Below are 219,196 nucleotides of genomic sequence, written 5' to 3' on the forward strand. Positions count from 1 at the left end.
AGTCGGTAGCATTGCTGGCTTCATCTAACTGTTAAAGTAATGGCTTTTGGGCATTGTAACTGTATGCTATTAAAAAAGTTCCATAATGACTGTTGCGGGACTGCTAGAGATCTGTGCACTTATTTGGCATCTGATATGTGAGAGGGAACTAAAATTGTATATGAAGTTAATATGAGAAATCTAAATTGGTCTTTTTATGTATGAAATTCTATCTTTTCCTTACTGTCTCTACAATGTGGTTTAGCATTGAAACACTGTCTGGGGAAACAAAGAGGAAATCTTGAACTAAAATATCTGCACCTTTGGAGGTTATACACTTGATTTGACTAATTCAATTTGCTGATGCCTCATATTAACTTCAGATAAACTTTGGAACATGTTTTTACACAAAACAAGGACTGTTTCTGTCCCTCATCACTAACATTGATACTCTCAGTATGAACAGGAGGAATGATTACAGCAAGAAAAATATGTTTCAGTGTACATATAGGAAACCCCCGTGTCTTGTCCCTGACAAACAAAGTAAACTAAAGTACACCTCAAAACTTTCTCTTAATTTTGGCTCTCCAATAATGTCAGAAACTTTGTCCAGGTCCAGCTGTGGCTTCAACTCATTCTCCCTGAATGCATTTGATGTTTTTCCACTTACACTGTGGCTTGCAAGCACCTGCCTTCTGAAGACCACTATGCACAGCTCCCCTGTGGCCTTTTTTGGGAGCCCCCCTACTTGATATGTGCAAATTGGCCCCCAGTGATAGTGGTGTTTGGACCAATTTTCACCTCCAGATGACAAAAAATAGGTGTAAAACAAGTACAGGAATACTAGAATCCTTTTAGAAAATATACGGATTAATTTATAGAACTTACTCTTCAATGACTGTTTACAAAATCATTACCACATAATAACCTAGGGATGGAGTTATTGACAGTATATACATGATATACAATTTTCTACTAAAATTAACACATGCCAAATTTGCATGAGATACAACAAGTTGTATTATTACAGTGTCATGTATGACAATAACTAAAACACTTCAACAAAGATGTGCAAAATTGCAGCAGGATTTTGTATCAGATGTAATGCTATATCCTAATACAAAAACTGTTAAGCTATGTGCACTAACTGCATTTAGGTAAAGGCACAACATAGTGGATACTGGCTAGAAGGAAGCTTGGGATGTTGCTGCTGACTTTCATATAAATCTTTCCACAGGTGAAAACCATGTGCTGGGTTGCTAAAACAATACATAAACAGAGGACTGTATACAATGTAACATACATTTATAAAAATCAAAATACAGAAGAAAGGTGTTAAAAGACAACAATTATAAGGAGCACAAGGACACACAGAGTTCATACAAATACACACACAGACAAATAAAGCAACAGATTACAACAAGCAACCCTCATTAATGTAACCAACTACTGATGATGAAAATGGACCACCTTGGTGGATTTATGCCTTGATTTATACAGCTGTGGCTCAGGAGGTAGAGTGGATCGTCCACTAATGTGAATATCGGTGGTTCATTCCTCAGCTCCTCCAGTCTGCATGTCGAAGTGTCCTTGAGCAAGATACTGAACCCCAAAATTTGCTCCCGAAGGCTGTGCCATCAGTGTATGAGTGTGTATGTGAATGGGTGAATGTGGCATGTAGTGTAAAAAGCGCTTTGAGTGGTAAGAAGATTAGAAAGGCACAATATAAATGCAGTCCATTTACCATTTACAATATCCTTAGTCATTTTCTCTGTTTCACATCTAGCTAAGTAGTGCATCCTTACTGTACATGGAGGATGCCATTTTCACCAGTAGATGTACATGATTGTTCTCAACACTGGTTTTGAACATGTGGTCCTGCAACTCTGGGAACAACATATTGTCTGCACTGTAATTCAGGATTTGATTTGTGATGGCTTATGTTAAGCCATGTCTCTTGGGGAGCTTGCCAGGTTCTTCTTAAAACCCTTTGAAAGCAACACTCTGACTCTGTGCAAACAGCAATTATCCCAGGTGATGGTTTTTGCAAACCTCCATGAGTCTTCAGAAGAACAAAGGGATGCACAGTTGAATCAGAAGGCAGCACTTCAGCGTAAGGCATGCAGCTGTTCTTTTCTTTGATCTTTCCTACAACAAAGCCAGCAATGTAGTTGACAGCAGCTTCCTTGTACTCAGAGATAGCATCAACATTTGGGCCTAGGTGGTAGTCATGCTCTGGCTCTGCATGCTCACAGGCTTCAAGTCATACCTGCACAAGGTGTTTGCTGCAGCAGGTGTTGCCTCCAAGATGGTGGTGTTGTCACAGAGGATGCAATTTGCCTGTTCATATCTTCACTTGCAACTTCACCAGAAGACACTTGTATGCAGCTTTGAACTGTCTTGCAGTAGGGTAGTACTCAAGGTGATCTTGACTCAGCTTGTAAGTGAGGAGGTAACAGCATTGGGCATTAGGCTTACACACAGCTTCCTGGAAAACATTCTGTACACTTGTGCAACTGGCAATGGAGCCAACTACACGTTTTTCGTTTTCCGGCATGCAGCAGTATGCCTTTCTGATCTTTCATTTCCAGAAGATGCTTTTGTGCCTTCAGCAGGATTTCTGTAGCACAATCTTTGTTGGATGTCCTCATGGGTGCCTTGTATCATTTTCCTAGGGGATTTGAAGGCAGCATCAGTAGTTCTCAAGAACCCCACTGTCTCTTCACATCCTCTGAACTGTGGCAGATGAAGCTGTGTGTTACAATACTCTGGAGTATCTGCCACACTGCTGCTGAAAACCTGGGCTGCAAACTTCACCTTAATCATCTGTTCTTCCTACTATATATGGGCCATTTTCAACTTGTTTCCACGTTGCAGTCCCTGGGTCTCCTAAAGTTTGTTCAGCTCCTAGAGATGCTTCCAACTGATTTTTCCTGTTGGAGTTTGCAATGTACTTCCTTCAGCCAGTGCATTTCTGAGCAGTTTCAGCATGTGGTACACATCAAGTACTGCATGGACCATTTTTGAGGGATCTGCCAGATGTGGAAATGAGGGTTTCATGTCATGCACATCCACGCTTGCTTCATGGCAAAGTGGCATGTAATGTCAATGACATTACATGTGCTCCGATGTCATGGAGTCGAAGAAGGCACTCCTTGATGATATTTGCATGCTCTTCCACAGTCAATCCATCAGTGAATTCCAGGAGCAGTCAATGGCAACAACTATGATGACCAAGGCATCTTTGGTTGGCGGTAGGCTGTCATCGACGACACCACAGCCAATTTTCCACCAGCAAATTCCACATGCTTACATATAGCCACTTTATCCATCAAGAGGGCACACAAGGTTTCTTTTCCCTCCCATTTCTTGTCCTCCCCAAGAAACTTGATTGTAGAAAAGGCTGGTTTTGTGAATCCAGGATCTGCAGAGATTTTCTGTATCACAAGGATGTGGTGAAACAAGGTCAAAGCATTCGTGCACATAAACATAAGCTTTAGTGGAATAAAAATGCTGTCATGGCAAATGAACGCAATTCCTCAGACACTTGAACCTTTTTCCTTTGCTTAACTCTGGTGAGTATCTCTTTTGGCACTCCACTATGGAGCATTTTCTGCTTCAGTGCTCACTGATAACCTCAGTTAAACAGGAAATCTTCCTTTTCAATCGTCTGGTCTTCCGTTTTTGCAGTTTTCGTCTTTTGCGGCAGGTGACCAATTTTTTTCCCCACTTTATGAATTTATCATGTAATTTGCGCTTCAGCATATTGGAAAATTCTCCTAAATAACTGTGGTCAGCAGTGGCTGAAATGCTATTACTCACTGCAGTATGTTGTACCTGTGAATCCTCAACATAGTGTTCTAGTGTCACATCATTGTGATGAAAGACTGCATCCGACACCAAATTTGTGCCATCATGCACTTCCTCCATCACAGTGTACTCATTACCATCTGATACTTCACTGACACTGTCACCTTTCTGTATTGTAGTCACAGCCGTTGTGCAGTGCTGGTGGTCCATGTTGACCATATTGCTTATCTCTGTCTATATTTCATCTCTGACTCAGATTTTGTGACTTTTCCAGAGGTAGAAGGAATACTCACAGCCATGTAGTAGCACAGGTGATATAAGTAAACGGTGTCACTTACCTCTGTGTGCATACTTACCACCTGTGTCTTGGATGTTGTGTTGACACTGGGGAAGGCAAAAATAGTTGGGACAGCAGTTTAATCTAGTAATCTTCTCCACACTGAAAACACTCCTCGGTGAAACGTAGAGCACATATGCTGGAGTGGTGGGATGGCTTCCAGTTACTGCGGTTTATGTTGCTGACCCACTGACACATCCTTATCATGGAGTGGAAAAGTTTTTATAATATAATACTTGTGTAATCGATTGAGTGGTATGAACATCTCAATTGTATTTTTCAACTAAGGATTAGGATAACTACAGTGTACTCAAAACAACCACTAATTATGTTTTGTTAATTCATAGTTATTTTTAAGACTTAATCCTTTCTAAAAGAAAATGACAAATTTGAAAAGAAAGGTCAATGAAATAAAACTCTAAATAAAATTCACTTGTTAGTATTTCTTCAATTGTCTGTCACACATTAGCAAATGTTAAAGCTATTTCATTTTAGCTAGCATGTTATTCAGCTTTCTAGTGTTACTTAAAAATAAAAACTAATAAATTGCTACACTGTAAATAATTTATTTTCACATACCTGAACAGAGTAACCTAGGATCCACTCCCATCTCTTTGCTTCACGCAGTTGTAGGCAACACAGGAGGGTATTTTTAACTATCGTGAATTTCTTGCTGTAAAGACAAAGAGATTTACCGCCGTATGCTGGAAAGAAAAATTGAGTTCACCGTGCGTTGAACTTGAAGACCCCTCCCCCACCCCACATGCACACACACCATGACACACACTCTTCTGCATCTGGCAAGCGATGCGACATCCCAGCACCCAATATTTAGTGAATTTTGCCTTTGTGATTTTTGCTGAGGAAGGTAAGATTGTAGAAAATAATACGTAATAATATTCCTGTTTGCAGAGAACGGCAATAAAACAGCCCCTAGTTTACATATAATACGGCGTAACAAACCCTCATATTAGCTATTAACAGCATGAGCAAAAGTTGTGGTTTGGCTAATGTTGGCTTAGTCATTGACCATGATTTTTTTTCATATTTATTCAAATATCTACAAATTTATGCATACAAGCAAGGGCGAAGGTTTGGTTTTAACTTTGGTAGGGACATTTTTTCGGACGACCAAAATAATTGTGTATGTCCACTTGCTCTTGATCACTCTTTTCTCTTTCATAAGCACATGCGTGCACACATACACACACACACACAAAGAGCCTGACTCTGCTAAATGTCTACTGAATATATATTAGCTGACATGCCTGAAACCAGATTTGTACATTAACTTTTCTCTTTTTACATTTTATTTTATTGAAAGACTACTTAACTATAAATCTGAGACCAAAATTAATATTTAAAATGCACATATCAACTGTCACAATAAATGTTAAATAAAATGTCTCTACTGTCCATGCCCAAATCTATGCTCAAGATACAAGAATGCATGCATTGTTTGTTATTGAGTCCTTACGTGCACATTGTTTTAAAAAAAGGAGTGAAGATGTAACTGTTTTTACTTTATTTAGAGGTGGCAGAATCAGCAACAGAGTGATCCAACAGGGACTAGGATAAATAGAGGAAAACTGGGGTCCCAGCCATACTTGGACAAGGTGCACTATATTCCTTATAAGCATTCTTATTCATTCTATATGCGTAATCCTTTGATCAAGTTGATATAGTATGCTATAATAAGCAGTATTTCTGAGGCAGCTATCAGTATTCAGTTTGAAGGAGAATAATTATACGCATATCACATACTGTAGGTGCAAGACTACTAGAAAGCAATATTAATGAAAAAAGTAGCGCTGCACACTCAACTCCAAGCCACAAAAGTTTAATCTGCACAGCATTATAATGATTCTGACCTGACGAAGATCCGAGTAGGATTGAAATGTTGTCCAGATTAAATTTTTCCAGCTATCAGTATTCACATAAAGGGTTTTTTTTATAAAAGCCCTCAAAAATTAAGTTTGTTTAGTCTTTGAAACAATATGATGAAATTTATATGACAGTGTTGAACTACATGTACTACTTATGTTTAAAGAAGAGCACCACATTTTTTCTATTTCAATATATCAAATTCTATCTAGGTCCAGAAGTGTGGCTTATAGGGGACAGCTACATCCGACGTGGGGAAGAAAGAGTCAGACACACCACAAGGAGCAACCTCTGACTGGATGGCCATGTGTGGTGGTTTGGCTGGGGTGGTCTGACAGGGAAGAACTGTCTTCCCTTTTTTTTAATCATTCCTTTAGAGGAAGAAGAATCTACTCATCCACTGTGGCAGCAATAACATCAGCTAGTGTTTTTTTTTCTTGTTGTCTCCATAAGATGTTTGAACTTTACTGTGCTGAATGATGTATGTGCAGAGTTTAATGCTAGAAGGCTGTTTTTAATTTAATCTGCTGAAGGGGGAAAGTTTATCTTGTATTTGAGTTTAAATTTATGTCACTATGGGCATGACATGACAACACAACTAGGTTGGAGTGTACATGTACCGACAAGTAAAATCAGCAAAGATTGTCACCCATTGCACTTGTGTTGGAGATTATCAAAAATTATAGATGTATACAATTTTACCAGAAGGTATGTACTCATTGTGAGATTTATTTTTTCACATATTGCCCAGCCACATTAGAGACTCAGATAAATTCATTTGATGGATGCCACACAGCTAGAAGATGGATGAATGGATGAGCCTTTGATAACTGCACTCCACCACAATACAATGCGAGTAATAATATTGGAAAACTGTGACAAGGACAGATTAATTATATTATAACATTAAATAAAAGTTATAATATACATTGTTAGGCTTGTCAATTACATATAAAAACATGAGTGTACACTAGACCATGCAGTAGATATTTGGGCATGCAGTACTGTTAGACATGGATGTCGGGGATTAGTAAGGCACTATTACGTAGCATGAACATGCGGTGCTATGAGAAATCACCCGTAAGACCATAGCTCTCCCACTGGAGAGTCCCATGCCCCATCAGAAGAGGCCACAAGCCCAGTCAGAGGATGCCACATCACTATTAGGTCACTATTGCGCACATTTGAAGATGGCTGTCACCATGCTTTCCTGAGAGCTTGGGCTTGAGACAATCCACCTAAAATCAAAGCAATCCTCTGTAATATCTTTGTTACACTGTTATTCTGGGGTAACAACAAGATATTTCATCCTATTGTGTGGAAATCCTACACCAAAGACGTTGGATTTGTAACTATTGGATCAGTCTAAATACCAAGGCTGAATCCCAGCCTTTGATGTCTAAGGACTACTTCCTCTCATAGCATGAGTGAAATCATGCCACCAGAGGCTGTGAAAAGTGATGAGGACTTACTCACCATTGCACAGGTACGTGACCTCCTAGAACAACAGAAGTGCTTTTACAAGGACTTACTCCAACAACAGGAGAGTACCTATAAAGGCTTTGTCCAAATGCTCATGGACTCCTTCAACAAAAGACCAGATGGGGTCTTAAAGGAGCTATGTTACAAAATCCAGTCTACAATACACCCAGAAGGATGTGGATGAGTAAAAATCACTTTCCCACAACTTGTAAATTCAGTGTAAAGAGCTGGACAATGACATCAAAACATTCAGCTTAAGCCTTGACAACATGAATGGTAAAGTACACCTGTTCCTAAAATGACATACACATCATGGATCTGTGATATTTGTGCCTCAGTGTTCACTTACTGATGGAGAATTTCTTGTATACTTGTCTGACAGTTTTATCACTAAACATAGGTTTACAGTTGATGACAGTACATTATTTAATCCATTTGAATTTCACAGAGATGAAGATGTTTGTCATAATACAGATTTTGATCCTGATTAACTTCTTCAGCTACTAACATTTCTTACGCTTGTGAATACTACAATGAATTCCAATTCAACTAAATATTTGCAGTCTCTCTAAAAATTATAATCAGTTGGTACATTATTTTATCCTCCTTAAATCAAGAGTTTTCTGTAATCGCTCTTACTGAAACATGGCTTACAGAAGAATCTAAAGGACAAGGCCTTAATGAACTGCCATCATATAAATCTACTCACCTCATCAGACAGTCCAAGTCGGGAGGAGGAGTTTCAGTCTTTGTCCATCAAAATTTTGAATTTGTTAATCGGCATAACCTTTTTCTTATGAAGTGGAGGAAGTTTTTGTTGTTACAAAAACAACAAAGATGCGGTCATAAGTAGTATTTATCGACCACCAGACGCTGACATTACTTGTTTTAATAATAAGTCTCGTTAACACTTTGGAGCTTATAAATAAGGAAAACAAAACATACCATATTCTCTGGGACTTCAATATTAACCTTTTTAAAAGTGAAACTCCAAACTTCCAACAGAAGATTTTGTAAACCATTTTTATGCAAGTTATTTTTATCCCACTATCAGCAAACCTACCAGGGTAACAGACAAATCTGCTACACTAATTGATAATATATTATTTAATACTCTTAACTATGAAACAGACTCAGGAATTTTATTCACAGATATATCAGATCATTTCCCAATCTTTCAAACTGTCTTGTTAGATGGACATAAGGTAAAAAATAATAACTCATAACTTATAGAAATTTCAATCCAAGCAATAAATCAAAATTTAAAGAAATGATGGAGAAAGGTTCATTTGAAAGGGTATATAGGGAGAGCAATGCAAAGAATGCAAAGTTTATCAAGTGTTTATGAAACTATTTAATTCAATTTCACAAAATGTTTTGTGCCGGTTACTCATTCTGTTGATACTGGGAGAAAAAAATAATAATCCTTGGTTTTCTGCTGGATTGAAAAAGCCCTCCATAATCAAAAACAAACTACAGAAAATATTTCATCGAATTTCATTGCCAACTGCCTGAAATTAAACTACTTATAAATTGTACAAAAACAAATATATTCATCTTCTTAGAGTAGCCAAGAAAAGATTGTTCAGTGACCACTTTATAAAATCCAATAGCAATATCAAGACTACATGGAAAATTATTAATCAGCTACTTCAAAGAAAAAAGGCCTCCACAATTTCTTTCAACCTTTACATATTGAAGTTTTACTTTCACTGATCCTTTTGAGCATGTACGTTCAATGATTTCTTTACAAGTGTTGTTGTGTCTCTTGCCAAAAAGATAGTTGATACAAAAATCCACTAGATTATGTAAAGGGTTCTTTTTCTTCTTTGAGTAATTTTTATCTGCCTGACTTTAAGGAGATGAATGATATTATATTAAAATTTTAAAAAATCAGCTCCGGGTCATGATGGAGTTTGCACCTTCCTAATCAAAGAAGTCATGACTCCTATCATTGAGCCTTTAACGTTCATTTTTGTATTATCCATGGAAACTGGCATCATACCTTCTGACCTAAAAATGGCTAAAGTTATTCCAGTATTTAGGTGATCAAGGATCCTTTACAAACTACAGTCCCATTTCAATATTGCCATGTTTTCCAATGTCCAATTCCATGTTTTTAGACCTTTTGAAAGCATTTGACACTGTTAACCATGCTATTTTACTTTCAAAAATGTATGGATATGGCTTTCATGGTAATGTTTGTAAGTGGCTCAGTAACTATCTTCTCAATAGAAAACAATATGTTTTAATTAATGTTAATGAGTCAAAAAGAAATGTAATGCAATATGGTGTACCACAAGGATCCATATTAGGACCTTTATTATTTCTTATTTATATAAATGATCTTGCTGCAGTATATACCACCACATTCCCATTGTTCTTTGCAGATGACACCAACTTTTTTTGTCTCGAAGAGATTTAAGAACTCAAAATTTCATGTCATTTGCAGGAAAAAAGAAATATGTGAGCAAATTAAACTTCATATTGATAATGAAGAAATGTTTTTTAGGTATTCTGATTGATAGACCCTCTTGGAGGGAACAGGTTGGTTTTCTCTGCAATAAGGTCACTAAATCTCTTGGGATTCTGAGAAAAATAAACAATACATGTTTCTTAACATTATATTATAGTTTAATTTATCCACATTTAACATACTGTGATATTGTATGGGCAAATACTTTTCTGACTTTACTTTACTAAATATTGCTGTGGCAGAAACAGTTTATTAGATCAGCAACTTTTTCCAAAACTGTTGTATCAAGTGCACTTCTTTTTTTTTTAATTGGAGTTGCTCACTATTTTTGACATTAAGATCAAATCAAATCAAATATCAAATTGTGTGGAGTTATCTTGTGGAATGAAAATGTACATTTAATGGATTCCTTTGTGTCATTGTCTATGTACAAAAAGAGACTTAGAAATGCCCTGCTATCAAAAAAATTTGACTTGGAACAATAATGATCACTCAACTGTTGTTCATACTGTTAGTACATGCAATACTCCTGCTTCTCTGCATTTTTTAACCATAATTCTACACTTATTTTATAGTGCAAACACTAATATTTAAAATGTAATGGTGATTTTGTATTTTTGTATTTTACCTTTTGGGTGTGGTTTTCTTATAAACCATTACAGGTGTTTCATCACATCCTCACACATGTTTGATATTTCATTTGTGTGTTTTGTCTTCATGTGTGTAAAACAAATAAAACAAACCCGACCTCCAGACAAGTTCAGATGAATAGCTAAAATACTTGGAGGGACAGTTGTTATTGTTAAATATGATGACAAAACGTATGTGAGACAGATCATGGGAATATACAGTATGGTGAGGAGGAGCTGCAAGTGAACTGTATGCAACAACTTGGAAAGAAAAATACTTTTGTCTGGCCAAACAAATCAGACTGCATTTTCTATTATCACAATCAAATTGTCTGTGGAATATCAGAACCCACGCTATGCAGTTAGTTTGCCACGCTCATGTATAATGAAGTGTGAACACGCACAGAAACAAAAACTTCAGCTGACGCAGCAATAAAGACATCATTAACTTGTGATATTCAGTTGTTGTTTAACTCATTAACTAGAATGAATGTATGCCCTGTGTTAAATTGTTTTAAATGAATGTTTATGAAAGCAGTTTTTCACTGTTCAGCAACCTGTTAATATGACTGATTTACTTACCAGTAGTTATGAGTAATTAATACTTACCTGATATACGAGTGATCAGTACTTACCAGTAGTTAATATTCAGCAGACTTAACTGTAAACAATACTTTCCAGACAATACTATACAAGTGATTCTATTCTTTATTAGTGTGTTCCTCACTAGAAATATGGTTCACTAGTCCTGTGTCTGATACCAAAGTGCTGTACAATGCTTAGTGGCACAATGTGGTACACTTTTGTGTGATTTTTCTTAAACTGTTTTTGTTTGAATTTTAAATGCATGTAATAGACATTTTGGCATGGACAAATTGTGGTGTGGTGTGGTTCATTCTGTGGTGTGACATTCAAAATTGTGACAATAAAAAGGCTTTGTTGGTGATGAATCCTAAAAATCTTAATGGAACACATGGAAAATAGAATCAGCAAAAGTCAAAAGCAATTAGTTGGAACAGGCTTTGTCAGAATTAATCTAAAATATATTGGAATACTGAGGACAGATGTCTTACGATGCATGATTAATAAGAAAAATAATGCAAAATGTAATGAATTTGCACAAGGATGGATCTTGCCTTTAATTTAACAAGCTTACTCTAGTTGACATTGTGGGTGTGTGTGATGTGCTATTGTGTGTAGCTTTGTATTTTTTATGTGTCCCTTGTGTTTTTTGCTTTGTACTGTTTGTTATTGTTCAAATGGTAACATTTATGTTTAACTCTGTACATGGTCCCAATAAATAAATAAGATAATAATAATAAAGATAGTAATGATAAGGAACTATGATAAAGTGCGTTACTTCAGAAAAGTATTTTCATTTTATATACAATAACTTTCATGTCACACCATATGACAGTTTTAGACATTAATACAACAGATTGGTGAATAAATTCAGATTCCAATATAAAATCTAAAAGACCACATATTTTTGGAACTCTAAGAGTCAGTACAACACAGCTCAATAATTTTATTAAGTTTTAAAAACTGTTCTGTCAACCACCCAGGCACACTCTTTAAGTTGGCATATTAAGCATTTTCAGAAGAAAGTATAGGAATTCTTTTCTCTACAATATCTGACTTGTGTTGCCTTCTTGCCCTTTTGATTGGAAATAAACCTGATTGTTTACCAGGAATGGTGCTCTGAGGGATTTTACAGAAAGGTAAGGTCACCATTTCATCCCCATTTCAACATCACCTCAAGCAGGTAAACAAACCCCCTCTCTGCCTGGCATTCCTCTACACATATAAATTCAGCAGTTCTGGAGAGAATACCAAATAACCATCATGATTGAATGGTGTCACACATATCAAAAACAAAACAACAACGAAAAAAAAAACAGCGCCTCCATTCCGAGCCGTAGCATCTCTCTGTCAGCCGTCGTCGGTTGCACTCAGTTTTGCACGATCTCAAAGTGTTTTGACAGTTTTGGAGAATGTGCCAACGGATAGCGAGACGGAATGGAATGGTGTCATATACGCAGTATCAACAAGCTGACACTGAGGACTCATCAAAGTGTCACAGCTTCACAACCCCGGTGTGACAAACCGATGCAGGCTGACAGTGTGTCAGACTTTACAGCCAGCTTCCCAAGAATGGGCCACGAGGCGGAAGGTGACCCAGTGACCCTTTTTTTCCGGGACAGTTCCTGGACAATTGTGGTTTGACGGTAAAGTACAAGGCCCATAAAAAATACCACACTGCAGCATTCCAGCATGTCAAACTGATACGAGTGCAATGTAACATTTTATTAGCAATGACAAATGTAATTTTGCTAAGCCTGCACAGTATTTGCAATGTACTGTGCTTGATGCTAATTTAGAAAGAGAAAAAAAAAATCTGCAACAAAAAAGAACAAAAGTAACATTCTTTCTCTCATAAGGATGAATGCACAAGCACACAGCTGAATTTTAGCCCTGTTACCCATGAAAAGGCAATTTCAGGCACATATGAATTTGAGCCAGTTTAATGAATATGAACACTAAGAGCTTGTACTGTACAGTAGATGGTGCGGCAAGGGATTGAAGGTTTCTTTATGATATCAATACCATCATCTTAAGTGCTTTCAGCGTCTGATGTGAATACATTACCTGCAGCCATATCAACTGTAGTGGGATGGAATAAGAAAATGGTGGTGCTATTTTTGTGTGTGTGCTGCCAGTTATATGCAGGCACAATCCCTAATTGGTTACCCTAGCCCTTGTGCTGCAAAGGCAGATGTGAGCAAACACCTACCTCACAACTGGCTGCCACGACTGACAAGCAATTAGGGATTGAAAACTGATTTTTAGGTGCACCTTTCAGCGAAGTGAAATGCATATTAAGATCAAAAACTGGCATCACAGTGGGTACAATCTTGAAAAAACTGACAGTCCTGCAGAAATATTTTTCATCTTGATGAGAAACTAATCCAATTGATTGTGCATTGCGCTTAGTGGTTTGGTATGACATTACAGGTTTGGTTTCTTAGATAGGTCTACATCCCAATCCAGACATACTAGAGAGACAGGGGCATGCAATAACAACAGTGAGCTAATTATTGCCATGTGCTCAAGAAATGTATTCATTTGGGAGCATCTAGCCTGAACTACTCTGCAGCATTCTGATGCCGTGAAACTGTTGCTCGTTCAGAAGGTTTGGGAGTGCCCAGGTCTCTGTGGTTTCTGGAGAATGCTAAATCTTGCATTTGGAGATGAGGCCACAGTCCAACTGCACTCTGTGTGTGGCACAAGACTGCCCTCCAATGGCATAATGGTGAACTCAGAATACTGCGCCACTGAAATGTGTTATTTCAAAAGACCAATATTGTTTCCAGTAAAATGGATTTGCTATAGAGTGGTTCCATTTTCAGAGTCGACTTTATTCTATAAAGATGAAAGCAATCATATGAAAGCACATTACAGAGGGCTACATGGAAATGGACATTGACTCATGCCTCCCCACTGAGCTCTACCAGTCAAATGCTTTGTGGCATATATGGTTATGGTTATGGGTTAGGGTCTGCCAGTTACTGTGGAGGAGGTGGGACTTGTGTTCAAGGCCTGCCTAGAAGGCTTACCTTAGGGAAAATAATGTAGACTTCCCTGCGTATTAAAATACTGGTGTGTGTTTTTAGGGGACAAATCCCAAAAGACCAACTAAATGTAATGTCAGAGAGTTACTACTTTTGACCCTTTGCTTGTGTAACCTCCAGAGCACTAGTTCTCATCCATCTCGGCTTTTAACCTCTTCAAATAAGGCTATGTCTACTTGCAACTCCATGTTACAGTTGGCAAATGTCAATGTGTAGTGGCTAGTTCAACCAAAGAGTGATTTTTCTGTCTTACTTTTTATGGTGCTTTAGGGTGTAATTTAAAAAAGCCAGAAAAATAAACACAATTTTGTGTAGCAGGAATATTTTTCATATGCTTATTTTCAGTTTATCATCTCACACCCCTTCAGATTTATCTTACCCCCAGGTACAGACTGTGTAAATTCATTGTTGGGTTACATTGTAGTGTAGAAGTACCAACACAACAGTATAAAAATACTCAATTACAAGTAACATGCCTGTATTCATACTCCTACTTAAATAAAAGTACTGTATTATCAGCTAAATATATTTAGAGTATAAAAACTAAAAGAACTTCTTCAGAAAAATGGCCTGACATATGATTATATATGACATCATTGTTACTACAGATACATCAACACATATGTTGCATTTTACTGTTGTTACTGGTCGAGGTGGAGCTACTTTTAACTATTTTATATACTGTTAGGTACTGTAGTCCAGTGGCTCCCAACCTAGGGGTCAGGTCCCCTCCAAAGAGTCACAAGACAAGACAAGATAAGTCTGAGGGGTTGTGAGATATGATTAACTGGGTAGGAAAAAAGAAAAACAAAGTTCTGCTTCACAGATTTATATTAATCTTTTAGACTTTTCTCTTTTTTGACACCTTTACTTCTCTAGGCCTCAATCAATTACTTAAATGAAACAATCTGAGAAGTTTAAAGAGGAAATTATTTTTTGGTGGAACTGCTGAAACATGACAAGGAGCCCCAACTGCATTTTTTGTAAGGCAGGGCAAGTTTATTCATATACCACATTTCAGCAACAAGGCAATTCAAAGTGCTTTACATAAAACATTAAAAGCATCAAGACAAAGTGCAAAATAAACACATTATAAAAAGACATTTAAATATGATTAAAAACATTAAACAGCTAAGAAAATAGAAAACAAAAACAAGCTAAAATAGAATAAGAAAGATAAAACGGGAGTGTAAAAGTTAGTTCAGTGTAAGATATGAATCAAAAGCCTCAAAATTTGATTTAATAGAAGGCAGCAAACAGAAAAGTCTTCAGCCTTGATTTAAAAGAACTGAGAGTTGCAGCAGACCTGCAGTTTTCTGGGAGTTTGTTCCAGATATGTGGAGCATAAAAAGTGAACGCTGCTTCTCCATGTTTAGTTTTGACTCTGGGGACAGAAAGCAGATCTATCCCAGATGACCTGGGAGGTCTGGATGGTTCATAACATAGCAGCAGATCAGAAATGTATTTTGGCTCTAAATATTTAATATTTTTTTTTGCCTAAATTATTCAGTGCTTTATAAACCAACAGCAGTATTTTGAAAACATTTTTTTGATAGACAAGGGGTCACAAGTCAAAAAGGTTAGGAACCACTAGTTTAATCTTTAACAAAGCATTGAATTTAACAAGCTGATTGTATATTTTTATGTTAAACTTTAATCTGAACTGCAACTGTCAAATAAATGTATTAGAGTAAAAAGTATACATATTAAATGATGTGTGTAGAAGTATATAGCATTAAATGGAAATACTTAAGTATAATACTTTAGTAAACTACTACTACTACTACTACTATTTACAGGTAGTTACTTGTTACTCTTCTTGGTTTCATTTGCAACTCCTAATTATATTTTTTGGCCATTATTCAAACAAAAGGTGAACCAGTGGATGGATGAATTCCAAGTTGATGAGACTGCATCAAATCTTGCTTTATTTTACGTTTTTAGTTGGGTCACCTCGAGAGAAAATATCCATTGATTCAGACTAAGGCACTGACACCGTGCAATCAATTCTCTCATCTCTGGGGTGCAGTGAAATGGCTGTAACAGTGGCATGTGTACCAAGGGACCCTTTGTATCTGTCACATCCTATATGTCTGGCAATTCATCTTTCTCTTGATAGGATCATCTGGTCTTATAATTCATTATTTGCCTCCACTGCAGATGTATGTATGTCTGTCTGTCTGTCTGTCTGTATGTCTGTATGTGTGTATGTCTCTCGCATATCTCGAGAACCATTCATCCGATTGACTTCACACTTGACAGGTGTATGGCTGGGGACCCAAGGAAGTGCAGTGTTGAATTTGGTGCAATTTGGACACAATCAATATCAATAAACTTTGAATAAACAAGCGATCAGCTCAGGTGGGGCTTCTGGGCTCTGCGACTGCATGTCATGAGCACAGGTGTAGCTGTACAACCCTGCCATGAGAGAGACAGGGGAGGACATCTCTCTACGTCTGATTATGTTAAAAGTCTGGCTTTTTTGTCGGCCTCCCGACTCATTTTAAAAAAGAAAAGAAAAAAGAGAGAGAGAGAGGGCGAGCGACAAAGAGACAGCGCTGATGAGGAGAGACAGTGGTGGAAAGCTTTCTGTGAGAGAAAAAGCCCGTGAATTAGATAAATGACGGACCAATTAGTGGTCTGCAGGTTTTAACATCATCTTTTAGTATCAGCTCAGCTCGAGAAAAGTTTTTTCACATAGCATGCTCTAAAAAATGAAAACCCACTCAAATGATCCGAACTGAAGCCACAGAAAATAAATGATCTAAGAGCCCAATATGATCGATCCATTTTATTTTAGGATGCACATTTTTTCAAAAGCTCTCTCTTATGTATTTTATTTTAAATGCAACCCTCATTATTCTTGAAATGAGAAACCATTCACTATTACAGTACTTAGCATCTGTATATCATCTCTCAGTCTCCTTAGTCTCTTAGTTTCCTTCATGTTGTTGGTGTATATACTCATTCACACCTCACATCAAGAGTATTAATTTATATATGTGTTGAAGCAATCAGCCTGTTCTAAACAGGCATTTTTTAAACAAGCACTGCACAAGTAAACAGAATTCTGAGAAATCCTATGATGACATACTGTGGGATGAGCATCTAATTTCCACTTTTCACGTGAATTGTTCAGAAACAGACAAATGGGTACCCTAAGTACCATTTGAGTTCATTGTGTAGAAATTAAACATATTCCTCATTCTACTCACAAACCCCAAACTCGGCTGGAGAGGTTAAATTTCATGCTAAATTAATGACTCTGCACGTAGGACGGTAATTAATCATTTGGTGGGTCCTTTCTTCAGCTCTCACCACGCTCTGGCCCCACTCAGAGACCCCTGCTCAAAAACCATCTTGACATTTTTGTAATTACACCTTTTCTCCCCAGCACAAAGCAACTCAGCAGCTGTTGACAAACTGAGAGGTCACATTGCCACAGCACAAATATAATAAGGCTGTGCATTCAATCCCACTGGTCACAACAGTGACCAATAAAAACTTTTCTATTTTTTCAGGCTATGAACTTACTTTCTAAGAGTTTAATTGCATTTTTATGCATAATACGAAGAGATTGATTAGTGTCACCTATTTAGTGTAGATAAATGACCACAGCTGTTTATGTCTTGAGTGCACTGAAGTGAGAATATAGTCATCAAAGCTTCACAACAAAAGGTTAGGAGATTTTTATGATACAGTTTTGAGAGGGTGTAGTATTAATATATTATTTTGAAATAATATGTAACCCATGTGGCCCGTAGCATAAACAAAAAGTTTGTTGGACTCAAAGTACATACATACATTTTAGTTAACAATCCTATGATCCCTCACCATTCATTTAAATTGACTTTAAAGTAATACATATTTAAGATTTTCATGAAATTGTCAATTTTTAATACTATTTATGATCAGCAATTTTTTAGCAATAGTTATATGATGTAAACATTCTGTAATTACCTCTCCATATAGTAGTTTATATAGATAGTGGTGGAGTCCGCTGTTACTGCACAGGATTAAAATTGCCTGCACACAAACGGTGGATTCACAGAAGGGGTTGCTGAGTGTAATCCAGTGTCATTGTTTTATTTAATTGATATCAGCCTCACTGTTAATAATTCATTCTTCTAATGCTGTATCAGAGTTGTATTAAGTTACTGCTAATGCTAACGCAACATCCTGCTTCATATCAAATTTATCCAAATGGGGGTATATGGGGTGGCTGTTATTGTGAGGCATTCAAAGGAAACGCAATATATTTGTCACTGCATTTGGCGCTGACAGCAGTTGTTCATCAAAAATGCATCTATACAACAAGCCATGGTCATTTTTTGTCAGAAGATCGTTTTTAATTTTTGCAAGGGAGAAGTGAAACAAGAAGGAGTAGCCACAGTGAGAAGCTACATAAATAGTGACCTGCTGTTAGACTGACTTCTTACTTACAACATTGTTTGGCTGCACAGTCAATAGATACAGCAGCTGCACAAGGAGTTTCTGTAGTATTAAACTGCACCTGCACCAGTAACCACCAAATCAACCATGATAAAATATGAAGGATTACAACCTTCAGATTTTGGACATTCCTAATCAAGACAAGTCCTCAGAGGCATCTTGCACCATTACAGGACAATTGTGACCAGCTATGCCATGGTGCCACAATGTTGTGCTCCATGGGTTGTTCAAGAAGCTGCTTGACCAATAAAACAGGAGACAAGGCCTGCAGAAAAGCCAGTTTATCTTTGCGCTTCCTGTCAGCCTTTCTGCGCTGGCGTAGTTCCCATCACAAAAATCCCTAGCTTTTCCCTTAGCTCTCCCCTGAGTCAGGTCCAGCTTTGGAGTAGGCCCACCATCCTGTTTGATCTTCAGTTGCAGCTCAAAAGCAAGCTTAAAGTAGTAAGGTCATTATTTACCAGGAACCCAAGGTCCCCATCTCCATCCATTCAGCTTGCTAACTGGTTCTGCCAGCACTACTCAGTGCAGGCAATTTTTTTTTTCATAATGACAACAGTGATCTGATTGGTGAGAAGCTATGTTCAACCCTTGTTTTGTTTTTTTAATGATGAATTGACTATTCAGTGTTGAGTTCTGTCAGTCCTGGCCTCAATCTGATTGGCTAAAGCTTTTACTTTTTTCTCCAAGGGAAGCCAGGCAAAGCTGGCCTCCTTTAAGCGATGTATTTCACTGAACACTAGACTAGCCATTCTCAACCGCTGGGCGCCATCTGGTTTTGTTTTGGGTTTTTTTTGTAATTTACCAAAAAAACAGTTCAGTCAACACCACTCTCCAATAACACCGTGAGCAGAAGAATTATTGACATGAGTGATGACATTAAATGCCAACTTATGGAAGGAATAAAGGCAAGCCCATACTTTGCCATGCAGCTGGACGAGTCGACTGACATTAGCAATGCCGCTTTATTGTTAGTTTTTATAAGATACTGCAAGGACAGAAATCTTAACGAGAATCTAGTGTTTTGCAAAGAGCCTCCTACAAGAACAACAGCAGATAATGTAATGCGCTACCTTGATGATTACTTCACTGAAAACGGTCTTGATTGGAAATACTGTACAGGTGATTGCACAGATGCGCTGCATCAATGACAGGAAAACATTGTGGTGTTGTCAAACAGATCCAAGGGAGGGCGCCAGACATCAAGTGGGTGCACTCTTTCTTACATAGGTTCAAGTCTAGCAAAAAAGCACATGTCACCAGAAGTGCATTAAGTCATGAACGTGACTGTGAAAACTGTTAACTATATTAAGAAAAATGCACTCAAATCAAGGTGTTTTGCTGCTCTGTGTGAAAGACTTGATGTAGATCATTTGCAGCTCTTGTTCCACAGTGAAGTAAGGTGGCTTTCAAGAGGACATGCACTTAATCTCCTTTTTGAACTGCTAAAAAAAGTGCACAGATACTTGACCAGTTAAATCAGCTCAGTATATCAATGTAAGGCAGAAACAGCAAAGTGTTTTAGGTTTCAGACCAATTTGAGGGCTTCAAGAAAGAACAGGAGAGTGAAGGAGGGATGATATGACATGTTCTTAGTCCTAAGGGAAACTTTGGAAGCCTCTCCTCATGTCAACATATCCAATGCTATAACCCAACATCTGACTCAGTTGTCATGAAACTTCCCAGAGGACCAATGGAAACCTTTGGATTTTGGACTCTTTCTATGTGGATCCTGCTTCAGAAGACATGGCTCTGTCCACTGTGTTAGAAAATGAACTGATGGAACCGTCAGCAGACGGCAACCTGAAGCTTCAGCTCATACAAGTTGACCTTCTGGATACTGACCGCCAGTCAATATCCCTCTCTTTCAAAACAGGTGGTCACATTTCTGTTGCCTTTCACCACCACCTATTAATATGAGTCAGGGTTTTCCTTTGTGACTGTCACAAAATCAAAGGCAAGGAACAAACTGAAAGCAACTTTGAAAGCTACTTTGCATGTCAGCCTCTCACCCATCCCGCCATGACTTAATCTCGTTATTTCCCAGAGGCAAGCCCAAGTGTCTCACTGAGGGTAAACAGGATATTTATTTTGGTTATTACAGCTGACAGTGGCATAACACATATTTATAGCCCAGTTTATTTTTACTCCTTTTTTTTGGTCGTGTTATGGTTTTTTTCTCATTTATATGGGAAAGTAGTCCTTGGAATTTTTTTAACAAACAGAAGTGGGCCTTAGGTTACAAAAGGTTGAGAACGCCTGCACTAGACAGAGCAGAGGACATTGATTACACATTGTAATGCACGCAGCAGAGGGGAACTGTTTCGCTTGCTACACCAGCTAAAGAATAAAAATCTAATACGTGGAATGTTTTGATAACAAGGGAAATGGCAAAACTCAGTAAAAGACACAGATGTGGGAATAAAAAAAAAGTTATTTATGGGGAGGCCAGGCTTCCTTTGGCCTCCAAGAGAAACTGCCTCTGCAACAATGAAGGATGGAAGAATGTCCCTCCTCTACAAGTAGAGGTGAGTAAAAAATAAAAGATTTATTTCTTGATGCCCACAGTGACACATAGTCTACTCTGTCCCTGCTGCCAATGGCCCACCATGTTGTCTTTAAAACATATTTTCTTGTGAAGTGATCCATCAAATGTTTTAGTCATTGTTATTTTGCAAAAGGTTTATACATTGTTTTATCTATATTCTGGGGAGCATGATCACTTAAGTGTTGTCTTAATTACTTCACTTTGATGGAGGAGGGGCATTTTTTTATTTTTGGGGACAAAAAAATACCATGAAAGCGTTAGTTATGGGTAAATCGGAATGAAGTGCCCTATAGAGTTCCTCTGTATGTAACAATCTAGAATGGCATGCCCTCATGGGTGCCCTTTCAGTGGAAGAAAGTGTGATAGTGCCCTGTAAAGTACCCCCACAAGACATAATACAGTGCCCTTTGAGTTGCCATTGTAATGGGGTGAGCTGGAGGTTCTGTATGGGTGCCCTTCCAGTGAAAAAAAGTGCCATTTAGGGTTCCCCTGAGTGCAGAATTGGGTGGTCTTTCAATGAAAAAAAAAAAACGATGAAGTGCTCTATAGGGTTCTCTGTATGGGAGAAAAACATTGTGACGTGCCCTTCCAGTGAAGAACATGAGATACTTTGCCCCATAAGATGCCCTTGTGATGGAGTGATATGATATGATCACAAGCTGACTGGCTTCCTCAGTAATATTTGCCAGGCACCACCACTGATAATGATAGGAGCCAGAACTGCTAAAAAACAAAAACTATTTTCCTGACAGGTGTCCACTTGTTGTGAATAATGACAGTTCTCTGTCAGAAGCAAAGTCAAAAGGTGCATGAGCCTTGAAACTCTCTGAAGGAGGAGGTCAGCAAAGTGTCTGACTTTTCATTTGAGATTGATGTTCATTTTCCATCTCCTAACAACAGTTAATGTTTTGTTGGTTTTTTTTTACAGTGATCACATACTCTCTTCAACCATAAACAAATAGTTTTTGTACCTGATTCTAATCAAACCTTAACCACAGAGGTGGAAGAGGTGTAGAACATAATAGGAATCACTTTTCTAATGGTCATTTGCAACAGTTTTAGAAGGCACTGACAAACAAAGTCTTCTTGCTGATAGCCAGATCAGAAAATATTCATACTCTGCACATAAATCACTCTGCACAGTGAAGCCCAAACATCCAACTGAGGTACAAGAACAAGAAGAAAAACTAATTTTTGAATGAAGGGGGACTTTAAGGACACAATATTAGATGCCAATCGTTGCCATATTTGATACAGGATTTGGTTTAATGCACTGACCACAGATTGAGAGTGATTAGGTTTTCCTGTTGCAAATGTGAAATTTTACTGCCAAAATATGAGTAAAGAAAAGAATTCAAGGCTCCTGTTGCTTACAGGTACAGACATCAACAATGGGAGCCTTTTCAGTCATGAGTCTGGAATACTGATTTTGTTTTCCAGCTTCTCCAACTCCCACCTGGGTCACACAGCATTGCAAATCACACATTTTTCAAGGAAAGGCACAAAAAAAATCATAAATCAACTATCAATGCAGTTTACTGAATATCAATACTTGTGACCCCCATCAGCACTTTCCATATGCATAGACAATTACCTGCCTAATTGTGAAAATGAAAGAGTCCCACACAAAAGAAAATCACATGTATTCAAACAGGCCTGCTCATTCAGCATGGAAAATTATGCATGCTGTAATTAATTTGCCGTTAAGGTTGGATTGATGTCGCCTTCATGATGCAGACAACCAAGCCATAATTGCCTCTGGTGTTGCATTCACAGCTTTGCCTCATTACTGAAACAGATGCTAATTTAGCGGAGTGGCTGCAGGTTGACAGGTGTGTGAAGTGAGTGTGTCTCCGAATGGATTGTTCCGCTGTGTTGAGCTACGTGCAAAGTGCACTGCAGAGGGGAAGCAAGGAGTGGAAAATACATCATAATATGCAACGGCATGTTCACCAGGAGAAAATATATTTTCCTTTTTGGTGGCGCATCTTTTAATCGTAATGAATGGAACAGGCACTAATTGGTATGTGAGGAGAAAAACACTTAATGGCTTGGGAAAACAAACCGTTCTGCTGAATTATTAAGCTGTTTAACTAAATAATTTACTTTTGGACCTCTTAGTTTTTCCTGTTCTTCTTTCATTAGGCTAACTGTCAGGCTCCTTATAAATCTTCTAAAGGCATTTAATAACTCAAATGAAGAAAATTGATATTTGAAAAGATGTTTATTCTTTCCATTAATATATTTAGTGGCAACATCTTCAGCTATTTAAGAAAACTATACTCATACAAACAAACATGAAAAACTACAAAATATCATTTTGTTCCTCAGCAGTTCAGTTCTTTCATCACATTACCATCCCAGTCAGAGTCCACTATCTCTCTTCCAATAACCAAGGGCCTCTTGCAGATTCAAATATGACCTCACATCTTCTTCGCCCGTTTTTTGGGTCTCTGGTTGAAGACGGGCGATGTGCCCATCAGGGAGTCGGGTGAATGCGAGGCGTAGCTGCCGTCTGATGCCGCGCCTCCAGGAGACGGTGCCATGGCTCCTCCCGACTCGCTCATGGTGGACATGGGCCCCCCCTCTTCAAAAACGTCTCCACCCAGGACGCCGTGGTGATGGTGGTGGTGGTGGTGATGCCCGGAGCCCTGGCCCTCCTCGCCGTCTTGAGGCTCCATTTTCACCTGCGGCCACAGAGGGGAGTTGTTGGCCACACCCCCACCTTGTAAGAGGGGAGAAAAAAGTTTTAGCAAAAGTGATTTCACACCGAAGGATTGGTTATATCCACTGTGTTAAAAAAGTAATCTTAACTTAAAGCATGTGGCTGCCCTCAGTGTGAAAGGTGCTCAGGTGGTTCTCAAAATTCTAACCATGTTTCACATAAAACCTTCATTCTGCAGGAGAAAATTTGCTTTTAGGTGTTTATATTTGTATTTGTTTAGAAGAGGGAGAGATATAAGCCCTAGTAAAACTTTGACAACTACCCCTGTGCATTCTGATCATTAGAGTTAGTTGCACTGAGAATAGTGAAAATTGAATTAAACTGTTTGTTTGATTGGTCTATTGAATATCTGTCCGTCCTAGAGGAGGGATCTTTCCTCTGTTGCTCTTCCTGAGCTTTCTTCCATTTTTTCCCAATTAAATGTATTTAATTAAATAAGAGTCTAATTAGGTTAATTCTTAACAAAAACAGATTATACATTTGAACAGGAATGCTAGCCTCACCTGAGGTATGAGGAGAATGGTCGCCATCCAGGCCTGAGGCAAGCCTCTCGCCATGGGCTCCGAGGACTCCCATAGGCAAAGCCTGGTCCCCAGAGGCCAGGTCGGCCTCAGGTTCCTCGCTAACAGGGAAGGAGATGTCACTCATGGGCTCCTCCTTGATCCTGGGGGGCTTGGAGTCCTCCAAAGCCTTTTCTGGATTCACCAGCCGCTCGTATTCTTCTGACAGTTCCTTACTGACCTGGAGATGGAAAAGCTTTTTTATTCCATTTCACTGGTTTTAGGTTGGATAGATGGTGAAATAATATAAGATGGCATGGATGATCTAGTATTAAATATTATTCTTTCCTAGGATTAACACATGAAAATACATTATCATGTTACTGTGGATATATAACAATGAACATAAAGGCAGATTGTGGACATAAATCTGTTTAATCTCTTCCTGCTCTTCACAGCACTCATCACTTACATGAGTACATGTTTAGAAGTCATGTTGGCACCGAGGACGGTGAATCTCTCAGTTTGGTTCCTGTCTCACTTCTAAGCAGCTTGCACTCAAGTTGCCATATGGTGTATTGTTCTTACTCCTATTAAGTACTTCATGCTTCCTGAGATGATTCAGCATTGTTGTGGTGAAGCCACTGCATCAAACACTGACAACATTTTGAGGTTTTTCAGCATGTGATTATATTCTTTATGGATTCACCTGCTGATTATTTTAAGATGAATTATTTAGTCTATGAAATGTTTAAAAAAAATGGCCATCAAAGCCTAAGATGATGTCATCCAGTTTCCCCCAGGACACTGACCAGCAGACATGGCAGTGTTGAGGGTTTTTTTTTTTTTACGATTAACAGATCAGATTGTTGGTCTCTACTTTTCCAAACAACATAGTCACGTGCTGCCCTGATTGATAACTGATAAGCGAACATACGATGTAATCAATCAGTCGCCTGCTGAGCTGAATCAGACAGATCCTGATGGATCTCTTTTGTAATCAATGCAGAGACAAGATGAGGGTTGAAACTGTTGTCTCAATCATTACATACATGGTCTTTGTGTGGAGTAGTGTTGATGTAGGTTAACTCTTTATTTCAGGCAAGGTGGGCCACCTCCACTATAAAATGCTGTGAGAAACCTTGTCTTCAAAAGATATTCAGTTTACAATGATAAAAAATTGAGCAAATCTACTAGAGAAACTGGAACAAGATAATGTTTTGTTTAATTAATGACTAAATTAATTAATTAATGACTTAAGCAATTAATTGATTTTTAAAGTGTTATATGTGATTTATTTTCTGATGATAGACTATTTGATAAATCAATGAATTGTTTCAGATAGAGATGAGAGAGACAGCATGTAGAAACCATTCTAGCAGCTAGTCTATGTCACAGCTCCCACTCTGCTATTTGTGCACTACATAGCAAACTGCTTCAGGATGCAAATCAAATTGCAAAAAATGATATGAAGTGCCATAAATAGGAGAGGGCAAAACAGATAAAATCATTTATCGTGCTTTATATAACTTTATATCATAATATTTACAATGGTATCGTACATTTTCTGGAAATTTAATTGAGAAGCTGTTTTTGAATTATATAAACTGGCAGAGATTTTTCCCAGTCTGGTAAATTAAATATTTGACATATCAAGGTACTTCATCACATTAATTCAAAATCCTATAAAAAATTACCATAAAGCACTCCTGCTCATTGATTTGTAACATTGTCCATAATGACTTGCAACCACAGATATTAAAGGGATAGATAAGACACCACAGTATAAACAGTATGATAAAATCTCTTTCGGTTGACAGATTTATATGGTGTCGCATACATATTCCCATGCCCCCATATACCATCATATCCCCTAACCCTATATGACCAGTTATTACCTATTCCCAGCCTCACCTGCAGCATATAGCTGTGATAGTCCTTGATGCGCACTTGCCAGAAGCGCTGCAGGGCCAGAACGCTGCCGATGCCCACCTCATGGAACACTTGTTCCACCACATCTGGAAAGGGACTGGCCCCTAGCCGCGCCTCCCGGTCCACCGCCACGCGTAGCAGGCGGGTCAGGCGCAGGTAATGCTCGTGGACCAGGTCAGTCATGGTCTCCAGCACGCTCTCCTGAGCGCACTCGAAGCCAGCGTGGGCCAGGATGGTGGCTACTGACTGATAAAGGAGCTGCCTGCAGGAGGGCCAACTCAGCTCTGTGACGGGCTCGCCTTTACCCCTAAAGACGCAGGAAGCAGAGGAGAGAAAATTGAAAGGAGCTCAATGATGTCTAGTTACTTAATGACTGAGATTATGTTTGTGACATGTTAGATATGTAAAAAAAAAACAAAAAACATAAACTATAAAATCTAAACTGTGATTGGCTGATGAGCCTACAATTTAGATGCATGAGAAGATATGGATGGTATTTAATAACAAAAGAGGAGTGCACTCATGGCTCAGCCACACAGCCAGATTAACTTACTTATAGAAGTCGCTTTCAGGGTCACTGTGGCGGAGCTGGAAGGGTTGCCGGGGGGCTTTGCTGTCAATCGGTAGCAGGTCATCTGGCATGACAGGTGGGGTGGGAGGGCGTAGGGGCAGGTTGGTATCGGCATCCTCCAGCCTGCTGCCTCCCTCAGAGGCTGTGGAACTCTGACCCTGACCCTGGGCCTGGGCTGCTGCCAGCAGGCCACGGAGACGGCGGGCATGCTGACACAGCTGCACCGTGTGAATGGTGAGGCTGCAGGGCTCTGAGGGGATGTCCAGCATCGTGGTGGGCCGCGGACGCTGGGCTGAGGGCTGGTGCAGGGGAGGGTCCTGCATCTCCACCGAGCGAAACTCACGCTGGAGCAAGTCAAAGGAGCTGCGACTGGGAGGAGCCCCTGCAGGTCCAGGGATCTCGCCCCAGTAACGCATCATGTTGAGAGATCAAAGACACGAGCTAGATTCAAACTCGTATCGAGTCTGGAAACTGGAAAGGAGGAGAGAAGATAGCAGTGAACAAGTCAAGGATGTGTTGAGTGTATGCAAAAGTGGATTTCAGAGATCGTAACGACGCAAATCAAACTTTGCTGAGAATAACTTCAATTACATTTTAGAGAACCTGTACTCTACTACTGGGCTGCCCCAGAAATCTGTCAACCGCCTCCACCGTCTACAAAATACCGCAGCTAGGGTTCTTACAAGTGGACAATGGACAACATATAAATACCTATAACAGCACTATTATTGTCTCCTGACACTTGTCTTTATGATGCTAGAAGACGGTGAGAATAGCAGCCAATCCTACTGTAGATTACCATCTAGCTGGAAAGTTATTGTAAAAAAAAACTACGATGTGGTGCACTTGACGTATGCCGAATTAAAGAGTAAGTCGCGTTGGTTCGCTTAATCTCAGAAATCAAGGTTTAACCTTTATGTCTGTTTGCCGAACAGAAAGACAACACAGGATGTCAGGAGTCTGACTGGAGTTTGGTGCGGAGACAAACAAGAAACATATCAGCAAACACAACGGCTAAGCTACATGCTAGCCACTAAAGCACCTAGTATGCATGTTATATGTTATATCATATTAAAAGGTGAAAAATGCAACAGTAACTCACATTAATCAAAGATGGATGAAGCGTTACTAATGAGGTTTGTATCCCGGAACAGTTGCGCAGGAACTAAGCGTTCCTGTCCTTCTTGCAAAACATTCCGGTGAAGATATTTGGTTCCGCAACAAAACACTTTTTTTTTGGACATGGGTTAATTTGTGATTTCTTTAAACATGGCATGTAGTTCTATTTTAAATTTTTTCTTTCAATGATACATTTGTAGAGTATACTTATTCTTGGTTTTTTTTGAGAGTTTCATAGAGGCTTAAAAGAGCCCGGGCAAAGTTCACAGATGCACCACTTAAACATGGCCGCCTCGCCGCCGTCAGACGTGAGCGTGAAAAATAAAGATGAAGACATGAACTCTGCCATGGAAACGGACGAGTGCTTGGCTACTGAGAATGGGGGCGACGCTGAAAAGAAAGACTTGTCGCAAACTGAACCAGAAACAGAGGAGCCTTTTAAAAAACCGGCTTTTTTCGCCATTAAACGCGGCAACGTCACAGCTCCGTCCAAAGCTGCCGCGGTAGAAACACGAAGCATAAAAGAAAACAACAAAGCTCAGGATGGAGACACTGCTGCGGATGCACCTGTAGAGCCTGCAGGTGAGAGCAAAACCTCCAAAAAGGGGCAAGAAGAGAACAAAAAGGATAAAGACAAAGAGGTCGCTCCTGTCAAAAGTAAACCAGAAGCTAAACCGAGGGTGCTTCCTGCTAAAGGCCCCCCAGCTGGCAAATTCCCTCCGCTCCCATACACAGAGCCGTCCTGGGGGGGCAAGGCTCCAGATGACTCGTATTCCCTTGAAATCCTCAAGAACGGCACCATAGTAGACACGGTGCACCTTACACACACGAGCTACTTTGTGGTTGGGCGATTACCTGTGTGTGACGTCTCTCTGGAGCATCCCTCCATCTCCAGGTACCATGCCGTGATTCAGTACCGCGGGCAGCCGGGGGAGGGACAGTCTGCCGGGGAGGAGAGGGGGTTTTATATCCAGGACCTGGGCAGCACACACGGCACCGTGGTGAACAAGAACAGGATCCCCCCGAAGACCTACATCAGGCTCCGTGTTGGACATGTGTTAAAGTTCGGTGGGAGCACGAGGCTCTTTATCCTGCAGGTAAACCATGCTTCACACCTGCATAGTCACATATGAATACATGATCAAGAGAACACAGACTTAGCATATAAAAAGTAGGGATGTCTCAAAATAGACTTGACCACAGTTAAGGGCGGACTATCCATCTTTGACATATTTTAACACATTAATCGATCCATATAATATTATTCTCTAATTATATTTAGAGCTGTTTGCTTTTTTAACGTATTTTTACATTTTCTTTTACTACACACTACTAAAAAATGTAAGAAAATAAACACAAAAAGTAAAAGAAATCCTCAGATTAAAAGGTCACTAGCTATATTTTTATTGCTATGTTACCACTCTTCTGCAGCTTCTCACGGGGTTTAAACTCTGTCCAATGAGCCAATGATTCAAGCCCTCAAAAAGCCATTGTTACCTACTTTTCTAAAGCATAAAGCTTAGAGTGAAGTAAGACAGGTCCATGATTAAAAAAAGATTAAAAACTGTGCCTTATATCTGATTTTATTGGCTGTGTTTCTTGGTTACATCTGCATCAGAAGTGAGCTGCAAAATCATGTTAATTAGATTGAATAGCTGTCTGCCTACACTGTGAGATTCTCTTTGAAAAAGAGATTATTCACAATGCGGAGGGCCTGCATGACATTTACATCCAGCGACTTATTATCATTTAAACAAATTAGAGCTGCAGCTAACAATTGTTTTCATTATTGATTATTGTGCTGCTAATTTTCTCAATTAACTGAGTTATCATTCGGTCTATAAAATGTCAAGAAACAGTGAAAAATGTCAATCACAATTTCCTAAAGCCCAAGGTGACATCTTCAAATTGCTAGCTTTGTCCAACAGTCCAGAACCCAAAGATACTTACTATCATATAAAATAAGCAGTTAATTTTTAGAAATGTGTCATAAGTTAGTGCTAGAAAAGGTTGTTGAGATGTAGTGTGAAAAAGTGGTTTTCAGCTTGTGGCAAAAGAGGAGTAATGACTCTGCTGTTGGACTAGAGTGGAGACATCATTGCAGGACAGAGAAGAGACTTGAACAACATGAGCGATCACAGAATCCTCTGAGTGATTAGACAGCTAAACATCCAGAGGAAGAGGAAAGCAATGGTCAGGCCAGAGTGTAGGCTTGGAGCGAGGAAGGAGCAGTTCTCTTCACTGTCCTGACCTGTATGTGAGCAGCAAGACGGAGCAGGTGTAGTGAACTCTTACATTGTAGTGGCTTTAGGAAGGGATCTCTGCCTTTTCTCAGTTACAGCAACCAATCACACTTTCAGCGTACATATGGGCATGTGAGCATTGTTTGAAGACAAGCTTAAAAGCTTTCAGAAGAGTTAAAAAGAAGAGAAATATCTTTTAACTTCTCTCCTGCATCACATCATTTTTTTCCCAAGAAACTATTAAGCATTCTTTCCCTCAAAACATACCAATAAAATACCTAAGAATCCTCCTTAAGCATGTCTACAAATCATGTCTACATATCTGCTGGGATGCAGAACAACTCTTGGATCTTCTCTCTTCTTCCACAGGGTCCAGACTTTGATGAGGAAGAGGAGTCTGAGCTGACAGTGACAGAGCTGAGGGAGAGAGCCAGGAAACAGAAGGCAGAGCTGGAGAAGAGGATGATGGGAGACGGTTCTGACAACGAAGATGACGACGGGGAGGAGGAGGAGGAAAACGCGGAAGGCAAAAGCAAGAAGGGCCAGAGCAAAATGTCGAGTGAAGATTCAGGCTGTTCTTGGGGAATGGGTGAGCTTTTATTTGTCTGATCAGCAGACCTGCACCTCTGTGACACACATTTAGGATTAAACTACATCACGCTCAGCAACATATTACTGTGAGTGAGCTGGAGTCAACTTTCTCTTAAGTAAGTAACTAAAGAAGCACGTTAATCCTTTTATTCTCTTCTTTCCTTTCCCTCCATGCGCCTCCCTAAATCCACCCCCGCAGACGAGGAGGTGCTCCCAGAGGAAGACGAGAACGAGGAAAACCCTTTTTCAACCGAGTTCCATGAAGACCAGGAAGCTGCCTACCTGAAAGACCCCAAAAAGGCTTTGCAGGGCTTCTACGACAGGGAAGGTGAGAGGAGTTCTTGTTGAGAGGAGCCAAGATGTCTGAGATGATGTGCAGATAGAAAGAATATCTTAAATATCCTGACTTTTATCTCAGGGGAGGAGCTGGAGTTTGAGTATGAAGACAAAAGCCACGGCAGCTGGCTCTGCAGAATAAAGTAAGTGACATGAAACTTCTGATTCGTGATAATGAAGGTAAAGACAAGATATTTCCTGTGGCTCAGTCCGTGTCGGTCTCTCTGTCAGGCTGCCTGTGGACGATGCCATGGGGAGACAGCTGGTTGCCGAGGTGACCCACACAGGGAAGAAGAAAGACGCAGCTGTCCAGTGCTGCCTGGAGGCCTGTCGAATGCTGGAAGCCAGAGGGCTGCTGCGCCAGGAAGCAGGTGTGAAATACTTGAAAGGGCGAATTCTGAACCAGCATGTGGAGAGTTTACAGCTTGTTGGGAGGATTGTATTGAGAGTTCTTCCTGCATGTCATTCCCAGTGTCCCGCAAGCGCAAAAAGAAGAACTGGGAAGACGAGGATTACTATGACAGTGACGATGACACCTTCCTGGACCGGACTGGCACTGTTGAGAGGAAGAGGCAAGAGCGGATGAAAAAAGCGGGAAAGATTGAGGAGCGGCCTGAGACCTATGAATCATTGGTAAAAAAATCTGCTATAATCACAATAGAGAAGTTAAACATAAATCTTGAATACGTAAATCCTGACATCAAATGGTAACAAAGCTGCTGAAACTTGCCAGAATGCTGGTTTTCTGTCATACTTTCATACTTTAAACTGATATAACCATGAAACAGGTATTACATTTCATTCTGTGTTGCATTAAAATGTCTTAAAATCTTGGATGAACGCTTCAAAACTTTCTGTTGCCTCGTTCATGTATTCACTTTTCTCACAGGTGGCCAAACTGTCAGAGGTGGAGAAGGAGTTGGCAGAGACACAGAAAAAGCTCAGTGCTGATGTCAAAGGTGAGTCATCATCACCTGTGTGTTCACCGTCCTGTGGTCGGAGGTCACACCTTCTTAAAAAGCCCACTCTCTCACCTGTGTGCTCTGTGTGTGTCTCACTTTGCTCGTCGCCCCCCCTCTCAGACTCGTCCGGCTCTTCCACTGAGGACACCCTGGATGCTTTCATGGTCGCGGTGCGGAGCGAGGCGGCGATGGATGCCGTGGAGCGCAGGAAGCTTCACGTGCACATCGCTGACCTGCGCAAAGACGCCCAGCGGCTCCGCAAACTGGTGGAACTCACACGTCCCGCGCAGATGCCCTCCCTGCTCCCCAGGTGAGACTCATTCACAGAGTCACATGAGATTTTATGGAATATCCCCAAAAAATCTCACAACTGTTTTTGTCCTGAAATATCATTAAATTTTACATATACATTCAGCTAGAGTTAACTGAATGTGTGGTGTGGAAATACTGAATATTGACATACAGAAACAGCAACATATTCTATTGTCCGAGTGTCCTTTAAGTAACATTTAGGTGTGTTTGGGTGTGATAGTGGTAGCTCAGAGAAACCTAAGAGGACCTTACCACTGTTTGGAGCCATGAAGGGAGGAAGCAAATTCAAACTGAAGACTGGTACCATCGGGGTCAGTGTTGTTTATGTTTTGTAACTCAGTCTAATCACTGGACACTTTAATTCCTTTTGAAAAATGTCTTTTGCTCAGCCTCTGTTCTCTGCCGTTGGTGTTCTTCTCCTCTTGTGTAGAAGTTGCCTCCTAAGCGTCCAAACTTGCCCGCAGAGCTCTTCAACATGAGAGAGCTTCCACCCAGCGGAGAGGAGGAAGAGGAAGAGGAAGAAGAGGAGCAGGAGGAGGCTGAGAAAAATGAGGACGACGATGATGATGATAAAGAGTGTGCAGGTATCACTGAGCCTTACATTGACTCTGAAGAGTCCAACACCTCCGTATCCCGAGAGAGATCCCCCTCAGGACAGCACAGAGAGCAGCCGGCACCGACTCAACAGACGAAGGGTGAGATAACAAAATAACTATTTACTACCATAGAGGAATATACTCTTTTAATATTCTTTTAAAATCATGTCACAGTATGTTTATACTTCTAAGTTTTAATAATGAGTATCTCATAACGCCACTGGGTGGCAGTAGATCTGTGTAATACATACAAACAGCAGATTGTTTGCTGTCTATGTTTCCATATGCACACAGACAGATCTACGTTTTCAAAACCTTCTTTTATTGATGAAATATCTAGCAAAGTGCAGTGCTTTGATGTTGTTTCTCATGTTTCATTATCATTATTTAGCATTTTAAATAGAGAGTCATATCCTTATGAGTCACACCTACAATGTTAAAGTCATTAGAGAACTGTAGATCACTGCACATCTCCAAATAATCACGTCTTTTACTTTTGTGTGATTTCATGTCAGAACAAAGCCACAAACGGAGGAGAGACAACCAGTCTGTTGAAGCAGCAGAGCAGGTTCCTCCACAGAGCAGCAAACAGGCCCCGACCCCATCCGGCACAGGTGGGAATCAGTGTTTTATTAAATCTCTCTAACACTCCAGTGATGCTGGTGAAGCAGCTCTAACCTCACTACATCTTCTCTAGAGTCCAAAGCAGAAGGAGACACACAGCCCGGCCCCAGAAAGGCAGTAAAGAAGAAAGTCATGGGCCCCAGCAGGGTAGGCCCTCACACACGCACACACACACACACACACACACACACACACACACAGGAATAAACATTTAATTCTAGCATACAGGAAAGCGTGTGTAAATTAAATGTACTCATCGGTTTGTCTCCACAGCCACCTGTGCAGCTCTCAGGACAGTATCCAGAGGACGATCCTGATTATTGTGTCTGGGTGCCTCCTGCAGGTAAACAGACTGTCACACTTACTGACCAACTGATCCTCAGTCTGTCATCGAGTATGTTAAACGTGACATGTAAACTTAAACCTACTTGTTCTGAGAAGTGTGACATTTAGCCTGAATGAGCTTTGTTACTTTTGTGAATAAAGACAATATGTAGAATCCAGATATGAATAAACTGTGCAGAACAATACAGGACACAGTGCACTTTTCATACGTTGCATGTCAGTGAGCTACTGAGCGCAGGGATTGAAGAGGAAAAAAAAGAGATTCTTAAGGACATGGTGAGAGGAAGTAAACAGGCTTTCATGGTCCATTTGTGCAGCAGAAATTGCAGCGACATTTTCATTGCTCACTAAGGAATGCAGATCAGACTCGCCTAAAATGATAAGATAAGCTGGAATAAAATCAACTTTGAAATGGCTGCCAAATAGAGGATTGAGGGTCAGAACTAATTGCACCGTGATTTGATTGGTTTGATGATTGCATACAAGTCAACAGTTGGGGAGCTGTACATTACTGATGATCATTCTAGCTTGATATATTTAGTCTTTTGTAGAATTTTATTAGTTTTCTTTGAATATATGTTTTGAAAATGTGTGAATGTGAATTGATTTGATGCTAAATGTTGCTTTTCTTCACTCACAGGTCAGACCGGAGATGGCCGCACACACCTAAATGAAAAGTTCGGCTACTGAGAGGAAACATAAGAGCAGATAAAAAAAAATTTAAAAAAAAAACCCAGCAACACACAGCCTCCAGTGTCTTCAGCTCTGACCATCAACCCTTCGCCCATCCCACTTCCTGTGTGTGTGGTTCAACTCTTAACAGACCAGCAGAAGTGTCACAACACCACTCAGCGTTGTCGTTGTCGAGAGCGACAAGTTGAGACGACAACGCTGAACCTCTCATTTATCTCCCGCCCCTTCATCTTTTTGAGGATATTTGCATTCTCAGACTGCCGTTAACAAAAAAAAAAAAAAAAAAGCACACCATTCTGATTCACATTACGTTGGCAAGCTTTAGGGAATTGCCCCCTTCACCCCCTCCTCAGAGCAGACACTGGGCAGCAGGCCCGCTGGCTCTTTTCACCCGCTGCAAATAATAGAGATGGGCCGCACTTGAGTTTTGTCCTTTTTTCACTCTTATATATCATCCAAGCAGAAAATAGAAAGGGACAGAGCAGGAGAGCTAACTGATCTGAATTCAGCTTTCTGGTCTTTGGCTGCTCCTCTTTCAGTTAAATCCACCTGACATCCAATCTGTATCCCTCCCCTATTTGGCTTCAGTCGATCGCTGGCATAACCTTTTATTTATTTATTTTCTCCCAAGGAGAGTGTGTGTAGCAGGGAGGGAGAAAGAGGGAGAGCATTGAAGCAGCTTTTCTGACCATCTGGACACTTGGATGGCTTACTGGATGAAACACAAGCTGATAATGACTCAAGCTACAGTAAGTGGAGTGTGTGTGTCTGTGTCTCTACGCACACAGACACACACACACACACACTACCCAACCTTTTCGAAGTTCTCTTTTTAACAAGATTGTCTTTATGAGCGAGTCAGCTATTGGTGTGTGTGTGTTTGCCCGGAGCAGGATTCCCACTCTGTTCGCTGGGTTACTGTCATACTTTCCACTTCTTTTAAGATATGTAAAGTGTATTTTTGTTATATAAATGTATAATAAAATTGTCTGTACATAACCTGCAAGTTGCTCTAAGCTTTTTTTTTTTACACACTTCACATTCATTCACCCCATTATACCCTCATAGATTCGCTTTCCCCTAAATTTTCCACCCGCCCGTCCTCTCTGGTGTTCACTACCAGGCCTTCTTCACACCCAACCCAGTTTTGACGTCAGAGTTGCTTTTTCTCTTTCAAGCTCCCACACACACACACACACACACACACACACAAAGAGCGTTTCTCAGGGTATGATCTGGCACAAAGAGGCTTGCGGTCTTGGCTGCAGATCTTTGCCGTGATGTTCTGTGCTGTGACCTACTAATCACTGATGGAAAACAGTCTTCCCTGCCTCAAACACATGAGACAAGTCCTCTGTCCTTCCACCTGGCACGTCATTGTTTTACACATATTGAAAATGATGTTCCACTGATAAAATATAACCCTGTGATAAGGTGCGGTGGTTCCATACAGGCTTAATTTGGGTATAGTGTTTACAAGGCTACTTGGCATGCTCAAGATATTCTATTTTAAGGCGTTACATATTTTTTTATCTGTGTCATTTGTGCAATAAGATCAAACTAACCTTATAACATCTTGAACAAGCAACCTAGCGTTAACTAGTTTGGGCAACATGGGTGAATGAAGGAATTAAACAACCTCATGATGGTGGGTGCTATCTGCTGGACATCCACTGTCAACAAGTAGAATGTATTACATGTGTCTGCCATTTGCATTTTGTTTTGAATTCAGTGAGATGAACTAGTAGACATGATATTAAAGCTGCATTGATTTGTTTGGCCACGTTGAGGGCAGAGGACCAAGCTGAAAATACAAAATTGACATATCTTACAAAGTTAATATGGCTAACATGTTAGCATTTACACCACCAAGCAGTTAGAGTAGCATTAGCATTTATTTGAAGTCATGTTTCTCTCCACCTAATGAATGTTAGTCCAATATTCACTGTCTTTTTCTGTTTTTCAACTCCTAAGGGAAATATCTGCATTATGTTCACCAGCTACGTTAGCTAGTTTCAAACTTTGTCCATTTGGTGCTTGACATTTAGTGTACAGTGGGTTTATCATAGCCTTTTCACTAAAAACAGCTGCCTGCTGCAGCTGGAAACCAGGTTCATGAGTGGTGAGACTGAACCAAAATATTTAAGTTGGGTCCTTAAATCCAAAACAGTGAGCTGAGAGATGCTAATATGCTACGTTGAGCTGAGGGGAACTGTAAATTCAGGTGATAATTCTATGAGAGTTTGCCTCCACAAGGCAGCTACTTTCACATAACACACAGTCATTTGACCAATTGTTAACATAAAAAATACTGAGTAGTGCAGCTTTAAAGATTCTGTGTGGGATTTAAGCTGTTTCGCCAATAAATTCTGTGGAAATACCACACCTCTGTAAAATATATAGTTAATGCTGAGTTTCAAGAAGAGTAAAACATCTTAAAAAGTATGTTGTGACAAATTTAAAAAAGGTTTTGGGCCACCACAAGCTTCCATAACAGCTTTGATGCTTCTTGGCATGGATGTTACAAGTCTCCGGCGCTCTACCAGAGGAACGAACAGCAATCTTCCAAAAGATGTTCCGTCTTTGGTGTTTTGATGATAGTAGTGAGAGCACTGTCTATCACATCACTCCAAAATCTCCCAAAGGTGTTCAGTTGAGTTTAGGTCTAGTAAGTCATCCTCAACCATTCAATGAGTCCTGAATGGAAGCATCTGCATTTGTTATGTCTCACCACTCTTTCATTCATGTTTTTCCTTGAATTGATGCTCTCTCTGTATTTATGTCACAAGATGATATTGATTCAAATAAAAATCACCTCCTTAACAAGAGGCCACAGGGCATTTATTGATTCATTTTGTGCAACAAGGGACGAAAACATGTCACAATGTTACATTCACTTCGGCAAAATCTTAGTTACAGTGGTGACATTGTGTTTAATCAATTAATCAGCTCGTTTCAAGAGCTGAGAACTACCTCAAGTTTCATTCAACACAACAGGAATGTCATTTCAAGGCATTAAGAGATCTTTAGAAAACACTGGGATGTCTTAGATATACCAGTGGTCCTCTTCTACCTAGAAAGTAATGAGGTACAATATTGGAAAAAAAATGGCACACTACAAGTAGGCTATGCATAACACAGCACCAGATACACTTGCCAAATGTGCAGCAAACTATACTCATACTTCCTTATTTCAACATACCGCTCTTTCTGCAAAACAGTGGAATTCATGCAAGAAAAGAGGATACAAGTACTTAACTTTGACCTGGACTAAAATTCATTAAGAAACGTACATCATCAAAGGTCAAAGGTTGACTATTCAACTACAATCATACATTTTGTTATAGCTCGTCATGACCTGCATATTCAAATAACACATCCAACGAAGTAGGTTTTCAGACAGACGAATTTGACCACTGTCTATGTTCATCTCGACAATAACAAGATATCAGGTGACTCACCTCGCCATGTTTAGAATATGTAGTTACCAAGAACCTTACAAGATGTCCAGTAATCACATCAAAGGAAGAAACCTTGGAACCATTTGATTGTCTTACATGCATTATTTCCCTTGAAACTGATCCAGCCCAAAACTAAAGTCAGGTTGTAGCCTTGTCCCTTTGTACCACCTCTGGTCCATAGTCCATATTTGTTTCTTGATCATTCCCTCTCCAATCACAGGATCTTTTCAGAGACAGCAATATAATATGCAATACCTGAAATATCCTTAGAAATGTTTTGTTTAGGCCATTTTATTCTCCAAATGTTCCTGTTGATTTCACATGGAGAATAATGATCAAAGTGACAGCGTTACAGGGTGGGATTACCTGAGTGTGCAATAGTTCGACCATCAAACAAAAGTCTTTCTAGCGGTCTGTTTCATAACAGTCACTCCTTGGTCTCGCTGCAGAAGCCACAAAAAAAGCAGCCATCTGGGAATGAAGAGGGGGGGAAGAGGATTATCTGGCAGTGAATGAATTTCCTTATGAGCAGGGAGGATCCTCGGACGGGGTCAGGGGGCTGCAGGGGGGCACTGTGCTCAGGGACCGGAAGGCGAAGATGGAGGGATCGTACGTGTACCTGGGCGGAGGACGACTGCCAGTCAAATTCTGCGGACAGAAAGAGAGACAAGTGGTCATGGTGAGTGACAGGCCTGTCAGAAGTAGGTGTTTGGGTTAATCCAGCTTTTGAGCTTTATCGGATGGAAATGGCATGTGCCAAAGGGCCAGGATTACCTGCTGTCCTTGAGTTATAGTATTATTGGTAGTCGTCAGTTCACGTCAGTAGTGACACTGTTTTGTTTTTTTCTTGATGCAGCATAAATGTGTGGTCGTGTCATGAGACTGTGAGAAAAGGAACATAAAACCAGACTAGCAGTGGTGGGAAAATGACTGCACCTCGTTAGAACACTTGCACTGTGACTTTGTTTTTCATTCACGCTGCAGGTTCGGTGACATAAATGCTTTTCCACTCACAGAGACATCCCCCTCTGAGCTGAACCTCGTTTCTTGTGGCTCTACAAGCCCGCTGTCTAAAATTAGCCCTGGTCATTTTCCTCCCAACAGGAAACGACAGGAAATGACTTTGTTGGATTTGGCAGTGAGGCAGCACTTTCTCCAGAGCCTGCTGAGGGGGAGTGAAGTTAGTGAGAAGGTGGACTGAGAGAGATTAGGACCTCGAGATAGATAGACTCAGTGTAATTAGAAGCTTTTCCCATGGGTCTGAGAGAGAACTTAAGTGAGTGTGGGCTGTGTGTGTGCTCAGTGTCAACAATGTTTCTCTTTGCAAGCACCTCTAGGAAAACTGACATGGATGCATCTCTGCAACTGGCTTCCACTGCAGCAGTGAGATAGTGAGAGAGTGCCCCATTGCTACTGGAAAAGTACTCAGTGACATCAGTGCATATGAAATAAGCTCCATTAACGGTGCATGTGAGGCTACAGGTGTTGCTATGACTTCAGACAACATCTTTAGGGATTCAACACTGACAACTGAGTCACAGTAACATGGCAACAATTCCCAATATCACTTAGAGCGCTTTTATCTACCGATGTTAATATAAACAGGCAAAAAGTGAGAAGTGGAGAAACAAATCACAGCCCATGAACAAGTTACAGTAAACTTGATAGATGTGAACTGTGTTAAGATGTTCTCCATATGGTAACTGCAAGTCAGACCAGCTGCGGGGGAGTCATACATCAGGATGGCTCCCTATCCATGTTAGCAATCCCCTCAGAGTTGTCTCTTGGTCACATCTGCAGTTTGATGGACATTTAGGGCCCAGACGGGTCAAACAAAGTACAAGTCTCACAGGTACAAGTTCCTCAGTTTGTGGAAAACAGTACCATCACATGAAGCAGTTAGAAGGCCGAGTTAAAACACCAGTAATATCTCACTTATCTCACGCCTCTTCCCCAAAATTTAATTTTGTTATAAATTAGTCCTGTTGATCAGTAATTTAGCCCCCAATCTGCACATGTGAAATACTTTCAACCCGTGTTACCAAGCCTTCTGTTGTTGCAATAGTTTGACATTCTGGGGAATATACTTTTTTTGCTGAGAATTAGATGAGAAGATTGATACCACTCTGATGGTAAATATGAAGCTACCGCTAGCAACAGGTTAGCTTAGCTAAGCTCAAAGACTGGAAGCACAAGACTCTTGACGACGATTTCTGTATTACAGCTCTGTTACCTCGGCGACAGACTTCACCAGCTCTGTTCACAATGTCAACAAATATATCAGATCATGGAGACCCCAATACTGTGTAATTACTAAGCAACAAATATAAATTTCAGTAATCAGTTCCTACTGAAATGTGTCTGTAGTACCATTTTCTCAAATAAAGCAACAATGTCCAATCCACAGCTAGCGTGGTCTCATAGATAATATTGTAATATCTGGCATAGCCAATATAGTCTTCAGCCGGCAGTAAATGTGCTAGCTGATTAGCTTGCTAACGATAGTGCTAGCTCAGTTACCTCATCGGTCACATGACATAGTGGTTGTCAAGAGTCTCCCACTGGAAGTAGGTGGAAACAGCTACCATGGCTCTGCCCAAAGGTGACAAAATTCACTAAGCTCACTAATTAACATGTTATATCTCATTTATTTAACCTGTACAAAGACCAAAGTGGAAAAAAACATTTCCAACAGTCTTTATACTAAGACAAGCTAACTGGCCACTGGTGGTAGCTTTATATTTGATGGACAGACATGAGTTGTATCAACCTTCTAATTCTTCAATAACCATATTTTCCAAAATGTCAAAGTATTCCTTTAAAATCGGTGTGTCCTAATGCTAGGACCAAGAATGTCTTCACATCACATCCAAGTCATGAAGTTTCCCTCAATCAAAAATCAAAGCACATTTTCCTTCATTTGAGTTTTTCCTTTCCATCCTCTCCATATCTGCACCATTTCCCTCACCTCAATCAATCTTCGCCTTGCCCTCCCCCAAATCTTTCTGTACAGTGGCTGAAACCAGACGCCATCACTCTTGCCTGCTACAGCCTGGGAAGCTCTCATCACCCCACTCTCCTATTGCCCCCCCACCCCTCTTGAGGGGGAAGGCCTCAGCAGCAGCGACCAAAGCTGTGTTTTTCATACTGCTTCCACATGACCCCCCTTAAAACACACACACCCACACACACACACACACTACCACCACCATCGACCTCCTCAACCCCTTAACAACTCCCATGCTTGAATGCTTGAATCCAATCTCAAAGCTGGGGCCCCATCCAGATCCAGTGTCTCTCCTGGATCCAGGCCAGGAAACTGAGGGTCCACAGATAAAAGAGGGGGAGAAAGAGAGAGGTGGGAGAGAGAAAGCAGCAGAGAAAAGATGTAACAGAGGAGGAGAGATGGGATGGCTCACGGTACGGAGTGGTACAAAGGGTAGCAAGAGTCAACACAAGCCTCCAAATGGCTCATCAATCCCAAGACTCGCTGTGTACTCACTTCAAGGAAATCTATCAACTGGAACATACCCAATGCCTACAGACGTCACTGACGAGGACAACAACACTACCAACTACACCAGTGAGAACAGAGGATAATGAGCAATATCTCTGTGTATCAGTGGAGCTAAACAGATAGCAGCCGGCCAGGCTATAAATGGAAAATGACTTCATCCCTGGAAATACACCACGAGGGAACCGCAAAACACTCCACCTCCTCTTCCTCCTCCTCAACTCCATCTCTCATCGCCGCTCACTTGTTCTCCCTCAACCACTCTCAAAGATCACTTTATACAGATTGGTCCCCCTCGTACATACCTCTCGCTTCTATGTGGAGGATTGGAGCAACCTAAATGCTGTTACAGTTGGTGTATGTGTGTGTGTGTGTGTGTGCGTGTGTACATAAACAAGTGTGTGATGAGGTTCCATTGACACTATCCCACACAAGGTGATAATAACGTCACTTTTCTCACCACACTGTGCATCCTTCTGGAGTGCCACGCTCTGTGCCAAGATGCCCGGGCTTGTTCCAATCGACTCTGCTTCTCCAGCGTGCTTCCCTTACTCACTACAAACACTATCCACCGAACCTATGCACAGTGGCAGTGCTGAGTTGGTGGATGATTATTAGACATTGTGTTAGGAAAACCACTTTAGGGGAAGATCCTTCAGGATGCAATCTTGGGAAAATACCTTTGTGTTTACAAAGCTATTTAGGTGAGTAAATGTACACTTCGAAGACCGCTAATGGGACAAGTGTAAAGCTGAGCTATTAAAGGTTGTTGAGTGAGATCAAGAGATCAAACGAGACCAACCTGAAAAAGAGACAAGACCGCATTTTTCCTTCTTGTTCCTTTGTCTTAGGTATCAGTGCAGTAAACAGAGTTTAGCTCGCCGCTGTTTGCAAAAGGAATTTGATAGTGCTATCAGATTTGCAGACGTCTCAGGCATGGCTCTGTTGCTAGCATGGCATGGGAACAAACGCTGTTGCCAGATGCTGTCACAGTATGCAGTTGGATGGACATCAAGGTGCTGGCGACAAGACAGGCTGGGCTGTTCATGGGGGCCGAGCAACCTTATCATTGCTGTAATGGACACCCTGATCTGGACTGCCTATTATGGTTCAGCATAAAAGGAACACCAGTGTGTGAGTGTGTGTGTGTGAGTGTGTGTGTGTATTCAAATTAATACCACTTGTGTAAACAACTTATCTTTATGACAGCCATCACAGCAAAGTTTTAAACTGAGCACATTCATCATGGCAAAATTCTACAAGAGGGTTTTTGTTCATTTGCTATGGGAAAGTGTATGTTGAATAAAAATGAACTCACCCGAATCTTTATAGTCCGTGTTTTCCCTCCACAGTTCTTTTTCAGCAGCATTTTCTGTGGAGAAGAAGAATGTAGAATGACAGCTATGAAGAGTATATAGTTCCTTTCCCTCAACATGAGTAAAACCTCTGCAGCATGCTGGTGTACAGTTCAATAAACTTTTGGAACCCAGATGAGTAACTGTACATACCAGGCTTATGTGCATGTGAATGTTGATTCTAAGTATATTTTACTTAAACCTTTTCAAAATTTAAAGAACATCTGATGTGACAAGACCTGAACACTGGCAGTCAATTAACATTGATTCAAGATGATCAAGGAAGTGAGTCAAATCCAGCTGTCTCACTAAACTAAACAGTCAGTCAATGACACTTATGCAATATCCTGTCTCCCACTCCCCTCCATGTCCACGCAGCTCCACTATTCTCAAAAAAAAAAAAAAAAAAACAGCGGGGGTGGAGGGACCACACAATCATCGAATTGTCTCGAGTCGGGGATGTAGCTTCTAAGGGGGAAGGGAGCACAGGAAAGAATGGAAACACAAGACTCCTGCTGTTGTGATGTGGGAGAGAGCTGGTGTGCACTTGCCCTCATGCTCACCTCCTGCCAACCCTTATCTTTTTTTATCAATGGCACTACAGTCCATTTAGGTGCAAGCTGTTTGGAAAAAAAAAAAAAAGATAACAAAGATAAGGTGACAAAAATATGCACATTTTTAATACTGTATGGGATCAAGTGACTCAGTTTTATGTAATTATCAAAAATATCATGACTTTATAAGAACTAACTTTATCTTACTCAATATTTGACTTATATTGATCATTTTGTCCTGATCTTGTTTCAACCTACACAACTACAACAGAGTCATCCTGCCTACACCAGCCCCCTCAACATACATGAGTGACGTCCAACAGGTCGGGAATGACACAGACATGAAGAGCACAAGAAACAACATATAAAAAAGGGAAAAGTGTTGAAGGTTATCTTTGTAATTGTTTTAGGAAGTGCTTTGAGAGTGGATGCTTTTTTAATTATTATATATGTTTTGTTTTCAGTGACTTATGACATTTTAAATTGAAATGACTTGGTGTAAAATATGAAACATGTTTTCTGAATAAGTATGCCTTGGGTTGCCTTATCTAGGCAAACATTTAGTACAACCCTTAGTGAAATAAATCAGAGGATGATGTCTGCTGTGACAAATGGCCCTTTAGACGTTAGGAAAAGTCTCAAAAACAATGTTATGATTGTAAAATGGCTGGTAAGAAGGTATAATAGTAAAAGGGCTACTACATGTTGACTTTTTAACTCTGCTTGTAAGAAAATTATGAAATAAATGAATGTAAGGTTGCAGCTCATGCTGGTCACATTTGACCACAGTAGCCTTGTAAGCTTGTCTTAGATAGTCATGGATCAGTAGAGTCAAACAATGACAACTTTGATCACAGCTTTCACTCATCCCACATCATAGATGAATCTTCACCAGTTCATACATAACAAAAAAAAACTATTATATTATATAATTAGATCTGCAACAAGAGATATTTTAGAAGTCTGCTGTCTTAAATGAATTTATCAGGGAGCAGGACATGAAAAGTGTTTTGCAACCCATTCTAGATATTAGTTGTGCACTGCTCTTCCACCGACCACACATATCACACACAATTCCCCTGGTTTTGACACCTTTAAATTGCTTTTTTAAAAGAACTTGTCTTTCTGCTTTGGTTTAAACTCCCAAGCAGCATCCATAAAAGAAATTACATGGTGACAGTGTGGAAGTCAAGGCGGACTTAGACACTGGAAGTTGTCCAGCTAAAGGGTTAATGGGAGACTGGAGCCCTGTCTGCTAGCTACCTCTATAGGCCCCCTATTGTATTCCCTGCAGCACCTCCCATTCCACTTGACTGAGTGTGCACACACTCTCACACATACAGACACACACAGATACAGCAACAAACTCATAGACAGGAGGATGCACACATGCAGACACAAAAAGACAGGCAGGATGATAGACGCGTACCCCAGCGCGACACACACACACACTCTCTCTCTCTTCTTTTTTTTTCCTTTTCACCCCTCTCATTGCTGCCCGCTGTCTCTCATCATCTGTTCTTTCCCTCTAAAAACCCCATGGACATATGGACCCCTGAAACCTGCAGTTTCTCTCTCTGCAAACACACACATACACACGCTCAGGCGCACACACACCCTTTCCCATCCATGGTGTGGGCCAACAAGTCTATTGGATTTTAATGATTAGTGGACCAGCTTCTCCATGACTCATTAGTGGCTGTCGTTTTTCTGTTGTTTATTTAATCCTCTCCTTCTGCCTCCACCCCTCCATCGTTTCCCCTCGCTCGCCAGCCTTTGTGAGAAATGAGGGCGGACATCTGCCGTCCGTGCCTCCCTCTCCTTCATCCCTCTCCAGCCAGACCACCGTGGTGGCGAGCGTCCGGCTATGGAAAGGGAAGACTTTGTTTGCTTGTGCGAGCGTGCACATTTGTGTGGCCATGTGTGTGTGGAGGGAAGCTGGTTAGACTGCAGGGACATCTTTGTATTTATGGAGCAAATCCGCAGCCCAACATAACTGTTTGTGTTGTTCAGTGGGTGGCGTAATGCTCATCTGCTGTTTGGTACTTTCAACATTCTCTCTGAAATACACATATTACTACAGTGGCAGGTAGTGTATAATAACTGTATTGATATTGCCAAGATATATACTTCATCTAATATTGAAATGTTTTGTTAGGCAAAGTGGTTATCTATTTTTAAGTATTTTGGAGTATAAAATGAATTTAGCTAACAGGAAGACATTACCAAACCACCATAGTGGTTACCATATCCTGTAACAAAGATATGCAAAACCTCAGCTCATCATATTTCTGAAATGTACCGTTTAATTCAAAGAAATATTTGTTCCTCTCTTCTATTCTGTAGACAAAGCAGCTGAGAAAACTACACAAAGAACAAGAACAAAATAACAAAGATGATTAGGTGTGTGTGTCGTATTACTTTATTTTGGACCCTGGTAATTAAGAATGAAGGTAGTCTCCAAGCTAAACATCCAACTGATATCAACTGAGAGTTCAATAGTCTGACAGTGATGTGAGAGATAAGTAATGTAACAATTACGCAGATAATAGTTAAATAGAACATTACTACATTGTCATTTTACATGTACTTCTACTCAAGTTCTGTTCTGAGGTACGAATTTGAAGTACTTTACTTGAGTATATCTATATTACTTCTACATCACTGAGCCTACTGTACTCATTTGACAGCTATATTTCCTCATTACTTTAACATTTCAAATTATTGTTTAAAACATATGATGAGCTTACAAAATATGATGCATTGCTTTAGATTAAACTACCCAATAGGATATAAAGTAGTTAAAATTAACTCCACCTCCACCAACTACAATACAGTATTAAAATGCTACTTACACATTAATGCATCAATAATAACAATCTAATAATAAAATATATAATAGTACACCATTCACTGGGGCCATTTTCTGCATTAAGTACTTTTACTTTTGATACATAAAGTACATTTTGGCAAAATGTAATTTTACTTAAGTAACATTTTTAATAAAGTACTTTTACTTGTAATGAAGTGTTTTATAATGTATTGCTAGTTTTACTTATGTGTAGGATCTTCCTCCACCACTGTCATTTTTAAGTCAATAATTAAGCTGAGCTAGCGGCCGTCTACCCCATTCACACTCCTAGTTTAAAGTGTTACATGGAATGAATAACATGGTGATGATTTTAATGTGTAATGTGTAAGTTTTAATGTGTAGAGTAAGTGTCATGCCAATCTGCCTGTTACATTATGAGATATCGTTTGACATATTGGGCAGTGATAAAGTATTAAACTATAGTGTGGACTACTAACCTGTTGCATTTTCTCTAGGTCAAGACTGGGCCTCCCTGGTTCCCCGCCGTAGCTATGTCGATACTTTCTGTAAGGTGCTGACTGGTCAAAGTGGGTCAAAATGATTGGCCGTGCCACTGGCTTCACCACCTGGAGCTGAAAGCGCATGGGGGGCGGCTTGAGGCTACGTGGTGGGCTGGAGCTGAAGAGCACAGGGCTGGGGGAGGCGGCCAGGCAAGCACCTGGCTCAACCAGCGGCCTGGCAGAGGCAGCTGGTGACCCGCAGCCACAGAGGTCCCGCACCTCCTCATCGCTGGAGGTGCTACTGTGGTGATCGCTGTGGCGCTGGGGAAGTGACACCCACTTCCTGTTGTCCCCGCAGCTGATTCGCTCCAGCTCTTCCTCTGAAGAGTGGCGATCCAGATTGGCATCTAGCAAGAGGCGGAGGCGTCGTAATCGGGCTGGAGAGAGGGGACCCTGGTTGTGCTGCTGGCTGGTGGCCAAAGGGGTGAGGGCGCAATTTCTCCGTCTCTCTAGAGGAGTCAATACACAGGAAATGTCAAAGAAGAAGGTGGAGACACTGATACAAAAGAGTGGAAATACTCTTAATTTACAACACTGAATTTGTGATTGGTCAATTTAAGGGCATTCCTTGACAAGCATAATAATCAACATGTGATGGAGACTATCATCATCTATTTATAATGAAAATCATTTGGTGGGCAGAGGGCACATACCTCTGTCAATCTGTGCAAGCTCCTGGTTCTCTCCCTCTGAGTCATCACTCTCCCCTCCCTCACCACTGCCATGGTAAGAAATCTGGAAAAAGGATTGAGCTTATACTGTAGGTCAAATATGCCACATAGTAATACTTGGAATATTAACCCTTACATAGGTAAGAGTTGGAAAATAACCCTCCAAAAAGCCTCCCCTTTTTTCTTTTTTTTTAATTCAAAAATTTTATTTGCTCTGGGATCAATTATGACGGATGTATTCAGTTTCACTGAATCAGTTGAGGACAAGAATATCAATTACAAAGTGCCACTTAATACTTAGTCAGTCACAGTTCAGAAGCTCAAAAGCTGGCACACATATCCAATTAAACATTCATTACAGTTTATCAAAAGTACATCAACACAGATTCAGTTCAAGTCCAGATAAGTAAAAAGTAAAACATTAGCCATTGCAATTTCCCTAGCTGACCAAAAAACAAATTCCTAATCTGCAACATCATTTATAATGGGCCTCCATTAAAAAAAAAAAGAGTGAGATAATTTCTACAGCTGCATTACATAAAATATGAATGCTTTAAGTCACAAAAAGCAGGACTGGTAGAGTCAGGATGCTGTCCAAGTTCAGGCAACTCTCTGTTCCCACAGACTGTCTCTTTAAAATCAATTCCTCATCTACAGCAGTAGCAACAATACAGATACCCTGCAGACTGCAACGCTAAGAGTTAAGTAATGCGCCTCACACTCAGTAATTACCACTCCGAGGCCTCGCTGAGCAGCTGCCATCTGTGCTTGTGTGTGTGTGTGTGTGTGTGTGTGTGTGTGTATGCTTACACACATACATACACACCAACATACACAGTGTCCTCCCTTCTACTCTCTAATACACACACACACGTACATGCACACGCACACACACACACCTCCTCTTCTTTCTGAAGCTCTTCAGAAAGAGGGAAAGGGGAGAAAGGAGCCGTGGTCTCAAAGCCCAACAAGAGCAGACAGCATTCAATTCACTTTAAGTGTGAATTCCACTGTATAATTTACAAACTGTCCCACAACATGTTATTTTGGTGAAATCAAAATCATCTTGTCACATCACTTAGCTGTATCTCACACACTCTACTGTAAACACATAATGTGGTTTCTGAAAATGCCCACAAAATGACACACGTCCATAAGATCCTTTCTATGTAATGTAGTGTAAGAAAAATGCTAAATTAAAGTCTGATGGTAAAACATTAGAAATAGAGTCTGCATATATAGACTGATGACCCAGCACAGTACTGAATACTATATTTCAAGGTATCAAATAGCATATGATAGCATAGGATATAGTCTAATATTTCAGGGTAAGATCACCATTACTGACATTTAAGATATCTGGATAAGGCCTGAGTGCAGCTGTCTTGCCTTTCAATGGTACATGAGTTGCGGGACAGATTCTCAATGAACAGGCCCAGAGCCAGTGTACAAGACTTGGCTCTCGTATGATGGAGTCTTGAGTTAAACAGCGTCACTTCATGAACTCCGCAGGAAAATTACACCAAGGAATAACTGTGGGAAGGAAATGTATTTTGGCAAGTGGCTGGCTTGGGGTTTGAGCTAGACTCTACACTCTAGTGAATTATTGTTGGGCAGCATCCATGAAGCAGCTGAAATCCTATTAAAAGTTACTGCAGCCGGATACTAAGAATGGAGCGACACTGGTGGTTCATAAACCTCATGTCTTAATTGTACTCAGAAGAGGCATCAGTTTAGTGTGAGACATTTACATCTGTATTCATGCTCAGTGAGATCAGCAGGATGATTACTCATAGTTCTTAGATATTTTACCATTTAAAGCTGCAGAGGTAACAAGTTCTCTGCATCTTTTGATCTAGAAGTCTGATGCTTCTCCACAGAGCACTTACTGTCAAATATAAACTGACAGTAACAATTTGGTCTTTTCTTCCCCTTGGGGACCACCTCAGAAGATGCTGTTAATGGATCAGACAATAACAGAAATATAGAACGTGTGTGGTTCACTTAAAGGATATTGGCTGATGTCTGAAGTAGCACACATAAGTATTTTGTTATCACATTGACACGAACCACAACTTGAATAACTAGTACTCTATCTGGGGAATAACTACTTATGCAAAGAAGGTCTGTGTCAACAGACCATAAAAAGTTCAGACATGCAAATCACATCTGGGAGTGTAAAACAAAGACTGAGTGCACACACAAGTATTTGAATGCTGTTTCACTCCCAGTACAGTTTTTGAACCTCAGTCGAGCGTGGGTTTTCTAGTCTTTGCAAACGTGACCATCACCACCATCTTTTCTGAAATATGGTGTTAAATTGATGTTCTCGTGCGATTTTGCTCTAACATATACAAAATAGACTTTGTTATTGAAAATGTCCATAAAATCTAGAATCAGCAACTAAACTGATGTACAAGAATGAATTTGTAGTCTGCGTGTTATCATCACACTCAAGTTTAACAGCTGGATCTGACAATATTTGATGTACTTGATGAAAATATGCTTATAAAACTTCTTGGGACAAACACTTCTTCTTGCTAGGTTTTCTTGTCACTTCCAGTTCTTTATAAAGCTGTGTGTATAATGCTGTGGTTAAGCCTGGATTGCACCACTCCAACCTGGATAGGCTGCTTCATACTTTAATCCCTGCAGCTAAGCATCGATACCGCCTTTCCAGAAGTGTCAGTTTCGGATGAACAGCAGTACAACTCCAGCACTCCTTCCCTGATAAGGAGAAAAAAAAATGGCCAGAAAAAAATGAAGCTGTGGCTGGAGTGATACTACATACCAACTAAAATTAGTAGTGTGTTTTTGTTTTCTTTCTTCAGTTATAAAGATGGATTATTACAGTACAGGTAAAATGTATTAAAACAAAAACACCAGCTATCACTTGTCCAGGTGGACCTGTGCTGGTTGGATTATGAAATTCATAAGGTGGATTAGTAAAATTCACTGCTGTGTACTGGCACCACATGAAAAGTATTTCTGGAAAAGTACCCACATGCACTCTGATGAGAGTAAAAGTAACAGTGTTATATTTATACAGCAAGATAAGGAACTAAATGCAAAGTAGAAAGTACACCATGTATACATGAGGTGCACAAACACAACCCAATCCAATGTTCGGTCAGGACCACCCACAGTCACACCCTTCCCCACACGCTTATTAGTCATTAGCATCGCATTCACGCCGAAAACAAACCGTGGTGAAGGAAATGTGCTAAGCTAAAAACAAGTGTGAAAATTACATTTAAAAAGCTAACTGACCCTCTGCTACTGCTTCCACATTAGCGTGCTAGCCATAGCTCTGTAAAAGCCTTGAATAAACAATACGTTCTCCAAACATCATTCAAATATTATCTTCAAGTCAGTCATTTGTAGTGTTTTCCATCATCTCGTCCAACTACTAAATCTGGCTCCACTGCTACTTTGCATGACAAATATTCAAATTATGTTTGAGGTGAAGATTTCTTACGGCCATGAGAGAAGCACAGACCTGCAGTGCACCTGAGAAAACCTCTTTATCTGTTTCTAACATTGTGTATTGTCCACAAAGTATTTCACTGCTCCGTTTAGAGGTCTGAACCTTTGAGGGAAGGATGCCAGTCAGGTGAATTAATGTTTACATGATGATTTGATTTGTTAATCAATTCTACTATTATGCGATGCAATATGCAGTGCACATATTTGCAAATATCAAGTGTGATATGATTTGTTGTGCACTACCTATTATCTATAATTCCTAGAAAATTAGTTTAAAAAGTGACAGGGAGACAAAATGTCATGACCATGGCCATTTATAATTTGGCAGGTTTCAATACATTTAAAGATTTTCTCCAATATGAAACATTCTAGGCTGCACATTTGGCACTTTGTCTTTATCATAGCTGCACAACTTCAGAATTTATAGATTGTCTAACTGAGCTTGTGATTTGTATTGTCACACACATGTGTCTATTAAGGCAAAGTAATAAGGCAGAATACTTGATATCATTCAGAGAGCGGGGAGACACATGAGCAAAGTGAAAGTGAGCCTGCATGAATAAAGCATAAAAACTGCTTTTGTGCATACATGCCAGGACAAAGAGTTGTGTGTTTGTGTGTCAAGAACAGTTGAATGAAATCCTTGTCAGTCCCTTGCATCGCTGAGCAGCTTGCTAAGCTGGATCAATGGCAATGTCACAGTGTACACACCCCACCCAGTTCACACACATATCAGCTTTGCTCTGCCCTTCCACACTGACATGGACACTGTCACACTCCATTCCCCCTCTCATGAAAACACACAACACAGGGTCAGACGTGGCTGATTCTCTTTCCCCTCACACTCCAGTGAATCTTCCCCACAGAGTAGTGTAAGTAGTCTTGATTAGAGTACGCTCCTGGGAATGGTACTGTAACAGGGCCTAAGAAACCTTTAGTCCCTATCCTGCAATGATCATTCAGCCCGGTGACCACTGAGGTAGACTTTAAACGAGGGCTGTGCGATATAAACAATATATACACTCAAGTCATCGCCATATAAAATTTAAACATTAAGAAAATTAGAAACTTCGATATAAGTGTTGATAGGAAGCAATGCCTGACAATGCATAACAGTCTATAAAATCACAGGAACAAAGCTATTTGTAACCAATCATATGGCAGTATTTATAACAGTCCACGCCACAAACACGGTTGGTTGACTTGGCTGAACAAACCACATGCTACTGTTTTGATTATACAAGAGTCATCAAAGAGATGAGCGCTCCTTCGGAGGAAACTTCAAGTGTTGACAGAGAAAGCGACAGCTCAGCGGTCACAACAACCATAAACAAAGGAGATACTGTGGATAAACAAGTCCATTTTATTTATATAGCGCCAAATCACGACAGAAGTTATCTCAGAGCACTTTTCACATAAAGCAGGTCTAGACTGTGCTCTTTAATTTACAGAGACCCGACAATTCCTCCATGAGCAAGCACTTGGCGACAGCAGCAAGGAAAAACTCCCCTTTAATGGGAAGAAACCTCGAGCAGAACCAGGCTCTAGGTGGGCGGCCATCTGCCTCAAACAGTTGGGTTGAGAGAGAAAGAGGAGGGGGAGGAAGGAGGGAGGGAGGGGGAGGGAGAGAGAGAGAGATGCACAGCAACAACAACAACAACAATAATAATAATAATAATAATAATAATAATAATAATAATATGACTAATAAATGTTTTCCACAGAATTAGAATCTATGTGTGGCGGTAGCTGGTGGTATTATTAAATAATACTGCATATAAGGTGCTCCACTGCAAATATTTTAATTGCCAAGCACTTAATGTCAAATAAATACCTGAATGAATGCATTATGTTGGAATTGTATTGTCATTCTATGTAAAGCACATTGCGTTGTCCTTTTTTTTTCAATTCTCGTTTCAAATTCTTCTCAACATTAGTATAATGTTACATCCTCCATGGGATGACGGGAGGTCCGCTACCGCCCTGCATGCTTGCTAATAACTTATTTGAAAAGTTGGGTCTCCAAGATAGTGTTAAGAACATACACTAACTTATCATAGTTAACTTAAATGTATCGGTTTTGGAAAAATTTGTGCAGAGGTGTTCATGATACTAACCATGCATGATGTCAAGACTGATTTGGCCAGACATCTTCTCCATGGGGAAAAGCCAACAACTAGTGGTGCTTTTCATTAGGCTAATTTATGCTTCCTCGCAACCACAAGTGTATCCTCTGTGGAAGTTTTTTACCTCTTTGATCGAGTGTCTATTGAATGGTCTGCTGATCTGACGGGAGAGTGTATAGTCACGCTGTTGTGGAAACTGCTTTAATGTAGTAATATTAATATATGTGATTATAATACAGCAGATCAGGAAAGCACCTGTGGAACAGGAATGACGGCACCGACAGCAGTTTTTCATATTTATTCATGAAATAAAAATTACTGAATCATGAATCAATCACAAAAACACTCCTGTAACTTTATTGTTTTTCTTCATAAGCCAAATGCTTCTCCTTTCTTCTTTTCCGTTTCAAGTACGTCTCAGTTCCTTCAGGAAAATATGGCGCTGCACAGCTGCATATCTCCTATAAAATCATCCTGAGCGTGAAAAGCACGTCAGACTTTCACAAACTAAAGCTGCTATAGATCTATAATCAAATGAAAAAAAACTGGAGCCATTATCAGGTGTTTTCCTTCCAGCTATCACTATGTAGCCTAGAAATTAAGTAAAAGATACTTAATAATTTCTATATATTGATAGCTGACTTGATGAGCTGTTTGATGAATATCAATTCTTCCGTCCTCACATCTCTTCCTCGCATCTCTCGCATCCTTGCTGGGAGGAGCTGAGAAGCAAGTAAGAGACACGATTGAGGGAAGTGAGGAGACATGTTAGCTTAACGAAAAGCACACATACGCCGCACCTCTTCTTCTTCTTTGGTTTTACTGGCAGACTACAGACGAACGTTAAAGGTGCATGCTGCCACCTACTGTACCGGAGAAATGTTTAATATCATGCTATTCACAGATGGGTCTGTTGTCATGTGTTTGAGAGAGAGAGAGAGACATAGAGAGACAGAGAGAGAGAGGGCACGCAGCTCCTAAAATAGAAAATCAATATGTGGCGGGCAATGTTGATATTGTGGCAAGCTGCCACAATATCAACATACCTGAAACACTGTCACTCAATGGAGCACATAGAGTGCATGCATTTACGGTCACAACCACCAGTGAACCCGTCCCCTGGAACCAGCAAAGAGCTGCTGACAGAAAAGCCCCAACAACAAACTGTCCTGTCTGTGTTTTCTAGTGTTACACTATATCGCAAGAAAGCAAAAAGACACACAGACATAGGCTAACACATGCTGTTGCTTTTTTCTTGCAAAAGGCATGATTTAAGAAGCTAATGTAAGTAATGGATCTGAAAGCTGAAAGAAAAGCTTTTCTGACTTTGCATATTTGGAAACCAAGTTTGTGTGAGTTTAGTTTTTAGTCTACTGTAATGCTTGAAGGCTGTTACATAACAAAAAGTTTACACTGAGAAGATTTAAGTTGATTTTTGTATAATATTCTGTTTGCAGCCGATACAATTCTTGGTCATTTTCACATTCTGAATCCACTCAAAGTAAATCCTAACAGAATTTTAAGTTTAAGGGAACTTTGAAGTTCAAAAAATATTACCTTGATTCATATCATGAAATATATTGATACTGACTGAAAAAAAATTATTGTGATAAAACTTTTTGCCGAATTGCCCTGACCTACTTCAAACTCAAATATTATCTGTGCTACTTCTGAAAAGCATGACGACGTAGAAAAGTGCTCTGCTAGAACAAAACATTAAATTAAATCCAACTGGTGCCAGAATTCTGCTTTAATAATCATATTCAAAACAATAGACGTCACTATTAAGGCATACAGGAAACATGTACTGAAACCGGGCTCACATCTGACCATCAATGGCTGACTGATAGCAGTACCTTTGCTTGGTTTTCTGGCTACACCTTAAACATCAGTACTTGTCTGTACTTGAGTCCTTTAACCAAATAAGACTTTTGGTTAATTTTAAAAGGACATACCACCAATGACACATGAAGATGAGTTTACTTGTCATGGAAATGACTTCAGTCTGTGAGAACAGTTGTATAATGACCTCTCTGGATCTGGGGGGTGAAAATAACCCTGATGATGTCATCATCATGTGCTTTGTAATCAATGTGAGATTACAAAATTATAAAAAAGCCTGCTTTACAAACTGGGAATGTAGGCTACAGTTTGAAAGCCATTTATGATGCAAGAAAGGTCTAACAAAATCTGCCACTGAGTTGCATTATGGGAAATGTAGTAACAAGAGTCGCAAAAATGAATTAGTCGATCGAAAGAAAATTTATTGCCAACTACCTTTTTAATCGATCCATTGTTTTGAGTAGAGCTGCAACAATTAGTTGATTAATCTACATGAATCACCAGCTATTTTATCCACTATCATTTTGAGTCATCTATTATCTACTAAACTAAATATATTTGGGTCATGGACTAATCAATTATGGTCAGGATAAAAAGAAGACATTTGAGGATGTTACCTTTAGATTCGGGAAACAGTGATTGACATTTTTCACCATTCTTGGACATTTTATAGACCAAACAATTAATCGATGATGAAAATACTCAGTTGCAGCCCTAGTAGTATTCGGTGTTTCTGTCTGATCCACACTAGAGGCTAAGGATCCAGATATTTCGGCCTCTGCTGCATCAGTTCTCTCGCAACTTTTCGGAAGTGCAGTAAATCAATGGAGTACCCCTTTAAAGAACAGTTCCAGTCTATTGATTCCTATCAATAGTAACGACACTGTACTCACCAAAGTTGTTGGGGCAAAGAAAGACGAGCGTCCAGAAAGAATCCTACCACTGAGCAGAGCAACAAACACAAACAGAAGTAGACAATAGGGACGGCACACTTTCCCCTGTATCCTCAGCCAGGCCTTTGAACGAGAGCCCTTTGGCACAAAATGGCTGCCATGCGACTATACAGTTGGTTGACGCACAATAGTGTTGTGGATGGGGCAAGTTAGTGACCCATGCAGGATACAATTCACCCTTCTCCTCACCAAAAAAGAGGCATTATGTAAACTGAGCAGGCGGTAACAATTGGGGAGCACTTCCAAGGATTCAGTTGTGGAAAATTGCAGGGTAAAGACTGTAGATGTCGGGACAATTATATTTCACAACAATAAGGTTTTTACTGAAATGTTTTTTTTTATGGTCTTTGTATACGTCCAAATTAGCTTCCACTGCTGCTCCCCCTCGCAAACCACACACACACATCTACCATTTCCTCTTGAAAAAAAGCCATTCCCTCTGTAGATGAAGAACCTGGACTGGCTTCACAGGTATGAATATGTCACTCAAATAGATTATCCTGTCTTACACACGAGAGAACTCTGGCCAGTTGGTGAGGACATATTATTCTCTCTCTCACACACACACACACACGTATGATTTACTTTCTCGAATGACAAACAGCTGAACTGCTGCTGATGAGTCAATGAGTGTCCATCTGGGAGCGGGACAGTTTGTTGACATGCCACATGTTTACTGATGTGTTTGTGTAGCAATGTGGATCTCTGGTTTCTTCTTGTAAACATCAGGTCAGGACCTGTAAGCCATGAAGAGAAAATTCCCTCTAACATAGTAATGAAGGGTCTGAGGTGCTTAGAGGCGGAAAATACCTCCAAACAACACGTGCTTGAATATATCAGAACACACACAGACTATTTCCACAGAGTGGTTCAGCTGCTTTCATGACTGTACAATAAGTATGCTGTCTGTCTCCCAGTTTGTGTGTGCATGTTTTTGTTACCTCATTGGGACCTTTTCTAGTATAAACACCGACATTGTCAGGACCAGTAGTCCTCATGTTGACCAACGCCTGGTCCTAATGAGGCAAAATGTTATTCCTGGGGTCCTGGTCAAGGTTAGGGTTAAGGTGTGAATTGAGGTGAGGTTAAGGTTAGGCTGTCCACAATGAATAGACGTTAGTGCAATGTCCTACAACAATAGCTGTGCAAACGTGTGTGTGTGTGTTTAAGAAAGAGAAACAGAAAGAGAGAAAGTGTTAATGAACTCACAATAACCCCATTCTGGTTACAGGCTGATAACTCGCAGTGTTTAAGCTACTGCGTAGTCAACTGGCCTACAAATGAACAAGTCACAAGACAAAAGTAAAGCCACGCTGTTCACAAACAAGCTCATTTCTTCTCAGCCGTACTGAACTGAGTATTTCAGTACTGTACAAGTGTACTGACAACTTCTACCCATGGCTTTAAATTATGTTACAACAGTAGTATTACAATAGTAAGTAACTTAGACAAACTTACCTTCAGTTGAAAAGGATGTATCTCATTGAGTGAATGTCTTCTTAGCTTCTTCGTCAGAGTCTTTAGCATTTTTGCTTGAGTAGCTTATGGCTTATCCCCTACAATTACGTTTTTATTACTGTCTCTTATGTGACGGTTACAACTTCATTAGCTAACATGAACGACTTTAGCTCATTTAAAAGAAGGCACACGGGACTAACGTTATCACTTGACTGAAAACTGACAACCACAAAAAAGAAAGAAAAAAAAGAAAAAAAAACACCGTGAGCAGCTGCAGACTCTTAGCTCCAAGTTAGCTAGTGTCGAAAAAGAAGATGAATCGAAATTCGTTAAACTGCGTAGATGTGGCTTGTTTTCAAAGGCTGTGCGTAGCAAACTTGTTATTTTCGAGTTCATTTGAGTCTGCGTTGTTGTTGTGGAAAGTCTTTTTCTGTTCCTCAGGCGGCTCTGAAAGACGGCCCACTCGCCGGAGGCCCGACTTACTTCCACTGCTTAATTCAAAGATGTTAAGAAAATTTAAAAATAATATCAACTTGTTCGCATTCAGACACGCACACTCACACACATACACACAACCAAATGCACACCAGTTACACGAACTCACAGAGTGCTCCTCCAGCCTGAGCGTCTGGCTCTCTGATTGGCTGCACTGCCGAGTGACGTCACATTTTCTGTCAAGGAGGAGGGCTGTGAGTTAAAGCCACATTATCTGTCTGTTTACTTCCCTCTGTCATACCAGGATCATAGTTTATATGCACTTAACTAAGGTGCGAGAGGTTAGTCGGTGAACTGAAAATCGTCTATTTATTATTATGTCAGAGTTGTTGTGTTTTTAACATCCATACTTGTATTTAAGTTCATTTAAAGTTCCATTTAATGACTCACCAATCGAGATCTGTCACACACAGGTGTTATTAATAACACAAATGAAGGGTGTGTTTCATTGAATGTGGTATTGTGCATGCTGCCTCACTGGCATGTCCTACATGGACACTTAAATGGAATAAAGCCATCATTAATGTTACTGTCTGCTGTGAAAAAGTGTCTATATCCTGTAACTAATGTCCCTCTTCAAAATGCACATCAGGCTCCACTTGTGACAAAGTGAAAGTAAAGCCATGTCAGTCAGTCTGTTTGCTTTCTCTTAAGTGTAATGCCACCATCCCTTTTAATAAATAAACTTTAAAGGGAATGTTGAAATAGCAGGTCAAGAGGCAGGTGTAAGTGCAAAAAAAAATGGTGTTTATTAACAAAAATATTAATGAGCCCCTTCAGAAATGCTTCAAGACATATAAAAATACTTTGCTTTGAGTAATAATGTGTGTCTGATATGTTTTTTCCACAAAAAGTGCAATTACTATTACTATTAGTGTTTAGTAAAAATTCTAACTATTCCTTCCCTCTCATTGAGACATTCAGAATCTATGAATATGTAAATATTTTTCATTTTAAAAGTTGAACTGCTGGACACACAATGTCTCCTATTTCACTGAAAAGTTCATTCTCAGGGCACTGGAAACCAATCATGGTCCAGTATATTACATACACAGGGGTGATGTGGAAACTTGAAGCCTCCAAACTACATGTGATGTCACAAATCATGCTCACACTGTATGTAAATATGTTAAACTGTTAAAGGAGAGCACAGAGAAACTTTCCTCTATCAGATGAAAGGCAAAACGGCCTCCTAGCGTATGGAGCCAAGCCATCGTTAATGTTATCAGTTGTAGCTGTGCTTTTCCTGCTATGACAAGAATGACCTTCTCAGCTTCATCTCACCACAGGGTGAGCCAGACTAATACAAATATTTCAAAGCACACAGAACAACAGATAAACATTAATATAAGATTACTGTTACTGCTGATATATTTTACAGAATGTCATATACAGAGCTAGTTTACCTTTCCTCTCTAAACTTGACAGTGCCCACCAATCACTGCATAGATGACCTAATGACACAAAGCTGTTTTCACTATCACTAATTAGGTAAATGACAAGCTATTACCTAGTGGTGTAAAAATAGCAATGCCAAATGGAAAAATGTTCAATTTGAAGTAAAAGTACTGCATTGAAAATGTTAAGTAAGTAATAGTATGTATACATTATCAGCAAATGTACTTAAAATATCAAAAAATAAAAGTACTCAATGCAGGGAAATGGCCTGTATGCGTGCCATATTATTGAATTTTTTGATTATTATTACTGATGCATGACAGTAAGCAGTATTTTACAGTTGTAGTTGGTCGAGATTTCAATCATACAGAGGAACAGAGGAACAAAGGGATTACTTTTTTTACTAGAGTATGTAAACACTCTCAATCCATGAAATAGCTACAGGTGCTGCTGTCTCAAGGACAGAAAATCATCCAAATCTGAATTAAAATGATGTTTCCATTTGTGAGGCTTTCCGTCATCTTTTATCCTCCTCTCTACAGTTGTTATTCTTAGTGATATTCCACAATCCAACAACAACCAGATCTTTTCGTGAAACTCGTGGCAGAGAGAGAAAGACAGTGAGACACAGAGAGAGACAGAGAGTGATGGGAGGAAGAAGAGCAAATGTCAGGTATAATTGGTGTAAGTGAGGCATCCAGTTTCAGTGATGTCATTCTTTGGAACCACTGTCTACTCTGAGACGTGGATGCATGTGTGCATATGTTGCATGCATGTCCTGCACCATAGCTGCAGATAGTGTCTTGATTTAAATTTTTGGGAGAAATATATTTATTAAAAAACCATATTCTGTATTAATCAGAATCAGAATCAAATTTATTGGCCAAGTATGTTTACGCATACAAGGAATCTGACTCCAGTTTAGTGGCTCAACACAATTTCTTGCTCAACATATTCCAACATAATGGTTTTGCATAGCAGTGCCGGTTATTCAGTAGCATTGTTTACATTCCTTACTTCAATGACTGCACTGCACATTGTATTTCCTGTTGACGGATATGTTGATGATAGATTCATTTACATTCCTTCGCCCAGCTCTTCCACTGCATCTTACTGCTGCCGACTCTCCTGTATAGTAGTGAACACACAAACAGCTTGCTATGCCTTTAAATGCTCCTGGCTCACTTATTTGTGTGTGAGAGGCTTTCTCACTTAACACCTCCGGTCAATGACCTGGTAAACTTTCCAAGGAACCTGTGGCTTGGCTCCAGGTCAAGCTCAATGCAAATCCAATTTACCGCTCAATATAGCCAACAAGGTCTGCACGAGTTTTTCTTTTCCTTAATGAATATAAACTTTAAAATCACGACAAAACAAAAGCTACATTATAATTAGGATCATGCACTGTGCTTGTGAAATTGTTAAGAAGACTTATAGGCTGTTTGACTCATTTTCTGGGTTTGTGTCTTGACATTTCTGGCCACACGAGGGCAGCATCTGTATTCCTTTAGAAGCAAGGAATAACTGGATTACAGCAAAGAAAAAATCCTAGATTGCATGATTAGTCACAAATCCTTTGAGCACTGTGTGGGTGGTGTTGGTTTCTATTACTAATATGACCTCTGACCTTACTTGAATTAAAAACTGTTAAGCATTATGATTTATTCTTCTAAAAGTACTCAATAATTTGAAAAAGGGTAAATCATTTTTTTTTCCATGTAAGAAGATAATAAAATGAATGGATGAATGGATATCTTTTGAATCAAATTAAACAATGTTCGAAACAGCACACCCACCTCCAACACACCACTACAAATAGAAATGCAGTGGTATGTTGGAGGAGTTCCTTTATTGAGGGTGTAACTCATCGTGAATGTGCCTGTAAATTTAAGGGAGTGCACTCTTATCCAGTTATTATTCAGTACTATTTCCCTATGGAAAAATGTATGTTAAGTTTCCAATAACATACATGTTGAGTGTATGATGTGAGCGTATGAGCCACAGCAAACCCATCTACAGTGTAAGCCGTAGTCTTGTTTGCTCTCTGCTGGCAGCTGACTGATACTGCAGGGATCCTGAGGAGTGTAGGTTGAGAAGGGTCTACATGTTCACATTTGAAGTGTTTGCAGGGAGTAGGGTTGTGAGAGGTGTTTGTTCATGCCTCTGTGACAAAAAGCACATCCTTCACGTACTCTAATGTTGCATTGTACAGTGGTACAATCATTTCCTCAGCTTGTTTAATCAGAAAATGTTCCTTCCTCATTTGAAGATTAGTCATTTACCGTACATCTAAGCTACGGCGAGTAGGAGATGTTGCGGTAAATGGTTTATCGCAAAGTTCGTCATTGGTTCATTAGAGTCATTCATCATTGCAAGTTTACATTGTCTGAGGTTTGAATGGAAACCAAGATTCAGAGGAACAGATCCACACTCACAGGACATGAAAACAATTCTTGAAAGAGAAGAGAGGACAAGAGAGGCTAAGACAAGAGAAGGGAAGAGAAGTGCATAGAGGACCAGAGCAATGAAGAGGAGAGGAGAGAAGAGAAGAGAAGAGCTTGGGTGATGTAGGGAGAGACCACCTAAAGGTTGCTTGATGCTATGAACCCAGTCATCAGCTGCTTTGACCCGGCATTGTCCTGCTTACCAAATATGGCACAATCTTAAATCCGGGAAACAATGTTTGATTTCTCCGCCCTGATGATTGCACAATCGGAAGAATGTGGGGGCAAGTGATGTGAGCATGCACCGGTGATGTCAACATTTTCCCTCTCCCTCGTCAGTTGTTTAACATTGCTGAAATAGCTGATGACAAATCAACCGGCTGACCTCTGAGCGTCATCATGTCCATTTTTAGCAGTGTATACTGCAAACGTCGGCCCACTTGGCCTTGGAAGTCCTTGTCTTTTTCTTTCCTGCTGCCCGCGTCGCCCACACTCTCCCCTGGATGGCGGCATACGGCCATAGCCTCTCCTCTCGCCTCCATTCCCCTCCACTCTTCCCTCACCCACTGACCCACTGGCGGAAAGCGTGGGGGCCATCTGTGGTGGAGAGGCTACTTTTAGTCTCCCGGGCTGCTATTTTCTGTTCACTGATTGAAAAAAATACCCACTAAGCAGAGCTTACTTACGCAATACTTGTCTCACTCTCCCATTGCTTCACAGGTCTGGTTTACACAACAGTGCACTTGGCCCCGTGGCAATACACCCTTCTACGAAGAATGAATTTAGACATAGGATAATTTCTTCCCCCAAACTGCATGAAGGAATCAATGGTTTAAAATTGCAATTCAATTCATTCAAATGTTCACACAAATCCATTTAAGCAGCAGCAACACTGCCGGTTTTATTAGATACAGATACAGTCTATTCAAACTCAAAATGAATCATGACTGGGAACATTTTAAACTCAAACTGAAAACAGCTTTTGAAGAGGGATCAATTGTGTAGTCATGAATGATCTGGTAGTTATTTTGCGAACCTTTTATGGTTAGTTTGTGAGTTGTGTTTTTGTGCTGCTTTGTATGTACTTCCTTGTTGAGTTGCATATCATAATGTTTGCATGCTGTATGTATTGTTGAGTTTTTTGATTTGTGGTTAAATATATGTGTATCGTTGAGTCTTGTGCAGTTTCATATGTATTTAACTGTTGAATTTTATGTTTTTTAAAACAGCCCATCTAGGGACGGGCATTGCAAACTAGCATAGGCTACAAAATGCTGTCGTATGTGGCACAAGTTCTTGCTATATATTTGTCCCTATTCAAATAAAAAATAAAAACCTTTCTTCTTATAACCGATATTTTTTGTCATTATATCCAGAAAATGCACTTGTACTAATGTGAGGAAACATCTCATTTTAAGGAGTTGTTTCCCTTGTTTTAATGAGAAACATTATCTTGTTATAATGAGTACACTGTCTCATTATAATGAGAAAATCTTTTTGTTATAATGTGATACTTTCTTGTTACATTGAGAAACTGAGCAAATATTTTTTTGTCATGGTGGCAGCACCATAATATCATATGTAAACCAGTGACTTTTTTATTCTATCTAACAAACAATGTGTATTTGTAAATGTATTTCTTGTAGCATAACTACACATTTTTATCAAATAAATACAAAGTTCGACCCAAACCTATTTTTAGCCATGCTAGCTGTGTGGCTCTAAGGATGGCAATGGTGTCCTGGTGAACTAGCGGTCCTCCACACTGGTCCTTTTGTCCTGACTGATATATCTCAACATTGTTGATGGGTTGCCATTAACTTTTGTACAGATGTTACTTGTCCTCACAGGATGATTTTTCCTCTAATGGGTCATTTTTTAATTAATGAACAAATAACTGCAAAACTAACGATATTCCCTTCTGCCTGAGATGTTTTTATGTTTAGTATTAATTAGCAAATGTTAGCTTACGAACATGCTATACAAAGAACATTACACCTGCTAAAGAGCAGCATGTTAGCATTGTCATTGTGAGCATGTTAGCATGCTGACATTAGCATTTAGCTGAAGGCACTGCAACTGCCATGGCTGCAAACTCACTTTGTTTCCATTTTAGTTCAATTTTGTTGGAGTTAAGCTAACGGTTAATGGGGTATTCTCTCTATCTGTTTCCATGAACTGGTGTGATGGGGGCGCAACTGACATTTGCGACAGCCTCTCCTAGTTCTGACTATGCACTGTGTTTGTCCATGTGTATATCTACGTCTGTGTCATCGTGTGGAGTGCAAGGGAAATATGTCTATAATCATCAGTTTCTTTTGAACATTTGTAACAAAGACTTTTGCTCCAAGAAATACAGGCTAGGAGCTAAATCAACTGAGCATGCTTGGTCTGCTATGCCCAGTGGGCCCAAAGGAGACCACAGCCTTGTCTGGAGCTGCGCCGGAAAGGACTGAAAGCGGGGCAAGCACGGAGGAGTGCAAGCTAGGCTAACTGCTAACCCATACAAACTGGCAGTTCCAACAATCATTCTGGCTAATGTTCATTCTCTGGACAGGGAAATGGATTATATAATTCCCACATCAGTGCTGGTCACTCATTGACATGCAAGAGCTGTGTACATCGCACTGAGACATGTACTTTTCTCTCTAAATGCACGTTAATGCACTGTGCTCCTAACTGCTCGTTCTTTTTTTGTTTTTGTCTTCCGTTGGGATTTATGTGTTTTTCTTGTTTTTTTAAAGGGAATTTTTAGATATACAGTCTATCTACATCCTTTCTGTTGTTGCACTGCTGCGGGCTGGTAGGAACAGGATTTCGTATTTTTGTGTATGCAAATACAACATAAGAAAATGACAATAAACTAAATCTTGAATCTTGAACCTTGAATCTTGAGTAATGTTCTGGCTGTATTTACATTTATTTTGCACACATATGTCTGAACATCCTTTGACATAAGGCTTACATGTGACTTCAACTGTCCAACTATTTTTTGAGTATTGCCACTGATAAGATTTCAAATGCCCTAAATATTGAAGGGACAATTTGGAAAATCTTAGTGGACAGCAGCACAACATCATGTGTTCTGTATAAGCTGTGCCACACAGTTACTGTAAAGTAAACTGAGTTGGGAAATACATACAAATGCCCTCGAGATATTTGAGAAACAGAGAAGAGACATTTCAAGGAACAAGTGTGTTGTGTAACTTACCGTTAAAAAGTTAATACGTGCTTGACCTTTCCTTCAGTATATGTATGTCATCATACTGTCCTGTAAGCTGTTCAGGGGTTTCTGTACAGTGTATAGCATACCACTGACAAAAGACTATTAAAATTGTTGCATTTTAGAGGAATAATTCAACATTTTCAACAAGTATGTTTATTTGAGTTAGAGTTCAAGTCTGCCAAAGAATAATTTTGCTCTCTAAAACTTTCCCTTAAAATCCTAACTTGTAATTTTTACATTTCTGTTTGTGTATGGAATAAACAAACAAGATGAGACAGAGGTATTTTTGAACTTTGGACAGAAGCAAGCTATTTCCAGTCTTTAGGATAAACTAAGCTATCCCCTCTGGACGAGAGATGATGAGAGACCACCCTCATGTCATTGACCTTCTTGTCAAACTCTCAGCAAGAAAGCGAATATGCCTAAACATATTTCCCAAACCCAAACTATTCCTTTAACAAATATTTTTAGAACAATAAACAATGTGATACTTTAAACTTTACTTCCCTACATATGATAAGAACATGTGTTGTCATACTGTAGGTATATCACATGTTGAGAAACAACACCACGTGTGTTGACCGAACAGATGTTGATAAAAAAAGATGACTCTTGCTTTTTCTGAGTAAAATATCCCTTCATGCTGTAACACCAAGGGTTAGATGGATGACAAAAGTGCATGGTTTCATATGATGTAATGAAGGTTAAACACTGACTGACTGGAATTTTCTGATGACTCTGGAGAAAAAAAGAGAAATGATCTAAGTTGCAGGTTAAACAGCTGATACAGCCACCATTGCTAAAGATAGTTGTTTTGACCATAAGGCTGTCTTCTGCCCTGGTCTGTTTTGATCTATAACACATGATATCACTTAGAAACAACATCTCTTCCCAGTTTTTGCACAGCAAAACCACAGCAATCTGAAGAATTTTAATGTAAAATCCTTTCAGTCACTTCAAAGAAGTTAATGTTTACTTACAGTGACACCTTGCTAGACAAATCTCTCCAGGGGTGGGAATTTAAATATACAAGTGCAATATAAGATGTTAGCCACACCATGCTGGCCTTTAAAAGCACAATTTTCCTCTGAAGCATATTTCTGTTTGAGTATTATTACAGTCATGTTCATTCCTGTGGAACAAAGTGTGGTGAATCTCTGAATGGAAAATACAGCATCTCTCTCTGGGAACACAACCTTGATTTATGTTCTGTAGTCAGTTTCAGAAGTCAAATTAATGTGCAATTGCTGTCTGACTACGTCAACACAGTGGATCAGTGTGTGTGTGTGTGTGTGTGTGTGTGTGTGTGTAACCACCAACAGGTCATGATGACCTGAGAGAGTGCACTTGATTTCTTATTGCTGGTAGAAGCCTTGTTTTTGTCACAAAGGTTTGTCACTGGATACAAAATTATACCGTGGGATACAGTTTCTTTATTGGAACAAATTATTTTCTCTATGATAAATTCAGCAAAAGAACACATTAGAATGACCACAAATTGGAATATTTTTTGTAATGTAAAATTGTTTTCATCCTCTTTTGTATATTTTGGGGGGGGGAAAAATTAAATGTAAGTTCGTTCTTCTTGAAGCTGTTTTTGGTCTTCATCAACTCCTGTGAAACATGTCTCACTCTTTAGCTGCATAATGGAGTGAGGTTGGTTTTTTTTTTGTGGAAAACAGCTGGAAGTAAGGTTGATGGAAGTGGTGAGACTGAACTAAACTGTGCAAAAATCACCCTTCACATGAATAAATGCAGTGGGAAAGGATTTCAAACTATGTCAATTAGCACATGATACTGCAATTGTTCCAAAAGACCAAAATCAGGTTTTAAAAACAGTGGCTTGTAAAAATTGTTTACTAGCGTTTCAGGTTTAATAATGAATTTGGATAAATCTGTCTTTTCCAATTAAAATTGTAATCTATCAGATTGTTATGGGATCCCAATCAAAGAAAAGGTGACATACCTAAGAACTGTTATTTGTAAGAATGTGAAACAATGATGTAAGTTAAATTGTGACCCTATTATTGAAAAAACAAGAAAGAAAATGAATTTGTGGTTAATGAGAGATATTTCTATGATAGGGTTCTGTTATCAAAAACAGAAAGAATCTCTAGATCAGTCTATGTTTAATTGTCAATCAGTGTCCCAACAATTGTTACCAAGGACTTGGATAAGATGTTATATGATTATATTTTGAGCAAAAAAAACCCCCATTGTCTCAAAAAATAATTTATTTGAGGCAGTAGAGAACTTTCTGAATGCCACCCACTTAAAATTGGCAAGAAGGGCATAGACAAAACAAATAACCTAGAAAATCATTCATTTCAAATATCAAAACCTGTTCAAATATGTCAAAAAAGAGACATATTTGTGTAAATGTAGAATCACATCAACCACAGAAAGAAGCTGAGTGATTGTATGTAAGAATGTAAGGTTTTGGACAAATTATTTTACTGGATGGTATAGTTTTTTTTTTAATCCATTGTATTTCATGTAATAGATTCCTAATTCTTAATAATATCTTAATGGACTATTAATAATTTACTGACTCCTCCAGACCTCAGCTGCCAGGGCTTACACCAGAACTAAAACGCCTGAGCACTATAAAACTGTCTTCCATTATGTTTCAGAATTGATTTTAAGATTCTATTGATTACCCTTAAGACTCTTCGTGACCTTGATATACTGTGTTTCTGACCTCTCAGTCCCATACAAGCCTGTACGTATGAGACTGTCAGACAGAAGCCTGTTGTCTAAGGCTGGCTGAGTCAGTATCATCTTTTTAATCCTTTCTTTAAAAATACTTTTATCAAAGAGCTTATCCTGATTTTGCTTTTGTTTTTACTTGGTTGTACTTAATTGTCATTGTTTCTTTTACCTTATATTGCTGAAATTTAATTAACCTATTTCATTCTGGTCCCATTAATGGTTTTTGTTAACTGTAAGTTTTCAATTTGAGTCATTTTTAAACTTTTCAATTCAACCATTCAGATATTCAGCTGTAGAGAACAACAGAGGGCAGCAGAGTGTTTTGGTGCAATCAGTGACTTCATCATATGCGTCCCTACAGACAAGCTGTATCTCTACAGCACAGGAAAGAGAGCTGATTTAATGAGAGCAGTAGGAAATACGGCATGCTGTGGCAGACCTCGTCACTGGCTTGGTATGGAAGCACTGCACTTAGATGAAGGATGAAGCCTGACCGGCCGTGGCCAAGATGATCGGAGGCAGGGGGCCTCCGGGTGCTACTTCCTCCCTTCCCTCTCTTGGCAGTGGCATAATTGCTGAGGTTGCCTAGCGACCGGAAGCATGGAAACAGAAGGTGTCACTTGTTACCTCAGAGCTGGATTTAGCCAAATTGTAAAATAGTCACCGATGCTTCATGAGGCGGATCGAGTTTCTAAAGATAAGCAGCAGAAGGCAGGAGGAGAAGATGGGAACAGAAAATAGACAGATGTCACTATGAGGACCCTTGATTCATGACTTTATATTGTTTTACTGGAAAAATTTAAATTAGCACGCCTGAAAGCATGTAGAACAATATGATTTTGTGACAAAACTTAACTTAAAATAGTATATAGTCTACATTTATCTCTATGACTTTTCAAAACTAATTTTACACCCCTGTACAGTGTTTGAGAACATCCACTGGTGTTTATGACTGCTGTCACAAGACTCTTTCTGAAGTTCAAAAAAAGTATATGACAGAGTAGTTTTATTAGCGGTGTTTTACAATATATAGCTCTTCACCACACAATTTGTGTTTCGGTTCTAATTAACTAGCTTACTGAGGTCAAGAACAGGCAGCTGTAGAAGTGGGAGTGAGGTGCTGTAGTTCCAATATGTAGGAGGAGATCAGTTCTATCAGTGTTGATGCAATTTGTCATGGCCACCCATAGAAGACAAAAAAGGCCAGTTAATTAATTGCTTAATTCATGTAATTACTTTGCGCTAATCAATAGTTTTGCAGTATATGTGATGTGAAAAGTGTCAGTCATAGTGACAAAGCCTAAGAGAATAATCACACAACTCTGCACTTCCCCTCAGTTCTGTGGAGCGTTTTAGCATCTTTCATCTCACTGTTTTGGTTTTACAACGTCACTGCTCTCATAAGTGTGGTCTCCAGCAGCAGCAGGCAGCTGTTTTCAGTGAAAAAGCTTGTATAAACCGACTGATCACTAACTGCCCAGCACCAAACAGCAAACAAAGTTAGAACATAATGGAGCATAGCAGCTAACGCTAATGTTTCTCCTTGTCTGCTGGACATGACACTCTAGTTTTTATTCAAATGTCTCCCCTATGCCACATCCAACCCATCCTCCCTCTCTCCTCTCTTCTCAGTATACCTCCATCTCTGGCTCCATCTCTGGCGCGCGCACAGCGGATGGCGGCGGCCCACTCAGTCCTCTCAGGGAGCAGAAGGTTTGTCCACTCCCACTCAGGCTTTGCGTCATGGAACACAGAGAAACAGAGACAGAGGAGAGAGAACAGATGGGAGGAGGACACACTGGCTGCCTGTTTTATAACATTACTCCTAACAACGCTGTGGTCATCAGGACGACTATGTAAAGTAGCAGGCTATTGTAGACTCATCAAGCAAACCTAAATATAGGCCTGCGCTGAATATAGAGGAGCAGGAACTGACACTTTTGGTGTGAAAAGGACATTTTGTCCCACACTTTGGGAAAGGTTGAAAGGTTCATGCATGACTCAGAAACGATAGACACTGTGCTTTATAAGAGTTTTATCCTTTTTTGGAAAAACACTGATGACGCATCAGTGTGTGGTTTATTTCATACATTTCATACACATCATGATTTGAATGGAGGATCAGAAAGTTTATTTTTTTATTTCTATTTTTTAGTATTCTTTTATTGACTGGACCCAACTTTTCAGACCATAAGCTCAACATCACAGACCTGTTGCCTATGTGGAAATCCAATCTGAGGGTTTCACTATCACAAGACTGGTGTAACCATAGCGACCTGATGCACATCAGTACATGACATCATATCTGACACAATCATTCCCATTTACGCAAGTGGAAAAACAATTCAGACCATTCTGCTATTACTGTTTTTTCCTGTACCGGCACCTACCTATGACTTTTAATGAGTATTGCATAAGATCCTGGTGGCAAATGATGATTATAAAAACATATTTTATAAATAGGACAGAGAATACTGATAATACAGCACGTTCAAATGCAAATGCTGTTTACTGGATTTACACAAGAACAAAACAAAAATGAGATTTGTGGCACCATGTAAACAAGAGATTAGATCTTCTCATTGCAAACTGAACATGAACAGTTAAATCTGGGTCAACACTGAAAGCAAAAATCCACCCTGGGAGAGAATTCCCACGTTTTCCCCAATGATTTTGGACAGCTGAATTAAGATATACAGACATATACAAGTTGCTTCAAAAGCTCTGGAGAGAGAGAGAGCAGTGTGTGATGTGATCAAGCAGCATTTTCTGGAACAGCCTCACTGATAATGAATTAGAGACTGAATGTGAGGACACGCTGACGGTACCTAGGGTGGTTTTGTTGGTAAGTGAGAACGTCTTTTGGTGCAGCACTGCAATGATGTAAAGAGGTGGGTGTAAAAGCATAATGAAATGTTCTAAAAGTCTACAAAATCAGCCACCTACAATCTCCAGTGGTTTAGACACACAGCTTTGCTTGATTTCAGCATTACTTAGCGGGATGCTGAGTTAATTGATTAAGATCTTGAATGACCAATTACATTTAATGGCTTTTCCCCCTCAACACAAAGGCCAGCTGTTTCTCCCTGTTTCCAGTCTTTATGCTAAACTAATCCAACCAGCTGCTGGCTGTAGCCTTATACTGTATTTAACAGACAGATATGCAAGTGGTATCAATCTTCTGATCTACTTCTTGGCGAGAAAGCAAATACTGTGAATGTAATTCCCAAAATGTCAAACTATTCCTTTAAACCAACTAAAGTTGCAGTTTAGTCCAGAGCAAAATGTCATAAAATCTACTGTCCAGATTACAACTGTGATGATCCTTTGAAACTCCATAGTGCTACTGTTCCTCTTGACTGACTCTATCATCAGTGACAAGGTATCTAAAAAATTATTGGCTTCTGTAGATTATTATGGAACTTTTTGTGAATATCCGTTGTTCCCAATACCACAGTACATATCTAGGAAGCCCACCCCGCAGTAGATGTTTTCCCCAGCCAGATCAGCACTTATTTAACCTTTTCCCTTGTGATTTCATTTTCCAGTAGGGATTCAGGTTAATGTGACTTTATATGTCTGGAGGCTTCTGAGTCACTATAAATATGTTGAGCTGAACACTTAAATCAACAACAACAACAACACTCCAAACACCAAGGTGTGTCACAACCGCTGTCCGAGGTGCTGATCCTGGGACCACCAGGCATGAAGGAACTGTCCGCGGTACTAACCATCATAGATATGCTGACAGACAGGATTCCTGCTGCTGACAAATAATAGGATGTAATCTTCACTGATGATGGGAACTGGAAGTGAGATGGCTCTAGGGATGGAAATGTCAGGATGTCATGACATTATTGTTTTTTAGTTAAATATCTCTACAATTATTTGATGGATTGCCATGAAATTTGGCACACACATTCACATTCCCCTCAAGCTGAATTGTAATAACTTTGCTGAACTTTTTATGTGGTGCCACCACCATGTCAAAATTTAAATTTATCCAATAGTTTGGTTTATGACCAAATATCTGCCAAACTAATGCCATTCCCATCAGCCTCAGCTGTACTTTATGTTTAGTGCTACTTTGCAAATGTTGGCATGCTAACACATTAAGCTAAGATGGTCAACATGGTAAAGACTATTCCTTCTTAGCATCAGCATGTTAGCATTGTCATTGTGAGTATGTTATCATTCTGACATTAGCATTTAACTTAAAGCACCACTGTGCCTAATAACAGTCTCACAGAGCTGTTAACATGGCTATAGACATTCTTTTTTGTGTATTTGCGCCATTTCTAGGCAGCAGTGGGCCATTTCCTTTTACGATTGTTGTGTATGTGCTTCTATCAGTGGGGCTGTCACCAATATAGTGTCTTGAACTAGCCTCTTGATATGTGAAATTGATCAAAGACCAGATTTTATTTGGCATCTCTCTTACATCAACATTTCCCCTTGACCGACACTTGACAAAGTATTGTATCAACTTATTTTTTCATCTGGATACAATTTGTTGTGGATATTCATTGTCACCAGAGGATGAATTGTAATGTTTTTGTTGACCTCTGGCCTTTCCTCCAGCATGACTGTGAACATTTCCAAGATGACTCATAATCTAATAAGCAGATTCCCAAGAAGGAATTTAATGAGCATATTTTTGCTCTCCAAAGAATGAACCCCTGACCTTTTCTCCAGCACCGCTTCCAGAACAAATTTTACATGTTTAGACCCACTAATAACCAACATAATCAGTATGTTTGTTTTGTCAAGTGCTTTCATATTTTGGGATATAATGAAGATTGCAGCAATAAGGTCAGGTTTAGGCCTTTTTTAAAAAACATCTTCTTTAGATATTCTCCAAATGTTCCATTTTGTTAGTTTCAAGTAATATAATCATTAAAAATGTCGCCATGATGTCCCTCCCAACTCCAGATGCACCTACAGTATATACACTAATGATCAAAACTGAACACTACTGTACCCTCTTTTATGATAGATGATAATTCCTCTGACGTTAAACTGTAGGCACTGTAATCCTCCTTTGCTTTAAAGGTCATACCTTCCCTGCACCCTGTCACATACTCTGAAAAGGTACAAACTACAGACCATTTGCTATAGATAATAACAATTCAGATGTGGTGAGGTGAAGTGATAAAAACACTTTGTGAAATCACCTTTTGTTATTTATTCCTCTCCTTTATATAATAGTTAATAGGGCATTGTGCTGACGCAAGTAGGGAGTTGTGGTGTTTGGTGCCTCTGACTCTGTGTGTGCGTGTGAGTCATCATGTCACCTACTGCGATCAGGTTGGTAGGTCAAAAGAACAGCAAACCGTTGTTGTGACAGCTAATAATATGCGAGTTGTGGTTTGTTTGGTGGAGGTGGTCTGTATCTTTGTGTGTGTGTGTGTGTGTGTTTGCGCAGGTATGTTTGTGGTGGAACTGTGGACATGCTGCTCAAAAATTAGTAATAATTAGCCAGCTGAAGCAATCAGCAACAGTACACATGCACCTAATCAGCCTGTGCTTTGGTTGTTAATTAAATTAGACTACATTTCATTTAAAAACTACATCAATGAGTATGTTAACAGTAAATAGGTCAGAGTGACAATTGGTCTTTCTCACTTGTTAGAAAGGGTTTGAGGAAGTAAGCTTGTGAGTCAGTGAAGTGGCAGAAGAGTGAGGGAATATGGAAGTTTATTAATGACAAAACAAACCTTATTGCTGTGTGCGCTCAGTATTAAATCTACTCTCCTGTTTCCTCCAGCTGTTTTGGCAGATTTTGAGGTCTTGGCATGCGAAGTGTAAAAACAGGAGAATAAAAAAAGCACATGGACAGCACTGGGGAGCTGTCTAGCTTACATTGAAGGTGGAGTCTTCCAAAATGATGATAGTAAATTTAAAAAAAAGCCCACTGCTTGCTCAAATCTAAATAAAAACTTGTTCTGCACTTCCAAATCTACCCTTGTGAACTCTTCAGTCTTGCAAATTATTTACCACTAAAATTAGATTTGTGCCCACTCCATTGTTTTGTTCATAATAAATCTCAAAACTCACAAGACATTGAACCAACACCTGTTCACTCACCATATATGCCACTTTTGATTCGAACCTGAGCTCAAGTGTCTAAAATATAAATGAGTGCGCAAGTGATACAGGAGCTGGGAAATAATAAGCTGTGGATGAGAAGAACGAGCACGTGAAATAGAGTGAAGAGTATAAGTACAATGAAGTGGGAGAAGGAAAGAGTAGCTAACGTCCGGAGTGGCTGTAGAGAGTGCTGAGTGGGTGGGGTGGAGGAGGAGGAAGAGGAGAGCTGAAGCTAGAGCTAGTGGTCTCAGCCTCCTTCTCAGAATTATCCCTCAGTGACGCAAGCTCCTCCACACACATCCTGACAGCTGCTCCCTGCCTGGTTACAGCGCTCCTCGGCCCGTCCAATAACATTCATGTTCATTTCCGCTTTAATGCATGGCTTCCCCCCGCTGGGCTTACCAATACGGCTCCATTTAGGCTCATTAGTACATGTTCACTTGTTACTTTTTGTTTTCATCTAATCTTTGCTCTAGTGGGACCTGAATGTCACATAGACTACTGGATCCTCTTTTTTTAAATGGAGATAAGCTTTGAAGGAAAACAACAACATTCTTCTCAGGCATTGTTCATCCTGAGTGTTGACATATAGTCCAAAGTACACCGGATGCCAGAAAATACACCAGAGAGATTGTTGAAGGGCCCTCAGTGATTTCAGAAATATGCCACCCACTGTTGTTTTTATAATGATTCTCTTATCATATAGCAATGGCATGACTCCCTTTCCAGGAATCCCTCATTAAAACATCTAAAGAGTCATACGGCATACGCTGAAACTGGATTCAGAAGTCCAATTAAAGTGGCCATTAAAATGTTAATACTGTCGAAAGAATATACATGTATTTCAAAGAGATGGATATATAACAAAACATAATTAAAAGGCTACCTTGCTAAAATCAAGTAGTTCTGAGCTTATAACAAATGATATGGAAGACATGACACCAATATAATGTCAATATGTTAAAGCATTCCAAATGACATATTGGGCATTTTCTACCAGTACCTACTCCTTGCTAATCTTCAGTCTTTATTTAAAGCTGCACTAATCAATATTTTATGTAAACACTGTATCAAATGTGTAATGTGAAAGGTGTCACCTGTAGCGACTTTACAGTTCTGGTCCACTCTCACTTCTCTCCTGTTTACAGCAGTGGCAGGCAGTTATTTTAAGGGAAAAGGCTCTGATAAATCCACTGTAGCCTATGGTACTTGCCCAACACCAGATGGCAGATAGGCAAAGTTAGCGATTAGCTGGTGAATATAGTTGAGTATTTAACTGCTAAAAGAGCCAGATATAACTGTAAGGGGTTTGTGGAGACCCAAAAAGCAGAGTGAATATTGGACTTACATTCATCAAGTGACTAGAGACAAGACTCCAAATAAATACTAATGTTGCACCATGTGTGCTAGATGTGTTAACAAGGAACTGTTTGCTTATTTGGTCACCGAAACACCTTAAATGCTGCTTGAAATTTTAGGCTAATACAAGAAATATGGACTTTTTGATCTGTTATCATAATACCAACATCTAGAAAACCCCAAGTTAAAATTAAGGATAACACTTAAAGCACATGTGAATGCAAAATACAAACACTACAGTGTTAAATTGTATGAACTTGCAGCTAAGGGTTGCTAATAACCATTCCTGTACCCATTTCCGTCTTATTTCATATTACATCAGTCCATGGCACCAAATATATTTTACAGTTTTAGTAAGACTGTTGTCCAGGAATTCAGACAAACTGGTCTTTTTGTCGTTGGTTTAGTATCAAAGTATGCGTGACTGCCTACTTTGTGCCCTGAGAGGTAAAACGTCATGAGACCGAAACCAGTAATTAACAATGACATAGTTGCACATTCTCTGAGCATGCCCAGTTATGAAAATCTTTTCAAACGTAAACTTCCTTTACTCCAGTGTTTCCCTCTGACCACAAATGAGAATATAAGGTTACTTCTTTCTGGGGAGTTAAAGGGGACTTCCAGGGTGACATTATTAGTATCACATACATTCATATGCCAAGACCTTGGAGGAAGAAAAGGCTTTGAATAAGGTTTTGGGACATTCCAAAGTGTCCTCTGTCTTTTCCCTTACAACCCATTCATGAAATCTGAGTTGTTTCCCCGAGGCTAGAGACATGATGACCAGCAATAAAGAACATCCTGATCTTTTTCCATGAGTCCACTTTCATTATTTTATTTATTCATGGAACTGGATCAAAATGAATTAAGATGAAATTAATTTAACTGTAGGACAACTGAATGAAATTCTGACAAAAGTTACATGATGTGAGAGATGGTTTTAGAAAAAAATAATGCTTGTGTTCTTGGTTGGAAGGCCACTTTAGAAACCCTTTCTGTTACTTTCTGTTGTATATTAAAAGGAAAAGTACTACACAACCACATTCACCACAACTGAATTTGACAATCCCATCTCGGTTAAAAAATTCTTGGAAGATGCTCATTTGCTCTCATGGCAACCACTAATGTCTGGCAAAAGAACAGGAAACATGTACTGGAAGACCTCAATGCCCCCTTGCCCAACAGACGCTGATGAGGTTTGTGTAGACACAAGAGCAAAATCCAGACCATAAACCCCCTCAACATTCACAAGGACCTGAATGTTGAACTGACAGAATTTAAATGTCTTTTGTAAGGTCTGTAAAAGAGGGAATTTATCTGTTAAATCCTTCACTTAAGCTCACATCCACCTCCTCATCAAAGGCCTGAGATTTTCCCCTGTCACACCAATCACTTATTTCAGTGTCTCAATTGGCTTGCACTGATTCTTTTGGGATAATCAGATTAAAGGACTGCACACACCTGTTCCAACCCCCTTTAAGAAATGAGTAAATTCACCAAAAATCTACAGCGATGCTATGCTGAAATATACAGCCTTATGGTAGAAAATAATGCACTATTTTGGAGTGATAAAAATAGATAAGTGAATAACCAATCACTGAGCTTTCTGAGAGGACAATTGTGATGGATAAACAGTGATATGTTGCTGCATATGATACGCCCTGTCAACTTATTTAATATTCCTCTGCAAAAATGCCCTACAGGATGATTTAACTCCTCAATCAGACCACTGACGGTGCTTTTAAAGGAATGGTTTGACATTTTGAGAAATACATTTACATCCAGGAGATGGTTAGCTTAGCTTAGCACAAAGACTGGAAACAAAGGGAAAGAGTTAGCCTGATTAAATCCTAAGGTCAATTTTATTTAATTTTTACTAAGACAAAAACAGTGTAAAAACAACAAGATGTGGTTTTACGGGGGTTATGTGACTTCCTCGAGTCGCTGCTGGTTGCCTGGCAACCTCACAACATTGACAAGACCCCAGGAAGTCACTGTGACTGACTAAATATGAGGGTGGTATCAACTTTTTCATGTAATTCTCTGCAAGAACACGAATAAGCATATTTCCTAAAATGTCGATCTATCCCTCCAAGGACTGGTGAATTTATTTTTACTCTAAGAAATATATGACCCCTAAAGTCTGCTTTTTTATGTCTTGCGCAGATACACAAGACCTTCTCAGACATGCAGGAAGTAAAGATTTCATGTTCATCCCCAGTCTACCCTCCTACTTAAATGACACCAGTGGTTTCTTGAAATGTATTTATAGATAATGTACCAGAGCCACGCCTTATGCATGGTGTTGTTTGATGTCCAGCAGTGTTCACTTTTAAGACACAGAGGAAGCTCTAGATTTCACAGGATCATGCCTAATGAAATTAATCCTTACACAGAGCAACTTTGAAACTGAAACTCTGCATTCTTCTGAAGCATGGCAACAAAAAATGGCTACTAACTTTGCCAATATACTGTACGATTAAAGGTTTATCATCCAGAATGCTTGCAGAAGCCCAGTCATGGCCTGATTCATTTATTAACAATGTCTTGAAACTGTGGGAAAGAGACACAGCACTCCCAAAGTTTCATGACTATTTCACCTCAATTTCAAAACACTAGAGGTTATCAAGATTATCCTTACTAACAAAAGCAATTCCCTGCACATAGCTGGAACCCAACTACCCTCAAGATGAAAATATCTGAATTTATTGTATGTATAAGTGACATTTTTTTAGGAAGGGCGCAGCAGGCAGGAAACTGGAAACCAGACAAAGAACACCTAATAGACAAGCTGAAGCTATGATAACATGCTCATGCTATATTTTTTTAACCTCTTTCATCCACCACTGACATCCAGCTCAGCCTGTCCTCACCTAATACCGGACCTTTCTACTGCATTTGGAAATTCCTCACAAATCATTACAATATCTAGAAATCTTCCTGCTGGGTATTACTTTGCTCTTACTTTAGCTTTCTGTTTCAGTACAATTATTTCCCCATTAGCTTCTTGTTTTAGTCCCTATTCTACAGCCTGATCATGTGTGTGTGGTGTACTCTGTTCATATGTGTTAAATAGTATTTGGATCCATAGTTTTCTGATTTTTGTCTTCTTCTGATTGGCCAGTAAATCACTTATCACTTTGTTGTTGTTGTTTTTTTTTTGTTTGTTTGTTTTTTTTTTTTTTGTTTGTTTTTTTAAATATTCCAGCATTTTTTGTCTTGTACAAGACTTTTGTAAGACAATGATCAATTATCAGATGTCTTATTGATGTCTTACCAGAGCTTTTTCATGTCCAATCATGTTGTCTGTAATCTTCTGTAGAAACTTTTAATTTAGTCATGATTGTAGCAACAATGCTTTGTTTGCAACAATGCTGAAGGTCAAACAGATCACACTGAAATTGAATCCGCTGTAGATTTTTGGCCTACAGGGTCATTTTCAGTCACAGGGTGTATGACCTATAACTTAATTTCAACTTGGACATTTCTGCGTGTTGCTAAATATACCTGTGCACTGAAAATGTTAATGTTAAATTAGAGAAATGTGTCTCCAGCACAAACTCAGCTGAACTCAAGCTTTAAGGCAACCCAGTGTTACATAGTATATGGTTACTCATCAGATTCAGTGACCTGCAGTGTTGGAAGAAGTACTCAGATCCTTTACTTAAGCAAAAGTATCAATACCACAATGTAAAAACACTTCATTACAAGTAAAAATCCTGCATTTAAAATCCTACTTAAGTAACAGTATATTAGTATTACCAGTTAAATTTAGGGCACAGCCTGATTTCCTGCACAATTAGTACTTTTACTTTAGTATTTTAAGTAGGATTTTAAATGCAGGATTTTTTTTTCATTGTGTAACTTATACTTTTACTTAAGTAAAGGATCTAAATACTTTTTCCAACACTGCAGGTCACAGCATCTGATGGGTTACCATTTACGGTGTAACACCGGATGTGCTCACTTCTCAATGTGACTTACAGCAGCTAACGTAGCTAACACATTCATGCTGTAATACCGCCTTCAAGAAGTGACTTAAAGTCTACAAAATGTTTCTTACCACCGTTAACTGTAAGTAGTTCACTGTAAATATGCAAAAAGTGAGGTGCATGCATATGTAACGGTTTCTCAAACGTACATTTAACAAACAGTTAGCTTTGGTAGCTAGTTGCTAATTACGTTGTCTATTATTTTGCCTCTACTTAATCAGCTTTATCTCAGTACTTTGTTGCTTCTACGTACATTATGTTGTATCTCAGTATTTTTTTTCATTGTCGCCTTCATTGTCAAATGTCACGTTAGTTTCTACAGTTGCTGTTATGGATTCATCGTTTATCTCGAGCTAGCAGCTAACTGTTAGCCTTCCCCTTGAAAATACAGTTAGAACAGTATCCGCTTGCTAAACTTTAATCGTGTTATTCTGCGTGATTCATGGACATGTGCTCTGTTCTCTTTCATGTTCCAGTGGCCAAGGCAAAGTCCAAGTAAGTAAAAGTTGTTGATTTTATGAAAATGAAACTTGAAATAGTTCAATATTGGTGGTTCCCCATTGTAGCAGAGGGTTGCAGTCATAATAATCTGGACTTGTTCCTGCAGGACGGTGCTGGTGCAGATGATGAGCGCTGCTGGGACAGGTTACTTCTTCAACACCAAGAGGAACCGGCTCAGGGACAAACTGGTGCTGCGCAAACATGATCCATTTGGTAAGACTGACTAGCAGTGTTAGGGCCAACTGTGCACTGCAGATGGAAGATACGCGTAGAAGCCCTTTATTAATCTGTATTGTAAACAAAACAAGAAATGACAATTGACTCCAAATTGCCACCTGTACTTTCAGCAGAGTAGCAGTAGACTAAGAGATATTTGTCACTAGTAATTGTGAAATTAAATAGCAACAGAAAATCGCACCTTTCAGGCTTATTTGAAAGCATACGGTTTTGTTATGGAATATTTTGACATGTCACAAGTAGGAAAAGCATAGGTGTATTGATGGCTGTATTACATATACTGTTTCTAATGTGAACATTGCACATTCCTAATCAATATCTTGTGCACCTTTTTTAAAACTCTCTTCACTTAGAATATATTTTTATTCATTCTTTATTATAAAATGTTATTTATATATTTATACTACCAGTCTTTTGTAGTAGTTGTATTTTTCTTACTTTGTATAGATACTTACCTTCTATTTTTTTTAATTGTTATGCACTACAACTCCGAGATAAATTCCTTGTATGTGCAGGCCTACTCAGCAATAAATCAGATGCTGATTCTGGTTTAGTTTCGGGTCCTGGTATTGTGCATGCTGGCTCACTGTCACGCTGTGACACACTTGAATAGAATAGAGCCACCGTTGATGTTATTAGTAACATACTGTATGTGCTTTTATCTACTATGTCATGTTTGCAAATGTTTTCTGTGAAGAAGGCCTATTATGTCTAAACTGTTGTGCACTTTTATACTGGTGGTATAGTTGGGAAACTACCTAACAAGATAATCAAGCTTGGGCTGCAACGATTAGTTGAATGACAGAAAATGAACCTGCAACTATTTTGATAATCGAATAATCAAAATAATTTTTCAAGCAAACATTTGTTGGTTCCAAGTTCTCAAATATGAGAATTGGTGGCTTTTCTTGATCTTGCGTTACTGTAAATTTCAAATTTTGGGGTTTCAAACTGTTGGCTGGGTGAAATAAGACATTTGATGACATCACTTTGGGCTCCAGGATGTTGTGACGGGCATTTTCACTGTTTTCTAGACCAAATGATTACCTGAGAAAATAATCAAGATGATCTTGAATGAATCAAAGAGTGTCATGTCACGACTATGCATCATGAACCTGGTATGGGCCAGTTGTAAGAGGATGTATCATGTTTCTTATAACATTATGTCTCATCTGAAATAGTTATTGAGGTCTTATGTGCACATATGTTAATATAATGAGCCCAGTGGGAAATGTATAACCTGCCCCTTGATATTAGCATTGGGAGCATTCAGCTACAAGCTCAAGTCCCTATTGTCCATTCTCCTTAACAGTATGTATGTAATCTATGTATTATGTATATAAAAAAGTTCTTTTTTTTATTCCATTCAAACCCTGTGACTTGCATTAAAAATCTGCTTTCTGTCTTTGCAGTGAACAAGCACGTCCTATTCTTTGAGAAGAGGAAGATCAAATCGATTTAACAATGCACAGAAATATATGGACAACAAAAACCTGTGAGGTTTAAACAGACGATTTAATAGTTGTGGAATATACAAGGTGTTCTGCTGACTTGTTTTCAGAGGATTTCCTCCTGGATCTGTCAAAAGGCCTCTACTCTCTCCCGCTGCACTAGGTCATTGATGATGGAAACCTTGATTACCACCCAAAACAAGAAACCACCACTCATGTGTCAAAGAGATGCTATTTATTGGGACCAACACAGCTGTTTTTGTCTGTGTAGTCATGGAATGACATAATTATGGTGCTGCTTTATACAGTATCACTCATTATGCTTCAGTCAAGTGTTGTACATTTTTTATTAGAACTGGGTAACTGTACGTAAACCACTCACTTGTCTACTTGAGGAAATCAAATAAATTAAGTCAATAATGTGCCGTATAAGTGTTTAGATGCTTGTCTTGTCTGTGTTAGAAGCAGGCTTGTTGTCATATAGGCACTATACATATAACTGTTATATTGACAGTCAAATTTAAGTCATGGTCTGCTTTATAAAGAAACAAAACATTTGTTAGATTTACAATCCTCAGTAGTTTCTGAAGGCAGCACATTTAATAATAAAGTTGTGTTCCCAGTTCAATAAGACATTCAAGATCATGTCCAGTTATTAGTGTCAGTTTGCTGACTTGCTGCTCTCAGAACAGCTCGGCTGGTAGGTCCTTTTTGAAGGGATAAGACGTCTGTGTGCCGATGGCCTGCACACTCACTACTGCCACTTGATTGGCTCTTCGGGCAACCTCCTCCAGAGGCATTGTGGGATAATGAGCCATGTAAAATGCCAGTGCTCCAATAAAGCTGTCTCCGGCACCCTGGGAAGAAACAATATTGCAACAATGCTTTATTAAATTTTACCTGTGGTGCAAATAGCTCCACTGTGTAGCACAGAGCAGACCTGCTCCATGCTTCTCTATAGGCAGGATCATAAAATATAAAATGAAAGGTACTGAGATCCGGAGCTTCATGATATGGAGGCGACGCTACACACCTACAGTCAAACACACAAGCCCAGGTGTTTTTTTTTTAAATGTTTCATTGTGTGATTTGAAGAGCAGAGGAACGCTGTTGGTAGACATGAAAAGACAAAGTGAGGTTCATTTTTAAAATCAGTGAGCTGTCAGCAGTAGGGGGTGCTATGGCATTTGACAGCTGTTCCAGGTCTTGTTCTGCTGCCTGAAGTCTCAACTAGTTTGTAATGAGTTACTGAATTCTTGGCTGTGTGTGAAAGTGTCTCAGTCAGCTCTTTAAGGGAAACATCTGTTGTATGAGCAATTATATTCTCATAGATTTCATCAGTACCTCATCAGAATAATAAGTAATAATTTAATAATCACAATAAACATGTTAAATGAGGTGGGATATTGTATGATTGTTGTACAACACCCTTTAATATTCAGAAAAGCCAAATATTTTTTACAGAACTAAAAGGAAAGATCAAAAATGGTAAATTAGGTGCATCAACTGTTCAAATGGCTGCCAGACTTGAAAAAAATACCTGACATTGTACTGTGTAATTGCCGAATTAAAGTTAATGAACAAATGAATACCAAAAACCCGGGGTTTCCTAATAGCTTAGTAGCACATGACTGCTTTGTTCATCAACCATCAGTGGTTTCAACCAGAACTGCCAACAGCTCTGGTTTTGGCTATCTGTATGAACAGATAAATCATCCTTTTTCCCTCCTCATCTATTGATAGAGATGGAATGTGCTGTCTACGCCCTGGAGGGGGGTTGGCTAGGATGGGACTCCGAAGGGGGGGGGGGGAGGGATCGCTGATGGGAAAAGGCACAATGGTATGTGGCGACACGCTCATGTTTAACCACAAATGGCCCCCCAACGCTGGTTCTCACAAGCCCGCTCCATTAGTCATCACTTCGGCTCTCAAAAGAGTTCATTGCACTCTCCCTTCTGAGCACCTCTGTTGCCCCCCTCCTAACCCCCCTCACCCTGCCAACCTCAAAGTAACCCTTTTGTCTGGGTTTTGCCAGTTAAGAATCTGAGAGAGAAGGTTGTCAGTTGAGTGGGGATGATTCAGTGACATGGGGAAAAAAACATAAACCCTAACCCTGACCCAAGCTGGGCAGAGGGGGGCCATGCCCTGTGATTGACATGGTACTAGAAACAGAGAGGGCCAAACAGGGTCCACAGAAGACGGGGCATGTGGGGGACGGGGTGCAAAAAGCAGAAATTGTTTTGTGTCTCCTATTTATATCTTTTTGGCTAAAATATTATAATTGAAAGCATGTCTTGACCAGTCAGATAATTGATAACAGCAATGTATGAAGAAAAAAAAGTGCCTTTGATTTGACTTTTGAAAAGGGCATTATTGCACTCCACCCCCCACCTTAGGAGTGCACGCTACTGGTGTCACTCCTGGACTGGAGAGATGCTGGAAAAAGTGAGATCAGAGCTAAAACATTTCACAGGCCTGGTGGATTTCCATGTTTAAACCCATGGTGTGTTTATGTCTCCTGTCTGGTAGCTGGGCTGGGCTACAATACAGTGAGGGTTTGGAAATAAGGCTTTGGTGATGCAGTCCCAACGGTTTGGCTCTGGCCTGTTTCCCAGTTCACACGTTGTGGTTGAAATGATGATACCACTCTTGACTGGGGGTTGACGCTTAGGAATTGATGACCAAAGGAGCCCAAGTACAGTGAGGGGGCCAGATTTAGCAACAATGTTTGGTGATAGAAATAAGAACATTTTGGTCTTTATAGTCATGGCAATCAATGATTTTTTGCAACTTACCAATTCTTTTTCCCTTTATGTTTTGAATCACCTGTTGACACTTAAGTAATCTACCACCCAATCCAGCTTTGTCTAGTCAGACTATAACAGGGTGCAGCCAAAACAAGTTTCTGAAAGCTAATACTAGTATTAAGGGCTAAACTTGGCAATAGCAAATATGTCTGTGCTAAACTGGGACAATTATATAAATATTTCCAGGATTAAAAAACAGACAGTATTTACATTTAGAAAATATTTATAGCATTGAAATATTTATGTTGAAACTCATCTATGTGAATAGATCTGTGATCTAGTGATCTGAATTCCCCTCATTAAAATTTCTAGATTTTAATTTCCAGCTGTGTAATTTCAAAAACTTGAAGTTAAGTGTGTAATGTTCACAAATTTAGATAGAAAATGTCCAATATTCAAGAAAGTTAATTCAAATGTCAATTTTTGGACCCCAAAAAAATTCAAGTCAAGTCAAAAAATTAAGTTGCTCAAATGGGATTGGTGAATGTCACGCCTATATTCATGATGCAAATTTCACACTTGAACAGGCTACCAAGATGAGCCACAGAGTCTGAATGCATTAGATCAGCTCTCTGTCCAACCAAGTTACAATCTGTCAACTATATGTCTGAACCTTCAAAAAGAAGGTGAAATTACCGTCTGGAAATTTTAAAGAGGGGAATTCTGACCATATATATCCAGATGGATGGGTTTCAAAGTAAAATATTTCAAAGCTATAAATTCAGTGGTTTTAAAACTTAAATAGTAGTTAGTATTCATTCAGTTGCTTATAAGATTCAAATCCTTGTGGCCTTTCTTTGACATTCCCATCAGCCTCGGCTGTACTTTGCATTTAGTACTAATTAGCAATTGTTTGCATGCTAACAGGCTAAACTAAGATGGTACACCTGGTAAACATCAACGTGTTAGCATTGTCATTGTGATCATGTTAGCATGCTGATGTTAGCATTTTGCTTAGTACAGCCTCACAGAGCTGTTAGTGTGGCTATGGAGTCTTCATCGTGTTAGCTTATTTGTGTACATGACTTACTTCTAATATTTCTAATTACAAATGAGTAATCTGTACCCTTAAATTAAAAATTCTTATGCTCCGAGTTACCCCCAAATGCTCCATGTGCATTGTTTTAGTGTACAATAAATGGTAAATCAATAAATACATGTATTATGATAAAAAAAGAAAATGAGAACTTCTAAGGCTGGATGGCCCGATAATACAAGACTAATGGTACATACAAGAAAAAAAGTCACTTTTATATGACTTTGGATATCTTTTTCTACTAAGCCAATACACATCTAAATAAGTACTTCAATGTATGCGAGTACTGAGAAATGACTGTAAAGAAATCTTGAAATCTTGAAAATTAACAACACAAGACGTGACTACCCATCTAAACTTCAAGTCAACTTAAGTGACTGTACGAGCCACCATCCAACCTTTGTGTGTCTTATTAACAACGTCTCCTTCTCTGAGACTGGCATGTGACGCTACTGGATCAACTGAATGAAGCTCAACGAGACTGACAAGCGCTCCCCCCTTCAGCCCCGCTGCCGCTGCCCTCGACACAGTTTGGTGAAGGTTAGATCTGGAGGCCTGTCAATCAAGTGACACAAGCGCTTGCCGCGGATGAGTTGTGATGCTCGTGCTGGTTGGCTCCGTCCGCTACGTCTTGACCTTCGTGCTGTTCCTCTGCCTGTTCTCTGCTGGTACTCAGACTAAAGTTAGAAATTAGGATGGCAGATGTGTTGGTGAAAAGCTCACCAAATTAACAAAGTATGATTTCTGAAGTTCTCTGCAGCTGGATGTTTTTAGAGTGACGATGGAATAAAAGTGAGCTATGGCACTTATTTGCTGTGTGTGAATGAAAGTACTTTCAACCATCTTCCTTGAACCTTTATTTTTCTGGCTCAGTTAAATTTAATCAATCAAAATAATAGGTTTCTAATTTAGAACAGATTAAAATAAAATTACATTCGAATGAGTAAACTGGTCAATTTAACATAACAAGCAAACCTATATAGCTGTTGAAAGCTTTCCAATTTGCAGCTCTGAGTACTTTTGTATTTGGTAGGCTTTCACTGACAGGGATGTGACCTTTTTTAACGCTTCTGACAGCAGCATGAGTGGTGTGTTTGGAATAAATAGAGGAAAAACTGAATAGTTAACACAAGCGGCAATACCCGCCATGGCTGTACAGACAAACAAAGGAGCGCATACAGAAACTCAGTCCAAGTCCATCAACAGAAAATCCAAGGACAAAGACAACAGCAGCACCCACACGGTTTGATTGACAAGTGATCTTTGTAAAGTGCAGCTCAGAGACACCACAGCAATGAGTGCTAAACACCAAAGATATACAGAAAAACAGCACATATAGAAAAAGCAGATCTCAGATAGAGCTCCACACTGCATGTCTTTCATGTTGCAGAGTTTGCGGCGCCCACTGAACCTTTGGAGCCTCCAGAACCTGTGACTGTGTTTCTCACCCAGAAGCCTCCTGCAATCTCGACTCCCATATTGGTAGAACAGATGGAGCTATGTGCAGTTAACTCCTGAAGCCTACAGCCTTTGTCAATGAAAGGCACCCTAGGGAGAGCAAAGACCAACTCGGGGGCAGCGTTGACTCACAGTGGCTTCCACGTCCGGAAGCTTCCAGTATGACTTGCAAACAGCCGGGGACAACTCCTCTGAAGTAACGAGGAAGGAAGCTTCAGAGATTAAAAACACATTTAATTGGACCAATTAGACCTTTTACATCTTTGATGCATTTGCAGTGATTTGTCTTTGTCCTCTTTCACCCTTTTGTGTGTAATACTGATCGACATGACGATGCAAGAAACACTGGCAGAGGACCGGCCTAACATCTGGGTTGCTAAACAGCAGCTGCTGGAGCATGTGTGATCCATTAAAACATGGTGATGTGGCAGTTTTCTCATTGTGTCATACTGACAAAGTTTGCAGGGTTAAGGAATGCAGTGCTCAGGAGGTATTCCCTTACCTTTGGCTTCCTGGAAGGAATCATACCATTGGTCCTTACACGTCTCCAGTCATGAGAGAAGACTGGGAACAATTTGACTGTACAGACCCACCGTACAGCTGTAATGTCTGGTTTAGACAGTACTGTCTACCTTTCGCCGTACACAGTGGACCTCCCGGAACAGTGGAAACCAAGGCCACCCACGTCCTGCTGGGGCTAAAAGGCACTGGGTGTGTGTTTGTGTGTGTACTATAGCCTCATCTAACTGTCCACACAAAACAGCCAAGGCTCTGATCTCAGTGAGGGAAGCCTGCACTCAATTTAAGACAAAAGGGAGACATGGATAAAGGGGGAGCCACAGTAGATGAGTGGCTTTGCTTTGTTATTCATCCAGATTCATGACCCTGACTCAGCCCATAATTGCTCATGCCATGTAAAATGTGTTATTCAGGCAGTTGCAGGAGGAGCAGAGTGCTTCAGATGATGACAGAGTTACAGTCAGAGGAAGCTAAATGATTTAGCCACCATATTGACACATCATTAACAAAGCTAGATCGATCAAAGGATTCAAAACAACCAAATGCTTCCGAATAAGAACAGTAAAAGTTGTATTTGTGATTGTTCCAATCAGTAGCACGTCATGCTACCCATGGCGCCCAGCTGAGCAGTAGCCTAGCTAAAATAGCAAGAAACCGCAAGTGACTCATTGTGTTGATATCGAAGAATTGCAGCCTGTAATACTGCCTCAATTCACAGTCTGATACTAGTGAAAATAGAGCAAATCCTGGTGCTGACAAGCTTGGGGCCAGTCTTTGAAAGACATTCCTGTCACTACAGCTAGAGACTGAAAAAAAACACAATCAAAGTAATCGCAACATAAGAGGTAATCATAACTAAGAGGCCTGTGTTACCAGAACTGGCTCAAAGAGGTGAATAATGATCTTGATAACAACCTGTTGTTTTTTCCTCTCCAGTAAAAAAAGAAAAGGGCCTTACTGGAAGAGGGATTATGATGTCCAAAAGAGTTAAACACTCCAGAATTTATGGGCCCATCAAAGAACAGAAGGGGTGGGGTGAGAGTGTGTGTGTCTAAGTGGGGGGACATACAGCAGGCCCGACCACAGCAAGGCTGCGCAGCTTTCTGCTGACTGATGCAGGCCCAAGAGGTGAGTCATGGGAGAAGAGCGGAGGGGGGTGTTGGGTAAATTCTCCTCTCCTGGGGGCTACTGGGAAGCGGGGAGAGTGAAGACGGTGAACAAGGGTAGTTATGTGTGTCTGCTTCGAAATGTGGGGCCACGGAGGAGGTCACCCACCGTTCAAGAAAGCGAGCCCTTTGTTCCTGAGATGCCAGAGTGACCTGGGATTACAAGTAGATGCTGCTGTTTAGTTCAGCTGCAGCTCCTTTAGAGTGTGTCTGCAAACATACACACACTCAAGTCTAACTTTTTACTACCTTTATTCTTTGCTTCTTCCTCACTTTCACGAGGTCTGATATGGGTTTCATGTAAAGCTATGACCGCATGCTTGCAATTGTTTAACTCCAGTTTTTACTAGACTGCATGATGAACAGCTTTTGGAAATTATAGCACAATAAAAGTTCCTAGGGGAACTATTGAGTAAAAGAATCCATTACACAAACAATTAAAAGCCTTTAATTCAAACATGGTAAGCACAAAGAGGTGATTAACACCTCTGTGTGATGACGTACTTGGTTGGTAGAACACAGGGTGCACAAAACCCTCAGAGACAGGAAATGCAAACATCTAGCTGAGGCTCCTGTGACGAAAACAAGCCACAGAGGCCGGTGTGAAATGAGTCAAGCACTGCTGGCCTCTTTTAAAGATTAGAATCAGGGAGGGGAAACAGACCATGGTCACCACATCCCCAATGATCTTAAATCGTTCCACTCGAGCAAAAGACAGATCAGTAGCTCAGAACACCAACAGTTCATTGGCCTATGATGAATGGACAGATTAAGGTTGTGTGTGACAAAGCTTTGTTATGGAAAAGCAAAGTGGAATCTGAGGATGTTCTGTGAAAAATGATCTGTTCCTCTCTTATTGCTGTAAAGGACCATTTTTAAAAAATTCCTTTCAGTCTTTGCATGACAGTCAGAAGTAGGCACAATCGCATAATTTTCCACCTAAAACATTTTTTCCTTTCACTAATATAGTTAGTGCCATTACCTTCTTGTCAACCATCACCCATTACTGAAATGGAAAAAAGTGATTTCTGTAATAAAAAATTCTTATCACTTGAAGGATGAAATTAAACATGGTAAAGGATATTACTAACCCCCCAAAAAGTAACAATTTGCTTATTTACTCCTTTACATCATTGGAAGTTGAATATCTATCAAATTTTGACATTAAATGATGAAGATGAAGGTACCACCTGGGGCACTGAGAGACTATGATGGGCATTTTCACTATTTTCTGACATTTTATAAGTTAAATGACTAATCAAATAATTATGCAAAACACTAAGAAATGAATCCATAATTAAAACAAGATTAAGAGTCTAAAGCCATGCTAGTGGCTCTGTGAGGCTGTACTTAGGCGCAGCGGTGGTTTGAGCTAAAGTTAGCATGCTCATTGACATTGGGAATACAGTGGAAACTAATAGTGATCACGGTTACAGTGATCAACCGCTTGTATAGATCAAAAAGCTCGGGACAGAATCATTCATATACAAATGCTGTTTAAATAATTTGCCTATGGTAATCAAGTAGTCTGCTTACAGTGCACATTTTGGGTCTTTTAATATATGAAAACATATGGAAGTTTTTTTTAAAACTACTGTAATTCGATTTTTTTTTAACTTTATTCCTATGATACACATTTGATATGCAGCACCATTACTGCCTCGCGGTAACCCGTCTGCTTCCAGCTGCTAACCTCTCTCTCTCTTTCTATTGTCTTTTTTAAAATGAGTCAGGAAGTCGTCAGCAAAGCCTAACTTTACTTTTAACGTTATCAAACAAAGAGAAATGTCCTTCCCTCTTCCTAGTAATGTTTTTGTCTTCCTTCATGGCAGGGTTGTACAGCGTTACAGGTAGCATTTCTCCGAAAGTTGATTCTGGTTCAACTTTCTTGTTGCAATGCCCATCCCCGCAGCCTAAACGCAAAACCTGTCTGCTTCCAGCTGGTTACCTGAGGCTGGTGCTGCGTGCACGCTGAAATCGTGACGGGAGAAAGAAAGTCATTTTCTCTCAATGAAAAACAGAGTCTCCTTGAAGCTCATGACAAACTGCCAAAAAACGAGCCAACGAGATGCAGCACTTGAATGAATGAAGCGTTTCAAAACTATTTTGAAACAGTACTTTATATTCATGTACTGTATAAAAATGTCAATTAGATGGTATTTTGCATGAAAAATAAAGAAAGTTATAATAGTCATTAGCTTATAGTGATCAATTTGACTTGGACGGATGTGATCACTATAAACTGTTTCCACTCTATTAGTTTTGCAGGTATTTAATCTTACATCAAAGTTTTGGACAAACTGAAATTTTTTAACTTGATTTGGGTTAGATGAGAAGTTAAACAATCACCAAAAATTACAATTCATCCTGAGGGGAACGTGAGTTTCTGAACCATATTTCATGGCAAGAGACATCTCATCCAAAACCACAAATGTCAACCTCATCGTGGTGCTAGAGGAAAAGTCAGGGCCATGAATGTCTGTACAAAATTGATTAGCAATCCATCCAATAGTTGCTAAGATATATCAGTTTGGAAATTTTTAAAAAAAAAATGTTTTAAATCACATGATTAATTGAATAATTGAAGAAATAATTATCAAATTATATATTCTGTATATCCTTACCGTAGTGTCCACTGCTTTGACTTTCGTTGTTGGAACATGTTTAGCGGTAGACTCCTTTGCCTTGAGCACCACGCAGCCTTGGGGTCCCAACGTGATGATGACTGACCCACAGCCTCGCTTCAGCAGCTCCTGCCCGGCCCGAGATGCTTCCTCCACATTAGCTACTGAGGAACCAGTCAGCAGCTCAGCCTGGATGGAGACAGCAGGAGAGAAGCAGAGTTAATCATGTCAGACATCTTGTACAATCATATGCACAACACACTCTTTTTTTAAATTTTTTTTTTTTACAAAGCATAGGATGATCATGGGACACTATTTCTTTGACGTTTTTGTCTAAACCAGTGTCTTTTTTTTTCTTTTAACTGGGAGCCAAGTTAATCAGAGGTTAGGAATTAAAATTAAAGATACGGCAAAACCAGCAGCGGTGTGGGATACTGGGAGGATAAATAAAGACCTGCATTATGGAAATTCCCCAAGGCAAAAACCCTGCACCACAGACTGCGTGTGACATGCAAGATATCAAAGCAATGTCTTGAGTTTTTGCTTTCCTTTAAAAAAAAAAATCTAATCAAAAATAAAAGCTTGTTTCATGCCTCTAATGAACATGGTTAAATATATCACAGTCATTTACTATGTCTAAGGAACTCTAATCAGTAGTCCGTTACTAGTCTATTGCCTACTTGCTTTAGTTTACTGTTTCCTATTAACAGTTCTGGTGTGAGTCAGCTGTAATTACACATTGACCGTGGTCAGCCAGACTCATAAAACAAACACAGTCTGTTAAGGATTCGTCAGCAGTCTGTGGGCCAAAGACTTTCAAAGAGAATATCCTCTGACTACTCTGGTTCATCTGGATCCAAAATGACTAAACAGTGACAAAGCAGGACTCAACAGCTGATGTTTGAGGAACTTCAAGGAAACTAAGAACCACAGCAGTTCTTCCACAATAAGGGGCATTCTTGAAAAAGAAGATACACAATATTATTGTCTGGAGTTTAAAGGAAAATGTGCAGCAAGTTTATTTTAAAGCATGACAGGAGCTTTACAGAATATACAAGGATACCAATTACTGTATTTTGATGATATAATTATACACCATATATCAGACAGTTTTTAGATTAAATAGCATCAAGTATCTAAAATTATATTTTTACCATTCATGCCCATTTTTATTGATTGACTGGAATTACTTGATCGGACCTGCAAGCCACTAAACAAATAAAAAATCCAGTTTTTAATCAAATTTTTATTACAGTATTTTATGATTGATTTGGCTCAATTTTCACAACAACAAAGTGTCAATGTGCTAAACTGCTTATTGAAAGAGACAAATTGACTTGCTAAATTCTTACCTTTATACACAAAAGTGAAAAACACTAAATCACATGCTCAGTCCTCAGAATACAGACATCTGATATTAGCACACATTAGCACATGTTGATTGGTAAGTGTACAGATCATTGAATCTTTGCAAAATGTGACTGTAAATTTGTCCGTAGCATTGCAACAACTGATAATCACTTCACTGCTAAAAGAAAAAAACAAAGGAATTGATTATGTATTGAGTGTTTGTTAGAGTAGTGTGAATTGTGGTTTAATGTTAAGTGTGTTTTTTCAGCATTAAAGTATTACTTAAAGTATTTTAGATGATTACAGTAAGATTGCAAATAGTTGAAATATCTAAGGACACTAAGGTTTAGTGTCCTGAATAGAAGCAAAATGTGTGAAAAAGTTTACTTTGGAGAAAGTAAACTGATGCAGTCCAGTCACAATCTTCATTTTGTCTTTTATGAATGGACTCTATCATCTACAGTATATTTACAGTGATACAGCATGTTCAATAAATAATTCTTTCTCTGCATCATTTCAAAAACACATTTTTTTCCATCACTATGAGTAATATTTTGAGGAAACGAACGCTGCAGACTCTGTTTTGATGATAATTGAGTAACAGTTTGACAGCATTATTTGATAACGACAATTATATTTTGTAATGCAAAAATGATGAAAAGTCAGTGATATATAAACAGTGACATAAACAATGTGGTGACCCTCTGATAAACTGAAACTGAAACTGATAAAACAGCTTGACAATTTTGAGGCCAATTTTGTGTTCAGAGTTTTTAAAAATTTTTTAACTCTGTTGTGCTAATTGAGCCAAAGAAATTGTAAAATACTGTCATATATAATTTTTACTATCTGAATATTTATCTTGTATGGTTACTTTACTGTTTTTGTTTTTCTTTTCCTTCTCCCTTTTTTGTTTTTACACACAAATGCATATAGACAGACACAGCCCACTCACACACACTCTCGCACGTAGCACAAATGTGGTGGAACGTCTGATTTTACTCTCGTAATGTACAACATTCTGTCTTTTATTTATTTATTCTTTTTCCTTTGTTTTGTCTCCTATGTCTTATTTTGGACTTATTATATTATTGTAATTAAACTAATTAAAAAAAAGAGATTATACTAAAACTGTAAAAAATAAATTACCTGCTATGAAATAAATAATAAATGAATTACTGCTGCAACTTCTGTCCTATCTTGAACAAGAGAAAAAACATTTTGAATACCTTTGAAAGTATTACATTTTGTTCATAAAACTGTGCATGGAAAACATGTGAGTGTTTTAAAAAATCCTGTAATGTGACTAATTGAAATCCAAGTGATTTTACGTGTGATCATCAGGAACTTGAAGGGATGACACATTGTGATTTCTATTTTAGATTGGACTTCCTCTCTACAAATATCAGCAGTTTGGAAAACGTAGAAGCATAAAAAAATGTCATCGTTACTCTACGCTGCTATATCATGCTTCTGTGAAAATGTGTGAGACCCCTTTCAGATTGGTAAATGATAGAAACGTGGATCCATTCCGGCACGTGAGGTCCTCAGGTGGACATCAAAGATAATTCCCCTCACTATAAAGCAATTCAGTAGAGTATGTGGGCTGAGGATCAAAGAGTGCCTGCACTTTGTCATCCTTAAGCCCCTCTATCACCCCCCCCCCCTCCCCAAACCCCCCTTAACCTGAGCATGGTACAGTGAGACCACACACAAACATACAGACACAAACACACACCTGTACATAATGCATGCCAGCTAACCTCACAGGGGAGGGTCACGGCACGGTTGACACCAGTGTTGAATGAGGGTCTGAGGATCCGATCCTCCTTGTTTTTTGTGATCTGTCAAAGTGAACAATGACCTTGGACAGTTCAAAAATAAACCGCAGAGTGTATCAGTGCTTTTAGAGCCCGCAGCCACCCTGGTGCTGTCGGATGCCAAAAGAGAAAAAGAGCTGTTTTGTTAGTCATCAGCTTCACACTAGGGCAGGGAATCAATCTACCTCCCTCTGTGTACAAGAATATGAGAAAGTTGAATTATGTGTCTCTGTATGTGTGTGTATGCATCATACACACACACACAAGTGTACACACAAGTGGGTAAAGCATATGCAGTATTATATTGTTCACTTGGTGGGTGTATTTCCAAGAATGTGTATATTTAGACACATTTCCAGGGGGTGGAAATAATGTGCTGTCATTACAGTAATTTTGTGTATTTATATTTTTAACATGCAGTTTTCACTTTTGCTGTACCCAAAGTTTAGTATATGTTCAAGTTTAAAATGTATGTCATTATTTATTATTTCAGCAAATCTTACTCTCGCACCTGTAAATGAGTAACTTTATATTGGTGTATTTTGAGTTTTTTCTATTGAATTAGTTGGTCAAGTACAGTATAATTTGACCAAAGCCATTTACATTACTGTATTTTCTGACCTTTTCAGGTCCTCATTAGCATTACAGCATACACTGTTTGAGGAGGAAAGTGGGCCTGGTAATAAGTCCTGGTCATTTTTTGATTTTTGATTACATAAATGGAAACTCAAGAATCTGGTTCAATCCAGTTTCAGCGAGCAATGCAGCAAGAAACATTAGGTCACAGAGCATATAATCATAATTTATGATTAAATGTACCAATAAAAAATAATGCTCCTAATTTACAGGAACTAGATTTATACCTACTGGAAGTACTTTTTATGCAAAAGTGAAGAATTATATGAATTCAAAAACTGAACCATGTGTACTGCAATGGTAAAAATTTGCCTTTTAAAAAATATTCATATTCAGAAAAATTCAGTGATGAATTGCTGTGATGAGGCATTAAGAGTATGGTATGGAGTGTTATTTTGCTTTTGGCTGTTGAGGCTCATAGGTACAGTAGTTTTTTTTATGAAAGTATGTTTTAATATTATAATTAATTGTCATATTATAATGCTGTAATCGATTACACAGATGGTTCGTGTGTATAGTGGTGGAGGAAGTGTTCAGATCCTTTACTAAAGTAAAAATACAAATACTAACATATAAAAATACTTAATTACAAGTAAAAGTCCTGCATTTAAAATCCTACTTAAGTAAAAGTACAGAAGTATTATCAGCTAAAGTTTAAGTATTAAAAGTAAAAGTACGTGTTTTCAACAAAATCGGTCCATTACTGATATACAGTATATACATATTATAGTTACTAAGTATTATAATTAAATGACATTATATTATTAATATAATATTATTTATTATATATATTGGGCCCCTCCAAAGGGTCACCAAAGGGGTTGTGAGATGATTGATGGGAGAGGAAAAAGAAATAACAAAGTGATACACAATTTGTATTCTTTTATCTTTTTGTGAAATATTGTTGAAATGTTCTTGATTTTATCGAGTGTATCCTTTTTGGACCGGAAATGGCTGTTGATGACATGAAACCATATAAGAAGGGAAAATGTCTCTTCAGTGGAACCACAAACAACTCACAGATATCTGAAACATGACTAAGAGCTCAAACTAGATTGCTTTTTTGTAAGGGGTCACAGGCCAAAAGGATTGGGATCCACTGGTTTCATCTTTAATAATGTGTTGTATTTTAGAAATTTATTATGTGTGTTTTTTATTGTAAAATCTAAATCTGAAAAATAACTAGTGACTAAAGCTGTTGAATTAAGGTAGTGGAGTAAAAAAAAATTCCCTCTGAAATATAGTGGAGTGGAAGTGTCAAGTAGAAGAAAATGGATATACTCAAATGAAGTACAAGTACCTTAAGTACAATTTTAAGTACATAGTAAAATTTACTTGAGTAAAATTACTTACTAAGAGTTACATTCCACCATCGCCTGTGTGGAAACCATTAGTCAACCGCCTACTTCTCTTTTCTATAAACTGTAACATTGATGCTAAAATGTATCCATGATTGTAGCTTATTTAATAAATACTTGCAGTTTTAAAACAAAGTCTGCTCACAAGAGGTTCTGCCCAAAAAAATCAAGGCCCTTTGCTTTGATAAAATGCACAAATTCAAAAATTTTTATTTTTGGTGGCTATATGATTAGAAACAAGACTTAAACATATTGACCACAAATCAAGCAAATACTATATATATTATACTTCATCACAGATGATAATTTGTGCAGCTTGCTTGTTGACTGAACACTGTCAAAGACAATCACAACAAAAAAAACCCACTGTATTTAACATATTGCACTTTAAAGTCGCTACTCAGTTGCAGTAACAATAGGAACAAGCAACAATGTACTGAATTTGAAATTTGAGTTTTTAATTTTTTATCATAGACTGAAAAATGCCTCTTTAACAGTTTAACACTGAAAAAAATGCTGTACAAGCGGCCAGTAAATGTGTGGGATACTTTTGTGCTCTTTCCATTCCAGCACACTGCATAATATATTAACATGACTGTACCTCCATGACCTGACACTCTTTAAAAAAAAAAAAAAGAAGAAGAAAAAAAAGAAAAAGACATGTGCTTTCGTCAACTCTCCCTTTCATGTTCCCACACCTGGCTACAGCATCTCTCCACCCTGCATCACCACATCAAATAGAGGCTCCAGGGCAAACTCACATCCACTTTATCCCCAAGGGGGAGGCTGACTCAGCCAAAGAGCACATCTGCCCTGTTGTTTTTACTACGATTCCCATCTATCCCTGCCCCTGTCGCTCATCTGTCATCGGCTGACAGTAAAGCCGTGAGGTGCCATTACTGACTTACTTACTCCCCTCTTCATACCAGAGAGTTTACATGTATAGCTAAAGGCTACAGTGGTGCTATTGATGTGCTGGTGGGGGTCATGACCCAGGAGGTAAAGTTGAGTCACTGTGAAAAGTTGTGTGTATGTGTGGGTACTCATAACATCTCAAACCTCTGATCTTTATCTTTTACAGAAGAGGATAATTTTTTTTATTTTTTTTTACCTATGCATGACTTAGTGTCACACAAGTTTTCCACTGTTACTAATGATTGGACATATTTAAAGTGCATCGCGTGTTGATTTTAACAATCATGAGTTAACTGACTGTTCACTAAACTCCTCCTTCAAACAATTGTCAAATTATAGCTTAGCAACAGTAACCTAGCACGGCAGGCCTATCTCTCCACAGGCTGGAGTGGTGTGCATGAAGTTGTAGTCAGAGAGATATTTCACAGTGAGTTTATCTGCTATAATGTAAGCTGCAATCATTAGCATGTACGGATAACTAGCTTACATTGGTAACCAGCCTTTTTATTTTAAAGGTCAATGAGCATATCAATAACTAACTACATTAGTTTGTTAAATTACAGGTTTAATTAACAAAGCCCAGTTCACAACTAGCACATCCACTGTGATACAATTAGCAACTTTGTCCTGCTCTATATTAGAATTTGGTAAGTTTAAGCTCCAGCAACCTTAGCTAACCTTACTTGAGATAGCATTAACACATTGGTTAGTCCTCATTCTAAAAGCCTTTTCTCTTGTAACATTAAAAGTGAAACATACTGTTTGCAACTACGAAGAAGTAAGCTAAGCAGCCAAACAGGGTTATGATAGAACTAAATATTTTTTTCTTTTCACTTATATGGCTAACTAGCTCTACACTGAGATACAAAAAAAATGTTGTTTCTTTATTTCCATGTCCTGTACATGCATCATCAACCAGTGAGGATGCTCACTTTTTATGTGGGACATGAGCTTAAGTCTCAGTTTTTTTAACGCATTAGTAAGGATGTAGCCTTCAAGTGTATATTTTCATTTCTTGTTTTAAAAAGAGCCAGCTGGAAACATTAAAAAGTCAGCTGGAGAAAACCTTTTCAAAGAACTCATGGTGCTAACGTTAGCTTAATTAGCCAGTTAGCTACAGCCGATAAAAATCCACTAGTGAGTCATTTCAGCCGAAAAAAATCAATGGTTCCTTGCTAGAAATCATGTTTCTTGTCTACCTGTGTGTGAAATCAATAACCTTTTGTTTAAAAAATGACTAAGAATTTTAACTGGTAAATTTGCCACCGTTATCACCCTAACTTGCGTATGTGCCATGCGAGGATACAAAGCTTGACAGGTGCAGCAACCTTTTGCTTACCTATTAATGTGAGTGTATACTGCTGGAAGTAGCCATTAGAAGATGGGTACACTGTGGTCATAAAGGGATGGACATGGTTAACAGCAATACTCAGGTAGACTATGGCGTTTAAAGGATGCTCAACTGGTAAGGGGCCCGCAGTGTACCAAGAAAATATCCTCCACACCATTACACCACCACCACCATCCCAGTAGATCAGCAGTTTCTGAAATACTCAAACCAGCCCGTCTGGCACCAACAACCATGCCATGTTAAAAGTCACTTAAATCACCTTTGCACCCCATTCTGATGTTTGGTTTGAACTTCAGCAGATCATCTTGACCATGTCTACATGTCTAAATGGATTGAGTTGCTGCCACATGATCGGCTGATTAGGTATTTGCATTAACGTGCAACTGAACAGGTGACCCCATAAAGTGTGTGTGCGTATGTGTGTGTGTGTGTGTGATTCATCACCTCAGACTCATTACAGCAAAACACATCAGAGGCTCTGTAGAAATCTGGATCCAAGTCAGCAATGGCCGGCGCTGGGTTGAATATTGTCTTCACTGTAACAAGAAAGCAGGCAGTAATCCATTTTATTGACCATAGTGTCAAACATTATAATCTATAGGTCAGTCAGGATAACAGGCAGTCATTAACAAGGTTGAACAAATATAATTGTTCTAAATAATGCAGCCAGTTATAGTTGTCAGCTCGCTTTTTAAAGGATACAATTTTGACAATGTCCCCCAGTGACACATTTTACAATTGCGTGATGCTTTTTTTTTTTCTCCATTTGCTAAGCTTCACTGTCAAGGTCTGGCATTACCTTAATTAAGCTTTCAATGGGAACAAAGGCTAGTGGGCTACCGCTGGGGATTGCTCTCGCAGGCAAAGCTCAAGTGGATAAGCTTCTATAAAAAGACACCTTTTAAACGATTAAATTAGCATTCCCCGGAAAAGAACGCTGCAAAAAAGGCTGCTGCTCACATCCTGTCGCTGTAACCCCTGCATTTCCAGGACTGTATGTGTGGAAAAGACTCATCATGAGGTATATAACCCTATATACTGTATTTGTGTCAGTGTGTGGGTGAGATGAGTTGTGACCCTTTCTGTGTGTGTTAAGGAGCGCAAGAGAGGGAGAGAGCGAGAGAGAGCAAGAGTGTTTGTCAGAAGTAATCCTCTGTACGTGTTGCACATCACTGTCTAATGCATATTCATGAGCGGCAAGCATTAATGCGTCTAATACCATGATTTCTGTGTATGTGTGAGGATAAGCCCAGCTGGACGAAGCGATTAATTCTGATATCTCTGTGTACAAAATAAAGCCTCATGCAAGTGTGTGTGCATGTGTGAGGGAAATATATGTTTAGTGTTGGTGACATCAAAGTCTGTTGTGTAAAAGTGTGTGCCTACTTTCCGTGTGTGTGTGTGTGTGTTTGCGTGGGCACGAGAGCAGCTGCGTGGGTTTGCGCAGGGCTTTGGCCACCTGGCGCTTTGAGGTGGATGCTGGGTTGCTCGCAAGTGAAAGTGGAAATAATATCTCCCTTTTTCAACACACACACACGCACACACACTTGTACTGCACTGCATGTATAACCGCATGAGCCAAGGCCATGTCACAAAAAAAAGTGACACTGGGCTCTCTGTCTCTTCTTCCTGTCTCTGTCGACTGAATTGCACCTCAGTTTTCATCATTTGGTTTCCAAGACAAGTGCAAGATCTCGATGTCTCTCCGTTCTGCATAAAAGGAGGCATCTCCTATTTTTTTCCTTGCCTTTCCTCATCCTTCTGTATCTGCTCTTCATCTCCTCCTTTCACTATGAAATGCAGGTTTAATCTCTTTTTATTCTTGGATTTATTTTATCTTCACCACCTACAGAACTTTTTTTCAGCAACACTTCTAGCTGGCAACAAAGTGAATGTCAGATGTGTCATGATCCTCCTTTAAGTACTCACAGACACTTTATTAACTACTACGTGAATTTTGATTTAATATTGAATGTTTAATATTTAAATAATTATGTTGCCTGAACTTTGGATACTAGAGAAAATACTATTTTGTTCTGTAAACACAAGAAGAGAGCAGAGGCCGAGTTCTCAATCAATTTCTGATGCAGTGAGTCTGAAGAACATTAAAGAACTCTTGAAGATGAAAAAGATGCTTGAGGAAAATATTTTTTTAGTGTCTCTCAGGCAACACATGTAGATAAGGTATATTAAAAGCCTTTATTTATTCTGAGAGTAAATAAAGAGGGAAACCTACTGGATTTTCTAATGTTATGCTTTAGTATATCTGGATCTAAATGAAGAAATAGATTCATGATGTGCTATCATTTGTTATCTTGATAATATTAACATTTTTGATATTACTGGAATAGTGTGTTTTATTTGTATAAATTCTGGTTTATTATCAATTGTTTTTATTACCTTTGCCACGATGAATCACGATGACATCAGTTGGCATTCTTAAATATTAATATGCCAGACTAAATAGGCTTTTATATACTGTGCCTTTTGTTCTTTTGCTGCCTACAGGCCTCAGTACACTTCAGATAAAAAGCTCTAACAGTGTCTGAAACTCCCTTTTTTCCAGCAGCAAAATCAAACATTTTTTTTGTAACTCTCCAAAGCAGACTTTTTTTTTTTATTCTCTCTCTTCACACAACTACTTTCGTCACTTCTCATGTGTGCATCACCGTGAACGCCTCCGAGGAGAGACTGTCCGAAAAGCGTGCGCTGGTATATATCCATTTAAAACAATTTACTGTGTTGAGACAACAGAGACACGCTAAACAGGAGGCAGCCAGGAAAAGGTTATGATGGTAGGTCTCCCTGCCTTTAGTGCGTCAATTCTTTACAGCTATTAACATTTAAGCCTTTAGATGTGGTCTGACAATGCATCATACAACCTATTTTGTTTGAAGCACACTGAACTCTTAATCATAATATTAATATCACATTTAATATAAAAAGATGCAATACGATATGCTTTACAAAACATAAAAAACACAAAAAACAGATGCAAGAAATAGGAACATTAAAAACATAACAGAAAGGATTTAAAATAGGGAGATTTAAAATGAAATGAATAAAATCAACAGTAAATAAAATGCCAATTAATAGGCTACTTCAGGTGAGTGATATATAAAAGGTTTCTAGCTAAGAGAAAGAATATATGAAGAACACTTATTTGCTGCAACTTGTACTGTCAATAAACAATCTTGAATCTTGATTAAGAGAAAGGGGACTCAGTCTTTGCTCTTCTCCCTCGTTACGCTGTTATGCACTTAACTGTAAAATTGGAGCGTGTGTGTAAACCCTGTGCTGATTATGTAAGCATGATAATGTTGTTAAGTGGAGAAACATATGTGGAGTACTTAGTGGCATTAACAGACACCCATCAGTCACAACAATCTTTTTGAAGTGAGGCGCTAACCACATACGCTATGTAAATAAGATTAATGGTGAAAATATCACTGAATCATGTAAAAGGCTTACTCATGCTGTTGTCTTTTTCTCAGACTATTGTCAATAATTGTATTATTATTTGCAGTCATCTGCGACGCTGAGGAGGAAGTACGATTTTGTCCTCCACTATCTGCTCCTCTATCTGCCACCTGCGGTGTGACCACAGTGTTTACGTCAAGCATGTCACTTTGGCGCTGATGTCGTATGCATGTTCCCGGTGCTCATGAAGTATACATGCAATAAGCGACTAGAAGACTGCCGAGGATGGAAGCTTATCAATATGCGCACATGAGCAGCTTGCGTGAAATCCGTAATACACTGATGCATGAAGGAATCTGCCTCGCTGATGCAAGGAGCTGCTACTGTAGACGTCATATTTAACCAGTCTGTCAAGTCTCAGGTTGCTTTGTTTTGCTCTCCAGGTGTTAGTGAAACCACACAAATACACTCCGGCACATAAACAAATACACACACACACACACACACACACACACACACACACACACACAGCTGCTGGGACAGATGTGGTAATACTGGGCTGTGTGCATACTGAGTCACGTCTGGCAGGAGAGTGTGCGTGCGTGTGTGTGTCATGACTCTGGGCTTTTTTGCTCGGAGGTTCAAAGTCTGGTCGCACATGTGCTGGAAGAGCGGCCAAGAACGCTGGGGGAAATGTTTCAGAAAGTACAAAAATACAGCAGTTTGTCGCTGTGGTCGATTTAAGAGGAAAGGTGGATGGAAAACAAGGGCAGAGCGAAACAAGAGGAAGATGGAGATAGCTCACACACTTTTACATGCATGAACATGCACACACACACACACACACACACACACACACACACACACACACACACACAAAAGACATGAGTCATCAGTGCGTATGTGAAAGGGCTTTAAGAGGCTCTAATTGCATCTGGTGAGAAATATAAAAGCGGCTTCTTGCTCAGACAAGGAAGGGAGTGGGAGGGGAGGGGGGGTGGTGGGGATGTGGTGAAGACGGAAGAAGAAAGAAAGAGTGAAACTACACAACTCCTACCATTTCCTCAGTTCTTAGAATTAATTTAACTCGATGAACTTCTCCATATTAAATGGTAGATGGCAATAAATTACGCATATTCATGTTTTCTTCTCAAATAATTACATGCAAGGAGAATAAACTCTTCCTAATAGGTTATCTTGACAAGTGTTGAAAGCTGGCATCCACAGTATGTGTGGCTTGATGGTGACATTTGCGTAATTTGAGCGGCGCTTCACCCCCGCGTCATTAAATCCTCACCGCCAAACCCATTAACACCCATTCTCTCCAGAGAACTCCATTTACGCAATGCTGTGGTACGTCGAGGTGGCATCTTTGCCAAGCGTCTTCGTTCGCTTTGCCTCTCTCCCGCCACATGCCGAGCCTAATCCCGTGGTACGGTCGACGCGGTGAGGAGGGGGGCTTGGAGAAAGAGGGTGGCGCTCAGCGAGGCCATCTGGGTATCCCATCTGCAACACAGTTATGGCTGCAACTCTTTCGTTCTGGCAGCCTGCAGCGAGCGATTACCGGCGACAGGCCCTGATGACAGGGGCGAGAAGCTCCCCAGACGTCTCCGATGACGTTGAGGACTTCTAATAATAGGATGCTGTTAAAGATGACTAGCTCGGTAACCTGGTTATCAGGAAATGGTTTGAAGAAGGAGGGGACTGAGGGAGGGTAGCGGTTTAAAACAGGGTTTTGTTTATTGTTTCGGGTTTTAGGAATGCATGTACAAAAATGGTGGTTGACGCAGAATGTGAGGGGACAGAACAAACATCAAAATACATTTCCATTTTAAGTTTGTCCACTTCCCACATTTTACTTGATAAAGTGATTCCAGTTCTTGGGAAGCCTCTCTCTGTAGGATTGTAAATGTGGAATGCAAACAGACTAATGACTGTATCTTTCTATCATAAAAAAAGCATCATAACACTAAGGTCAGACTTTAAAAATCACTGATTGATAAATCAATTGATTAATAAAAGACAGACAAAATCGTGAGGCATGTTTAAAGTGAGATTATGTCGTTTCTGCTGAAGAGCTGCTACTGTGGCCGCAAGTAGCAATTACTGAATTCTCTTAAGTCAGTTGCTTTAAAGTTGTCTTTAAGGCTGGGGTATCTTTGAAACAAACTAGTTAGAACAAAGTGTCTTCTGAACACATCTGAGGGCAAAAGTGCTCTTCTGTTCTGAATCACCACACTGGCAGATCATGTCATCACATAGTGTTGCACTTGTTTGTACACACAAAAAGTGATGAAAGTAGTTGTATGAAAAGAAGGGAACAGCTCCTGCTTACTTTCTCACCTACACACACCTGGATAATCAATGTGTGGAGTGGGTGTGCTTGTTGAGTTGTCTGTTGCAGCCCCGCCTAATACTGACATTGGCAAGGTGTGGGGGAGTGGGTTTCACATGGTGTTGGACAATCCAACATGCTCTTTGGTTGAAATGTACTGATGCCTTTAGGCCACTGCCAGAGATCAAGTGGAATGAGACCACAAGCCAAGAGGAAACAAAACATGTCTCCTGCTGAGTGTGTTTACTACTTGTACTAGCTTTGTGATAAGATTTGTGTATCTCTCTATATAAAGCAAGGAATCTCTGTCTGTCTGTATGTATGTATGTTTGTATTTATGTATGCATGTTTGTCCTTCACATATCTCGAGAACCATTCATCTGATATACTTCATACCTGGCAGGTGGATTGCTGTAGAATGGAAATACGGACAGCGCCAGTCTGCCATTGCAACCCACATTGCGACATAGATGGGGTTACATCCGTAGTGATAAGAACTATCAGAGAATGAATGGAAAAAGTTCAAAGAGTTAAGCTCTATTCCTGTTCCTCACATGCGGGAACTTTGTATGTATGTGCAGGATGTCTCAGCCACGTTTTGAATGGGCACTGCGGTTCATCCCATCAACTTCAGCTCAGCTCAAAATTGTAGTCTCCCGATGTGTGAGGCGTTTAAGGAGCATTGGTAAATTGTAGCATCTACTGATAGCCTGCTTGTGAGGTGTTTAGGGAGTTTTCGTAAATTGTAGAGTCTACCAATAGTCTGCATGAGAGGCGTTTAGGGGACGGGCACTGTTCTCTCTAGGTATTGAGAAATCGGCCGTTCCGAATGGGCACGTTTTAAACAGGCACTGCACTAGTCTATCTAGTCTAGTCTAGTCTATATAAAGCAAGGACTCTCTATCTGTCTGTCTGTCTGTCTGTATGTATGTTTGTCCTTCGTATATCTCGAGAACTGTTCATCCGATCTAGGATGAGGAAATACGGAGTGGAAATACGGACAGCGCCACTCAGCCATTGCAACCCACAATGTGGTTGGAGGTGGGATTACATCCGAAGTGTTAATAACTTGAAAAAGTTTAAGAGACTTAAGCTCTCCTATTGAACTGTGTACTGTGAATGAAACTTGGCATGTACCTTCAAGACTTACTGCAGGATAGGGCTGGGCGATATGACCAAAATCTCATATCCCTATATAGGTCATTTCATATCCTGATAACGATACCTATCCCAATACAGCACATTTTAATTCAATGAATTAATAGTTGGTCCGTCCCCTCCGTCTTCCCCCACCGACATAAAATCGCCTCGGTGTGTGCTTTTACATAGCATGCAGGTGTTCTGGATTCAGAGGTGTGACGGAGATCAGATTGATCAGTGCTGTAAACTCTGCCATGAGGGAGGACAAAGATGTTACTAGGACGAGGGGAGGACATTTCTCCTCGTTCGATAACGTTAAAAGTTAAGTTAGACTTTTCTGTCGGCTTCCCAACTCACTTTAAAAAGACAAGAGGAAAAGAGAGAGAGAACAGCTATGGTCAAGTGAGCTAGAGGGTAAATGAAGAGAGGGAGCGCTGGTAGCGAGAAAGCCAGTGAATCAGATCAATAAAACATTATTTTCTGATTGTTTCACAGCGGTTACGTCCTGTGGCTGTAGCAAAGACTCTCACACACTGAGCTGAAATTAAAAGAGCGCACATAAATTTGGTAAATAACATAATAACAATAACACTCTACTGTGTTTTGCTGTCATTTATAGTCGCCGTCTCGCTGCTTCTCTGCTCTTTCTCGGTGCGGGCGGGGCTGAGCCCTCCGCACGTGTGCAGCGCAGCAGAGACAGACAGTGGTGGAGAGATGACAACGACTAAACTCGTTATGTTACTGTAAATAAAGCTTTGCGAGTAAAAAGCCAAGAAGTCAAGAAGAGTCATTTATTAATGTAATCAGTGTAAAAGATGGACAGACTCCAAATGACGAAAAATATTGCCGTTAAGAGTGTGAACGATATAGCATAATATGACATGATAGACATTTTTCTCTCGTCACACAATATATATGTCATATTGCACAGCCGTACTGCAGGATGTCTCAGACACGTTTTAAATAGGCACTGCAGTTCATCTAACTAAAAAGGAAGAAATATGTCTGTATGTCTGTCCTTCACAGATCTTGAGAACCGTTAATCCTATCGCCTTCACACTTGGTGGGTGTATTGCTGGGGACTCAAGGATGTGCAGTGTCAAATTTGGCGCAATTTGGATATGCAAAACATTTAATATTAATAAGCTTTGAATAAACAGGTGAACAGTGAGCTGCTCAGCTCTGTGTCTGAGTGCAGCAGAGGGCTGTTTGATATAAACACTGTCACATCACAGCAGGGCAGGGCTTCTGAGCTCCGATCTTCTGAGCTTGATCCGCTCTGACTGTCTGAGCGGGACAAATGCACGCGCCCTGCTCAGTGAAACTGCCCGAGAGAGAAGAACGAGTGCAAACAGGAGAAAAAAAGACAGGCAGCGGCAGTAAAACTAGCCAATAGGAGTGCAGACATGTTTTACTGGCAGCAGAATCAACCAATGGAAGGCCGTAAACTGCTTCTACGGTTCAACCTCAGTTTAGTCTCACTGGTGAAGTTTCTGTCTTGATTAAAACCATTTAATTTATTAATTCCTTATCATTTTAAATTAGTTTTGTAAAGTTTGTCAATTGATACAAACATATGCAGCAGAGAAGTACATTGACACCCACACACCTTTGTTGTCCTGAGCCATGCGTAGTGCCTGCAAAGATGTTGTCGGGCTGATCTCCAGCTGGCAAACCAGCACTTTTGCACAGCTGATGGCTGGAACAACTTCCTGTAGATCCTTGCTGCTTAGTAGCATGTTGGCACCGGCCACAATCACAATGGCATTCTCACCTGTGCATGGACACCAAATGAGATGTGTGAGAACACAACAGCCACTGAATGATAACTGCTAGATAGACTCCATGGGAACTCTCAGGTCCATAACTAGGGTTAAATTGGGGCTATATGACATAAAAACTGCAGTGATATACTGCACATTTTATTTTTACTAACTGTGCCTGCCAAGTCAGAAGGGCAATAAACCAACTGACATTTGGCTTTGAAGAAATTAGATATCAATGTAAAATTGGAGCTCATTGACACTCTTCAGTAACCTAATCCATCTGCCTTCAAGGCATTTATGAACTACAAAATCAATGACGACTTTAAATGAACTGTGGCATTCAGGTACTTGTTGTATTAAGCATAAACACAATTTGTCATTATATTGTAACCTACAAAATACTTAAGATAAACCCAATTTTCAACACATAAACCCTCATATTCCTATAGCTATATTTATAGTTGATTTATTGGTTTGGTTTTGTTCTTGAACCTTCCTTTTTACCAATTTAGGAAAGAGCTGAACACATATAATTGATTGATCTTTTCACACTAATGCACAATGGCACAAGCACAGTGTTTTATGGATTATTATTTGTGCATTTCTATCTCTTAACGTGCCACTATTAGATACACCTGTGTCTACTTACAAAACAATTGATTTTAACAATTGACTGCATTGTACATATGGGGATATACTTTAAAACATTTCCTGTCTATGTTAAGTGGTAGAAAAAGGATGCAGACACAATAGTGCATTCACACCTCACAGCGTTTTACATCACCTGACTGTATTTGCTATATGACAGAAATTGCTCTCTGCGTGGAAGGGCTTGGATTGTGGCAAATTGGAACCTGTGGATACTCAGCATTGTTTGGTGCACTTAAGCATTTGTGTATGTGAGTGCGTCTGTGTATATGCAGCGATTACAGTCACTTGAGTAGTGGTGAGTCTATGGCCTTACAGAACGCATGGGTGTGTGTGTGAGAAACGGTGAGAAAGAGTGCACTTAAAGCACACATGCACTCTTGGTTGTGCGTGCATGCTACCATTTCTACAACTCGAAGAGCTTTTAGGATCTCAGCAGGGTGGTATAGACTAGCGGCAAAAGCATTTACCTGCATCGTTGACAATGATGGAGGCAGCTCCTGTGGCTGCGTCAGAGGTCTGCCCTACAAAGTCTGAGAAAGAGAGGGAAGATGAAAGGTGCAAAATAGACTTTGAAAGCATTATTTGTCTTTCTGCAAAAAAATAAACTTTTTTCTGGTTTTTTTTCCTTTTTCAAGCTGTGGCCAAAAACTGAGAACAACTTTTAACAAACACATCTAAAAAAAGACAAAATGTCAGCAAACTAATCCCTACTAATTGCTTGCAAGTGCATTTGGCTCTATAACTGGTTTTGGCTATGAAAAGTAGACAGACCAGAAACATCTGGAGTCTAAATGTGCACTGCATAGCCTTTGAAAAGCAACTATATTTCACAACAAATCCATTTGGCTTAACAATCACTAGCTATAACACTAGGTTCTTTCAAAAGTAGAGAAACTTTCCGGTATATCCATAAGCCTTGAGTGACTACAAAGAATTTACCAAATGCAGACTAAAAAGCATGGCCCTGAATGTGATCTTTGTGCCTTGCAACATGGAAATAGCAATCAAATTGGCATGTAATGCAAAACAAACATCTATCTTACATGTGTGTACGCCATTGTCCTTGAAATTCTGGATATAATTGTCTCCAAAGAAGTCTTTACCAACCTAGGAAAGATGGAAGGCAAAACGATTACAACAAAGAAAGTGTCAAGCTGGGTCAGACTTGGTTAGCGGCAACTTTTGAAAAGTAGTATACTCAAACCTCAGTTGGGTTGGATTTTCGTGTGCCCTGCCAGCATACTGGCAAAGTGCCGCCGCCGAAAATGTGCAAAAACGAACACACAAAAGTCAACAAACGCACACACGTGCAAACACACGACCAGCTGCGCCAAGCCTTGAAGACACGATAACCCCGCCTTCACGCCTCTTCATGCCCACCTCGCTTTCGTTTTCTTTCCCTCCTTCCCCTCTTCGCCTGATCCGCACTGGGATGTCCACATCTGTAGCTACTTTGGGTTGTGGAGGGGTCCCCACCTTGCCCAGAGGCGCCTACTTCGAACCCACGCTTTTCAAAAAACGTGCCAAAACGCGGGCACTTCTAGCTGCCTGTGATAGTGGGTTGGGCTGGTATTGGCTGCTTGGCCCCATTCTCTTTGAAGAGCGGTCTTCCGTCTTGGATGTTTTTGACAAGCCCGGGTGTCTATTTTTGGGTTCTCCCCATGCCCGGAGAGCTCCTCCCGCACTGGGTTGTTATCGATTGGGCCTCTTTGTTCTGACAGAGGTGGGGCTTCGTTGCTTTAGTGCTCGGGTTGAAAGGCCACTCTGAGCTTACTGATTGGAGACTTGGGGTTGTATGGTATGGGAATAGGAATTGTTTGAAGGCTCGCAAGCGTGGGTGGGCGTATGCATGCGGTATGGTATTGATCAAGAGAAAATGAGGCACGGAGAGTTGATGTGGTGAAATGACTTAAGTGTGAACAATGGTTTTTGGGAGTTGTTAACTAGTTGGTGGACTATGGTAGCTGATGGCTGATTATTTGTACTGAGTAAGACATGGATGAGCCAAAGGTTGGCAACTCTTTTTTTCTCTGTGGACGTACACACATTCATGCTAGGAACCAAACAAACACACACTGAAACACAAACTAATACAGCGGTGCAGTGTATGGCTGTAAACTTGATTCTGGTGTCATACCTTGCAGACCATAGCAGTCTTAGCCCCCAGTCTTGCAGCCTGAATGCATTGGTTGGCCCCTTTTCCTCCAAAGCCGATGAAGAACTTATGGCCGTGGATGGTTTCCCCTGCTTTGGGTAGCCTTGGTGCCTTGCTGAGGGTAAAACACAGATAGTGAGCACAATCTCGAGGAGTACAGATTGACTTAAGGAATTTATTTGATAAGATTTAGGGGCCAAAAAAATGTAAGGTTCCCCTCTTACACAGATGCTTAAACATGCTTGGAGTTTGAATATGAATTATTTTTTTCATCTCAACTCTATAGACTTTTTAAACTGCAGATAAAAGTTTGATTTTTTTTTTTGGCATTGTGAGTGTTCTGCATTCAAACCAAGGTACAAGGGGAAATGTCAAAATGTGAAGGTAACCCTTCAGGGCTAAATCATTCCCTGGCTACGCTATTTATTTATGCTTGTAAAATGTGCAAAAACACACAAATGAGAGGTTTTTGTACAGTCTGCAGAAGATTATGTCTCTTGGTTTTTTGAAGGTCTTTCACAGAAAGGTCAACAAAATGCAAACATTGCCAGAATGAATGGAGCATAGGAAACTTCTTTTTTTCCTTGAGTGTTTTTTCACCTCTCCCATATTCCATACTCACTCACAACAGCCACAGTAAAAACAGACAGACCATGAACTCAAAAAGTGCTTCATCACTCTAAAAAGTACGATTTTGCCTAGACATTCAGTCAGATATGCCTGTGCAACGTCTCCAAATTTGCAAATGATGCAACAGGCAAAACGCATAGATGTCTCAACTTGACACTGGCTGCACCAGTAATCCTGACTCATCAGTGTTGGGTAAAGTCACTCCCCTCCCCTCAAGGTTGACATGCCACAGGTGGGTGCCCTCAGGGAGAGCTGTCTGTTCCCTGATTCGTCCAATCACAGAGTGGATGGTGAGTAACATGCGGCAGAGACAACAGACAGTTCATACTGTACGTCAGGACTCTGTGGTTTGGCCCCTGGCCAGTGCTGCCCAGAGCCAAAGGATTTGTGGATGGCAAAATGTTGTCATAAACTTGTTTTTCACCCTGTTGTTGCTCTTTTTTACACTTTTGTGTGTGTGTGTGAGTGTGTTTGTGGCAGGTGTGCTATTACAGTAAGTTCCCTCAATCCCAGGATTTCCAGTAACTGAGACGCTGATGGCAAACACTGGAGGTTGTTATAAATGCTGCTGTTTTTGCACCGGCGTGTGAAAACACTAAAATTCCCAAAGCTATAACAGGATGTAGGGTCAGTGAGGCTGAAATATGGTGAGAAGGAAACGGAACAAAGGCTGAACACATGTAAACACACACGCACACATACACTCACACCTCCTCCACACACACATTACCTACACTACTTCTTGGTGCTTCTGTCTCAGTAAATTTTTAGCACCTGTGTCATCACTGTGTGACTCTTGGTGAGAAAAATATCACTCATACATTCTAATCTACACATTCATTTAAACACTGAGAGACTATGTTTCAAGAAACTTTTGCCAAGAGAAAGTCTTATATATATGTATTTTATATGTAAAGATATGTATAAACTTTGTGACAATGGAACTCCAGGAAGTTACTGCACCCGGCCAAGAAATAGTCTGGCATATTACCATCTATAAAACCACAACATGTTGTTTATGCAATTAAGTTAAACGAGATATAACGTGTTATTAGTGAGCTTTGGAAATGCTCAGTGGTGGAAAGTGACTAAGTACATTTACTCAAGTACTGTGCTTATGTACAGTTTTGAGGTACTTGTACCTAACTTGAGTATTTCCATTTGATGATACTTTATACTTTCTATTCCACTACATTTATTTGACAGCTTTAATTACTTTTCAGATGAAGATTTGACACAATGGATAATAAAACAAGCTTTTAAAATACAACACATTGTTAAAGATGAAACCAGTGGTTTCCAACTTTTTTGGCTTTTAACGTCTTACAAAAAGCAGTGTGTAGTCGGGGTCACATTTCACATGTCTATGAGTTGTTAACAGCTCCACCAAATAGTGATTTTTCCCTCTAAACCTCTCACATGGTTTCATTTCAATAAATGTTCAAATGATCCAATATTTCACCAAAAATTAAACATTAGAGAAAAAGTCCAATTGAAAACATATTTGTGTATCAGAACTTTGTTTTTTCTTCTTTCCTCTCCGATTAATCATCTCATGACCCCTCAGATTTATCTAGTGACCCTTTAGAGGGGCCAGACCCCTAGGCTGGGAACCACTGGATGAAACGAACTGTATATTAAGTAGTTGAAACTAGCTCCACCTCCAGCAGCTACAACAGTAACATGCTGCTCTAACACTGATGCTTCAGTTTTAATAAACCACTACTTTTACTGCAATACTTTAACTACATCAAGCTGGTAATACGTAAGCAGGATTTTTCATGCAGGATTTTTACTTGTAATGGAGTGTTTTTACATTGTTGCATTGGTACTTTTACTTAAGTAAAGGATCTGAATACTTCCACCACTGGAAATGCTGGTAGGCAGATTTTGTTTGGACCCTTGGACACAGTCGGGCTAGCATTTTCCCCATGTCAATCTTTGTGCTTAGCTAAGCTAACTGGCTACTGGCGGTGGATTCTACTTTAGCGTACAGACACATTACCCATCTGCTTCAAATACAAATGCAAATTTTGTATTTGGAAATTCTGTTTCATAAGGTTTGTTTTTTTCACATGGTTTGTTTTCTTCACATAGGCTAAGAAGGTAATAAATAAATGACATTTTTGATGGAAGGGGATATGATATCACCAATTTGATTTTCTGCCTGTATGAATGAAATTTCATTGTGCATAAGAGCTGCAATGACAATTGCTTGAGAGGTTTGATCTTTTAAAGGCAGTGTATCTGATTTAACAAGTTTTTTTTAGATTTAGGGGACACTTTCACAAACTTTTGGGGGATTTTAAGTTAATTTTAGTAGAGGGTCAAGCTTAAATATGAAAATGGTTGTTTGCTTTCCTGCCGAGAGTTAGATGAGAAAATTGCTACCATTCTTTCATTTGCCTCTTTAGTATAAAACTAGATCCAGGAGACAATTAACCTTTATATAAAGTGAACTTTAGTTCTTCTGCCTGCCCTCTTGTTTAGTGTATGACAAGACTAAACTAACAAAGGGAGTTTCTTTGTCAGGTATTGTGGGTGAAAGGTTCGTCATGTGAACAGGAGAATTTCTGTGACCTTCCTACACAGGTCAATAAACAATGCTCTGCCTTCCTGTTTTATGAAAATGCCCAGGAAACTGATTTGTTGCATAATATTTGATCTAAACATTTAAGTGCAACATAAAGTTTTAACATACAATAAAAGTTAAACAAACACATTTCGAAATTCTTAAATAAACCCACCCACGCCTCCTCATGCCCAGAGAGACACATGTCTATTGTTGTCTGTGGTGAGTGCACCAAACAAACAGGACAGTTATGTGCTAAAGTGCAACCTCAGTGCTTTTTCTCCCACGGAACCAAAGCAGGTGTTCAGTGACGTGCAAGTGTTTGCTTTGAGGCTGGCTCTCATTTCCCTGTCCTCTGACTCTATTAAAGTAATTCCTCAGCTGTTGGTGAGGAACACTGGGAAGTAGACTTGGGCAAAAACAAACTGAAATGATGTTTTCAAGGTTTGAATTAGAGCTTGTTTTTCCAGTTCCACACACAGTATCCAAAGTGAACTTCACAATCAAATGAAAAACAGAGAGAGTTCAAGCTTTTGCCTATATGAATCAACACATACATATAAGTATGGATACCACATGGTTAAACTAAACACAGAGGCCATTTAAGTGTGATAATCCTTCAACTCATATCCCAGACAAGTAGCTCTTCAGGCAGAGGTTTTTGTTCTCATCTTCTGTAATTTTCCTTGTCTGTGAAGGTCCCTCTGGTTGAAGCTTCAGTAAATCAGGGCAAGGTAAAGGGACTTCACAGAGAACAGGTTCAGCAACAAAGCATACCTTACATGGACACGGTAAGCTGCTTTGCTAACAAGAGGTTCAGTGTCGGAGTAGGACGTGGGTGTTTATTTTTGTGTGGTCAGACCATTTGTTGGAGCCACGTGCATGTTGCTATTATTCACTCAGTGGTCAGAAGCAGCCTACATCTGGGGATATAATAAGCCACTTATCAACCTATTCAGTCTCTGAATTGGTCGCACTTATGGAAACATCACATATTTGTTTCTTTTTTTTTGTTTTACATTTGCATAAAAGGCGGCCAGACAGAAATTTTAACAGAAGAAATATTGAAAATATTAGATATCATACTTCAAAAATCAAAAGCCAATATTTTATCTTTTTTTTTTTACTTGAAAAGAAAACAACACTCAAAAGCAACACTGTCTCATAGTACCTTACTGAACAATAAAAATAATAGTCTTTTTCCTGACTTTTTCTTAAATCTTGCTCAAAAATTACTTATTTTAAATTAAAAAGTGACTTGTTTTATATCTTCAGACCTCAAAATATCTAAATAAAACAATAGGAGAACAGAAAATCATTAGAAATTCTCACAACACATTGACATAAGGATCACAAGTACACAATCCTTCATCTGAATTGTGGAGCAAAAAGACTGAGAACCACTGCACTAAAACATGGTCTAAAAGGTTATATAAGAGCTAGAAATCCAACAATTTGCACTCACCTGCAGATGTATTACAATAACCAATCATTTAAGAATGAAACACTTCAGCTACGGTGGCACGCACTGAGTAATATTTTGAGGAATAGTTACACAAAGAAATATGACTTCATGGACTGACTACCTGACAGCTATGTGCTCAAATTTGAGAACCATTCTATGAAAAACATTGGATAAAATTAGGAGTACTGTGCTTTTATAGAAACAATCCTGTGGTACACATTGGATCTGCTCCAGAATTTGGGGAACTCAGGTTTCAGCTGCAGGTGAAAAGAGTCTCCATTCAGTAAAGTGTGGCAGTAGGGGGCACTGTATGGCTTTGACAATGGGTTAAAATCCTTGCTGGCTCTGCTCCTCCTCTCTGTGCACTGCAGATAGACGGCAATTACACACAACCTTTTACTACCAAACAACATGCTGTAAAAATGGAGCATAGTATGCTCTACAGCCAGACTGATATTTTATAACAACATGTTACAGAGATTTGTATTACAGTTGTGTGTTTGAATGGCAAGGCAGAAGCAGAGAGAGCGAGTACGAGTGTATGTGTGCGCGCGTGTGTGTGTGTGTGTGTGTGCCTTCATGTCTGTCAGTCAATTGTACCACCACACAAACACTGGCTGTTCAAGACAACTGGATTTCTAACTTCAAAGCCATGCATATCACTTTGAAGGGGTGCGAATGTATTCCAACTACCCTCCCCTCTCCCCATTCTGACCTCCATCCAAAAAGCCCCAACCCCACACACACACACACACACATACACACTTTCCAGAAACAGACCATTTCCCGTTAGCTTATTAGGGTCTTAATTGACAACTCCTGCCCTTCAAAGCGCAGAGTCATGGGTTGAATTGCTAATGAGCAACAAAATAAATACTTTCAAAAAAAAAAAAAAAAAAAAAACAGTAGGAGAAGGCATATGTTTTTGATAAGTGGGGACTTGTGGAACAGAGCGACAACTAAAATGTGACAACTTGAGTTGGAGTGCGTGCTCGCAAGAGTGCCATGAAACTTTTTTTTTCCCCAGAAGCACAGATTGTGGTTGTTTGTTCAGATCAGCCATTTGCTGGCACCCAGGTGACAGTTATTTTTTTCCCGGGTTTTACATAAACGAATACAATACAAACTTTATAATAAAACGGTCGCACAAGCTCGAATGACGCACTTCTTCACGCTGACAGCTGGACGTTTAGTTGGCTGGAGCCCATGTAGACTTCTGACATTGTATTAACGTCATGTGTCTGTTTGATTGCATCACTCCTCACATAGGTTTTGGTAAATGAGGGTGACAAATTGTTTTCAACTAATTCATTGTAACTGGAGTTGATGACTAACCATTTATGGGAAAGGATCTTATTTGGCTAAAGAACCACGTATGAGGATGATGCAACGCTGACATTTTAGTAAGCAGTAATTATTATCTGCACACTTTGAATCCTTAAAACCTGAGTCGGATTTCACAAGTGATGATCAGACCTGCATCGTTTGTCAATGACGGGATCAATTCTTTGGTTTCTGTATAACAATAAAAACTTACTGGTGTAATAAATCAATTTTAATACCTTAGAACAACAGCTGATTAAACTATTTTAAGGGTTTTAAAATCAAATGTAAAGATGGATAGTAGCAAAAGGACCATCGATGTTCCCTATAACATTTTGGGCTTTCAGGACAAGCACTGAGCCAGCAGCATTATCTAAGTTTAGACCACTTCCTCTATTCTAGTGTAGACAGGACTGTACAGTCCATTTCAAGCCGTGATGGAAAACACCCTTCACCCCATATGCCATATTTTCCACAAGCATGCATGTCAAAATAAAATCCCTGAAGGAAAATGGTGGTTGTTGTGGTGATTAATAACAATAAAGGGAAACATGTTTTCGGCAAAGACCACTGTGGTGAAACTGTATTAGTTAAAAACAGTGGTTCCTAAATCTTTTGGCTTGTAACCTTGCAAAGTGAAGTAATGTCTAGTTGTGACCTTTAATCGCAGGATATGGTCGCAGTGTGGATATGATTAATGTTCAGTTTAACCTTTTTAGCCATGCTAGCTAGGATGTCAGTGTCGGTTGGCCTGTCAGTCCAGCGCTTTGGTCCAGACTGAAATATCTCAACAACTATTAGATGGATTGCCATGAAATTTTGTACAGACATTCAAGTTCCCCCTTGGGATGAGGTGTAATAACTTTGCTGATCCTTTGACTTTTCCTCTAGCTTCAACATGATAAGTCCAAAATTTTATTTGTCTAGTACTTTGGTTTATGACCAAATATCTGTAAAACTAATCACATTCAGCTGGACACATTCCCATGAGCCTCAGCTGCACTTTGAGTTTAGTGCTAATTAGCAAATGTTAGCATGATATAACACGCTAAACTAACATTAACAACTAACATCGTGTGCATGTTAGCATGCCGACGTTAGCATTTAACTCAAAGCTCCACTGTACCTAATTACAGACTCACAGAGCTGCTAGCATGGCTGTTTTGTTCCCTTTTGGACTGTTTTATTTGAAAGAATTTTAGAACCCAAAGGAGCTGAAAGTATTTCACTAGAAAAAATAAAAATAAGGAAAAAAGTAAAAGAGGCAAAAAAATAGGGTTAATATTTTGTCTGCATGTTAGCTCAGAGGTTTTACTGGGGTAGGCCAACTAGAGTTGTGACCTCCCTCGTGTTGATGTATATGTTGCCCATTACTTTATTTCTATTATTTTTTGTCCTGTATTGCTAGGATTGTATTTATTCCTTGGCCTGAACTCAGTTTTTTTTTATCTGAATTTGTTGGCTTTCCTTTGCTTATTGTGAAATTTGCTTTCATTGGCCTCTGTATTCAATGCATCCCTGTACGGCCCTATTAGTTATCCTAATTAATTTCAAAATAAACATAATTATGTGTGCAGGAATACTATTTTATTTCTCATACCTTATCTTGTCTTCATTTTTATCTACCCTAACCTAAACCCACAGGTTGGGGACCACTAAAAGTCAGATAAATAGACCTGTAAATTAAGGCTGCAACAAACAATTATTTTTATTACTGATCAATCTGTCAATAATAGTTGTTTGGTCTATAAAAGGTCAGAAAATGGTGAAAAATGTCGATCAACGCTACACAAAGCTCAAGATGCAACATAAAATGTCTTGTTTTGTCCCGACCAACATTCACAACCCAAAGATATTCAGAAAAAAGAAAACCAGAGAAGAAACCAGAAAATATTCACATTTAAGAAGCTGCAACCTGAGAATTTCAGCATTTTTTCTGATAAAAATAACAAAAAACATGAATTTATTATGAAAATAGTTGCTGATTAATTTTCTGTCAATCGACCAATCGATTAATTGACTAATTGTTGCAGCTCCACTGAAAATATTTTCAAAATACCGGTCCCAGTGCTGTAAAACAAGGTTTTTTTAACTTTTACAGAGATGATGAAATACACAGATGACTGCACATATTGTTTATACACTACTCACTTGAGAGGTTTAATGTTTGTGTGTCCAATGTTTTGTTTCATTTATTTTAATTTATCTAAAAGCTCTGGTTGACATGACAATTAAATTATCTTGTGCTTGAACTTGAAATATTTCATCAAAAATATATCAAACATATCAGTCGGAAACTTCTTGCAAAATCATTTATATATTAAGAAATACCACGAAGGGTCTTGACTCAAAGGTTGAGAAACTCTGCAGCACATTTTTGAAATACGTGTCCTAATATGGCAATGAAAACTTGCCCAATGTGCTGCTTCCTGTTGGGCACACCTGAGGAAGCAGAGGAGTTTCCTGAACCCATTTTAGTTAGAGATTTTGTACAAAGCTTTCTCATAAAATGGGAAGATTGATTTATGGTAATTTAAGGAAGCACATCTGGCACACCTTGTTTCATTAGCTTGCAGTCAATTAGCGGACAAGGTCTGAGTTACTCACCTCACCAAGTCAGTCATACAGGAACCAACCACGATCACATCAAAAGCCTCTTCAGTCATGATCTGATTAAGACACATTTGTGTTATTTGCTGGTCGTTCTCCTTTCTGGACATGAAATATCTTAAAGTACAAGATTACCATTCTTCATTTTGAATAACAGGTTGATGATTTAGGAAATTCTTGAATTTCCCAACATTCATCCAGGCCTTTCCAGTAAAACCAATTCATAATCGAGGACAAGGACTAATATAGCAGAATCCTTGAGGGCACTTCAGGCAAAATATGTAAACTAGTTTCTCAACAGCCTCCAAACAAAAATCACTTGATATTATTTATCTCCCACATTAGCATGAGCTTGACTGAAACAAGGAAGAAGGTAAAAATAGAGCATTCATCACTGGCTGAGTTGGACAGGTTCCAATCTTATTGGGGGTGTGGGGATATTTCAATGCTACACCACGTGAATGCACCGCAGCCCGGCAAAGTCTTTAATTAATTCAATCCTCGGCTTGTATCAGAGCTAATGCTAGTGTGTTAATCTCTTCAAATCTCTTCCTAGGCAGTGGAAGACTTGGAAAGCCTGGCCGCTGGCTGTAGGATGGCTCAATTCTCTCTCCCACATCTCGCAGCATATTGTCTTCCCTCTGCAGGCATGAAAAGCTAGCCTAGAACTCTCCACGCTTCCACTGCAGGTGAATATTATGAGATCTGCATTGTCAGACCACTTGAAACAGCAGGGAACCCTCTTAAAATTCTCCCTGTGCATGTTGAATTTGAGGCTGAATTATCATAGCTGACCAACCTGAATAAGCGTTGTACAGTAGATATGTAAAAGGTAACCATTACTCATAAGGTTCCACTCAGCCTCAAGCTGAACAGTATATCTGCCAAATGAATGAATTAAGAGATGATTTACATGTTGACACACACATTGTGGGACTTAATTGAGCAAAGTGTGCTCTAAAATGACTGCAGTCATACATTCAAGCAGTTTAGTCTAAATGCAAATCAGGGTTAAACAATTTAGACTGAGCCGTAAGCAAAATGAAAAAGAAATGGTTGTTGAACCCGTTTTTAAAAACTAGTAAGATTACATATTTTGCCTTCGTCTGATTGGGCAGTTAAGACTTAACTGGATAATGATTGTTATTACAATCATATGACCATTTAAGTTAAAAAAAAAAATTATATAATGACTATAATCACCAAAACACTTCTTTTACTCTCATTACACCCCCAGTCCCCAAAACACACACACACTTAGTTTGTTAAAGGCTCTTTTTTTCATCATTGTCATACTGTCCCAATGATTTAATACTGAGAAGGACACTAAACTATAGCTGAATGTTGAACTAATAAGACAACTCCTCATATCATTGAATGCAATACATCCCTAATGGTTGGATGATAACCAACTAAACATATTTTACTGTGGCTGTTTCTATTGTGTACTTTGAGAGCAGTTCTGAATCACTCCCATGTAGGTGGAATTTCCCAGCTGCGTATCAGCAAAACCGGCTTGATGTAGAAACACCACTGGTCTTGCTGCACGTACTCATACAGTGTTTATGCCTCTCTTCTCATCTTTATTTATATATTAATGTCATTTTAAAGTATACTCATATGAGTAAATTTGAACCTGATGTGTGATGCATTAAAAAGTCTGTGGAAGCTTTGATTAAGTTGTAATGTGGCCCAGAGAGTGATTGCTGCTTATAAATAATCAGAATGGAAATGTGGTTATATCATTAAACTTAATTGAACAAACTATATTAATCAAAGCAAGGGAAATATAACAATACAATAGGATTTAAAAGTAAAAGTCAAGCATTAAAGTGCACATATGTTATATAAATGTTTATGTACTCATATAAGTATACAGTATATTTGTATATTAAAAGATGATTATACAAGTACTTGATTAAAAGATAGGTTCACAATTTTTGAGGTGTGTCTTAAAGCAACAGTCAGGTGTCCATGTGAACGGTGAAAGAGGTTTTCCTCGCTGTAAGCATTCTTCCTGTATATACTGGCTCTTAAAAGATCCCCTTCAAATGTGCTTTCAATGTAGCCTATGTGATGTGGGCCAAAATCCACAGTGTGTCCACACAGTCATTTTGTGCAAAAATGCAGTATGACTTAGTCATATAAAGTGGATATCTGCCACATCTACAGTCTTTTTTAGCATCAAATTACCTCTCTGTGTTTTCTCGGACAGTGTTTCCCTGTTAAGCTGCGGTGGAAGTACAGTAATAAAAAGAGGGACTTTGGCACTAAACAGACTGTAACGTTGAAAGATATCTACTTGATTTGACTCATTTGGATGCTGAAGCTTCATATTAGCTTCAGATAAACTTTTAAATACATATTTGCACAGGAGAACTATGGATTTTGGCCCCCATCACTTATATAGTAAGTACATTACAAAGGCATCTTCTTATGGTCAGTATGAACAGGAGGAATGATTACAGCAAAAAATGTTCATTAGGGAACCTGACTGTTATATTAAGACAGACTTGAAAAACTGTGAACATGTCCTTTAAGTTAGTACTTCCTTGATATATACTTAAGTGGATGCTTACTAAAGCTACAAACTACTTACTTAAAGTATTGTAAATAAAAATATATAGAGCAAGTATTAAATTCTCCACGTAACGTTATACCTGTACTCCAATATCATGTAAACACCTATATTACTACTGCATATAGTGATGTTATATAGTATTCACCATGTAGTATTGGCTTACTGTGCAATAAACTTTGCATAAATCTTTATTGTGCAAATCAGTAACGCCTCCAGAGCTGTCAGATAAACGCCAACATGACACAAAACAAATATTAAGCTACAACTTTCTAGAAACTACGTGCGCAACGTTGGTCAATTTTTTAAATTACAACTGTGGACAGATTAGCTAGGAGTATTGTGCAATATATCACAAAAACACAAAAGGAATATGACTCAGCTTAATTAAACGCTTACGTTAAATAAAGTATTTTGAGACAAACTGTTGTAAGGAAGAGAAATGCGACACATTATTTACCTTGCATTTAAAATTTTGCTCTAGTAGAGTGAGCAACTGCAGACAGACCAGAGGGTCAAAGTGCGCAATATCAGCTGCTATGTTACAGCTACTGCCGGACCCATTGTTGTGATTGAATAAGTGCCTACGCATTTACTGTTGCGTAAAATTGCTCATGCATACGTATATAAAATAAAAACATGCTTTTATCAGTAATGTTATTGTAAGAAATTTGGCTCTGCGGATGGCAATACTAATTGTATCGACAGGCATTATCACGGACGGCTAAGTGGCTAAGGACCCAAACAACATGTAGCGGAAATGTTTGGGAGCATGAAGTAAACATTACAGTCAACGCTTAAACTATCTGACTTTCCAGCTCATTCAGGTACTCTTAACACACACCGTAGGATACATTTCAATTTATAATACTGGACACATTGTTTTTTAACTAAACCGCACGTTCAAATTATAGCAATTTGACACAGTATGACGTAAACTAACGATAGCTAACTAGCATCCAGTCTACATGTCAGTTTATAAACATGGAGAGGAGGCAAGTGTCATAGAAAATGTTTTATTCCCGTCTCAATGTTGTGCTCCTGACCAGTTTCATCATATACTTCTCACCTAAACACATTTTCATGTCGGCGAACATTTACCGTGTGTCCCCCAAAAAAGTCAAAATCTTAGAACAGATAACTGATAATCGAGTCTAACGCGTAGACCAACATTTCCATTACACCAGGAAACAAACATGACCGTGTCATCTCCAGTACATGATGCAGTTCACATACATTGACTTTTACTGCGTTATCCCTTCACCGTTTGGCTGTGTCCTGTCCACAGACTCCTCGGAGCGGACACAATGAGCAGTATGTCCCCTGAGGTCGCACTGCACCGGATATCACCGGAGCTGCGGCCCCTGCTGTGCAGCGTGGTGCGGGACGGCCGTGTGGGACTGGACTCCACCAACTGTCTCCGTGTCACAGACCTCAAAACTGGGTGAGGTTTAGTTTTTGCACCACTGGTTCCCCGAGTGAAACACAAGAGTCATATCGCAGATCATTTGAATGTAGCACTGCAGGGATGGCGCATTCAAATGATATGGGAATTGGGGCAATCACTGCAAACAAAATTTACATATCTACATATTCCTTTTGAGTCGTTAGTATCAATCATGTAAGACTGACCAAGTGTCTAATATTTAAACTTTTTTTTTGGTAAATATTCAGTGCAAAAGACTTTAATACAGGGATTATCAGAAAATACACATTAAACCCACAGCAGATATGCAAACATAGTGCTTTAAAGTACTTATTACTGTTTATATATTATATTTATAAATATTTAAAGTCTCCCTCCACTCAAAAACATATTTTTTCTTGCTCCTTCAGTTGGATGTTTGAGCTTCACCGTGCAGAACAATGAGCAGAGTTTGACACTAGAACGTTGTTTTCTACGGAAGTGCAATGAGAGAAAAAAAAAAGTGCCCTGTTTTTCTGAAATAACAAGATACCTCAAAATCCTGACTGCGGTATTTATCAACATAATGCATTGTAGCTTTTTTCTCATGTTTGACCTGTTGTAAGATTTATTTTGCCAATAGGTTATCAGATAAATCCTAATGACTGCTGGTTCAGTTGTCCTCTATAACAGTATTAAAGTCGAGTCATCCCACTCTACCTGTTTGTGATAACTGCAAACTAAAATAACCTGTCAGCTCTGTAGGCAGTCTGGTGTGTTTGTTTCATCTATTTTTGGGCTTTGATGAAACATTTTTGCCTCGTCCTGAAGTGCCTGATCTTTAAACTTTTGAATGTAATATTAAGGTACAAAGCTTCATCTTTAGCAGTACATGTAATATCATTTTAAGCTCAGTGGTTGGATTTTTCTCACCAGTCATAGCTTTTACATTTTTATACAGAAAGGTTTGACTTACTACATATATTCTAATGCACTTGCTCATCTTTCATACTCGTGAATCAGCTGGAAGAGTTTCATACCCTCCAACTATCAGTTACCTAGAAATGTCTATGTGGAAAAATGAACAGCACTTTTTCTTACTGAACCCTGGACACTTTAACGTGTCCCACTTTGCAGCTCTATTAAAGGAACTGTATCTGTGCTTAACTAAGCAATATATTTTTCAAAAATATCTACAAGATCATCATATTTGTCATCATGTGTCCTATTACAGCTTATCTGGAATTGACTTTAGTCACAGCTGGAAGACATGACCGATGTAAGGCCTTTCAGCGGTTATCAGTCTTTCAGATGACTGGTTGGCATGTTTGGTTTAGACTAATCTGGCAACAGCTGTTTTTTAGTAAACTAGTAAGAAAACGGAAGCTGTAGGAGCTCATCATCAGGGAATTAGTGGTGAAAGAGGGACTTTTTTGATTGTTGCTAAGCAAACTAAATAATAATCCTAATGTTGAAGTAGTGATGCTACAACTCAACACATCTCCACTAGAAACCTCTTAAAGTCAAATAGTGGTCATTTACATATCTTTAATTAAGATAAAGATTTTATTTAAAGACTTTATTATTGTCTTAGCAGGGATGTGTGCAAACTTGTAGGGCAGAAAACGAAAGAAATGACCTTAATGGTAAAAGTACTTTCTCATCAAAAAGAGATGCATCAGGTGTCTTAAATGAGCGTTTTAACCAAAGTCGATATTAGAGATATAACGATCAACAGAATATTAATCAGCAACTTGTTTAATAATTAAATAATCATTTTAGTCATTCTTTCAGATAAAATGCCAAAACATGCTTGTTTCAGCTGCTCGAATGTGACGATTTGACGCTTTTCTTCGTCATACGTTATAGTAAACTTCATATCTTTTGGTTTTGGACTGTTGGATGGACAAAAGAAGAAATTAGAAGACGTCACCTTGGACTGTGGCAAACTATAAAGAGCATTTTTCACTATTTTCTGACATTTATAGACATAACGATAAATCAATTAATCACGTCTAGTCTACATGTAATAGTTATATTTAGTTATAGGAAATGTGTCATAAATGAATCACACATAAATTTAGTGAGAGTTTTGTCATGTTTCTTGTCACACTATAAGCTGAGTGTCCTACTTAAAAATGCAGACCTAGATTTCTCAGATTTACTGAATTCTGATCTTCACAAAAAAGTATGTCAAGTAAATTATAAACAAACAAAATTAATCATTTTCCCTGTTTAACGTAAAACTGTACAATAAATCCAAAATACCTATACCTAGTAGATCTATTGTTTTTTATGACTGATGTGCTGTAAAAATAACACAAAAAAAGAAAAACCACACTAATATATCCCGCACTTGGTGCATGCAGGTTACATTTCATTAGCTGGCTGGCTGTATGCAACAGGTGGTCCTATTGTTAGTGTTAGTACAACAGTGACCAAGATTGAATCATGTAAATATCAGCTGAAATCTGGCGGTCTGATGTCAAACTTTACACCCACTTTCCCTGTTTGTCCTCATAAAATCATTTAAAATTGCAACTGCTTCATGTTTCTCATCACACCAGGCTGTACACTGGTGATGTGTAGAGTGGAATTTGACATAAATAGACAGTAGTATGTGTTGGCGCTCTGAAGAACACAATCTTTAGTCACAGTCAGTAATGTAGTGTGTTTTGATGAATCAGAAACCTTGCAAATGTTTACTGTTACTTGCTCTCAGACTATTAGACCGAGTGTTCCCGCTGACTCTTTTGTTGTTTTCATTAACCTCGTTCAGATGCACATCTCTGACTCCTGGTCCCTGCTGCGATCGCTTCAAACTTCACATCCCCTACGCTGGAGAAACCCTCAAATGTAAGTAAGCACTTGAGCACATTTAATGCAATTGAATTCCTGTGTTTTTTTCATCCATTTGTTTGTTTCTTTGTACTCTAAAATGTAAGAACTGACAGCATTTCAGTATGCGGTTCACTCACTGAGCTCAGGTTAATTGATTCGTCGTCTAGAGCAATGGGACTACACTTTAAAAAGAGTATGTCAGTGCTGAGTTAATTTAATTCCAGATAAAACATTTCAAGCCAACCTTGATCAGTGTTTTGGGGGCAGAAAGGTTCACTTCTGTCTCACAGGGGGCCACTTTGATGATGATGAGATGAGAGGTGGTTTCACTTTTACACCAGCTGAAATCACCAACACCACGTGAAATCATAAAAACACTAAATATTGAATTGGACTGCAACAACAGCCTAATCCTCCAGCCATACTCATGCTACAAAATGATCCACTATCTGGGAAAATGGATCCTTCAAAATGTCTAAGAAGCAAACCTCAAACCTCTTTTTCATGGCCTCTTCTCTTCTTCTTCTTTTTTTTTTTGAGGTAATGAGAACTCTGAGGACAGCTGGAAAAAAAAAGAAAGAGGGCAGTCATAGAAAAAACCATGTAAACACTCTGTATCACTTCAACAAAATGCATCATTAACCAAACACCACCGTAGGAATGTATTTTAACTGCAGTTACTAAACAAGCATAAGACCAAGAGCACCCACAGGAATTCCTGAAGTACAAAAACATGATGAATATTTTTCTGATGATGAAGATGCTTAATCAGTGAAGTGATACCAGTAAACCTGCTGTTGTTTTTGCCACTTAACTTTACTGGAATGGTCTTTCACTTCTGAGAGGAAGCCCACATCAGAGACTTTCCCTCATGAGCATGCCTCCTAACGTGCCCAATGGGCAATATCACTAGATGTTGTTGAGTAATTCTTATCGTGATTTAGAATGATTTCAATTCGGTGTTACTGGAAGTATTGTGAGTCATGAGAGCCATATTAGGCTCGTATACACACACACATATCATTTATCATCGCTCCATTATGTGTGGGCATCAGTTTGTCACCAATCAAGTTAACGGAAGTAAACAGTAACAGTAGTCTGTTAATGTGCAGGTCTAAATGAAATCAAGTAAACCTTTTACTTAAGTAAAAGTACCAATGCAACAATGTAAAAATACTATTATTACAAGTAAAAGTCTGTTTTGCATTATCAGCTTGATGTAGTTAAAGTATTGCAGTAAACTGACTGATACATGACATCATTAGATTACTAATACTGAAGCATGTTACTGTTGTAGCTGCTGGAGGTGGAGCTAGTTTCAACTACTTTATATACAGTTAGTTTAGTCCAGTGGTTCCCAGCCTAGGGTTCAGGCCCCTCTAAAGGGTCAGCAGATAAATCTGAGGGGTCATGAGATAATTAGTGGGAGAGGAAAGAAGAAAAAAACAAAGTTCTGATACACAAATATGTTTTCAGCTTTTGGATTTTTTTTCTTTGATTTTTGCTGAAATATTGGATCATTTGAACATTTATTGAAATGAAACCATGTGAGAAGTTTAGAGGGAAAAATCACTATTTGGTGGAGCTGTTAACAACTCATAGACATCTAACAATGTGTTGTATTTTAAAAGCTTGTTCTATTATCCATTGTGTCAAATCTTCATCTGAAAAGTAACTAAAGCTGTCAAATAAATGGAGTAGAAAGTACAATATTTCCCTCTGAAATGTAGTGGAGTGGAAGTATAAAGTAGCAAAAAACGGAAATGCTCAAGTACAAGTACCTCAAATTTGCATTTAAGCATAATACGTGAGTAAATGTATTTAGTTATTTTCCAGCACTGATTAGGACATGCCTAAAGCATCAAGAGTACGTGTCTGAAGTTCCTTTGTGTCATGTTTAGTGAAAATGCAGGCCTGCTGCGGGGAAAAAACCCACGGCTAGTTAGGGGAAGTGGGCTTTGCTTATTGAGCAAAATTTGCTAAAAATCTGGCCTGACAGAAATGGTTATGACCTGTGTCAGGATGTTGTGGCGCGACTCGAGGAATGTGTAGATGTAAGATTGAAGTATATGCAACACGGTTGTGGAGTCACTTAGAAACACGCAAAAGTGTTTGTCACCATCTGGGCGATAGCAGGATGAGACTTCAGACCTGTCTGGAAAGTTTTAGCTGCTGGTTCCAACACTTGAGCTCTTGAGTATTTTTGGACATAGTTTCCTTCTAGTAAATATAAAGTGACGTCACGTAATTACACTAGATAATTAGATTTACCTGGAATAATACATAATGTACTTCTTTGTGAGATAGGTGTTTTGACATTGTGATGTGGCCATGCAGCCTACCCCGTCTTTACTCTGTCATAGTTTAGGAAGAAGTCTTTAATTCATGGAGACATGAAGGCTGCAACCTGAGAAAAAACAAAACAAAAACAGACCGCTGGCATTCTGGCATGGCACGTGACATCTCTGCAGCTGTTGTACTAGTTGCTGTGCTTTCCTGTGCTCTGGCCTGAGGAAGAGCGTTTGTTTAATCAAGGATGCAGGGCCGCAGGTTGGTGTCTGCCAGTCTATGGACCTGCCTACTGATAGCGTGCAAAAGTGTGGCACAATCTGCACAGAGCTAAGTACCACTAATGCAAGCCCCCCCCCCCTCTTCCATTTCACCACCGTGGCTGGTGCTGCTAAACAACAATTTGTGGCCTTTGTTGTTGTACATATTACGCCCTTATGACCTCAATAAGATGTCTGGCTGAAATAGAAGTAAGATTTTATGAAGGCACGTTATCCAGACCCATGTGTGTCATTACTCTTTTGATTGAGACTTTGCGGAGTCACGTTATGCAGACCCGTGTGTGTGTGTGTGTTACCAGACTACAGCCGAAGTGTGGAGGCTGTCTCAGGATGTATGAACAAAGCGATATATAAAAGCGTATGCTATAACCTGTAAAGGTTGCCGTTCCGAGACCTCCTTTTTCCGTCTGGAATCATGCCAGTACATCTTTGACTGACTTCCAGTAGCGTTTACCGCACATCCTCTCTCTCGTCTCCTCGTTTGACTCTTCTCCACTGGAAAAATACTTCCATATGTGTACGTTTGTCTCTTTTTGCTGTCGCTGGAAAGACCAAAAAAAGCAGAACAGAACAGTCTTGCAGCACACAAATAGAATTGTGTAACATAATATCAGAACATTGTGAACCAGGCTAAGCAGCGTGTTATGTGATCATGTCATGATGTCTTGTCCTTGCTTCAACCAAGGCCGTTTACAATCTGTAGTTTTATTTTGTATCTCATCCGAATGCATTAGTAATTAACTCTGCATTTTTTGAAATGATCGTGTTCAGCACTTATTTGTTTCCCTCCTTTTAAATATCATAAATAAAAACTCCCCAAACTAAACTTGATTTTAACGTTCCTTCTTGGGTAATATATTAAAAGATATCTGTGCACTTATCTTCACAAGACAGACCTGTTTGGCAGGATGTGAGCAGCTTCACCGGTAAATGTCAAGTTTGCTCATCAGTTTAGGTGCTTAAAAAAAAAAACCACAGAGCTCAAATCCATACCGTGCAGAAAAAACCAAACTGCCTCAACAAGCCATTCCATATCAGATTCAGCCGTCAGGACATAGGGGTTAAGATAATTTCACTTTGTTCTTGCTGCAGTCACCCATGATTCAGCAATGTTCAACACACATCTTGAAACTAGACAGAGTTAAGCAGGTTCCCACACTAATATTAGGTGAGTAATAATAATAATAACTTTATTTGTATAGCATCTTTCATACAAAAAAATGCAGCTCAAAGAGAGAATTAATAGGTGAAAACTCAGGAAGTACTTCACCATGTGTACACAATCTGTAAATCAGTGCCCAGGTCTCTGAAGCCATAAGCATAACACAACCTCCCTTTTCCCAACAGACACACAGACTCACCACTGGCCTTGATTAACTGAAATAAACCTCTTCAAACTTACCCCAAAACATCTTCCCAAAATGAAATAATCACATGTAGGAAATGACAAAATGAAATAATCACACTCCACTGGACATATGTTTTCACTTCACAATGGCTTATTAAGATTGAGTTTTTTGCAGACATAAGTATAGGCTTATGTGAGGTGAACGGTCATCCCTTGATACTTCTTAGGTCATTTTATAGAAGAAGTAATTCAACTTTTGTGTCAGATTCATGTAGTCTGAATCAGTGCGGTAGGTCATCAATCAGATAATAATCAGTTTTCCTCTTTTCTTCCAGGGGATATCATATTTAATGCACGGTATCCAGAATTGCCTCCAGATTTTATTTTTGGAGAAGATGCCGAGTTTCTCCCTGAACCTTCTGAATTACCGGTGAGTATCCACGCTCATGTGAGAATCATTATTTCTGTTTTTTTTTTTTTTTTTTCCAGAAGAAAATAAAATGGTGACAGAGATAATGAGATTATTTTACCATAAATAAATAATTTATTTCCTTTCTCTGCACACATGATTTGTTTTTTGTTCTTTTCCACTTAAAGCCAGATCTTTTTCTTTTCATTTGCTGTGTTGCGTGGTTCTCCTATGTGCTCTTAAATGTCAGACAGATGCCTCAAACTGCTGATCACAACTTCACTGCTCCCAGTAGCCAGAGGGAGTTGAAGCACTGCCACAAAACACCCTTTTGTAAAAGCTAACTAACACTCTGCAGCCACTGTGGGTGTGCGGTGGTAGATAGCTGGAAATGTTGCAATAATTGGCAGTTGCAGTTCATTATGCCATAAGCTCTATTTTGACTTACTGTTTATCTGCAAATCTGGTTATCTCTGTAAAGCTATGAATCATTTCCAAGCTAGCCTAAACAGGATAAATGGGCTGTACCAGTTTGTGTAGAACATGTATGTTAAAGTGCCCTGTGAGAAACAGGTTCGTAGTAATGCCAGGCTTCTCGGAAATTCACCTGGAGGAGAAATTCATGTCATTAGTTTGACGTTACTTTGTGTAAATATAACTTGTGAACGTCTTTTCTCTCTAAGCTTGTATCTAAAGAACTTGTCTCCAAAGTTGCTGCGCCTTTAACCAGAAAACAGCGAGATAAAGTATGTAGACTTTGTAAATAACTTGTGTCCGATATGAAAGCTGGTTTTCAGGGACGGATTGCATCAGCAATGTGTACTTTGCAAAAAGGGTGTAGTTTTAATGTTTACTTATGTATTAATGCAAGCAGCTACACACACAACATGACCATAATTTCCAGATAAATTTTGTTTGTAATGCGTGCATTTCATTGTCAGTTTTTTCTACATTATTTTCAAAGGTCTGGTCCTGGGATTCCTGAAACATCTTGAGATTTTTAGAGATGGAACGGGATAATCAGGGCGTACTATCAGGAAATGTTGTGAATATTCTTTTGTATAATTTCATTTGACAGTGAGTTTTACCAGATTTTCCACCACAGGCCTGGGCTGTGTAAAACATTTTTAGGCTGAAGAGAAACTTCAGCACACCAGGAAGGAATAACAGACTTTGTATAAAGTCATAAAAAACATTGGCCTTGGCAGAAAACATGTCACTTATTTGTTTTGCCCTGCCTTGTTAGTCCAGTTCCTCTCAAGACTTTACACTCCATTTTAAGGCAAGCACAACTTACCACCACCAACAACAACGATGAAAAAAAAAACAAAACACATTTCCGTCTCTCAGACGAGGAAATCTGTCTTATGAGCAGGAATGCTAATGATAAAACCGGTTGTATGTGTGTTTCAAAGACAGAAAGAGACTTATACTGCTCTGCCAAACAGCATAGGTTATGTGTTTGATTCTATATGTTTTGGTTGTTTGTGTTTGACCAGCATATTGCAAAAGCTAATGGTCACATTTTTCATGTGCCTTTTTAATTTACACATAAAAAGTACAGAGTGGGAGTGCCCCGGTAGCCACATGGTTATTGCACATGCCACATAACTGCAACGTTTCTGATTCTGAACGTTTGATTCCAACCTTGCTCCATGTCATACCCCTGTCTGCTTCCTCGCTGCTCACTATCTAATGAAGGCAAAAATGCCAAAAAAATAATCTTAGAAAAAAAAGTGGATATGCCAGAAATTTGAAAATATGTCAAAATATTGCTTTAGGTGTGGCTGAGGTGGAAAAGTCATTATATCAATAAAAGGACAGTGTAAAAAAGTGAAATGGAAACATACTTATCAAATAAATCACAACCACTGTACATCATGCAAGTTTAATGTCACGCAAGCTTCCACTCCACTGAAGAAAGGAAAAATAGTGTCAGATTAAAACATCAGATATGCGTGGAGTGACGAGAAGTCTGTTCCTCTCCTCAAATTATGAAATAAACAAATGTCATATTTCATCACATTTCCCACATGGTTTTCCATCATTTGAGGTTTGACTAGCACTCCTCTAATGATGTTTCGTTGCGCCCTCTTCCTCTGCAGTGGTTTAATGGCACTGGCAATGGCTTGATGAACCAACTCCTAACATTCACATACACTACACTACACTACACAACACTACACAACAGTAGTGGATGGCAATGCTCATTAATTAACATTTTGTTTTGCCGATTTTCTGAAAATTCTGTTATTATTTGCGCCACATTTGGATGGAAACTTTTGTTTTGGATGTAAATTATTGGCATGAAATTTGCCCAACAGGCAGAAACCTTTTTTATTTTTATGAACCTATGACCTTTCAGCCCATATTGCCATTACAAGAACGACAATATTGGATCATTCTGCAAAAGCCACGACTTTATTCAATGCCAACGCTGTTTTATGTCCAGTACCCTGACCCTGACCCTAACCCTAACCCTAACCCTGGCCCTAACCCTAACCCTAACCCTAACCCTAACCCTAACCCTAACCCTGACCCTGACACTGACCCTAACCCTAACCCTTTTTCTGGCTGCTATCTTTTATCCACTTAGCTCTAAACTCACACAATTTGCTATTTGCATTTAGGCTAAAGAAACTGAAGAAAACTGACAGATATTGGTGACTGTGTGGCCTGTAACACTGTCAACAAACCACCTTTGGCTAACCATATGTAACAAACCTGTTACTCTATGAAATTAAGCGTCTGTGGGCTGTCATTGACTCAGTACAGTGTTGATTGGAGAGATTATGAAGTCTTACTGTAGATCAACACTCTATGAGCACTTCCTTGTTGTTGTTGCTATTAGGCTACTACTGTGCAGCTATCCAATGCTATTTTTGAAGCAGCCTAGCATGGAGCAGCTAAATTCCCCTGCTTGTGTCAGAGTCTGGGAGAGGAGAGGGGAGTATTGCTCACCGTCTCATAAATCCAGCTGTGCACATAAGGGGAAGTACCTCTGCTGAGCCAGTGCTTGGCAGCCTACCGCTTGTTTATTTTCTCACTTATATTCTCGCTGTGTTTTTCTGTTCATGCTTTCATAATCTTCCTGCGTCTGTGTTTCTGGCCAAGATCCTCCTCTCCTACTCACTCCCTTTTTCCTGTACATTTTCAGTAAGCACTTCCCCCTCTAACTCTTTAAAACCCTGGATTCCCAGTAATTCCTTAAATTTCCCCCCATTACCTCTGGGAAAGTTTTACCATCAGCACTAGCAGTGTGAATTTAGAAAGAATCCTCTTAAAACAAATTAACCCAGGAACTGCAGAATATTTCCTGGTAGCTTGTTCAACACGTAACTACAGTAAAATGTGACCTATTTGTTTTTTTAACAAAATGATGAGATTCTGTTGGCTAAAGACAAGTAAAAACATAATTATGTGCTACTGATGAATAAAGCCAAGAAGTGGAATTAACTTTTGCCCCTCACAAGCAATATACTTCTGGCCTTTGTAATCCAAAGGGGGGTAAACATTAGGCTAATTTTAGGTCCTCCTGTCAGTGCCTGGTTGAATTCTTGATGTCTCAGCAACACATTGCTCTTGTTTACAGCCAGCCAAGGGTATCATTAGCTTCCCTGTTTAGCCTTGTGTTTTTCCCTGCTGTCACCAGGCCTTGAGTAGGTTTATTATCCGTGTTGCTGTTTAGACAGAGAAACTTAATGCTGTTGAAAAAAATAAGACAAGACAAAAACAGGCTCATGATACATCCACCAACAGCCCTGCATGGTACAGTGTCCATACTGGAAATCTTATTCTTAAAAAACGATTTCCCTCCACAAAATAAGACTTCCACTGAAATATCTGCATGTCTCCCGTAGAAGGTGTTGTAATTCAGACTTGAAATGTGACAGCTGCAATAATGAAGAAATCCTCAAACCTCAGTGATTATTAAGAAAAGTCCTTTCAACATTTAAACCACAATGCAAGAGGGATGAAAGAGACTTAAATACTCCAGCTGGATGACGAGAGGCCACATGTCCCACAAATAAACCTTTTATGGCAGAACAGTTGCATGAGCCATGGAATATGAGCAAAATCTGCCACACATTTATTGAGGTTCAGTGTTGCATTGTTGCTAGGGTGCAAGGGTTCACTGGCAAGTGCAAATGTAGGCTAAATGGCATCCAGACCGTGGCTAATTGGCCACCGGGGCAGTTCCCTTCCTCAGAGTGCTTTGAAACGTACTGTAAGGCTTGTTTTTTAACCGGTCACTCATGTTAACCCCTCGCACTAGCTTCATAAGTCTAATTGTGCAGGGTTTGCGGAAAGTCATCTGCCACTCTAATGGGTTTATTTTGGGCAGAGAGGAAGGCATTGTCCCTTTCAACCTGGAAATAAGTCCTATATTGACAGATGATTGCCCATTTAACTTTAATCATCACTTAACCACTCTGACACATTTATGGCTATCTAACCTAAAAGTTTAATTGATAACATTTGGCAGTTAAAACGCGGCTTATCAAAGATTACTTAACTGTGGTGGACATAATGAGACTGTAGTTGAAGTTTTAAATAGTGGGGAACATGTGTTGTTGGTTTTTACCATGGGAGCTGAAGTAATGTAAGCCCCAAATAAATGTGCTTGGTGACTAAAGGTGCTTGTTGGGCTAGCCTAGCCTTGGTGTGGGGTCGTGTGTGTAAGAATCTATGTGTTTGTGTACAGCATATACACTCAGTTGTCGTATATATTGCTGTCATATATAGCTGCACATACCTAAAACCAATGAAGTTTAAGAGTTGGTTTATGGTCACTCAGAACCGGTTCATATGACGTGTTGTCCAACCACATCAGAAATCAAATTCTCTCTAAGTCGACGGTCATAGAGAGGAGAAGGGGACATGAGAGATGAAATATTGTTTAAATGCAGGGGTAACTACGCGCATCTTCAGACTGTATCTCCTGAAAGTCATTCATTGTGTTGCACTTGGTTGTTCACATAAAAAGTGACACAAATAGTTGTGTCAAGAATGAAAAAGCAGAGCTAGAGAGAGAAGTTCAAACCCTGGCTCCTTTCTCACCTCCGAAGGGGTCAAATCCAGTAACACTTGAAGTATAAAGATCTTTATACTTCAGACTTCTTTTCCTCTCCATGCACTTTTGAAATGTGAAAGGTGTTTCAAATCTCTACTCTCCTTTCTCACCTCGGCACAGATGACCAATCAATGCATTAAATGGGTGTGAATGTCAGCTTTTCGATTTCAGAAGGTTATGGGAACGGTGCAGCACACACAAAGGTGAAAGTGTTTACAACTGTTCTGAAGGCGGGCGTGAGTCACAATGGATCGTAAAAGTGATGTAACACTGCATATTTTTGGACAGTCTTTCCTTCATTTTTTTTTATCAAGTCCTGCAGAAGCTCTTTTTCCAAACAGACTATTATCATTGACAATACACTCTATTCCAGCCAGCACCACACGTTAAGAGTATTGTAGTCTGTGTTGAACTTTGCTCGGGTGGAGGGGAGTTAACCCAGCAGAGCGGACTTTGGGAAGACACGTGTTCACCATGCTTATTGACAGCAATACAAGAGAGTAGGTCGACCCAGGAGTTGCCCGGAAAAGTGACCAGAGAAGAGGAAATGACAGAGGCAGGAAGGGAGGGAGTACTACTTAAATCCCTTATGTAGAAGATGTACTGTTTCATCACACGGTTCTTTTTTTCTTCCCTAATTCAGTAAATGATGACTACAGAACAGAGTTTAATTTTTAATCGTTTCGTACAAATATTTGTTGAAAATATCCATAAATTATGAATCAATTGAATATGTTTGACATAAAATGAACTAAATTCAACACACATACCTCTCAGCATGTCTGACTATGATTGTTAATGATGGCTTTTTTTTTTTTGTTTTGACGGTATCGTCATTGTGTAATCGTGATGCGCAATTCAGTAATCGTAAATTTTCTGACCTCCTTTCCCCTCCATGATGTGTTGTACACACGTACCGCACACACCCACATGAGTGCAATGAGTTATAGGTATTGCAGTTGTCCAAATTAAACAGTGCAAGCCATGAAAGGATTATACAGGTGGTTTTGTATGTTTTGGCCCAGTAACTACAAATCATGTGTACCATAGATCACTGACACTGATTTGGATAAACAGAACAAGAGTTCCAGGTCGCCCACGCTGAATTCGGGGACAGAAATAATGCAAGACCCAGGAATCTCAGATAAGTGGAAACCTCTAGAGGAGCAGGATGCTTCACTGCAGGAAAAAAATATTTTGACATGTTTCATCACTTATGTCTGCAGACCCAACAACATTGTTAGGATCTTGTGTCATTTTAGCTACAGTATCTCCCAGTAATCTTCTACCATGAGAAATGAGTAAGTGTGCATGTGCTGAACAGCAAATAAGAACAGTTAGCTCCAATTGCACCTCTTTTTTATTCACCTAATACTACTACTTGTCTGCCCTCAGTGCCCTTCTTGTGTGTAATGTATCATTTGTCTGGTCTAGACTTGTCCAGCGATGCATGCAGCACTAAACATTTCGGGAGTTCCCCAGTGTTTTGCATCTTTCTCAGTCTATGTGTGTGTTTGGCCGAGACCTGGAGTTAGCCTCGATGGCCTCCCTAGATACAGCATCAACATGTTTCCACTTATCTGTCCTGCAGTCCGTTGCTGTGTGTTTCAGTGGTAGGCTCTGTCTAGTTACTCTGGAAATTCCAGCAGAAACTGCTTCCACAGCATAGTGTGGATTTGTTGTTTGTCTCTTTTCTTCCACCTGGGGAGCACAATTGGCTGTATTTGGGTGCATGACCAGAATGTGAGAAAAATTAACTAAAAATTATTTCTAATAATGAAAGCCTATTCTGGTCAGTTCAACAGATTATTATGCCTATCTTTCTATCTGTCTGACTAATAATAATGTTACTTATAGTCCACATGCACTTCAGTTCCCAGAATCACTCGGGGCTCAGTTAAGGCGGCATGATAAAACGATCTCGATACAGGATCACAATAAAAGTTGTGTCAATTACGATAATAAACAACAATGACATTTTTAACTTGATATGGATAGATCTAACAGCCTATCACACAGCAGAAATAAACATGACAACAGCCAGTCAGTCTACAGTTTCTGGCTTGCACATCAAAGTACACGCTCATTTCCTACTGCAAAGCATTGTTTGAGCTACCAGTGAAGAAAGTGGATGTCCTTCGGAATAGAGGAAAGAAATGAGTGGAACCGAGGGGTACAAAAGCGATATGATGATACCGCCGCACCCTCAGATTAGCCTCTATGTCGGAGTCTGTCCTTGGGTAAACAGTGACACCAGACCATAGGCTGTATAAAAATATGGACGTAGTTACCATGACGTCACCCGTTGGTTTCTGAAGAGTGGTTTTGAAGCTCAAAGTGAGCCGCTCCGACCGTTGCCATCTTGGCAGTGCGTGACGCTGCCTAACTCCCAGCCAATCAAAAATGGGCAAAGAGGCGGGCCGAATGGCTGAAACAAGCCACCTAGGGGCTGGCGGACCTGTCACTCAAAGCAGCCATGTCCTTCATTATGCATAACTTTATAGCTTGATAAAATTGAAACGAGTGAGTTATAAAAAAATTCACCCCCCGTACAGTTGTCATGAAAGGGGAAATTTTTCTGCTGTAAAGTTGGGTATTTTAACATGGGGGTCTATGGGGATTGACTCGCTTTTGGAGCCAGCCTCAAGTGGCCATTCAAGGAACTGCAGTTTTTGGCACTTCCGCATTGTCTTCATTTTAAAGCCCCAGAGGTTGCCGCTTGCCCCAGACTGGCAAAGATGGACAAACTCTGCTGCATCTGCCGACAAGGCTACGCTAGTGCTAACAATAGCAGGGCAACAGCTGGACTGCCCATCACATCTAAAGTAACCCTAGCCAAAAAAAGCTGCGAAGCTAAGTAAACAGAGTAGCAATGAAAGGCTAGTTACCCACTAACACTAATGTTGTTTCATAAAGAAAACTAGTTATATCACTTTCCCATTTGGGAAAGTGGTATAACTAATAAAGATGTAGCATAATGGCAGGTTTACAATTTTCACTTTTTACTCAGATCTCTGCCTCTAAATTGAGATGGCCAAAGAAATTTGATGTGATAATAATCACAGCTTTTTGTTTTATTTACATTATTTTAATAAATTACAAGACAAGCTAACTTGTATTGTTTTGTTAGACAGATAAAGCATGTTTGCAAAGTTAAATGTTTACATTACATTTTTTTATGTTAATAAACTATTCTAAATATTAACTAACGCACCTTTTGGTTTCTTCAGGGTTCAGTCATTATCAGGATACTCTTCAAACTGGCAGCAATATCAAATGATATATTGTGATAAATATTGATATTGATTAATATGGAAAAAATTATTCTGATAATATTTTTTGCCATATCGCCCAGCCCTAGGCTCAGTCTATGCATACATATTCACTATACAGTATATGCAATGATTTCTCATGGTTCATAAAGCTTGTTATATTCCTGCAGGGCAGCAGGAATACAGACATAGTGTCTGAGAGACCCACACTTAAGTTCGTTTATGTTAGTCTCAGTTGGTAAAAGAGGTTATTTTGTATGTGATCAATTCACCAGTTTACTACTGGTATTTCCCCCCACCCCCCTATAATTTAGTCTGCGGTCTTTTTAAGTGCATGACAGAAAATGTCAAATATATCAACAGGGTGTTATAGAATCTGGTATGTATAAGTTATGAGGCTTAAAGGTGATTCATTTTATAATTGTCAGCTAATCCCATGGAAAACCAAAACCAGCAATTAATTTTATCCCACTAACAAGTATTGTCTTGTGTAGCGAAAAGCCTGATATATCACTGGGTGACATGTCTCTTCAATACAATGAACATGGGCGCTGTAGTTTACTACTTTACAATCCCAAGTATGTATCAATTCACAGCTGAAAATAGTTCCCTTCAAATGCACTCTTCGCTCCTGTTTGAGTAACATTTGCTACAAAGTACAATGTCCAGCTGTTTTTGGAAATTATTTTGTCATTTTTAAAAGTGAAACTAAATATTTGCTATTTTGTTTTTAAAAATGTACATGTTGGGTGGGAATCAGTGGTCTTGGGGCTGAGTGCCACAGTCAGTTGGAAAGTATTGAGAGACAGACTAAAGCCTCTTTTACACATAATTTCCAGTAAATTACTGTGATAACCTTTCAGGCACTGCTAGTGATTTTCACTATTCACATATGCAGCTACATTCAGGAACATTTCCGTCTTTTCACACATGCCATGGCAATGCCGGAATAGATGGGGGGGAGGGACAGTCCAGCAGATGCCTGTAATGCAAAACTTACAGATGCCAACTGCCATAAAACTCAACAGAAGAGGAGGGCGAAACTCACAAAACTCAGATCAAACTTTCAAACTAGGCAGTCCTGATCAAATATGAATCAAGATTATGTCATTGCATTGCCTATTTCTCGCCTCAAATGTTTTCAGAAACATATTTTAGTTTACTGTTTAGCTGTAAAATGAGAAAGTTTGTGACATGGCCACCATGTTGAAAACAGACAAGCCAAAACCAAGCACCTCCCAACTTGCAGTACGTCACCCACAAGTCTTGTGATTGGTGGTTGCTTGCTCCACAAGAAAGCGTCTTTCGTCAGACGGACATAACCCTTTAAGTGCTTGTCCCTGCAATGTTACTGCTTTCACTCACAACACAGCTGTGCTGGCACTTTTCCTGAATTGTTACTAGGTCCTGAGGTGGAAAATTGGCGGTACAGATTTCCCTGAATATCCATCTCTGCTCGAATTCACACATGACCCCATGCAGGAAAGGTTCCCGAACATTTCAGGGATAGACTGCATGTGTGAAAGGGGCTTAACATTGTTGGTTCAGATTTTATCACTGGATTTGTTGATAATAAAAACATATTAAATAATGGCATCCTTATCCTTTAATGCTTTCATGTCAGTCAGGCTCATTGGCCAGTAATCTGTCCTGCTCTCTTAGATTAAATGTTTTTTTCCCACTTTTTAAACAAAATTAAGACTCCTCAGAGAAGACATGTTCTCGTACAATGACACATTGTTTGTAATTTAGACATCAGGACAACTCCCACTAAAAAATGGTGTGTAAAACCAATCTAAGCATTCTCCCATCTAGGAAAAGGAAACATTCCCAACTTCACGTTACCCCCTGGTAATCCTGAATGCCAAGCATTGGTGAGCGCTTCCTATCTGCTGCTCCAGTTTGTCCCCTGTTACTGTTCTAACAATGGATCTCAGATGGCCCATAAAGCAAGATTATGTCAACCTGGGCATAGTGTACCAACTGTTGCTCCTGCTTCCTTCCTGCTTTAGGGAATAATGCGTTCCAGCTTTTATTAGAGTTTATTATTGGCAGGGCTCACTGACAGGTCTGGGAATGCTTTTAGTGGGCAGGCTATTGTTTGCAACCAGAGATGGCTGGTAGAAAGGAGTTTGGCAGTTCCTAAACACCAGCTGATGGATGGGAGAAAACAAGGGACACAAGTGCCAAGACTAAGATGGGACAATAGTATCAGCCCTCACTGTGCACTGGTACAAGGCTAAAGCAGTTAGTGAACCATGTTAAAAGTAGTCAGAAAAGTGCTATTTCTGTCAACAAGTTGCACTGTGTTGGACACAAACCGCACGGATCACAGTGAAAAAACACTGGGCTGAGAATGCCAAGTGTCTTAAACACATGACAAGAGCAATTTAGCATGATCTTAGACTTGGCACTCTCCGGGGGCGAAACAGGGTGTGAGCCCACACTTGAATTAGAGACTAACAGAGATTAATTTAATACTTGGGAGTTTTTTAATGCCTCACACTTTCAAGTCTACAGCGATTTATTGGATCAGGTTGCCAGCATCTATAAAAATCACATTTAAGACGTAAAAACAAATATCTTCTCTTGGCCTATATAATTATCTTGCATTTTCAGATGCCAGTCCCTCTCTCATTGGCCTAAGATAAATATTGGATCAAAGATGGTACAGACGGATGGCACAGGAAGACATAATTCTGTCAACTTGGGTCTATTCAGTGTGAAGATGCCCAATTTAGGTGTACATTTTGTTCTTAAAGGAAAACACTGTTTCGGAGTTCTTCATTTATCCTCAACATATTTACAATCTAATGGACCCAAATGGTAGTTTAAAAGAACCATTGTGTCTTGACATATGCTGAAAGATCTTTATAAGTTTGATTCAGTAATTCGCCAATTTAAACAGTGTATTCTCTTTATTCAAAGAATACTACGTGGTAGGTTGTTTTTAGCCATGGTCTCCAGAGGATTAACCCTGCTGACTTTGGTGATCCCCCTGACTTTTCCTCTAGTACCACCATGAAGTTGACAGGTTGTCACAATGAAATATTTTGACAACTATTGACTGGATTTGCAGTGAAATTTGCCACAGATTTTCAAGGCCCTTAGAGGATAACTTTATTGACTTTGGTGATCCTCTAGCTCTTCCTCTAGTGCCACCAGCAGGCTGACATTTTTTGGTTCAGAGTAATATTTCTCGACAGCTTGTGGATGTATTGCCATGAAATGACATCGGTTTTTCCCACAGGATAAATCCTTCAGACTTGGTGATCTGCTCACTTTTTCTTTAGTTCCAGGTTGGCATTTTTTGTTTTGAGTGAAGCTATGTTAAACATGGTGAACATGGTAATCCAGCTAAAAATCTGAATGTTAGCGTTGTAATAGTGAACATGTTTACATTCTGACGTTTGCAACTTCACAGAGCCAGTAACATGGCTGGGGACTCTTAATCTTGTTCCATAACTGATGATAGGTTTCTAAATAGACACCTTTGAAACTTAATAGACCCAGCTTGTAATACAACTGCTCTTATGAACTTTACATTTTAGTCGTACCTCATCCTTCACAGGTCCTTACTGCTACTTCCCACACTGGCACTGAGAATTGGAATAGAGCTAACTGACTAAATGTCTTCATTTTTCTACAAGAACAAACTATTTTCTTAATATTCTTCTTGATCAAAGCTGCACTTTGCCAGATGCCTATTTTGAAAAGGTTTAAATAAAACCAAAATTAATCAAAAGGCAGACAAAACTAGTATTTTCTTTTAAAAGGCATGGTGTTCTACAATATTTCTGTCTACTTAATATGCTATTTTGACTTTGTTTTTAGCATTGGCTGGAAACCACTGCTGAATACCCAAAATGCTAAATCCTAATGCTAATCCAATATATTTTTAATATACAGTTTTTAACATTGATATTGAATCAAATCCTAATATCTTAAGGTAATATGATTATAAATCGCTTTATAATATATGTGCTTATTTCAAAAAATGGAAGGTATCAGTGGTTTATTTAATAGAGATGACAGGTTTTATCATAAGCCAAGTTTAGGCTTAATCATTTGACACAGGTTTAACCAGTGTGTTGTGACAAAATAATTGGATTATAAGGTCCAGATTGAACCAGGGAGTATTGTTGAGGGCTACGATAGCTACCCCCTGTGGATAAAGCCCTAAGAAAGATGTTCCCTCCATACAGCATGAACTAGAGGGCATGTAGATGCATTTTTTCAGTTCATCAGTTAAATCTCAGCTTTCAAATAGCCTAGATTGTGACTATTGCATCTTTTGTTTTTTTTATGTATCAAATCTGTACATTTTCCGCAGGGCTTATCCTATTCATGAAAAAAAACATAGATTTGTTTTGGCACACACAGCCTTCAGCAGAGCGTATAAAATCAATTCAGTGAAGAGTCTGTACAGACTCACATGTCTATACACAAACACACACACACACACACACACACATACACATACTGTAGCAACACATGGACATTGCTTTTTGGCTCAGTGCGTTTCACTCTCTCTCTCCCTCTATGTTTGACCAATGCTTTGCTGCAGCATTCAAGCACTACTTTGTTAATTCAATGTCAGAACATTTGGTACAATACAAGTGGACCCAGTACAATGTGCTGTTATTGGCCATAACTGTGCGCTAGCAGCGTGGCTCTAGGATAGTCTGTCAGTCAGTCGGTCAACCCTTTTGGTCAGACTGAAATATGTCAGCAACCACTGGATGTATTGCCATGAAATTTTGTTCATTCATGGTCCATATGTGGTGAATCCCTCTGAGTTTGGTGAGCCCCTGACTATTATTCCATTTTGTACAAACTTTCATGGTTCCCAAGGGATGAATATTGATTTTGGTGATCCCAACTTTTCTTGCGCCACTGTGAGGTTGATATTTGTAGTTTTGAGCGAGATGTCTTGACAACTATTGGATGGTTTGACACTAAATTTGGTGACATTCATACTCCCTCAGGATTAATCAGGCCAAAATTTGGTTTATGACCAAATACCTACTAAACTAATGACATTCCCATTAGCTTCAGCTGTTCTTTGTGTTAGCATGCTAACACAAAGAACTGCTAAACATCAGCATGATAGCATTGTCATCATAAGCATGTTAGCATGCTGGTATTAAATTAGCTCAAAGCACTGCTGTGCCTGAGTACAGTTTCACAAAGCTGCTAGCATGGCTGTAGACTTTTAGTCTTGTTAAAATATACATAAAAGCCTTTATTTATACGAGGAGGAGTCAACTTAGCTCTTCTCCAGCAGCACCCTGCTTAACCTGGGAGCGGCCTAGTACAAGCTCAGCTCCTCAGTCACTGGGCAGGGAAAAGCTCCAACGTAGCAGCTGAGGTTACCTTAGCTGTAATTATTGAGGGAGTGTTTCTCCTGCACTCTTGTCTCAACATACAGGAATCTTTTATGTTCCTGTGCTTTTTCTGAACAATAGTTTTCACAGGAAGAACATATCTTTCAGTGTCACATATGTGAATCACAACTGTAACATTTACTCATTATTAAAGTTGAACAGCAGCTCTCCTCACTTCACCTTTTTTTAGAAATGTCATTATTTCCTACCAATGAAACCGAGACTGCAGAGTATCAAGCCTGTTTTCATTGGCCTTGGCCTACTTGCCTGAGCTCTCCAGTGTTTTTCTTTTTTTCTTCCTCTTCTCCCACCTCTGATCCCTCCTCCCTACTTCTCCTCCTCCTCAGTGGCGTTTCACTGATATTCTGTGTCACAATCCTGACACAGCACTTCCTCACTCTCTCCTCAGTTTCAGCTCGCTCCTGCCCCGGGGCACTGACTGCTTCTTTTGGACAATGCCCATCCTTGTTTGCATCGCCCCCTCATTTCGGGAATCCCGGCATTGCTGGTAACCACTGGTGGATCAGGACGATGAGGTCACTGTCTCTGTTTAGCCTGCCCTTGCCATTGCAAGGGATGTGAGTCGCTCCTGAACAATGGAAGCTTTCTGCATTGGGCTAATATGGGCAGCCAGACATACAGACAGACAGACAGGCAGACAGACAGGCACCCAGACCGGCAGACAGGGAGACAAGCTAATGCAAGTCAAAGACATCCTGCTTCTGACACCTTAATATAATTGGCATTAATAAATACAGTATTTCCAGCACACCTGGAACAATTCCTCCTACTCAGTAGACACCAGAAATGACTCTCTATATTCTGATTTGCTCATCATTTAGGTTGTCCTGCATTTAATTGGCTTTTTTGCTACAGCAAGGCAGGGAGAAACAATGATGAACAGAAGTTTCACACTAACTTTGGCATTGCAGTTATGTCAGGTTTGCACAGCATGTTGTTTGTCTTCTCATAGTCTGAGTCTTCCAGTTCTTTCACTCTCACAATGAGTTCAGGAAAGGAATCGCTTTCAGTTTTCATCACCCATGGGCCTTAAAGAATCCTGCGTCATTCCCCAAAACTAAGCCACTTATTACCCTATTTATCTCAAATATCGTCATCATCTTCATAATCCTCATATTGAGTATGTCAAGGGGGAAAAAAGTTTCCCCAGTTGCACATTCAGTCTTTCCAAGATGACTTGTATCAGATCACGTCAATGTGAAAAGGTAGTGATTGTGTGAAAACCAGAATCGACAAGTGCCATTCCCTCAAGGGAGCATAAATCTGTTAAAAAATAAGACGCACAGTCGTTTCAAAATCCAAACAGTAAACTCATTAAGGCAGTTATGTTTGTGTTTGGCTTTGGTCTTTAGTTGTGTGCTGTACTTCTCCATTAAAAAGGTCTCACGGCATCCATTCTCAAGAGTTCAGTCATCCATTTGTCTTTATTAGACCTGACATGTTTCTAGTTATTTACTTAAGCACGGTGTTGTTGGCATTAATTATAAGCAATTTTTCCTTGTGCATCAATGGACAGGTTTCCTTTAAGAGAGGAAAAACTCATGTTTGGTAGAGTTAGTCCAGTAGAGGGTCAAGTTTCGTAAGCTCTGTTTACTGATATGTGACAGGTGGTTGCATATCACTGTAGTTTTGTCTTGTATTGGATTGCATATTGGTTGCTGGCTTCAGCCATTGGCTCGAGTGCTTGACCCATTCAGACTTGGAAGGTATAATGAGCTTCAATACTTTGAGTCAGCATGGCAGTAATTATTATGTAAGCAAAGACAGAAATGGGCGTCAGCTTTGCCAAATTTTGGCACCATAATAAACTCCTACAAATAAATCCTCTGGGTGTGATATATTTCTCCATGCTACAGATAGCATACTCAATAAAAATCTCTAGTTATCATTCAGTACAGCTGCAGAGGTCAGAGAAGTTGCAGATAGAAGAGGTCGGGCCCAGTAGTTTTCCATATCAATCTAAATGAGTCTGTGGCAACAGGACATCCTGTAGCACAACCCTTTTCCCTCTGATCTGGTAATGGGAAGTACCGTTTGTCAGGATTAGGATTTCTCCCAGGCTCAATCTTTTTTCCTTTACCGTGTTCTTCTTATTATTTATATTTTCTGCTAATAATAGTACTACTGACTATCCATTATAATACTGCTGTCATTAATGTCCAACATTTCCTATGTAGACTCAAGTGCCATTCTGTATCTTAATGGGTTCAATAGATAAGCTCTTTAGAGGTTATCCTCTAACCACTTTTATGCTGGTAAATTCAGTGTGTGTTTGAGTTATGTGTCTTTCTATTCTGGAAATAAATCAGACCATGGTAAAGACAATTAGTAATTTTCTCCAACATTAAAAACCTTTTCAACTCCAATGATTCTTATCAGAATTTGCAAATGGGACAATTTTTTTTTAAAAATCTTTAGTTCAGTTTGTGCTTGTAGAGCAGCATCCTCTTTGTGCTCTATGCCACATAGAAATGTCTTCTTATGCCTGAAATCCAGTCAGATTTCTTGCCAAATCTGCCCCAACAGAAAATGTAATAGATGCCAAGTAAGGCTGTTAATCTTCTTTGTTAATTTTCTCACTGTAAGTATAATAATGGTGCATCTATTTTACATGCTGACATGTTGAACCTTAAAAAAAGAAGATGAATGTTGTGTCTCATTGTCTGTCTTCTCTGTTGTCTACTTCAGCACTTGGTCCAGTGGGATGCTGGAAACCCAGAATGTTTGCTCCAGCTGGTGAAGGAGCTTATCCAGCAGTACCACCACTACCAGTGCCAGCGTCTCCGCGAAAGCTCCAGGCTGCTCTTTGAGTATGACAGTCTGCTGGAGGATCCTGACTACGGCCGCAACATGGAGATCTATGCTGGACACAAGAACAGCTGGGTAAGGACCTGTATAATCACTGCGAGTGTGTGGTTACCTACATTTCACAAAACCAAGTGTCAAGTGACCCTATTATAAAATACATAAAGGGAAACTTCTTTACTTGTTTATAGAATCAAATTCTGACATGTAATTATACACAACTGATTTATTTACAATTGAATTGAATATTCAGACCTCAAATGTCATTTTCATAGGAAATGACATTAACATGTCATTTCCTTAAGACTGACTCTACAAAAGAGCTAGTGTCAGACAAGTTAGAATCATATGATTAGAAACATTTATTTTGACCAATTTCAGTTATAATATGCTGCCCCATGCTACATGATATTTAGATCACTGTGGCATCATGTTTGTGTACCAGTATGCCAGTGTAAAGACACATTCTTGAGGATACATTAACTCATGAACAATACATGATAAAACTTGATATTGACACTGAATGTTGTACATTTAGAGGAGTAGTAAACTTTTTTAGCAGCACCCCTTTATAAGAATTTTATATCATGGACTCCCTCCTTACAGCTGAACACCTGAAAAACCTCTAAGCAGCAAAGCGTGTTCTATTAGAGTGTTACTGCATATTAAACATGTTTAATACAGTGATTTTAATATTTGTAGTTCTTCTGTTTTAATATTATTGAAAATACAACATATAATATAATGTAAATATCATCTCAATTTAATGTGGTGTAATTATCTTGCACAATAAATGTAGAATGACATGAAAAATTTTACGGCACCCTCGGCCCATCCTCAAGGCACCCCAACTTATTAACTTAAAATCAGTAAGTTATGTAAAACTTACTGATTTTTGAGCATCCTACTGCATATTTAGCTTATTATTAAAGAATGGCAATCTTCCTAAAGAGGACCATGTTCTCATATTTATGAAATTACACGACACCATAATTACAATCCGTCATTCTTTTGTAGCCAGTTTTGTAACTGGTTTTGCAACCTGAGGGAATATGACCAATAGGCTTCCCACGCTGAAACTATGTCTACCTGAACACTACTATAGTGTATTAGAGATTACCTTAGCTTTAGCTTTTCAGCTTTAGCTTTTTAGTTTTAGCTTTTTAACTCAAGCTTTCGTGAGGGACATTTTCTGTTTATTGAGATTTATAGTTAAATGTTCATGAAAATGTTATCAGTAGTGGCTGATAAAATTGCTGATAACTGATGTAGTAAAGTTATTTGTAGGGCTTCAACTAATGATTATTTTTGATAACTGATGTAGTAAAGTTATTTGTAGGGCTTCAACTAATGATTATTTTCATTATCAAATAATCTGTAGATCATTTTCTTGATTTATTGGTACGTTGTTTGGTCTATAAAATGTCTGTTTCCATGAAAAATTGTTAAAAATGTCAAAATCCAAAGGTCATGTCCTTGAATTTCTTCTTTTGTCCTTACTAACCCCAAAACCCAAAGATATTCAGTTTACTTTCATAAAAGACTTAAAACCAGAAAATATTCACGTTTGAGAAGCTTGAATTTAGATATTTTTTTCTTTGAAAAATGACTCAAAACGATTAATCGCTTATCAGAATTGTTGGCGATTAATTTTCTGTCAAGGAGTTCTAATTGTATGGTTTCCAGGCAACCGGTGGTGAAGATGACCTGTGAATTTAGTTAAAGAAAACGACTACTTCAGCAAATGTTGTGGTGTTCTATTTGCTGATTATCAAGCCTCAATACAGCAAAGCATCAAATGGTTGGTTATATAGTCAGGCTTGTTTATGTAGTCTTCAATCAGGTTTTTCTTGATCTACATTAAGACACTTTTCTAACTTAAGACTATATTTTATTTTGGCAACACAGGTGCATTCAGCAGTCTAAAGGATTAAAAGGGTTTGAATGTGGTTATAATTCCCAAACTAAAGTATCAAATTGTTTTTATTAAATGTATTTTGATATCTGTAAAGGAACACTGGGTATCACCTTTTTTCAAACAATGAAAAATATATGTTTTCATTTTTTTTTTCTTTTTTGTTTTACAACACAATTGATCATTTTTATTGCACTGACCTCTACATTGTGAACTTTCAAGTTCTTTATCTCCGTTTCTTCTATTTCAGACGGGAGAGTTTTCAGCCCGTTTCCTCCTCAAACTCCCTGTAGACTTCAGCAACATCCCCGTCTATCTCCTCAAGGTAATTTAACCACCAACCCCATTTGACTCATGATCGATCTACACACCTTCACATTCTGCACACACATACTGCAGCCTCAGTTAGTCTCAAGGTAGATTCTGTCATGATATGAACTTCCTCAAGATATGATGTGATATTATGTCTTCATTTGTTTGCATGCATGTGTGTTCATGTATTTTGTAAGTGTGCAACTGATAGCAGTGGGGTTTATTTAAATCAACTGCAAGCCTGCATGTGTGTGTGTGTGTGTGTGTGTGTGTGTGTGTGTGTGTGTGTGTGTGTGTGTGTGCATGCATGCAGACTCCGGTCTTGGGGGCTGTGAGTTGACTAATCAGCAAGCCGTCACTCTCGATCTGCTCTGAGCTGCGTGGTGTCTGGAGGCAGCTTAGCCCAAGCGCTCTGTCTCTCTCTCTCTCTCTCTCTCTCTCTCTCTCTCCCTCGTATCAGTGATTGCCTTTACCCCTCTCTCACTCTCTCCCTTATCTCTAGTTCTCTTTTCACTCTCTGTCGCCCCCCCCCCTCCATCTTCGACTGCCTGCACGCTGGAGGCCCTGGCTCTCTGGCCTTTTCCAGCCTGGCCTCTTGTTTGTGAGGGGAAATGATGGTAAACATAAGGGAAACAGCAACCGTCATCAGCCTCACATCAGCCTTTGTCCCCATGTCTCTCAGACCTGGAGCACAAAGGCTTTGGGGTGGACTCATCTGCAGGCTTTGGGGTGGACTCATCTAAAGTCAAAGTCATATTTCTTTTTCTTTACCTGCATATTTTTGGGGAAAGTTTCTAGACTCAGCCCTGAGGGGGAGCTCTATTGGTGATAATGTTTTTCAAACAAGCATGCTGTCACTTGCTGGAGACCTGCTAGGTTTCTATGCGAAGGCTTTCAAAAGCAAGGCAGACACTTTAACCAGTGGGTGGTGGTGGCTGTATAGCCGCTGACACATTGTTGTCAAAGAAGAACTCACTGTAATATTTAGTGATTTTCTATTACAGAATGAATCTTGGATATGGATGTACATTCCTGTCACCCTAATCATACAGTATTATGTTCTACAATACACACACACAGGCGGCTCACTCACACACACATACAGTATTATGCTGTATTTGGCAGCAAGGGTATACATAGTATCACAACGGGAGCTCTTGAAGACTAAGGAAGAGTATCGACTTGCAGAGAGGAAAGTAATGAACATCAGCCTACACCTTGTCCACCTACGCATTACAGAGGAACAGGATTATGCAGCACATAGGCTGGACTCTAGGAACACAAGTGTACTGTACGCCAAACCGATGACCTGAATCCTCAGTTTGACAGTTGTCATGCAATTAGCTCTGTCAGTGTGAATGCTGTCTCGACTCAGTTGTTTTCGTGCATCGCGCATTTCATCACTGCAAGTAATTCCATAGATATATTATGGTAGAGCAGTTGAACTGAAATTAATTCACTCCTTCAGTACTTCCTGCCCAGGCAGACGGATGTACCCTATATACTCACTGCGAAGGAAAACTGGAACCCGAAGTTTGTTAAATTGAAGCTCATTGGTGAACACGGTCGCTCCATTTTAATGGATTGCAAGTGGCATTTTGTGGAAGAATGCTGTGCACGTGCCTTGCCTTACCAGTTTTCCTCGGCTTGTGGGTCAATTTTGCAACCAAGCAAGAATGAATCTATCCCAGATGATTAACTTGGAGGTCTTTGGGTCTTTGTTGGAGTTGAAGCAGTGTCCTCAAATGCCACTGAATCCAACACAACAGTATAAGAAAGACACTGTTTCAGTTTAGTTTTGTATGTTTTAGTGTATTTCCTATGATTTTTTTTTTTTGCGTATGCTGGGCAGAAGAGCACAAAACAAATATCTCTTTTAAGCCTTAAGAGTTTCTGTGTATTAATAGCAGATAATCCTTTGCAAGGAAAGCGAACGCTGCAACAATCAAAAAAGGTGATGCTTTTGCAGACAGATTTTAAGCCATCAGACAGGTACTGTAGGTAGAGGTCAGACAGTTGACCCTGATTTGAATCAACCTCCCCATCAAATCCATGGATGTCCTTGCTGGAGGGAGGAGGGGGATTTGGCACTGAAGCGGAAATCTGTTCAGACATAGGCTACTCTGCACAGCTAGCGAATGCCGAGATGTTGCTGGTGGGCGCAGAGCTGTGGAGGACGACTGTTACCTGGAGTGAAGCATCCGCGTGGTCTGAGCTCACCACAGTGGACATGTTTACCTTCCTGCATGTGCTGCCCAGCCTCAGGCAGGGGGGAGGAATGCTAGTTGATTTATTTATTTCTTTATTTTAAAGGGGGCAGCCTGTCATAGTCAAAAGGAAAGAGTGGGAAGGACATCGAGAGCGGAGATGAAGGAGGGATAGTGAAATGCACACAGATGGATGTTGGCAGCTTTCCTCCTGTTTTAAAAGGGCATGTGGTCCTCTTGGGCACTGTTGTAGTGTCTCGTTTTTTGATCGTACCTTGACCTCTGTGTTGTCACCTGTTTGAAGTTGCTTTTACTTGTACCCTCTCAATCAGCATTGGCCTTTGACCTCCCAATGCATAGAATAGTTGTGCATATCGGTTAGGTTAATGTAATGTGGTTGCAGTAAAATGTGTAGGAAACAAAATATTCTGTCCTAAATGTAAATGACTTCCTATCCACCTCTAATTCTACTACATACTGAATACATTTAATACCTTGCTTCATGCTACTCCAGGATTCAAATGACATTTTCCCTTTAATTACAAATATGACCTTTGCTTTGAATAACGTCCTTTTGCGTCTTAGAAGGCTGTTTGTCTTTCCCGTCCTCGCTCTGTAGAGTACGTATATGTGCAGCGGCGGCTTGCCTCTAAACGTCCACACTGATCAGCGTGGAGTGATGCCACATTCGTGACTGAGCCCTCTGCTCTCGCTTCACTTGAGCTTTGTTTCCCCCACAAGCACTCACCCATGTCACCAGCTCCAAAGCGATTGCAGACCGTCTCTGTGTGTGTGTGTGTGTGTGTGTGCGCGTGTGCGTGCGTGTGTGCACATAGCTGGTGTGTGGTTGGGGTCCTCAACTAGCTGTCATTGATCCAATAGGATGTTTCAGGTGACCCAAGTCTTGTGCACAAAATGATGTCTCTAATGTTCTGTAGTATCGTGTGCAAAAGATGGGAGTACGTGAAATAGTTAGATTTTTGTATGCTGTGGTATCCCAGCAGTCACTTGAATCAAGATCTTAGACTTCACACACTTTCATCATATTATTAAAAGATTAAAAGATTTCACAAATCACAAAGTCACTATCTCTGTTGAGCTAAAGACTCCCTTAAGCTGAAAATTCCCAAGTAGTAGATTCAAAACCTGAAAAATGAACAGGAATATTATGCTCATACAGCTCATAAATAACTACAATTAACAAAAAATAATATAATAAAAATATAAATCCTCATAAACTCCACATATGAAATGTTTACAGCCACGGATCTTCTGGTCAGTTATATTCATCAATTAAAATCCCTAATTTTTCAACCGTACATATTGGCACCTTGACCCTCACCATTAAAAAAAATTAACTGTAAACCACACTTGTTGCTGCGGTTTGTTGCTCAAATCAGCGGATGGATGAATCTAAATGCTGGTGTTTGAGACTGTCAGCACTCTGCGTGCTTAATTGGGTGGTGATGCTTCAGGTGATAAACTTCATGTAAAGACCCACTGAACACAGCTTGAGGTGGTGTAGCGTCCTCCCCCGTTCATTTTCTATGGGAAGCGAGTGACTTGTTTCACAAGGCCTTGTGCAATTCCAGGTGATGCAGGACTGACCCCCACCGCAAAAACTTTCATTTGCATAAAGTTAACAAATGAGGGCAAAATTCGTCTGGAACCGCCACAGTGATTTGTTAAAAAAACAATAAAAAGTGACAGTAGTGGTTGGATGGGGAGTTCAGGTAGTTGGTAAATGTCTGCAGAGGAGAAGACCATTGCTATAGTTATCTAGCTAGCAAACATTTTCACTCCACAACGACGAGCGACAGAGCAGCAGAGATGGGAAAGCTTTTTATTCACCTCCAGCGGGTTTTCACTGTTTTTATCCATCTGTATCGAGATGTTTCCAATGCGTTTTTAAGTCATCTGACAGAACAGATACACTTTCATTTTAATCAATACAGCTGTCTACACAGGTGACATAATAGCTCACATTTCACTCAAGCTATATGTGCGTAACTGCAGTCTGAGCGGCATGTCTAAACAGAGGGCATGTCAGGTGTGATTTTCAGTCGTTTCAATATATACAGCTGTCTATTCAGGCTCATTACTTATTATTTACACTTCAAGTATATTTCCTTCCATTCTGATTGTGTTTCGGGCTCTGAGCACTGCCAAAACACGGGTGACCTACAGTCAGCGCTGTGCCTGAACGCATCCTGTGAGAGACACACAAACAGACCAGTCGCTGCAGCTGCTCTGTTAACATGCTGCTCATGCTACACCTACACACACCAAATTTTACTGAAAGCGTAAAAACACGCTTTGTGTCACGGTTACGCGTTTATAGCACAAGTGAAAGGCGAGCCGTTACGAGGCCTGTGTAGAGAGCTGTGTTGATGAAAATAGAAGCGTATCCGTTCAGTCAGACACGGGTGAGATGTACAACTGAAAAAAAAAAAACGTGGCTGAAACGCTTTCTGTGTAGACACGGCGTCAGTTTGTAGTATTTCCCGTCTTTGTTGGCACACGTTTTCAACACAGTATATGTGAAGGAGTGCTCATCTCTCCAGTGTATCCATCTTTGGATTGGTAAGAAGAAGTTTGGTTTCTGTGCTGTGATTTCTAATTTTCTTATCAAGGAAATGTTTCTTTTGATCAGTGTTTAAATCATTTATGTCCCAGCTTTACTATTATCCATTCCAATGTATTTTATCCAGAGGTTACTCAAGTCCAGATTTGTATTTCTACATGTTGAACCTTTTTTGTCCAAAGCCTCTTCAGTGCCCAGCAACTGGTATCCCACTCCCTCAGGTCCCTCCAAACCTGACCTGAGGGAGTGTTGCATTTAGCCCAGGGCATCCCTCTATCCTCGTTTTTTTTTTTTTCTGTGCAATCTGTGCATGCTTCAACAAGAGCACTTACATCTAATTATTTTTACCCTAATTATTTTTGGTCCTGCCCCCCCTCCCACCTCCCACCTCCCTACTCTCCCCCCCACACACACACTTTAACCTCTAAGGCTCCACAGGCAGTAACTGAAAGGGGAGGGTCAGCCGTGGGCTCTCGCTCTGTCTTTTTATTTGTTGTGCCAGCGTCACTGACTCGATTATTTCTGTACCTTCTTTTCATTTCCTATTTTGTTTTTTTATCCAAATATCAACACTTGAATCAGCCTTGAGCAAATGTTGCATCCCTAAACAATACGAGTTTTTTGGTAAATGAGTAAATTGATATAAAAACCACACAAATCACATAAATTGTGGAAGAGACGTCCACATACTGTAACTGTCTTGGTTGTCTGTGCAAGTTAAAATCTTGATTACATTTGTATATCATTTAAAGCAAAGTGGAGGCCGTGTTGGTCTTCGCTATTCTCATTTTAATAATAGTCCCTGCTTTTATCTTAATACTATCGAAAGTGCTCCAAATAAGCTTCAGGAAACACTTCACAGAGGGGGAGAAAACATGAAAAGTTCCCCCTAACGATCCTCTCAGAACATGCTCCTGACTCTCCTCGGGGCTGTGTTTAACGATGGCACTGTCTTCCACCTCAGTAGCAGGAGGGTGAGAGCGTAGCTCTGACCCCCCCAGGGGCACAGTGGAGAAGCTGAGGACAGATTGAGGGTATTTCTGGGGTTAGTGGGGGAGTGCGGGGCAAGAACGTCGCAATCTCACTGTCTCTGGGCATAAGAGCCGTATCAAGTCCTCACCATCGTCATGGGGCTGACATGAGTGTTTTCTTGTGTGTGATAATTTAACAGTGGTTGCACCTGAGACTTTTGTTAAGAGTGCTTCATTTTAAAGTTCTTAAACAGTAGACTGAACATGAGGGAAAGGTTTTGATGGCAGTATTGGTATATTACACCCAAAGTAAATGGCTTCATTTGATGCCATTGGTGTAATAAGCCAATATTTATTTTCCAAGTATCATATAAACAACATTATGTGATGCAACCTTAAAAATGTGGTTGTTTTATGAAACTGCAGTTTTTCTCAATAGATGTATCTCAGCTAAACAGATACCTTTTTAATGTACTATTTAGGTTCCACAACCATGGTGCTCAAGGCTATTCACAAATACAGTTTAAAATGTCATTTGAATGATTAACCTCCACTCAAAGCTTCCGCCTCTTTACACAAAGTGATTTTTTTTCTACTGAACTATTCCATTTTGACATCGCCACTAAAAAAAGAAAAACATCTATTTAACCTCTAGCCTGTTCAAGAGTTTTCTCACTGTTCTAGTGTTAAATAGGTTATGAAGGGATCAAAGAGGAAGCGTCACTGATAGCATGAGGTCAGCTTTTGATTAATTCAGGGGGCTGATTAAGTAGGTGTTGTTTGTTCAAATCAATTGATTTTACCAGCCCACTCTTCACCTCTATGTATTTCTGTACTGGCTGTCTCCAAGTGAGGTTTTAAAATAGATCAACAACTTTAACAGCAGTCAGTGATGGCTTGGTAATGAACTCATTTACAGTAAAAAAAATGGAAATGTTATTTGAGCAGTAATCTGAGGCATGTTTGCACACTGATGTTGATGAATGCTCGTCATTCAGTTCTAATTGAGTTTAGAGCTAAATTCATCTATTGATATATTTTTGTCGTTAAACTGAGCGTGGAGAATAATGTATCACTTCTTTAAGATTAATGAATCTCATAACTTTAGGGTAGAATTTGAATTCATGCATTGAAATGAGTTGATTCATAGTATTTATTATGTTGCAGTTATTGTTTTGAAGCAGAATATGCTTATTGCCTTCAATCACATGCAGTAGTGTTTTGCTAGAAAACCCAAGAAAAGAAAAATCTAAAAATGTATAGAACTAAGGTGACAGACATTAAGGTACCAGGAACTTGACCGAGCCCCCGGTAATGGTGCTTTGGATTTGTGGTGACTGTGGTGTGATGAAGAGTTGGGCTTGCAGGTCACATGACATTTGTGTCCAAATAGAACCATTATCATTAAACATCTGTAAAATGTAAAAAATATTGAGTATCGCACATAAAAAAATACTCTTAGTATAACAATTTGAGCCATTAGGTCAAATAAAGTTGTATCAGTGTAATATTTCTGTGCTGTTCATGAAGGACTCTTGCACATGTAGTATGACTTAGGGCTGCAACTAATGATTATTTTCATTATCAATCTATCAAATGGAGAAAATGCACATCAGTTTTCCAAAGCCCAAGCCCACATCATTGGTTTTGTTTAACCAAGAGTCCAAAACTTAGATATCTTAAGTTTACAATTATATAAAAGTTGGAACAGGAGAATTTTTTCTTATTAAATGACTTAAATAATGATTCAGTTATAAAAATTGTTGTAATATATTTTCTAATCAATGAACTAGTCAATCAATCAATTGTTTCAGCTCAACTATGACCCCAAAAAATGTAGAACCCTGACGAATTTCTTTTGGCCATCAATGAGCAACTTTCATTGAAATGAATGGGACGCCATCTTGGAAAATAGTATTCTGTTCTCTTAATACTCACATGGATGGAATGTAATCTTTTAGATAGTTGTACATTTTAAGTATTAACTCATTTGGTTTAAAGGTAAATTGGGATTTGTCAGGTAATTCCAATGTTTTTCTTGTTTCGTAGGTCATGTACACTACACAAGTCTATTCTTTCATAACACATGTTGTTGGCAATCAAATCTTTCACTGGAAAAGACAACAAAATCCCCTGATTTGTAACATGTCTTCATAACCGCATGACAATATTGTACAAGTTCCACTGCAATAGTATGAATCTTCTATAACTCATTTAAAACTATCAGGATTACCAGACCTTTAACAGAACATCTGCAGATTGCAGCCATATCACATTAAACCATGACAAACAGTAACATTTTTACACTTTAAAAAGAAAAATTGTAAAAATTCTTCAAGGTTTGCAGTTGTAGTTCCATGATTTTCAGTCTTATCAATCTCAGCACCTGACTACTCTTTAGGAAAAAAAACACTTTAACTCAACACCTCCTCCTCACAAAGCCCAGATTAAGGCAGCTGGAGAATGACACAAAGCCACTTATTCGACAGCCTACACCGCTGAATCACCATTGGCGACGAGCACCTTTTGGGTACCTCAGGCCAACATACATGCTTGTTTGTGTGTTTGTCCAAATTTTCCTTTCGTCTTGTTGTTGTTGTCCATTTTTTTGTTTTTTTGTGTGAAGACTTGGCTACCTAAGAGATTAGCCACAAACCTCATCAGCCTGCAGCAGCTGCGGTTACCTTGCCTTTCCGGTTGCCACATAATTGTTGCTCCTTTCCCAACCGCTCATGAGGCTTTCGTTGTTGCGGTTTTCTGTCCAGCTTACGTCCCCCTCTGCGTGGCAGTTGAGCTTTTGGAGAAGTCGTGGCTGAAGATAGCCCGCTGCATCACATGATGAGTCTTTCACAATTCTCTGCACAGACCTAGAAAACAACATTGTGGCCACTACACACACACACACAAAGGCACAGTCACATACCTATACTCATACACTGACACCATATGAACAAGTGAATGTGACAAAGGAGGCTGTGGCTGTAACATCATCAAGCGTGACCACAACTCCCATCATTAAAAATCCATTAAGGCTGTGATTAAAATGGCCTTCAGTCAGTCATTACAGCTGGTTGTGCTGCTCACTGTGTCATTCGCTGTGTCATGACCAAAACAGAAGATTCAATGGCGTTTTTGTCTCCCGCACACTTTGACTGTCTTACTCCTCTGTTGGTTTGACCTGTTGGTTGTGGTTTGTACCACATGGCTTCAGATTGAGTCAAAAGAGTTGTTGTCACTTGACTAAGAGTGAATTGACCAAAATTAGCTGCTTCTGCATGATCCAGCTTAAAAGACAATCACGTTAGCAGTTCTGGTGATCATATGACAGATGGAAAAACAAAAAAATTACCTAATGGCCACCTTCCATCCATTACCCTTTTGTCTTTCTATTCCTGGCTTGTCTGTTACTCTGAGAGAAAGCTCGGGCCTGTGCGTGACTGTTGAGTATTTGGTGCCAAAGCAAGTGGTTGTAATTTGTGGCCTTGCCGTGCCCTTGCACGGTAAACACTGACTAAGAGCTCAGGAATCTTAAGAGCTATAAAATAATTGCAGGTTACTCCCATAATGCCCAGAGTGTGCTGCTCCTTGCTTCAGCTCTGGCTTTTCAGTCTCATCTCTTTTTTTTTTTGTTAAGCCTCTACTGTAGCTACACAAAAAAGTAGTGCTTTTTCTGCTCTATCTACTCTACTGTCAAATATTTTGTCTGCTCATTGCCGTAGTTACCTAAGAACACAAAGAACATTATTTTGTCCGTTAAGCATCATGAAGGTTTAGCAAATGTTTACTGATCTTTCCAGGATGAAGTAGTCCTGTTTTTTTTTTAAATTTCAAGCAAAGATTCAACTCTGATCATCATATTGTTAATTACAGTAATTAAGGATTGATAGAAATGGGTACAACATCTTTCATTTCCTATATAAACGGCCACTGTATCGCCCGTTTTCAATGAATGTGATAAAAGGCGACAGAGTTGCTCGAGAAGATTTGAAATTTACATTTATTACTACCAGTTCTTCAAACGCAAAGCCAATCTTCAGCTGTGTTTTGAATAAATTCAGGGTAAACCAAAGCATATCAAGATGCATTCATTTTGTTTTCACTGTGCTTTTGAAAGTCCTGTTGCTGAGTGATGGCATATCTGTATAGCACTGAGACATGGCATTTAGTAGGAAAGCAAGTTGCCCAAAAGACATCGTCAAGTAATTGCCAGTTTGGGCTTCACTAATGCAGTGTACGACTGAAATCTGAAAAGGCCAGCCAATGCTTCCACGCAGATAAACAATTATGTGGCTTTTAAATGGTGGATGTATTATAGCTTGGTATGCTCTTGAAGATGAATTTAAATGTCAGGCGTAACGGCTCTAAAACAGAAATAAGAAGTGAGTGTTCAAATATGATTTTTTTTTACACTTAATATCTTTATATCTTCATGTTAAAAGTATAATAAAAGCATGATCACTTGTTTTATCAGTCGATGTATATTTCCAGTAGCATGTGGCAATAAAATGATCATACGATACCAATTATGAGTAACATTTGCTCTTTAATGACTTTGAGTCCAAACTGATGGCAGGAAATGCACACTCCTCTTCTGAGTTTGCTGACACAGCAAACTGAAACTCTGCAGTTGCAAAAGAGAAGGATACAGTGGGTCGGTGGGATGTGGGTTATTATCTAACGTAAGTGTTTCGTCAGACGTTGTGTGGATTTCAGGGTGAAGAGATTGAGCCTCTGTATAGACACTATCAAATGCTCTTTACTACTATTTGGCTGTAATATTTTTTTATATTAGTATTTAAATTGATATTTCAATTATAATACATCATCCATCCATTGGGAATACATTTTTATTATTTATAATACTTTTTTGATACTTTTTATTGTTGGCAGAAGCTATAAACTATAAAAGCCCTTTTGTCATCAAGATGAGCTTTCAAAATGATATAGGACCATTCTACTAGGACGAAGTGTGTCCTTGTAAACAGCTGGCAGGAACGAGTTAACGTTGAGTTTGTATCAACAGTCTACAGTGTGTTAAAAAGGAGGATATTGAGTTTGCTGTACCTGTGGCTCACTGATTGAAGTCTGTAATTGTTAGTAATTGAGCTTCGTTGTTGGAGGTCCAGAACTTTGTATCTGATTCGTCTTGTTCACAAGCTCGGTGTATTTGAGAACCCTGCTGTGATTGCTGCCAGGTGGTTTAACATCTGGTCTTCCACATCTTCCGGCCGTCTGAGAAAATGTCACACAACGAGAAAGTTTAAAGGGCGTCTGGATGAAGCTGCTCTTCTTAATAGTAAAATGCTTTCATCTCGCTCGTGTTTCAGGCTGTCACGAAGAGAGCACAGCACAGCCGTACGACGGCCACGCTGAAATCAAAGGACACCTGTGCGCTAGCGTGTAAACACATAATGTTGGAGGATAGCTGACACAGATGCACGCAGTATAATATTTGTAATCATTAGTGCATCAACCCAGTCTCACATCAAAATGTGTAATAGCTACGTTGGTCTACAGGGGTAAGAGGTATTAGTTTCACAGTAATGGCTCTTAAAATTGTGAGATGCCTACTTTGTTTTTTGTTTTTCTTTTCTATTGGCCTGCATCCACATCATGTGACTGTCAAGTTTCAGCAAAAATGGCTGCCATTCCTTTTATTCTCAGTGGAAAATGCGACATTTTAAGATATTTTTGGCATTAAAATACATTTTGATGACATTTCTAGTGACAAATGTGCATTTTATTGTCATAATCTTTGTTCAGTGAATGTATGTGATATTTAGTTTGTTAGTTATTACAAAGATTTTTTCAGGCTTTTTATCATTTCTATGGTGGTTGCTATGGACGCTGCTATTGCTGAAACCGCGTAGTTACATGTTGTTTGACTCATTGTCTTTGTGCTTGTTATTTGTGTCATTTTATGTAACTGTTTGATGATCACGTGACGTGGACGCAGGCCAATAGAAAATAATAGACCAAAAAAAAAACGTAGGCATCTCACAATTTTAGAGCTGTTATTGTGAAACTAATACGTTTTTCGCTGTGGACCAGTGTAGCTATTACACATTTTGATGAGAGACTGGGTTGAGTGCATGTGACTGATTTCTGAGGCCTCTCTGAAAAAGCACCTGCTGGTATGAAAACATTACATTCCTGCTTCCACTACAAAAGCAGCGGTCAAAAGATCAGCAGTCCGATCCCCAGCTCCTCCGGTCCGCATGTCCGCAAGATACTGAACCCTAGACTTGCTCCCAAAAGCTGTGCCATAGCTATGTGAGTGTGTGTGTGTGTGAATGATTAGAAACTCCTCCTGATGTGCAGGCACCTTGCATGGCAGCCTCTTCCATCAGCGTATGAATGTGTGTATGTGAATAGGTTAATGTGGCATGTTGTGCAAAGCGCTTTGAGTGATCGGAAGACTAGAAATATATAAATGCAGTCCATTTACCATTTAATGAGTCAATTTCTTTCTAGTTTGGAACAATCGTATCATCAATCTAACTTTTCCTACTTATTCTGAGCTCTACTTTCTCGAAGATTTGCAGAGTTCTTGGCTTTTATGTCCCTGTGAACTATGTTACCAAGGCCCCTACTTAATTGCATCACCCAAAAGCAGATCCCTATCTTAACTGACATTTATGATGTACAAGAGGGATGTATGACCTTCAGTACTGCACACAGAACTGCCATTATTAGATGAAATTAAATGCCCTCAAGTGGTTTCTCCTTCTTATCCCATGTTCTTCCCACCTTCTGCTACATTTTCCCTCCTGGTGGGGAGTGTTTAACTGTTACCTGTGCAAGCTCATGTTTCATATGCTGTATGTTAACCAATCATGATGAAAAAGATATGAGTCACTTTGTTTTGTTCTTTATTCTATGAGGACTTGATATTATATTCAAGAGCAACAAACACTTTATTTTATAAAACCACATATGAAATATTGGCCTTGCAGAACAACTGTGCCTAGTTGACATGATTTCACAAAGTGCTGTACCATTCCATAAAGATTTCAATAACTTGCAAGCTTTTGCACTGAAGCGTTTTAACCGATCAAACAAGTGACCTAAATTAAAGTGTGAGTGTTCAGTGTTTGGAATAACATTGGAACCTCGCCTAAGAAAACATTAAAGGAGAGTGTAGTTCTTTGGAAGTCCCAGTTCCGCTTATCTGGAAATTTCCTAGTTATATTGAAAAATGTTCTTGGCAAATGTGATACAAAGTGTGTAAATAAGGAATTGTTTCAGCCATGATCTTACCGAACTGTCATAGCATGGAGGTAAACCACATTGTAGTCATTAATCATACTGATCTAGTGGTATGTTGTGTGCAAAAGTCATGAAAAGTATGAAGTCATTATAAATAAACTGCAAAGTATGACTTCAACAAATTGCCTGGAATAGATATGACAGCATGTAGACCAGTGGATATACTGTACTGTAACTTTGGTCTTGAGCCTAAAAATAGAAAGCCCATGGAAACCAGAAAGTACTTCATCCATGTTCTTGTAAATATCAATTTGTGATTAATGGAGCCCACACCCTGAAACACCTAGCGAGCCAAATGTAAATATTTGAACTGGATCTTTGGGTTATGACATAACTGTTACTGTTCAACTCCAGTAGCTGCTGGCTTAACTTGAACTGTGTGTGGTTTCTGAAAAGACATCTCTGGCTGTATCAAAAGTTAAACCAAGCAAAGAAGTTTGTTTTTAATTCAGTTTTATTTTATTTCATGTGCTTGTGAAGAATTGTATATAACATATGTGTTGCCATTGATGTATTTATCAGGAGTTGGCATGGAGGTATTTTACATCTGCAGTTCTTAACAGGTCACAATTAAAACATACATATAATGACTTACAACACTAAACAAACAGGATGGAACACATAATGATATAAAACAGCAGAATATAACTTACCATACCAACAGGAAGTGTGAGGACTGTGTGGGCATGTGCAGATGGTGCTTGTTGTGTTGTGTTGCACATGTCGGGGCAGGGCAGGAGTGGAAGTAATGCGGCAGGGTTGCAAGCATAACATGTTGGAGCTAGATCAGCTATCAGGCTAACAATAGAATTTCATAAGTAAACAAGACTAAAGCCCCAAACATGATTCTTGCAAGTATGCATGACAATGCATGAACCACTCGGCGCAAACATATGACCCTTGTGAACATATGAAATGTGCACTCTTTCTGTGGAGAACATCAATCCCTAGTCATCAAGGAGGCGACATATGCTAGTTTAAGATAATCAGAGCATCTCCATGACCACTGGGGATGGGTATCATTAGGATTTTATCAATACTAGTACTCTTATTGATACTCCTTATCGGTTCAGTTCATGATCGATACTCTTATCAGTTCTTTTTCATTATTATTTAAATATGACTAAATATTGTTTTTAGAGCAGTAAAAGTAATGTTTACAACAGCAAAGTTACTATATAAACTCAATAATATCTCACTGGAAACGAATCTGAAATGTCAATCAAATAAATAATATTCCTGACATCAAAATAGTGAGTGAAGTTTAGAAAGGGAGGAGGGGAACGGCCGTCTCAGCCAGCAGCTTTGAAGAATTTGCCAAATTTTTAAGATATTTGGCAAAGTAAGATAAACTGTTAGGCTACATACAGACGGCTTTCATTTCAGTTTGTTCATAACAATTCGCTATTAGCTTAAGTAGCGCACTGTGGTTGTTTAAACATACCGGTGGTGGACGGGAGACTGCTAAGCAGTAATAAAAAAAATAAAGCAAAACAAAATGTCGCATTTCTACATGTTTATGCTTGTTGAACAAGTGTTTCGATAAATTATTTACTGGCTTTTTACTCGCCAAGGTTTTATCGTAATTACAGTAACGAGCTTAGTTGTTGTCAATGCCTCGCTGCTTGGCTATCCACTGTGTTTGTGTGTGTGGAGGAGTTAAGCCCTGCCTGTCAAACACTGACACAAAGAGCAGCGGACAGAGAGGAGACCAGAAATGACACCAAAAGCGTAAAAAAGTGCAGATAAAGAGCCGACCTTAAAATACCCCGGGTTCTTAAAATTTTAGAACCGGTTCCAATTCAGAACCAGATTTCAGGTGGCATCCCTAATGACCACAGTAGTAAACGAACATGGCGTCTGTTGAGGAATGTGTACTGCTGTACTTTTTACTGCACGTAAGAAAAAAAAATAGAATACACAGAAGATGCATTGTGCAATCTGGTCAGCACGATTGTTTTGAGTGGAAGTGAACCCAAAACGAAAGGGGTCAGCTTTCTTTTGTTGTTTCATGCTATAGCGACCTTAGCTGCAACACTCAGACTGCAGCTTGTGTTGCGTTAAGAATTTCCAGGTGGCACACTACAGAATGCAATGACGCGTGAAATTGAGCTTGTGTAGCTTGAAGCTTGTATTTGGATGGAGCATGTTTGGGGACCAAGAGTCTACAGCCATGCTAGTGGCTCTGTGACACTACACTTAAGAACAGTGGTGCTTTGAGCTAAATGCTAATGTCAGCACACTAACATGCATACAATAACAGTGCTAACAATGTTTTAGGATGTATCATTTTTATGTTCCCCATCTTAGTTTAGCGCGTTAGCCACAAACACAAAGCACAGCTGAGGCTGATGTCATTAGTTTTGCAGATATTTAGTCATAAACGAAAGTACTGGACAAATTGTAATTTTGACTTGAGCTAGAGGAAAAGTGAGGGGATTTCCAATGTGGTTTACAATTCATCTCGAGGGGAACATGACTGTAGGCCAAATTTCATGGTAATCCTTCCAATAGCTGACTGGGCATTTCACTCAAAACCGCAAGTCATCCTCATGGTGGCGCTAGAGGAAAAGTCAGGGGATAAGCCAAGTCATTAGGATACATGTTCTGAGAACTGTAATTGTACAAAAGTGTGTGTCCATCCATCCAGTAGATGCTGAAATATCACATAAAATTTGACCTGCTGGTGGCGCAAAAGGAAAAGTCAGAGGATCATCAAGAGTCATGAGGTTTCATTCTCTAGCCACCATTGATATCTGCACCAAATTTCATGCCAATCCATCCAGTAGTTGTTGAGACCAATTCAACAGAAAAACCATTCATGGCTTTAACACTATATTCTTGTTACCCTCCGTCATTTTCCTTGCACTCACCACCTGCCTCACAGCATTCCTCCTACTCTGCTGCTTAATGTGTTTCACCATGCAGTTATGAAAACAAATATATGTGCAGCACTTCCTGAACAACAGGTAAATCCCACACTCTCAAAATGAAATCAAAAGTGCAAAAGTGCAGTTCTTAAATTTGTCATCTGTCGTACTTCGTCGTAATTCAAATGACTGAGATGTGTAGCAAATATTTGCAGAGACTGGGTCCAAGTTTGACTGAGCTCTCTACCTTTTTCACTCTTGTTAGTACATAGTGTTTAGTGACCTCACATAATCCCTGGCATAGCTCCACCCAAGTTCAGCCTCAGCAGGCGTCTAATTAACCTAAGTAGCTAAAAACACCTGCACACTTGTGCAAGGCCTCCAAACGGACTTTATATTCAGATATAACCTGTCATAATGATTTCATTTGTGTCCTTGAAGCTTTGCATAAGCAATAAAGTAATAAAGCCACAAGTGTAAATGTGACAAGGTCATATGGTTTAGTTATTTGTTTAGATATAGGTGGCAGTTGCTTTGTGTGTTGGTGTCTTCGCCTCCGTCAGTGCACTTCCATCCACTGACCCATGACTCGCGGCAACAACTCTGGTGCTGCGTTGACAGACGGGTTGCCAGAAAGGTCGTGCCCCGAGGTGAAGGAGTCAGGCATTCTCCATCATTCCTTGTTGTGACACATGACTAGTGGCACCAGAGCCTCGCAGCATGATGAGGTGATAAGCAAAAACAGAAAATGTGAGCTCCTTGACCTTTTTATTTCTTTCACTTTCTCTTTGCTTTATGACAGCTTGGATCTTCACGCCTGTGTTTTCCTGTGCTCCTCCTTTCCGTGTTCTTCTCTCCCTCATTTTATTTTGTAAGGCACTGCAATGCTAAGCTGGTAACCTTCATCAGAGGTGGGAACTCATCAGAGACACCTTGGTGCTCTAGCATCCCATTGATGATGACACACTTTTGGCCTATTAAGTCTTGCTGTATTATATCATAACTAGGTGTGCGAGCATATGCAGTGACTAATGCCACAGAATGCCTCTGACGCCGGTGAATTGATAATTGTTTGCAAATGATAAACAACATATTCCTCACTGAGTCACCTCTTGCGTCACGATGCCATGGCATGCATGCAGTCCAAACATATTTACACAGCATGTCTCATCTTGATGATGATGATGACACTTGGGGCCATTTGTTTTTATTTGATTGTCTTTTGTAATGAGTTTTTTGATTGCCTCTTAATGTTTTAGTATGTTAACTCAGTGTGTCAGTTTTCTATGGAGCTTACACATTACTTAAACAATTCTATTTTTGCCAGTTGAAAAAAAAAGCCCATCCCCCCCCCTTTATTGATGTTCTTTACATCCCTGTGAGTAAATATAAATAGATGAAGCAGTCATCTTCTATATCAGGAAATGATGAAATGTCATGTGCCTTTCAGAAGACATTGGAAGCTTCCGTCACCTCTCTTTGAAGTGAGGAAGTAAATGGCAAAAGATTATTTAGAGAGAGGAAGGAGAGCACCTCAGCCTCCTCTGAGGAGTGGAAATAACAGCCTTAGGATGGGTGGTAAGAGAGCACGGAGCTCGAATCTCTCTCCCTAATGCTCCAGTGACCCCAATATGACTCCCTGATACCAAAGGTCATGCCCGCCTCTTGTCTCCCTCGGCGAAACTGCGATCCGCAATCCCCCTCCCGATCCCCCCCCCCCCCCCCCCCCCCTCCACCCCAACCCCCCCCATCACCACCCACACTGCGTCTCCAAACGAATATTCCCACCCACCTGCTTGTACCCCCAGCTGAGCATCACAGGATTGCAGCATTACAGTCTCAGGAGAACCCCCCCCCCCCCCACTCCTCCTCCTCCTCCTCCTCCTCCTCCTCCTCCTCTTCCTCCGTCCCCCCACACTTCTCCACGCCTCCATGGAATTACTTCCATCTGGCCTACTTTCCGCCCTCGCTCTATATCAAGTTGTACACTATCTATATGTTGTTTTTCTGTAACACCTCCAAATGTTCTTCCTCCTAATCCTTTGTCTTTTTTTTTTTTCTTCTCACTTCAACCTTGATGTTATTCAGCTTTCATTTAACGCTCAGTTCCTTGTCCTTCTGTACTCCTGATTCTGCCTTCTGTAGGCATTTTATTAACACATTGGTGGCTTCAGGGTGAAATTGTGTCCCTGTATGTTGCCTGTCTGCGCTCATTTGTGTGTCTCGGCCTTAGCTTACTCTCGGCTTACCAATGACTTCAAAAAGCCCTACGATGAAGAAAAATCTGACTATCTCTGCTGAAGTGTCCCTTCTCCTTTCCTTTTCATTCCTCCATAGCGTTATACAAAAACACAAATGTAATTAATGGTTTCTAAGCAGTAGACTTTAAAAACGAGTTTAGCAGACTTGACAACAAACATCCAATTTTCTATTCGTAAATAATTTTAAATGTCTTTTAAAATATGATATATTACATTATTTGAACCGGCTTACACCTGTTGGAAAAACCTCTAAGATACTCTGATGTTACATTCAAGGTGTCTTTAGATACATCACATCTTTTAGAGGTAACCACAAGAAGGATATGTGGGATATTTTTGTCTCTTACAGCTCCCATGTGGTAGCACTTATTACAGTCATGTATTAACACAAGCAGTAAAGATTGCAGTTAATCTGCTATTGTCAGCAGTCTTCAGTTATAAATATCAAAGTACTGCTGTATCATTCATTCAGATTCGATCGTCTAGACCTTCCAAGACGTTAAAAATATGTGCTGCGGTTCATATAAGGTTGATTAAAAGAAAAACAGACGTGACTTTGGAGGAGTGTATTCAAACATCAAAATATTTTCAAGCTAAAGGAACAAAAGCGTTTTCTTGCTCCTCTCATGGAGCAGCAGGCATGTTGAACTGCATGTCAAATATAGTAAATGTACAATTACATTTGATAACCTTTATGAAGGCTGAAGTGATTATTTTTGTCCATCTGCTGTATATCTGTATGTGTTTGGGTGGTGTCTTCTGTGCTCATGAAAAACGTATTTTTTGTCACGAGCTAAATGATTTGTAATGTCAGTGAGTGTCTATATTTCACGGTTGTTTAGGCCCGACATCCCATTGGTCTCAGATAAGGGTAAAGGGCTGGTTCAAAACGCCAGAATAGTCTCATTAACAGTGCAGTGGGAGAAAAACACCCTGGAACACTGTTAGTGAAGCAATATTAATGCAATTACAATTATCACCCCAGAAAATGCCACAATAACTAAACCAATGTGTTGAGCCCTTTGCTGAAAGTCTTGTTTTCAACTATAAGTTTGCAGTGAATGCCAGTAGCTTTTTCTTTTTATATCAAGTGTCCAAAGTGAGATAAGAAAAAAAAGATAAGATAAGATCTAAAGATGTTGCACACAATGCTATCATGGCAAGCTGTAGAAGTCCAATGTCACTTGACTTATAGGCCAATCTGTATTGTGTCATCAGTGCGAACACACAACATGTGTCCATTCATTTGTCGAGAAACACAGGCACACAGTTATCCACATGCAAACACACATACTTGACTCACCCTTGTGGCTTGAAGCTCTAGCATCACACACTTAGGACTCACACAGACAGTACAGAGAAGGCCGTGACATGCTATCTGTGACACACTATCGGTGACACTTGGCCACAGTCACACATATGACTCGTGTTTTAGTGAAACATGATCAGCTCGCTTAAGTGTCTCGTCGGTACATCCATTGGTCATCTGCCAGTTATTGTTGCTAAGAACTTAAAGATTTTGGCTTGTGGCCCAGATCAAGAGAAAGAGGAGTATTTGAGGAGAAAAGTAGATCACTTCATTGATAAAACGCCATGTGTTAGATCACTCTAACTTAAAGTTCTGACTGTATTACAATGTATACAGTACACACATTTTTGGATCTTTTCCAATTTGATTCTATATGCATTTTCTGTCTCACATTGAATGACTCGTATTGACTGTACTGTTGGCCCAGCTGGTTGTATTAACCTATATTTCACCCATGGTTATGACTCAGTGATATGTGTCTCATTCAATCTCATTTCCAAGCAGTGGATGCTACAGTAAGCGTGTGGGTTTTTGGGGTGGAGACACTAGTGGTTAATTCTTTTGCAACGCACTGCACTTGTGACTTATTTCCAGTTGTTACAGCTTGTTTTGTTCGCCTGATATTGGATTAGAGTTACTGACTGAAAAGCTATGATGAGGAACACCACCAAAGCTATGGTGTATTACAGTGTATTGCATTCCATCCAAAGGATTGTTTTACTTCTAATACCACTGCTTATACAAATGAAATCATTGTAGATTAAGATGATCTTCTGCATTATTTTCGCCATGCAAGAATTGTAAAGGCTCACTTAAAATGTGAAGCTTGACTGCACTTACTTTCTTTAAATGTTCTCAGCTTACTGCAGATTGTAATACACACCTGCACTGAAGAGGGAGCAACTGCAACAAACTTAAAATGAAAATCAGCTGTTTTGCGCATATAAACACTGTATTTAAATGAAAGTAATTGTGACACTTTGCTTAACACCCTTCAGCCCAATTAGCAGAACTTAGTTTTAATCTATAATGTGTTTCACACTACAGACAACATGACTGCTGTCACTAACCGAGTAACTTTCTGGCAACTGATTCTTGATAAATTTACCTTTTTGATGCCACACCCATCACACTAGAAAACAGAAAACTCTCGTATGCTCAACAGAGAGAGGCACACACACGTGCATACACACACGTTCTTATTCTTCAGTTTGCAAACACACCCCGCACGCAAAGCTTTTGTGACTGTGGCAACAGGGCAGTGTTTAGGTGTGTTTGGATCCCGTTCTACCAACATGATTCCAGGTGGAGCATGTGTGCTCTGTAATCTCTCCCCTATTGTCCTCATGACAAAATCGAGCCCTGGCACGGGGTACAGCTATGTGGTGACACAACGTTGCCTGGTTAATCATCCACCAAACTTGTCTCACCTCAGTGTGAAGTTAAAGCATGAGCTAAGAGTTTGTTGGAGAGGAGAGTTTGAGAAACAGTGGGACAGAACACAGTAAAGGGCAGATATTTCAGAAGAGGACATTAGGTCCTTTTGGATATGCGTGCCACTTTGGCCGCAGTGACTTGTGTTTACGCTTGCATGTTCTGTATTTTGAGGTGGGGCGAGCGGGATCATCATGGCCCCTGGAGTACTCCACAGCTCTACTCATCCCCTCCCCACAAGCAGCAGCAGCAGCAGCACGACATCATTAGGGATAATATCCTCAACTCTCTTTCTCAATCAGAACATTTCATGTCATGCAATAAGACATTTTGGCAGCTGCCACCTTGACCCCGTGCTTCTCGCCCTTAGGGTGTGATGGCGTAAGTCTCAGTCAAACCTATGAAAAGGCTGACACAAACACATAAGCCAGTATGTCAGATATTCATTCATTAGATTCTGTTGACAACTTCAAAGTATTATTCAATGTGTTATACTGGTCAATGCTGTTTGTCCAACGATCTTGACACTGAACATAGAGGGCAGATTTTTGAGCTGCTCTGAGATGTTTAACAGTTCTTATAGGACATTGACTTTTTTTTTTGGTGAATGACAGTCATTTCCAGCAGAGTGAATGAAATACAACAGCTGAATACAAAGTCTTTTTAGTGTAAATTGAGTGCATTCAATTGCCCACACTTCTTCTAGATCTGCTTCTTTCCTTTTTAATTTGCAACCGTTATTTAACTCTCGACTCTTTAAATACACCTTAACAGACACAAATAGCTGCACATACAGAGCTTGCTTGATTTGCTGGATCACAGTATAAAAGCAGGAATCAAGCAAGTCCCACAAACGTATCTTAACAAAACATTATAATGAGTTCTTAGCTGTAGCATAATAGTGATCTGACTCAATATCAGGTAAAATCTGATTTCCCTAGAAGGATTTCAGTTGCATTTTTGGAGAATTTGGATTACTTTTAGCTCTTTAGATGTGAAGCTCCCAATGCAACTGGGTCATGAATAACAAACTCAAGTGTCACATTTATTTCTTACTACCTACCGATGATCAGGAAATGCTGATATAGAAATACAGCTTGTGGGTGTAAAACACCAAACTTTTGGAAATGGATTTTTATTTCCTTTTTTAATATCTATGAAAGGAGCACAAAATTATGTTTTTCCAGGCACCAAACTGGAGCAGAAAATAGTTACCAAAAGCCTTACATTTTGCAGGTTTGTAACATTTAAAACCTCAAATACAGACAAACGGAAGCTATGAAGAAAAATAAAACTGCAGTTGTAACACATTCCCTGCAGGTGGCACTAGTGACAAAATTGCCAGAGCTATTACTCTTTATCTGTAGATGGCGCTTATTGGCATTTCTCCATTATAGGGAAGTCCTGATTAAGTTTTTTTGGCCCTGATCCAAGTCCTTTAACATTTGTTGATTCAATTTGTATGTGACATATTGAAATAACAGCTATAGATACTAAATAAGCTAAACAAGCTCCTCGATCCATATACAGAAGTTACTGGTTCAACAATATTAAATTTATATATAATTTTGCCATCTTCAGTATCTGACCTCAGAGTCACTCACCGAACTCTCGCTCGCACTCGAATAAATTTTCACATTCACACACTAATTTTCACTCACTTATGCAGCAGAATGCTCTGTCTGTACAGCTTGGCTGTGGTAAAAGAGAACAGTGCTACAATACTAGCAGGCTGAGGCGGACAAAACACAATTAATTATAGGGAAAAAAGGATCAGATTTTGATTGACTTTATTTTAGCTGATAACGGATCCTTTCAAACATGCCTGATCAGCTGCAGCTCAGGACATCTGGGGCAGCTGTGGCTCAGGAGGTAGAGCGGGTTGTCCACCAATCAGAAGATCGGTGGTTCGATTCCTGGCTCCTCCAGTCCATATACCGTTGTGTCCTTGGGCAAGATACTTAACCCCAAATTGCTCCTGATGACTGTGCTATCGTGTATGAATGTGTGTGAATGGTTAGTTTCCTCTGATGGGCAGGTTGGGACCTTGCATGGTAGCCCCTGTACCCATTCAGTGTATGAATGTGTGTGAATGGGTGAATGTGATTTGTAGTGTAAAAGCGCTTTGAGTGGTTGGAAGACTAGAAAGTCCTTTTACCATTTACATCTCAGTCTACTGCTGCAGGCCTAAACTGCTGCTCGTATGTGGCACTAGTCAAATTGGAACTGCAGGTCCAGACCTGCAGATATAAAACTTCTGATGCTGTGATTCTGTAATCAAATGATACTGGCTGAGCACTGTTATTGGGTGTTTTGTTTGTTCTTTCAGGGCGGCATGGTGTCTCTTACCAGTTGTTCCTGTTTCAACCAAGGTGACTGGCTCAGTGTTGGTGAAAGCTAATTTTTCTTTACATGGTAAATGCACACAGAAAGATATCCCCCTGTGCTTGTACAGATAGCTGATGTCCATTCCTGTGAGACAAGACTGTACCTTTTCTAAATAGGCCCTGATCACCAAGTGAAGCACCAGATTTCCTCATAATCCCCAACCTGGTTTACAGCCGCTGACCAATTCCTGTAGATTCCAGGATTTTCTTGTGGCATCCAAAATGCTTTGCAAGGGTGAGGCACTGTGTCCAACGTATGTACAGGGGCACTCACAGCTCGCCTAGAAGCTGGACACGTCCTTGCACAACAACCCTGCTGTCAGTCAATCCGCCCCATTACGTTGGACATGACATTTAAAGTTGGGCGAAGAAGGCGGACAAAGTGCCCTTACCTCCTCCATACTAGCCCCGCAGTAGAGCCCCTGTGTAGCGTTTGCGGATGAGTGTGTTTGTGTGTGTTGTGACTTTGGCCAGACTTGGTCTGGCATAAGGACAGCTGTCACATCTCCAACCTGTCACATGCGACACAGAGGAGATGCCAGAGGCCGGGGCATCAGGAGACACAAGGACGGACACAAGAAAAAGGATCTGCGCGTTCGTGTGTATGCATGTGTTTTCGTGCACCCATATGTCTGAAAGAGTAAGGAGGATGGAAGACGTAGGGTGTCGGCCACGCGAAAGGGTTTGACTCGGAGGCACCCTCTAACCTTGATGTCCACACACACACTCGTGCATACTCTTCACCCGCTTTCTTAAATCCAGTCCTTGAGCAGTTGAGTCACATTCTCTGAGGGCATGTAGTAAATACTGCCTTAACGTCGAACCACCACCCCTGCAGGACGCCCTCCTTGTCTTGCAGTCCTCTGACCCAAGCCATTTCAGTGCTCATTACTTACCAACGAAGAAGTCTCTTCATTAAGGTTCTGCCTGTGGCTTGTGGAGCAAAGGCTTTTTTTAATGTTCGTTCTCTGCTAACTCTTTACATAAGCAAGCAGCAGTTGCCCTCAAGTGTATTTGGTTAAAAGGGCTGAAGATGTGTGTATGTGTGTGTAGAGAAACATTAATAGCCATTTTGAGGCTTTTATTTCATTACAGAGGGAAAAGCTGCTCTGTTTCAATTTAAGTAATGGTTTCAAGGCAGGCAGGTTAAAAGGTCAGCTTTTGTTCTCATTAGGATATATTTTCACAAGCTTCCTGAATAGATTTGCAAAGTTTGGGGAGAAATAAGAGAGATCATGGGAAGGTTTTCAAATGCCTCTAAATAACCACCACATTGCAAGGACAGCCCTTCAGTGTACTGTGTATTCCATAACCAAAACCAGCTGTCAAGTAAATCCTTTGCATTGCCCTTCCACACTTTAATTTACTTTAAACGTTCCACTTAAGAAGCATAAAAAGTTTCTTCTCCAGAAAATGGCATCATGAAATTTGAGCGGCGCAACAGCTCCAAGAGATAAACATCTTTGTTTCACTCTCAGAAGTCATGAAGAAGCTACAATATTTCAAATAGTATTTTAAAAGCAAGTCATATATCTCCATGCATCAAGGATCTTGGGTTTAAGTGCTTGAAGCTTCAGGTCAGGGGGCTTTAGGTTTGCTAATGTGATTCCTTACACTGGCTTTTTGACAAGACTTTTAAAATCTTTCCGTTTATGATGTCAGATGTCCGACAGCTGTATTTCCTCGTCTTATGTCGAGCAACTGGAGAGTGATAAGGGTCACAAAAGTCTTAAAATCTATTTTGCAATTGCTCACACGAACAATGTACAAATTACACCCGAATTCTGTACTCAAAAAAGTTGAAAAAAGTCTTCGCACACCTGAATATGTGACGCAACTTGAACTTGAAAGAGTTTTACTCACTTTTTATTCAACCCAAATTGTGTACGAATCCCTTGCGTGTGTGCAACAAGCATCACAAGAGCGTCACAACAGTGTGATGCTGATGAAAACAGCGTTGCTTTTGCGTTTTCTCTTTTCCTGTCTGTCTTCATAGCAGATACAGTATGTGTCTCATTACATAAATTTGATGCCAATTTTCAGGTGCTTATTCAGACAAGTCTCATGTCTGAGTCACTTTACAGGAAAGTCACAAGGGCAGTCTGAATAGGTCGGACCTATAACATTTTTAACTTTTAACATGGCACGAGTCTGAATCGATTGCTGTCAGATTAACATGAAGGCTACAGTGGCTTAAAATATGCAGAAAGATTAAATGCATGTCTTGTTCTGCCTGTTTATGAGCACTGTAATAAAATGAAGTCAGTGTCATCTACTCTGAATAAAGACAATAAAGCCAGTTTAACAAACCAGGAAACACTGTACATGAGCCAGTTTTAAGATATTTAGGAGATTCTTCTCATGTCAAAAAAAACATTTTTACTCTCATTGTATGGAGCAAAAGAGGTTAAAAAAAAAACAAACAAACTTTAAAACAACTACAAGACCAGCTATCGTCCTCTTTATATTATCAGTTTTCATTCATGGCAAATGCGTGGAAGTATAAATGAATATCCAGCAACACTTTATAAAGCATGTGAGCAAATACAGCGGGAATTCATGTGAGTCCCAACTTAAGGTCCTGTCATTTAATAGAGTTCTGTCTGACATTATAAAATAAACACCAGAGTTCTTGTCTATTAAATTATGAAATTGATGAGAAAATGTATTCCAAGAGATTATTGGCAGTCGAACTTGAAAACTTCATGCAAAGTTTGATGTTTAGTTCTTCTTAACTTAACAAGACAAAAAGACTATTTTTATCCGTGTAGTTCAGTTAATTTAGAATGGCAATAGCTAAAAGTTAAAGGGTCCGCCTTTAGTTTTTTTCTGTTTGTTTCACTGATGCAATATGACTTGTGACAGCTCTTCGCTGTCTGCTGGGACGAGATGAGTCTGAATCATTCCACAAAAAGCCTCTCCCTTCAACAGCGCCCTTGGTCTGACCGAATCGTTGCTGGATGGTCCGCCGCAGCCTGTGCTGAGCTTCTCCATGTTCCTCTACTGGCCCTCTCACCTTCCTGTTGGTTCTCATCCATCTGTTTACTCTGTCCCAGTCCGAAGGAAGCATCCATTAAATCACCTTTGAAGATAAAAACAAGACTTGACAGCTACAAACTGGAGCAAAACAATCTTTTCCCAAACCCCACATCTCCATGCCTGTTCCTATCTGTCCCATATCGTCAGCGGCAGAAGCCGTGAGCGCTGCTGTGAGACAGAGAGCAGTTCTTGTTTACTGATGCAGACTATATTGATGTGAGCTGATTCCATCAGGCGACACTTTTGGATGCCACACACCCTGCTGTCTTTCACTGCTTCCCTTCTACTCCTTATGTCTTTACCCCCTAATGTATCAGCCATGACAAGACAGACTGTGAACAGAGCTGCAGCCATTGTTACGACTGTTGATATCTGCCTGGGCTGCTATGTAAATGTTGTTTTAATAATGGCTTTTATATTAACATTCCATAAAACACTAGTAATACTTCTCGTACAAAGCCATTAATAGCCCTTTCATGTGCTCCTGACATATGCCATACACCTGGGGCTGCAACTAGCTAGTTTTTTATTGATTTCGCTGTTTTTAATTAATTTGTAAGTTTTTCTTAATGGTTGAAACCATTAGATTACATTTAAAGTAATTAATTCCACTCCACTTGGAGAGTAAATGTTCAGTGAAGGAATTCGTGCCTCCGCCCACTCAGCTGTTTTTCTCAAACCAATGGTCAGTTTGGTTTTGTGATCAGCAAACCAAAAGCATGTCCAATTAGTTCATAGGCCTGATCACGTTGGGAGCTGCCTCGCTGCAAACTGGTTGCACTGTGCCTCTGTCCATCATGTATGGTGGTTAGATTTCCTCTCACCACGGCGGGCAGCGATTATAACAAATGGATGAGTTCAAACCATCTGTAAGACATTTGATTAACGCTGCAGAGCCTCTGTCGGGAGAGAGAGAGCCCAGAATGGTACTTGATGTGGAATCGCACTAATGACAGTGCCTCAGAAGTAGCCATGCTCTAGGAAACACATCACAGAATGAGAAATTAGAACCTTGGAGAGACAGACGAGGGTTGTAGCGCGCAGCTCCGGGTGGCCTCTGAATCCATCTCACACATGATTTGATTGGTGCTCCCAGTCATCAGCTCAGGCTCATGTTGCAGCTGTTGAAGCTAATGTGGCATGAAACAAAACAGATGTTTCTTCTGGTGTCTTTCCACCCCCTTCGATATTTTGGGACTCGCACACTTGTTGTGCACACATAGAAATGTGTGATCATTGTGGTTGGTTTTCTATAGAGCTAAAACTATTGATAATTTACTACCTGAAAGCTTGGATCTACGTCTAGAACCAATGGCATCAGTATGCTACGTGCAGAGCGTGAAACCTCCTCCCCTCACAATTTCCTCACGCAATTAACAAAGGGCCCCGGGGATATTGCGGCTCTTGGTCATCACCTTAACCCTCTGGCCACTGCAGGGCCCCTGACAAATTTTGGTTTTACTTTCAGTAACTGACAATCCAACAGGCAGGCCAGGTCACAGTGATTGCCCTCTTAAACTTCTTACTCAATCTCTCATTTTTTTATTTTTCAAACTATTTCCATCACTTTTTCTGTGTACAACACCATTACTGCCCTTGATAAGAAACTGTCCAAAAGCGTGTGCCCTTTATACCCCTATGAACAATTATCATGTGACGCCTCTCTTTATGACTGCAGGCTTTTTTGCCCTGCCTTCATGTGTGGCCATTGAAAACAGATTTACCTTTAGACACATACAACACTTTGTACAAACTACTTTGTTTCAAGCAGACCCCAACTCGTAGCCCTAACAATCCATTCCGTTGGCTATGTGAATCTCAATTGTGTTTAGCTTATGGATAATGTTTTTACTGAATAATATTCTCAACTTGTGGTTGTCTCTTTCAGGACACAGCGCTGGACCCTGGAGAGGATGTGGCCCTTCTCTCAGTGAGCTTTGAGGATGCTGAGGCTACCCAAGTCTTCCCTAAACTCTACCTTTCCCCAAGCATCGAACAGTAAGTACATCAATCTGTCATACAGTCTATTGTGCAATTATCAGTTTAAGTCAGTGACCTCAACATTTTATAATGAACATAAATCAACTGGATTTATATTCATTACAACTGAGATTATCCATTGACATGTGAATGTGAGGCTTGTTGTTTGACCATTTGCATGGAAAGAAACTTGTTTCATAGTGGTGCTACAAAAAGTCGTAGTAGATGTCACAATCTACAGTCTTGCCACTCTACTAATTTAGTAAAAACCATTTATTAGTCACCCAGGATTGTATGCATCACACGCTAATTCTGTTTAAGGATGTCACACAGTGTCCTTGCAGGGTAGAATAAAATAAAGTTTGAAAGTATGTTGCAGTAACTCACTATAAGAACAAAATACCTTGAAAACCAGAGGGAGGGGGAAGGTCAGCACAAACGTGATGTGGGCCCACTCACTACTGCTTCTGATTTGGAGGACGCAAGATGTAGTTGACGGATTAGCGTGAATATGTTGTGAATCGAGGGACATATTATGTCATTGTGAATAATCCCACATCCCAGTGTCTGGACTGATCAGTCGGTTCCTCAAAAACAATAAGAGAAGAACAAAAAAAATGAGATGGATGACACACAGTGTCTGAGCTAGGGATGACTGGATGTCTGGGGTGTTAACACACACACATACTGTGTGTGTGTGTGTGTGCGTGTATGTGCATGCAAGTTTGTGTGAAATGTTTTCTGTGAGTCTGTGGGCACTGTGTGAGTGGGTACTTCAGTAGCGTGCGTGTTCTCTCTGTTCAAATCCACTTTTTGTCTTGCTAGATTTAGTGTGTATGTGTGTTTGGATGCACGCATGCTTGTGGGTTTTTATATCACAAATGTATATGTGTGTTTGTGTGCACGCACCAGTATTTAAATAGGCTTTACTCACAACACAAAGTATGTGTTCTTGTAGGTGTGGATGTAAATGTGAGTGTGTGAGTGTGTGTGTCTAAGTATGTGAGCGCCAGGTATGGGCCCACTCTGACCTCAGGGCCCTACGGTCTGGGCTTCCGTGCTCGGAATAATCTCAGGCTGATGTTTATTTACAAGCACACGCCCCGTCGCACCAGGTTAACAGACCTCTGCCCCCCCCACCCCACCCCCTCCACACCCCCTCCCAACACCACCACCACCACCACTCTGCTTCTCTCTCTCTCTCTCTCATCCCTCTGTCTCACCATGTTCCTTTTTCATCCTCATCTTCCATGCTCCTCAGATGTCGTTATTCTTAGAATAATCAAAAGCTTCCTTCACTCTTCTCTCTCCTGCCATTTTCATCCCATTTTGCACATTATCTGTGTCTCTTTTGCAGCGTATATCCACTTATCTCTTACTCTATAACTCAATGGCTGAAGCACAAACATGGACACACACACACACACAAACACACAGATGCTCCACCTCTCCGATATGTGGAGATGAATTTATCTCCATGCGAGGACGGCAACAAAAGACACTAATTACAGCACGCAAAACAAAGGTCACCTACCTACTGCTTGTCCTACATAATGCTCATTTTCCCCCGTGCTGTGCATGTGTAAAAGCATATTTAAGCAATAATATGACAGTGCTTTATCGCCTACAACTACAAGAGACAATGCAACTAACCTTGATACAGTACAACCTCCAGGATAATTCATGTATGTTTTTAGTGCAGTGTCAAACACCACATGCAAAGACAAGACACAACCTTTAGGTAATTTAATATTCATATTTTTGCCTCCTATGGCAGTATAAAAAGTCCCCTTTGATATGCATACATGCTTACACTGTGCGGGCATACATATCCTGTGTATCCTCCATCTTAATAATTGACAATTTTACCATGATAGACACCTTTCTGCACAGAAAGTCCACTTGCTTCAAGAGGCGTTCATCAAGAGCTCTGTTCTGGTGTTGAAATAGCAGAATCCTTCAGGCTGATATGTAGATGTGTGCGTATTCATCGCATATGTCTGCCCGTTTCATGACGGAGCTACGTGTGTGTGTGTGTATGTGAGAAAGACTGACCTTACCGAGGCTGCAGACCAGACCGAAGCTGTTGCAGCGGTGTTAGAGGCTCTCCTCCTCTGCCAGTTGCGTGAGGAGAACAGACAGAAGGAGGCTAAAGGCAGTAGAGTGGAGAGCAGGAAGTGGGGGAGAGCTGTGGCACAAGGGGGGGGGGGTTGGAAAGTGGTAGTTGACGGCGGAGAGCGGCGGGGGGTTCGATAAACGAGGAGAGGCTATAAAAACCAAAACCCTTCCTCATCTAAAAACCCTCTAAGAGCAATCTGAAAACGCCAGAGTGCCACATCCAGCCAGTCTCTCATTTACTACCTTCTCCCGCTGCTTAATGTTGCCTTTGTCTTTGGATATTTGCACATATGCATATGAAGGCCGTGTATGAATATGCTCCGCTACATGCTTTTGTGCACCTTTTTGTCAGCTGTGTGGGAGTGTGTTAATTCATGACCCGGGGCGAAAATGTATGTCTTCCTCACCGTTGTTTGAAGACAAACGATCATATGTGTGTGTGCGTGTGTGAGTTTGTGCATGAACGCATTCGTGTCGGACTCATTGTCGACGCTCCTTAATTTAGCATGCGAATGTGTGTGAGCCAGCCTTTTTGCCATACATGTGTTTATGCAGATCTGTTACCCTGTTAGTTTCCCCCCCCCCCCCCCCCCCATGTCCTTACTGACCCTCGTTAGTCTTTGGTCTTGTGTAGCTGCCCATTATCTCTACATCGGCTCCAGTGAAGAGGAAAACTCATTTGTTTGCAGTGTGCCGGCACATTTCTCTGTTTTTCTAGGGAGCCGTTTGATAGACAGCGACATTCAGGAGGTTCTGCATTAAAGCCAAACTACTGCGAATGTTCACAGGATCATGTAATGGGGGGGAGAGAAATAAAATTCACATCAAAACAGCTTTTGGAAATTGTTTAAATCAGTTCTTCTTTTTTCTTGAAATGGTGAATGTAGCAGCTGCAGACATCAACTCAGCTTTGGCACCAGAGTTTAACACATATCAACCACATCTAATCAGTGATCAAATGTTTTTTTGGGGTTTCTTTCTGTCTGTAACTTCTATCTGTATGTCTCCTGTAATCTGTCCATCATTCTATTGACTGTCCATTCATCCTCCACATCCATCCTTCCTTCCCTCGCCTCCTTATGCCCTTCCCTACTCTCCTGTCTATCTCACTTTTTTTTAATTCACTTTTTCCAGTTTTTAACTCTTGTCTCCTCGGTTTTATCTCTCCACCCCCCCTCCCTCCCTCCCTCCCTCTCTCCCTCCTCTCTCTCTTCCCTCCTGTTTTTCACATGTCTGCCGCCTGTCTCTTCTCTCTCCGTCTCTCTCTCTCTCCGTTTTCTATCACTCCCTCTCCTCTGCTGATCCCTCTGGCTGATCCTCAAAGGGAACCGAGAGAGTGAGTGGGACTTAAAAGAGAAAGAAGCGCTGTGCTCTACCCAGCAAGGTCGTCCCTTGCTCGACTGAAACGCAGCGAGGAAGAGGAAAAAAAAAAAAAAAGCAAAAAACACATACACACAACACACGGGAGAGAAGAGCTTTTCCCTCTCTCTCCTTTTCTCTTTCCTTCACCTCTCTACTCTTGTCTCCCATCACTCCTGAGTTGTTTGATATCTCACTTTTACTCTCCTTCAGCAGGGGCTCGGATCTAAGAGCTCTGAACGAAAACTCGTAAGCCCCCTGAGCTACAGTGTTATACCTCTATTTCTATTCCCTCTTCCTCTCTCTTTCTTGCTCTCTCTGTTGCTTTTTCTTCTTCTGTCTTCAAACAGACCATCGCTGTAATGCTTTCTGCCTTACAGAGCGGCAAGGGGGGGAAAAAAAAAAAGATGTCGAAATACCCCGACAGACACCCACATTTTTACCAATAATGTACAACGTATGTAGACTGATGCATCGGCTCCTCTCTGTGATGGGACTGTAACGCTGTATGTGCTTCTTTTTCTGTAGAAATTATTGATTATGAGGAGTCAAAACTCTGTAATTCTGTAGGCTTAGAGATTCACCTGCTTAAGATTCAGTGTTCATGTGTTATATAATGTTTTACAGGGCGCCTAGAAGAAGATATATTGTGAAAAGCATGATGATCATCTGAGGTACGCTGTGTAGATCATATGGTTTTTTTTCCTCCCCGCTCATTTAAACAAGCTGTGTATTAAATAGATGGAGACATTTAGAGAAAACTGGAAGCATCTTTGGGTGGAATTTGTTGTCAAGTCAAATCATTTCTTCAGACCAGAATATAAGGTTCGGTTTGCTTAAGATTCTAATAACGCATAGCAAGAAGATATCAGTCTAATTAAATATATGAACAGCTATCAGATCGGATTGATGTTTTCAGACGACACAGATCAAACGTATCCGTCCCCGTGGAATTTTTTTTTTTTTTTTATATCAATCTCCCATAAGGCATCAAACAGTTTCTGCAGAACTAATACAGATCAAATATGCTTCTGTGGCTTCAGGCAACACGGTTTTCATCATTTTACCGACCTGTTTGTTACAGTACATGGAAGCAGTGTTCTCCAGATGGCATGGGAATTGGTCACCGCCTTTTGAGAGGAACTCCACATTCTTTTGTTGGATTTTTATGTTGATGTGGGAGATTTTTTACACATATACACACACACATCAAAACTTGTATGTGTCTCCTTGGAGTTCAGGTGACTTCACCCTGCAAGTCACTGTCCACGCGCACATTCCTGGTAGATATCTTTGTAATGTGAACGCAGTATTTCTACTGTCAACCATGCGATTGTTGTGACCAGAACATAAAATAGTCACAGAGTTAAATATATCATAAACCAATATGCAATGTTTATTTGTCTGATAAGCTTTCAAATTCACACATCTGTCACTCAAACTGGACTTCCTGCATTGTATTTCATGTCTCACTAAAGCAACAACGCAGCCCTCTGCATTGTTTTGCGTCGTAAGAGTCGTCGCCTTTCATGCTAATTAACAGTGACTGATGCAATAGTCCATTGACCAGTGTCAAACTACTTACTACAGAATTCTGACCTGAGTCACAACCACCTGTGCCGTGGTGAGGTTCAGGGAATTCCTCACCTGTATGTGACGACAATAGCTACAGTATTTAAAAGAAATACCTACTTATGGCTTGTAAAACACATAAATACATATATTTTAGAATCAACACTTGCCCAAAAGTAGAAATTGGTGTCAGGAGGAAGTGTCCCCTCAAGTAGTCACAGTGATAAAATTCTTATTAGTATGGCTTACCTGTATAACATTGCAGCTTGTAACAATTTCAGAGCATTTCAGTGTTAAACTTGTGTCTACAATCATAAAGACCTTCACATCTGCAGAGTCTTTTATTCCAACCTGATTGCTTTTGTGTGTCTTTCCACAACTGTTTTATAACCAGTCTCATCGCTCTTTTCATTTTCACTTTCACTTCTCGTTTACCTGATTGTACCGTGCCCATGAGATGAGTTGGATACATCTCTCCTTCCCCCAGAAAACCTGCTGCATTGCATAAAAGAATCGAGTGGGCACCGTCTCTGCCCCCAAACCAGATTTAGGAGCCCAGAAAAATCAACACAGAGAGACAGTTTTAGGCTGCAGTGCACTAATGTTTGTGTATCTGCATTTGCCTTAAGGTGCCTTATGTGTATGTGTGTGCGCGCGTGTGTGCGTGCATGCTTGCCTGGCTGCTGATGTGTGCGAGTATGTGTGTGCATTTGCCTGTGTGGGTGTACAGTTTGTGTGTGTCCCTTCTCCAGGGTCTGTAGAGGTGTTTTATAGCCTTTGAAAATCTTTGCATTTCGACCAGATATTTTTCAAGGTTTTGTGAACATCTTGTCACACTCAGAAATTGTCAGTCTGATAAAATAAATTCACCACTAACCCGGCGAAACCCACTCGACAGTCTAAGATGTCAGTGCAGACACTTCTCTCACTCTCAGCAGCTCAAAGCACTCTGCCACTTCTTCCTCCTCCTTGTCTCCTTGAAGACTTCTGCATTATATGTTTTTCTATAAGTTGATGAAGTGAGTTTTATGATGCTTTGTTTTTGGTAGCAGGCTTTCCTCAATATGTATGCCATTTTAAATACTTGTGTTTAGTATACAGTATGTATTTTTGCTAAATATCCTCAAGGGAGTCAAGACATTGCTGCATCTGACCATTTCTGTTAATCAAAACACTGTTGTAAAGACAAAAGCTTGAAGCTAGCTTGAAGTTTACAAGTTTTGGCAGTTTATTGCCTGCTAATAATAAACGTGTTTATATGTGTAATGAATAGTGTTAATGTAGTATTGCCTAAAAGCAAATATTACAAAGCAGCGTACAGGAGGGAATCACATTGTAAAATACTGAATGCATAAAAAGGAGAGAAAATCAGAAGAATATCAGAAGAATAAATAAATGCATAAAGGGAAATAAGGAAAAAATCAGTTGCTTTGAAAAGTGAGAAAGGATAAAAAAAGATTACATACAGTAAAAGCATATCCATTACTCTGCACCAAAGATATCATACATACTTGTGAACACACATTTCCGCTCTCAATTGTATTATATTAGATTTGTTTGTGTGTGTGTGTGTGTGTGTGTATGTTTGAGAGAGAGAGAGAAATCTTGAAAGCATGGTATCAAGTTTTACTATTCAAATATAAAAAACTACTAAAAAAATACTCAAACCCTCTCAGGTATTATTAAGTAGTTTTCAGACAGAGAGCAGCTGCCTCTGCTGTCTCCATTGTTTATAATGTAAACACCATGGTTGGCGGCGACTAGAAGAAGTAGGACAGCTGTCACGCACAGCTCTTAACTGCTGCCGTTGGAGTTCATGACGGTTCAAGTTTTTCAACTTGTCACCAGGATTCGCCGTGTGACCATGGTAACCACAGCTGTAGGGACACATTGGGAAATGATACTGAGTTTCTTGAATAATACACCTCTTCACCAGCAGAAAACAGACAGATCAATGGAGAAAAAAACATTATCGGTGGAATATCAGCTTCAAACTGTGCAGCAGCAACCGCTCACTGTCAGATAGCACCTTTACACAGATCTGATCGACAGTGGCCTTGCAACACAAGCTAGCAACCCCACAACTATCATCAGGTTCTGATTCAAATGTTGCTAAATGTGATACCTTTTTCCAACAGAGCCCCACCCACTTCAAACCAGTGAAAAGATAACAGAGAAAATGCAAACAAATACAGAAATCCATCATGTGAAATATTTTTTGTGTTTATGTTTGGACCTCCATCACTCATAGTAAGGAGCTAAGTGAGAAAGTATATTTTTTGGCCTTTAAGAAAAAAGCATTGTGGTTCTGCTTTGTGGTGAACACTGTGGTGTGTGCCAGGATTAATTATCCCATGATCACCATGGGGCCCAAGTTCACCTTTGGCCCTTCATCATTTTTGACATCTAGCTTTGAGGACAAGGAAGTATCAACGGACTGCATGTTCCACTTTTTAGATTTCCTCAGCTACTGTACAGTATATTTTCATCTTTTACATTTCAGCAGTCAAATGTGAAGCAAATAATTAACCTTTAGAAGCACAAATTGTACATCACCAGTTGTTCAGTGGAAGCAGCAGCCTGTCCTGTGCCTGCACGGTACCCTTCATTGCATTAAACAACTCACCTGCAGCACTCCAGTGTGGGTGTTCAACAGAAATCACATAAGTAGACAGTCTGTTTTAATGGTTAGTAATCCAGTGATATATGTGATATGCAGAGCTGATTTTGCCACGAGCCCCGACCCTGCAGCAAAACAGCTACCTCCAGTTGAAGGGGTGACAATGGACAAAAGAAGAATGTTGCCCCGTTGCCTAACCTTATCATATACTAGTGAGAGTGTGTAATAGTTGTTGCCGCAGGCTCTTATTAATCTGGTTTTATCCACATGGATGATGAATGGAGAATCTGAGTAAAATTCAGCACTGTTATGCCAGGATGGTCACCTCATCAACAGAAAGGTTACTGAGTCTTATTGCCATAGGCCAAGGCTGCCTTGTCCAGTCACAGATGAAGAATAGGACATTATTTAGTCCAAACCCTCAACAAGCAGAGTCATATGTGGGCCTTTGAGGGCCCTCCAGGCTTTTAGGAAATGAAGAAGGCAATCAAAATGGAAATGTTGCTCCTTTGAAACTACATTTGAATCTCCAAACAGCCCTGCTTGGCCTTATCTTTCACTTTGGTAATGAATCATGTCTGCCCTCTTTCCAATTGAGCCTTTATCTGCTCTCACGCTGTCACTACACTGTCATACACACCCTTTCTCTCTCTCTCTCTCTCGCTCTCTCCCCCTCTTTCTCTCTCACACACTCTCTGTCTCTCTCTCCCCCTCTTTCTCTCTCACACGAACACACACTCTCTCTTTCTCCCCCTCTCTCTCTCACACATACACACACACAAAACCGTGCATAAACAAACAAACTGAGCTTCGTCACCATCCACCTGAGTCACAGAAGATAATCTCTCCGGTTGATGAAGTCACAGGCAGCACTGTCACTGTACAGCATGAGTGTGTGTGTGTGTGTGTCTGTGTTTGTTTACATGTGTGCATGTACACTGTCTACTGTAAATATGTCATACAGTAGGTTGCATTGCTCAGAGGGGTTGCGTTAGGCAGCATGTCTGCAATGATGACTCCAGTATGTGTGGGTAGTGTTGAGAGTGGTGTCACAAGTGGAGACAGGATGGGGGACTCTTCAGGGTTCCACTCAGAAAGTAAAACACAGGAAGCTCAATTTAAAGCTCATACTGGAAGCCTGATAATACTGGTATATTAATAGATGGATGTTTTCCATCATCAAATCTCTTATAGTCCAAGTTATCGTCGTTGCAATGTTATTTAGGATTTGTTAAACATGAGACTATAATATACAGAAAGCCGTAACAGAAAGCCTCTGTAACAACCTAGGGCATGTGGGGTTTACCAGGTAGAGTGTCACTAACAAAAAGGTGCAATTGGTTGTATTATGGGAAATGAAGGATTCAGTGTTTTTTGTGCTTGACCCATATTACGAGGTAAACGTCAGCATTTCTGCTCAAATATGGGGTGCAGGGTTGAAACTCGATGCCTGGTTTAAACTTTATTCTCAGCTTGACCTCAAGATAAGGTGTTGCTTGTCAAACGTTTGACTCTCAGACTTGGCACATAAGTGCAATTTATGCAGCCTCCCACAGTAAAACATGACTCACATACAAGAAATGGATTCTCCAGTCAGCATTTTTCTCCTCAGTTTGTTGGGTCAACAACAACTTGAGCAGAAAACTTTACTTCCGATCATGTTTTAAAATCCAACTGGGTAGGTCCATTCGTAGTGGATCACAAGTGAGTCAACTTCAAATAGATAAAATGACTTTCAAATGTGGGAGATTTCAGGAAATTATGAATATTTTGAAGTAACTAATTAGTTTTGTTGCTCATAGCAGAGAGAGAGGAGAAGCTAACTCGATCCATAAGAGGCTAAACAATCATGAAAGCAAATATATCCAGCTTTGTTCTACTTAAACTGAACATAAAAACTAGTACTGGCTTGAAAACAACTTTTCCTCCCTTCGTGTTAAGCACTGCAGCTGTTTAATTGTCCTGTTCTTTTTTTTTTATCTGACTTACTTACATGTTCTGCTGTAAAAAGGTTTTAGTAGCCTGAATAAACCTGGAATAGTGCCTGTGATCACAATGCTTTTAATGTTTTTTAAATGTTGGTTGTAAGCCCTAATTGAGCTCTTGCTGCAATGCCTCTTATTTCATCGGGTTTTATGCCCCAAATGTAGCCTACCTAAGTTGTTTTAGCTTTTATGTAGTGAATTACAAAGTTTAGCTCAGAGGTTAGCACTGTCTCCTGTGTGTGAACATTGGCTAGTTGCACCAGCTGTTTGTAGTTCAAATTTAGCTTAGTAACAAAAGTTATACGTGGAGATTTAACCATCATGAAATTAAAACTGGTTGCAGCACATAAACTAGATACGTAGAGATGAGTTATTACCAAATATTTACATCTACCAACTGCCAGGTGGAACTGTTGGGTAAGCTGAATGAACCAAGTGACAAAGCTAACATTAGCTTGCTAAAATCTGACCTGTTAAGACTGAAGAGTAAAAGAGGTAATACGGAATACAGTTGACATATCCAACCTGACACTTTACATCATATTTCTCAGAAAAAACACAATACAACTCAAATTACCAAACGTTATGACAATAACTAAATGACTGATAAGGTTGGTTAGCTTAGCATAATTGCATTAAATGTAAATAATATTTAATTCTCGCTGTAAACTGCATGGATACTACTAATTCTAAAACACACATATTTATCCAGGTATGCATATATAAATATATCAAAGTCATACCCATGTTCACAAATTGGAAGTTGAGATTATTTTACCGTTGGGCTCCTAAAACTTGTTACTTTTGGAAGTTATATTACAGCTCGTGATGCTAAAGTGACTTCCTTTTTACATATGTGGTTGCTTCTCAGTGGAAAGCACTACAGATGTTTCCTAGCGACAGAGGTACACATCATTAAAGTCTAGATGAGACATTTTCTAGATCTTCTTTTCTGTCTTTTCTACATATTGATTAAGCAAATCACTTGTAACTAAGAACTTCAGACAGACTTTACACACAAACTTGATGGATTTACATTTAGCTGGTGCAACCTGATGCTGATGTATAAGGGAAAGTTTGGACCCTGAGGCTGGACGAGGTGGTAACCACTGCTTTAGAACGTCTCCAACAGTCAAGTTTTGGATGTTGTAAGACCTCAAGTAATTGTCTAATGCCAGCATAAATGGCCGATGTCTAATCAGTCTCCATTCAAATGAGTGTTTCAAAGGCAAACCATTGAAATCCAAAATGCATCACAGTTGTTCACATGCCTGCCATTGACACAAATGAGTGACGAACACACCACCATCTATTTTGCGCCTCTGTCCGCATTTCCATCTGAATGATACGGAGCTATTCTTAGATCTGTGGGTGGATAGATGGGCATCATTTAGATTTTCATTTTCAAAGCCTTCCCTCCTCATTGAAAAGGATTTTGACAAAGAAAATGGTTTCATGACAGTTTGCATGCCTTCTCTGTGAATAAGACCTTATTAATATTCAGTTGAACATCAGTTCTAAAAAGACTAAACTTAGACCGGTAGTTTGGAGTAAAAGCTTTATGTATTTCAGTCTTTGTTGAAGACCCGTTGCTGTGATTCTTATCTTCAACAAAATTTGGTAAATTCAGGCTTTCGGTAAGAAGTTCCTGTATGTCACAGAGCAGCTGATGAGCAGCCTCACAACACACTTCTAGGGCCAAGTGAAAAAACCATCAAGGTTATGAGTCCAGTCAATGTTGACCATTTGTTGACCTCTGTTAAGACATCATCTTCCCATAAATTCTGTGGTGTTGGGTCATGACAGTAAGGTGGAACGCATGATTCTATGCTCCACCTTCCTCCCCTTTACTCCCACAACTCCTTTTTGGAATTTTCAACATTGTGCAATTCTCAGGACTTCTTGGTTAGCCACTGCCTTTCAGCCTGCAAAAATGTGGAAAATATTTTCACACACTGTGGGAAGAACAGCTATGGCTTCCTGGCCGGTTGATGATGTGATGGAATTGGTGGGATCATGAATATAGTCTATGACTCACTGCTGTTATGTTTCACCTTTAGATACATCATTATCATTTTTACATCATAGACATCCTGCTCAAGTAAAGAACATGCCCCAAGGACTGCATCTCAACATATGTGATCTTTGACATTTGACATCATGATGCATGATGAATGCTATTTACATGCATCATGCCATGCATGCTTAACCTGGTAAATGGCAGTCCAATCCACTTCGCCATTGCTTTTAAAATGATATCGCAGCATTTCTAAATGCCCTGTGACTGCGCTGCTTTAATGAAGAACGAGATGAAAATAGAAAGCAGCGGAAGCGACCCTCCTCTATGTGTCTTAAAATGAGCAATAAAAGCCAATAAGCGTCTCTTTAAGACCTTTAACCCGTCCTCAGGGTATTCCCTCTTATTTCGCCCCAGATCAGAAAAAAATGAGGGAGTGACTACTTCGGTCGGTTAGTCATTGGGGAGCTGCAATAGCAGATTCCCCGATTAAACAAGCATGCACTAATCACTAATGGAACTGTGCTGCAGGATTGAATCAAGAGGACGTCAAATGAATAAATGAACCAGTGAAGGAGAATGAGGAGGATTCCACGGGCATGACTCACTCCTTTATTTTTTAATTCCACAACTTCATTCAGTAGATGGTAGCGAACTAATGTGCTCAGTGTCGGATTTGTTTCTGCTCAGTTCCTTATATTCATTTCCATAAAGTCAGGTGGTCACACAAAGACTCAAATTGTCCTAAAGATTGTTGCTGTGGCAGAGAAAACATGACAGTAACTTTATGTTCTCAGACTAAAGGCACATCTGTGTAATCTACATGTGTCTATTTACTGACTAACTGTTGTCTTTTTTTCTTTTTTTTATAACAGTGCTCTGGGAGGCTCCTCTGCACTTCATATCCCAGCATTCCCCAGTGGAGGATGCCTAATTGACTATGTCCCTCAAGTGTGCCAGTTACTCACCAACAAGGTAAAAGTGTTTGCTATAACTCACTTTAGGTTTACATACAGTAGTGTAGTTAAATGCGCTTATATTCTCTCACTGGGGTCTTTATTATATTATGGAGATTATAACCCTTAATGTACAGCTATTTTTATTAATAGCAAGATTCTTTACTCGTCATGTGTGTGAGTGTGAGGTATGAGGATCATTTAGTGCATACAGTATTTGTAAGCCATAGTGCAGCAAAGTATGTGTCCACTTTTGTCAGTACCGAAGCTGTTGTTGTGTGTCTGTGTGTGTGTGTGTGTTAATGTGTGTATGTGCGTCCATGCACGTGTGTCTGTCATCTGCATCGACGTGGGCGTACTGGCCAACCTCCATAGGCTGTCTGAGCGCTCCTTGGCCTCTGCAGGTTGACAGGTAGATATGCAGTGTAGACACGATGTAATGCCATTTTCCCTCAGGGGCGATGCCCATCCCCCCACCCGCAGACCCACCCACACACACACACGCACACCCGCATACACACTAGAGCCCGCATAACTCCCCCCCCCCTCCCCATGTCTCCCTATTCACCTGGACTCTAACCAGCGTACTCAGTGTGTCTGGAACACTTTTGTCCCTGACTGACCTCCATGCCTCTGGTTGTTTAAGTCAAGCAGTGTTAGAGCTGCTCCCTCCACCTCACTGAAAGAGTCATTGGAGGCCGCAGCCTATGCTTGAAAAGCAAAGTCAATAGCAGATAAAAGCAGAGTGCAAGAGGAGAAGAGGAGTCTTGCTCCTAATGTCACCATCCCTCTTTAAGAAAGAAGGAACTAATTACTAAGTGCACTGTCTTTAACCCACATCACTCCCATCGATTTCACCCAGGACCATTGCTTTCTTGAAGTATGCAAAGTGTAACCATGCTGGCCAGTTGCTAATGTTTAATTTGAAAGAATTTTAAAATGTACAAAAAATTATCTTGAGGGGATTATGATTCTGCTTTTGTGAGAGAGGAGTGTTGCAACTCAATACTGCAACAAACATCTTGCTCCCCTGAGAGCCTTGTAAGGAGCACTGCCAACACAACAGACATAAAGGGGCATGTAAAACAGCATCAGTTCATTAGCCCTGCAGTATATATCATGGTATGTTGCTGCTGTTGTCACTTTTAATTCAAAATTCAAACTATTCTTTGAACATGAGCAAATTACATAGTCAAACTGTAATAATCTGTCCAAACTACACATTTTGAGTATGTAAGTGCAGTGCGTAAAATGTTGTCACGTTGATCTGTATGCACTGATGCCCTCTCTGCAAAGTAGACAATTGTTGCCTGCGTTAAAGGTGAACTCCACAGATTTTAAACAGAAGTCTGTTTCCAGGTCTTGGGGAGTACTACTGCATACTGTATGTGAGAAAAGTTGTATAAAATTGTATGTGGCTCCAGAGGGAGCTGTGTGTAGTGTGATAAAGCACCAGTTTGGCTGAAGACTACAAGTCTGAAAATGAAAAGAATCTGGGGGTGTGAAGTTAGAAATGAGTGAGGTCACCAGACCTCTCTGGCCCTCTCCTTATCTCTTCTGGAGGCTAGCAGCTCCAGGCTACATTAGTCGCTACTAGCATAACACACCCAAATCTGTATAGTTGAGTGAATTGGGTCAAGTTGCATTGTGGGTAATGTAGGCACCAAGAAAGAAGAATGTATTGAATAAAAAAGATGTTATCTCTGGTTCTACCGCATCCTTTTTTTAACCTTTCCACTGTGAGTCTGACAACATTATAGTAGTGCGATGCTAAATCGGTTGAGTGCTCTTTTAACGGAAAATTTGAGAAACTAGCTATCCGTGAATGGATAATCATGACAACAAACCATCTGAAAGTGAGAAATTAAAATTGTAGGTGTAAAAATGGTAAATAAAGGTAAGCTGTTTGCTGCCTTTTAAAGAATGCAGCAACCTAACAGAAACATTATCATGACAACAAATCTGAAGTCACCAAATCACCTGAATTGCCATTTGTTTTACCTTCTGTCACTGAACAAATCTGTAGATGTGGGTGGTGATTCACAGGTCTGTGACCAGGTTAGTCATTTAGCTTGTCACAATAGTGAGGCAGAGCAAATGAAGTGTACGTCAATGCTGTTTCTGTATGTCATTATGTATTAGTTATTTGTTCAACCTGGATTTTTTTAACCCTAATGATGAATGTGCTATTAAAGTAGCTTCCAGAGAGAAGAGTGTACAAATGTTAAGTAAGCTAGCTAGATAGCAAGTTAGCTAATCAGCTGAAGCAGTTTAGATTGCGCTGCAGCAGTACCTACATAACTTATAGACTGTGATATTAGAAGGTGTTCAGTGACCCATAACCATTACTACCATCACCATCAAAACTGCCTTTTACACCCCTGATGTTGAGAGCATTGGCATCCTCATGTTTATGGCTAATTGCTGAGATTGTGTGTGAACTGAGCCAACATCATCCTAAGACAGTAATTTTTGTACCTCTTTCTCAGACTTCAAACATTACTTGCCATTTGTTGTGGCCCTCAGACTGTTGAGCATAAAGGCACTGAAAGAAAAATGGACACTCTAGCAGGAGTGACTAGCGTTTAACAATGTGTTTTGGAGTTATTCAATAGCAAACACAGTTCAGGCTCATTGCTGTAGAGAAAGAGTAAGCAGAGATAGCAAATGAAAGGAAGACAGAGCAAAGACACAAAGGCTTCTGTATATATCTAACATTGTTTGTGAGATTGAGGCCAAAGAATGGTACAGAAAAATCAGACATCTTTCAATCATCCGAGACAAAAAGATCCTTGTAATCTTTACGAGGACAGGCTGTGCAGTCATTTTGTTCTTTTAACACCATCATTAATTTCCTCCCACTTATTCCAGATGCTGTGATTGTATCGACACAGCCAATACTGTCACATACCTCATCTGTGACTGTGACTATGATTGTGCTGTCTAATGGCATGGCTTAAAAAAATGACTAATGAAAATCAGCTTCAAAAGCTGATGGGTCCTGAGGGTTTTTCAGTCCTCACCTCTGCGTGTCAACTCACATGAAGAGAAGTAATTAGTTGCTTTTAATGTCAGTTATTGATCCTCGCTGGTTTCCTGTATATGACGTGATAATAACAGTCTGTTAAGAAATTGGTCTATGAGAGAAATGCTGAGAGTAATTAATAATCAAAGCAGTATGTGTCAAGTCTCTGCTTCAACTACTCGTACTTTTTTTTTTTTCCTCTTTATTGTGTGTGATCTAGGTCATTGCTTTCCTCTTACGACAGCACCAGTGTTTTTTACAAAGAACCCATTTACACCTGCTATTAAATTGCAGTCTGTATCTAGATATGTTCTCAAGGTAACGATCCATCCAGTCACAACATTTAGATTTATAGCTTTTATATATGTGTTCTCGTTGCTGGCATCCTCGTTGCATTTTTCACACATACTATGCAAAGTAGACAGTAGGAGGAAAAGCACTGTCAACAAAAACAATCGTGATCGTCTGGTCGCATTTCTGTATAACCACAGTCTGTTTATATTTGAGGAAGAAAATGTTTTTCTCTCACAGGCAACAGAGTAGATAAGAGTAGATTTCTTTCTGCCACTGTGATTGCTTGGTAAATGAGCCACAATTACTGTGGCGGCATCTCACTCGTTAACACACGATAACATTGAAATGTAAAAAGGATTTTACTTTTTCACCACTTTTGCCAAAAAATATGTCCAAAAGAGCCTTTGGAATCTGCTATTGTGAAATCAAAGGTTGCATCGCTGGCTTTTTGTCATTCAGACACCTGTTGCACAAGAGGAATACAGTATCATTGCTGGTAAACAGTGGTGAGTTGGAAAGTTTAATGATTCATCACTGATGGATTATTTATAACCTATTTTCCATTGAAGACTTAATTAATGTCCATCGTTAGCCCCAAGGATGCTTGCCCCTTCTCTTCCAGTTAAATTTTCTCATCAATTTCATCCTTTATTAGGTAGTGAATTTGGATGCCTAGTTTATTATGTCCAACAGTGCACAAGCATTTAATGATATTAAGATACGCTGTAAAGCAACTTAATAAGACCCATTGGATCCTCGGTTAATTCCTATATGCTCACTTGCCGTATCTTTTTATTGGATATTCATTTTTGAAGCTGGCATGAATGAAAGTTAAAGTAAATATAAAGAAAGAGACAGCTGGTCTTATTATTTCTGTGTTTGTACAAGGCTTTTTTATCCTTTTGGACTGTGAGGGGAGTAATGATTTATTGACTTATCTGACATGAGAAGAATCCCCCTAACAACGTAAAATTGGTGCATTCACGGTGTTTAGGGTTAGTTTACAAAATTGATTTTCTTTGAGCATAGGAGATACTTACATTAGAAATGTATTACAGTGATCTTAATCATGCAAACAATAATTTCTCTCTGTGCATCTTGCGCTGCTGTGGTGTTTATCTTAATCTGATTATTTCAATTCAGATTGTGTCACAGAAGTTTATCTTATACAGCACCAGTCAAAGGTCTGGACACACCTCTCCATTCACTTGAATGAGAAAGTGTGTCCAAACTTTTGACTGGTGCTGTATGTAAAAGTGATTCTGCGCTTATTCAGACATGAAACCGACACATTAAATAGCTATCAGATTACCGTAGAGATGTACGTCTTAAAAAGACTTAAAACAATTACGCTTTTCAACTAAATTTAGTCGACAAACATTACCAAAACAACACAACTCCAACAATAAATTAAAAGAAACTTCCACAAGCTTCTAAAGCTCCCTTTAATTGATTTCACTTTAATTCATCTCCATTAAATCCTGACATTTGCATTCTGAGCTGCATGCTAACAACAGACTGACCGGCCGCTGATCTCTTGCTAGCTTGGATGGGAACTCTCTGCATATGTTCTGTAGCTGAAATTCCACTTTTACCATTCAGATTTTTTGTAAATGACCTACAGTATTTCATTAAATTACAATGCAAAAGGTCATGGATGTCAGGTTTGTTCATTTATAATCATAAGAAATTCTGGCTTGGTTTAAAGAGTAACTACACCCTGTCTAATAATCCTGCTCGCACTGGTACCATGCTACATCAAAGCTGGGTGTGGTCACAACTACAGCAGACCAGAATTATATCTTTCAATCCTATGGAGGCCAGTGCAGCTAAAGTATGTTTTAATTCCTTCCAAAATCTAGTGTGGATTTAATTACCACACTGAACTTTCACAACTTTTCCCAATGCCTGCATCATAATCAGGTCTAAACTAGTGTTTTCAGACTGTATAACAAGGCGTTTACATACTATAAGCCATGATCAAAAACATCCCTGCTTTCACTGTCAGTGAAAATGCATGCTTTCATAGGAGCCAACAACAGTAGACAACAGATTGTTTCTGCCACTGTGATTGTTATACAGTCGCTCTTTCTCTGTAAATAAATAAAAGAGCGATGACGGGTGAGAGCGGATTGTGCAAGAGTTGAGGCTGAGAAAAGAAAATGAGATTTTTCTCACAAATATGAAGATACTAAACAAATCACAATTTCATGTGACTTTTCCACTGTGGCTGAGATCCAATTAGAAGTATACTGTGTGCACTTGTGCCTTTCATCAACATGTAGTGACATGGCATAATGAAGACTGCATTTTAATTATTCATAAATGGCATCAAGCAGACAGCGATGTCAGAGAATATATTCAGGGTTCCTACTTTCTCTCTGATTATTCTTTTTTTCCAGTGCAAATTTTTACTTTTAGTATTGGGATTTTGACACATACTATGTGTATATCTTTTCATATCATGACCAAAAGGCATTGATTTTTCAAATGAATTTGTAGTCAGATATCAGATCAGTCATTTTCTTATGATATGAAAACTGGGGGTGGTGTGAATGTGTATGTGACAGAGAGCGAGAAGAGATTTCTTAATCACACAGCAGGAAGCACTTCCGGCGTTATTGCATCACACTCCCCACAGACACATGCACAAACACAATAAATGGATGCGAGGGCGAGGGAGTGATGGGTGCGGGCAAGTTTGAATACCTGCAGAGCAAGATCACCTGTCTTGCATCACTCAGAGCTCCAGGCAGCCAATAGAATGACTCGGCTGACTTGGCAGAGTGACGGTGGGGGTGGGAAATCCTTTCTCAGTATGGGTGTGAAAGTTCAGTGAGCCACAGTTCCCTTGAAACAGACGCACACGCGGACACACATGCAGTGTAACTAAACAAACAGCTTATAGTGTATGTGGCCTTGCAGCTTTTGAGAAAGCTAAATTGCTGCCTCCACTGTCCCATGTAAACATAATTGAACAGGAGGCTGAGTCACAATGCGTGTCTGTGTTTAAGAGCTCTTGCAGAGATGAGACCCGTCACACACGACTGTGTGTATCAGAGATTACTACTTTCCTCTACAAAACGCCGTCTTTCATACATGGTCGATGAGTAATCACAGCCATGCAGTAGCGGTGGGTAAGGAAATACTGTCTCCGGCTTTACTCATGATATATCCTGTCCTCAACTGAACCTCACACTTTTACTACATGTGTTTTGTAGATGATACACAGACACAACTCTTGGAAGTAGGTTAATTGAACATTCAGGAGAAACCCATAAACATTTTATTATGCATTGTCCATACAGTAGCAAAAGTATTGCAATACTTCTCTTGCACTGCAGAGCAGAGCGACTTGTTTAACAGCAGATATTTAAATCTAGAACTGCTCTCCTTTCCAAACTTTGCAAGTTTATGACTGCTGGACAGTATTTTAGATTTTTTTCTTCTAGTTTAGAGATATATTTGCCTCAACTTTAATAAATAAAGTGGATTGTCTTGTAATATTTCACAGGGTTTCCCCCAGCATGTTGGCACAAGTCTAACTTAAATTAGTTCATCATAAATGAACCTATAGTTGGTGTTAATCAGTCCACAAACTTACTTAAACCTGCTGTTCGACCAGCAGCAGCGTTGGCACGTTTCTACTTTCTACGTGCTGAGTTTCCTCTTCACACTTTGCCACCTGATTGTGTCTGATAGCTGTTTCCTCTGCTCTTCAAAGATAATCTTTTATTGGCCGACATTGCAACATGCTGCGACATGAGTGAATTTTAAGCCATGGCACACCTTCATAGTGATTTTTACCTTTTATTTCTTCCATTTTGATATGTTGCTATTGTAAAGTTGCCTTTTTATGTGGTAAAACGGTATTTAAAATGTACAGTGCTTTACAGAAAATTGGAAATAAATCTTCACCCCATTTGGCCTTTACATAAGGAGTGCCTGGATGCCACGGCAACCACTTTTGGAACCACCATATGTGCTGAATGTCTGAAACAGTCTCCTCACTCATTAAATATGTGACTTTTGCTGTAAGACATAGCACCTCAAAAGTCACTTTCATAGTTCTGAAAACTGTCTTCATTTGGCATGACGTTAGCAGAGACGGTTTTTGTTTCGTTCATGTAGGCCTGCCTGCAGAAAACCTTCCCTCCACTAATTCTGATTCTGAATTCAATGCAAGGCAAATTCATGGATAACTAATACATCCCCTCAGGTGTGGTGAAATGCATTTCACCCTGATGCAAACTGCTCATGTCCCCAGTGTGAATATCTAATTTTAGGAATTCTGCTACAGATTTTTCTTCATTTTATTCAATAATCTTGAGCGTGGCCCCATGCAACGATACATCAGTATCCTGCTGAGGATTGGTCTCGCTACAGTAGGTGAATGGAGCCGGTCACCTTCATGCCTGGCTGGCTGACTGCAGGCCTTCTCACCTGCCCAGGACGCTCAACAGTCGAATGAGCCCAGAGCTTCTCCTCTTTGAGCTTAAAGATAATCGCTAATCACACCCGTCAACACGCAACAAAGACACTCTGGTCATGTGCTCACAAGAGTAGAAGCTGTGCTTCATTTTAATATATCAACACAAGTCTTAAGTTCCAACTAATTCAGTTATCAGTGGTTTTGATATGTAGGAAAAACAGGTGGATCACCCTGGGTTTAATTCCACTGACTGACTGGGTCCTTTCTGTGTGTTGTTTGATCAATGATTAGCAGCAATTTCTTGAAGGTTTCACACTCTTTGTTGTCTGTTCAAGGTTGTAAGACAGTCTACCTTAAAACAAGCTCAACAATGTGCTCCTTCCTGACATGATGCACACGGTTTCATGTTGCTCATGAGATGACTGAAACGGTTAAACCACATTTTAGGTGAGAAAAACTGAACACATAGGCTCTGTATCAAAACCAAAATGGAGAAATTGTATTAAAATTAACACAGTACCTGCAGCAGACTCTTTTCTAGTAACATTTGACAGATTCTATGGTAGAGCTTTTAACACCAGCTTATTTGGCTGTCAAGTGGTAAGCTAAAGACTTTGTACTCGTGTGACATTTAAATTCGCCTGTACAAAGATTGAATGTAATACGACTTTTGTACTCTGAGCCGTCTGGTTTTAAACCGAAAGCAACCATTACAACGTTCACCTCTGTTAATCTTTCTCCCGGCCACGGCATTGTTTACATTCTGGGTAGGTTCGCTCTGAAAGCACCGCCAGCTTTTTCTCTCAGGCTGCACACAGAGTGGGAGTAAGCACTGCCTAAGAGGCCTAATCCAGGGCAAGAAAGACCCTTAAACCATGCGGACGGGACAGGTGCTGAGGGGGATGAAAAGGAAGTGAAGTTGATGTGATGGAAAATAATAAACACAATATTCTTATTCATTAAAGGGGATGTGTGTAAATGTTATTTGCTGCAAGGAGCCTCCTGGCGGGCCAGCGGTCTAAGACCCATAACCATGGTTTAACAGTCTTTATCACCTCTCACCCCCTCTCTCACCATGTTTTCTGTCACTCTCTACTGTCACCAAGCAAAATGCCATTAAGATAAACTTGAAAATAAAATATAAGGGGACCAAGAATGCACTGCTGTTCAGAACCAGTATCTTACTCACCCACTGAGGTAGAGCATTGGCAACTTAGTGACTGTGCATGTGTAATGTCCCATCCCAACATCCCTTTTGCAATCAAATTTCATTAAAAAAAGCAACAAATCCAGTAATTCTCTTGGCAAGCGTCAGCTAGTTTCTCTTGAAGGGAGTAACCCATATGGACATCACATCATTAAACCAATTTCTGTCCTTTAGTAATGCACCAAAATGCCATTTTTTCCCTCCCAAAACCTATTCAGTTACTTAAAATATATCTGTTTGTAATGATCAAAAAATCCCCTAATTTCTTTTTCACTTTGAAATCTGAGTGGAAGTGATTCAGATCATTCTTCTATCATATAGTAAAGTAACATGAGGCCATACTGTAACTACATATACACTATCATTCTGTCATTCTTTCTTGTTCATACACCAGTATTACATAAGAGGGACACTTTTAATGAACAACGCACACAATTTCTAGACCTTTATTCTATAACATAACTGGAAAATGAAGTGTTTTGTGCTGTTACGATTTTATAATGAAAAGAAAGTCATACAAGAAAAAGTATGAGCTCAGTGTATATCTACTTTACTGCAGGTTACACTGTTCATGTACAGTTTCAGAAAAGGAAACTGGGAACACATATTGGTCTCTCTATTACATCTTTATGTTAATCTAAAAGGCACAAATATCAAAAAAAATAGACCTTTATTAGTTGTTTTTTCCCCAATGCCTTCTCCTCATTAGTCACTCTTCAGATTTTTGTCATAGTTTCATGACAAATGATTTTGACAGATAAAGTATTAGCACTCTCATAGAGCCACTGCCAGTGTTCAAACACTGTTTTGCTTTTTCCCTTTTTCACTGTCTGTTAATCCCTCTGCTTTGCTCTGTGTAGGTGCAGTATGTCATCCAAGGCTATCACAAGAGGAGGGAGTACATCGCTGCATTCCTCAGCCACTTTGGAACGTGAGTTACTGGAGAGGACCACATCCTGTCTTCACCAATGTGTCTGCCCTCTTTACAAGAAAGTACTGCAGAATAAGACTTAGCGAGGCCTTGCAGACACATGAATATAATATCAATGTGTGTATTGCAGGGGAGTGGTGGAGTACGACGCCGAGGGATTCACAAAACTCACACTTCTACTCATGTGGAAAGACTTTTGCTTCCTAGTGCACGGTAGGAAAGTCAAATACTCTCCATAGCGGGGTCAGATTTTGATCTGCCTGCATCACATCCGATGCGGTTACCTTACGATCCTCATTCCTCTCTACATGTCTCTCGTTGTGTCCCTCTGCTCCTCGTAGTGGATCTCCCGCTGTACTTCCCCAGGGACCAACCCACCCTCACCTTCCAGTCTGTTTATCACTTCACCAACAGCGGTCAGCTCTATTCTCAGGTGCAGAAATCGTATCCTTACAGCCCACGCTGGGACGGCAATGAGATGGCCAAGAGGGCAAAGTAAGTAGAACCTGACATGCATTTTTTGGAAATTATACCATATGTTCTGTCTAGACTTAAAACCCATTTAGAACATTTAGTACATAAACTTGTCAGATATATGAGAATAAATATGTATTATATGCATTATACATGATAGAATAGGCCTGTGTTATGTGGAACGTGCAGCACACTGGTTGTTTGTTGATCTTCACAGATTTTATTCCACCCTCAATACACATAAACTGGCATGACCTCATTAGAGTAAATCTGTAGGCGTGGTCTGTCTTGATCAGTGTTTGCACTTTGAATGGCAAAGGTTAATTACTGCAGTAAATATTTGAAAGATCTAAACGACTATAGAAACAAAAAGCATAATGTGTTTCATTCATAAGTTATCTGATTGTCTACTTGTTTTTTTACTCATTTACTTATCTGTATCAGTCTTCCTCACCAAAATATCTGTAAATCTGCTTAAAAATCTTATCTGTAAGCTCTTAGATTTGAAAGTTTTGACTCAGCAAAGGTGGTTTGAAACAAAATTCTGGTAATTTTAAAAATAGGTTTTATTCTCATAATTGTGGCGCCTCTGACTATGAGTCATTTGCACTCAAGAGATTCAGAGAGTGCTACCTCGGCAAAACAATGTATATCAATGCAAGCAGCGCTAACATCCTAATGCTTTCCAAATAAACTTCAATTATACATAAATCATTTCAAATGCTTGTTTAATGAGTCTGTACAACCAGCCAGCTAACCAAACTAGCAAACTAACCATTCATCTGCAGTAATAAACACATAATTCTATTTCAACAGAGGTAAAGAGATTCCGTATTTATTAAAAACAAATCAAATGTAATGTCTTTAGTGAACTTTAGAAGTGCTAGTAGCTGGATTTTGCTACCTTTGGACACAGCCACGCTAGCTGTTTCCCCCTGTTTCCAGTCTTCGTGCTAAGCTAAGCTAACAAGCTGCTGCCTCCATTTGCATATTAAACAGACAGATGTGAGAGTGGTATCGATTTTCTCATTTAATTTTGGCAAGAAAGAAAAAGATAAATATAAATCTATGTGCTTGAAGTCTAACTTGACACAATCACACATACACACACAAACCTCATCGCACCTTGTGGACTCCTGTTTTTTGGGGGGTGGTTTTACCCTCTTTGATTTTTGTGCTTGTAGTGAAGTTATGTCTCTGGTTTTCCCTCAAGAGCGCTTACACATGGACATCTGTAGTTGTAACAACTAAACAGAAACTGCCTTTCATCTGTACTTTGTTACATGCTGGGGCTGGGACTGACCCAGTGAAATTGTCAGATGCTTTGAAGCAGTTCAGTCCCAATTATTGTCACATTTTGATGTTTTATTTGCTGTACTCTCTCATTTCCCCTTCTCTCTCTCTCCCTCTCTCTCTCTCTCTGTCACTTAGGGCGTACTTCAAGAGCTTCATCCCTCAGTTCCAAGAGGGAGCCTTCGCCAATGGGAAACTCTAGTACCCTCTAGCTTAAATACATGCCTGGAGAGTTGCCTGTGGGAGTATGTATGCGAGCGTATGTGTGTGTGTGTGTGTTTGCTCATGCTATTGTGTACCTGTTTATGAGTATGCAGACTTACATATGTGAAATGTACTGCACGGTACCAGTACAGTGAGAATGACCGTGTGCTTGCTGCACACAGACTCTGCGAATTCCACACTGTTTGACCTTGAGATGGTTGGCTCTTATTCAGTACCTTCACTTTTCATTATAGTTGTAGTGAGAAGACACTCTGCTGCAGAAGTTTAGAATAAATTGTCCAGGCACCGCAGCATGCTACAGCTAAAACCTTACAAAAGCTAAAACTCCCACAAAATCTCTGAAATGAGCTCAGAATTTGTGTTGTAGACATAAATAACTAATGTCACAATAAAGTTCCTCTACTTCTAAAGGATTATGTGAAAATAGCAGACACACAAACATTATAGAAATAGAAAATCTATTAAAATCTGACGGGAACTAGATGTGCGTACAATCTGTCTCTCTTACCTGACGATAACTAGTATTGTATTATTGTTCTGTGCCAATGACACCTGGATTCAAGCAGTCAAACCACAAAGGGTTGGGCTCACAACACTCCAATCAGAGATGGCGTGCTGTGAACAGTTATTTGTTGATATGCAAACAATATGTAAACCATTAACTACATGTAAATCTCAAAGAGCTGCGAGCACCTGTGTTGACTGTTTATCTTTGTCACACATATGATTGTCAAGTTTGGTTCCACTGTTCATGTTAAAATGATCTCCAGCTTGTCTTTTAGTGATCACAATACTATGTGTGTTCATTCTGACCATTAAAAGCCATGCGAAGTCTTTAACTGACATGTCGACAGTACTGTAAGTTACTGAGGAATGTGTTCTTTTGTCAACATTTCTATCCAGTAAAGAAGTGTGTTTCCCCTGACACTGTGTCGTGTTTTTCTCCTTTGTCTGCACTGTTGTTAGGCAGTTAAGTTAGGAAATAATCATAGGAAAAATGTAAGTGGTTTTATACCCTGGAAACATCCTTGTCAGTGGACACTTGTGGTTTGAGGTGAGATCACAAAAAGTGTGATTTCTGTTTGTCATGGGAAAAATAGTGTTGGTTATTTCAGGAGTGTTTTATTCCCTGTCATCCTTTGAAAAGTTTTAAGAATGTTTTGTTTGCATTTGATAAACAAGCAGTAGGAACAGCGAATGGTTGCCGCTGCATCTGCTTCCCGGCGCCACTGATGCCAATTTCAAACAGGCAGTTACAGGACACATCACATCTGCAGCTCCCGACTACCTCCAATCCTACTTACCACCTGTACCATACTGCAGCTGTTATTCATCATCTTTAATCTCATCATGCAGCAAAATAGAGGGAGTCATTTAAAATTGAGAAAATGGTTAGGAATATAATATGACTCATAGCCTTTAGTAAGTCATAAACATTGTTAGTTGACCCAGACTGGATAATAAAACTTTGAAGCTAATGTTCCAAGTTTCTCTTTACTGATATGTTTGTTCACTGCTGGTGAGGAGGTATCTAATTCAGGTAACTCAAATACCAGTAAAAATTAACTCCTGTATCATTTCCTTCTGTGCGGTAATCACTGCGGTCACTAAGAGAACCGCAAGGACAACTTAAAAATGTTGAATCATCATAAACTCCAATGGCTGTGGCAAATATCATGCATTTTCACAAGAGTGGCAGCCACACACTTGGATTGCAGCTTGCTGCTGTTGCTTTGAGCTACATGCTAAAATCAATATGCAAACAAGCTCACAATGACATTCTAACCATGCTGATGCATGCGGCTGTTGTTTACAATGTTCACTAACTTAGTTTAGCATGTGAGCATGCCAACATTTGATAATTATTTAGCACTAAACACAAAGAACATGAATGTCTGCACCAAATTTCATGGTCATCCAACACTTATCAAGATATTTTACTCAAAGACAAAAGATACAGAAATGTCGGGTGATAAAAAAAGACATCTAGTGATTAAAAGAATATTCTCTAGAAGACCAGAGGATCATTCAAGTCATCTGAGAACCCTCAACTTCCTTTATCTAGTTTTGTGGCAATCCATCCAGTAGATGTTAAGATAATTCAGTTTAAACAAAGTGCTGGACCTTCTCACTTACACTGCATCCCAAGAGTCATGTGACCAGTTTGGCAAACACAGAACAAGAAAATATTTTTCAAATAGAGCCAAAAATACTGCTGAGTGAATAATACATTTTAGGGGAAATTATTTTTCAATAATACACTATTTGTGTGCCTTCTCACTCCCATAATAAATCTTGAAATGACTTCTCTCCAAATGTGTACTTTCATGTGTACACCTTAATGCCTTTATAAACCACAAAGATGCTGAGAATTAGTAAAGGAGTGTTCTTACAAGCCCCAACTGCACTTGTGTAATAAGGAGCCACAGCACAGAGGATGAGTGTGTGTATGTGTGTGTGTGTGTGTGTGTGTGTGTGTGTGTGTGTGTGTGTGTGTGTGTGTGTGTGTGTGTACGTGCATGCACATATTCCCATGCATGAATGTGCACATGCATGTGCTTGAGTGAGGCAGAGTGTGCGCTTCCTTGTTTTCATCATTAAATATGAGGGTCATGGTTAGGGGTCCTTCCTGGCCTTAGGCACAGCCCTTTGCTATATTTATTGTTGGTAATGCAGCAACTGTCAAGTCTAATTGAGAACTATAGGGTGAATGTATCTGGGGCATTTAATAGCATCAAGGCTCTTAATAAAATAATTAAAAAGCAAGATTCTTTTTGTCTTTTTTAATGCCCCGCTCCATGTTTCTTGCTCTAACCTTTCCCGACCTGCTTTCAAAACATCTCTGTTGTCAGCCAAAGGACGAGCTGCTCTCATTTTGGAGAGCTGGGGGGTGTTCCAGTTCAAAGGAGGGGTAGCTGGATGATGGGTAACATCTTTAACAAGCATGGGCAAAGAATAGTTTAACTTGACAGTCAACTGTAGACATCATGAGTTTGCACCCAAAAGGTACCAATTGATTTTCAATAGTGACAAATCTCAGCGTGGATTTAGCCCTGTGGGTGAAACTCAACTTGCCAGAACTGAATCAAGGATTTACATTAGCTGAAATAACAAGAGCGATTGAATCTTTAGCTTGAAAATCATTCCCTTGAATACAGACTATGACATTGCATTGAGAAAAGTACCCCAACTTTGACTGTGAATCTGAAAAAACACTTTCACTCCTGAAGTTAAACTCAGTCCTTGATGCTTACCCAAGTTGGCATAAGCCCTTTAAGTAACTTGTAAACAATTCCTTCCGAAGTGGCTATAACTGTGTCGCTCTTGCAATGCTTAAGTCACATTTAGTTTTCCTCCTCCCTCAAAAGTGTCTGTGCCCAAACATGGCTCACCTTTACACGCTTTTAAGCAACTTAACATGGATTTATCCTGTGTAATGATCCTGTGAAGGTGCTGCTCAAGGTACCTTTTGAAGATGTGTTTCTCAGCCCCCTGAATCACAGTGCAGAGGTCTGCCAACCCTCCAAGCTAATACTCCAAATCCACTAATCCAGCCGTCTTTAAGAGATCTCAACGGCAGTCGGATGGAATAATTAAAGGCTGGAATAATTAGCTTGGAATCTCTGGACGGGGGATGATTAAATTGATGAGAGTGGGGTTTTTTTGTGGTCCGTCAGAGTTCACGCTTTGCTGGACCGGGACTCGATTTGAGGAACGATTGAATATGATTCAGATCATTTTTCCCTTGGAGGTTGAATGTGCGATTTTGTGGTTGCTCTGCTTTGTTTTAAACATTTTCTTTACTCTGTTGCATGGCTTGAGGTGAGAATTTCATCTGCTTCCTAGCCTTTCTGGTGGCGGGACAGCTAACCTAACCGAAGCTAACGCTCCAGAGTAATGAGCATCCGATGGAGGGCATGGCCTTGCGGTTGCTAACAGAGGACCGTCTGCTGCAGAAGCAGGTGTCCTTAGCTCAAGGGAACCGGCAAACATGAATATTAGCATTAGATTAACATTAACTGCTCTGGTGACAACCCTATAAGCAGCTAGCTCGGAGGCAGTAAGGACCTGCCAGCCTGGAGAACTGACAAGTGTGTGAAACAGGATCACTTAAAGCTCAGCAACGAGCACCTTCCTGGGCAATAACCCGGAGTTAGCTCTTAGCATCACTCACCCCACTTCACCTTAGAAGTCGGGCTACTTGCCGGAAACTTTTGAGGAGTGTAAAAGTAAGTTGTCAAAGGCGGACAGAGTCACGGGAGTACGGCACAGATGCAGGGAGTGTATAAGGAAAGATGATAACAGAGAAGGAGGGAAAGTGTGGGAGAATGATTGAAAATCCTGAGTCATCACCTTGTGCCCTGAGATGGTAAACAGCTGGGGCAGTAGCAAGGAGGTAATCAGAAGGAAACAAGGAGCATCCAAAAGGCCTGAATATGTCAGAGAGCGGTAAAGGCAGACAGCCGCCTTATCCGAGATTGTTTACTTGTCTCTCTTGTCACCGCGTCCAAATCGCCCAATCTGTCAGCCTCGCCTGATTCTTTTTTTATTATTTTGTGTACTGCAGCCTTTTGACTTATATTTCCCCGGAAAAGACTAAAGATAAACAGTTAGCCAAGTGAAGAGGAAGGAGGGGGGGGGGGGGGGGGGGGGGGGTGAAATCACAAACTCTAGTGACTGTGGGGTACTTTGTGTTTTGTCTACAAGTACAAATTCAGACTGACATATGGGGAGTTTTCTTTTTCTTCCCCCTCGTCCTTAGCGTGTTTGGAGGGAAGGGGGTTGAAGAGGAGTGTGTGTGTGTGTGTGTGTGTGTGTGTGTGAGAGAGAGAGAGAGAGAGAGAGAGAGGAGGGGTGGATTTCAGAGGCTATGCAGCATTTGCGATGCAGCGTAGGGTTGTTGATGCGAGCCATGTTGAGGATGATGGAGCTGAGAGGCTTAACTAATTTTGGAAAGAGAGAGCAGGAGGAGGAGAGCGGAGGGGGGATTTGGGGCCTTTTGTTACAGCCTGTTTGATCTGGGAATTTGAAAAAAAAAAAATGGCCCAGAGATGTCGTGAAAATGAGAGAATTACTGCTTGGGTCCCTCACTCTTCTTTTTTATCAAACTGAAGTAGCACAGGAATTCTAATGCACTCTAAAGTCAAAGCAGCAGATATTTTTCTCCCCCCCTCTTGCTTACAGATAATAACTGGATCTAGCTAAACCCTGATTGTTAATTGCTAATTACTCCTCGTACATGAGAAGCCAGGAGAGCGTAGCTAAGCTGATCAAATGAATCTTCGCTCTGGAGCTTGTAGGTTTTCCCGTTTTGTCTCGTCTTGGTGTTGTAGAGGCGTACTGGATGGGCTTGTTTTCGATGGCTTTTGACAAGATAAAGACAGATTTTTGTCAAAGAGGGGAACGAGCGAAGAGGGGGGGGGGGCTCCCTCCACATTTTCCCTTGGGTGTGATCATAGACACTTGATTTAAACCTTTCATGGGTTAACCAAAGCACATCCCGCAGGTGTTTTTTCTCTGGAATACAGCTTCTCAGTTCCCCTGCATTAAGTAAGCAGTTTGGCCTTGATTCAATATGCTTGATTGTCGTAGAAGATGAGACTCAATTTGCTCAAAAATAGTCAAACTGGCACCCTGTGTTTTCTTTGGCAGGAAGAGGATTCAAGGCTTTAATGGAGGTTTTAAAGGTAATGTTTGGCAACAATCGCTCATTTATAAAGCGTTATCTCAGAATCACTTTATGATCAGATAGTGAAATTCAGGAAAAAGCAGAATTAAGATCAGTCATGCTGGGTGGATTATTTCAGTGTGTGTACTGACTTTAATTTACTCCTCCTGTTGTGTGTGTTCTTTTACTCCTCGGCGGCCTTCATCTTGCCTCTCACCCCCAGATTCCTCCCTCTCCCTCATTTCCCTCCATCCCTGCCTCCCACCACCAGCTACCTGAGGAGCTGTCATTCTGGATTGCCGCGCTGTCGGTTCATCCTGTCAGGCTGAGGGACGCGTTCTGATCAGCCGTGGACACTGATAGACCTGTCAGGTGAGATGACAGCTGCAAGTGAAGACGCACACAGACAGGTACATGTAATGTGACAAGACTCCTTCATCCCTCCACCACCACCGCCACCCTCTCATGCTTACCTTCACTTCGCCCCCCCCCCCCCCCCCCCTTCCGAAAAATAAATATCCATGCGTTGGAAGTTGGAAGAGTGCACAAGGGATGAGCATGTTTCCTGACGAGTTGGAGGAAACTTTTCATTTGAGGCTGAGCGGATGTGATGCAGCCACGTGATGATGCTTGACTAGAGGATCAGTTTAGTATCATGTCAACTTGCAGTGTGAATGTTGTTTCTGCACACGGTCTGAAAGTTTTCTATCCATCTTATAAGCCAGGCCATTCATACACTACACATATTTTGATAAAGAAACATTAATTATCCTGCTGAACGTAATATACTTCTACAGTATTGAATATAGTGTCTGATTTGAATGGTTTTTCACATGATACGAGATCATCTGTTTTCAGATTAGTGTGAATGTCAAAAAGCAGCTACAATATGAGTATGAGCTACAGCACCGGGGAGGGAAGCATGTGAGCTACATCCAACTTGTGTTTGTTTGAATATTCTATTACAATCTGAGTTTCATATTGTTGCTAAATCTACAGTATTACCTGAGGTCGAGGCTGGATTACCAACCAGGCTAAGGGCAGGGTTATGCTTTTGAGTGTGTGTGTGTGTGTGTGTGTGTGTGTGTGTGTGTGTGTGAATGATGAGAAACTCTTCCTGATGAACAGGTTGGCACCTTGCATGGCAGCCTCTGCCATCAGTGTGTGAATGTGTGTGTGTGAATGGGTGAATGTTGGCATGTATTGTAAAGTGCTTTGAGTGGTTGGAAGACTAGAAAGGTGCTATATAAATGCAGCCCATTTACCATTTGTGTTGTCCAACAACCTCAGAGGCCAGAATTGTGTGTAGTTGTTCTAAACAGCTGCACTCAAAGGCAGAGGGAAAAGCTGGCTGAGAGCAGAGAGAAGTGATATTGTTTAAAAATGGGGATTTCAAGTTTTTTGTGTCTCTCCTGGAAGACATTCATAGTGCTGCTTTGGTTGTACACATGAAACGTTACAGAAATAGTTCTGTAAAGAATACAAAAAGAGAGCCCGGCTCCTTTCTCACCTCCACACAGCTGAGTTTAGTTGTGAAGTGAGTGTGAATGTCAGATTGTCGGTTTCAGACAGTTACAAATTCAAATTCTGACATCAGAAAATTGTAAGCAGATGTAAGCATGTAAACTATTTGACCGTCCGACATGCAGTTCTGATGGAGTATATTGGTACCTTCAAGTGAGAAACTGCCCTGGGACCACAGGGCCAGGGCCCCCAGATGTACCGCATGTCAGTTGGTTTTAGTCATTTAATTAACCGCAAATTTGTTTGGCAGTTTATGCCACTAAGCGGGTGTTAAGACCGGAAAAAGCCACACATTAAAAAAAAGGTTACATTGGTAGGGGCATGTTATACCAGCAAGACAATGAAATACAATCCAGAAGGTCCAGCTTGAATTTTTTGAGTTGATTTTGAAGGCTTCTCAGACACCAAAACACTGTACAGTGGTTTACAGTATTACCAGGAGGGATCTAAAACTCTTGAAAGTTATCACAGCGGCAATCATTTTATCCTTCGTCATGATTATCACGAGGTAAACTGAAATATGTGATTAGTAATCAATAAAGTAATTGACCAGTAATGTGTGCTTGCATGTATTTGGCTGGCCAGAGGGGCAACTTGTGGGATGACGTTGCATTGAGACAAGTTCAACTTTTTTGTGGGCGACACTTAATTTTTTAGCCAGAATTCTTTGTGTCGCCATTTGCATCAACACAGTGGTCCCATTCAATGAATGAGGGGACTACATTTTTTCGCACAGTGCTGTTGTCTGTCTAAGTTCGCCTTAGGCACAGTATCAACTAAGGCGGGCTCTTTATTATTAACTAATCTTGTGACTTTGTCTTGTAGAGGGATCCTGTCTCAAGATCTAGTTTTAAGACTTTTATTATTTTAGTTTCAATTGCACAAACTAACTAGCACACAAGTTTTATTCCAGTGAGGGGTGTACTGTTTCTGTTCTGGGCATTTAAGGAAGCTTCCATTTATAGTCTGGTGACAGTCTACATGTGGACATACACAATACATACGATGCACAGAGGGTGGAAGGTGGGGGTGCTTGCTCCAGGGCACGCTAACAAGTTATTTCAACCATGCTTGAGATATTTGTTAAGTCTGATGTGCTGCACTGTGGTGGAGCCAGAAAACAAGGCACAAAAAATGAAATAAAGCCAAATGTCCTAGTTTGAAATTTGACACACACAAATGTACTTGAAGTAAAAGATATTTTACTGTTACTATTTGCTCATCTTTTCTCGACACTGCTCTTACTTAATATCAGTTACAGTTGTAGGTTATTATCTCAATTAAATACAAACAATTATCCAAAAGCTACATATAAGCAACAATCTAAAATGAAGCATGTAGTGACAGTGCTGGGGTGGAAGTCTTGAGTTGTAATGTCACATAAGTGGCAAAATAAAAATGGCAATCAGTGTGTTTGCTCAACTCTCCATGCAGCAGCCACACTGCCTCAGTGTATCCACACATCACTGCTCACTGGCAGCTCTGCAACATCAGGTCTCACCTGCTTCACAACCTCAGCACAGCTGTAAACTGTTGACCTCTATCTGCTCCTTTGGCCCAGTGGGTCATGTCCTGGAGGACTATGGGTAAAAATACAAGAAGAGGAGCAAACACCGTGGTTGTTGCAGCAAATGAGATAAGAGCAAAGGGTGAGTGAGGGTGGGAGGAGGAGGGCGAAAGGGGTGGCGGGCTGATGGTGGTAGTGGGTGGGGGCGAGAGGGTGGGGGAGGGCTCGTGCCAAGTGACACAAACCCCCCTTGGCAGCCTAATTAAATTTTCCACTTTTCCACACTCACATTAAGCCTCCATCGAGTCGGAAGGAATGGACGCACCGGAGGAGTCGACCCCAGGAAGAAGATCAACCACCACCCCCGCCTTGTTCCTTCCCATTCCTTCCTGCAATTCCACATTCATTTTTAATCAATTATTGCTTTCCCATAAGACATTAGAGACTAAAAAACTTAATTTTCTGTAATGTGTGTCTTTGTTCCATTTTGTAAAACTGTTGTTTCATTGAGTAGATATTAAAGCTTAAAGTGTGGTATGGTTCAGTGTAAATTTTCTTGATCGACAGCTGTCTGGATGTATCACAGTCAGTTAGCGATGATTGCTGCTTACTTGTCCCGCTTCAACTCCACTCAGGCTCCACCCTGCAACCCAAATTTAGATTTTCTGGCCCAAACAACTGGAGAAGATGGCAGCAAGTTTTATACATCTCTTCAGAAACCTATGTCACAGGCCATGTGTTATTTCTGTCATCCTTGGCCGCCATGCAGTGTAGTTATAAGTAAACCAAAAAGACAAGTGAATTGTTTTAAAGATTCTGCTTAGTGTGTAAGGTAAGTTTGGGGGAAAAAATGAATGATGTTGTGTCCAAGAGGATAAGGAAGTCTATATTAGCCCTTTTACATTTATTTTTACAATCAGTTTTGATGATGGGAATCATATCACGCCCCCACCCAAAAAAGTTTCCAAATACTGGAAGACAACAAGTCAAGCTTCTTTCCAAAGATTAATATATTGAAATATCAGTCTACATGGAAAAAAACTTGTGGGCACCTCTTCTGCAATGTCTTGATAAGATGAATGAGGGTTGACTTTTGGCTTCTTCATATCTGCTTTGCTGTCAGTAGTGTTGTAGAGAAGAATGTTTTTTTTAACATTATAAAAAATATAGTGACCATCATCAAGCTTTTGAGAATAATTATGTGTCTGTTGATTTAACAAAAGCAGGCAAGCAATATCTGTAGGGCTTAAGCAGCAAGATTTTACGTGGATATCCCGTACGTGATAGAAATGAATAGAATCGATGTTAAAAATGGTTCAATTGTATTCCAACTTGCCATTTTTCTATTTGTCTACTTGCTGTGTCTTTATGTTTCATGGATGAGATTGTCATTTTGTAATTGACCATTCACTGCTATGTTGGTCAGCTTTCCATTCTTGCATGACACATGCACTTTACAGTGATAATGGCAGATTTATCACTTGAAATTCTTAGTATTTTTCAAACAGTGGGTTCTTGTTTCAGATAGGGATATACAAAAGCAGGCTTCTTATTTATAGCTGGCAGAAATTACAACTTGCCTGCAGATTTTATCAGCTGCAGCTAGCTAGCTAATGAAGCTAGGCTTAATTCCAAGAGCTGGTCTAAAACACTGTCTCCAGATGACTTTTTAATGTCTGAGCTGACTCGTATTAAACCGAGAGGTCTGTAAAAGGAGTCTCAAATATACACCTCATAGCTAAACATTGTGCTAAAAGACTGAGGCTAAAGCTGCATGAACGAATGTATGGCTGCATGTCCCAGGCAAAAAGTCAGCATCCTAACCATTTAATGATTCAGGAGACATAAAGAAATAAAGAAACAACATTCTTCTTGTACTGCAGTAAAGAGCTAGTTTGTCCTAGCGTTATAAGAATGATAAAGAAAAACCTAAGCTTAGACTTGTATTTCATTCTAACATACCATGCTAACGATATCTAAACCCTGATATTCAGGAGTGGCTTCCACACAGTGGATGTACTGTCTTTGACAGGGGTTTTTTAACATATTGTGCAACCCAGCAAAATAATGTAGTATAAAATGTTTCTTGGCCTTGTAAGTAAAAGGCAGTTGTGTTGTGTCTGTAGCAAGTAATCTAATTAGCTGGACATGCTAACACTTGCATTTTACATTAGAGCAGACAACACACTTTAATCCATCCATAGATATCTTCAGGTAGCTACCACATCTGGGCTGTGGTCTGGCATTTCAACCACTGCCACATTGAGGTTTGTGCTGCATTTGGATGTTCCAGAGAAAGAAATGCCAAAATCAAGGCACAAAGTGTTATTTTACAACATACTGTCACAAACATGTTGAATTTTATACACTGTTACCACTATAAGCAATGTTAATTGGCTATTAATCTTTGCAGTAGGACATTCTATTGTGAATTTATGACTGAAGTGAATTTGTAGCTTCCGTTTATTATAATAATTATTATTATTATTTATTTTTTTATTGTTATTTTTATTATTATTATTATTTATGATTCAATTTATTGACAGCAACCCTGGACGCAACCGTGCCAATGGAGCCAACTAGTATCTAGTTGGAACACTATCTGATGATCTCCCTCAAAGAATAAATGCTGCTTTCACAGTTACTAAATTTATTAGGGCTAAATGTATTAAACTTATTATTCATACAGAAACATGAGGCCCACAACTCACTTCTCATTTTCCTGCTGCTTTTGATTTTGTTTCTACAAAGCAATTGGTTGAGCAGAACATGTCACTGTCACACCGGAACTGATGACATAACATACGGTATGCATAATTTATGTAAATAGTGTGACAAATGTCAGTGTATGGAATATGAATATCATTAAAACTGAATCATGAAGTATGTTGATTTGCAATGACATTTTTAATAGTTATTACCATTTAAAAAAATTAACAAGTCTCTATCCTGTATTTTTTCAAAACTATCATAGTAGCCATATTACAACACAATATAAAAACAGGAAAACAGGAAATACTTATAAAATGTAGGCTCGACCTTAATTTATTATAGTAATATTAGACTGTTACTTTGCATTAAACACAAATATTTTGGTATGAAATCCATAATTTCTGATCAACAAAGTGTTACTTACATTTATGTATTACACATAAATGTCTAGTATTTTGAGACATCAAAAAACTGCTGGAAAAGTGATTGATTGATTGACAATTCAGTGAGTTATGATAGCTGTAAGAGTGGATAGACCTCTTCCCACAATATACTTGTATGCGTTTTATATATATATATATATATATATATATATATATATATATATATATATATATATATATATATATATATATATATATATGAGTGTGTGTGTGTGTGTGTGTATTAAATAGATATAACAAGTAGTACGATATCATATAGGTAGCAGTGTGGCCGATGTGAAAAATTTACAGTTACAACACTGATATCTTATCATCTGATTCCACAACAGATTTTCCACTGAGGACTCAGATAAATTGAGCTGAAACAATGTGGATTATTCTACAGTGAAGATAAACCTCAGAGTGGCATGCGAGGCACTGAACGAGATATTGGCACACATGCAGCTGAACACAAAGAAATTCTGTATGTTAACACTGAGAAATGCAAGATCGCATCTAAAGACAAGCCAACAGTGCTAATCTTCCCTTAAGCTTTAACAGGACATGCAGTGAAGTTTTCCAGTACAGCTCTGCTTGATTAACAGACTCAGCAGCAATATGGACAAAACTGTATCTTTACAGTAACAGTCACAATGATTCAACGAAGAGTTGCAGAAAAACATCTGGGCTTGTTGTTCTAAACACTTTTGCCACATCCTGGGAAAAATCTTTTGGTGCACATGAAGAGGTGTGTCTATGTTTCCACACTTCCAGAAGAAATGGGTTGTAAGTTGAACAGATCAAAAGCCTTGAAACTCAAACGTCATCAACCGAAAATCCAAGGTGAAACGATGTCACCCACATATTTCTGTTTGATAAGTGACTTCTGGGAAGTGGAGAGTACAGTAAACACAACAGAATTAAATACTTAGCACCAAAAGATGTTTCAGGATGGATGAAAAACTGCAACCTTACACATGACATCTTTAAGATTTAGCTTCCTTTCTAAACTTCAGATCGATCCGGTTCAAACCATAAGCTGTAGAACGGAGGGTGATGTTTTTTTTCAGCTGATGTCAAACAACAGGACAACTCAACCAAAACCCATTAACATTCCAAGCTGCACGGCCCTCAGCCTGCTCTCAGACCTGCATACTCATAAATTACACTGACAACCTTGTTGACGGAGTGAGATAAACTTCCCCATTGTGTGTGCACTGAGACGCCTCACTCAGAAACACTATTTGATTTGACTGTTTCGGGCCAACGACGAGGAAAACAACACGCTTCAAGACCAAAACAAAATCATACGCAAATATACAGCCCATTTTCGTCAAGCAGCCAAAAGTTTCCTTTCCTTGCTTTCTAGTATTGTTGGAGGTGGTGTGGGCTTTTGTTTTTATTTTCTTCCATTGAAAACAAGCATTGCAGAGACGTCCAGTAAAAGTGGAAGGAACGCCGGGGTCTTGTTTATTTGCCAGCCGCAGGCAGTTGTGTTGACCACTCGGTGGCTGCTCAGAAGTCCCCCGACCACTCACAGTCTTTCTTCTGTCAGACCCTGTTATTTGTTCACTTCTTCCACCACAAGCTCCAACATTTCCCCTTCTCACTCTGCTGTTTTTGCCCAAGCAGCGTTCCATTCTTCTTTGTCTCGAGGTACAGTGTGTCTGTGACGCACTTCCTTCCATTGTATCAGGAACTGATACCTTAATGTTTGTGAAGTTACACGCAGAGTATGTTCGGGTGTGCTGATTGGAAGGTAGTGTAAGCTCAGTACAGGTAATTGTGTGTTTCTCCGTGACTATTTGCCTGTGGTCACTTGATTAAGCAGAGCTGTGAAGTAAATTACAGCATAAAGCACCTTGCTTCACTGCAATCTCTTGTGACAGAATGCATTTTAGATTTGCCAGCCAGTGGACCTGCACAATGACATGAAAACAACTTATGGCTGAAGTTGAGTCACATGAGGTCACTTGGTTTATTTCCTTACTGCAGTGGCAAACAAGCAAAGAAACATTTTGTTGCTACATGATGTCATTTAGTAAGATGCTCCCACCCCTTAATCTTCACATCACAGCGATTCCAGAGCTGCTGCAGACAATTCTGATAATGATTTTTTTCCTTATAAAAGTCATAAAAGAAATCACATGGTTAAATGGCATCTGTTTACTGTAAACCGAGAATCACCTCCACATCCAGCACTACTCATGTGTAGGCAGGTTTCAGGTTGCAACACTTTAACCACATCTTAGCCCCGCAGGAAAGTAGACTTTTCTCCCAACTGTAACCTTTTCTTTTATCCATGCTGACTGATATTGAAATAAGTACAGCCTCTTATCATAATCAATATTCAGCAAGATAAAATATTCAGCATCAAACTTAATAAGAGAACCTAGACCTTCCCTCAGACTGGTTTTAGGAGCTTTATTTATTTGTGGAAAATCAATCAGTTGAGCTCCTTTACATCACTGCTTAAAGAAACAGTTTGACATTTTGGGAAATAGGCATATTTGCTTTCTTGGTGAGAGAATACTGTCATTTTTCTATCTGATAAATATAAGGCTACAGCCAGCAAATGGCTAGCTTAGCTTAACAGAAAGACGGGAAACAAGGTGAAACAACCCGGCTCTGTCCAAAAGTTTTTAAAAATCTGCCAAATGTACCTCTGAAATTCACTTGTTTACATGATATATCTCATTGTTTTAATCTGTATAAAAACCCAATGAGTAAAAATGTTGCAGTTTTATAAGCACAATAATTTCCTAAAGTTTCTGCTGGTCAACTTGATGATTATTACAAGACTCCAAGAGCCAGACTAGCACTTTGTGCTAAGCTAAGCTAACTGCCTGCTGGTGGTAGCTTTATATTTAATGGACAGATATAAAAGCGGTATCAATCTTCTCATCTCAAGCCCATTGTACCAAAATGGCAAACTAAACCTTTTGATCACTTAACAGTGGTATTAAAATGCATACATTATTTATTTTTAAACTACTGAAGTGCATGTCTCTCTTAAGGAGTACTTTGCACTTCCATAAAGTAAAATATTTTGATGTTTATTCCCTCGTATAGGTCGAACTCTAAAAATACTGGATCCTACAATTCCCATAATGCAGCTTGATAGTATGTTTTGTTAGACACCACCCATAAATTGCCTGTGTTTTTCAAACCTCTACCAGCCCTGTTTGTAATGAAGGGTTTCTGTTAGAAATGTCTAGTCTCCAATCCCATGTTGAGATGACCCTGATTTTCCCAGGCTGAGTAGCACTCCTCATGATGACAAGTACTCTAACCTTCATGTTTTCAACTAGTGGAGTGCACCTTTTAGATGCTAACAGGATACAGTATTTTGGGCCTGTTCTCAGTCCACTGCCATTTCCAATGTTCATTCATTCCACTTGAAACTGTCACTAATACTTAAATTGATCATTTTTGACATTCAGGCTTAAACCAAAGCAAATGAGGATGACATGACATAAATGTAAATGTTAATATAATAAATGTTATATAGAGTCCAGACAGACTGCATATAAACAAGAGAAAGATGTTGTCGATTTGTTTTGGTGCTTTTTGCATACCTGAATGTTATTGGTTTCATTGGAGGACATACAGCCAATGAATTTATATTCTTCTCTCCACAATCCCACACTCTGGAGGTCAAGAACGATCAAATTATCCCTCTGCGTTGTTGTGTTTGACTGCCTTACATGAGTCACCAAGGCAACCAGTAAATGAAATCACTGAAGGATGGTTACTTTAATTCACAGGAACTGTCTGCCAGTCTGGCATCCAGCCTCTTTTTAAAGCGATGTTCTTGCACAGTGGGCATCCTGATGAAACTGCTGATTAGATTTCTATTTAAAAAGTCCAACTTGCACAAGACACTGTGACGAGAGGACGCATGTTTGCCACTGCATTGTCAGAGCAAACACTTGGATAGGATTCAATAGATTTCATTTCTTTGAGAGCAATGTGGGGGAAAGAGAAAGGACAGTGCTGCTCACCTGCAGGTCTGCAGCTTCCTTTGATGCAGTGGATTTAGCAGTCATGTATTGCTGCTTATTTGCCACTTTGCATCAAAAAACAGCATACTGACTGTGTTAATGAGCCACTGACACTACAACAAATCCCACTGTCAGTCACACTGATTGTTCTTTAACCCACTCACTATTCTGCTAGTCAGCACTTTCCTGCATGTGTCCTGCTGGAAGCACCTGAGCTGTGAGATTAACCATGCTGATCATGTCGAGCTATTATCTAGGTTAAGGTATTACGTCCTGACAGGTGAGTGACGCTAAAGAGGGTAGAAAATAAAGGAAGGCAAGGGCAAAAAAAAGGGAAGTGTGTAACACCAAATATATTCATTTCTGTGAATTCTGAACTTGCTGCCTTGAGGAAAAGTTTCAGTTCAGATGAGACAGTTTCTTCTTTTCTGTTCCACTGAACTGTTTTCCTGCTAATTATTTAGCTAATCTAATTATTGCATACCACATGAACAATAATCTATTCATGGTCAAACTGCTGTCTCTTCACAGTTTGGTTTCGATGCTGCTTTTAATTTCTGTGGGAGATATAGAAATTACGAGTTGAGTGCCCATCAATGACCCAGCACTGTTCCACTGAGCAAGGTGGCTCTTTATGATACAATATGAGAGATTTAACAGTGGCAAACTGAAAACGAGTGCATTTTGATTAATATTGTTAGATGCCAAGCACACTGTGTGTATAAGTTTCTCCTTGTCTGTTGAACCTGAAATATTTATTGAAAGTGGTAGGTATGCTACCTGTGCTTTAGTTGAGTATATCCATTTTACTTTATATTTGTTGCTGCACTCTATTTATCTGACAGCTATAAGTTAGTTTGTAAAGTATGATTTTAAATGTAAAGCATGTGATCAGTTAATGAAATATGATAATGTGTAATAGATTAAAGCATCCAACAGTATATAAAGTAGTTAAAATTATTTCCACCTCAACCAGTTAAAATGCGGCTTACATGTTCATACAGCTATGAAAGTAATGCAGAGATATAATCTTGCACTCAGAAATAGGCCATTCTGCATTATTATTTTTTATACATTTTGTTGATACTTTTTAATAAAAATAAGCTTTTGAATGCCGGACTGTTACTTGTAATACACTGTGATATTGCTATTTTTACCCAAATATAAATCTGAGTACTTCTTCCAGCACATGTATGGCTGACTAGTCTTTTAGTTTAGCAGGTTATTGATGGGTCCTTGAAGGCTGCATTAGGGCTATCAGCCTTCTTGCGTCACGTGCACCTATAACACGTCGGCCACAGCCTCCTGCAGGTAAGCCTCTTGCTTATAGACGGCAGGCTGGATGAGATGTTCTATATGGAGCCGATTCTCTATGATGTATGATGGAGGGAAACCGACGTATCAATGGCGCAATAACTGCGTATCCTCCGGCCACAGTGCGCACATTGACCCACGAGCCTGTCTGTCACCTGGCCTGACCGTCTCCCCTGGTGATCGGCTGCCTCTGCATTTCAGTGCTTAAGCACTCACGTTTTTAATAAGTCCCTGAACGTGTCATTTATCATCCAAATCCAGGAAAACTAAGTGCAAATTGGAGCAATAACGTCTGACTGACAGGCATCACATAGCACTGTTTGTTGTCTATCCCAATTTTTGCTTGATATCTCATTATGTACTTAAAGATCAAAATTGGACTCATATAGCATCAGAACCTGTCACAGTGCCATACCTTGCTTCATCCAAATTGACGCCGATGGGTGCATCTCAAATGATATTACAGCATTAATTATAGGACTATGGCAGATTAGATTTCCCCAAGCAATTTAGCAGAAACTGTGTCGCTTAGCAACACCGTTACCGCTCAAAAGCTGTGCCGCTGGCAGATGATAAACATTAATCATTAATTAATATCATTCAAATAAAGATTTATTGAACATCTGTGTGCTTTCTAGCGACGTTTCACGAAAAAAAAGCTCAGGGCGCCGCAGTTCTCTGAGTGAGTTTAGAGAAGAGAGTTCAGACTC

At 39.7% G+C, this 219,196-nt stretch overlaps 6 protein-coding genes and 2 long non-coding RNA genes across 10 annotated transcripts; 5 read left to right on the forward strand and 3 right to left on the reverse strand.

The window, feature by feature from the left end:
* Positions 1-4,930: 4,930 nt before the first annotated feature.
* On the forward strand, positions 4,931-7,110 carry LOC121881121. The gene is made up of 3 exons (XR_006091706.1): positions 4,931-4,994; positions 5,659-5,742; positions 6,223-7,110. It is a non-coding gene; the product is annotated as an uncharacterized LOC121881121 (long non-coding RNA).
* A 16,321-nt stretch (positions 7,111-23,431) lies between these two features.
* Positions 23,432-28,144, reverse strand: supt7l (SPT7 like, STAGA complex subunit gamma). The gene is made up of 5 exons (XM_042388612.1): positions 28,057-28,144; positions 26,937-27,425; positions 26,366-26,690; positions 24,455-24,692; positions 23,432-23,951 (listed from the first exon to the last, which is right to left on the reverse strand). Exons 2-5 carry the CDS (start codon positions 27,371-27,373, stop codon positions 23,650-23,652), a joined length of 1,302 nt encoding a protein of 433 aa, XP_042244546.1. The 5' UTR covers positions 27,374-27,425; positions 28,057-28,144; the 3' UTR covers positions 23,432-23,649.
* Positions 28,145-28,248: 104 nt separating this feature from the next.
* LOC121880964 (solute carrier family 4 member 1 adaptor protein) lies at positions 28,249-34,803 on the forward strand. The gene is made up of 14 exons (XM_042388611.1): positions 28,249-29,170; positions 30,686-30,905; positions 31,107-31,235; positions 31,326-31,386; positions 31,475-31,614; positions 31,716-31,876; positions 32,133-32,202; positions 32,326-32,515; positions 32,738-32,828; positions 32,948-33,212; positions 33,629-33,727; positions 33,811-33,884; positions 34,011-34,080; positions 34,723-34,803. Exons 1-14 carry the CDS (start codon positions 28,343-28,345, stop codon positions 34,770-34,772), a joined length of 2,448 nt encoding a protein of 815 aa, XP_042244545.1. The 5' UTR covers positions 28,249-28,342; the 3' UTR covers positions 34,773-34,803.
* Positions 34,804-37,594: 2,791 nt separating this feature from the next.
* si:dkey-16j16.4 lies at positions 37,595-58,186 on the reverse strand. The gene is made up of 5 exons (XM_042388400.1): positions 57,568-58,186; positions 47,685-47,766; positions 46,969-47,480; positions 43,069-43,122; positions 37,595-38,884 (listed from the first exon to the last, which is right to left on the reverse strand). Exons 1-5 carry the CDS (start codon positions 57,634-57,636, stop codon positions 38,759-38,761), a joined length of 843 nt encoding a protein of 280 aa, XP_042244334.1. The 5' UTR covers positions 57,637-58,186; the 3' UTR covers positions 37,595-38,758.
* Positions 58,187-79,232: 21,046 nt separating this feature from the next.
* mrpl33 (mitochondrial ribosomal protein L33) lies at positions 79,233-81,894 on the forward strand. The gene is made up of 4 exons (XM_042387733.1): positions 79,233-79,365; positions 79,760-79,778; positions 79,891-79,997; positions 81,434-81,894. Exons 1-4 carry the CDS (start codon positions 79,344-79,346, stop codon positions 81,481-81,483), a joined length of 198 nt encoding a protein of 65 aa, XP_042243667.1. The 5' UTR covers positions 79,233-79,343; the 3' UTR covers positions 81,484-81,894.
* On the reverse strand, positions 81,691-122,484 carry rbks (ribokinase). Of its 3 annotated transcripts, none has more exons than XM_042387732.1 (9): positions 122,422-122,484; positions 118,577-118,638; positions 109,962-110,094; positions 108,868-108,931; positions 108,292-108,354; positions 107,017-107,181; positions 98,957-99,048; positions 91,083-91,271; positions 81,691-82,329 (listed from the first exon to the last, which is right to left on the reverse strand). In XM_042387732.1, the coding sequence occupies exons 2-9, from the start codon at positions 118,633-118,635 to the stop codon at positions 82,156-82,158; spliced, it is 939 nt and encodes a 312-aa protein (XP_042243666.1). In that variant the 5' UTR covers positions 118,636-118,638; positions 122,422-122,484; the 3' UTR covers positions 81,691-82,155. The 3 variants fall into 3 exon arrangements, with proteins under 3 accessions (XP_042243666.1, XP_042243665.1, XP_042243664.1); XM_042387731.1 differs by having other exon boundaries at positions 122,394-122,481; XM_042387730.1 differs by lacking the exon at positions 122,422-122,484 and adding an exon at positions 121,618-121,848.
* babam2 (BRISC and BRCA1 A complex member 2) lies at positions 121,888-202,260 on the forward strand. Its single transcript, XM_042437220.1, has 12 exons — positions 121,888-121,984; positions 122,446-122,601; positions 125,342-125,418; positions 129,657-129,751; positions 146,173-146,367; positions 148,455-148,529; positions 176,736-176,845; positions 189,374-189,473; positions 199,273-199,343; positions 199,474-199,556; positions 199,685-199,838; positions 201,249-202,260. Exons 2-12 carry the CDS (start codon positions 122,465-122,467, stop codon positions 201,310-201,312), a joined length of 1,161 nt encoding a protein of 386 aa, XP_042293154.1. The 5' UTR covers positions 121,888-121,984; positions 122,446-122,464; the 3' UTR covers positions 201,313-202,260.
* Positions 202,261-206,005: 3,745 nt separating this feature from the next.
* Positions 206,006-210,474, forward strand: LOC121881220. The gene is made up of 4 exons (XR_006091721.1): positions 206,006-206,885; positions 206,988-207,022; positions 207,227-207,375; positions 210,330-210,474. It is a non-coding gene; the product is annotated as an uncharacterized LOC121881220 (long non-coding RNA).
* Positions 210,475-219,196: the final 8,722 nt, after the last annotated feature.

Source organism: Thunnus maccoyii, chromosome 16 (genome assembly GCF_910596095.1).
Source record: "Thunnus maccoyii chromosome 16, fThuMac1.1, whole genome shotgun sequence".
Taxonomy (NCBI): domain Eukaryota; kingdom Metazoa; phylum Chordata; class Actinopteri; order Scombriformes; family Scombridae; genus Thunnus; species Thunnus maccoyii.

Excerpts from the sequence above, each read along its gene's own strand:
- supt7l (XM_042388612.1), bottom strand. The coding sequence starts at position 27,373 with ATGATGCGTTACTGGGGCGAGATCCCTGGACCTGCAGGGGCTCCTCCC. Across the intron at positions 24,693-26,365 it reads ATCACAGCTATATGCTGCAG|GTCAGTAAGGAACTGTCAGA; the intron begins GTGAGGCTGGGA and ends TTCCATCTCCAG. Across the intron at positions 23,952-24,454 it reads CCATTCTCCTCATACCTCAG|GTGGGGGTGTGGCCAACAAC; the intron begins GTGAGGCTAGCA and ends CCCTCTTACAAG.
- LOC121880964 (XM_042388611.1), top strand. The coding sequence starts at position 28,343 with ATGCACCACTTAAACATGGCCGCCTCGCCGCCGTCAGACGTGAGCGTG. Across the intron at positions 31,387-31,474 it reads AGCTGGCTCTGCAGAATAAA|GCTGCCTGTGGACGATGCCA; the intron begins GTAAGTGACATG and ends TCTCTCTGTCAG. Across the intron at positions 32,516-32,737 it reads ATGCCCTCCCTGCTCCCCAG|TGGTAGCTCAGAGAAACCTA; the intron begins GTGAGACTCATT and ends TGGGTGTGATAG.
- si:dkey-16j16.4 (XM_042388400.1), bottom strand. The coding sequence starts at position 57,636 with ATGCTAAAGACTCTGACGAAGAAGCTAAGAAGACATTCACTCAATGAG. Across the intron at positions 47,481-47,684 it reads GCTTGCACAGATTGACAGAG|AGAGACGGAGAAATTGCGCC; the intron begins GTATGTGCCCTC and ends TGACTCCTCTAG. Across the intron at positions 38,885-43,068 it reads CACGGACTATAAAGATTCGG|AATTTGACTGGCAGTCGTCC; the intron begins GTGAGTTCATTT and ends TTCTGTCCGCAG.
- mrpl33 (XM_042387733.1), top strand. The coding sequence starts at position 79,344 with ATGTTTCTTACCACCGTTAACT. Across the intron at positions 79,998-81,433 it reads GCGCAAACATGATCCATTTG|TGAACAAGCACGTCCTATTC; the intron begins GTAAGACTGACT and ends CTGTCTTTGCAG.
- rbks (XM_042387730.1), bottom strand. The coding sequence starts at position 121,749 with ATGCGTAGGCACTTATTCAATCACAACAATGGGTCCGGCAGTAGCTGT. Across the intron at positions 118,639-121,617 it reads AGCAAAATTTTAAATGCAAG|ATCATGACTGAAGAGGCTTT; the intron begins GTAAATAATGTG and ends TGTCTTAATCAG. Across the intron at positions 82,330-91,082 it reads TCAAAGCAGTGGACACTACG|GGTGCCGGAGACAGCTTTAT; the intron begins GTAAGGATATAC and ends GTTTCTTCCCAG.
- babam2 (XM_042437220.1), top strand. The coding sequence starts at position 122,465 with ATGAGCAGTATGTCCCCTGAGGTCGCACTGCACCGGATATCACCGGAG. Across the intron at positions 199,557-199,684 it reads CTTTTGCTTCCTAGTGCACG|TGGATCTCCCGCTGTACTTC; the intron begins GTAGGAAAGTCA and ends TGCTCCTCGTAG. Across the intron at positions 199,839-201,248 it reads GAGATGGCCAAGAGGGCAAA|GGCGTACTTCAAGAGCTTCA; the intron begins GTAAGTAGAACC and ends TCTGTCACTTAG.